The 288,358-nt window shown below is 41.6% G+C and overlaps 1 protein-coding gene, 1 long non-coding RNA gene and 1 pseudogene across 12 annotated transcripts; 1 reads left to right on the top strand and 2 right to left on the bottom strand.

Moving 5' to 3' along the window:
• Positions 1-73,485: 73,485 nt before the first annotated feature.
• LOC125438487 lies at positions 73,486-74,900 on the bottom strand (annotated as a pseudogene).
• Positions 74,901-75,437: 537 nt separating this feature from the next.
• Positions 75,438-108,271, top strand: LOC125438350. Its single transcript, XR_007245336.1, has 3 exons — positions 75,438-75,546; positions 96,480-96,591; positions 107,785-108,271. It is a non-coding gene; the product is annotated as an uncharacterized LOC125438350 (long non-coding RNA).
• On the bottom strand, positions 85,079-274,911 carry MBNL1 (muscleblind like splicing regulator 1). 11 transcript variants are annotated; one of them, XM_048506751.1, is made up of 12 exons: positions 274,502-274,886; positions 240,343-241,313; positions 137,644-137,814; positions 133,279-133,371; positions 120,173-120,373; positions 113,168-113,425; positions 111,317-111,370; positions 110,066-110,219; positions 104,402-104,437; positions 103,500-103,594; positions 95,418-95,492; positions 85,079-88,657 (listed from the first exon to the last, which is right to left on the bottom strand). In XM_048506751.1, exons 2-11 carry the CDS (start codon positions 240,514-240,516, stop codon positions 95,436-95,438), a joined length of 1,293 nt encoding a protein of 430 aa, XP_048362708.1. In that variant the 5' UTR covers positions 240,517-241,313; positions 274,502-274,886; the 3' UTR covers positions 85,079-88,657; positions 95,418-95,435. The 11 variants fall into 11 exon arrangements, with proteins under 11 accessions (XP_048362708.1, XP_048362709.1, XP_048362719.1 ...); XM_048506752.1 differs by lacking the exon at positions 274,502-274,886 and adding an exon at positions 241,470-241,909; XM_048506762.1 differs by lacking the exon at positions 240,343-241,313 and having other exon boundaries at positions 274,502-274,911.
• Positions 274,912-288,358: the final 13,447 nt, after the last annotated feature.

Here is a 288,358-nt window from a genome sequence, read left to right as displayed (position 1 = left end):
GCACAACATTTCATGGAAGACTACTTGATAATATATTATTTTTCAAAAATACAGAACAGGACAGAACTTTGTAAACAGGAGTCTAATAAATAAAAAGATACACACAGAACAAGCTAATTGCTGTTATGTACAAATGGGCACCTGTCTGAGCATAAAAGTAACCAGGAAGGTGATTTAACTGTCCTGAGTTTTGTGCTCCACAAAATCTAGTTTGCCTGTCTTTGATAAGAAGGTTAAAGTCACCTGACAGCAGTTTATGGATCAGCAGTCAGCTTTGTGGGTACATGGTACCATGATGGTTTATTTATTCCCCTGTTTTTTATGTTGCAGTTATATTGGGAATCGACACTTCCTGCTACAAAACCTCCCTCCTTAATTCGCAGACACAAGATGTGACTAAGATTTATATTTTGCTTTCTAAGATAAAGGGGTTGCTGAGCTGGGTGATATTGTAGGTCACTTTGACTCTTTTGGCTGATGTTTTAATAGTTGTGGAATATGAAGCTGTCTATTTTCACTCAGAAGTAAACCCTACTGGTTTCAGTGAGACCCCCAAGTAAAGGTAAACATAGTCTTTGAGAGGTATTAAGGGTTTTAAACTGAGGGACACTTCGGCACAATGTTTCACATATCAGAGTCAGACCAGAATGAGTTGAGATCAAATTCTCTCAACTGTTAAATGTATTGGATGACTTCAGGCGATCACTCTTTCTCAGCCTAAACTACATCTTAGGATTGTTGCGAGGATAAAAACTTGGAAAAAATGAAGTAAAAAAATCTAAGGCCGTTTCCGCATGGCCTCCCTGTCGCCTCCACGCCGGCAAGAATTCCGCCGGCGTGGAGGGGAAGGCTTACGCCGCAGACTGCACGCATCGCGATGGCCTGCCTCAGCAGAGGCCGACAAACGGCAGGCGGCTCCACACGGAGTCGCCTCTTTCAGCTCGTCCCACTCACCTTGTCCCCGTCGCCGCCTGCTGGCCGTCGAAGCCCCGCTGACGCTGCCCTCCGGACCTCCAGGGGTCGGAGGTGACAGCGTGGGCGGGGCTTCGATGGCCAGCAGGCTGCACGACGGGGACAAGGTGAGTGGGGATCGGCAGGCAGCAGGAAGCGGCAGCGTGTTCCCGGTGGTGCCCGGTTTGCACCGGGCATCGGCCGAGAAGACGCTTTCCCCTAACAACAACAACCCTTTTAAAGGGTTGTTGATTTTAGGTGGCCTGACGCCGCGACTGGGGAGGGGGGGAGCACAGTCGAGGGTCGGCGCTGCTGCTAGCAGCGCCAGCGGAAACAGCGGCCTGGGGGCGGCGTTTTTACCGCCCCCAGGCCATCGTTTTTGGCCCATGCGGAAAGGGCCTAAGCTCCTGGGGTAGGGTGAGGTGAGGGATAGGATGTTTTTTAAAAACCCAAACCACATTAATAGACCTACCATCTTCCTAAGGTTAAAAACATAAGAAAAGCCCATTTCTGTAATGTTGGATGAGTGGAACATATAAAAGATTATCCAGCATCCTTTATGCACATTGACTGGCTAAATTAATTGTTGGTTTATTTCGTTCATTTATATCTCACCTTTCTCCCCAATGAGACTCAAGGTGGCTTACATAATTCTGTTCTGTTCCGTTTTATCCTAACAACAATCCTGTCAGGGTTGGGAAAATGAGATTGGGCCAAGTAAGCTGATGTGGCAGGGTTGTGAATTCCAACCTGGTTCTCTCAGATTCTAGTCCAACACTCGCCATCCTCCAGAACTGTTGGTCTCCCGAATTGATGTTCAGAGTAATGTTGCCTCTGTTTCACGTAGCTGTCTTACCAATAATGTAAACACTTCCCATAATGTAATGCTTCTTTCAGGAGAAGGTCTCCCTGCCCACCCCCACCATTATTATGTTCATTTATTTTGCAATACCTTGAGGAACTTTAGAAACATGGCAAGGTTGATAAAATTATGAGCCTTCCCCACTCCAAATGCATTAGGGAGCTAATAAATAAATGTGCAGGAAAATGCTGCGCATGACATAGGCAGAGAAACTTAATAGTCTCCAACACACACATTACAACCATGACTCACATATTGATCCTGAAGATAAAGCCTGACAGCCTCTGCTCTATGAATCTTCCCAGCAGGGGCTTTTCAAGTGTTTTAGCAGCACTTTTAAAGGTAAATTATCCTGGAAGAGTTATAAGTATCTCCCTTAATGTAGTCTTCTCTTTAAGATGAGTCAATTTAAACAACTTTGAAGCAAGAAAACAATTCGTCTGTTTCCTAAATCAGTGTATCTTGCTTCTTTCTTTGGTTTGGAACCCTGTGTAATTCTTCATTCCCCACAGATATGAACAGTGAGTCACCGTGGTGTAAGATTTTGAATTAGGACTGGGAAGACGTCAGGCCAATCAGAGCCTAATCTGCCTCACAACGTTTTTGTAAGGATAAAAGGCGGGAAGGGAACCATTTTGCCTCATAATATCCAAGCACTCAGAGCCTGAAACTTTCCCATCAGCCAGAATGAGTAGATTCCTCTTTCCAGTTTTGTATATTGAATGGAATTTTCTTGTATACAGTTATATATATATTTTCAATTTCAAACAACAAAATACCAACTTACTGGTGGTCCCCAGCCCAAAGAAAGTTCGGCTTGCCTCAACCAGAGCCGGGCTTTTTCGGCTCTGACCCTAGTCTGGTGGAACAATCTGTGTGAGGATACCAGGGCTCTGCAGGACTTTATGCAATTCCTCTGGGCCCGTAAGACAGAGTTGTTCCACCAGGCAAATGGCTGAGGTGGCTATAGCTAACCATCCAGGCCTCCTCCTCCAATCCTTGAACTTTCATTCTATCAATTTGTCCATTGGGACCCTTCGGTCTTGCAACAGCTTTAAACTGTAACAATCAAGAAATCTGCTTGGAGTTGTTAGTTGTTTTATTAGACATTTTTAGTGTTATATATGTATGTGTTAAGGTGACCAGATTGTCACCTTTTTAAACCGGGACGGGGGTGCGTGCGCGTGTGTGCACGCAGCTGCAGAAGTGCACTGCCTTTTGGGGCACTCCCCGGTTTCCCACCCTGTGCCAGGAGTGCGGGAGGCTGCCGCACTGCCTTCTAGGGCGCTACCCTGTTTCCCACCCTGTGACAGGGCGGGAAAAGGGGAGTGCCCCAGAAGGCAAAATCGGGACAGGTAAAAAACCCCACGGGACGCGGGACAGATTGGTTTAAGGCGGGACTGTCCCGCCAAAAGCGGGACGTCTGGTCACCTTAGTATGCGTGTGTGTTGTAAGCTGCCCCCAGTCTGGAAGGGGAGGGGAAGCATATTAAATCCAATAAATAGAATAAATAAAAAACACGTTTAAAAACTAAGGTATTAAAAAAGTAACACACACTTTCCCAATTTCTAGAGGAAAACATCTAAAATATTTAAAACAACAACTTCTCACATTGTGTCTTGGGGAATATTTCTAACGTTGTCTGAATACTAAAAACAAAGAGAAACAAAGTATTTGTAAATGCTTTAGGATATGGTGTGCGTACTAATTGGATAGTGTATACAGTATTCATCATATTGTTCTATATAATTGATAGTTAAGCTAAGAAGGATTCCAGAAGAGTTTTGTGAAAGTGAAAGAGAAAAATCTTCTGACTGTTTACTTGAAACATAGCCCTCTTCTAAAGAAGCTACAAAGGGAAGCAAAATTCTTCAAAGCAGGGGACTTTGTTACAATCATAAATTACAAGTGTATTTTAGGACTGCATTAACAAATATTCTATTTAGTAAATATGTATGAGTTATGAAGCATTAAGAAACAGGCCTTTAAATCACAATTTGGATGTTGAACCAGAAGTAACGGATTTTTAAGTTACTGTATTTAGCTTACTCATCAGTGAGACTTCATTGTTACTTGCGTTCATAAAAAGTGTGGCTAGCATGGAAATGCATTCCAAGGTTGTTTGAAAATTAAGCATATAATACAGACACTCTCTAATAATTAGGAAAAGAAAAGAATTTTAGGTCTCTCACATAGATTTTTTTTCACTGCTCATTATTAGCCCACTTTTCTCTACCTTACGGAGTCTCAAAGTATCTTACCATTTCTTTCCTTTCCCCTACACAGTATGCACAACAGTTACCTTGTGAGAAAGGTGGGCTTAGAGAGTTTCAAGAGAACTGTGACTAGGCCAAGGTCATCCAGCAGTCTTTTTGTGAAGAAATGGAGAATCAAACCCGGTTCTCCAGATTAGAGTCCGCTATTGTTAACCACTACACCACTATGCCGCATTCTGAAGGCTAGGATAGCCAAATGCTTTAACTCATGAATTGGGCCTAATTCTCCATTCAGTACAAATACTCAAATAGCCTGAAAGTAATCTGAGAAAGAACCAAATAATGTTCTTTAAACAATCAGGAACTGCCTATGCATCAGTAAACATGGGTTATTGATTCTGGATAAGATTGCTGAAACAGGCTTTGGAAACAACTCATCACCTAATGTCTCTCTGAAAGGTACAAAGTATTGAAATTGCTACAAAGTGAGTTTTCAATTTGTGCATGCCACACCCCTGATAGTACTCACTGGCATTCCATTTCAATCTGCTGCTGCCATTTCTAAAAAGTGCAAGGCTGACGTTTCTTCATTGGATCTTTAAAAGCCACCATTAACATCTATATAATTTAAAAGGCTGTGAGTAGATAATGAAGTCCTGTTTCAGAAGTAACATCTGTTTTAAATAATTGATTTGTTTTGTCATTTTCGGGTTGGGCTGGGTTGGAGAGAAGGGAGGGCAATTGGTTGGGGCATTTTACAAATACAGAACAAAGCAAATTGCTTTGGTTTGCCTAAAACATTTCGAACCCCTAGAACCACTGTTTCTCCTCTTTTTACTCCTTTGGGCTATTTTTAACGATCATGTTAACTTTGCATTCTTGCTTTAGAAATATGGCACTTGAGGTTAAAGGTTGGACAAATTTGAATCAAAAGGTTGGTAAAGACATTTCCACACCATTTTGACTTGAGGCAAAGCAAACCTGTGTGAACTTTTAGCTATGACAACCTATGAAACAGACATACTTCTCTAAGCTTTGAAAATACAGGAAAATTGGATGTGAAATGAAGGAACTGTGCTTGGACTGTGTGTATGTTAGGTATCATCAAGTTGCTTTTGTCTTATGGCATCTGTATGAATTTACTGCCACCAAAATGTCCTATCATTAACATCCATGGGTAGGTATTGCACACAGAGGACTGTGGTTTCCTTTATTGAATCAAGCTATCTAGAAGAAGATGAGTTTGGATTTATATCCCCCCTTTCTTTCCTGTAAGAAGACTCCAAGAGGCTTACAAACTCATTTCCCTTCCTCTCTCCACAACAGCCACCTTGTGAGATAGGTGGGCCTGAGAGAGTGCCAAAGAACTATGACTAACCCAAGGTCACCCAGCAGGAATGTAGGAATGGTGCAGCAAATCCAGTTCACCAGATAAGACTCCACTGCTCATTCAGAGAAGTGGGGAATCAAACCTGGTTCTCCAGATTAGACCACCTGCTCTTAACCACTATACCACACTGGCTCTCTAATGTTGGGACTTCCTCTGTTCTTGCTGCCTTCAATGCCCCCTTGACAGCCTGGCCATGACTCTGCTGTTGCTCTGCCTGGGGTGTTGCGCTCCCCCGTCCCATGAACACTACACCACTGAAGTCAGCCCTGGCTAGTATTTGGATGGAAGACCACCAAGGAGGTCCAGGGTCATTACGCAAAGGCAGGCAATAGCTCACCATCTATGTTAGTCTCTTGACTTGAAAATACTATGAAGTCACCATAATTCCGCTGTGACTTGACAGCACTTTCTATCACTATCATCATAGCTACATGCACATTTTCTTGAGTTAAGGCAAAAAGCAACTTGGAAGTGACAATTTGACTCCACCCTTGGGAATGCCCCCAGAATGCCCCAGCCATGCTGAAGTATTGTCCTACACTAATGGGACAGGGAAATGCTGGCCACCCACATATCTGCCCCCTCAGACAACACTTTTGCCACTTGTGCTAGGGAGGTTGGTACCTGCATCAGCACAAGTCTATGCCACCTCCATAGTTTGTCCCCCTCCACCTGGATTGGCCTGCCTGTTTGTTTTTTCCGTAATATCATATCAATCAAAATATGGGGGGGGGGGGGGTTAAATAGAAAATAACAATGGAAATAGCTAACATCTCCATTCTAAGTTTCTTGGAGAAAGAACAAAATAACAATGTGACAGATAAAAATGGCAGCCGGGATAGTAGTAGTCTTGACAGAAACTTTTCTGGTAGCATTTTCCTGTTTGCTGACATGGTCACAAAGGAAGACAGATTTAAACCAATGGTTTTCAAAGATTATTCCCCCAAAGAACCTTTCTTTGTTAACTGCTCAGTAAATCAGAGGACATATTTAGTTATTGAAGTCATTTATATAATTCTTCTTGTCTGAAAAAATTCTTGAAGCAGAGAACAAGCCACAAAACAGTTACAATCAGTGAAAAGCCTATTAAACCTGCAGCATAACGTTAAACATAATAAATAGCAACAATTAACAGACCGTATAAAACCATTCAAATTCAGCAGCAGATAGTACCATTTAGCAGCATAAAAGCACTGTTTTTAAAAGAGTGAAACAATCGGATCACTTAGCAATTGAATAGCCATAATTTTTAGCAGAGGGGAAATCAAGCAGTAAAACTGAACCAAGGAAGAAAGGCAGGTACAATGAAATGACCTACCAAAAGTTTGGGAAGATAAAAATACTTTCAACCTCATACCTTAAACTTAGCAGAAATGTTACTATATAGTGGCCAATTACCCACCATAGCCGAGGCATTTGGTAGGACAGGAAGCGCATCGGGGCAAGAAATCTTGTCCTGACACACTTCCTGTCCGAAGCACAAGCTTGTGGACCCCACAATCAAAATGTAGTTTCATTCAAACATGGCTTTTTCAGTTCTAAGGTAACTTCACACATACACAGGTGTGTCTGGTTAGAGTCAACCTTTTCAACATGATCCCGAACACTCTCTTAAAACTCAAAATCTGTCTTGTGACAGATTAAGCTCTGGGGTTTCACTAAACCACACTTAACTCTTCCAATTAATCTAAACACACCCTCATCAGCTCTCCAGCTCAGTATTTAGGTGTGGTCTTCTCATGAAACAATAGCTAAACCCTCTGCGTGGTCTAAGGAGTGTCCCCGTGAGATAAGCTTCCCACTTGTTTTCCACCACCACCACCAGACCTCCTAGCACCGTCCGTCCTTTGGTTAATCCTGATGTTACAGGACTACAATACCCATTGCTTCTGCCAGCATACACTGGGCCATGCTGGCTTTAGGCTGATGGAAATTGTAGTCCTTAACATCTGGAGTGCCAAAGGTTCGCCACCATGGTCCTAGCCCCTGGTGAAAACAAGGCTCTTTCCTCTCAGCCTTTGAGCTCTCTTGGAAAACACTGGCCCCCTAGCCGTTCTCCCTTTGTCTCTGTGGCTCTCACTGCCTTTAGACAATATCTTGTGACTGGATCTGAGGGCTGACACGATCTGTGTGTCTCATAAACTGCTGTCAAAAACGCTGAAATCTTCGCAAACCCCCCAGTCTGTCTTTCTGACAGGCTTTTCCTGCTTTTATATAAGCAAGCACACCCTCTCTGTGGCTCAAGGCTACTGCATCTCAGCCAGCCAATCAGGTCGTGCTCTGGCTGAACTGCACCTTTTCAGATTAACCCTTTTAAAGCCTAATCCGTCACACCTTCATACAAATAAAGGGGCTTCTCACCTTGATTCTACTAACTACTCCCTGGGGAAAGATACAAGTTCCTAATTACAGAACCTACAGATCAGCTACAAGATGTTGAGGTTGACAGGACACAAAGGCAGCAAAAGCAGCGCCATGACTAGCTGTATTTCAGGGAGAAAAGATAGCACCAAGGTACCAGGAATGGTGCCAGGATCAACTGGGTGGGGAGGAGGGGTAGAAATGTTCTGATCTGCACCTAAGCATTTCTCCTTAAAGCTGCAGCAGAAAGTAAAATGGAGAAGTACTCCAATACATACTTCTCCCAAATGGGGAGGGGGGGGAGATGCCTGGGACAGTTTTTTAAAAAGGAAAAAAAGACCTGTGATTTAATATTTCCTCACCTCTTGGGTTGCTTGTGCAATTCTTTATTTCTTCCTTGGTTTTGTTGTACGTGCTTTATCCTCTATTCCCCTTACTTGGCCATCTTCAGTAAGTGTTTTATCTATAATCCCCTTGGTAGTTGTGCGTGTGTATATGTGTGTGCATTTTGTGCCTCCCTGGCCTTCTTTCTGTGTGTTTTATTTCCCATTTTCCGCTTTTGTATTTTGCCGTGCAAGATTGTATGTGGAAGTGTGTGTGTGTATGTCTTTGTTCCCCATCCCCCCCTTCCTCTTATGTTTGTACATATGCTTGGCGCCACTTCCTGTAGCAATTATTTTGTACTTGGCTTCACCTTCTGTGACAGCCATTTTCTCTCATAAGTCCAAAAGTTCAATATTGGGGATCCCTGACTTTGGTCCTCATCAAGTCATAGCTTGATCCTGATAACAACTCTTTGCAGAAGGTTGTTCTGTAACTGTCAGTCTAAACTAAATTAGGTTAACTTTGCACCCAGTTTCGGCATAGGATCAGATTGGAAATATATGGACAATATTAGTCTTAATGGGATGTTTCTATATAATATCATTTCATTGTGCATTCTGTTTTTACTGCATTCCCTAAACTGGTGATCCACTCTAAGCCTTTTGGATAGAGCAGGGCAGATGAGTAATCTTCTGCAGTGACTTGTTCTTATAAAATATACGCTCACATACACCATATGGTAAAACAGAGATAAACAGAGATACAGCTATGAAATTAGCAATTGCTTGGCTATTTCTCCGTGTTGGGGATGCAGAAGAGCAAGTAAACACGAAAGCTTTGCTGAGCTTTCTCATCATGTCATAAGAATTCCTTTAAAAAAACACCTATCTGTCTGCTTACCCTGTTATGATTCTATCATGGCTGGCAACTTCCTATGTTTGAGAGGCATTTCACATCATGATTGCCATCCTGCTGGTTTTTATTGTGCTTGTTAATGTTATCTTTGATCCATGATGACTGCTAATGAGGTGACACTGAGATCTGTAAATGATAATTACGTTTAACATATAAATAATGTAACATGTTTGCTCAGTTGTACGTCAGTATTCATTTTGACAAATAGCGTATATTTACCAACAGCAAATCTGTATAGTTTCCCCCATGGTTGCTCACATTGTTTAATAGCATTTCAACTTATCGTTTTATGTCGGCATATGGGGAGGGCTTTTTCTGCAGACCTCATTGTATTTCGACCCTATCTTCTTGGGTATTTTTAGAATACTTGCAGAGAGTTTCAGATAGCCTTTCTTTTCTGAGATTATTATTATTATCATCATCATTATCATTATTATCATTATCATTATTATCATTATCATCATCATCATCATTATTATTATTGTTGTTGTTGTTGTTGCTGCTGTTGTTGTTGTTGTTGCGTTTGTATACCGCCCTCCTCCTCTTCTAACGAAATGCAGCTTTCTTCAATTTACAATTGTTATATTAATATACCATTATAATAGTAAGCATAGTGCATTCTGAGTATTCCCAGCTTTATCTGTTTAAAAAACCTATGTCTCCAGCTTCTTCTATTGTAGAGATATCCCTTTTTCCTTATATCTCTACAATAAAAATGACAAGAAAGGGGATTTTTTAAAAAAAGAAAGAAAGAAATGTATAAAAATATGGAAAATGGCAGCCCTGTGGGTCAAGATAAACAAACTTTTCTATTCACATGGCAGCCATCATAGGTTTACTGTGTAATCCAAAACTTTGGATCAAAGCTGGCTTGAGAAAGACCAGACAAGATACATGGAAATCCCCAGAGGTGTACAAATGCACCGAGATGCTCTGGGGGTGCAAGAAAAATAAAACATTTTCCAACAGTATTGACTCCAGGGTTAATAACCTATATGGAAGTCTCTAGACTTTGAAATTGGTATGTTTGGAAGGAAGATCTGGGAGCTTGTTTGCATCAGTGAAACGACAAGCCCTTTGGGGGTGAGGTGGCTTAGAAATTAATTAATTAATTAATTAATTAATTAATTAAATATTCACCGTGAAATTAAGCCTGGCAGTCTATAATTACAAATCTGATATAATGCTAATTTAATGGGACTATTCTTAGACCAGGCTTCCCAATAGTTTAACAGTTCTTTTACAAACTGATCATCTATGTGCTCTTTCCCCCTTTGCAAGTGTTTGAAATAAAACTCATGAATCGTAACTAAATAGGCTACCTGCAGAACCCAAGCAGTGACTAATTAACTTTGTCTTCTCACACATATCACCCATTATTTTTAACATAGCCCTGAGATGTTTGGATCATTTGTCTTTAGAAGTATCAGCCTTGGCAATGTCACACTAATACACAATTAGCACCAGAAATGGCATAGAGTCATGCATCTAAATTAGGCTGATTTATAGCAAACAAGCCAGTGAAACATCAGCCTGTGCTTTCCAGGAACTGAGAAATTTGAAGAGTTTGCTTTGAAAAACACATATCTATTATGAACAGTGGTACTTTGTGTGCCCTAAATCTGTTTTTAAAAAGAAAGTTTAGAGCTGGATTGGGCCAACAGTCCACACAGGCCAACATATTCTGTAACAAATAGCAGCCAGCCAGATGCCCCTTAGAAGCTTCCAAGAAAAAGAAAAATGTTCATGTATCCCCATCCCCTTTTAGTAATTAACCCCACATACTCAGTTGCGCATATGGTTCAGTTGTGTTTAGGTTGCTGGAGAAAAAATGTACTGCTTCTTTAATTGTGGTTTAATGTGTGGAAATGGGCAGCTGAAACTTGTAATGACACAGAACTAAATAACATACTATTAAGACCCTATTAAAGGAACAGATTTTTTCTCTCCAGGTATTTGGTAACCCTGGTTTTTGTGCTTCTCCCTCAATCAACTCTCTTCTGGATAGGCAGTATGGAAGTGCTTTATTAGTATTTTTTGAAGATAAACATACCCTGTGAGCCAAGACTACACTATTAATGTTTTATAGGCCAGGAAAGGAAGGTGAGAGACAGTTCTAATCCCTAAAACCTGTGAGACAGCTATAGACAATGGAACCAAAAGGCAAATGAGAATAATAGGAATACCCTGTCAATAGCTGAATACAGAACTCTAGACTACATTGGTTTACCCAGGCAATTTTCATCCACCTCATACAGTGGCATAGCTACCACAGGGCGAGGTGGGGACAAATATCCCAGGCAGACCCCGATTTGGTCACGTGGGGGTGGAAAATCACCCCCAAACCCCTCTCCCTTCCCCCCTCAGCTGGGCCCAGGCGCAGGGGGCGTTATTTTGCCCTGGGCGCCATTTTCAGCCTTTCCTCAAAGAGCTTGCTTTCATCATCATCATTTTTGGCTGCACCTGCTCCATTTTGTCCACATCCTTTTTGAAGAGAGGCTTCCAGAACTGTAAGCAGTACTGCACGTGTGACCTGACCAATGTGCGTACAGCGGGGCTATGATAACTTCTGCTTTGGATATTATGCTCCTGTTGATATACCCATGACCACATTAATCTTTTTTGCTGCTACATCATACTACCTGCTCATATTCAGCTTACAGTCTACCTGAGCCCCAAGATCTTGTCCACACATACTGCACACCCCATCCTTTGTACACACTTCTCATTTTTTGTTGCCCAAAAAAGGGAGCAACAGTGGCATAGTGGTTAAGAGCAGGTGTACTCTAATCTGTAGGAACCAGGTTTGATTCCCCGCTCTGCTGCCTTTGAGTCTCCTACAGGAAACACCTTTGAGTCTCCTACAGGAAAGGGGGGGATATAAATCCAAACTCCTCCTCCTCCTCCTTCTTCTAGGTCTCTGCACATTTGTTGCCTAAATGTAGGTCTCCTACAGGAAAGGGGGGATATAAATCCAAACTCCTCCTCCTCCTCCTTCTTCTAGGTCTCTGCACATTTGTTGCCTAAATGTAGGTCTCTGCCCAGGAGCAGCAGTGGCGTAGTGGTTAAGAGCAGGTGTGCTCTAATCTGGAGGAACCGATTTGATTCCCCGCTCTGCTGCCTGAGCTGCAGAGGCTTATCTGGGGAATTCAGATTATCCTGTGCACTTCCACACACGCCAGCTGGGTAACCTTGGGCTAGTCACAGTTCTTCTAAGCTCTTTCAGCCCCACCTACCTCACAGGGTGTTTGTTGTGAGGGGGGAAGGGAAAGGAATTTGTAAGCCCCTTTGAGTCTCCTATAGGAGTGAAAGGGGAGATATTAATCCAACTCTTCTTCTTTATCCTTGTTGAATTGCATTTTGTTCACATCTGTCCACCTTTTCAGTATGATCAGATCTCACTGAATTCTAACTCTGTCTTTCAGGTGTTTGTTATTCCTCTCAATTTGGTGTTATTTGCAAATTTAATGAATAGTCCCTCCACCCCTCACCCAGACAATTTATAAAGATATTGAAAAGTACTGGACCATGAGATGAGCTCTGTGGGACCCCACTGGACCCCTCCCTTCAATCACATGAAATGTCATAGAATCATCCAAAGCCATTCTGTTTGGCAGGAGCAAAATGCAATGAAATCACATCATGAGAGATACTGCAATCCTTTGGGATTGCCAAAATGTCTTGCCCCTTTAAAGAGGTTCAATGTATAGAAGAGGGCAATTGAACCTTTTCAGGGCAAGGAGATAAAGAGATTTTTTTTCAGATGGTGTCATTTACCTTCATGCCCTGAAAAGCTTCAACTACCCCTTTCCACTCATTAAGCCTCTTTTCAAGGGACAAGAGACCTATTGGCAATCCTACATCCTATGCCCACTTCCATGGGAGTAAACCCTACTGGGTAAAAGGGCTAATTTCTCACATTGGTGCATAGCACTAACAGATCCCTAAAACAACTTCAAAACCAATCCACGTGCTAAAAATGTCAGACTTGCTTCTATGCATTCTGTCCACCTACACCTCTTCCCTTAAGGTGCCGGACACTTTCGAAAGGAATGTAAGAACATTCGTTTACCCTAAACTGTGAATTAGAGGTGAAAGGCTATTGCACACATTCCTTCATTTGATATAGGCTTTTAAACGTTGGACTGGTGGCTAGTGAGAGAACATAAATTATAGCAAGCGTATAACAGCTGTTTCTGCTGTAAATGATAACAAGATTACTTTGCTGAGATGGGTGGGCTGCGTTTGATGTTTATTTTTGAAGGAAGATTTTTTAAAAACTCTGTCTGACAAGAATTCTTCCTTACAACTTGATGATCCAATCTTCCTTTATGGCAAGGTTATGACCAATTAATTGGTCTCACATACCTTAATAAACCGTCTATCCCCAAATCGTTCATTTAACCTGTGTCTCAGATGAATGTAGTGTTGTTTGTTCCCAACAAATAGGAAGCACATTGTAAAACAAAATGGCTTTGTAATCCTCCTTATCATAATATGTGAATTTAGCATAGAACTCTAGGAAGAATGGACAACGCAGTGAGGCACATCTAATTTGTTTCCCTCACTTCTTTATTGACCCCATAATATTTAGTGAAACTCGCTGTATGATGTGACATGATATGATCACACTGTGTGGTTCCCTATCGCTGCAGCCAAATACGTGAAGCAAAAATGAGGAAACTCACAGCGTGAGCACATAATTCACGTGGTGATTTTCGTTAGTCATTGCAAGGGGAAAGTTTTTTATAATGTCTAGATCGGCACTTATTTCCTTAGTAATATCAAACTATCACTTTTACCATCTTCAACATAGACTGTGTAATTCACTTATGCCTCTCTCTCATAGATTAGTATACAGAATATTCTTATGGTGATTATCAGTTCTTATGTTTGTACTCATTAAGCTGTTATTTGGGAGGGAAGCTGGCATGGGATAGGTCTCAGAAGTAAAGCAAGGTTGGTACTTAGAAGGGATACCACTGAGGAAGACACTGCAGAGGAAGGAAATGGCAAACCGTACCTGCATCTCACTTGCCTTGAATGTCCCTTGCTGGGGTTGCCATGTCAGCTGCGACTTGATGGCACTTTACATACACAAGCTAATAATTCTGTTGGCATCAACTGAGCCAGCGTGGTATAGTGGTTAAGAGCAGATGGATCTGGAGAATCAAGTTTGATTCTCCACTCCTCCACATGAAAGGCAGACTAAACTGGTGAACTGGATTTGTTTCCCTGCTGCTATACAGGAAGATTGCTAAGTGACCAGAATTCTCTCAGCCCCACCTACCTCACAAGATGTCAGTTGTGGGGAGAGGAAGGGAAGTGGAGCCACCAGTCGTATAGCTACCATGGGGTGGGCAGGGGATAAGGTGTCCCACCCCGGCACATGCTATTGGCATAACTTGGGGGGATGAAAAATCACCACCATACCCCTATCCCTTCCCCCTTCCCCCTTCCCCCTTCCCCTGCCCACCCCCTGCCCACCCCCACCCCCACCCCACCACCCACCACTCCCCACCCCCGGCCATCAAAAGCCCAGAGCAGCCTGGCAGGCTCAGCCAGGCTACTTTTTCAGCAGGCTGAATTAAGGTAAGTGGGGGGAGGGGCAGGGGCAGTGAGGCACATCTAATTTGTTTCCCTCACTTCTTTACTGACCCCTGGGCGCCATTCCCACCCCCCACCCCCCAAATGCCACTGGAAGCCACTTTGAGACTTCATGCAGTTGAGAAAAGCAGGATATAAATCCATATTCTCAATCTTCTCTCCTTCATATTGGGGTTGATCGATGTGGCTAAATTTGTTATTTACACAGCCCCTTTCAATTTGCACTTTTTAGTCTTCTTTAGCATGGTCAACCTCACAACAGCCCTTTGAGGCAAATTTCTATTATTTCTGTTCCATGTACAGTATTTACAACAGGGAGTTGAAATAATAACTAAGGCTTCTTCTGCTATGAAAATACAAAATAAAGTGAGCTTAGAAAAGAGGTGGAGTGGTCAGTGTGGCTACAGACACAGAATGAGTCAGGCTTCTAAGAAGCCCAAAGGTTGGTGCAGTAGAAAGGAACATTAAACGGGACTTTGATAGAGCTTGCAATAACTTTGAGAATGTGTTTATCTATCATTATTCTCTTTTCACTTTATTGAAAGGTCAGAAATCCAATTACCACCGGTCAAGCCAATGATGAACTACTCCAATCTAATCCTCTTCTTGTTCTTTCAATTTCCACTCCTATTTAGGCAGAGGACTTTTACTCCACTGTAGGCAAAATAACCAACCAACCTAACTTACCATTTGAGCAATACATGCAATGCATTATACAGTCTGGACTATTTATTTATTCGCTTTATTTATACCCTGGTTTTCATTCCAGTGGGGACATGCAGCAGTTTACATCATTCTCCTCGCCTCCATTTTATCCTCACAACAACCCTGTGAGTTAGGCCAGGGTGAGTGTGTATGACTCACCCAACAAGCTTCCATGGCAGGGTGGGGATTCAAACCAGGGTCTTCCAGATACTCTAACCACTATACCAAAAACATCCTATAGTTTGTTTTGCAAATACTTCTTTTGTCTGAAATATATGTAATGATTGATGGCATGCTGTTTCTCACATAAATGGTGCAAGTCAGTAAGATGCCCCATCATCATAGCAAGTATATATCTTAACTCAGACGCCCTTGTTTCACTGAACAATTGTTTTAAAAGACTACACTTTGTTACTGATAAAACAAGAGCAGACTTGCAGCAGCGGTTACTTCTTCAAAGACTAAGCATTCTGCTACTCCCCTTGCTTGTCTAATCCAATTCAATGCTAACTCCTATTTACTGGAGCTGTCAGTGAACAGCAGTCTATAGGGAATGTGATTAGTTGTCCTGTTTTGAACACCAAGCCTCTTGTGTAAGAGGCATTTTGCCAGTAAATTGCTGTCTCCTGAATCCCACACTCAAGATCTTGTTGGTACAAGTTAGGTAAGAATGAGAGACTCAGCCATTTGGTGGCAATTAACAGACAGCTTTTAATTGCACTTTCACAGTCTGTTTTGCCTTCCAAATAGAGTTCAAGCCCATTGCCCCCAAGAACTTTTTTTGTGGGGACAGTTGCTAACTTCTAGCTGTCGCTTTAATATCAATTTGATCTGCAGCAATTCTGCAGCAATGTTATTTAGCACACTGCTATTAAAAGCTTTAACTGCCCATTAAACTGCTGTTTAAAGGGACCAGATTTTTTTTTCTTGTCCTGTTTTGCGATAGGTAAATAATTGTGGAATCAATGGGACAAGACTTCAATATGATAGACATCCTAACACAGCCTAGTCAAATATTGTTTAATGCAAAGACATGAACAGCTGGTGCGTTCCATGGCATAAGAGTAAACAGCACTACCTGGGTATGTGCAGATCAAATTGAAATTAAAGGGGAAAGGGAAAAAAACTGCCATCAAGTGGCAACCAACTCATGGCATTCCCATCCACCGGCAGGGCTGCCCAGAGAAAGGACTTGGGGTGGAGGACAAAATTCCTGGGCCCAAGTCAGCTGAACAGCCCTTGAAGCTGTATCCACAGAGGCCTTTTCTGCATGCCACAGTTACCCTTTTTGGAAGGTGTTTTCAATCCCATCATTTTCTGCCTGCCATCAATCCCCCCCACACACACACACACACACACACAGTGCTTTAGCGATGATTCATAGCATCACTAACTCGATCTGAAAAACGCAGAGGGGGAAAAAAGAACACGTGGAATGATAAACATGAGGAGAGAGGGGTGAAGCATTGAGGTGAGAGTGGAAAAAATGGTGGACCAAATGCCAAATTGTTTTCAGAAACAGAAAAAATGTAACTGGTAATGTTTGCAAAACCAAACAGGAGGAAAACACAGCACTGGGGTGGGGGTGGAAACGTTTTAAACCAGTTGTGTAGAAAAGGCCAGAAGCCGACTTTTTTTCTATGTAGTTCTGCACTGCAGTCATTAGGGTCACAGGTTTGGCAAAGAATAGTAAACAGCAATTGCTCAGACTCTGCTGGTCAGACCGTTCTGCAGCATTTATTATGAGGTGAAGGGAAACCCTTATTTCTCAAATCCTGTTATACCCATCAGCCAAGCCAACACTGGAACAAGGCAAGACTAGCCAGAAGTACAGTCATCTTCAGGATGCCTCCTAACAAGGCCACTATTTCAAGCCATCTGTGGTTTCCCTGCTCACTCATTTATTATCTTAGATGCATGGTAACAGTCAAACAAGTGATTAGTTCTGTTGTGTCTTTTCATTTGGATCAGGATCATATGGGGGGACGGCAGGTAGAATTTCTTTGCCAAGGGGCCCATTCCAGGCAAAGGATGAGCAGAGGTGGTTTGCCATTGCCTTCCTCCACATAGCACCTCCAGATTTCCTTCCAAGTAATGACTGCTTAGCTCCCAAGTTCTGATGACCCTGAGGTATTCAGGCTGCTATTAAAGGGACAAATACCACTAATTTTAAAATTGGCAACTATACATACTGAGAAGCGACAGGCATAATCTGTAGCCAAGCCAAGTGTGCATATTTCACGATAAACACATGCAGCCTTTTCAATCTTCCAATGGCTCTACAACTTTTCATAGTATTGCATCTTATTAAATTTTGTTCAGTATTGCATGGTAGCTGCTCTGCAGAATTTCTATTTGTTCCTTTCTTCAACCAACCTAGCAAAGATGGAGTTAATTCTCATGGTAATAAGCACAGGTGGCCTCTGGTTGATTAACATTAACTCACCAGTTTGACTCAGCAAAACAGCTGAGCAGCTCACTCTGATAGCATGAAAGCTCACATGGTAATATCCAACCCTTAAGGTACTGTTTGTCTTTGTCTTTAAAAGCAAGGAGTGATTTAATGAATGTTAGCTCACAATGCCATATAAGGAAGGGGAGAAGCTGTTCTCCTCCTCCTCCCTTTCAGAGCCAATGTCTTTGAATGTCTTCTTGACTTTTGATAAGTTTGCTCTGGTTTATTAAGCAATATAAGATGTGACTTCGCTATACTCTTCAGATACGCAGGGGAGTTGTTTGTTTTGTCTTTATTGAATTTAAATCCCAACCTTCTCCTGCAAAGATGTGTTCAGGGCATCTTCCATCATAATACAAACAGCCAAAAAGGGCATCCTTAAAAGCTTTACTTAGGAATGTTGGCAAGTCCTTTGCACTGAAATGTGTTAATTCTTTTCCTCCAGTCAGAATAAACTAATGCTCATGATGAAGGAACAGTGCTTTGAATGCATACACAAATACTTCAAGCTGAGGGAAATTTCCCCTCACAATTAAGTCTTGTGGCAAGATTTACAGGTCTTTAATTCAGTATAATTTGAGAAGGCCTGTTCATTATTAACACCACAGTTTCCTCTGCAACCTTCATCCTCACTTCACTGCCATTTTTCTTTTCACACAAGGCCTTCTCTTGCATTTCTCTGTAACAGCAAGTTTTTTCTTTATTTCTAGAGAATGTCAAATGTTTTAGGCCAGGGGTCTGCAACCTGCGGCTCCGGAGCCGCATGCGGCTCTTTCGTCCTTGTACTGTGGCTCTGTGTGGCTTGGGACCTGAGCAACCTGAGGACCACGCTTTGCCATAATAAGAAAGTGCACAACTACCCTGGGCCGTCTGAGGAGACGCATGCACAGAACGACCAGGCTCCCTGAGCTGCTCGCTCATCATGCGCATATCTGCTTACCATTGTTGTTGCCCAGGCTTCAGGCGCATGCGCAAGAAATCAATACTGGTGAGAAAACCCCATATACCTTCTCCATCTGCGCCTGTGCAGCTAGGGTCCTGTGGGTAGACGGGACTGGGCTGTCTCTCCCCAAATCCAGAGGAACCGGTGCATGTTAGGCTGCACAATGCAATCTGGGGGCAGGTTTTTTGTAGCATGCCTCCCTGGTCCGTGTACCCCCTACCAGTAGTTACAGTGCATTGTGGGATTGGGTCTCCCCACTGTGGTTCAGGCAGCTGCAGAAAATTATGGGATTGAACTGCCTCCAAGTCCATACTGCTGGTTGTGCATTGTGGGCACTAGATGGCACGCACTGTTTCCTCAGCATTATAGGATTGGACCACATATTGTCGCTTCCAATGCATTGTGGGACAAAGCCCTTTCCCTAGCTTCTCCTTCTGTTCTTGCACCCTTTGCAGCCTCTCTTGCCTTCCCCTTCCTCCATAGGTAGCATTTTTCAAAGATGGGGGGTGGGTTCAGGTGCCAGCACAATTGGGCAAACCTGTTATTTTTTAAGAGTTCAAAATGTTCAAAATGCGTTCTTTACATAAATAAAATATAATATAATTTTCTCTGTAGCACTTCATGGATTTCATAAGCAACACACTATAACTGTTTACACAAAGCGTAAAGGTAAATACACACACACACACACACACACACAAAGTGTTATCTTCATTTTAAATGTCAAATGTATTTGCTGCTCCAAGTGTTTTCTTTTCCGTGAAAAACGGGTCCACATGGCTCTTTGGGTGTTAAAGGTTGCAGACCCTTGTTTTAGGCAGTGGTATAGGGTGGTGTATCAGTATGTTGACATATTTTTAACATTATCCTCAGTTTTTTTAGTAAAGAGAAAGAGAGGTTTGTAGTATTATTACTGAGATGTTTACGGTGTTAAAATATTAGTCCTTCCTCCCCCCCTCTCCCAGGGGGTGCTGTTCCTGCTTGGGAATTCTCTCTAACATGGAAAATGTGCTGTGTAAATGCCAAGTGTTATTATTAATATGTAGGGGTGCTTTCTAATCCTAAAACCCTCAAAGAACAGGGATTATATTGGGGGCTACATTCAGTGCAGCCTCTCTCTTTCCTTTTACCAGCACATGTATGCCTGGTGTTTCCTTGTCTGTCTTAAACTCTGGCCCTAATTCCTGTGTTTGGGGTGTATTCTGAAAACTGTTAAATGAGGGCTATCATCTAATTCAGATCAGGGACCAGTTTTTCTAAGATTTCAGTGAATGTTTAATTGTGAGTCCTACCTATTAGAAATGGGAGATGGGAGGCAATCTGGTGTGAACAGCTCAGCTGCATTTTTTGTTATTGCATATTTCATTTCCATATGTTTTTCTAACATATTTTTTTCTAATTTTCTGAGTCTGAGTTTCTGTATCTTCAGAGGCACATAGCTGTGACTACATACATCCAAACATACCATATGCTACTATTCCTACTAGTATGTGGAAGTTCTGCCGTTAATACTTCTATTAACTGGGATTTGACCTCACAACTCACAGGGCATGAGATGTTGGCAATTTTACTCTCATTTGTCCTGCCACTGACCTATGCCCCCACCTATCTTCTTTGTGCCCCTGCCTTACTCAGCCATTTATGTGTATGCTGTAGTACAAGGGAGCCCACATCTTGCACAACTTCAGAGACTTGTGTTCTGAATCAGCAAACAAGCTCCTGAACATATAACGTTAGGTTTTAGATTTTACATGAAGGTAAAAAAGAAGGTCAGCTAATAACAGATATTCCTGAATTGATACAACTGGTCATATAATATTTTGCAGCATTAGATAGGAGCTTTAGGATCTTCCTTGCCAATTGAAGAAGAGTTTGGATTTATACCCCACTTTTTCAACTGCAAGGAGTCTCAACACAGCTTACTTCCCTTCCTCTCTCCACAAAAGACACTTTGTGAGGTAGGTGGGCTGAGAGAATTCTGGGAGCACTGTGACTAGCCCAAGATCACCCAGCAGGCTTCATGTGGAGGAGGGGGAATCAAACCCAGTTCTTCATATTAAGAGTCCACTACTCTTAACCACTACACAATGCTGGTTCTTCAATTGTCCCCAAACCCATATTTCAAAAAGTTACTGTGAAACCCAACTACTACATTTTTTATTATTTCTAACATTTGAGGGGAGGGGGGGCCATTGTGTTAAGCAGCAACAATGAATGTAATTTAACTATAAATATTTCAGATCACTCAAATTATCTTCCTGCATGCATGATGTCTGTTCACCCTATGGGACTGTCTTCCTCATTTTGGCTTTGCTTCATTGTGTTATGCACCATTGCTATTGTTTGTCCTATAAAATACTGCTTTAAATCCTCAAAGAATGCCCCAGTTCTTTTAGATAGCAAAACAAAATTTTTTACAACCAGTTTACATCATACAGTCCACATTCTTTGTCACCAGTAGGAAACTCACTGGATTTGAGCTAAGCCACTTTTTAACACAGATTTTCCCTTGTTCCCTTCTTACTACAGCTTCTATCCCACATGGCTTTTGTCTATGCAAGTCCCAGTGATCAAAAAATATATACATAATTTCACTGACCAGTGATGAAAAAATATATGCATAATTTCACTCTACCCATTATAACACGAAATGTGCAGAGGTGTGGTGTGGTTTTTTTGGAAGGAGGGATACCACTTCTTTTATTTAATCAGGAGACAATGTTCTGTTCCTCGTGCTGTAAAATAATTTGCATTGAGTGGCATACAGAATATGTAGTTGGGTCAGCACTTGTTTTATCATTCAGCATCATAAGTACCTGAGCTGAAAGGGTTTGTAAAATGAAACTATTTTTGTCCATTCTGCCTGAAGCTTAGGGTGGTGTGAGATAGATGGCCCTTTGTGCCCTTATCTGTAAAAGTAGCTGCCCTAGACCCCTGAATTGGTTGCCCGTTGAAAATAATGGCACTGACAGTCCAGATGCCTCCCTCCCCAAAACCCCCCACATGGAAGTCAATCCAAAACTGGAAAGGTCCTATCTAAAAAACAGCAATCATGGTTTATATATTTCAGTTAGATTCAGATTTATCCCCCCCCCCCCCAGCAAGTCTTGGGTAGGTGACAACACAGCATATTTGAAACCAAGAACAGTTAAAATAGATTAAACTCTATAAAACAATAATTATAATGGGCCATTGTTACTGAAAATGGTGGGATCTGCACCATTTGGAGTAGAGAATTAGCCAAGGGCAGACCGTGCTTTAACAAGAGGTCAGGTAAGCTTGAGATCTTTGTCACCAAAGTTTATGAAAGTGGGTTTCCACAAGAAATTCACAGGAAATGGGAGTAAAGGTTTAATAATTTTTATTAAAAGGGCAAGAAGTAATAAAATGTACACACAAATAATCAGAACACACAGAGAAATCACACAGTCTTATGATATAGATAACATAGGATAGGTTTGGAAAAGCAAGGGATTTGTGGGGGATAAAGGCGATAATTACCTGATCTAGAAAAAGATTGGTTTGATGAGCAGAGTCTTGCCGCCTGCACTCAGTTTCAGTAGAAAAATAAAGGCACATGTTGAGGACAATATTAGCCAGACAAAGAGATGAGCGCTGAGTGCTGGTCGCGGGGGCTAGCTATAGGGAGAAATGGGGGTCCTCAAATTGTGCTAAGTAACTCTAATCTCTCAGGAAAAAAATATTCTTGCCTTCCAGAAGGAAGGCAAGAGACGGGCACTTAACTAAAGTGTTGAGCACTTAAGTTAAGCAGTGAATGGTTTGAACTTAATGGTTTGGCACTTGGCTTAATGTTCTCAGCCATGGAATGGCCAAAGATAGTTCGCCTTTTAGGGTGAAATTGATTTAATCACAACTTCGGGACAATGCCAAATGTAAATGAGTGTAGTCTTTGAAGGAGTTAGACACTAGAAGATGAGATTAGTATTTTGGCAGGAAGTCTTGATGAAATTCTTGTTAGCATATCCTTTGTCTCATGGGGCATGTGAGTCAAGGCTGGAGTTGAGAACTGGCTTTGTAAACTGAAAGCTATTGTCTTTTCCTAATCTCTTTAGAAAGAGGTGAGGCAAGTTATTTTGCAAGGCTGATATTGGTGAGGGCTAGTCCAGGCAGGTTTTCCTGTCCTCATGAGTGGCACTGCGCTAACGCAGAGGATGGCATTCCATCTTGGCAGTGCATTCCTAGACCATCCTACAAGGCTGGCGGGATGGGTAGGAACACAACTTTGAAAGCAGTGCCCCTCACCCACTCTGGGGCTGTTTGGTAACACCAGAAGCTCCCAAATCTGAAATTACAATTAAAAAATTCTCAGCTCACAGCCTAGTAAACAATATAAAATATGTAACTGCAGCATACAAATTTGTTCAGCAGATGTGAATGGCTACAGGATATTTCTGTTGGAAAAGTAACATCATATATGAGCAGTGCAATCCAAACTGGAGGGAAACCACTAAGGAAGCAGTGTGACCTCAGCACCAGCAGAAATGCCACTTGTACTGACATAAGGAGCATTTATCATGGTATCTGATACTTTTAATGGGGATGGGGAGCTGTGTGGCAGCATGATGCCTGGGTAACAGTGCAGCTGGGGTATCAGCACTCCATTTGCACAGGAACCCAGAGGATGTCTTTCTGGGGGCAGAGCCAGCTTTAGTCAGCTTCCTGAGTCCTTTTCACCTGGGAATGCTTCCAATTGATGGCATGGACTTATGCTAGCAAAATTAATGTTTATGTCGGCCACCCATTGTAGTGTATAGGCTACTTTCACAGGGGAAGGGGCAGTGTTGCTGTTGACTTGCTGGCTGCAATGCAGCAAGTCTCTTAGGAGGCTGAGCTACTGCACCGTGGTTATGCCATTGCCAATCGTGGTGCAGCTACCTCCTCCTTTGGACTGCACTTTAAATTGTTGACATTCTGAAATATTTTAGGTCCCACTCAAAAAAACCTATAGCTTGACTTCTAGAAAATCACTGTACTTCCTTTGAAGTGAACCCATTTCCATCTACAGTAAGAGTGAACAAAGATAAATTATTGTGTACTAACTGAAAATATTTGAGTAAACAGATATATATATTCCCCAATTCTTTAGAGGCTGCATTAAAGTTGTCTCTGAGCTTCAGTGTGTGTCTGTCTGGGAAGTGGGGGGGGGATATTAAATAATGAAGAGCTGTCACTTTCTCTGCCTGTCATGGGAAAGAGAAAGATGATCCATCTTAGCTGTCAGTTTTATGTCAGGATGGTTTTCAGAAACTGAAAGCAAATTGGAAATAGGTAGGGACTAAGATCTAAAGTATAAGAAAAGGAAGGGTTGAAATTCATTGCTAAAATGTTCCCATGGCTTACCAGAGGGGGGAAAACAAAAGTGCCAATTGATAGCATAGAGAAACAGGAAATGGAACTGCTGTCAAAGTTAACACTGATCCTTGACAGGTGAGTCCAAAGGAGGAGGGACACTGAGGCATGCCATTAAGCCACTAATGAGATTCTTGTCACTGTGATGGATAAGGTGTTTGTGGAGGCAGCATTGGAATGGGGCCCTTTGTAGTGTCATGTGGAGAGATACATTGCATCCTCTCCCACTGGAGTCCCTGTCTGTGGATTCTGGGCCATCCAATATCAAGGGTGCTGATGTGCTTTGCCCTCCCCCTGCCCCCGGTACAAAGTGATTATGATGAACCTTCTGAATATCACATAGGAAAACTGATGAAGAAGCACAACCTACAAACAATCGACAGACCCACTAAGAAAATTCAACAAATGCTACGTTCAGCAAAGGATAAGAGGGATCCTTTAGCTACTGCAGGAGACTATCACATACCATACAGCTGTGGACAAGTCTACATAGGAACCACCAAACGCAGTGCACAGACACGTATCAAAGAACACAAAAGGCACTGCAGACTATTTCAGCCAGAAAAATCCGCAATAGCAGAACACATGATAAACCAACCTGGACATAGAATATTATTTGAAAAAACAGAAATTCTGGACCACTCTGAAAGCTACTACGTCAGACTACACAGAGAAGCAATTGAAATCCATAAGCACATGGACAATTTTAACAGGAAGGAAGAAACTATGAAAATGAACAGAACTTGGCTGCCAGTGTTGAAAAATACTAGAGTCAAGGCAGTGTCTAACCAGCTCCACACAAACACAGGATGACCATAGACAAAAGAAACAAAGGCCAGGATACTTCTATTCAGATGCTCCCACCAGTGACCTTGCAATCTCCAGTGTTACGCCCATGCAGAGGCGCACCATGGGTAAATGGCGCCTGGAGACAAATTGTCTCCAGGATGCCCCCCCCCAGGCTCTGCCCCACCGGCACCCTGGCTCCACCCCTGATGCCCCCAGGCTCCACCCCCCACTGACCTTGACCCCGCCCATGTCACCATGGACATGGGCAAAGTCTAGGGTGCCCACCTCCCCTCCCCCTGCCAGCTGGGCTCCCAGCAGGCAGCCTGCAGTCTCTTCTGACTGGGGAGAGGAGGAAGGAAGGGAGGGGGGAGTCCAGGAGGGGTTGAGGGTGCTTGGAGGCAGCAGGAAGTCCTGCTGCCTCATCGTTTTTGCGTGCCTCGACTGACACGGATAGGTTGAGCATGTGAAAACGACGAGGCAGCAGGACTTCCTGGTCGGGTGGGGGTCCAATTTTGCACCCCCCACGTGACCAGAAGAGTGGCGCCCGGGGACAAGGGGTACCCCTTGTCCCTAGGTAGATACGCCACTGCGCCCATGCTATAGTCTTCATTGTTACTCATACTTCTAGTCAGATGCCCTCAACTATTGACCTGGTTGCCTTCTTTGTTACTCACAGGCTATGTTTCTCCACCCACCCTGGACACTCCAACAGATATGTACTCCACTTGCTTTCCCAACATCAGATCCTCTGAAGATGCCAGCCACAGATGCAGGCAAAATGTCAGGAGAGAATGCTGCTAGAACACGGCCATACAGCCCGGAAACCACACAGCACCCTTCTGAATATCCTTAAACAAAGAATTCCAGAGGGTGGGTTCCACCACAGAAGGAGCCCTGCGCTATGTTCAGCAGAGTTTACATCACTTGGAACTGAATGAGAAGTCTATAGTGGGAAAGATGCCCTCAAATATACGCAGAGCCTAGGCATAAGGAGACCAGGCACTGAACTTTCACAGATGAAAACAGGGCACGAATATAACATTCTCATGGCATCTCAAGTCTCATGGCAATGGCTTAGTCTCCTCCATCATCTCCCCTATTACACCTTTCTAAAAGCTGCAATCCATATGTAACATACTAGCTGCCTTCACTCTGCAAGAACATGTGCTCCACTGAAACTAAAGATATTTGTTCTTTTGGTTAAAAAACATTATCAGCGACTGCCACAATTACCTCAGCAGCTGCAGCTCAGTGGCAGGCTGAACACTGGATGGGAGCTCAGCGATCATGCACAAACATGTATATGCACTAGAGACAAAATGTATCTGCACTCAGAGATTCAAGTGCTACAGGGCTGAATCCTAACGAATGACAACTCAGGTTAACAAGTTTGAACGAGACATTTCTGCAGATCCCTCCACTAGGGACCCTGATTAATTAGGAATGGATACCAGACGGTACAGACTTTGCAGTTGCAATAGATGCAGCTGGAAAGCATCAGTTACAGTGTTACGGTGCTGATTTCAAGAAGCTGGTCAAAATGTATATGTAAAAATCTGAGGAAAATGGGGAAAATGGAAATGTATAGCAGGAGAAGATACAGGCATAGTACAGCAAATGTTTCACTGTACCTCACTCTCTTGCAATTAGAAGTGATTCACTTTCCTATATTATTCTGTGCTTCCTGAGGCACATTCTAATGGCACGTACATCCTTCATGGTCCAGAATCCTCCATCATCTTTGACTTATGAGATGGAATGAAGTTCTCCATTATTATATTTCATAATTAGCATTTCCTACATAAACAGAGGAGAAAGTAAGTGGGTCTGAGCCAGTGTAGAGTACTGGTAAGAAAATGGCCAAAGTGGTACCTTCCATCTGTATTTATTTCATTTATTAAAAGATTTATATTTTGCTTTTCTTTTTTTTTAAATCTCTATTTAATCAATTTTACTTAAAGTACTACATAATTAAGGATCTCTTTCAGGGAGAATCACATATTGGCGGCTTGAGCGAATTCCAGGGCGAGGGTAGGAAACCACTTTCTTCTTACTGTTTGTCAATTTCTTATAAGAGCTAAGATTTCTGTTAAATCTTGTTCCTTGCACTCGTATTTCACAACAGTCTGGCCTCCAGCTCCCGTATTCTCCTTCACCTCTGGTTGCTCGGAGCAGCGGGTTGTTACACCGGCATGTTCACAATGCACCGCTTGTGCTGAGAACTAACCTCCTCAGCCCACTTCCTAAGTTCTTGCCTCCCCCGTCCTTTTTGGGGTCGAAAATTTCATCCAGCAAAGCCAGATTGTTGTGATTTTTTGAGGATTTATTTGCGCACATGGGCTATCGATGTCTTGTTGGAGCTATGGCCAGGCTGGGAGCTATGGCCAGACCTGAAGCTCTATATTTTGCTTTTCTTTGTGACTCAATATTGTTTACAAAACTTCTGCTTCACGCCCCACAAAATACACAGCACCAGTAAGAAATGTAAGGTAATTTCATAGTTTATAAATCAGGCATAAGTTACTGTTGGTATGACCTGTGAATGAGCGGTTCATTGGGCAAACCAGATTTTCTGATTCTTATGTAAGTATTTTGACAATTTCAATTTCCACTAAACTTTGCTCAGTACCTTGAATAAAGATTAGAGGTCATGGTGCCCAATTTCCCCCTGTTGGCATTAATTTCCCCATTATGTAATAGAATGGATTCTACGCTTTCCACGCTCAAATTCATAACTGAGTTTGAATAATATTGCACATGTTTCATTACATTCACATCACTTGGGGGGGGGGGGAATTAAAGAGAAGCAATACAATTATAAACATTAAGATTGTTAGAAAACTGTCCCATGGAAGTGGGGTTTTTTTCAAGCTCTTGATTCTTAAATGCTTTGGTGCTGCATTTGCCATCTGACTTTCGGGCAGAGAAGTCCAACAATTCTCTTCTAATTGAGTTGTGATGAATACCTGACTGTGAGCCACCTCCAGTGCTCTGTCCATCACACTGTCTCCAAACAAGCTTACAGAATGTTGTTGTTCTATGGAACCGTATACTAGTGTGCAGCATTTATGCTGGTCTGTCTCTTCTGCTTCTTTTGACTCAGAAATACAGGAGCTGTCATTTGGATTGAAGGCATCTACCTCCACCCTCTAACTGATACTGAAGTCTGGTGTGTTATGGTAGAGAGTCATGCTATTTTATTGAACAGTGGAGTTCATGTGATCATGTGTAAAAAAGACCACCAAGGTCATGTTGTATGCTGTTTTTATGTTCTTGCTGGAATTTTCATTTTAATGGTAAGCTTTCAGGGTTTTGTTTTATGGTATTTTATGTTTTTATTATGTTTTTTAAGCTACTTTGAAAAAATTCCTCAGGGAGGTAAATTCAGAAAATTCTAAGTATCAGAGTATCTCCTTTAAGAAGTAAAAAAACAATAGTCAAAAAGAAAAAGGGTTTAATATGGCCTGGTTTTGTGTAAGCATCAGGGTTGATTTATGAGCCTGGCAAAGCCATGATGTGGAGGCCGTGAATGGCAAACCACCTCTGAACATCTAGGGAGTTTTACATTTTATTTTATGTTTTAATTATGATGTACACCACACTGAGCCTATTGGGAAGGGCGGTCTAAAAATAGAATGAATGAATGAATGAATGAATGAATGAATGAATGAATGAATGAATGAATAAATAAATAAATAAATAAATAAATAAATAAATTAGCTGTGACTTGATGACAAAAAAATAGTGTAAGTATTGGAATTTGTTTATGAATATCAAAAAGTAAAAACATGGGAAGAACAATAGTGGACCAAACAAAGGTACCACCTAGCACAGCATCCTCATTTATAGTACCCCTCCAATCTGTTTTTCGTTGCTATGCCTGGCTTGACTGGCCTCAATCTGATAGTGAGCCTTTTCAGCCATGGCAGCAACTCTCTGAAGTAGTTTGTCAGATGAAGTTAGGAGGGTGCCTACTTTACTAAGAACCCCATTCAAAGGGGAGGAATCTGCTATTGGGAGCAGCATGTTGCTGCACTGGTGGACAGTGACGTAGGGATGGGGGGCCCGTGACGCCCCAGGTGAAGGCATGGCCAGGCCGTGGAGGGGCATTCCAGGGTGGGGTGGGCAGTGCTGTGGCCCTAACCCCACCCCCTTATGGACAGCCGCCCTTCCCCACCATGACCAAACAATTTTTTTTTTGCACCAGGTCTTGAAGTCAGTGTATGGACCTGGGGGGAAGAGGGAGGGGTGTGTGGGCAATTTCCCACCCCACCCCACCCCCACATGAATAAATAGCTGCAGCCCAGGGACATTTGACCCCATATCTCCCCCCTGGGTAGTACGCCCCTGTTTTACAACCTATTCTTTTCTTGCTATTGAGTAACAGAAACATAAATTGGCACTGATTTGTTAAACAGATAAAATCAAACTCCAGAGCTTCCTCTGCAAGTTTCATACCATTGACCTTATTAAATGTACTCTGTAGATTCCTGCCTTGAATGTAAAAGCTTGGGGGTTGCGGGGGTGGAGGAACAACAAAATTACCATGAATGTAAAAGAACTTTTTTGGGGTCCAGATTTGTGAGCTTTCCATGCTGAGACCACAGCCTGCAGGATCCAACACAGCAGCCTTGTAACTGCTGCAAATACGTATCATTTCTGGAACTGTATCTAAGCTTTGCCTTGGCACCAGCCTCAGCCCTTAGGTTTACCACCAGCAAAGTAGTATTGTTATTCTAGTATGGTCAGGACAAAAAACTGGAATCTGCTTCAACCGTTGCCAATTCCATTGTTTGCTCTGATGTGGCCCCACCACATCTGGAACAGTCAAACCTCTTGACTCATGAAAAAGGCATATTTTGTATGCATTTTGGGTCTGAGTTAGTCTCTGATAGATATTGTGAAAACTAGGAGACATCGGCAATTATGGGGAATCCTTTCCCTGCCCATTACATTTTTGCAACTGTGCACGTCACAAACTTCCCCTTCCCATAGCTTTTTGCTGTTCTCAGATACTGGCTGGGGAAAAGTGAGTAGAGAGGAAAGAGGTACAAAGTAAGAATGTGCACTAGTGTAACCCCCATGCTCAGAATGGGTTGACCCAGAAAGGGGTGGAGACTCAAAGCAGCAGGAGGCTGCAGAGCTCATGTAGTTTGGAGGAGACAAGGCTACCAGACTCTGATCTTGATTAGTATGAGCCCTTAACACCTTGTTAAGGGTTTTTAATGTTTGTAATGGGTGAGAGTTCTCCTGGAAACCGTCATCATGTTGAATCCTGTTCATCAAGCCCTTGGAGTCTTCAGGAGCCAACCCACGTGCAAAGAAGAATTAGACTTGGCAGTATTAGTAGATTGTAAATATAAGGACTTGAAAATGCAACCTGAACAGGACCTTGAAGTGTGATGTTAAATGTTGATGTTATATGTTATATGTTAAGAAAGTAAACTATTTTGTTTTTAAAATTTGTTGTTGCAAACTCATTCCAAGTTCTGTCCCACAGAACCCACAGATAGAGGTTACACTAGCACCAAAGTTCATAATTTGGATTTGGAATTATAGCCGTTTGGAACTCAGAATTTTTAAAATTCTGAATTTCCATATTCTGGAACTCCATTAAAGTCAATATGAATAGTTATTTTCCCCTTTAAAAAACACACAACAGGCAAAACATTTTAAAATGATTTTATTCTGCCCTGTGACACATTTCCTGTACTGTGCCAAACCAGATAGTTAACAAAATGTGGCAAGTGCACACCAACAGTCATTATTTCCAGGTAGCATTGCCTGGGGATGACTGCAGTGGACCTACTCAGTAGTGGAAATGCCAATAGGAAATGCCACCAGCATTGAGGGAACAGAAGATAGGTCACACAGGGAAGTGGGCAAATACCCTGGATAGCACTGGCAGGCAGACTGGAGCAGAAGATAGCCTGGGGTGGATGAGTGGAAACTGTGCTAACAGAAATGGGTGCAGCACAGTTGAATGAGTGAACACAGCGCTGGAGTAGCAGTTGGACAAATGGAAGAGGAAGCAGAAGACAGCAGGAATGGGAAACAAAATGGCGGGTACAAGTGTACAAAAAAGGGAAGTCTTGATAATATCCATCCAGGGAAATATAAATGATCTTTTAAAATAAAGATTAATGTTTAACAGTGCAGGGCATACTTTTTTGTTCTTTGTTTTTCACAAAAGTGGCACTTAAATATGATTCTCTGACGCAAACAGAGAATTGGCACGATATTCAGAAAGCTGTCTTCAGCTGGCAAAAAAAGGTAAAAGTGGTGGGTGAGGAATAGAGCCATGGGGGGCAGCATTTTCTTCCCGTGCACCCCTGAGTTTGGGAAGGGGGATCACAGCAGGACATAGTGCCACAGAATCCATCCTCCAAATGATTTTGGTCATCTGGAGATCAATTGTTACAGTGGAAGATCTCCAGGTGCCACCTGGAGGTTGGCAACCCTATCCCTCTCATACAGGGGTATGATAGGATTATCAGGTTTTCACATTTAGCACTTTCCTCCTGCCTGTCCTGGAACGCAAGAGACAGGGAGAGAGAGAACAGACAGTCTAAGCAACTGTTCATTTATTCAGTCGCAGTGGTGGTGTGCCTTAAAAGGGGGGGGATTGAAGCCTGTTCCTTTCCCTTTATTTCAGTTCTGTGGGTAGTGAAATCACAGGGCTAGAGGACTGAAAGATCTCTCAAAGAAAAATGAGCAAATGTTGGTATTGCAAAGAGGAAGCGGGATTAGTCATTTCCTAATCACTTTATTTAATGATGAATTACAGAGCTGATTAAGGTAACGATGCGGGGGAGGGACGGAAGAGGCAAGCAGGAGGTTTGCCACCCACTCTTTTCTATACAGTGAAACGCATTTGGGAAAAGCTTTTAAAACAAGTTAGTGTCCCCTATACACTGCTTTTATATCTAGGGCAAGCCACTGGAGGAGAGTCTTCTCCTATGCTAGCTGGGAAGGTGTGGCGATATTTGAGACAGGCAAAGAATTCAAAAGAGAATAGTGGAAATGTTCATTACCTGAAGCTGAGGAACATTCTTGAGTGGTGATTAAGGTGCTTTACGTTCTTTGGGTAATGGATTTTAATGGCTTTGTTGTAATGGCTTTGCTTTGTTATCTTAACTGAAAGCCATCTCAAGCAGGTCTATGGGGAGGCAGCCTATATGTTTTTCTAAATAAACAAATTTATAAATGTGGTTTCTTCCATAGCCATTGAAGTGTATCTGGCAACCTTTAATCTAGTCTAATGGTGACAAGCAGGTCATGTGAGGACTCCATCAGTAACATAACAGAGCATGCACCTTGCTCCAAATGAAAGTAACTCAACTCCAGATCTGGGGGTGGAAGTTTGGTTGCTCCTTTAGCTAGTAGCTAATTGCAATTTGGCCACCCCAAGGAAAGTTGTGGGAGATTATCCTTGCTTCTTGTTCTTTAAAGGGTAACACAATGGGCTTCTCCTTCCTCACTAACTTGGAAATATTATATTTGAGAAATGAGAGATGGGGAACAGTGTCAACACTCAAGTTTTAAATAAAAAACCAGCTTTGAAAGAAGAGAACATAAGAACAAATAAACATGTACTTTGGAAGAGCTGGGACTAGGATTATTTTTTAAAAGGAGCTGGGTGAGGCAGGAAATCAAGGCAAATCCTGTCAGCTTTCAAGTTCGTATTGTCCCTTGGCTGGTTGTGATTGTTGTTTATTTTATCTATTTATTTACAGAATTTGTCTCCCACCTTTCCACTTTAGGCCATCAAGGTAGCTAACAGTTTAAAACACACAAAATAAAATCAAAACCACAAAAACCAATGAAAAACAGTTAAAATACACCCAAAACAGAGTCAAGTGATAAACGAAAATAAAAGTCTTTATTTGCTGGTGGGAAGGCAGCAACAGAAGGGGACAGACAAATCAACCTGGGGAGAGAGTTCCAGAACTTGGGTGCCATGACTGAGAAGGCCCACTCCTGCGTTTCCACCTACCGAACCTTAGAAGGTGGGGGCATCTGAAACCGCATCTCTAAAGATGACTGTAGTGGCTGGTTTGGTGGTGGTGTTGGATGTAGCGCTCTCCAGATTCCTGACTGAATCGCTTACTTTGTTTCTTTGCTCCCCCTCTCTGTCTTTCTCCATGCAATACTATGTGTATCTATCTACTCAAAAGTTCAGTTTTATTCAATGGGATTTACTCCCAGATAAATATGGACATAATAAACTATTGATTGACTCAGTCCTGTTGCTTCCATACTCCAATCTTTGCTCCTTTTTCTTCCTTTTCACTCTCTAATCTTGTTTTCTGTTTTGAAATACCAAGGGCTATAATTTTAAAATACATGCATCTATACAAGCAGAGGGCCAACAAGGTTTTGTGTGTGGTCTCTCATTTCCCCTCCCCCACTATCTCCTGTTTCACTTCACTGAAAGCCCTCTTTTCTTCCTTCCTTCTTTTCTTTCCACCCACTTTCCCACCCACTTTTGCCCCCTCCTTTCACCTTTCCCTCCCTTCCTCTGGCAGCCTCTACCTAGGAACAGTCAGGCCCAGTTGCCTGGTACCAGCTGGGTTGGGGCCAGCAAAGTTATGTGGAATAGCAAGTCTCCAATTTTCACCACAGGGCTTGTGCCCAATAAGTACTTTTCCATCAGCGATAAGAAGGGACACAAACTTTACATGACTATTTTGGCCTTCAGTGCCAAAATAGGCACTTCAGGAGCAGCAGTTGCATAGTGGTTAAGAGCAGGTGTAGTCTAAACTGTAGGAACCGGGTTTGATTCCCCACTCTGCCGCCTGAGCTGTGGAGGTTTATCTGGGGAATTCAGATTAGCCTGTGCACTCCCACGCACGCCAGCTGGGTGACCTTGGGCTAGTTACAGTTCTTCTGAGCTCTCTCAGCCCCACCTACCTCACAGGGTGTTTGTTGTGAGTGGGGAAAGGAAAGGAGTTTGTAAGCCCCCTTGAGTCTCCTATAGGAGAGAAAGGGGGGATATAAATCAACTCTTCTTCTTCTTCTTCTTCTTCTTCTTCTTCTTCTTCTTCTTCTTCTTCTTCTTCTTCTTCTTCTTCTTCTTCTTCTTCTTCGTCACATTCTTCTCCCTTGCCCCCAGAACTTTGCTTTAAAACCAAGGTTTAGAAGGCTCAGCAATATAATTGTGGTCACCTAGCAATCTCTAAAATGGCCGCTAACAGATCTGAAGGCATTGTTTTCTTCAAGCTGCTGCCTTGTTTCTATTATTTTGAGGAGTTTTAATCCCTTTATGTATGTATGTATGTATGTATGTATGTAGGTAGGTAGGTAGGTAGGTAGGTAGGTAGGTAGGTAGGTAGGTAGGTAGGTAGGTAGGTAGGTAGGTAGGTAGGTAGGTAGGTATTTTAGATTTAAGATTTTTTTTCTGCAAAGCTCAGACATCCACCAGGTTTGTAGAGAAATCCTATGTCTTTTCCTAGCTTCATATTGTGGGTTTATTATTCATATCCTCCGTAGCATGGTTCAGAATTAGATATAACGATAAGTGAGAGCAAGAGAGAGCCCAAGGCAGGTATGCAGCCGACTACAGGGGGATGGGCTACTGAACCATCACACCAGACTTTCACCTTAAGACTCCTTTGCAGTGGGATGGCGGTGCCTGGCATTTTGAAAGTCACCGTTTTCAGTAAGGAAACGCTCTCATGAAAAAGCAGAGAAAAATGACCCTATGGTTTCTGCCTGATGATATCGATTTAAAAACACTGCAATATTCTGATTGCAAGCGAGATTGAATGTTCAATGCTCATCAAGATGGGGGGGGGGGGATCAGTCCACTGAATGTAACATCCATCAGGAAAATACCAGTAATGGAAACTCTATGGCAAAGCTTTGTGGGGATAAGGCTTTGTATGCCAGGGTGATGATCATGCATCTCTGATGAGTGGTATCTTGAACAGCCGTCAAGAATGCGTCCATTATCTGTATCCATATGGTCTATATGCAGTTATTTTCACTGTTATAATTAGCTCCTCTGAATGACTACTGAGCACTTAAAATGGTTTTATCTCTTTCAAAAGACAGTGGCCTTGGAACAGTTTGTGCTGATCTGCCAAGGCTTTTGCAGAGGAGGTTTGTTTGAGTCTAATTTGGCACGTTGCGCAAGTAGGCTTGGGAGAATGGAACAATAAACCAGAAAAGCTTTCAGTTCTTCTAAAATTCTCTTAAAACACCATCCTCTGATCACATGACATAAGAATAGGTGCTATATGTTGATCCTTATTTTGGGGATATCTAGCAAAACCAGGGATGTGGAATGCTACAGTCTGAGCTCATCAGGTCTCAGACGGTAAGTCACCATATTGCAATACCGGGTGGGGGAAAGGGTTAGTGTAACAAAAGTCAAACTAGATAAATTTATTTATATTTATACATTCATTGGATTTATTAGCCACCCTCCCCGAAGGGCTCAGGGCAGCACACAACACAACAAAATTATAATATAACAATATTAAAAATCTATACAAAACAGTACTTTAAATAAAGCTATTGCATCAATACAGAAACAAGACTGAATATCTTACAAAAATTTACAATACTTTACCACTATAAACACAAAACAGCCCTGTGAAGTTTCAGCATAAAATACAGTTACATGGGACTTTATCCTCAGCCTCCACTATAACACTTTGACAGTTTCAAAACTGTATACAGATATGTGGGACTTGTCACTCAGTCTTCACTGTAAGATTCAGCAATCGAACCACGTACAAAATACTGTGAGAGGCTCTGGGAGCACTAATAATATTTCGAGCAAAGAAACAAAGAGGTCAGGCATCACCTAGGAGTTGACCAGCTCAATATTTTTCATTTCAAACATAAGAATTTGCAGCTTATCAATAGTTGATCTGCTGCTAGAAATAGTATGATAGGACACAGTGTTACAGTGGAGACTGAGAGACAGTCCCACATTTCTGTACATTGTATTTAAACTGTCACAGTGGAGACTGAGAGACAAGTCCAGTATACATGTATATTGTTTTGAAACTATCAAAGTGTCATGAGGATAAGTCCCACATAACTGTATTTTGTACTGAAACTTCAGAGGACTGTTTTGTGTATATAGTAGTAAAGAATTCTAACTTTTAGTAAGATTTTCAGTCTTGTGACTACCAGCCTTTATTGGTGCAAACTGCTCCAGCTTGGCTGAGAAGGCAAGCAGCATCAGCACTTGCATGAGGAACCACCATGGAAGAGTGCAGAGGGAGGCAATTGCAACTCATTTCAGCTTCTCCCTTGCCTTGAAAGCCCCTTGCTGAGGTCACCATGAGTCAGTTATGACTTGAAAGCACGTAGTAAGATGAGGACTCTTGTATGTTCTAAGGCTGTGGTGGCAAACCTTTGGCACTCCAGATGTTATGGACTACAATTCCCATCAGCCCCTGCCAGCATGGCCAATTGCCCATGCTGGCAGGGGCTGATGGGAATTGTAGTCCATAACATCTGGAGTGCCAAAGGTTCGCCACCACTGTTCTAAGGGTTCACATTGCAGTGGCACCTTAATGTATCTTGTGAAGAATTTAACATCATGAGAATTTTTTTTGTCCTATAACCATGCTGCTAGTCCTTATGACTGGAGGTTTTGGAGACGTTGGGACAGTATTTCTGAAGAAACCCATCCATAAATCTTGGCAATAAATCTTGGTAAGATATGGCAATACAGTTGTGTTCCAACTAGATTTGCAACTAGATTTTCTGCTGTGGGCAAGAACAACCCTGGTGCAAATTATAGCTACAGTGGAACAACAGCATAATGTATAGATGCAGCCTCAGGAGAAAATCCAAAAAAACAAAAAAAAGTACATAACTTGCAATCATTTGCAATCAAACACAGAAACATTTCTAGTCACCAAATTCCATCAAGGAAATTGTGATGCTGAATGTGTGGTGGGAAGGTACTGACTCACTGCATGAATCTCATGCTGGAAAGGCAAGAGCAAAGGCTAGCAATTATGACACTCTTCAAGCTAACCAAGGAAAGAAGGGGTGTATGCTGATTCACACATTCTGCCACCAACTCTGCTTTTACTTTGACCTGGCACCATTCCTTAGTTAATGTTGTATGAGCATCTTTGCTTAAGAGTTTCCAGAGCTCAACCACTAAAATGAGATTTCCACAAAGGGAAAGATGCAAAGAGGCTCCTATAATTTAAGTCAGGGGTAGGGAACCTGCGGCTCTCCAGATGTTCAGGAACTACAATTCCCATCAGCCTCTGTCAGCATGGCCAATTGGCCATGCTGGTAGGGGCTGATGGGAATTGTAGTTCCTGAACATCTGGAGAGCCGCAGGTTCCCTACCCCTGATTTAAGTGAATGAGAAAGTCCAGTTCACTGGCATATAGGTTGTGTGTGAAACAATATATCAAGTGTTATAATGAAGGAAATGACAAGAAGTAGCAATACTGTGGAATCAATCCTACGTAAGCCTACTCAGAAATAAGTCCAGTGTAATTCAATGAGATTCACTCCTCGGAAACTGTCTTTGGAACGGTAGTAATATTTCCCATGCTAATAGCGTTCAGAGACTTTACACAGGTTAACACAACATTTTTGCCTCACTTTCCAACTATAATTTCTCATTCCTGCCATTGCTAGAGTTACTATGTATTTGTGTATAAAAATTCAAAATATTTTTGAGCAATAAGTGCCAGTGTGTAATATGAATATGTAAGCGCAGACTGACAGTGTATATTAATTTTTAATTTATGTAATACCACTACTGTGAGACTTTTTGGGGTGGAATTTTGTCTTGATTTTGTCAAAACTAACTCTTGGAATGAAATTTTGAACACATGACAAAAATTAAATTGCTGCCAACTTTACTATATCTGCTTTTAAAAATAATTTCAGATAGTTTGGATTTTTACAGGGTTTCATCAAAATTGTACATAATTTTCAAGTTAGAATTGTCAAAGCTTATCAAAATTAATTATATTTTATTTTAGGCAGTTAACTGCATAATTTCATGGCATGTTTTCAGTTTAGCAATTTAAGCCCTTTTACATGGAATTGTCCCCCTTCAGTTTTAGAGATTGGAAAGGGGGTTGTCACCTTAGGGTTCTACCGGAGTACAACCCAGAAATGATGTACCAGCACAAAGACCAGTTGCATTTTTTTTTCTCCTACAGCTGCTTGAAGCAGCAGCTGCCAACCTTAGTTTGAACACAAAATGTGAACCCTCCTCCCCAATACAGCAGTTTCCATTGCTGAAAGGGAACCCGCTTGTGATAATGATCAGGAACGTACCTCCTTGACTTTGGTAGGTTGGTAAAAAAATAAAGGCTTCACAATATGAATGGGTTCATACAAGTACATACACTTATTGAGGTCATTTATCTCCTGTTTTTCTTCCAATCAGCAGGACCCAATTCAAACCAGCCAAAATCTCTTTTCACAAAAATACTGTGTTGACAGCTTTGATTTGGGAAATTCCTGGAGATTTGATGGTGGAACCTAGAGAAGGCTCAGTTTGGGAAGGCGAGGGACCATAGTAGGGTATGCTGTAGAGTCCACACTCCAAAGCAGCTGTTTTCTCCAGGGGGATTGACCTATATCATCTCGAGAGCAGTCCTAATTCCAGGAGATCTCAAAACCCTACCTAGAGAGTTGCAACCCTATTTACAAATAGTAAGACAGCAAGGTGTTTACCTCTCCATAATAACTGACCTCAACTTACAAGCTTCCTAAAGCATGTTGAAGAAGTCCTGTCATACAGAACATCTGAAATCTCTGCAAGGTTAGGACCTAGCATCATCAGGAAGCCTGCCTTGTTTGATTAAGCAGGTGCTGAGAAGACCGTGGCTGAGCAGATGCCGTTTTCATTAACCTGAATGGAAGAACTGTTAATAATCCCTGGTCTGAGGGCAGAAGCTGCCTGATAGGCCTCATGTGGACAGAGATATCTCAGCAAATTCCTTGGCTTGTTGCCTAAATTACTAACTTCACAAACAGAAATTTATTTGCCACCTGTGAAGCTTACATCCATATCACTGTAAAAGTTACAATTTAATAAACAGCATGGTTTTTACTTCAGAAGGAAACTAGTTTCCTCCAGAAATCATGATTCTTAATCAGCACTCTTTCCCTATATTTCAAACAGCAAAATAACGTATGGACTCCTACAGTTGCTTGGTTTCTACATAGCAGCAGGCTTCATTAGATAAAAGCATAACTGTTTGCCAGAAGAGTTCTGTTTCTTAATCTAAACATGTGACAAGGTGTACAATTCCCCCCTCCCACCCCCAAAAAAGATTTAACTGCAAAAAGGTTGTTTCCAGTGCAGTTGCAAAATACCTTGTCTAGAAACAAAGCTTATGTCCACAGTTATTTAAAAACAGACACAGATGTGTGGAATAGCTGAGAGCGCTAAGAAGAATTTTACTTTGGCACATCATTATGCTAATTACCAATTCTTTGATATGCTGGTGGGCTTTTGGATCAGAGTAAGCTGCAGCGTGCTTCTTCCACCATTCTAACCTTTGCTTGCCCTCTCCCTAGTAAATAGCAATTAGCTTAAGACACTTGTTAAAGTACTTGCATTAATATTTACTTTCCCTCATGCAAAAAGAATTCATAGAGTACATGTAGTATTCAGGGTGGGGCAAACTGGCTGCCAACATCGAGAGTTTTGTTTTTAATGTGTTGCAAATACTCCGGGGAAAAATACAGCCCAGCCCGTTATATCAATGAAATGTGTGGGAAAATGTGTATCAGAAACACATTCAGCATCGTATTGTCGAAGGCTTTCACGGCCGGAATCACTTGGGTGCTGTGTGGTTTCCGGGCTGTATAGCCGTGTTCTAGCAGCATTCTCTCCTGACATTTCGCCTGCATCTGTGGCTGGCATCTCCAGAGGATCCTCTGAAGATGCCAGCCACAGATGCAGGCGAAACGTCAGGAGAGAATGCTGCTAGAACACGGCCATACAGCCCGGAAACCACACAGCACCCACATTCAGCATCGACCAATATGTTTTGCCTGCTATGTTGCTGAACAAGAAGTAAAGAGCAAATAACCAGCTTCATGTCATGATACTTACACCATATTCACTGAATCATTTTGCACACAAGTTGCTCATCCAGTGTGCGACTTTGTTGGCCCAGTGGTGTGCTTTATGCCTACCCATTTTACTGGTGAGGTAACAGTGCTGAGCAGCTAGGGCATCCTGTTTATATGTTAATATTTTTGAGGGAACTAGGCTAGCCCATTAAAAATAGTGTCTGAGAACTTGTGTGCAAACTCTGAACGTTTTCCAAGCTTAGCATTTGGCTAAGACAGCAAAATTATAGATGTTGCATGTTTTTGGATTCATACCATCTAGGATGGAAGATAATGTACACCTTGCCATTTAATTAGTCAGCATTAAAAAGGGTGGTGGATGGATTATGGAATAGATTCATGTGGACCTTGAATTTCATATTATGGTTTATGTGTGACAGGGGGACCTATGCTCAGGTCTTCCTGAACAAAACTGAAATCATGTCCTTAGTTATAGAAACATCTGGAAGTAAGATTTCCAAGGCTGAGGAATATGTGTCCAGCTGTGTCTGTTATCTTTTTAAACAAATTAATGCCCCCTCCCCCACAGCAATGATGAGCACCTGTAACCCCTATGTTCAGAATGGGTTGACCCAAAAAGGGGTGGAGACTCAAAGCAGCAGAAGGCTGCAAAAACTGGTGAAGTGGAAGGAAGCAAGCCTGCCAGGCTGGGATCTTGATTTAATCCTTTATAAGCTCTTAACACCTTGTTTAAGGTAACTACAAGGTTGTTGGGAACTAGTGGGAAGGGAGTTGTTTGTTTTTGCTGTATTGTAATGTTAGAATTTATTGTTTCAGGGCTTGCTATGTATGTAGTTGATGGGAGTTCGTTTGGGGACCTTCGTCATCTTGGATCCCATTCACCAAGCCTCTGAAGTCTTCATAAGCCAACCACCAGCAGGAAGAATTGGACTTGGCATTATCAGTAGATTGTCAAGATAAGGACTTGAAATGCAACCTAAAAGGACTGTAAATTGTTAATGTTAAATGTTAATGTTAAAAGTGTTATTTGTTAGGAAGTAAACCATTTTGTTTTAAATTTAGTTCTTTGCAACTCCTTCCAAGTTCTGTCCCACAGAACCCACAGATAGAGGTTACACGCCCACTGGTTATTGAGGTGAAAGTATTGCCACCTACCAATCACTGAAAGATTTGTGTTCTTTACAACCTACAGTGAAGCTATGGAAGATACTTCCAGCTCATTCCTAATATATATGAATATTTCTGATTATATTTACTTCAAAGAAGACATGGAGTTTCCTTCTCATACATATTTCACAATGAGATGTTTTTATTATGCTGTCAGATCCCAGCCCTGAAAGGTAATCGAGGCGTCCAGGGAACCAGAGCTGGTATCCTGTGTTTCGAAAGCAGCACTTTCGCTTCAAGGAAAGGGAAGAGAAACTGAGCTAAAACAGTCTTCCTGAGAGACCCACTTGACAATACTATCTTTAAAAGATTTCTAAACCACTCTGTCCATTAGGCACCAAAGGTGACTGAATCAAAGGTGACTCTCAGATTTGGACATAGATGCAGGAGATTTCTGTAAGCATATCGCTGATGCACACTTTTGATAATGATAGTTGTGACAAGCTTTTTTTTTCCCTACTGAGGGGATGTACACAGCCTCCTATGATTCTTAAGTTTCCTCCTAAGGCTCATTTTAACTATACATCTTCTAGGTATTCCAAAGGTTGCAAGTATAGAGGTGTAACCCAGAGTCTGCTAGGGGAACTGAGTTGGGATATTCCCATATGAGGAAGAAAAGGTGCAATTCTCCCAGATTTGTTGGAGAGCCTGAAGCTGTAGGTAGTTCACCTCAGGAGGACTCCAAGTTTATGATGAACTACATATTGCTATTCCAGGGCTATATTGGAACCCTTGAAGAGAAAAATAGACGGTTCAGAAAAGGCAAAGTAAGGCGTCAAGTGTATTCATCTACAAAAGCCAGAAACAGACTGAGAATCTGATAGTCTGTTTGAGCACAACAGGCCTGAACTATTATATGTTAATTTTTAAAATATTTTATTGCTGTTCTGTACATTATTTTTATAAAAGAAAAAAATAAAGGAAAGAACAAGTTGGAAAATTGTTTACTGTAATGTATGTAACAGTTGAGTGCCACAAGGTGGGATCCTATTGTCAAAAGAAAGTGAACTCTTTTAGTTTTCAATGGAGAATAATACCCCTCTTGGAATTTAAGTTGGGTTACATATGCAATGGGTTTACTGCTGTGAGGCAAGTTTTGTGGTACTGGTACACAAGAAGATTATTGAAGTCACTGAGACTGGATTAATATATAATATTAATAAATATATATAATATATAATAATATATAAGCAACTAAGAAGATTTATTTATTTACAGTTTGGTTTCAAACAAACAACCAGCAGCACAGGTCTCCAGGTAGACAAAGTAGAAACCCATCTGAGTTTAACCGGTTATGACTTCAGGGAGTAGTTGGACTTTTCTACAATGCTTTTGGGCACAAACAGACTTTGATTGAGTAGTCACTAGGTTGCAACCACTCTCACACTCAGGATTTCACACACACTAGCCTGCCCTTTCCCAGAGTCAGACTAAATGGTGCAAGGTCTGCTTATCCCCAGAGGCAGGTCTAGGAATGGGGTACTCTATTCTCTTCCAGTGATAGAGCTAAACCACTGTGAAGCACTACCAGGCAGAGCTACCTTTCACTCTCTCCTTTTTCTCCCTGAACCACAGCTGAGCTGTTGCTTTTCACTCCGAGGCAGAACTCAACCCCTTCTTCTCCCGTGTTCTCTCCAACATCTTATCCTGCTTCTTGATTATGATTGGATACTGGAACAGCACTCCTATGGGCTCATCTGCCTGGTTTTCTTTTCAGGACAATCTTATTTCCATCCCAATAGTTAACCAAAAGAAAGCTCCAAAAACACTACCATTTGGTCATAAGCTTGGAAGGAGAAAAGTGCTCATACAAATGTACTGAGTATGTGGCTTGTGTATATTTATGGAAAGGGGGTAAAAAAAATTGCAAGCTGCTTTCTAGTTTGATTTTTTTTCTGAAAGGGGACATGAATCTTTGGACTCTTATTGCCCCTGTGATTTAAGAACCCCACTTTAATTTTCCATGACTATGGTTCAGTCCCTGCTACTGGAATGTCATGTTCATTTGTGATGTCTCATTTGTCATAGTCCTAGTCACTTGAGAAAGAGTGGACTACAGAGTGGTCTACAGAGATGTTGAAAGAGGAATTGGTTTGTAGCAAAAGGGGTAGAAATCTTGATACAAAGCAATGGGTAAATCCAGCTTGAATTTATTTCAGGGACCCTATTGTACTGGTATTGGCCAAACTAAATAAAAAGTAACATCCTCAAATATTAATTTTCCTAATATAGTAGATGTGCATACTAAATTATTTGTCCCTCTTATAACAGTCCCTGGATATTGCAGCCTTTCATGCCTACAAAAGTTCTTATAAAATTAATTTTCCCTGGCATCTTGATCATATTACCCATCATAGTCTTAAATGAATTCTAAGCAAGCTAAAAAGAAATAACACTAAGAAAAACAATCCCACTTCCAGAGTCTCACAAAATACCATAACTATCACTTGCATGACATGTTCTTTTCACGTCTGCTAAAAACCTGACCTTTGCTTTTATGACTCACTGATATGTTGAACTTGGTCATTAATTTCCAAAGTCCTATGTTTCTATTAGTTCAAGGGTTAACAGTGCTTTGCCAACCAGTTTTCCTACTGGTAAAAGAGAAACAAGGCCTTTTGACCAAAAGGTTGTGTTAGGGATTGTGGGTCTATATAAACAAAGTGTCAGGTCTTGGGACTGAAGTCAATAAGCAGAGTCTCAGAAGTCTTTATGGATAACAGCAAGTACCTGGCTTTCAGAAAGTCAGTTCTGCCAGACCACAAAAATAGTTGCCTTTATTTCCCCAGAGTTTCCCTTTTTCCATGAAACATAACAGAAAGAGAGATGTTTGGGAGTTGAACATCTCAAGGCTAGTGCAGAAATAGTTCTCAGCCACCTGCCACCCCACCTGAACATAAGAACATAAGAAGAACATAAGAACTAGCCTGCTGGATCAGACCAGAGTCCATCTAGTCCAGCACTCTGCTACTCGCAGTGGCCCACCAGGTGCCTTTGGGAGCTCACGTGCAGGATGTGAAAGCAATGGCCTTCTGCTGCTGCTGCTCCTGAGCACCTGGTCTGCCAAGGCATTTGCAATCTGAGATCAAGGAGGATCAAGATTGGTAGCCATCATAGATCGACTTCTCCTCCATAAATCTGTCCAAGCCCTTGCTGGGAAGACACCAGGGTTGCTCTTAGTTAGTTACAGTTACAAGCATCAAAGGAAATCAAAAGGAAAGGAAAAGGTCCATTAATATACCAGAAGGTGAATATGGCTGCCCCCTCCCAATAGCCAGGTGTGAGTCCTTGCACTCCATTCCTCCCTTTTGATGGCAGGAGAAAACACATCCTGACACAAAGCCACATAGGAGCCTCATGGGAGAAGAGTTTGGATTCATACCTCACTTTCCTCAACTGTAAGGAGTCTCAAAGTGGGTTACAAACTCTTTCTCCTCATCTCCCTACAACAGACACTTTGTGAGGTAGGTAGGGCTGAGAGAGTTCTGAAATAGGTCACCCAGTCCCAGTCCAAGGTCACCCAGCAGGCTTCATCTGGTTCACCAGATTAGAGTCCACCGCTCTTAACCAGTATACCGCGCTGGGGAAGGATGGAATAATAAACTTGGCGGGACCCAACCATTTATGTGTATGTCTGCCTCTTTGAGCTATGGTAGTACATTTTGAAGAGAATAGAAGAACAGCTTTGGAGGAGGAAACATTTTTCCATTCTGAATCACCGATGCACACACATGCCTGTTCAGGCAGCTTATTCCCCAGTTTGTTTGTGAAGATAACCACACTGCAGATTCAAGCTGATTCAGAGCAGTGAAACTGCAGACAGGAAGAGAATTAAGCATAGCCCTTTTGCTTCCTTACTCCAATTCCACCACCACCATCACCACCAAAGGTTGTATGTAATCTGTAGTGTGCCCTTCATTCCAACTGAGAAATTTCAGCAAGAGTAACTATTTTTTCTAGCACTCAGCTGTCATTTTTTGTGTGTCTTTTAGCCCTTGATCCTCTTCCCTTGTTTTGCAGAAGACTTTAAATTCTTTGACACCATCAGTTACATCCATTGTGACAGGAGCACTCTCAAAAGAGTTTTTTTTTTCATTTTATGAGGACTTGTCAATTGCCTAACGACAGAATTCCTGCTTTTCAGCATTTTGCCATTTAGAGGCAGGTTATTTAAGATCAAGGTTATTTCATGTGTTTTCAAGGCCACTCTGGGGCAATGTAGCCCTAGCTCCTTTTTTGCTTTAATGCTTACCAAACTGTAGTGTCATAGTCTTTGCAGGGATGCCAGCCATATTTCTGAACTGACGATTATATGCAAGAGAATTATATGCAAGAGAAAACCTAGCAGAACATTAGCAGACATTTTAACTAACAAAATTCCTTTTGTTTGTTTTACTTTAAAATGTATAACCTGTATTGCATTCTTTGCATGTAATACAAATACATATTACCTACTTTGTACGTAATGCATCCTGACAATCAGATAAGAAGAGGGAGTGCAATAATGCCTTTTTGTTGGGGGTTATATTGCAGTCAGATATTGTACTTGGAGCTATCTTATACTATTGGAGTTATCTTATATTATTAGTCCAGCTAGATTTTCATTTTCATTTCACTTTATATTTATACCCCGCCCCGAAGGGCTCAGGGCGGCTAACAACATAATAAACAAATAAATCATAATAATATAACAATGATAAATTACATAGAACTAAAATAGAACCAGATTACAGATGGCGACTTAACATTTTAAACTAAACTATTTCGGAGAACAATAACAGCAGCATTTGCAGCACATTAATGTATACCACTAAATCCATAATATCCACGACATTAATCATAAGACAATACATTAGCAATAATACATAACTACATAGCAATAATCAAAAACATCAGAATAACAGTATATGACAATTAAATCAAAATATATTGATACATTTACAACCATATGTTCCAATGCATCAGTACATTAACTCCACAAACAATACATAACAATCAACTAATGCAACAACAAGCAATACATTAAACAGTGCAATGAAATCATTAGCAATAACTGAGACTACCCCATGAGTATTACCTAATCTAATTGGAAGTGGCTCTCCAAGGTACAGTCTGGGAAATGTCTTAACCAGTGCCTTGTGCCTGGGGCACAGCTGGGGATCCTGGGGACTGAACCTGGGACCTATAGATAAAGCATGGATTTTACTGTTGATTAGTCAATTAGTCAGTCAATCAGTCTATCTAAACTACTTTCTAATGGCCCTCAATCAAAGACTCAAAGGGTGGGTTACAAATTCAAAGTCAGTATAACAATAAAAATATAAGTTGTTCCAACTATAAAAGCAATGGACTTTTTCTGCTCTTGTGGAAACTTAGCCAACCTGTGTCGGATACAGTAGGCAGTTTTTGTTCCCAGACAATTTCATAGAACCATTGAGTTGGAAGGACATCTAGTTCAACCCCCTGCTCAATGGTGGATCAACCTAAAGCATCCCTGATAACTGATTGTACACCTGCTGTTTGGAGACTGCCGGTGAGAGGGAGCTCACTACTTCTCTAGGCAACCTATTCCACGGTTGTACTTAGACTGTGAAAATTATTTTCCTAATATCCAGCCAGTATCTTTCCACCTGTAATTTATATCCATTATTGTGAGTCTTATCATCTGCTGCCAACAGGAACAGCTCCCTACCCTCCTCTAAGTGACAGCCAAGAGAGCAATCATGTCCCCTCTCAACGTCCTCTCTCTAGACTTAACATTCCCACATCCCTCAGCCTTTCTTCATAGTGCTTGGTCTCCAGAGTCCTGATCATCCTCATTGCTCTCCTATGCACCCACTCCATTCTGTCCATATCTTTTTTGAAGTGAGGCCCCCAGATCTGCACAGAATTCTCCAGGGGTGATGTGACCGATGAGGTGTATAATAGGACTATGATATCTTACAATCTATTGATACTAGGCTTGGTCAATACCCTAGAAATTTGGTAAATATGGATTCGGATTTATTCAGGCATAAAATTATCTGTATGCCTGAATAAGAAAAATAACATATTCAGATATATCCAAATATTCAGGTATATGCGAAAAATTCGGGTCGGTCTGATTTCTTTCAATTTTTTGGTGTTTTTCCATGTTTCAGCCTGCAGAGGGTGCAGTTAAGGGTTGATAATCCTTAGTAATCACAGTTAAGGGCTGATAATCCTAATTAATCACAATCTTCATAGTCCTATCTTTTCATACACAAGGCCTTCCTTGGAATTATCTTCTGGCCTGATTTCAATGTGATGGTAAGTGTGCTTCAGTATTTCGTACTTGCACAGTGCCTTGTTTAAAATACAAAGTGGCTATGCCACATCCGTAACATATCAGAGGTCCATACCTCAGGCTGGTTTTTCAGTGGTGTGCTGATTAAGCCTGTTTTTGCTTTGAATGGATAGGAGCCCTGTTTAAATGAGGTGCTCTGCAAGTGCAGAGCTTCACAGGGGAGATATTTCCAGTAGCCAGCATCAAGAAGGTCTCTGTGGATGTGGAATCTAGGAACTGACTTAGAGTTCCAAACTTCAGCTAGGGCTTGAAGTTCTCCCAGAACTACAACTGATTTGCAGGCTGTAGAGATCAGTTCCACTAGAGACAAATGGTTGCATTGAAGGGTGGGCTCCAATGTGAAGTCACATTCCTGCTGAGCTTACGCTCTTCCCCAAATGCCATTCTCCCGAGACCCCACTCCCAAATCTCCAGGAATTTCCCAACTCAGACCTGGCAACCCTAGAACTCACTATATATATATATATATATGTTCTAATTTCAGTAGCATTTTTACTGGTCGACAAATCTTTCTCTCACACACACACTCACACACACACAAAACAGCTTTGAGATGCTACATCTTCCACACAGAGAGCTGTCACAGAAGTGGATTTTAGTAACCTCTATGTGGGGAGTATAATATTTGTGCTGAATTGAGCTAACCTTTAGTCAGAAATGCTCTGTATGAATCATCCGTGATTAGTGTAGCTGTGCTTGATGTATTGTTGTGCCCGATGGCTTTCCCTGTACTGTATATGAACTCGTTTCCATTTCATTCAGTCTCAGGATACAGCTGAGACATCAGCAGATCATATGAACACTGCATGTCAAGGGCTACTTCTCATGTGATATTTTGTAGCGGGGTAAAAGGCACCTGCTGGCCATAATTCATGAGTTGCAAGAGAGGACCAGCAAAGACTCATGGGGGGGGGGGGCGGGGAGAGAAATCATTTTCCTATGTCACCCCTCTCTGCCCGCTTCAGCTCACCATCCTAAAATGGCTTTAGATTCTTCACCCCTTTATCAGCCTCTGCTTATTTTCCTCCTTTCCCCTCCTCCTCCTTCTGGAGAATAGGGTCATAACGTCTTCTTCCTGAAGGCTGCTGAATTTTCTTGTGCCATTTTGATTTGCTCGCTTTGCTAAGGGATTTTTTTGTGACCTAAATACATGCATTAGTGAGCTGGGGGCCAAGGTTACCCCCAAATTAGCTTTTCGTGCTAAAGGTTTTTCTGCAAACTTGAGTTTGCAGCATTTTCACTGGCTCTGTTACAAGGCTTTTCCTGTTTGCATGGGGGCCTGCCCTTGCCTATTATGTATAAGAATATCTAGATTTTGGAGCTTATGGGGTCTTATGGGTTCTATTTGGTTCTGTTGGTATACGTGGTTGGTTTGCTAGTGAAGATCTTAGGCAGAAAAACCATGGCTTAAGCCCTAACTTGGGGACACTGGTCTCCATGCAGAAAGATTAGCTGGTAACTAAAAGGAGCATGGTTGGCAACTAACATTTTTAGATTTATGAAAGGGCTCAATAACCTAAAGCAAGTCTTATGATTCCATTTTCTATGTGGCAGCAGAATTGTTTGAATATCAGCAATAGTCCTTCTGATGCTACTTCCAACGTTCTGGACAGCCTTCACAAAATGAGAGTTCCTGGCTTCCTTCCCAAAGTCCTTTGCAACAATGATGTGGCACTAAATGACGTGCATGCGTGTGTGAATTAACCCTGAATTCTAACCCATGTCACTCACTCAATGTTTTTCAGCCTTGGAGATCCAAATGTTTTGAATGCCATATTTCCAGTACCCTTGCAAGTATTTGTTTAAGTCAATCAAGGTGTCAGCAGAGTGTTTCTAAGGCTGGGAGTTTATGAAATGGCATTTAAATAAAGATGAGAAATTGTCTTCAAAAAGAAAAAAAAAGGATTTCTGAAAGGAAGTGAACTGGTGAAGCAGAAAATAGAGTAAATAAATATGTGCAGTATTAATTTAGCCAACAAAGATGGTCTGTTTCACCCAAGGTGAAATTCCTCCTTGAATATAGAGATATGAAGAACTAGTTGGATTGCTTAATTTTCCATTTCTGGTATTTTAGTGAGGCATTTGATTCCCCATGGTTCGGTCCCTTTCTATTTCTTCAGTGGGACAGAACTGCCCTGTAAGGGAAATTTGGCCAGTCAGTATTCCATTGAGGAGGTCATGTATGCTTTGTCTCAATCATGTTCCAGGTTGCAGGTCTTGATCTCATAGAAAGATTTTTCTCAATAGTACTGCATAAGGCAGTAGAACTTGACATGTCAAGGACTAAATCTGGAACCTTCTGAACGAAACGCAGGATGTCTACCACTGAGCCACTGCCCAGTCACCCCTGCTGGCATTCGAAATGAAGCAGTTGAGCAAATCATGGGCAGATTTTCTAATTTCACCTTGAGGTCAGATTTGGGACAAGGGCAAATGTAGAGATTGATTGTATTAGGTTTGGGAAGAGGGCTCAGACCTGCTGCATCCTCATTAATACAAATCTGATTGCATGCCCCATTGGGTGCTTGTTTTGAACGGTTATAGCATACCTGTCAGGATCCAATCTCCCTTCCTCGGTTAATAATTGGCTGCTGTACAACTGGCTGCATAGCAACAGGCAAAAGATAGGAACGCCGCTGCTACATGTTTTGTCAGAGATGAAATCTTTCAGGTTGTCATTTGACTGAAGCTTGGTAGAGGGCTTGGAAAGTGAGGATATAGTTATAACTCTAGGATGTCCTAGAAGTTCCTCTTGACTGAATGCATGGTTAGCATATCAGCAATAAAAAGCATGAGGTGTTTCATCTAATTATACAGAAAGATCTATCGAAAAGCCCTAACGAGAGTTTTTGCTTCCCTCGATTGCTTAGGTTATGTAACGATATCCTATAGAGCACTTTTGCCTTGCCTTTTGAAAAAAGACAGGGAAAAGAAGCCCACCCCTCTCTGGCATCAATAGATCATAATATACTGCTTGGATCTGGCTGCCATTATAATTCTTTATTTGCTTAATTAAAGGAAGCACGAAGCCTAACAAGCAGCTGGTAAAATTTCTAGTAACATTTGAATAACATGACTCACCTTGACATTAAGGGGAACAAATGTCTTTTTCAAGTTGAGTGCAAATTAAAACTGTGTTTGCATGTTTCGTGTAAAGGCATGCAGGTTGCCTCTTTCTGAGAGCTATTAGATCTTCTGTGTTACTTTTCTTTACCTATCCCCATTTTATTGCTATCATTTCAAATCAGATTTGCTTTCACAGTTGCAGAACAAGATCAGCCTTCGAACTCTGGCATATTGGTATGTCGTATGTAGCAGGCAATTATCCAGTTACAGGATAATGGTAGCAACTGTGTTAAGTTATGCTTTGTTACAGCTCCTGATCCACACCCTTCTTGGGGAACAAAAATAACAAATGTATGAATGATTACTTAAAGTTTTATAGTAAAGATGAAATGATTATTTTGCTCTCAGTGAACTACAGGCATCTTTCACTGGCTTGTGCTGAGATTACTAGTATTTGCTTTTGCCAACAGTAATTTATTGCCCAATTGGTAACTATAAAACTCCAGTTCTGGTCCTCTGTATGTGGCCAAATGTAAAGCTTTTGGTTTGTTCAAGACACTTCTTTCCCCCATACAATCAAAGTGGTTTTTAAAAGACCAAAATAAAAAGGAGGGGCAGAGAACTAGGGGAATGCCATTAAAAATATTCTACCACTCAATGGGCCAAAACTGTGCTTGGAACATATTTGCAAGAAGGATGTAAATGTAATTTGTGATTTAAAGTGCAATCCAGTGTCCCATGGGGATAGGCTGCCACCACGCTGCCTTCAGAGGGCTTTTCAGTGGTGCGGGGAGACAAAAATAAAACAAAATATCCCCACCACCGGAAAGTCCTCCACTGGACCACTTGGACTTATGCCACCAAAAAGAATGAGTGGCATAAGTCGTAGGCCCGGGCCACCATGTGACTGGAGGCAGTGCTGGGATGGAAGCTGACTAACATCAGTCTCACCCCCAGCCATGCCTCCAGGATGACCCCACGATGCTAACAGGGGCAGCAGTAGCACAGGAACATTGAAGTGGTACCCACCAAAGCCACCTGCTAGCAGATTTGTCCCTCCACTGGGGTAAATGCCCAGGAGAGGGAAAATCTGCTGGCATATCCCCGCACTACCTCCAAGAGTTGCTTCACCCCCACCACCCCCAATCTGGATTGAACGGTTAGTCTTTCATTATTAATAGGGTTGGTGATTCGGCTCGTCCGGATCAGCGATTCGGAATGAGCCTGGCCCGATTTGAACTGTTTCAAACATAGCAAGGTCCGAAATAGTGGCATCTGAATTGGGGATGCCCCGAATCACCTGTGTCCGAAACGGCACTATTTCTGAGCCACGCCTGAGCCGCCCAACTCGCTGCAAAATAAAAGCAAAGAGACCTTTCTTCTCCAAGCCTCCAACAAAAATAAAAGCCTTCCCTCCCGACCCGAGTCCCCCCAACACACCGGGAAGCATAGCCTTGCCGCTCCGGAGATGCAGCAAACAGCCTCTGCTGCCCGGTATTGGTGCGGGCAGAATTCCCTCCATTAAAAAAACCAACTCACTCATATGCGCGCATGCACAGTCTAAGCCGACTGGAGAGAGCTCTTAAAGTTTTTTTTAAAAAATGAAATCGCCTCTGCCGCCCCGGCACTCAGCAACATGAGGCTTTCCCCAGTGAAAAGAAAAAGAATCATTCACTCATTTCCCCCAGGAGACCGCCACCATAATAGTCAGCCTAGCTACTGAGGAGCAATTCCTATGATTGTGGTGGCTAAAAATTGAGTTATTGTGACTGCTGTTTTTGCTACCAGTAAGCTTCAGCTATGTTCCGGAATGCAGGGGTCACACATGAAAATGAATTCCTGGGAAAAAATACTTAGGATGCAATATGTGAAGGAGCATTTCAGTGATCTAGAAATACAGCACTCTAGTTGCTAGAGCATTGGTATATACTGACCACTTCCCTAGGCAGTGATAAATTCCAAGAGAGCATACCAGGGTTAATGTTTTCCTTTGCAAAGGAAAGTATTGGAGACTAATGCCATTCTTGTATTGCAATATTTTCTTTATTTACAAATATGTAAGCAGAAATTAATGAAGGCATATAGGCAGAAAATCTCCCAGACAGCAACTTTGGGCACATGAAACTGCCTTATACGGAATCAGACTAATAGTCTTGTCTCTCCATGGTCCCAGGCAAGGGTCCTTCATGTCACCTACTACCTTCTCCTTGGGAAATCTCGCCATCTCTGTCTAACTTAAAATTGCTAATTACTGTTGTTTGTTGTCTGTTTCCCTTCCTCCAGTTTGAGGGGTTGCAGTAACTTCAATCTGTGACTGGCACCTCAAGAAAATCCTAGCTTTCAAGAGCCCATATTTTGTCATTACTCCCCATCAATAAAATGCTAACCCACCATCATGGCCAAGCAAAATGCATAGCGAAGGGACAGTGAGCCAGCAGCATCCATGACTATAACTAACCCCATGGGATTCTATTAGAATTGCCAACACCAGATTTGGACATTCCTGGAGAGTTGTGGGTGAAGCTTGAAAAGGGCAGGGCTTGAGAAGGGGGAGGATCTCAGTGGGGTATAATGCCATAGAGTCCACTCTCTAGAGAAGCCATTTTCTCCAGGGGAACTGATTTTTCAAGTCTGAAGAACAGCTGGAATCCCTGGAGCTCTCTGGTCCCAATCTGGGCCGTAGACACTATAGATATGAACCACTTTATTGGGTGAGACAATCATTTTCAAAGGAAGTACATCTTCTTTTACAAACCGTAAAATTCTGCCTTACCCTCATAATTATCACAACACTGCATTTATCCCCTAATTTACAGATTCAAATGTGTGGATTGTTATTAGTTTGAATCTTTCATGGACCTGGCCTCATGGAAGGGAGCACGCAGTCATTCAAACCGCTGTGACTAGTCATGGTGGGAAAAGTCAGAGCCTGAAGCCTTGCCATCATTTCCCAACTGGAGCCCTCACCTTTGCCCTTTCAGGGAGGATTGCATCTAAGCCAAGTAACAGACCTTCCATTTGTGGATTGAAGAAGGAAAAAAAGAGAGATTTAAAAGAGAAGCTTAAACCTTGCTGTCAAGATGTCCAGAAAGAATTAGACAATCTCACTAAAAGGTATCTAAACTTGGAATTAAAAAAATAAGCAAAAAAAGTGACAGAGAGACTAAATTCAGGGAGAATCTCTGAACTGAAGACATTGGAGGGTGTTTTATGGCTATGTAATAAAACTGACCTGACCATTTTTTGAGCTGGCGGACTGTCAAACCAAGGCCAGAAAAGAAATGCTGCCTTGAGGTGTCAACAAGTAAGAAAGCTGGGCAGATCTAGAGACAGACTACTATTGACTGTGGGTGACTGTTGCACAGTGCCATTTAGTAGCCATTAGTGAGAATGGCTTCAATGAGGAAAGGATCAGCTGCCTCTTCAGAGATCATGGTGATTGCCAGTAATGTAAGGGCTATGTCTGTCAATATACAGAATCTTCAGTCTGAAATACACTATGTAAAAAATTGTATTGGAAACATCCCAAGGAAGGAGTTGGGAAACATCTCAACAATGGCTGAATCATTGGAGGATTTTAAATAAATAAAGGCTGATCTTTAAAAATTGTATGGGTGGAAGAACGCTTAAAGGTAACAAAGGAGGAGGAAAAAGAACTGGAAAAATGCTAACTCTGTACAACTGGAACTCAAGGTGCATGAACAAGCCATTCTTTGGCTTCAATACCAAGCCAGACGGCCTTAAGACTGAGGAGAGTAGTGGAAGAACAGAATCCTTCAAAATAAAACCTTAAAAAGAAGATATCTTCAGCACTGGCCAAATTCTTGAAGATGGAAGAGGAAGATATGGCTGCAAAGACTGAAAAAAACCTACAGAGTGAATTCTAAAAATCAAAAATCTTGTGGACTGAGCAAAGATTTTGTCATCTTCTTCTATGCAAAGGATTTTGCTGATCAAATCTTAGAGGCCCATTGAAAGTCATCATTCAAGATGGAATAAGGGCCCATTCCACACAGGCCGATAAAAGCAGAGTGCAGTCGGTGTAAACAAAATTGCTGCTGCCTCTGGGCGTTCACATGGGTGGGCGTCCCATGGACAGCATGTGAATCGGCTGGGCCTTCGCATGGAGGTGCAGCATGGGTTTTTTTGTTGGTCGCCCATTTTCGACGTAGCTACGCAGGAATGCACACATGAACCCCATGTCAGCCACGCTGACATCCCGCGATACCCTGGGATGACCCTGTGCGCCTACGCAGAAGTGAGCCAGGAATAAAACCATCCAGAAGTGTGGCTAGAGCAGAAGTGCCTCTTGTTCAGCCATTCGCTTGGCGGTGGCTGCAGAATGGCATTTTAAAAAAGAATCACTAGTTAGCTATTCTCAAATATGCCTGTTTGGGGAAAATAGGATGTTGCAGCTTCGCTTCAGCAGCGGTGGCTGTTCGAAGTTCTCCCCCAAAACAGTGTTTTTACCATCCTCACACCACTGTTTTTGACCCATGTGGAATGAACCCTGAAGAGGTTATAATAATGAGAGAGATACTGAGAGTCTTCTAAAATAGAAAGAGTTCTGCTTTTTTGACTGATACTTTAAAGAAGAAACAGATAAGATTTACATGACTTGAATGGGAAAATCTCTTGTTTACTTACAAGGGACAGTAACAGTATCACTACTACAGCAAGTGATAAGGGATTCTACAAGAAGAACAATAAGGATTTTACTTAAAATATCTGACTGTTGAATTTGTGATATGTAAGAGAAAATGGGTCAAATAGATTAAGTAGATTAAAATGTCAGATATTAAAAGCAGGAGAGGAAGTTAGATGCTAGTTTCAATTATATAATTTACTGGAGGAGATAACCTATGAGGAAAGGAAAAATATTGTATAAAAGCCTTTAATTTTGACAACTAAGTTAGGGAGATAAGGCTATAACAAGGTTATATTATAGCTATGTCTGTACTTAAAAAGGTTAAATGGGGTTCAGATTATTTTAAAAGATTTTACAGCTTTGATATTAATGAAAATTTTACTACGTAAGGGATAATTTCAACAACAGGATTTGGGCAGGAAATCAAAGTAGTTATTTGTAGCTTTTTACCTTTGTTGTTTTAGTAGACTGTTCACTGATGTCTACCTTCCCATGTTTGTTTTGTTGTAGTTGTTATAAAACTGTAGTTATAAAAATTATTTTTTAAAAAACATTTTAGTTAGCTTATTTAATTTCGCAAATTCTCAAATTATATTCAGCCGCTCCTCCTCGGTCAGAATTTTTGACAATTTCCAGCTTTTAGCTACAATTGTTATTGCTGCTGTAATTATATGGAGAAACAAGGTCTCATTTTTATTTAACACTTCAATATCAAATATTTCTAATAGGTAAATTTCAGGATTCATATCAAAAGTTATCTTAAAATTTGTGAATAGTGCATAGATTTTAAAGATAAAAGTTGATATGAATCCTGTAATCTAGCTGTTGAGCATATTTGATATTGAAGTGTTAAATAAGAATAAGTAAGATTCCTGTTGAAGAAGAATGGCTGAATAAAATTTGGGAATTTGCAAAATTAGATAAGCTAACTAAAATGTTGAAAGAACTAACATTAGAAAAAATTGAGAGAATATGGTCTCCTTGGTTAGAATTTATGAAAGAGCAATATGACTCAGATCTACTCTCAGCTGGGTTTAAGTTTTAGAATGAAGAGGATATTGATTCTAGAGGATATTGCATTAGTTCAGTTTGCTTTTGGTTCCTTTTTGTATTTTTGATTTTGTATAGAATATGAATTTATTATTACAATGACATATTAATCAGACAGATTGAATATAAGATTGTTATTTCTAGGATGGATGTGGAGATGTCCATCAGAACTGATATTGACTGTATTTTTTTGTTATCATTGTTCTTCTTGTATTGTATTATATGCATTTTTATTGAGAATTAATAAAGTCTTTATTTTTTAAAAATCACAATATTTTTATTAAACCCCAATTCTGGCATTCAGGCTCCAGACAGTATTTCCTAGTCTTGGTGCTGGTGTAACTTGCTTTCCTAATTCCATCCTATACTTATCATGAAATAAGTAATTAAAGTCTATTTTATTTCTCAAATTACTTATGGAGCAAGTAAAAGCCCTCGCCCTGGGTCCCCTAGACATCCACACTTTTATGGATTGTTTTCCATCTGCTGTATTTTATGTTGCCATAATTTTTCTTGCAGTGTTTTAAAATCCAAAGGGGTGTCTCTTCTGTTATATATCCGCTTTGCGCTTGGGTATGTACATTTCCATGTGCATGAAGTGTGCATGTACATTTCCATGTGCGTGAAGTGTGTACATTTCCATGTCCAGAAGTCTACTGCTCTGCTCAGAGATTTAGTTTACAAAAATCCTAAATTCTAGACTGTTTCTGGATCATAAAGAATAGCTGTTCTAATAACTCACACTAATAGCAAAAGGCCAATATGGGGCCTGGTTTAAATAAGGCCAGTTAGCTCTTGTAAATCCCTATTCTCCAAATCCCTATTGAGTTGACTCTGAGATAAGAAAACAATATTGTCTTGTTGCAAAGGATTTTTTTTAAAAAAATCAAGAAGCAAGATGAACGTGCTTTGCAAGGATGTGGAAAATTACAGTACAGAACATGTTCCAATCTGGCTGTGGCCCTCCTATGCAAAATGTTCAGAAGCATGGCTGATACAAGCCTGCTTTCAGCCTCTCTGATGCACTGATTGGGAAAGGACAGGTTTGTACTTCGTAAGCCCACTCAAGACGCACACGCATGCACGCACGCACACACACACACACACACAATACAAATAGAACATGAATAACAGCTTTGCACATCCTTAGGAAAAATGTCTTCTACTCTAAGAGGCAGCACAGAATGAGACACTATAATTGATTTCTAAGGGGAAACAGCAGGCTTTACACCCAAGACAAAGCACTTTGACCTTTCTCTAAGAAGCTAAATGACTTCATAATAGTGCTGAAAGATAGCATAGGGGTTGTTAACCTCCAAGGCGAAGACCGGCAGATCTCCTGGGATTACAGTTAATCTCTAGACTCCAGAGATCAGTCCACTGAAGAAAATGGCGGTTTTGAAGGGTGGACTTGACCTTATACCCGGCTGAGGACCCTCCCTCCCCCAAACATTTCCTGTCTTAAGTTCCACCCCCAAATTTCCAGGAATTTCCCATCCTGGAGTTGGAAATGCTGAAACAGGCTAGGGAGAGATGTGATGTTGACTTGTACATGGCCATGTGAGAATTGGAACCCACTTTCCCCAAATCTAACCCTCTACTCCTCACTGGTTCTTTTAACCCTGTAAGACTGTGTTGTTTCACCGGGCCTTTGGAGTGTCTAGCTGCTGATTGGTCATTGCTCTGCGCCTGGGGCGGTTCCATCAGGGTCCCCTCATATTGAGGGCCTCATCTCTTCCATGGGGTAGAGTTTCTACCAATTGGGGTCGGACTTTACCCTCTTGTTGTGTGCTTTTAATTTTATTCTGGTAGCATGTTACTATGTATTGTGGGTTCGCTGTTTTTATGAATTTTAAGTTATTCTATGATGGAGCCTGTGTATTTATATTTTTGTGATTGCTCCTATTGATGTTTGGATATCGTTGTCCACCGCCCGGAGCCCTTCGGGGATCGGGCGGTATATAAATTTAAGAAATAAATAAATAAATAAAAATAAACCCCAAAATCATTCTGCCTTACTGAAAAATGTTGGGACTTTCTCTTTTCCCACATTTCCTCTTATGGCTGAGCCCTGGCATTGAGCAGGGGTTCAATTGCTCATTATTTATAAGGTGTCATTCAGAGATTAATCTCTCAAACAACATCTTGTACAATAACTATATTAGCTTCCATCATTTAAAAAAAAAAACCAAAGCTTGACTTTGCTGGACTGTAGTGTGATTTTTTTCACAGCGTGGTACTAAAAATCCTTAATGCTAAACAGAACTCAGAATTGCTGCCTGATTCTTTTTTTTAAACCCATCAAAAAGTTATCAGCTGCTTCATATCAGCTGCTTCATCAATTATTTGATAAGCAGGTGAAGTTTGAATGTCATCTCAAAGCAAGTGGCAGATTCCTTGCTGAAATAAAACTGCCTTAAGGTTGCTTGGTTTTTAATATGAACAAATGAGTATCAGTTTTGCAATCCCTGGCTCTGAGATGTAGCCTCTTGATTTTACAATAATTCTTCAGCTTAAGGCTCCTCATCAGAAATGAGGCGTCCACTTTGCATCAGAATTGCTACAGAGTATATAAAGAATTGGAAGGCTGGGTGAGAAACAGTGGGAAAGGATTGGCCTTTTGGAGTGGCAGCTGAGCAAGGGATGCGGCCTGAGGTTGCTGCCCCTTGAGCCCACCGTGTCTCTTGGCAATGCCTCTCCATCATTTCTTAGAGTCTGGCCATCTCTCTGCTATCTTTCATGAATTCTGCCAAAGCACTCAGTGCGCTTTTCTGCCTCATTCCTTGATATTGTTGCAGCCCAGATCCAGATTCTTTCCAAGTTCTGCCTCGCAGACCCCACAAGGTTACAAATCAAGGGATTTGGTTGTGGATTTTCCACCTGCAGTTTGAGGGGCGATTTCTGCTTTCTTTGGGTCACATGTTCACCACTGACTGGTTATCCTCCCCCGTTCTCCATATAGAAGCAGGCAGTCTGATGCTTTCTTGTCTCTGATTTGAATTTTTAAAAACTCTGGAAGCTTTGACTCTCCCTCTCCCTCCTTCCAGTGCTGGCATTCTTCAAATACTCTGTGAGGAGAAGAGGTTACAGCTCACTGCTGGAATCTATACAGAATGAACTTTGGGGTCAATGGTGTGACTCCAATGACTGAATCATTCAACAAGTAGAGCTGGTGATTAGTGCCTAAATTTTAAAAGGAACTGGGCTGGAGGGAATCATTCCTTTGTGAGGGTGCAATCCTCAGCAGAGTTATACCAAAAGGGTATAACTTACACTGGTCTTACACTGAGTTCAGTGGATTTAAGAGGGTGTAAATCAGTTCCTAACTTCTTTACATGAGCAGCAGATGCTAATCTGATGAACTGGTGTTTTTTCTCTGCTCCTACGCATGAAGCCTGCTGGGTGATCTTTGGGCTAGTCACAGTTCTTTCAGAACTCTCAGCCTTTCCTGCCTCACAAGGTGCCAATTGTGGAGAGAGGAAGGGAAGGTGTTTGTAGGCAGTTTGAGATTCCTCACTGGAGAGAAAGGCGAGGTATAAATCCAAACTCTTCTTCTTCAACTCTGCTAATCTCAACAGATTATATAGCTTTCCCAGCTGCTCAGATTTGGGGAACTGATACTACTTTGTGGTGGACTGTTATTTTTTCTTGCAGAGTGTGTGACTACCCCTCCAGATCTGATTTTAACCCACAGGTGCTTCTCCATCCTGCTTCAGTTTGCATTGCTACAATTGTTCAAGTCTTTGCAGGATTCCGCTTGCCCACTCCCACTCCACCTCATAGGAAGGGTTGTGGTGCAGGTGAACGTTTTCAGGTACATTCCGAATGGTTGAAAACATAGGCTAATTCAATCTTCACCAATAAAAACTAAATGCTGTTTCGGGGGGAGGGGGGAGAGACATTCTATAATTAATACTGGGTAGATTATGAGAAGTGATAGGAAAGTGGGAGAAAGCCACTCGGGAGCTCATTACTGGGCGATGTTATGTACTTGAATAAAAATTGCCATTTAGACTGGCTCACTTATGAGGGGGAGGCTGCAATCAGTGGAATGACAGCAACCAAGCTACATTATCTTGCCTTTATGCACTGGCAATGCAGTTCTGGTTACAAAGAAAACCTTTACTTGAAGTCGTAGATCGGAAAACATGTTCCCAATAATGCAGCTTTTTGTAAAGTAGGGAATTTTAAATCAGAAAAATTCCTTGAAGTTACGTTTTCTTTGGTCTCCTGTGTAGATGCTTTTTTGCAACCTGATTGACTACACTTGCATGCAGTTCTAAACATGCACAAAGTCTCACTTCTGGCTAGGACAGAGGCTGCCCACAGAAAACTAACTGGGAAATTGGATGTTTTGAAATTCTCTGGTGATGTTTATGCACCTTTCCACAAACCCAGGTCTGGTTCTTCCTTCAAAGAGCTGGCAAAGCTATTTCTTTGCCTCCTACGCAGTCAGGTGGTTGATAGCTACCCATTGTCGCCTGCTTCATGTCTTGTAGCTGGAAGGGTTGTAACTTCCTTGCAATTTTTTTTTGCCTAATTTACCATCTCTGTAGGACAAAAAAACTGTCTGCTTCTGTCAGAGAAGGATAACGCAATATTTTCCCCTCTAGACTTCTCGCTATCTGTCATGTTACTAGCAGAGTGTTAATTAAAACACCATATGTGGGTTCCCATCATTGTCTATGAAATACAGAGTGGTGTAAGAGCAGGTGGACACTAATATAGAGAAGTGGGTTTGATTCCCACTCCTCCTCACGAGCAGCAAACTCTAATCTGGTGAACCAGGTTTGTTTTCCCACTCCCACCCATAAAGGCTGCTGGGTGATCTTGAGCTAGCCACAGTTCTCTCACCCACAGAACGCCAATCACCTACTCCCCCCCCCATGGTGGCCCTTCTCCCCTGCATCTGTCACAGGCCCAACCCCAAACTACATAATCCAGGATGGTCCATAATCCAGTAGGTAGGGTGTGTGATCTAGGACTGTGTCTCAAGGGACTGTGATGTGCACAGTTAGAGCACATGTAATTGTGTATGGGTGATGAGAAAGGCATTGATTGATTGATTGATTGATTGATTGATTGATTGATTGATTGATTGATTGATTGATTGATTGATTGGACTTTTATACCCCCCCCCCATCCCCAAAGGGCTCTGGGCGGTGTACAGTATAAAATATCAATATAAATAAATGGCTAAAACCTTTAAAACAGCGATAACAATAGTAATAACAATAGTAGAGGCATACTTAGCAGTACTGAGGGAGCATATAGCACTAACACCCAAGAGGAAGAGCTAAGTCCATGCTTTGTGGCTAACATCCCATTCCAGAATCCTTACATGTACCCCATCCTTGGGGTATCAATGAAAGGGATGATTTCACACCAACAGGGGAGCAGGGACAGGAATCTAACTGCCCTGGGCTGGGAGTCCAGGTGTGCCTCCACAACCCCCTCTCACAAGCTTGGGAACCATTTTGACAGTGCTGGCTCTCTCAGATGAAGCTAGCAGTGATGCTAGTGCACGTATAGTGATAAACTGACACAGACCCACCTGGACATATGCCCCATGTGATGTAATTGGGCATATTCCTGGGAAAGTGTACCCAGGAGAGCTGCCCATGATAGGTGGGCAAAAACCTAGCAGCCTCTTACCAAGCCAATAATTTCAAGTTCTTAGCCTTGCTTCCTTCTTCTGCTTTCCATACATTCTTCACCCTTCTGCCTCTAAGCTCCACCCATTCCTGGCTCATTTCATTCCTATGTAAGGATTACATTAGCACACCCCTTTTCCAGGATGTCCCTGGGTGGGGGCAGGGAAAAACTGTGTCTTGGGGTGCCTGGCTGCTGCGCCCCATGGCCTGTGGATCAGCTAGCTCAGCAATCATGGGGTGGGATCAGAGCCCAATGCAACAGGAGATGTATCAGTTGCAGTTGTGGAATACTGCCTCATGGGATCAGTAATTGTCATTTGGAAAGTTACTGTAGGCACTTCAGGAAGATCCCAGGGAATCTGGAGCCTCCCCTCTCTGTGGCAGTTACACCGCAGGCCATACCAATGCCCAAAGGCATGGCTGTAGCAGGCACGGCAACTGTGTTGTTTGCCAGCATTGTGTATCTGTGTGGCATCTCTGCAGGTGGTTAGGTGACTCAGCAGGGAGACCTTGGAACATGACTGATCCAGTAAAATCTAGAGCGTTCTACAGCATTCTCTGTGCCTGGTTTTAAGTAGTTGGAACTTGCTCCATGCCACTCCCTGCTTCACCTCATCCATCCATCTGTGAGCTTCTGGCGGGGGGGGGGTGTTTCCTCCCTCATACACAGGAGAGGGTAGGCTCTGGCTCTGGATGTTCATGCTGGGATCACTGTTTGTCTTTGAGCTGCCATCAGACTTCTGTTTTGTTCAGCTGCATGATATCAACTGACAACACTTCTTGGTCCCCTTCGCCCTTCTCACATGTACACTCTTGTTGTGCGTAGCTTGCATGGGTTGGTGGGTGGTCTAAGAGAGATAGTTGCTCTAACACTGGGGGTGCAGTCTCCAGATCCCACACTCCACCACAGCAGTACTGGTGGTACAGGCAGACAAGGGGCCCAGGGTAGAAGGGCACATGGAAACTGCTACCATGGGTGCAGTGTGGAGAGGCTGTCAAAATGATGGATCTGCAGGGCTGATCATCAGCTGGACATCCTGTTTCCCTTTTTGTGAAACGCTTGTTTGGAGTTTTTTGCCTACTTCTGGTCATTCTCCATATGGGAACTGAGCAGGAACACTGGCCAAACTGCCACAGTGCCTTTCCTCTGAGACACATCTGTCTTTGCAGTGTTCTCTGCCTAGCCCGATGTGGTGGGTGGTGCCATCAGGGTTGTGAGGAAGTGCCTGCTTCCTGGTGGCCTGGCTCTTGGCCTAGTGATTAGTACACTAGTCTTGGGCATGGGGCTGTGGGTTTGAGTTTGTTCTTTTTTCTTTTACATTTACAGAGAAAAGGTTAGAGTGGCTTCTTTACGGGTCATCTTTCGGCACATCTTTCCAGCTGCACAGGTGCTTTTCCCCTATGGGCTGGGGAGGAGCACTGAGGCCATGTGCCTCTCTGACGGTTGTGCTGTTGCTGGGTCTTTCCTTCCTGTCTGCTGACTGTCCATGAATTGTAGAATGGAGGTAGAGAGCAGTGGCCAGATCAGCAGGTAGTGATTGGCTGTGCATGTGTATGACTTCAGAGGGATGTCATCAGGTGCTGTTGCTTGGTTGGTGGGTGCTGCCAAGGTTGTTGTGAACTCTTGTATGATTACTATGCAGTATGTGTCTTGCAGTGTGGGTGCAATTATCACCCACACACACACCACTGCTGCAAAATGTCCATAGCGAACAGACCAGCAACACCTTAGCTATGCCAATAGTCAGCCATCTCTGCCACAGAAAAAATACTAATCATGTAGTTACTTTTAAAAATGCTTCATTTAGGATGATTTGAATGATATGGAGAATTATGTATGGGCAAGCCCTGTCTTACCGTGCCTTCTTAGGTGTAAGAGCATGGTGCCACTAGGCCCTCCTTTGTGTTCAAAGAGTACAGATTAATTCCTTTCCACATTTCTACCATATGATGAAGACTCACACGTTTATCTAGATTGTAGTAATTGCCCAAATCTACCCTCAATTGTTTCCTAAAAGAATCCAGAAATTTTCAGTTCTGTAACCAAAAGTACTGCCTCAATGTTCCTCTAATTAAACGTGACAGCTTCTGAAGCCAGATTCATGCTGAAAATAGCTTTTCTCTAAAGGACAAAACTTATTTATTTAGACTTCTATTTTGTATCTTCACTGACAAAGACAACAATCCAAAATCTAAAATGTCAATTAACCATCAAGAAAACAAAAAAAGTATAAAGCTATTTTCATTCGAAAAGTTCTATCCTGACCATTCATACCCACTATAAGTAACTAAGAGACCTAAGAGAAATCTTTTCACAACTATCTTTATTAATATTTCACATATTTCTAGTGTTGAGTCCGGTCTCTGGATATCTTTGGATGAAGGTTGCTGCATAGTTACAGGATAGTCAATGGAAATACTACTTCACATGTTCTTGAACTGGCCAATAGTTGGCATATCAACAACAATGACAACAGCAAAAACAAAACTAACAGTACCATCCTTATCAGAGTTATGTTCTTCTAAGCCCATTGCAATCCATGGAGTTAGAATGGCATAATTCTGTTTAGGAATGCACTGTAAGAGGTTGGACAGAGCAGGCCCAAGCTGTTTCAGAGTGAAAGGACTTGCACATTGAATTGGACCATAAAAACATTGGAGATGCAGTAAAGGTGAGACACTACTGGCAGGGTGCTTCCCGTGTTTTCTTCTTTCCAGAAGATCTTCTTACCAGGTTACCTTTCATGGTAGTCCTACCTTGTACACACTATTGTGCTCCAACACTGAGTTTTGACCATGCAAGCAACTGCTGGTAGCTTTGACTCAACGAGGACAATGATGCACTGCACCTTTCTCACCATGGAACTGGAAGAAAACACAACTGATGTCCACTAACTAAAAATATTGAGTGTATTAATGAGTTCAGAAGACCATTGTTGGTCATAAATGTGCATGGTTAGATTGGATTTATCCATAATGTGAATTATTCTATCCTTCCATGCAACATGTTCATTACCTGTGTTAAAGTTCATCTTCAGTATACTGATTTGTATCATATCCATAATATCAACTAGGACAATATATTGGGCAGCAACTGAGAACTCCTGAAAGCCTGGTCAGCTTCAAAATTAACACTAGAAGAGAGAACACAGATAGAACACCCTGCTGAGAAGAGCAAATTTGCCATATAAACATGCAAAGAGATGCAGTTCTTTTATTCTTGTGGACCCCAGATCACAAAGGCCTTTAAAGCTATCCAGTGAAGGAACTTTAAAGTAGGCAAAAATGGTTTTGACCACTAATAACAAACAAGCAGCCACATTTTTATCAGTGGATGTTTTCAGACCATCTTTATGGGCAGCCAGATGTAGAGCAGGTTACAGGATTAATCTCACAATACTAAAACCAGGGGGCATACATTGAAAATTCTGGGGGGAAGAATTAGGATTAATAAAAGGAAACATTTTTTCACACAACCCGTGATTGGTGTTTGGAATGTGCTGCCACAGGAGGTGGTGATGGCCACTAACCTGGATAGTTTTAAAAAGGGCTTGGACAGTTTTATGGAGGAGAAGTCGATCTATGGCTACCAATCTTGATCCTCCTTGATCTGAGATTGCAAATGCTTTAGCAGACCAGGTGCTCGGGAGCAGCAGAAGGCCATTGCTTTCACATCCTGCATGTGAGCTTCCAAAGACATCCGGTGGGGCCACTGTGAGTAGCAGAGTGCTGGACTAGATGGACTCTGGTCTGATCCAGCAGGCTCATTCTTATGTTCTTAGGACAGGAATCAGAAAATAAGAGTGTCTCCAGTAAAGAGGGACTCTTGGTGTATACACACTTGGCGTAGCTACCATCATCACCCTTCTGCAACCCTCATACTAGCAATAGGAATCCTTATTATATCCTGCTGTAACAAACTCAATTATGCCAATAGTTTTGAAGGCTTTTTGACTAACAAGATGGTGAGGTCACCATATCTCTCACTGTGGAGACAGTGGACCAATTGCAGGCTCTCAAAGGATAATCAGGTCAATACTGGCAGAGGTTGAAAATAGATTAAAGGATCCACATTCCACACTGAACCATTACAGAGAGCCTGAATTATTCTCTAAACCATTTCATCTCCTATAGCTCTTTTTCAGATATTTCATACCCAGGTGGCCGCTAGAACCCAAACAGCATATAATAAGCTGTCTCTTTTTTTAAATAAAGAAATGTTTTTTTGACCAAATCTTCATTGGTATACTCTTTAGAATCATATTGCAGTTTCTCACAAAGAGGATACAATTTTGGAGCATATTCTGCATTGCATAGCAGAGAAAAGATAGGCTAAACATGGGATTTCTAAAATCATAAAGCCTATTATCAAATGCCAGAAGGTTATCTGGAAGTAAATATATCAGAAAATGCACTGGCTAGAAGAATGAGATGGATTGACATGCTTATTTGAACAGTCTGTTTTTTTCGATACTCGGCTGAGCGTATTACGTTGCCCCTGTGCTCATTCCACTGTCCAGAACTGTATTATCTCAACAAATATAATCCGATGCAACCAAATAAATCATCCTTCAAGAGAAAGGCAGTTTGTCATGTGGAAGATTTACCGCATTAGGCATTTATTAACCCTTCTAGCGCTTGGGAAGGAAACAGGTAGCTGATCACAACACTGTGGCTTGGATGGAAGAATGCATTTCCAGAAGAACTTGCTCAGGTTCATGTAAGCTACTTCTGGAGCACATCATGAAGACTTGATATCAATATGTGAGATGGATCACAGGGGATCACTGAGTCTTTATTTAATTAGTTCTGAAAAATATCTCAAGCTGAAAAATATCTCAAAATATCTCTCCCACCCTCCCCACGTTACCAAGTTTTATTCTGTCCTACAAACGAAACAATGACTAGGAAGAGCACCAGAAATAAAGCTATCCAGCTAAGCTGCTCAGAGGAAAATCCGATGAAATTAAAGCTTTTTTAAAAAAACAAACAAACCTAGAGCAGATCTTTTCACAATCTTTTCCTGGATCTTCTAGGGCAGCTTGAGCTACTCTGCAGCAGCTGGTGAGCTAGTGGTAGTTCATGTTGGAGACCATGTGGAAGACCCCTGACCTAGAACAACTATGGTATATATAACTCATTAATTTTAAATCTGAGGCTGGTCAAGAGGATTGGAGCCTACCCAATTAAACTGTGAGTCTATAGTGCATAAGACCAAGGATATCTGGGGACCTTTCTAATAATACAAATGTAATACCAAACTAGCCTATTTTCCTATTGTCCAAAATCTTATGATTTTCAGTATTCCAAGTGAGTTTTAGAGTGTAGGAAAAGACTGCTTATACCCAGCATGGCCCCCTACTCTCTTCCCTTTATGCAGAAAGCAGGATGAACAGAGGGCGTTTCCCCACTCACCAGGATCCCCCCTATGCCAAGGCGCGACTACTTCCTCAGGGCGCTGGGCATCCCTGGCGCTTAGCCACAGCCTCTGGCGTCCCCACCACCCCTGAGCCTCATGGCGGGGACATCAAAAGGCGCCCGTTGCAAAGAGCACCTCAGGGATGCCGGTGAGATGCTGGAGGTGGGGGGAAGGGCACCTGAGCAGCGGCAGCTGCTCATGGGCGCTCTAGTGCTATCGCTGCCCCTGGGTGCGTCGGGAGTGTTGGGGACCCTGCGCCATTACTTATTGGAGAGTAGCGCGGGGCTTAAGGTAAGTGGGGAAAGGCCCATGGGGCTGGGAAAACAGTGGTTTGTAGTTACTCAAATATGCAGGACTTAGTATTAAACAGCCAGATATTTAGCAGAAATGGCATGTCTAGTATGGGAAGATCATGTTTATCTGTGTACTCTGGAGAAGCTTTGCTGTATTTTGGCCAGTATGAAATCCCAGATTCTTCTTCTTCTTTATATTTATTTGAGTGTGGGTTGTGTGTGTGTGTGCTGAAGTTTGTTTGTGAGATTTAGCAATGGTTGGCATGTATGTCGGCACCATTTGGTAAGCTCCCCCCCCCAAAAAAGATGTCTATTTTGGATGAGAAACAAATATATGGAGAAACAAACTACCAGCGAAGTATGGTGGGAAGAATTCAGGATCCAGAATTTAGGGAGGGGGGGGGATTAGAAATGAGTTAGAAATGACCACAGAATTGGATTTCAAAGAAGAAAGAATCAAAGCTCCACTTTAGAGGAATGTGTGTGTGGTTACCATGTCTGCCTCCAAGCACACAGAAATAAAATGAGAGATGGAATTTTAGATAACAGGCACACAGCATGGGGGAGGAGAACAGCAAATCCACTCCATGTTATTTATAGGAGAGCTGTCTTCTAGCTGAAGTGCAGCACGTGAGATTGAATGGGAAACAGAACACATCCATTCAGGGTCTGCAGTGTCAAACCAGAGAACAGCTAGGAAAGTCTACCCTTTGAAGCGGTCACTTCTAATCCTAGAGCACTTTCTTTCATGATAGAAAAATTGACTCCTTTAGTGATGTCAACAAAAAAAAGGGAATGAAAGAGAAATCACAGTTGGGTTGCTCCCTCAGTACTTTCCCTTTCCCCAAAACACATTTGTTTCAGTCCAGTAATGGGCTATAGGAACAGGTGTTCCATATGCTTAAAAGTGTTCCCTGCTCACTTTATTGGGCAAGACAGGGACAATTCTCTGCGTTCCCCCCCCCCCCCTTGAAGTGATTGGGAATGCAGCTTGTAATTCTGTCACAGGTAGCTTCCCTCCCTATGCACTGTCCCTGTATCTCCAGGAATTTCTAAAGCTGGAGCAATTCTAGCACTATGCCAAATAAAAAGTCACAGGTTCCTCCAAATAATTCTGTTTCATTCCTGTCCAGCTCAGCTGTGTGAAGTTGCTTCTAATCATGCTGATGAAGAGTTTCAGGAAAGTTAACAAGCCAAAGTACTGTTTTATAGACACCAAGAGTGTATTAGAAAAAGATTATAAGTTTTGAACAGTTTTCTTAAATTACAATATATGTGGGGAAAGGAATACATACAGTTCCCCAGCATTCAACACTCTCTGGCTTATTTTTCACTTCTGAAATGCCCCGTGGCATATCTGGGAGCGTATGTGCTGTGGGGCTTCTCACCCTGCTTGAAGTTCCCCACAGCTGCCTGGCTCTTTCCTTCATTTGAGTCAGGGCCAGCGCAGGAAGCCTCAGCTGGTTCCCCACGAGCCCGGGGCTTTCCCATAAGAACTGCAAGCTCTTCTGCAGTCTCCTCCAGGCATGTGTGGGCAGCCTCCATTTCCTGCATTTGGACTGGCTGAATCTCGCCCCATTCTCCCCCCCACACTCACTTTCAGTACTTCAAAAAATTTTAAAACAGAGCGTAGGCAGGTGCCGAGAATAGGCACCCTCCTCCCCCCCATCTAAAATCCTCGCTGGTGCCTTAAGGTCAAGAGAATTGCTGGCTTCCCCCTCAAACTCCTTGCACGTGGGAGAGAATCACCCTTCCCTGCAAACTCCTCATGTATGGGGGTGGGGGAATGGTGGGGATTCTTTGTTTTGGTGGGGCTGGCCAGAGCAGCGAGGCAAATGGCCCCGGTGCTGCTGCTGTGAAGTTCTTCACAGCAGGGAAGCCCCTGGAGCAACACAGGGGCATTCAAAAAGAACCTCCATTTTGGCAGTTCTGGAAAGCTGTCCGGGGCAGTGCCGAGGCAACAGCATGGCAGACATGCTGCAGAAACCGGGGCAGAGAAGAACTCTCCATTGCACCGGTGCATTTCCCATGCTAACAGAGGAGGAATTTCGCCATGAAAAACCGGCCTCTGTGTCTAGTTGCTGACCCCAGTTACCTCACTGCAAAGATATATACATGTATCTTCTTATATGTGCAGCCACCCAACTTGGGAGGCCACATTGCTCCTTTGATAGTGTCAGTCTACCTTCTGAAGGGGTGGGGCAAACCTTTAAATAACCTCTGTGTTTTCTAATACAAACATAATCTCTCTGTTGAATTATCCCATATATACTGATGTAGTGATTACGAGGGGTGGACTCTAATCTGGAAAAGCAGACTTGATTCCCCACGCCTTTACATAAAGCCTGCTGGGTGGCCTTGAACTAGTCACGTTCTCTCAGAACTCTCTCAGCCCCACCTACCTCACAAGGTGTCTGATGTGAGGAGAGGAAGGGAAGGTGATGAAGGCTGCTTTGAGCCTCCTTACAGTTGAGAAAAGCAGGATAACTCTTCTCTTCATTTTTAGAGCCAGTTTTGACCAGTTTTATCTTTTGTCCTGCAGAAATTGAATTCACTATTTCATAGCATTATTTTGTTCCATTCATCTAGGATCCATCATTTAGTCTTCAGAAGCTTCTACTGGAGAGTCTTCCCAAACCAGTAGTTGAAATAGTTTGTTAAAGCATGGCTAAAGAACACATTGCCAGAGAGACCAGCTTCTTCTCTCTTTAAGGCTGGTTAAATGCAGTACTTACTCCAGAATTGCTAGGTAGGCTGCATAATTTGCTGCACCTTCTCAACCCATTTCCTGTAATTCTCCTTTTTGGTTTTTATGTTTAATATCAGGTTATTATCTTCTCTGATTCACTTTATTTTGTCACTTTGCAAATATTTTATGATGGTTCCTTTTTTTTCTTCACTACCAGCAAAGATAGGCTGGCAAAACAGCACCTTTCAGCTAGTTCTGACTTGGCCTGTATATTTGCTGTGGGCTACAAAGAAGCATGAGCCGAATGTGACTGGTTTTCCGCAAATGTAACTGGTTTTCCGCAAATGTGAAAGTTGGTCTGTGCAGTCAGCCTCCCAGGAATCCCTTCTCTGCCTCCCTTTCTGACCTTCATACCAATGGTCATGCATTTAGTCGAGCACCACTAACATGAAACTGTATTCAGCTATACGTAGAGCTCATCCTTGGAATAACATTTAAATGTTCTTTGGGGAATGATGAGAGCATCAAATGTGTGATGAGAGTTCTCTGCACAGACACCCACCCCGGCTGGAAGAGACAGCTATGGCCCATCCCTCTGCCGTTTCTGAATTTGCACTGCCTGGTGGAACTGCTATTAACTTCATTGTGTTAATGTTGCCAATCTCCAAGTAATCTCCACACCACAGGGATCAATTCCCCTGGAGAAAATGGCAGCTTGGGTGGATTCATATGGAGGGTGGACTCCATATAAGGTCCAGGAGAAGAAATCCTAGTTATCACACCCCTGACGAGCTCCCTTCCCTTCCCAGGTTTCACCCCCAAATCTCTGTGAGTTTCCTTTTGTATAGCTGCTTGAGTAATGTGATTTTTTAAAACAATAGAGCCAAAGGCAGCCCTGGGGTGATTTGCAAATGCAAAAAACAGCAGAGGGAGGAACTAAAGCTCCTTCTTTCTGACTTTGGTTGCAAACAGAAAAGAACCACTGTGCATACGGCAGGCAGAAAACTCCCAGTGCACATCAGATGCAAAGGCCAGACGGTTCCCCCCAATGACCGTGAGAGCTTTGTAAAGTGTAAACAGAGCGGCAGCACTGGCATTGCAGCTGCACTTCTTGGTTGTCTGAACTTGCTGCCCCCTGGAAACCTTGCAAATGGAACATGACACCAAGGTTGACTTGCTTTCAAGGGCCTTTCCCCACTTACCTTAAGCCCCGCACTACTTGAGGAGAGTAGCACGGGGTCCCCCGGCACTCCCCACGAGAGGGGCGGCGACAGCGCAGCCGCCCTGACGCTGCCGCTGTCACGCCCCCTCAGCACGAGGCATCCCTGGTGCTCTTGCAAAGGGCGCCTTTTGATGACACCGTGCAGAGCGCAGGGTCGTGGGGATGCCCCGGGCGCGTGCCAGGGATGCCGCGCGCTGGGAATTGCGCGCAGCAACGGCGGCCGAGGGAAAAGTGGGGAAAGGCCCTATGTTTGGCCCCAGTGAACTCTTATTCCTCTCAACCCCCATTCCCATCCTTAGGAACAAAAGACTTGCCTCCACACTTCTGGCCATGAAGATCACCTCTTCATAAAAACCAAGCAGGATATTTCAATGGATAAGCCACTGAAACCCTCTTGAAATCGTGAATTTTGTGTTTTGACATATCGAAGGGGAACTATGGATTTTGACTCTGTGCCATCCTGCTGATCACAAAAAAATACACAGGAAAAAATGTCATTGGGGGTCTCGGTCCCAATGCACTTCTGTTTCCCAGCAGGCTGCTTGAACTGCCACATGCCTATGACTGAAAGCCAGAAGCACATGGGGAGGAGCCAAAGGAGGATGGTGCTGTGTCACCATGGTGACACCTCATCCTCAGAGATACAGGACTTACTGACATTTTATTATTTAGAGAGCTACTTTCAATTTATCCAGAAATGAGATAACATATTGGTACCCTGCGTGAATTTGTACAGGCAAAAGCTGACAGAAAGCAGACGGCATTACAGCAAACATGGGGAGCTGTTGGAGTAATTGGAAAAGGCTGGCAGCGTTGCAGAGGGGTCAGTGTATATTGCATTTGACAGTGCCAAAAAGGAAGGTAGAGTTACACAGGAGGCAGAAGCAGGTGTTGGAAATCCCCTCCCTCCAAAAGGAAGGGTTTTCAACTCTACTATAATTTTCACCCACTGGCCTTGCTGCTGATCAGTCAACTGGGGGTGGGGGGCTCTACCTGAGCCCTCACTCAAGGAATGCTTGGGGCTCAAGTCTCCTCTTCCCCCTGCTCATTATACCTTTGCTAATGTCATGCAGCCTACCCTCCAAAGCAGTCTGTCACCTGGAGATCAGTTGTAATTCTAGGGGCAATTTCCCACTGGCAATTAATCCTGGGATAGTCACACAAAATATCCAGGTTTCCTCGCGATCTCCCCACTGCCGAACCGCAGAACACAGATCAGTCCTGTTTCTGGCACCTCCCCCCCGCCCCCGTTATCACGGGATTTGTATATGCACCTTTTTTGGGGGGGGAAACACTCCAATGGGAGCTAATAGGAGATAGGAGATACACATTTGAGGGTCCATAACTTTGGCCCCCATGAACCAAACTTCACCAAACTTCACCAACCTGGGTGGTATCATCAGGAGGGTCTCCTAAAGATACTCTGAAATTTTGGTGCTGCTAGCTTAACAATTGCACACCTGACAGTAGGCACCACCACCCACCCCCAAGGGGCAGACCTAGACATCTTCACTAGAAACATGCTGCAGTGAGGATGTTGGAACCTGGATGAAAAGGTGCAGATTCTTTTGAAACTTGGTTGTATCTAGATTAAATCACTTCTCAGCCTTTTGGCTAAGATCAAGTGTGTGTGTGTAGATTAAATTTTCAGTGGGAATTCGGCCTAGGAAATGCCTAGGCTCCACTTGGAGGTTGACAACCTTGAATGGTATTATGAGTCTCATCTAAGTTTGCCATCTCTAGATTTGGAAATGCCTAAAGATTTTGGAGTGGAGCCTTGGGAAGGCAGAGTTTGAATAAGGAAAGAAAAAGAGTTTTTGTACTCTGCTTTTATCTACCACAAAAAGTTTGAAAAGAGCTGACAATTGCCTCCCCCCTTCAATAGATACCTTATGAGGTAGGTGGAGCTGAGAGAGTTCTGAGAGAACTGGGACTGACTTAAATTTATCCAGCAGGCTTCATATGGAAGAGTGAGGAAACAACCCTGGTTCTCCAGATTAGAGTCCACCACTCTCAATCGCCATTCAGCCATTCTTGTGCTGTCAGTGCTGGCTGGACTCCAGCTGTCAGTGGAGAGATGACTTCTTGGTACGATTCAGACTGCCGAGGGACAATAATTGAAACAGGCTCGATCAAGCTTTTCATTAGAATCAGTTTATAGAATCAGAAGATCTCGCAGGAAGACCCCTCTTTGGCATGGTTCCCACTCCTTTCTGGGGTAAAGGGGAACAGTATTCCATAAGGTAATTGAGGTATGGCTTCTCCAAACTAATCTTGTAGTACCTGATGTTCCCATCACCCTTGTCCAATACATACAGCATGTGTGTGTCAGCATCGTAGAAAGGAAACAGAAGTCCAGATAAGCCGTCAACATCCTCTTCTACTAAAGGCACAGAAAGGCCACTCTGGTCCCATATTGCAATTTGCCTGGATGTCCCTGTGGAGACCACCTTTTTTATGTTTCCTCGAAACAAAACTTTATTCACTCGGTGGGACTTGTTCGCCTCCTATAAGAGAGTTCCTGCTCGTGGATCAATTATCCATATTTTCCTGTCCCTGCAGGCTGTGGCCAGGAGGCTCCCATCCATGTTGAATGACATGGAGAGGATGACACCTGCGTGGAAGCTGATTGTCTTCACAGGGTCTTGAATGACCGACCCTTTGGTGTTAAGGTTCCAGATCATGATCTTATAATCATAACCAGTGCTGAAAAGAATATCGCAAGGAAGGCCCCTCCACCTGCATACTCAGTCACTACGGCAATGAAATGCGGGTTCACAGCACAGAAGTGGTTGTCGTGGACACTTTGGGTGATGGGGACACAGTCATAGCAATTCTCCTTGCTGGCAGCCTTGCAGTAAACATGGCAGAACTTTGAACTGCGATACTGAGGGCACTATGACATCTTTTCAACAGGAAAAAAACATTTTCTTGCACAGGCTGTGAAGCATGGGGTAAAACCCCTAGTAGCAGAGCAGTGCCACTCTCAGGAACTCAGTAGGAACTCACACGCACACAGCTATTCGACTTCGCAGAAGCTGTCCTACTTTTATTGTTCACAAATATTGGTTGCACAGACAAAGTGCTTCGCCAAGCAGTACGAAGACAAATGCCTCCACAGACTTCAGTACCTGCAGCCTTATATCTAGTGTATCAACCAATCACAGTCTCTTCCTAATTATAGCCAGAATGAGGCTGCAGTCACAGGTTAACTGTCAAGTAGATTTCGATGATCTAGCATCTGTTTCACAGTGCTGCGACAAGACTAACTTCTTGGTGGAGACCTCTCCTTACTTCTAACGGGAGAAACCAGTTTGTGGGTCTCCTTGATGCCACCGAACTAACCCATCAGATGTATGGGAAAAAATGATGAGCTGAGGTACACCGCTGTCAAATTTATCCAGCGTAAGCCAAGTATTTTCATTCATGGCGATGCTGTGGCTCCCTCTCCTCAACTCTCAATCACTATACCACATTGTGGAGAGAAGATACCTCTGCAGGGTACTGGGACAGGTGATTGTCATTTAAATTTTGCTCTGATCTGATTTCTTGATTCATGGAAGTCCCCACTTTTTACCCTGGCTGTTTAAAAACTGGATGTGATTACCCAGAAATAAAATAAGGGGCGCTCTGTACATGTTCTGACCTACTGGAATTTCACTGAAGTTGTTCTGAATAGATTAAATGATAAACAGATTTTCAATTCATAGGCTTATTTGGCTTACATTATTGCATGCAAGTTTTGTGATTTCCTGGTCTTTTCAATTCAGGATTTGAGTGCCAGGGAGTGATAAATATAATGGCACACTGGAGTGCTAACCTGACACAGGCCGTTGAGCAGATGAACCCAAATCTAGCTTGGCTTCTTCTGAGCTGGATGAGAATGACCTAGAAGGGAAAGATTATGTATCCAATTACCAATCCCTAGAGGTGAACCGTGTCTAACTTGTTAACAGCTTCACTGCTTTCCTTCAGTCTGCCGATGATAATGTATCAGGGAGAAGATTCGATTATTAATTTTCACCTAAATGCGCGCATTTAAATCTTGATATGTAGAGAAGTGCTGTGGATCAGGTAAGTGCTATGTCCTGGTCTTGGTGCACCTGCTTTCTGCATTGAGTAGAAGCAGTGGCTTCTGAGGCATCATGGAAAGAATGTGAAGAACTCAGACAGTACTGAGCTAGACAAACTTGTTGGTGGTGGTGCACAGTGCAGTCAGGTTGTAGTCAACTTATGGTGACCCCCCTTGGGATGTTTAATGCAAGAGATGGACAGATGGATAGGATAGGTGTGGGTCAGCTTGTTCTTTTCTCCCCTCTGACCTGAGATGGGGATGTGGGTGGTTTCCCCAGAATGGGATCCAGGGCACCTGCCCTAGTTATCCATCCACTAAGACTTCCCAAGCTTTCTCTCCACCATTTGGAATGGTTTACAGAGGAAGTGGGGAAGACACTTTCCTTTTTTATCAGACGACACTGAATAAGTTGTGTTTAATTGGCAATAGATTTGTATGTTGGCTTTTTAAGCCTTTCTGTTTGCACTTTGAAATCTGGTCATTTTAGTTATTGGTGGTTTCTATATATATTTTTTTTAATGTGGCTTCATACTCTTTTCAAATACTCTTTCGGGAGAAATGCAGGATAGAAATAACTTAGAAAATATTCAGTGGAAGTGACTGTCCTGCAGCTGCCCTCTGCTTGTGCCGCCTGAAAACGCACACAGTTGCATGGAGAGAGAATGGCACAAGTCAGGAAGAGATTAATGGAGATTTGCTGAATGGGATTTGGGTTTGCCTGGATCACAGCCATTCCGTCGAGGATTATGAAGCCGCACTGTTCTGGGCCGCAATTGAACTCCAATCAGCAGCTGTAATCATTATGTAACTTTTTTCTGATATGGCTTCTGTTAATTAATGGGGGCTGAAATCCCAGCTGTCATGAGGGAAGGCTTTTTTGACAGAATATTTGCTCATCCGCAGACGACTTTTTTTCATGATCAGCAAACCATGCCTATCACAGCTAACCCCCCCAGGCTTTTCCAAGTGCTATTTTAATGAGTGTGTCTTACCGTGTAGCTTCATTTCTATTCAGACAGGAGCGGGGGCAAAGGTGTGATGTGCTTGCGAAACAAGGGTTGCACTGGGGTTGCATCATCATTCTCTCTTCCTTTCTGAAGCTAAAGCCATCCTTTTCAAAGCTGATTCTGGAGTTCTTCCTGTGATGATTTGACTTCTGCAAGCCTCAATATATGTCTCCCTCTCCTCCAGTTCATTCAAGGGTCTCAGAGGGTCTTTCACAAGGGTGGCTGTAGTCACTTTGCCCTGTAGTGAAGGATTCCATTACTACAGGAATGGGCTCAGGGCTCGTGGGGATTGCATACTGGTGTACTTAACTAGCCGTGGATCAGAGCACACATAGTACAGAATGAAATCCATGTACATACCACTGACAGACGTAACCATTGAATATTATTCAAGCATATTTGTCCTTGTGTTCTTACTAATAAGTGCTGATAACATGGCCAGTTTTTCCCCTCATTCTTGTCTTTTATTTGCAGCGTTTCCATTTGTGAGATCCAGAGTGGTGTTTTGATGCAAAAAAAAATCCTTCTATATCTCTTCCATATCTGAAACAACGTGTTCCTTATGTACTGTATTTGGATTTCCTTTTTACTAATTTTATTAGAATTTGGCCATAAATAATGATGCTAGCTTTTTGACATTTTGTACTTCTCTAGGGTTACAATAGTTTTTTTCTTTTAACCTAACCCCATGTTTTAATCCACATTAAAGTTGCTGCACCATGATAAATTTGCAAATCAGGAAGCACGTATCCTCCTCTCTTTTTTTTAACATCAATTAAATTAGTATATTTTATACTTGGCTTTCTCCCTTTCCATATGAATCTCGTGATTTGTGCCTTCCTATCTGCAAACAATTTGTTATTAGTGAAAAATGGAATGCTTTTAAATAGAAAAGTCATTTTGGGTAGGGCAATCCAGAGGCTCAGCAAGGGGGGAAAGCGCCCAGTGCACCGGTGTGTCCTCTGCCCCCTGTCCCGCCCTGGAATGCCCCCACCCCGGAATGCCCCTACCACGCCCACGCCTCATCCCTGGAACGCTTCCAAAGGGCCACATGCCCAGTGCATCGCACCCTTCCCCCGCTCCCTTGGAGCTACGCCTCTGGGGTTTTCATTTTAAATACTGATAATCTGCCATACAAGGAAAAATTAATGTTGACCCATTTGTCCAGGCTTTTTTGAATTTCTTTCCAAGTTAAAATGAAGTTATTCTTTATTATCTTATCATTCCTATTTTCAATTAATATTCCCACATATTTGAGTTTCTTAGCTATTTGAATTGTTGCAGTTTTTTCTATAAAGTCTTTTTTCTTGTCTGGACAAATATATTGTTATCATTTTTGTTTTCTGCTTGTTTATTGTGAAGTCTGCAACCGCACCATATGCTTGGATCAAATCTAATAGTTTCCTTATCCTATCTCTGGGATTGGCTACAAAAAGGGCAATATCATCCACATACACTCTGAGTTTATGCTCTCTCTCTTTATACTCAAACCCCTTTATCTCTTTATTCATTCGAATATTAGTTAGCAGAATCTCCAGAGTGGCTATGAACAACAGTGATGAGGGGGACATCCTTGTCTTATGCCTCTCTCTATACGGAATTTCTCTGTATAGCAGTTGTTTACCTTAATTTATGCCTCTTGTCAGGTGTAAATGTTCCGAATTGCCTCCTGGAAGCTTCCCACAATTCCCAGTGTTTGTAGGGATGCCAAAAGGAAGGCCCAATTGACTTTGTTGAATGCTTTCTCCGCATCCATGAAAATCATAGCTAGTTTCTTGCTAGAATTTAACTTTCCCGCTTCAATGATATTCAAAACTGCTCTCACGTTATGGGAAATCTGATACCCAGGGAGAAATCCAGCCTGGTCTTCATGTATATAGTTGTTAAATACACCTTTCAGTCTTTCTGCTAAAATGATAGCAAAGATTTTATAATCTGTATTTAGGAGGGAGATGGGCCTAAAATCTGCTGCTGATCATGGCAACTGCATGGACAAAAGCCATGTAGGACAGAGGTGGTAACCCAGAGTAGAGTTGAGCAAGATTGAGTGAAAAAGTTGAACAAGATTGCATGGATCTGAACCATTGGATGCCCCTGAGCTAGTCCCGTTGCCTCATCTTTCATCCATGAAAGGAGAAACAAACATAAAAGTGATAGCTGTAGTCAAACTAAAGTCTGTCTTCAGTAGAATATTCACTGGTGATTCTGGGTCAGACACTGATGATGATAACTGAATTTATGCTATCTCCCTAAGCTGTATTGATGAAAGACAGACTACAAATACACTTTATACATATATGTATGAGACTGGGCCTGAAAATACCAAAAATGCCAGGTTGGAAAATCTATCCTTGTGGATGTAAATGGGAATACCATTCAGAGCTGGATTATGTGGGCAGCTGTCTGGGGGTGGGGGGAGACTCTGACTACTGCTGTTTAAGGGAACCATCAGAGATGTAGTTCTCTAGTTATCTGACTTTATGTCAGGCAGAAGTACAGCGGGAGCTCCATCTGGTGACAAGGCCTACTTCAATGTGTTCAGTACAATCTGTAAGAAACCAGACTAGGAAGAACTTTTGGTTTCCAATTAGAGAACTGTACTAGAGACAGACAGCTCGAGAGCTGTACTAAAGACAGCTGCAAGAACTGGGGTTTTTATGTGACTCTGTCAGCATGGGAGCTTCCGCAGGACTGTTCATCTCCTCACATTCAGGTGGAACGAGAAACCCTGGACTACGGAGGAGGAGCCTGTTTTGGCTGTTCCTCAAAAGCCTAAGGAGAGATTGCAGCCTAGGGAGCAGCAGTGGCGTAGGAGGTTAAGAGCTCATGTATCTAATCTGGAGGAACCGGGTTTGATTCCCAGCTCTGCCGCCTGAGCTGTGGAGGCTTATCTGGGGAATTCAGATTAGCCTGTGCACTCCCACACACGCCAGCTGGGTGACCTTGGGCTAGTCACAGCTTCTCGGAGCTCTCTCAGCCCCACCTACCTCACAGGGTGTTTGTTGTGAGGGGGGAGGGGTAAGGAGATTGTAAGCCCCTTTGAGTCTCCTATAGGAGAGAAAGGGGGGATATAAATCCAAACTCCTCCTCCTCCTCCTCCTCCTCCTCCTCTTCTTCTTCTTCTTCTTCTTCTTCTTCTTCAGTGGTCCATGGCTTCTCATATTACCATGGCTGAATAAAAAGGCACAGGGAAAGAGCTTAGTGGTAGAGCCACTGCTTTGCATTTTCAATTTTTTTTAAAGGATCAGGTAGTAGGTCATGTAAAAAGATTTAGAGAGTTGCTGCCATACCTCAGAACGAACCTCGATAGACCAATGGTCTGATTCAGCATAGTTTAACAAGTTCAGCTCTGAAGTAAGTTCCAGGCCATTGGAGTAATGTGTGTATCAGGCCCAAGAACTCAAACTCACCCTCGGGGGGAGGGGGGGAACCCTCAGTCCAAGCTGACTGTTCACTATAACAGATTTATAGCAAACGACATTTTAAAAATATTTTGAAAATAAGCCTAGTTTATAAATTCTGATTGCACTAATTCCCTATTCCCTTATAAAGGGAGCCTTAGCTTGAAATATATGAGGACATGGGGTTTCCTGTTAAATGGGTACTGATATTTTTTGGTCCTGTCTGTGAATCATATTGGTCGATTCAGCTAGATCTTCAGCCATACGGTGTGGATGGGGACTACCATGGATGATAAACCTTCAGTTATCTATTTGCAGCTGATCTGAATAATCCGTTCCCCAATCCTGCAAAAGTATTTATGTACAAAAGGCATTTTTCTGTATCACTTTTATAACAAAAGAGATCATGTTCTTACAGCTGCAATTTGTCAAAAGGGACAAAGGACAGCAGGCAGTGTTTATCCTTGTGGCCTAGATAGTCTGTTTCTCCTGTGCTCATCAACAACTTAGAATTCCCTGAATACTCAGAATATACTCTTTTCTTGACAAAGTGCAAGGAACAGCGCACGTTTTCTTTGCCTTTGAGTAGCTGCTCCTTGCTTGGAGAAGTTCCCACTTCACATCATATTGCAACACTGACATCTACTGGAACAGTGTGTTGCATCAAACAATTGTTCAACATTATAAGAAAAAAACCTGCAGTGATAAGCCAGGGATGAAAAATTACCTTCCCCTGACAATTTGCTTTTGGAGAAAAGCAAAACTCTGATTGTCTTGTTATTAACTTTTCTGTGGGCTGTTTGACTTCTGGAAAACAGATAACACAGCTTCAGAAATTTCAGACCTGTATGCAATAGATGTCAGACCTGGTGAACGCCATGGCGGTAAATAAGACGCTACCCAGTAAAATGAACTGGAGTGACTTGTGTTGGGCAGCCCTAATTATGTTTTCCAGGTTAAATGAAAAAACCTCCCAACCTTCTTCCCTTGCGTGCGCCAATGGCCCAAACCATTCTAGAGGTTGGACAAATTAGAACTCCATTTCTCAATCTGTGGAGCAAAGGGCAAGAGTGTGATGACTTGTTTTCTGTATATGATAAGCACTTTTCCATTTACTGTACCTGCAGTTTCATGTAGGGCTGACCCAGTTGGGAGGTTCATGTCAGGGATAATGGGCAGATCAAACCAGAGAAGAGAACTCAGCTTTGCTGAAAACTGTTTTGCTGTAATCCGTTTTTACAATTCTGTTTTCCAAAGTCTGTTTTGGAGTCTTTACTTCCTAAATAATTAGAATAGAAGAAAAGAAGGAGCTTTCTGAATCTCCAGGAACATGCAAAGTGATCCAGTGGGTCTGGAGATCAATGAGAGTCCTGGTTCCAAGAACGACAGGAAGCGACAGGGGACTGCCAAGAATGCCTCAGTGATGAAGCATCTTGACAGCACTGTCAACTATAAAAGTAATCACTCAACACTGTAGAAATCAGGAACAGGCTTTGTGGGCAACGATAGTCCCAAAATTGAGGAGGGTACTGTGGCAAGAACCACCCGACTGAAGTAGCTGAAGTCTAGGTCGCCTTCAGGCCCTATCCTGCCTGGCCTTCAGTGAGACTTAGGCCGTTTCCGCACGGAGGCGGAAGGGGTCGGGTTGGCGTAATCCATGCCGACCCGACCCCTCTGGGACCGTTCGCATGGACGGTCCCAGAATCTGCCGAGACGACGGTGCAGAGCTGCGCCATCGTCAGAGCGACTTACCGGTCCTGCGGCCCTCCGGCCCGTCGCCGAGGCCAGGGAACACGCCCCCCTGCCCGACCGCTCCAGGGTCGCAGGGCAAAGAGGGCGTGTCCCCAGGCCTCGGCGATGCGCCGGAGGGCCGCAGGACTGGTGAGTCGCCCGGGGGGGGGGGAAGGCGCCTGGAAGCCACTGCCATTTGCACGGCAGCGGCTCCAAGCCGCCGTTTCCTGTAAACCTCGCTTGCCGAGCAAGGATTGGAAACGGCGGCTTCGCGCCGGTTGGGCGGCGCGAAGGGGGACGCAGCTCCCTGTGCAAATGGCTCCCTGGGGACGGTGTTTTTGCCATCCCCAGGGCACCATAAACCGCCCGTGCGGAAAGGGCCAGAGAGGCACAGGCCTTGCCGAAGAAGTTGAAGCTGCAATCAGTAGAGGCACTCCTTATGACTATTCTCTCTCTCACCATTTCTGCTCTGTCACAGTCAGCATTCAGAGTAAGTTCTTTGCAGAAGAATCTTGCCCTTTTTTACTTAGGCTATTCTCTAAAGGGCCATGTATATCCATAACGCAATATAATTATGAACCTTCTCCATATTTATTTATTTAACTTCTAGGCTGCCCTTCCTCATACAAGCTCAGGGCGGTTTACAACAGTTGATTAGATAAAACCATAGACAATCCAATAAAACCATAAAGGCAATAGATGATCATCTCATTCATACCTCAGCACTATCGTTTCCCATAACTCAAAACACTCATTCCTCCATTAACAGGAAAAGAGGGAAGAAAAAGGAAAGGGAAAGGGGAGGCCAGCTAGTTAGAACCCATTGTTGTCCTCAAACTGTAATGATTCCTGCTGCCACCACAACTACTATTCATTACTTTAAGGGATCAGTTCCTTTTCAGAGAACTTTAGATTTTTGTGATTGCAAGAAAAAAAGAGAGAGGTTCCACGGCTCATATATGTGACTTGCATTTTTGTCTTTACCAGAACTGCTCACCCAATCAGATCAAGGCTGCTTTCTTCTCTCTTTTCTTGTTTATGAATTGAAATTTGACAGATGGGAGTCCATCAGATTGGCCACAGCATGAGGTTAAATGATGAGGTTCATTGTGGAAAGTGCAACTGGACAAACAAAACAGGCTTTCTCCTCAGTTGATGGTAATGTGGCAGTACACTCTTTAGCTCTCGTTTTTTATTTCGGGTAACAACGGGAGTATTTTTTGTTGTGCAAGAGAAGGTGTAGTATGGAAATACCCATATTCCTACTATGTATTATGAATTATCTGAAGCTTTTGAGAAGCCCTTCTTGATGCTGCTTCAGAGTGAACCTGAGTCACTTGTCCTTTGTGTGAAACCAGCCACATACCTCGGCTGATCCTTAGGAATTTAAGGTATTTCAGCTGTTACATGCTGTTTTAAGGTATTAAAGGTATTTCAGCTGTTTTCCAATGAGGACTGTTCAAGAATTGAACCACAAAGCTAGCCGCAGACTACCAGTCATTTATGGCTGCCAATGAAGTTGTTGATAAATCACTTTTATGCTTCCTGAGAGTATAAAGACAAGGGAGTCATCAGGGTCAAACGAAGACATGATGAAGCCTCAAGTATGTCAAGTTTAAAAGGCTACAGAATACTACCAAATGCTAATTTAGTAATTTTTAGTAACAAAAATTGTATCTAAAAGGTCCTAATAACTGGAAGCTGTAAACTGTAGTTTACTTAGATTGGGCATAAATACAACTCTGAAAGTTGTTAGGCATTTAGATTAGTGGGTTATATAGAATTGTTTTGAATGACAGCAGCTCACAAGTATATTCTGTGGTACCTGGAAGACCCCTGTTGGTTTGGTATACATTATCAGCAGAGTTTAGAAAATACCAGTAAAGACCCAGATATGAGTGAGTTGTTTTGTATAAATGTAGAGTAACATGAAGATAAAACAATAAATACTATACTGTACTGTTACATTTACAGCTGTCTCAGCATATGCCTAAATGTCTCATTAATTGGAAAAAGGACTTTGGTAATCTATTATTTGCCTTTCTTGCTTCCCCTGCTTATCTATTTTTACATCGGTCAGTCAATTAAAGTCCCCTAATATTATCACATTCTCATAGAGGTATTGCAAAATATCATTTAACAGGCTCTGAAAGAAAAGTGCTTTTTCAGAATTTGGTGCAGTTATACCAACCAATAATACTTTTTTGTTGTTTATACATTTTTCAAATCCCAAAATTCTGCCAGCATTATCTTGAATAATGACATTCAGACTTAGATAGATAGAAGGCCACTCCCCTCTTTTTCACACAAGAGTTAGAAAATAGATTACCCAATCTTGTACATTCCAGAAGTTTTTAGTCTTTCTTCTTAATGTGGGTCTTTTGTATACAAATAATATCAGTATTTTTTCCTGTAAATAATGAAAAACCTTTGTACATTTAATTGGACTGTTTAACTCATTAATGTTTACTGAAACCAATCTTAAATGTGCCATTATATTAAATTATTGTGGTCATGATATTAATATGTTAATATGCTGATATGGGAACAATGGAAAAATAACATTGTCTATATTGATAATATCACCTTCCCCTTCCCTCCTTTATTTTCATTTAACCCTTAGATATAGACTTATACCTTTTCCCCTGAAATATTGCATACTTATCCTTGTATTCATTTCTTCTTTTTGTTGCATTCCAGGAAATCATCCATGTCGTTTAGAGACTATATAGTTACTCTTTTTGTATTAAGAATGAAGAATAAACCTTCCAAATGTCTCCATCTATACGTAATCTGTCTTTCTCTCAACCATGTAATCAAGGGTTGGTAGTCTCTCCGTTTTCTTAGAATATCGATGGGCATCTCTATGGGTTATTTTACCTCCATTAGCAACTCCCAGTTCTATCTGAAAGACCCTGTTTTACCTTCTACATGTATGATAGCTCAGCCATAACAGATGGTACCCCGGTGTCATCCATTTTGCGAGTTACACTTTCCATCCTTGTCCAGGCTCCACATATTTATCACGGTACCTGTACTGCCATGAGATCATTAAGTCCCTCCCCACTAGCGAATTAGGTGCTTTGTACCAAAACACATTTGCATGGAATCGCAGTGTGCATGATTATTTCCTTGGTTTTGAATTGGATATGCTTGAAATGGATCTTATGCCCAACTGTGAAATGACTGCACAGTGTGTCACTCATGGAACAGAAAATGAAGCTCGGTCTTCCACCATGTGAACTATGGTTCCAGCTTTGTCAAATATGAAAACCAACTTAGCTGTCTCTTTAAAGCTGAGAATCCTTGCCCCTCCTCTGCAAAGAGTTGAGTTTTAAAAAGCTCCACCCTTTCAGTTGAAAACAGAAAAGAACATCACTAAGAAAGAGAAGTTTTATTAGGGCAATTTAACTTTATTTTTTTTTCATACAGCTAGATCAACTATAGCAGTAATAATAAAATAAGCATGAAAACAAGTTGCAGCCCAGGACAGAGTACATAATTTGGAGCAACTACAAGCAAATTTAAGTCTGTGATTACATAATAGTAAAAAACCAAGCACATCTGTCCTTTCAGCAGATGAAAGTTGCAGGTTTGCAAAGAAGTGCAACATCTGTAATTTGTCGGCGTGAATTACCGGGTAGAATATAGATCAAATTTGACTTTCACCCTGCTTCTTCTTCCTCCTTCACTTTGGCTTTGTATATCACATGGTTTCTCAACTGTTTTAGGTTATCAATATTAAATTTGATAGGGTCTTGTTTTTCACCTGCTAAAAGAACAGGGTCACTACAGCAAGAAAAAGAACTACGCAACAACTACAGCTATGATGTTGTTTTGGTTTGCCTGTTGATGTTATTTTTTTTTAAAAGAAGCTTTTGTGTGTTGTGTGTACGTGAAAGTCAACGTTTCTTTAGATTGCGTGCGTGTGTGTGGGTTTTGGTGTGTGAATAATAAAACGACTGAAATTTTCAGAAACTGGTTTGAATAGAATATATATCTTTTAATATATATTTTTTTCTTTCTCTCTCTCGCTCTTTTGATACTTTAAAAACATGCAGTAGTTGTTCTGAATAATGTGTGACACATTTGATCAATGGTTTTCCCTTGTATGGTTCGAAGTACCTGTTCATTTGAAATTGTTTCTTAAAAAAATATTTTTTTTTCTCCTGTTAGTTAAGACCTTCAGGTAGATTTGGACCAATGCAGCTTTTGTCAGTCATGAGAACTGGGAAGGATGGCCAATCTTTCTATCTGAAAGAATCCTGGCAAACTAGAAGCTGTTCACATAAAGCAAAGCAACTTTTTTTTGTCAAGGGGGGATGGAGTGCTAACTCTGTGCCATTTTTTTTGCAAGCAATTACGCTCAGCCTGTCATTTTTTTTAATTAGCCTTAACAAAACTCCTTGTATTTATAGACATTTTTATTCAAAATAAGATCTTGCTATTATACAGGTTTCTCTCTCTCTCTCTCTCTTTTTTGACTATATACAGAAGTGCAAAAGGACAATCTTCTCTTTATACTTTCCCACATGCTAACCTTGCAGCATAATCAACCCTCAAGAGTTTGCACACTCACTCACACATATTATAATTCTTGTTATACGTAAACTTTTTTTTGAGTATTTGGATTATCAACAAAAAAAGTCCCTTGATCTATTGATTATGCAGCTTATTTATAACAAGGCCTGATATTCAGGGATTTCAAAAAATATTTAAACAATATTTTAACATTTGAAATGGATACAGTAGAAAATAAATTTTATTCTAATATCTAGGAACTAGATTTTCCTTTATAATTAATTACAAACAAAATAAATCCTCAAAATATTACTCAGTTGTCTGCCAGGATTGTTGCAATAGCAACAATTTCTTACTTAGCAATGATTATATAAGATATCCATATAAAAGATCTTTGTTCTTTTAATGAAAACTAGACAAGAACTAACAATGACTGATATTCTTACATTGTAATATTAAATCAGTAAAATATAAATCATTTAGTTAACAATAATACGAATATTCATGACACTACATGTAAAATTCAAAACTGCATATGCTATGAAGGAAAAAAAACTTTTTAATTTTTTCGTATTTTGAAAAATTCATTCATAAAATCTAATAAAACAAAATTACATTAACTGAAATGGCATTCATCTGATAATAGAAAATGAAAAAAAAATCTAATAAATGTAAGAAATAAAAACTACTATTTTAACCAGGAAAAAAATAAGTACTCTCTAATGTAAGTAAACTACAATAACATGTGAAGTCACCTATACTTTCTTAACACGACTGAAATTACATTGGTATGGGTTTTAACCCGTAATGTAATATTCTAAGGCTTTAATAGATGTACAGTACAATCAGTAAAATCAACACATCATTCTTTTTTATTTTTTTACTAGAAAGCATCTCTCAGGCATAAAAACTTGCAAGTAAACTTGGAAGTATGGAAAGTTCTAGAACTGAACTCTCACTTCTCCCATTCCACACTATACTACCAGTAACCTGGCCTCCTCCTCAGCAATCTCTAGCTTTGCTGAACAGAGCAAAATATATCCTTTACTAGCTGCAACATCCAAACCACAAAAAGGATTTCCTTTGGATGAATCCATTCTTGAATGCACATCTATTTTTTGTTTCATTTTTGTAAAGGCTTTCTAAGGCTATAAGCAGTAAATCAGAACTGAAGAAATCACATATAAAACTCACCCCAATATTTAACCCACCCAATGCCTATTCTAATTACCATTTTCCATTTTATGTTTTGGTTTTTATCATGCATCTGATGTCAGTGCTTCTGTCGCATATTTGATTAGAGTCACTTTTTTTGAAACGTGACTTTGAAGTGATGCATTTGAGCATAAAGTGAAAACCCTTCTCTTGCAATGCATTTAGAGTCTCTTGGACTTTTGACAGAGGTTAGAAAATCGAAGCAAAATAAATTCTTCAAAGATTTGGCTAACAGTGTCTCAGAAATGGCTTTTCCCCCTTTTTTTTAAAAAAAGTATATTGTGTGTTATAGTCTGCATAACTATTACAATGGATTATAATAATTTATATAGATTTATATATTCAGTATGTGTAAGAATAATCAGTTTGTCTAGAGTTTTCTTTTCCCTCTTGTGCTGTCTACTATTATCTAAGGTAAAATGGCCATTTCTGAGACAGCTTTGGTTTGGAACAGAAGGGTGCCCTTTGACTGATTGGCTATTGGCAAAATAAGCAAAAAAACCTGTGGCTCTTAAAGTAATACTGCAGAAATAATACTCTACTTTGATTACAGTCTATGGCACTTCATGAGAATCTTTAACAACATGATACTTAAAGCCATTGATGTGCTTTAAAAATATACACAGTTGTGTTTTTTTTTAAACTTGGCACATTCATCTCTGTCAGATACCTCTTTTACCATTTCTTACAATCTATTACATTTAAAAATATTACTCTTGAACAAAAAGGAAAAAAATTATTCTGCGCATGCACGCTGTCATCTATCATGGCAATTTTTAAATACAAGGTGCACCTTTTGTTATTTGTAAACCTTGAAAGAAATAAACTTACTTTAAAAATTATATCTTGGTCTACGGACGTACCAATACATAATAGATCTATGGCTACATCACAGTCTGTCTTTTCAAGATGACATACATAATTATGTAGGAAATATTCTACCAGTGCATACTTCTGTACGCACTGCATACCTGTGTGCTAGAAAAGATAGACAATGCTGTAGTCTTTAGACAATATGATCACCCCAGCACAAATATCAGTTCAATGTACAAATTATATAGGCAACAGTGTGCAGTGGATTTCCAAGTTGTCATTTCATCTTGTTAACATGCAATATGTGGATGTCTTACTGCTGAGGGATTTTGAGTGCTGTTATTTGACGGTATATACATTATGGCTAATGACCTGTCCTGTTTCTTCACTCAACCACACTGTCCTCTTTTCTTCAATATGATCTGTCAAAAAAAAAAAAGCAGAGAAGATAATTATTTTAGATATGTAACATATTTTTGCCCAGATTTTTTAAAATTACCCAATCAGCATAGTTGCCAATCCCCATAAAATACACTTAAACACATCCGATCTGTTAAAATGTTACAGAAAATGACTATTGTTTTAAATAACAAGATCACAACAAACCTATTGAATAGGGCTCAGCTGAAATGAGATGAAAGTTATGCAAGAATTTTGTCCCCCGTTCTTTAAGGAGGGCAGCAGCAAAGAAAAGTAGGTATTCGTGCTGCAATTCCAGCTCTGACCCCATTCTAAGTGAGGGTAATGGTTCCTGCCCTGTTTCTGAATTAGCACTGTGACACTATCAAGTGGACAATTTGACTGGCTTCCTGTCCTTGTCACATTGTACGAGGTCTCTGGCTGGATCACTTGGAGAAGGAGGGTAGTTGGAGCGGGGGTCAGTCACTGAAGCAGCTGCAGAAATGGAAAACAACTGTGGTAAAATCCTGCTCAGATGCCAGTGAGGTGGAAAGGGTGGGGAAATTCCAGGGGCAGAGCCAACATTAGTCAACTCCGTCACAAGGTTTAGGGCCGGTTGCACAGTGCACCGGCCCTCAGATGCATGCCGCACTTTTGGTAGCGTATGTCCTTTAAGCTCTATGGGGCTGTCTGGTGACAGGAGAGTTTCGGGGCTTTCCCTGCACCACTGGAAAGCCCCTTTGAAAGTGGCAGGGTTGCATGGTTGTGGCACTGCAGCCAGCCATCTTGCCTTGTAGATGAGGCTGCCTGAAGGATGACCCCTAGACACCATGGCATCCTGAATATTTCCACAGTCTATTGGTGAAAGAGAGATACCTGGCACCTTTTGTTGAAAGTCCATAAAGTTAGGTTTTTGTTGACTTTCTTAGAGAAAAAGTTGTACAATGTAAGTTTCACAATGTACCCTGGCAAATCCCATGTACTGAGCAACTTGATCTTAGTACCCAGGTTTCACATTTTTAGATCAACTTTCCACATTTTTAAGTCAACTTTCTAGGAAAATCATAAAAGTAAAGAATGCACAACAATCTTCATTTTTAAGTTTTAATGGGTTTAAATTTTATGTTGTATTGATTTGCTGTCTTAGAGAACAGCCATATTGTGAGCCGCCTCGAGTCCTTCGGGGATGAGGCGGCCTATAAATTTAACAAATAAAATAAATAAAATAAATTCGTGTTTCTACATTGCACATCATTTTACAGATCTACTGTCCCAATTTAGAGCTTTTGCACACTGAAGAGTTCCAGGCTCTTTAAGCTGTTGCAAATCTTCCTTGGCACAGTCCAGCAACATTTAGTGATGAAATTAGTTCAACTGTTTTCAATGAGACTTTTTAAAAACTCATAAGACTATAATGGGAGCATGTGGTCTGGGGCATAAGAAAGTCTCTTATGCTTTCCTGTGGCATGATCTTGTGATGAGGAGCCCTAGTTCATAATTTATAATTAAGGAACAGAACAGAACATACAGAACAGCCCACAAGAATGTTCACATTTGAAAAAGCTTCTACTCTGTCAAATGAAGTTGATTTTTAATCAGGCAAACGGGGGGTATCTAAATAATAATACTATATAGGTACTTTGGTGCCAATCCAGGTGAAGTTTCTATTTATAGTTTTGAACCCAACAATGTGCAAGCAGAAAAATAGACAGATTTTGGATAGTTCCAGTTTTCTCCCTATAACAATGCCCAGAAATTGGTTGCACAAGATCTTATGCAAGCAAAAAACAGGTAAGGATAACAATAATTATAACAGTACAAGTAGCTATTGCAGTCTTTTTGTCTAATGCAAGCAAAATTTTTGTACTAGAGTCTGCTCATAATGTGTCAGATTAGAACATATACATACACAACATTTCCAGTGTTCTGAATAAAGTGTACATTAGAATTACTGGATCCCAGCTTACATGTACGTAAATTTATATCTGAGTCACACAAGTTTCATGCGGTTATGGAAAAGGTAAAGGTGAGAATAGGGTGGATTAATTCAGAGGGATTGGAACTTCCTGCCTTGAAACAGCTAAGGGACTCTAGGCCACAGGTGTCAAACTCGTGGCCTTCCAGATGTTATGATGCTGCATGATGCTGGCAGGGGATGATGGGAACTGTAGTCCATAACATCTGGAGGGCCGCGAGTTTGACACCTATGCTCTAGGCCCATAAGCAGAATGGAACATATCGCAAGTCTCTATGCCAGTGCTATCTCTTACTGGGAAGAGTCACTACTATGCTAATCCATGTTAAGTAGGCCAATTCATATGGGAAAACATTTACAAACACTGTGACTCTTGTAAAAACAACAGCAATAATACACGGAAGACATTTTTGGGAGAACCACACTATTTTAATTTTTTTGTTTTTTCTTCCAACTGATCCCCCCCCCCCCCGCCCCCCTCACCCACTCCGGTAATCTATTTTTCACTGAGGCCAACTTTTCTGAAGGCCAAAAAGAGTCTTTAATATGGAGATTGTTCATAAAACTGAGATGTTCCAATTTGAATGTGTATGATGTTAAATGAAATGAGATCAGAAGTTCTCATTAGCCATAAATTTGATTAGCAGACATTACTCCTGCAATGGGGAAGAAGATGTCAGAGAATCTATTATAGCTCACTTATTCCATCTTGTTAGATGAAGATGTGTTGTCAGGCAAAATCAGTGCTGCACATCCCAATCACAAAGTTAAATTAAGCACAGAAAGCAAAAGCTCTCCTCTAGCCTGACAGTTATAGTCAAGAGAGACCTTTCTCGTGGAAAGAAGGCTAACTTATAAAGACTTGACACACAATAACTAGAGCTGTACAGTTCAAGCTGAATTTATGCTTGTGTCAGAGTTTATATTCTTTGACTTGAATAACTTCCACTGACAGAAATGATATCCATACATGGATTGCAACCTCCCATTGCATATGAGCATCTTGCCCCCCCCCCCCCAATTGTTCTTGGAGATGAGGGACCTCTGGAAACAGAATGAAGGAGAAGTATCCACCACAGGAGGGGTGAACTGACAAATATTGTTCCTCTATCATTCTATGGAAATCCTCGATTGCATCAAAGTCACTATCTGATCTCCTCTCATAAAAACATACACACAATTTAGTTCTCAGTGCTCAAGAAACACTGATAGATTAATAGTTCCCAGTTGCACATAAAAGCCTTCTTAGGGCTGCAGCTTGAAACTGTACGTGGCAGTTGTTAACATGTTAGGAGTAGTCCATGAACTATGACTGTTCTTGTTGATTGGGTGGTTCTCTTCACACACACACACTCTTTGCAGGGAGGGTAATTAGAGCACATGTGAAAGCAATCTGCCCCTCTGTAAGGTGAAGGTAAACAAGGAGGAGAGAAAACTCTGCAATGTAGAAGGAGAATATGGAGTACTCTCTGTGGAGCAGAGAGAGAGAAAGAGGGAGAGCTAAGAGAGACAGAAAATTTAGAGACAGGAGGGACTAAAACCACTATAAGCAGGGAGAAGGAAGAAAAAGAAGGTTAATAGAAAATTGTCCAATGGAATCATGGAGTTTGTATCTATTGCTAAAACACTTTTCTGTTGCTGGCACAGTGATGAAAGAACAACAAATGTAAAAGTAGCCCACAATGACTTTGGTGACATATTTCAGTTTCAGATGGCTTTAATTCTTCCAACAAAACTTAACAGAAAGTATGCTTTCAAGCCTGTAGGCAGAATTTTTTTGTTAGGGGGCAATTTTTGTGTGTCTTAAGGGGGCAGTTTAGAACAATGGAGATCAGCCCATTCTGTATCTGTCCAGAACTGCCATGCTTATACTTCTAAATAATTAAGTCACATGATACACAAACATGTTTCAGTCTTATTACAAAGCTATTTACTTGTAGGACATATTGAGTCCTCTTAGCAAGTAACAGACAACACACATTTTCAAACTGTTCACCTCTGAAGTTTAACAAAATGTGTTATAAGATGTACTGCACAGGTTACATTGGGTTACATAAAAGAGCTTTCCTACTGTGCCAAGAGATATTGGGACAGAAAACCTGATAACAGATGTTCTTCTGGTCAGAAAGTGTGTAACTATAGTGCTGGATCTAAGGGCTTTTCCCCACTCTCCCCAATCCCCCCTATGCCGCGCGCCCCGGCGTCCCCACGACCCCGCGCTCTGCATGGGGTCATCAAAAGGCACCCTTTGCAAGAGCACCAGGGATGCCGTGTGCTGAGGAGCCGCGACAGCGGTGGGGCGGCTGCGCTGTCACCGCCCCTCTCATGGGGAGTGCTGGGGGACCCCGCGCTACTCTCCTCAAGTAGCACGGGGCTTAAGGTAAGTGGGGAAAGGCCCTAAGAGAGGTTTGAGTCTCTGGTCTGACATTCTCAGCCTCATCTACATCACAGTATGATTGTAGTAACCAAGTGACCCTTTATGCAACTCTTAATCTGTTTAGCAACATACACTTAAATCAGGTCTGCATCATCACACCTTCTCCATTCCACCTGTTTGATTTTACAAATTTCAGAGAGTCAAGCAAGCTAAATATAATTGTTGCCAAATGAAAACGCAATAAGCAAGTTAGAGTTCTACATTTTAAAAAAAATGTTTCATAGACTGAATACAGAAAAGAGGCAGAGAATCAGTTGAAATCCCCCCACTCTTATGGAAATAGAAGTGTCTTTCCTTTAAAAGTCTCTTTAGCATTCTGATTTTAAACTCACTTCTCCAATGCTAGGTTGCCAAATTATCAGGAAAAAACAGAGTTCAGTCTTCTCTTCTGCCTTTAACAGCAGCTTCATTTTTAAAAAAATCAGCAGGTGATGCTTCAGGTGACATGGGAATGCCTTTGATGGTTAGCAGCACTCCAACTCAGTCTTAAAACATGAGTTTCCAACTTCTAAATTGCTTTTCTTGCTGTCACTTTAATATCAGTTGAGTCTGCAGCAAATACCAGGTGATGGTATTTAAAATAATATCAGAAAAACCTTCCACTGTTCTTTCCCATTAGTTAAACCTCTTTAAAGGGACTGGACACTACTTTTTCCTGGCCAGCTAGCAACCTCAGACATAATCAAGGCAAACCAAAAGCACTCTAAAGTCCTGTTGGCTACAGTAAAGGATTCACTTGCCTATTAAAATAAATAGGAAGGTTGTAGGCTTAATTCTGTGGCTGGGTTAGTCTCACTGAGGCCCTAATCTAAGAACCGTCTGCTGGGAGCAAGCCCGATTGGATAAAATGGGACTTACTTCCAAGTAGACCTCCAAGTATGCATATTCAGCAACGAAGCTCTCTGTACCTGAGCCCTTTGGGGGTAGGGCGGTTTACCAAATCGAATAAATAAATAAAAATAAATAAAATGTAGTGCAGTTGCTCAGTTGCTGTAGAGTGGTGATTTCAAAACTCTGTACTTGAAGGTCAAAATAATCACGCTAATGACACTATGTGTTGCAAACTGCAGTGGAACTAACATGACTGTAAATATTGATGTTTAAAGTAAAAAAAAAAGATAATTCCCTCAGTGAATCACTGATTCTTGGTTCACATTCCATTTTAGAAGTAAAAGCAACAAACCTACTCCTATGATTAGTAGATAGTGATGAGGATAACTTTACAACAGAAGCAAATCTCGGGAACAGGAGAATTTTAACAGTAACAAATCCACACTATCTATAGTGTGGTAGAGCTGCACCCCTCCTCCCACAAATGGGCCACAAGGCTGAAAATCAAGTCCTTTCACATGAGGACAGTCAGGCTATCCTCAGTCTTCCCTAATACCTCGAGGTACTGCGAACAGACCCAGACTCAGCTGAAGGCAGCTTCATATGTTCTAGACACGAAATTGCAGGTATACGAAGAACTTAATGGAAAGAATGGAAGCATGGATGAATGAGACAGAGGCAAACCACATGCCTGGGCTACCACTGAGTTCCATGGGCACAGCCACTACCAACTAAATCCTGTCATATTCTGACAAAGATTAGCTATGCTTTGATCATGTTCCACAGGATGCCTCTCCCTCCCATGAGAAGCCTTGTGTGCCTCAAACAGTTAATGGTCAGCCAGTGGGGCACACGCATCTTTCCTGCACCCCCAAAGACTTCCGGTCTGATGTGGGCATGGCTTGTCGGGGGTAGCTCCCGTGCTCCTCGCCTGCCTGTCTTACAGTCTCTGCAAACAGCCATTGGGCCTCCAGACCAGACTGCTCCCCTGTGGTGCTGGTTGATGGGGCAAAGCACATTTGAGGGGGGCCTGGTCCCTGCCAGCCCCACAGTAGCTATGAGCCTGTCTGCTTTCCTCCAGCCTCTTTCAGAAGCAGATCCGATCTTAGAACCATAATCCATTATTTGAGTCTATGTCCACTTGGGAGGGAACCAATGCTATTTTATTTATTTGACTAATTTTATATCACTTTTCAACTGTAAAGTAGCAATGAAAGTAGCTTATAAAAACCTACAACAACAACAAAAGGAACGCTATTCTAAAAAATCACAATGCAGTTGTAAAACAGATGCAGAAGCCAGGTGCTGGGCAGCTGGGAGAACCAGGCCCATAGTGGAACAGACATTCCTGGCAAACCAGCAGCACTCATAGACCCAGGTAGGAGATACTTTTCAGGCCTGAAAGGTCAAGGGGAGGGGCTAAGCAACAGGAGAAACTCAGCCCCTGTTGGGACAGTGCCCCCCACCCTTCCCTGCAAGCAGCACAACACTATACAAATTCAATATTAAAAAGTGAGTCATCAGCTCTTCAGAAACTTACTGTTTGATGATTAAATGTCTACATCTGTGTAACATACTTGTGGCTAGTCAGATGTTCGGCAGCTATTATGGGTATCTGTTGAAAAAACGAAATGTAGACTGTGAATAATAATACTCAGTGAACATGCATGTTTTATTAAGAAGCAGCAAGTACTTCAGGAGAATGGTGGACATTTATATCATAACTGTATGTTAAACAGAGATTGCACAGTAGCAAAACTTCTTGCTGTTAATTATTTTTTTTTCCAAATGATGTTAATAAATATTATTGATTATTCCAAAAGTTAACAATTAAAAAAGTTCATGCAGTGCAGTAGTTTCCAAAAGCCCTTTTTGTTGGCCTACACAAAATTATGAGTTTGGGGGTATTTCAACCATGTAGCTTCAGAAAAAATTTAGAAACATTCTGGCCTGTGGCATTTCAAGTGTCAATTTTAAACTACTCTGAGCCAGATTTTTAAATAAAATTTTCCACAAGTGCTTTTAGTCTCCGGGTGAAGGTCTGTTCAGATTCAGGTAAAAGCAGATCACAAGGTGACTCTGGAACCTTAAGTTGTAATTCTCACATTATGTCTTGCAGAAACCCTTATTAAAATTTCCTGTTTGTGCCTGCCCATGCACACTAACATTTGATGCAGACCCCAAGAATGTTGCTACTAGTTCCAACCTCGCATAGAAATGGCCCTCAACGGTTTGCTTTAGAGTATTAAAATCCCAACACATTTTTTCAGCCTTATTTTGCAGTTATTGTTATAGAGTAGTGAGGTTGTTCCCCTGTATCCAAGCTAGCCTAATCTCATCTGATCACAGAGGTACTTGGATGGGAGACCACCAAGGAAGTCCAGGTTGCTATGCAGAGGCAGGCAATGGCAAACCACCCCTGAATGCCTCTTGCCTTGAAAACCCCTTGAGGGGTTGCTGTAAGTCAGCTGAGATTTGCTAGCATTTTATATACAGGGAAGCTCTGTTTGATGTCCCATCTTTCATACTTAACTCATTCAACATTAGGGTTGATTGACAGGAGCCACTGGGGTGTTAATCATATTTTTTTCTTCGTCCCAAGAGTTCATGACAGCAACCATGGTTCTCCTCTACACATTTTATACTCACAACAATCTTTAGACTGAGCAAGAGTGACTGGTCTAAGGTCACCAAGAAAGCTTCAAGACTGACTGGTGAGTTGATCCTGGGTTTTTCAGTCCTAGCTCAATGCTCTATCCATTAACTGTACTGGTGCTGTAGCTGACTCACTATGTGCTGCCAGATGATTTTGTGTTCTTCCACAACAACAAAGATTAGAGTGTGAGAGAGTGGAGGGCCCAAAGTCACCTAGTGATTTTTATGGCAAAGTAAAATAACTGAACTTGGGTCTCCCAGGCCCTAGTAGTACAACACTGTAACCACTATACCATAATAGCCCTCGTGGGTGAATCTATGTTGTTTCACAGCTCACAGTGGAAATTCCCTGAAGCACAGAGCTATGTATAAGGAATATACAAGACATGAATGCTTTGGGCCTAAGTAAAAACTAACTGTGGTCTAAATAAGGTAGCATTAGTTGAAATGGGTTTAGATGAGACATAGGCCTACAACATGGTGATTTAACTATTTGCACAGTGCAAACTTTGGCTGTTTCCACAAGAAGTTGGTTTTTATACCCCTTTTCTGTACCTTTAAGGAGACTCAAAGGTGCTTACAATCACCTTCCCTTCCTCTCCCTACAATAGATTCCTTGTGAGGTAGGTTGAGCTGATAAATTTCTGAGAGAACTGTGACTAGCCCAAGGTTACCCAGCAGGCTTCATGTGGAAGAATGGGGAAACAAACCTGATTCACCAGATTAGAATCCATCACTCTTAACCACTACACCACGCTGGCTTTAAAGGTGAATGTCCTGCATTTTTGTTGCCACTGCAAATCCATAGAAACCCCCACATACCACTTTTTTTTTTGCCATAACGTCTGGCTGCCATTAACCCCATACTACTGGAGGGCTTTTTCTTGCTTTAAAAAAAGTGATCGACATGTTGCTGAATTATCAGTTTACACTTTAAAAACTCTCTATCCCCCTTTATTACAGAGTTCTGTCTCCATAAGGAAAAGGGCTAGAGACCTGAGGGATTTTAAAAACAAAATCTGAGGGATTTTAAAAACAAAAGCTGGGAATTCAAAGGAATCAGTTGATTGATTGTTGTTACAATGCTATAGCTATATGTCAACTGATGATTTTTAAAATGTGTTGGAGTAGAAAAAATGGTGGCTGCTGGAGGGCCCAGAAAAGGAAAATGGTGCTGATAAGGACGGGCCCTACAATTAAGGCACACGATCCCATATACTGACTGTGATATTTCTAGGAAAAGAAAGTACTAAACCAGTTTTTGGAAACATCATAGCAAAGGAAAACATGAAAAGTGGTCAGTTAGGAGACAATATTATGGAGATGTTCCAAGAAACTTGCCCTGGTTTGGATGCCGGACAAAAACAAAATCTCTGTGTGGTTACCATGTTTATATACTTCCATTAGCATGTATTAAATTAGAACATACATCAGAAAGACTAGGAGATAGTAAAATAAAAGATGAGACCCATCTTTTAGTTGAGCTATATTCAACTCCAGTAGTACCTTAGAGACCAACAAAGTTTTCGGGATATCAGCTTTCGAGAGTCGAAGCCCTCTTCATCAGACTCTTAAAAGCTTATACCCCAAAAATCTTGTTGGTTTCTAAAGTTCTCTGGGACTTGAACTCTTCTACTGGACTCTTCTACCAACATGGCTACCCTCTGAAGCTATATTTAATGGAGCCACTCTCAAGGTCTCTGTGATTCTTCACCCCACCCCACCCCACTGTTCTTGCCCTTCAGGTGTCCTCTTTACACAGTTCTACAGCATTGTTGCACAGAAAGGGTGCCCAAGTGTAACGAAGCTTCTCATACCATTGGTTTTCTACGGCAGCAGGAGAAGATGTTGCACCCAGCTGTGTAGAAGCTTCAAGAGTAGTGCTGTCGAAACAGACCAAGGATCTTCAGCACCAGTCAGTGAAGATGAAGGGCCAGATCTTAAGACCTTCTCTGCAGGCATGCACATTGCATTGGGTGGCGTTACATCACAGTCAGCATTGCTTACAAACTATATACATATATGGCTTATATATGTATATACTGAGGGTTGGCTGCAGGACTTGACTGGAGCGCGTTATGAAGATCCAGAGAGGATACGCATGAAATGGTCAGATTGTACACAAAAGAATGCCCAGAATCTGGGTAGCAAGTGCATGGGGGCTTGAAAAAACATAGAAAAGTTACAAAGTCATTCGTGGGAGGGGACAAGGACCTGTTACTGGTGGTTTTGCAATAGTGATTCTTGGACTAATTGGAGGAAGTTGACTGCGATGTTTGTAAACTGATCCACACCAAATCTAGTGAGAAATTTCGGTTGGGTGGCCGATACTTGCATTTATTGTGCACAAATGATTGTGCACTTTATGCCTTTATGATCCATAATTGTGATCCATGATTGTGCCTTTATGATCCATAAATAATCACGTCAGTACATGAGGCGCGATTGTAATGACAACAGTACTCCATGTGTGTACCCATTTGTACACATAGGACTTTGGCAGCCGTATTCCTGCTTCCAGCAAGGCAGAGGTATACGTGAAATGGGGGATCACAGAAGTTCCCCTTCACTGGCACTGTTATGTAGAAATAGGTTAAGTAGGGAAATGTGGTATGTCACTGGGCCCTGTAGGTGGAGTGGATCTTATCATGACAAGTGAAAAGTAGCCACTACTAGGTGCAAAGTGCCCCAAACTCTAAGATTTCTATCTAGGTACAACTTGGGCTGAGCTCACAATGTCAGCACATACAGTAGTCTATCTAGGCTTGTCATCAACTTGTCACGTGAATGCAGATAAGAGCCTAATATGAGGGACAATGATCGCCGATAATGCCAGGAAGTAAGGATCAACCTGTACGTTACTAGAAAATCATGAGGAGTTACCTTCTGCTAAATATATATAGTGAACCAGAGACATTATCTTGTTTAAAGAAAGGAAAAGAACCTGTCTGGTTGTAGTGCGAACTATACAAATCTATTTTAATGAAAATAATTTAAACATTTATATACCGGAACCACAACTCTTAATCAACAACAAAAATGTACATTGTATAAACAAGAACAAGAAATGTTGTTGTTGTTGTTGTTTATAATATGTATGTTTTTGTTGTTGATTAAGAGTTGTGGTTCCGGTATATAAATGTTCAGATTATTTTCATTAAAATAGATTTGTATAGTTCGCACTACAGCCTTTCCCTTTCTTTAAACGAGTTACCTTCTGCTCCCAGAAAGTTTCCAGGGGATTAAATGTGACCCTTGCTGGGGGAAAGGACTTGGGGGAGGGGGGCAGACACTTCAAGAGTATCAGCTGGGATGAGATAGGTTAAAGCATCCCCATCAACTGTCATTTTAACTCTCTAAATATGCCCCTCTTGTTCCCTGCTATTTCTGCAAATATGTTCTTGGGTTCATGTGTTTGGAATGATAATGTCTCATTTGGCCCTAATGCAGCATTTGGATTTAGCAGAGTATTTAGCAGGTTTTATTCCACCTGTCATTTCTCTTTCCCAGTGTTTAATTCACCCCCTCTTCTTCACTGCATTTAGACTTTCTCTCTGTGTGTGTGTGGTTCCATCTCCCGCAGCAGCCATTTTGTGATTCTGCCCACCAACCAGTGTCAGGGGCCCTTTCCGCACGGGCCATTTACAGAGCCCTAGGGACGGCAAAAACGCTGTCCCAAGGGAGCTGTTTGCATGGGGGGTGCAGCTGCATCGCAGCCGCGCCGCCCTCGCTCCCCCCCAGTGGCGCGAAGCCGCCATTTTCCCACCTCGCTTCCTGAGCAAGGTTTTTGGAAAACAGTGGCTTCCAGCCGCTGCTGTGCGAATGGCAGCGGCTGGAAGGCGCCACCCCCCTTTCCCGATCGACGTACCTTCTCTGCGACCTTCTGACGCGTTGCCCAGGCCTGGGGACTTGCCCCCCCTGCCCTGCGACACCAGAGCGGTTGCGCAGGGCGGGGGGGGGGTGTCCCCTGGCCTGGGCGATGCGCCGGAAGGTCGCAGGGAAGATATGTCGATCGGGCAATGGCGTAGCACTGCACCATCTTCCCTGCCTTTACTGGGACCGTTCGTACGAACGGTCCCGGGGTGTGTGTGTCGGCGTTGTATATGCCGACGCACCCCCCAGCGTGGCCGTGCGGAAGCATCCTGAATTTCAAAGGTGCCCACATGCTGAAAAAGGCTGCAGACCCATGTGCTAAATGCACAAAAATCAGGAGAAAAATAAAAACCTTCCTTTTGGAAAAAAAAGTTTTTCATTTTTAGTTGATAGTTACTAACTTCAGTTTGGCTTTTTTTTAAATCAAATGTTTTTGTATTGGAAGTTTTTATTTGCTTTGCTTCCTGTCTTGGATATTCAACTAAAGCATAATGCAAACGATATTAAATAATAATGTTGTGTCCAAGATTATTTGGGTTCCTATTTGAATGATTCTAACCTTTGAAAGACTTTGGATGTTGCAGTGAATTGGTGAAAGAGGATGAACAAGTAACTTATTTTGTTTGCATTTCCGGTGTACAGTCCAATTCTTGTCTGTTTACTCAATAGTTTACTCAAATGTGTGTCTTCCTTGAGGGCTATGCATCAGTTGCTTCTTTTGATGTTGTGACTGGAGAGCTGGCCTAACAGGACAACAGCTGGGAGTTCATGGAATAAAGCTTTGAAACACAGTATGCCTGAACTCTTGAAGAATTAAGTACCTATGCTGGGCTATTTGTATGATGGAAAAGCAGAGGTGGCTCATAGCAGGCCTGCTGTTCTGCTGATTGCTGGAATACAGCATGGCCCGCGCAGTGTAACCCTACTGCAGCCAAGAAGCCACCCGGAGAAAGCACGGAGGGACACAGCAGCACAGCTGGGTGACAGCCCCCACAGATGCAGCCTCACGGACAGAACTGGAGGAAGCTGGAAGGCTCAAATCAAAGACCAGCACTGCAGGCAATGACTGATGCAGCTTCCGCCAACCATGTGTGGTCAAAAGGGGACTGCACAGTAAGCTGTGAGTCAGTGAATAAACCGTTGTCCTTGAGCTCATGGACCAGGTCTCTCTAAGCAAGGGGTGGGATCCCAATATTTGTGGACACAAGTATCAGGGATCTTTGCTGCACTCATCGCCCCCCCCCCCCCCAAAAAAAAGAACCCCCAGTCCTTTCCAACTATGGGAAAGTTTATTTCCAAGGTTGCACGATCTAACAATCTTGCAGGTTGGGAGGCTGCACTGAGGAAATGAAGGGGGCAAAGCTGCCCTCTCCTCTCTCTCTCATGGGTGGAACTGTTCTGACAGACAAGGTAGGTCAGTTTTGTCCCCATCTTTACTGCACCTCCCAAACCACATGGGACTCTTGGTGGTTGGGATGTGGAAGCAACCACCATAATCAGAACCTTGCGGGATCCAGGGGAGTTCCTCCATCCTGAGGCAAGAAATTCCACTGGAGTATTGAGAGTTATGGTTCTGATGATTCCAAGGGGAGCACAGGAGGCATACTGAATACACTGTCTCCCACATACATTAGGTCTCCAGTCATTCATTTCCTACAAGCTGTGCTTTTAAATACTTATTGATTAGCTATGAGGAATTTAGGAAAACAAGGACAGAATAATGGCTGAGAGACTATGAATCATAAAGTCCACTATTTGAATTTCAACTCTGCCACAGATTTGAAAACTAGCCTTGGGGAGGCTTCTCTGTCTTTCTCAACCATTCATCTGCATTAGGGGGATCGAAATACTGACCTGACCTTTACAGTTGTTCTACTGAGCTAAGATATGTAAAAGTGCTCTGAATAATCTTAGCGTTGACCTGAATGGCCCAGGCTAGCCTGGTCTTGTCAGATTTTGGGCGCTAAGCAGGGTCGGCCCTGGTTAGTTTTCAGGTGGGACGCCAAAAAGGAAGTCCAGGGTCGCTACGCAGAGGCAAGCAATAGCAATCCACCATTACTTTTCACTTGCCTTGAAGACCCTACAGGGCTTCTGTAACTTGATGGTACTTTCCACCACCACCACCACAAAATTGTACACAGTATTTCAGGACCATACAAGATTTGATTTATATGCAACATCTCAACTCAACAGATTTTGGCCATCCAGACTATTTGAAGCAAAGAAACAAAACAATTTTTCTGGTCTGTCTCGGTAGGAAACAGGAAGACCATCAAGCTGCCAGTGGGCTGAGATTCTGAACTAGCAGCTTTTCATTGTGCCACCTTAAATTTTTGTCCCTAATCTTTAGTGGGCTCAACATCCATGAAAACAGCTAATAAATTCAACAGCTAAGTATGACCTCTGATGTGCATCAGGTTTGTGGCACTCACAAAGGGAACACTGGTTACAAAGTGCCATATTACTGTTAGGTGCAATGATATTTTCAGATTTAGAAGCAGTGGGGTGAGGCATCAGAAGGCTAAAACATAATTTAGTTTGCGAAGGGTATGCTGCCTGATACAAGATTTTTTTCCCCTTTACCTGTTGCCGGTTGAAGAAAATGGTTGAAAAGTCATGCTCTCAGACAGGTTTAAGCATTTTGATTTTGATTTGGGCACATTTCGGCTGCTGGATCCCTGCTCCTCCAAGCCTTCCCTGCACAGCTCTAAACAAATGCCAGTGAAATCCTACCTAAAAAAAGATCCTCTCTTTCCATCCTTCTCTCTCTTTTAGTATTATTCTTCCTATTCCTATTCTTGAAAAGCTGGGGGTGGAGAGTGCGGGAGAAAGCAATATGGACTGTCATATGTTTTGAGTGACTCAGGGAAAGGGTGAAACGTTTCAGCCTTGGAAAGGGAGCTGCAGCACTTTTCTGAGCCTGGACGGAAGGCCAATTTAGCATTGCTGCAGGTCGTAATGAAAACGTGTAGGCCAACAAGAGGTACAAATGAACAAAAAAAAAAAGAAAGAAAGAAAAGGAAAAATTCCCCATGCTCCTTCGAAGCACCGATTCTGAGTTATGTTTAAGAAACAAAGCTATAAATTAGCAAACCTGGTTCGCTGTGGCTGTTGCAGCGAAGGGGACGCTTGTGGCAGACGTTGTTGCTGCAGACACAGTGGCTGGCGTAGCGCCGTGCACCATGGGAACTTTCGGAAGGAAAATCATATAAGCAAACATACAGAAGAGTGTAGCAGTATGGGAAAACCATGGCAACGTGGTAGAGTCATCGAGTATGGTATTTATATCAGCAGAGAAGCCATGTGACGAGACGCCACCACCCGCAAGTGACATGCAATCACAGCGCGAAGCGGGAGAACATTCCAGACAGCGAGGGGGGGGGGCAGGGAGGGGGAGAGATGAAAGACGAGGGCAGAAGGGGGGGGAGGAAAGGGAAGGAAAAAAGGCTCGTTACCATCAGTGCAAGGTTTCAAATACAATCAAGCTTAATCATTTCCATTTATATCCAATGAACACGCTTAAATTAGCCCCTAGGGTTAATGTCTCACAACTGTGAAATCCCATTTAAAAAAACGACAAAAAAAACCCAACCAAAAATCCCCCCCCCAACACCCTGATAATATTTATAACCCGCTGACATAAAATTTTATTTCTGAATTACTTTCATGAAGTTTCATGTAAACGAAACGTTATTTAAAGTGCAAAACAATTTCTAAAACGCTGGAACTCAGAGTCCAGTCAAAATCCACCAAGGCTGACCAGGGGTGGGGGTGGGGGTGGGGAACAGAGATGCTAAAACATAAACGACCTTCTAGGTTGTCTGTGTCAATTAAATAAAGCAAATGCATTTAATTGACAAGTGTTAGTGCGGGGCGGGGTGGGAGGAGAATGAATTGGCACCATAGCGCTATGTTAGAGACCCAGCAGTGGATTTTGAGAGTCCGTGAGCTGCTAAACAGGTTTTAAGATAATCAAGAAACAAAGCTGGCACCTACCAACATTTGTAGCGGGTGTCATGCACAATATTGAGCCTGCCCATCATGCATTGCAACAGGAAGGTGGATTTGCAAAGGGAAAAGAATTAAAACAACCCATCACACGTGTCATTAGAAAAATCTCATTTGAACAAAGAATAAAATTGGTTATTATGGGAACAGTGGCATGTAACTATCAGCACAGTCAAATCAAACAGCACAGTGGTGGTCAATTAGAACTAGTCTCACATGAGCAGGGCAGAGTGAAAGCAGATTGAACTGTGTGCTGGTATTTTTGTTTCTCAAAAAGGAACTTGGTATTGAGAGAAATGTGTGCTCCAAAAAACGATAAAGCTGCTCTTCAATTTTTAGTAAGAAAGATTTATTTATTTCATTCATAATTTCCCCATCTCAATCAATTTTAAATCTGTACTTAAAACCCATTTCCTGGGACCTGGGTTGAATATTTCCATTCTTTTAATAGGTGGCATTATGGTACATCTCTCTGTACTGAGATCTAGTAAACATTTAACAAAGATTAAAGACTGAAGTCAAATGCCTACCAGCAGAATGAAGCTGATAGTGCCAGACTTTCTTACTGCTTCACTCCCGCTACATCCCACTCCGCCCGCAGAAATTCTGTTCCTTGGAGCCAAAGGGGCAAATTGGAGGGGATCTATGCCAAAGAATGAAATCTGCTGATATTGTCCAATGGAAGTGTGATTCCAACAGCCAAATGGCACCTTAGGACCAACCTGATGGTGTAGTAGTGGTCATCGACCATCCTAAATCTCAGTTGGAACAGGAAATCTAACAATCAGGTCATGGGTAATGTTGTGCTTCTCTGACTCTTTGTCCATGTGTCATTCCAACCTGATAAATCTATGGTGCCAGAAAAATCTACAGTGTACATTATCCTACTCTATAAAGTCATTTGCCTTTTCTGATCCTACAAAGTTGGGGGGGGGGGGGCTGAAGGTCACATGGTACAACAGGGTAACACTTAGCAGATCGCATCTGATTGGAGTATATGAGATCTTTTGATTCTTTTACCTGTATCACATTATCTGTAGCTATTGTGTAATGGTTTTTAATTTGGTAACATTCTACTGATGAGTTTACTGCACAGAAATAAATATTCAGATTTCCCTCCTTAACTAAGGAAAAATGTAAATAAATTTGTTGCTGGGATGTTGTGTGGTTTCCGGGCTGACTGGCCGTGTTCTAGTAGCATTTTTTCCCAACGTTTCACCTGCATCTGTGGCTGGCATCTTCAGATCCTACTAGAATGTGGTCATTCAGTCCAGAAACCACGCAACACCTCAGTGATTCCAGCCGTGAAAGTCTTCAACAGTAAATGTGTTGCTATTTTGAGGTATTATTATTATTATTATTATTATTATTATTATTATTATTATTATTATTATTATTATTATTATTATTATTATTATTATTATTATTATTAATCTGGTATTATTATTAATCTGGTATTATTATTAATCTGGTATTATTATTATTCGGGTATTATTAATCTGGTATTATTATTATTAATCTGGTTCTGTGTGTGTATGTGGAGTAGGGTCATATGAATGAGGTGGAGGAGGCATCATTAAGGCGATGGGTTTGAATTGGTGCAATTTTATTTGCTCCAGCAAAATGCATGATTGCATCTACAAGTTCTACATGCGCAGCTTCTCACTGGCTCAGGGCTGTCAAACTGCCCCCTTATCCCAAGCCACGACTGGGATTAAAATGACTCCCTTTCAGTATTTCCCCCTTCCTCTAGGATTAAATAAATATAACTTCCTGTTAAAGATTAACTTTGATATGTCTGACAGACGTGCAGGCATGTTCATCTGTGTAAATTGCCACTAACTTCTTCCCGGCTTTATAGCAGTAAGAGCAGGAATCTCAACATGGGTTGACCCATGCTTTTGCGGGCGTCAAAAGATTCCGCACTGGCCACCACTGACTAGCATGGTTCAGACGTCACCTTCCTGATCCTCCAAATGCGCTGTGGGCTCATGCGCTCCAGTTCCCTGCTCTGTTTGAGCTACTTTGTTTGAGCCACTGAATGCCACAGCGCTGGAGAGTTTGCTCAAACAATGAAAGGACAGGAAGGAGGGGTGACTGGAACATGCATGGTGAGACTGCAGAAGGAAGACAGAAGATGTACACCCAGAAGCACTTCCTGATGATTCACACTATGCTCTGCAAGATCAGGAACATTATGTCTAAATGAATCTCGTACCACTGTGTAACCTGGTTCCCAGCTATGAATCCATCCTGAAGGGTTTACTGGGAAGAATATTCCTCTGGTTGCATAGATGCACTGGCCCTGAGACTATACTACAGGAAACAGCTTGATTTGACAGCTACTCCACCAGGGGAGGAAACTGACATCTGGAAGTGTCATAAATGAACAAAACACCAGGGCTCTGAGTCAATGGTAAGCCAGAGCACAGCAGGCTTAAAAGAAACTACAGACATGCTGGCCACCTGTTTAATAGGTCATGGGAAAGTGGGTAGATGGGAATTCTGTCTCCATCCATTCAACTCTCTTGCCTCCATCCATTCAACTCTCTGGCTAATCCACGGAGTTCTAGCCTCTTTAAAAAGGCTTTGCTTGGGCCTTGGTTTGAGTAGGCTGGGAAGTGGCTCACGCAGAACGCCATTCTAAGGAGAGCGACTTTAATCTAAACCCATTGAAATTAATGGGCTTAGACAGGAGTAACTCTCTTTAGGATTGCACCGGCAGTTCCACAACCAAGTAGGATCATGAGCAACCAAGCCTGATGCTTAGCTCCTAGTTGAACTGTCAGGACGGATGTGACCGTGAGTCTAAGATGATGCTCCACTGGTCAGGACCTTTTTAACTCAAATCGTTTCAGTACTGTCACTTGAGGAAACCCCTGGCACAACACCCACATGTGTTTAAGGAGGATGGAACTGCCTTTGCTACTATTTCTCCTTCTCCCCTCTATTCATATATTGTGAGCAAATAGGTGATTTCTGAGGTTTTGGCAACCTTTCATATTCAAAGGGGCATTGTTATAGCCTTCACTGGATTACAACATGTAAACAGACCAATGATGGAATCAGGGTTTTGGCTAAGTTTTCTGGTCCAGATGTCATGGCAAACTACAGTTTGCTGAAAAACAGAACAAAATTTGAATGTGCCTGTCCTGGGATGTATTACCCACTATGAAGAACATCTATGCCCTATTTATTTTGAACTATACATGATTAGGTCTGTAATCTCCATAAGTATATCGACAGAATAAGCATTCACATTTGTTTCTTTTTGCAATGATGTTCTATCATTTAACTGCATGTCCTTTTCAATTGGTTGTTTACCATCCCCATGAATGATTGAAACCAACACACATTTTTTTTTTGCACAGGGTTTTGCAGCAAATGAACAAAAGGCAGCAATGAAAACCTACAACACAATGACTGGCAAGTATAAAGAAGACACAGTTGTGTAGGACCCCTTTGGTGTTCTTTTTAAAAAGGAACTCCACTACTGCAATTGAACCCATCGGAACATGAAATGAAACTATATTTCATGAATCTATGGAAGCAAACCGCAGCCTGCATTTCTGCCCAGTAAAAAGCTATGAATTAAACTAGGCAGCAATGGGAAAAGACTGGGCATTCCATGAAAACAAATCTCTTCAGCAGAATTCAGTATGTTGGAGAAATTATGTTCTCACAGAAATAATAATGGTACTAACTGCACTATTCTGTATGTTTATTTCAAGTGATTATTTGAGTTGGTTTTGTTAAAAAAAGACAGTATGTCTGCTTCCTTTCTAAAGAACAAAAATCTTCAGGGAATCTGTTTTGGTGGCTGCTAAAATCACTGCTTACCATGCATTTTAATAAAGTTTTGCCATTGATTTTAATACAGGAAGTCAGGCCCTTTTATGACAGAGCTCATTTTCTTCCTCTGTCATCTTTACTTTAATAGGTTTAGATCGTGACAAAAATATATACTGAATTTCCATTGGTAGGGAGTAACATTCTTGCCTCTGCCATGCCCCCCCCAACCTCGTTGCCTCTGCCACGCCCACCCTTCATAGCCCCACTGGGAGACAGTGGGACCTTTGGAATAGCATGAGCGGGGAGTCAAAGGTCTACTAAGGGAGGGAGGAATTGGTGAAAATTGCCTTCTCTTCCATCAGTAGAAATCTAACGCTTTAAACCTAGCATTTTATCTGAATTAGCAAACTTGGTCAAACTTTTCCTACAACTGTGAGTTGGGTCGAGGTCACATTTCCACTAGTGGAACAGAACTTTCCTACTTCTCATTGCAGTCCACTGATTTTCCACAAATGCTGCTCCTGAGGAACAGGAGACCTTCAAGAATGGCACGAGGGGCAAACTGGGGGTCTGCAAAAGAAAGGGAAATTGCCAGAAATTACAGTTCCCCTTTTGTTAGAAATTGACCTTTTTGGGCTTCACCCCCAGGCTTCTGAGCTTTGGGAGTGATGTCCTGAACAGAAACACCCCAGCTATACAAAATGGTCCAAGACAACCCTCTTCAAATACCATCTCTTAGAGCGTGCAGATGCCAGGGGTGGAGCTATGCAGGTGATCTTAACTCCTGGCTTCGTTTTGGCTAAACGTAGGGATCTAATAGAATAGTAGGGATCTAATAGAATAAGCCCTAGGCAAGATCACAATCATTACCTGGCACACAACAAATATTACAGTGGTCCTGCTTTTCTAACAGGATCAGTGGCATTTCTTGGCAATGACATCTACATTCGAGAGCCAGTGGAGTGCAGTGGTTAGAGCATCCAACTCGCATCATGGAGGTCCAGATTTGGAACCCCACACTGCCATGGTTGATCTTGGGCCCGTTATACAATCTTAGCCTAACCTACCTCACAGGTTGTTGTGAGAATTAAATGGAGAGGAGATATATTGGGTACAAAATACTTTTTATCATTTACATCTCTTCAGTTACTGCTTTAAAAGTCAGACGTTCAGAACGAAAACACAAGTGTGAATTAAATCTAGCGAGACTGAACTAAAGGTACAGGTTCACCTCACACCTTCAAGGATCAGCCTGTGTAAGCAATGAATGCTATATGATAATTTTATTATCTCAGAAAGAAATAGTTGAGACTAGGTGCATAGTAAAATCAATAGCAAAACTTTGAAGTTTTTTTTTTTTTTTGCCAAAATCCATCAAATGGAAGTTTTTAACTGCTTGGTTCCAAACAGGGTCAGCCCACCCCCCACCCCCCTTTGAAAGCCCGCTTCTTGCCCTGGAATTCTTTGATAAACTCATTTGAGGCAAAGGGGTCTTACAGCAGTTTCCAAAACAACAAAAGAACCCAGACAAAGCAGCTGAGGAGGTGTGAAATGAAGGATTAGGCTAAAAAAGAGGCATGAGGGGAAAATGACTTCAAACGATGTTTTGAAATGGAAGAATGCACACTTGGGAGATGCAGATTTTCATATCCGATCAGAAAGCACCCGACACCTTGCTTCCAAGACAAACATATGCAGAATCTGCAGGTTTAGCAGCTGAGTTGTTTCCGGCCACCCACTATCAGACCTCCATTTATCCCACCCCGGGTGCCTTCCAAGGGCCTTGCTAAGGCTTCAGCATGCTTCTGAGTTCTAACCTCACCTTTGCCTGCCTTGGGAGGACATTCAAAGGGCACTTACCTGGTGGGAGAAAGGCTGTATGCTGTTGCAACTGCATGTTTGCAAGAGCCTGCTGGTACTGGAAGATACCAGAATTAAAGACTGCAGTGGCACCGTTGGTTTTTTCAAGCGCAGGCCTCTTTGGTAACGGGGGAAGTACAGCTTGAGGGATTCCCTAATGGCAGGTGAACGTTAAGACATCCCAGTGTTTTTTTTAAAGGAGGGTGGGGCAGGGAGGGGAGAGAGAAATTGAGAGAAGAAACGGAACAAAATCAGAAGAAGGTCCAATGGCCCGCGACCACCATCTTTTATCCTTTGAGCAAGCAAGCAGCGGAGTGGGCTTTACTATTCAAGCTGAAGCTTCATAGCAGAGAATGGCTTTTGCCTTCAAACAGGGTTCTGTCGAGGTAACTGCGCTAGTGCTGTGCGCCAGAATGGTCCACTATGACAAAGCTTCAGGGCTGATGGGCTTATTTTAGTAAGAAAGCAGCAATATCAGGGGAGGAAACACAACCAAGAAAGCTGCACTGCTAGCTCCATGAGGATTGACAAGTAAGAGCCGTGTTAAAGAGAAATCTTACAGAATGAGAGAAACAGGTTAAGACTGTATTAAATTTATATCTCCCACTTCCCACAAAGTCTAACTACACATGCAAAAAAATAAAAATAAAACGTACCACACCATGCTGGTACTTTTAACATTGCATTACAAATGTTAAATCTACATTAAGAATATTGTTAAGCCATGCCAACTAAACGGATACATATATATATATATATAAAATATATATTACAAACATTTTAAAATCTTTTTTTGAAAAAAACAAACAAAACCCAAATAGACTCCCCGACTTACTTCATTTAGAAACTGCTATAAGGTTGTCAAACTGAATGTGGAGACCTACATCTTAGGGCAGGGGTGACCAACTCGGGCGCTTCAGATGTTCATGGACTACAATTTCCATCAGCTACTGCTGGCATGGCCAATTGTCAGCAGGGGCTGATGGGAATTGTAGTCCATGAACATCTGAAGTGCCAGAATTGGACACCCTGTCTTAGGAAGACTGGTTAGGAAATAAATATTTCTTTTTAATTTTTTTAAACTTTGCAGTCTTCCCATTAACTGGATCAGGAAACCACACTCAGTTTTCTATCGAACTCACATTACGTTATAACAGGAAATAAGGAATATTTACTTCAAGAATTTAATTTAAAAAAACTGTATCTACAATAAAGCTACATGCCAAGCTAAAAGGTGAAAGGTCATAGTACCAGGTCAAAGGTTGCCTCGAGGGGTCGCTTCAGTGATTTGACAGCCGACTGAGTCTTAATTAGCAGGCAGCGAGCACATGATGGCAATGGGCCAGTGGGGTTCAAGCGCATTAACATAAACAGCAAGCAGAGGTGCATCATGGGGGCAGCAGTGCATTTTTGGGTAGGTGAGAAAAAACAAATAAAAAACAAATCATCGGAATGCCATATACAACAAATAACAAGACTAAGCATGCACAATAAAGGCACTACTGAGTTGTTATTGTGAGGGTACACCTCTATGTAGTTAATTACAAACAAGATACTCTAACAGGGGAGGAGGGAAGAGTGAAAGAATAGAACGGGTGAGCTAGAGAGGCAGCCTTCTGTATTTCTGCTCAAGTATCTATAAACACAGAAGAAAGTCCCTCTCATGTTGTCCGATACTGTGTGCTATGATTATCATACAACAATGTTTCACATGAGGTAGTATTTTAATGGTCAAATCATGTAGGTTATGTAAAATAAAATATAGGACAACATTAACAGCTAAGCAAAAAACAAGGAAGGGACCCATTAAAATAGCCATTTGTTAACATTCCCACCATAACATTTTAAGCAATGCCTTCACTCCCTGATATATTCCAGGATACTTCAGTTGTGTTACTTCGTGTTACAACCAATTTCCCAGTTGTGCGGTTATTCATTGTACCACAGTAACAGTGATGAGAAACTCAAAGAATGATTTAAACTCCTTGTTCATGTTATGGTCTATTTGATAGGCTCTGCGCCAAAGAAGTGCATCCAAATAAGCAATCTTCTCCACTTCACTTTGGTCCTTTACTGTCATCTGTTCTAACCTCTGCTCATCTGCCCTTCTGGTAGTATACTTCGTGCGTGCGGGGTCACATTAGATACTATGAGCCATTTTACCTGTGCACCCATATACCCTAATTTGACACCCACCCCCCCAAATAAAGATTGGTTTCTGGAACCACCTGTTCCAGCAGCTGCTGGAACAAATCAGCAGGTAGCAATAAACAAGGTACATGGGTACATAGCCGGAATGGCAACAAATCTGTTCTCTTACCCTAACAACAACACAGAAAAGGTTCTGACTGTGAAGCTGAAGGGATGTTAAATAGCCCAGAAGTAAGACAGTGTCAGACTTCTGCCCAGATCAATCATGCAAAGATTGGCAGCCTTTCATTAGGTAGCATATTCTGCACATGAAACAGACAGTGGAGCACAGGAAATTGCTCCTTTCTGTAATCTTTATGTAGCAGATGATGTGGGGGGAAAAACTGCCTATTTGTCAACTCATCTTACAGGCATAAACATGCATGTCAAAAGCTACGGACACAAATGACCACATGGAGCTGCCTTATAGTGAACTGGTCCATCAAGCTAAGTGTCGTCTAGTCAGGCCAGCAGCGGCTCCTCAGGCTCTCAGATTGAGGCCTTACACATCTGCCATCTGATCATTTCAACTGGAGAGAGCAGGGATTGAACCTGGGACCTTCCGCACATCAAGCTGAGTCACAGCCCCTTCTAATCTATATGGATACAGTATATGCAAATCCATCTCTCTGTCTCTGTGTGAGTATTTACAGGCACGCAGCTAACACTGACGCATTCACAGGTCCCCGTTGAGTCATGTATACACAGACTGACTCTGTGTTTTTTTTTTTTGCCATACTTGAAACTATTTAACAGCAGATCTGGTTTCACGTGCTTGGAAGCTTCTCTCCGGGGAATGGGAGACCTGAACAAATGTGTCTTCAGCAAGGAGTAAAAATGGCCAGTGCTTTTACGTGGCTGACAACGTTAACGCTTTTGCAACGTAAGCGGATATGCAGGTTCTTAACTCACCATCGCGGCTGCAGTAGCTGCTGCCTGAGCAGCTGCTGCTTGGTTGACCTGGTACTGGGCAGCTTTGATCTTAGCTTGCAGGTGTGCAGGGGGGTGGAAATATTTGCACTTTTCCCTGGAGCATCTCCCTTTGATGTAATCCATGCAGACGGTCACTGTGTTGTCATTGGTATCAATCATTGCACTGTCGGCAGGGTGGGCGAACCGGCAATCGTTTTCTCCTCTATTACAATTGCCGCGCTGATACTCTCGACATACCTGCAGAAGCATTGGGATGCAAACGGTGTTATTTTGTATTGTTGAAGGCTTTCACGGCCGGATTCAACTGGTTCTGGTGGGTTTTCTGGGCTGTGGGTTTTCCAGACCACGGTCACACAGCCCGGAAAACCCAACAGAACCGGTGTTATTATGAGTCATTTGTTTGCAAGGGATCCTAAGGAGAATTCAGACTGTTGCTTTTGCCCCACTGTAAAGTTGATATCTTGTTATTCAGTGCCTTTCGGGCAATCCAAAAGGGTATTAGATGCTGTGCAATTTAAGGCTTACTCCCACTGCTAGGCCACACAGAAGATTTTACTGCTGCAAAGTAGCCCATTTATTTCCACAAGGCAGCAATCAGTCAAACTGTAGGGTTGGTTTGTTTTCCTTAAAGGGTAATATTTCATCCTCATCCAGAAACCCAACACGATGTTTTGACTTATGTGGGTTCTTCCAAATTGAAAGGCAAAATTAAGCTACTGCAAACTCAGCTAATCGCTGCATTTTATCTTCAGAGAGCGAAATTTTAATATTTACTTTACTCGCACTGAGCCGTCAGTGACGCAACACACTTGTTACAATTATTAGCTCAGTTGTTCTATGATTGCACCACAAGAGGGCAGACAAATACATATAATACTTAGCCAGTCTGGCTTCTGGATTCCTCCCCCCCCCCCCCCCCCCCCCCAAGCTAGACCATGCTCCTGTTTATAGATTTCACATTACATTTGTCCCTGTTATTGTTAACATTAAAGCTTCAACCCTACACCCTTTCGTCTCAGCATTAAAAAATGAAGTGTACGTAATACAAAATCTTCCTGATTTGTGTAAGGCTTTAACTGATTTTGAATGTGGAAGTTGTCTTTATTCACCACAGCTGGTAGCCACTGATGGTCCTCTCATCTATAAATGTATTCATTTTTATTTAATTATTTATTGTTAAATTTATATACCGCCCCTCCCCCGAAGGGCTCTGGGCGGTGCACAACAAAACAACAAACAATAGAAACACACAAAATACAAAATATAAATTAAATATTAACAATAAAATAAAACCCTTTAAAATATAGCGTATAGTACAAAATTATAGGCATCCATTGAAATCCACATTAAAACCCTCCCAGAGAGGGGGAATGGTGGGTCCCAAGAAGTTTGGGACCCTCGATATAAAGCAGAAAGGAGGAGCACCAATCGGCAGCTGGCCCCTCCAAAAGCCCGGTATCTAACCCCTTGCCCTTTAAATGATAGAGGAATGAATGTTGTGCCAATTTAAAGATGCAAGACCTGCGCCCAGGACATTTGAGCTCAGTTACAATGGGCTGGTGCAACAGCATGTTGTTTCAAATGTGATTATCTAGTAAGAGGAACTCCTTTAATAACAAAATACTCTGTACAAAATGCCTTGATGGCTAAAGGGGAGTCTGGCTGCCAGCAGATCCTGGAGACCTCTAGAGTAATGTTGCTAGCTCCAGGTTGGGAAACACCTGGATATTTTAGGGGTGCAGCCTGGAGAAGGTGGGGTTTGGGGAGGGGAAGGACCTCATTGGGGTATAATGCCATAGAGCCCACCCTCCAAAGCAGTCATTTTTTCCAGGGGACCTGATCTCTGTCACCTGAAGACCAGTTGTAATAGTGCCGTGGTGGCGAACCTTTGGCACTCCAGATGTTATGGACTACAATTCCCATCAGCCCCTGCCAGTATGGCCAATTGGACATGCTGGCAGGCGCTGATGGGAATTGTAGTCCATAACATCTGGAGTGCCAAAAGTTCGCCACCACTGTAATAGTGGGATATCTCCAGGTGCTACCTGTAGGTTGGCAACCCTACCCTGGAGTATGACTCTAGACCATAGGTGTTCAACTCTGGTGCTTCAGATGTTCATGGGCTGCAGTTCCCAGCAGCCCCTGCTGGCATGTAGTCCATGAACACCTGAAGCACCAGAGTTGCACACCCCCGTTCTAGACCATGTCCCAGGATTTCCAGGTGAGGCAGTGAAGGGACTGTGCTTGTTTCGCCGTTATAAACTCATTCCTGACTGCTCCTACTTCACTGGTTCCAGTGCAGCGCAGTTACATTATATCTCACAAGTCAGTCCACAGTTCTCCAGTTCTCAGAAGTCACTGGAAACCTTCATTATGTTTTCCTTCCTTTTTTTTGCTCTCCTATTTGCAACCTTCATTTGGGGACCACAAGCCCTTTCATGGATTGATGTATGGCTGTGCTTGGGAGGGCAAGGTACAAAGCAAGGCAAAGCAAATCAAGCAACCAATGATGAGGGATTATGGCACCGTGGCAGAGCATCTGCCTTGCAGACCAGGTTCAATCTCTAGTACCTACAGTTTAACAAAACGCTGAACTAGTAGTGTGTGATGTGAAAGACTGCTATCTGGGACCCTGGCAGACACTGTGAGGCCAAGGATACCACACTGACCCCAATGGATCACTGACCTTAATGGATCACTTGTGAGGCAAAGGATACCACATTGACTTTAATGGATCACCGTAAGAGGCAGTTTCATGTGTTCAAGATGACACAAAGGGTGGGAATAAATGGGAAGGAAGTGAGAAGTGGGGTCCCCCAGGGATCTGGTTTAGGATGAATGCTGTTTAATTTAGTTCAGATTCAGAGACCTTTATTAGGCATATACAACACAGGGAGACTAAAGAGTAAATCCAGTAGAGTAAAAGTAATATGGTCAGCAGCCAAGGGAGCCTAATTCAAAACACGCAGAAAAATTTGGCTACGATTTCTGTTATTTCAGCCTCGGGATGGGGAGTAGGATTAATTTCATTCATGACCAACCATGAGGTAGCAAAGTTTGAGAACATCCAGGTGGACTTTTCCGAAATGGGTGCATGGCTAACAAAATCATCAGTGAAATTTAACACCAGTAAGTGCAAAGTGATAAATGCCAGGGCAAAAATCCTAATTTTACAGACATGCTGACTGAATCAGAATTGATGGCGATACACTGAGAAAAATATTTCTTCACTCTATTTATATTTTAGATTTATATCCCTTCTTTCCCCCACTACAGTGGAGTTCAGGGCAGGTAACAAGAAGTCTTTTTTATATTTTCAAAAACAGATACAACTAAAATAGATAAAAATCTGCAAAATACAAATAATAATGCTCACCAAAAAAGGTGAGTTTTGTCCAGTAGCGATACTGGGAAGGACTTGCCATTAAGTGTGCAAGAAATCATTTTTTACTTAACCTCAGTTACCATCTGCGGAATGGGGAAAAATTAGTGGCCTACTTCACAGGATTATTGTGAAGGTGATTGCATTAATGACTGCATAGCTGGCTACACATTTCAAATAAGGTATAAATATTATGGGGTGAGGGAGGGACTGGAACAAATTCTATTCCAGAAGAATAGCTGCTTCTGTCTACAGTGGAAAGAGTTTTTGGACAACCCAGAAAAGCAGTGACTCGTCATCAAAATAAAAGTTTTGAAAAGCTGGAATTGCCTGGCTAAAATAAAACACAGTGCCAATTTGCACTAACAAATCTTCTAGAAGAATTAAAAGAAAAGTGCAGTTAATGAACAAGAGTTTGTCTCCAGAAGTAAATGACAGTAGCCCTGGTGGCACCCTGTTTTCCCCACTTAATGGGGAAATGAATCCCATTTTTTTTTCAAAGGGAAGATTCCCTAAACTTGGCAAAACAAACAGCAGCCGATCGAAAATTGCCCAATTAGTCCTGAAAAAGAAAACCTCCTCCAGTCATTTCTCTTGCCTTGTGTCCTTCTTGCTGTGAGTTTCTCCATTCTAAATCAATATTGTTGCCATTCCGCAGGCCTTGTTCTGAGCTTCTGCTCTCTTGGTATCCAATTGGGATGTCTGCCAAGGTCAAACTTTCCAAGGGCAACTTGCAAAGGAAATCTGGGCTAAGCTGGCGGATAGTGGAAAATGCACCGCCACCTAAGACTATTCTGAGTGGGAAGAATCAGCAGCAAACACAACACTTCTTTTTCTTACGGAAGAAAATAACAAGGACATAAGAAACACTATGGAATACATTTACGGCTTCTAAGAAGCTGCTTCTCCGTTTCCTCCCCTATTAGAGGAGATACCCATTTTATCTGTGCCTTGGGTGCCAATACAGCACACAACGTATGCTGGATTTACTGGCATAAATATGTGTTGGGCTAGGATCTGTGATATCTGCTCTGCCTTGGAAGCCTGCCAGGTGACTCTCAGCTTAATCTACCTTACAGGTTGCAGGATAAAACAGAATACTCTAAGATCCTTTCGGTTGTATTGGGGGGTGGGAAGTGGGGTATAAATAAATGAGTAGTATAGTCTGTGTAAGCTTAGATCCAGTTAAGGGGGAGATGAGGCAGGGCAGTTTGGAATGGAGTCAAGATATTGCCCAGTCCTGTGAGCAAATCTGATTTGGCAGTTTTTTAGGAATACATGAAGCTGCCTTATATTCAAGTCAGACTGATGATCCACCAAAGTGCCTGTTGCAATTGGCAGTGGATTTCAAGAGTCTTCCACAATGCCAATTACCCAACTCTTTTCACTGGGCGGTGCTGGGGATCAAACCAGTAATGTTTTGCATGCTGAGCACATGCTCAGCGAATGAGCCCCAGATACCACCTGACCCATTCTGGTTATGAAGCTTCCTTGCCGGTCTTCCTTCTTTGGCCAGAGCGGATCTTCAACACTAAGTAGAACCTTCAGTGGGTTTTGGTTTCAGAACCTGCTTTGGGCTCAATTTCTGACATTTTTTAGTTGTGAAAAACATAATTAATGTGATTCTGATTTAGCCTTCCGTTCCACATGTTTTGGTCAGTGCGCATAAAGCTGTGATCTTGTGCTTGGGCATTAGATGAAACAGTGCAGTGTCCTGAAAAGATTCAGCCCTCCCATTTCCCTGTGCAGCTAGCCAATTTCTCCTTTACAATTCACAAGTAATAAGGTGCTATTTTAGAGGTTCCTTATGGGGATTTCAAGGAATCAAAAGCTTTTTCACACAAGCGATTTTTGTAAAATTGTGGTCTCTCTGAGAGCTGTCTTTTTTTTTTTAAGGCTATTTGTACACTTTATCTTCTTGAGTTAAAAAAAAACTGGCAGTGTGTAGGTACTGCTATACATATTACACAGACCTTGTAAAGTTCAAATAAGGAAATAACAAATCCATGTGCATTTGTGAGAGAAAGAATTGGGACAAAATAATATGTTGCCATCCTGGGGCCCTACATTTTAAAAAAGGTGTCAGATCCAACCAGATTGTCAGCTGGTGTGAAAAGAACGGGGATTGCCTTTGACTGCTCAGAGGTTGAGGCCGGCATGGACGAAATCCAAGTAGGATAAGCAGTGAGGAAAAAAAGGGGAATTGGAAAAGATAGTGTTAAACAGCTGGCTGGATCCAACCCAGTGTTTGCATGGTTCTTCTCTATAATCATATGTCTGAATAGCTAAACTGTGGTGAAGGATGGGAAGTCACTGTTTGCGGACTTGTGCAACCTACAGTTTGCATTACGGTGCTGGCCTTAAATCTGCTTCACGCAACCAGGGTTTCCCCACGGTTCTGCTTGCAAGGTGTTAAGTGGGTCTGGCTGGCACTTAGTACATGGCCCTCAGGCAGAAAACTCAGCTTGTTAAGCTGCTCAGCTGTAAGGTTCTTAACGGAGTTCAGGGAACCAACCACAGTGAGCTCTAACCATGGTTACGCATTACGTCTGCATCAAGGTTTGTGTCTTAACGCTTCTGTGCACTTCACTTTACATTTTAAAGACGGTGTGTATTCAGCTCAGTCGCTGCGAAGACCAGCGTGAAGATCACTGCAGTTGTGACTCAGTTGAGTTCCGTACCCAGCCGCAGTATAAAGTTGGCTCAGAGCCCATTTTAGCATTGATGTGATAAGCTGCTGAAAACCCCTGTCAAACATACTCAGATAAGGAGCTGTTCAGGGCAAAGGAGAATGATTGCAACAGCAAAACAACATTTGTTAGGAATGTAGCAAAAGCTGATAAATAACAAATATGAGACCTCGGCTAGAAACAAGCGTGGCAGAGAAATGAGAGAGGCTGTGATGATTGCTTCTTATCCAGTTTTGATGGCAGTTAACGAGCTGACATTGTTCGATTCATAGCGCTGGGATGCAATTTTGCTTGCTGTAATTGCTGCCAGAGGAATTCTATATATCTGTCCAGCAAGGAACTCCTGACTTGCATGGTGGATCTTTAATGTCCCCGTTTGACTGATGGAATACTTGGGAGCAATGATAGAGCCATATGAGCAGCATGAAGCAATTTGCACACTAAAATGTTACGAGGAGTGGATAATATAATTCTCCAAATAGGTGGGTGGGCATCCAGCATTGCCATGCAATCTGCCCTTGGATAAACATGGTTTTGCCATTCAAGTGGCAATCTGTCGATAGAAAGCCACATGAAAAACACAAAACATTTCAAAGAGACAAGAGGTTCATGCAGTTGTTCAATAGCACCTTTTCAGGCTGATTGTATCAAGAAGCTCAGACTACTCATGAATATCATTACTCTTTTTGTGTAACTGGAGTAAGTTTTATGAGAAGATGGATCAATCTACCCCTTTTCAATATTTAGATGGGGGGTACATTGTTACATCACCTTTGTGTTTTTGAATGGCATAAGAATCACACTTTGGGGAAACGGGTCACATTTAAGCAGTGTTACCATTTTGCTTAGGAAATCAGCAATGCAGATCTGGGCGCTAGAAGAATAACACAATGATAAAGTCATATTTCCTACCTCGAGTCTGTCTGTCCTCATTAGCTTTTGTGCTGCTGCAGCAGCGGCAGCAGGGACCGGCACGCCAGGATTCCCTGCTACCAGCATGGGTGCTGTTGGCAGGATCTCTGCTGGAACTAAGCCGGGGGACACAGGCCCCAAGTAGGGATTAAAGGCTGTTGAAGCATTGGTGGCTAAGCTTGGTGCAACTGAAAACATTGGCTGTAAAAAAAACAGGAAGATACGCAAATATTAGTCAGCACTTTTGTTCGTTACATTTTACATACCAAGCAAGTTGACGGTTCCCCCCCACCCCATCTGCAATAATGCAGTTTGCTATTCTCCTTCATGTAGGCAAGATTACCTGTAACAATTGCTCATCCAGCTAGCACCGCAGTCAGTGCGACGTTTCGCTATTCCTGACACTATATTCATCACTGACAATGTGTTGTCTTTTCAAAACACAGACATCAGTCATTCCTTGGCCAACAGGACCGATAGTTTGCATTAATATGCACTGCCAAGATAGGCAGGAGAGTCATGCCCCATGAAGTTATTGGCCACTGTGCAGGTGCTGCATTGCAGCAATTAGCACTTCTGAGGCAGTCTACCACTGCCCTTGTCATTTGTTGCCCAATGACCTCCACAGGTACATGCATGAGCTTTCATCCCGACAGGGACCCCCTGATGATGCCAGTGAGAATACTATTGCCTGGAACAGTGCATGGTCTGCAACAGAAGCAGATCCAATTGGCATTGACAGCACTAGGTGGTATCAAGGTGAAGTCACCCCCTTATCACATCATCATTGGTTTTTAGAAGGGATTCGTGTCTCCTCTAAGACATCTATATCACAAAAGCACGAAGTAATCATGCTGACAGGACCTTGCCACGTACTCTTCTTTCGCAAGAACACCTGAGACAATCTTTGTAATATCATCACAGTGATGGATCTCAAAATCTGTCTGTCTTGTTCCCCAAAGTGACTATTAGAACAAAATATCTTTGAAGCAAGGTTTCGTTAAATATTGACATTTTACCCAACAAAATTCAGGCGACAGAATTATGACAGTATGAGATGTGTGTACCCAGTTTGGGGGGGGGGGGGGGCAATGGTTGAAATCTCCCAGTAACTTAAATGTTTTATTTAAAACAGTCTTGGGGACTCTGAAATCAGACGTCTAAATATATTCACTGAAGTTTTTAGGCCCATTACAGAAAACAGAGATACCTTTTTCTTTCCTTCCCCTGTATGGGGCTATTAGTACATTTTGGTGATTTGTATGAGATTATGAAAGAAAAAGGTTCTACTTGCCCTCCTCTAGCCAAGTGCAATTCTTCTCAACACTGTTTCCCTGACCTAGTTGCTGCTGCAATCTACTATCAGTACTATTAACACTTACTATGGGGGTATTATCAAGGATTTCTAATCTTTAAACAGTATAGACGACAAAGGATCCAGCAATGGATCACCCAGTGTCTTTCTGATTTGACATCTACCGGAAAACAATTATGAAATATTAGTACTATTATATATTTTAATTGTACTATGGACTCAGGACACACACTTACACTATAGCACTCTTTAAGATCCCTTAATAGTAATTATGACTTAATAATAACCATAGTCATTTTAAAGTACTTAAAATTGCTAACTACTGCACCGAGATAAAAATAAGAAGTAACATATTGCCTTGTACTACTGGAATAATATTGAAAAACAGACTAAAAAAACCTAACTGTCTGTATAAGCTGAAAGGCTTCTAGAAAGGCCCTTCTCTGTACAGCAGGACTTTTAATAATATTTTAAGCAACCTTTCCTTAGTGTCTGCAGTCAGATGAATGGAGCATGAGCAAGGAGGTTACTGAGCTATTAGACCACAATGACAGAAATAAGAACTCAATCATTCCGGTTCCAATGACTGCTGAGTCACCGTGTGCTTAGTGGCCAAGTCACTGGTTAAAATTCATGTCCTTGACTCCTGATAATGCAGCATCATCCTACTTCAGTTTGTACTAATCCTGCAAAAGCATGAAGGATATCTTTGTTTTGGTACCTCTATTGTGAACCAGGCAGAAAGACTCCAATGGGTCTCCTTAATGTCTTAAGCAGGAAAGAGTGAGGAGAGACACATTAACCAAATGGATTTTTGTTAAATAATCCATAGATCTCCCTCTCCCCCAGGTCTAGTTCACAGCAGCAGTGAAATTATGTTTAGTGCACAACTGAGACATGCATTCTTCTTGGAAGAGAACGGGTACAGCCCTTCTGTGTACACACTCCTGTAGCCAGTGACTCAATTATCCTTTCCCTCCCTTCAATAGCCTTAGATCAACAGTTTGTCAAGAAGTTAATGGCTCATTTTGGGTTGTACCAGTTTTATGCATGCAGAGCTGTCTAGAGTACGTAGGTTTTGTGGCAGAGAACTGCCCCAGACCAGACAGTCTTTTAATACTGTCCAACTTTTTGATTTTAAGGGGCACTTCATGCTTTGAATATTTTGGGCAGGGGGTGGGGGGGAAATCAACAAGCAAACAGACTCGGTTGCAAACTGTCACATAGGAGGAACTTGGGTATCCTCCTCCTCTAAAGACATGCCTGACCCTGCACATGAAGCTCACGAGGCCTCGCCTACCAAGGATGGAAGCATTCTGCTGTGCGTGGAGATGGACAAATACAGTTTACACACATTTTACTCTGGAAGTCACTTTTCATCACATGCTACTAGTATGTGTGAATACTACAGCTGTGCTGGTGGGGTCTTTCCCACAGCAGGGTGATTCTAGGAGAATAATTCATGCACTTGACCTCATGTATCCTAATGCATTCACCCATAGCTCCCAGTCACATGGAAGAATGTCATGGACAAGAAGATTCCAACGAAGATTCTAGAGGTAACATTCAAAGGGCATACCCAGTTGTACTGAAAGTGGAAAATATGAGCCAAATTGGGCATCCGCTTTTGCCTACAATTTGTAGAAATCAAAGCAGCTACAAGACTTCTTTTTAAAACTGGAGCCTACCATATAGCAAGCATACTTTGTAATGGCCGTCAAAGGAAGCTGCACTCCAATGCCATACTATTATTATACTGTACTATTATACTGCCTCCAATGGCATACTATTATTATGCCCAACAAGACTGAACTCCATTTACTCTCTGCAGAATAGATAATTGATGGCTAAGGTATTTCTGTCACCATTTTGGTATTTGTTATACATCAGAATGTTTTAATTTACTGATTTTTTCATGTTGTTTACTGGTTACCCTGCATCATGCAGAAGTTACAAACTTCAGAATACATTATTACTGTCCTCTCGCAATCACATATTAGCTACACTAATTCAGCCACATGCACTATGCTCTGTTCAATGATCCTTGATCATGGTACCGTTCTTCATCCTCCACTGTTTCTGATATGCTGCATACTGGGCACAGCAATTCTTCTAGATTTGGAAGAACAAACTGGCGGGGGGGGGGGGAGCTTGGCAGATGCATGACAATCCTCAACCAATTCCAACTCAGCATAGAACTTGCTTGGGATAGCAGTTGGTGGTTACCTAGAAATCTAAGGCTTTTACATTCCATGTGGCCCACAGAAAAGCAAGTTGGTCCAGGCTTTGGCAAAGGTGGAACTCGCAAGCATCCTATGGATTAATGGAGCTCAGTGTTCCCCTCCCCATCATCACTACCACAAAACCAGTGATGGTGCAACTCTGAAATTCATGCTACAGAAAAGTCAGCCCTGTTTTTGACTAATCTTACTATGTTCACTTCGGCAGCACACATACTAAAATAGGAACATTATTGAGACCAATCTTACTACATAACGACTGTGTTCAGTAAAAAAACAAACAACTAGGGCTCTCTGAAGTGTAGGAACTAAGTAAAGAGAGTCTGTATGGTGTAATGGTTAAAAGTAAAGGATTTGGAACTTCCAGATTCAAATCCACATTCACTCATGAAAACAGGGTTACCAATCTCAGGGAGTTCCAACATTACACAAAACTGGGGGTAAGTGCACTGAATGTTAGCAAACCAAACCACTCTGTACCACACACTACCACAACCTGTGAATAAACACAAGCTTCTTTCTCACTGCATTGTTTATTTCTAAACAAAACTTTGTTGTTTCAAACATTCATATTCTCTACTATCAATAACTATAACAGAAAATACAGCTGCTTGCTCAGATACGAACTATAAAAATGCAGCAAATTGCTTCTAAATATACCAAGGTGAACGCAGTCACTCTCCCAGGTATTTATAATCCAACTTAAAGATATGCCCACACTGCTTGTAAATACTTAGTATAGATGCATAAACTATTTCTCGGGCTGATCAAACTCCAGTATAATTTGATCTCGAGGCTTCTTCGTGTGGCCTGATTATCTTGTGGCCTGCAGAAAATCTTGCTAATAGGAGGCTCTATTGTTTAGATGTTTGCATTCTTGCTCTCTTAAACAGCAAAAGGCAGTTTGCTCCCATGCCCAGCATCCATCCTCAAAGGAGGACACTAAGCACAGAGTGGTTTGGTTTGCTAACCTACAGCTGAAGATCTCCTAGGATCTCACCTCTAGGCAACAGAGATTAGTTTTCTTGGAGAAAGTGGCTGCTTTGGAGGGTGGACTCTATGACTGAAGCCCCTCCCCTTCCCTCAGGCTCCACCCCAAGCTGACAGCTCTGCATGAAAAACACCTTGTAACTTTGAGCTAGTTTCAGGTTAAGTTACCCTATGCGATTGTTATGAGGATAAAACAATAGAGTTTATCAAGTTTGTTGCCCCGAATTCCTTGCTGGAAGAGAGGGATAAAAATATAGTATCCAAATGAAAATTTAGTATCTAAATATAGTAAAAATATTGTATCCAGATAAAAGTAAGTATTACGGAATGGAAATACAATGGAAATCACATACAAATTGTGATCATGAAATATTTTGCAAGACTTTATAATAAAACCAGGTAATTGAACTGGAAATAATTATATCTGTCGGATGGATAAATAACACATTGTTATGTATTTAAGAACTGGAAAAAAATGCCGAGAGAGACAGAAAAATTCAGAATGGAATAATTTACCATCAAAATCCTTAGGTAATTTTTGTGGACACTGAATTCCATATTTGAATTCATTTTTGAAATGTCATCGCTTACTTCAACGTGTATCTTAAAGATGAGCTTCATGCATTACAGATTTCCTACACAGCAGAACTTCTGTGTAAGAAATAAACATGCACAGTCATGTTTCCACTCACATCTGGCAAAGTATCCAAGAGGGTTTTCTGTGGCATATAAATTTGTGGAGTGAACCTCAGTCCTGCACTTTCCTTCTCACAGCTTAGTCACTATGCACTTTTGAGCTTTGATCGCAAGTGTGATGATCTTGTTTGTTGTGCAGAATATCTAACAAAAGTCTGTGAAACTCTTTCAGAACATTAAAAAGAACGTATATGACAGAGTTCTGCTCTATCCTTTAACTAATTTTACTAGTACTATTGCTGGAGCTACTACTAATAGCAACAATACCAATTTTCCTTGTTTTGCAAGAAGCATTGCAGTGGGTTGGACTTGATGGCCCTTGGGTTCTCTTCCAACTCTATGACCCTTTCCGCACAGGCCAAAAGCGGCGGCGGCGGGCCAGTAAAACACCGTTTTGGCGGGGACTGTTCGCACAGCCGTCGCTGCCAAATCGCTGCAGCAGCGCTCGGTGTTTTCGAACCTCGCTCGGGGAGTGAGGTTTTTTTGCAAATGCTGGCTTCCATTCGGTGCCACGCAAATGACACCGGGTGGAAGCCGGCGTTTCTCCTCCGGCCCTCCCAAATGCTGCTTACTTCCGGTCGCCTTCTGTCACATTGTGCAGGCCAGGAGACACACCCTCTGGCCTCATTCTCCAAGGTCGTCGCTCTGGCCAGGGGGGCGTGTCCCCTGGCCTCCTCAACGCAATGGGAGGTAAGCAGCGTTTGGGAGCGGCGCAGCCTGTGCCGCCAGGGCCGCTTCCAGCGGGTCCGTCCATGCGAACGGTCCCACGGGGGTCCGCCGGCATAAACTATGCCAACGCACCCCCCCTCAGCGCCCATGCAGAAAGGGCCCCAGATTCTATGATTCTAAGTCAGCTGTGACTTGAAAGCCAAAAAAAGGAGTGGATGTGAACTACCTGTAGCTGTCCTTTTCACTTCTACTGGGATAATCCTGAATAAACTGTGAATTCTGTCATCAAGCAGGCAGTTGCTGCATATTGCTATCACTCCAGCTTTCAAACTAACACCCTGAAACTTCAGTTCTGATCCATGCAAAATCTAGATACTTCTTAGTGCTAATTATGGGTAAAGGGTTCCAACAGAGTCAGCTACCATCCACTGAGTATCTCTTTCATGCTTGTTATGCCTGAAACCTAAGAGGGACAAAATGCTTCCAGTCATAGCTAGGCATAAAGTAAAAAAAAGGTGGAACCCAAATTTTCAATATAGATTTTTAAAAATTCATGTATTAGATTCATATGGGAGATATCCAGGGCATCCAAACCACAAGTTTCTAGTAAAATAAAGAAAACTTTAATTTCTGGAAAGTTAGGCAAGCCCTTCTTTTCCATTTATGTTGTGCCCCTCAGTGGCAAATTAGTTTATATCTTCTGGGACTGTGATAAACCCATTAATATATCTGGGCATTGTGAGATGGATACATTTATATTCCAGACAAGACATTAAGAACTTTGGTGACATCATTATGCTGGTCTGAATTCTTAACCTTCTAAATTTGTAGAGCAATAAAATTTAAACTGGCAAGCTATTTTTGTAAGCCATTCAGCAGCGAGAGCCTCACTGGAAATGTATCATGAGCAAAATGTAAATTAAGCATACTTTAATTGCATGCAGCTAAAATAATTTGCATATTATTTTAAATAGCAAGGCAGATACCGACTTGGTAGACGCCTTGCATTTGTTCTGCAGTTCTTTCATATGAAAACAACTACTTCTCAAATGAGAAAAGATGGCATAGCTTTTGTAAATCTTGTGTCCTTGTAGTTTTTTCCGCATTCACCTTTTTGAAGCATGAGAGTTATATGGTATCTTGAAGGAAGGAAGGAAGGAAGGAAGGAAGGAAGGAAGGAAGGAAGGAAGGAAGGAAGGAAGGAAGGAAGGAAGGAAGGAAGGAAGGAAGGAAGGAAGGAAGGAAGGAAGGAAGGAAGGAAGGAAGGAAGGAAGGAAGGCAGGCAGGCAGGCAGGCAGGCAGGCAGGCAGGCAGGCAGGCAGGCAGGCAGGCAGGCAGGCAGGCAGGCAGGCAGGCAGGCAGGCAGGCAGGCAGGCAGGCAGGCAGGCAGGCAGGCAGGCACCCATATTTTTAACGTGTAAGCTTGAGGACACAATCTTGAATGTGGCAGGAAATTCAGACAACCTTCCAAGTCAAATCTAAAATGTTAGTATCATGTGAGTACAGTGTTGCCTTCCTATGTGTCTACTGCACCAGATCAGCCATGCTGGTCCAGTTTCACCTTGTTTGTATGGCTCAAGTAGATACTCTGAGGCCGTTTCTGCATGGTGGAAGAAGCAGCTGGTCACCGGCATAATTTATGCCAGTGGAGCCTTGGGTCCTGCGAGGGCGGTCCCAAAGCCACCGTGGCCCACAGGGGCAGCTCTGCATGAAGCCGCCCGTGATTTGTTGTGTGTACCTACCTTTTCTCCCTGCGAAGCTCTGGACGGAAGAAGGGACATGCCCAAACTACCCACCAACCCCCGGGGGTCGGAGGGCAGCGTAGGCGTGTCTCTTCCTCTGTCCAGAGCTTCGCAGGGAGAAAAGGTAGGTACACACAACAAAATGGAAGCGCCTAAAAGCTGCACCCTCACGCCAGTGTGCTTCGCACAGTGCCAGTAGGAAGACGCCACTTTCCAAAAAACTTGCTAATTGAGCGAGTTTTGTAAGCGGCATTTTTCCGCCGTTTGGGAGGGGTGAGCTTGGCACTGCTGCACCATAGGGTGCTGTTTTTAGGCCATGCTGAAATGGCCTGAGAGATAGCATCCAAGGCTCCATTTCTCTTTCTCCCCATTCTCCTAGCCTACAGGCACATGTAGATCACCACACCCTCCAAGTAGACAATATGGTGATCCTTCAAGAATCTTTGATGCCCGTCTGGGACTACAACTCTTGGGAAGGGGGTTGATTGCTGCAGAGCAACTGTAGTGGTCTTAGACTGCATAGGATTTTATTGTCAAGAACCTGATGGCTCACAACAAATTCTGAGCTTCTTTAAAGAAAACACTTTCTGCTTTAAAAACTCTCCTCCCTCTTCAAGTTTGGAAGAAAGAAATAAAACATTCAATCAATCAGTCTTTCTGAGGTCAAACATGAACCATCTCACCATTAAATTAACTAAAACCAGTGGACTGAAGGCACTTTTAGTAGCAATAATCTTAAGGCAACCTGGAAAGCTAATATCCATGTGCACAAATGAATTTTATTTCAATTTTGTTATATAATATGTTGCTTAGGAAACAAGAGGAAAAAATAAGAGGCAATGGAGAAAACAAACTAAATAGTTAAATAGAGGTTGGGATACAGAGGACAGATTGTGGCTTTCCTCTAAACAGGGCCCTTCAGGAAAAAAATGAACAATTTATGTGGAAAAATAGCTTTGTTGCCTATTTAAGATGTTGTTTTAAAGAATAATTTACCATTTCTGTTCATTTGTCTATAGTTGATTCACATTTACAGCATTATAGACCCTATGAATATAAACTTAAAAGAATAAATGGAAATGCGTTGAGCGAACAAAAGCAAATGAGAACACTCTGGACCACGGGAGAGGTTCCTGGGTTTGTCCCTGGGAAATTCAAGGCCGCTTCAGACATTATGTTTTGTGTTCAAGAAGAGACTAATGAATCCAAATGCTCATTAATAACCTCACTTATGAATGCCAGGCATGTATAGATATGCTGCTTTTTGCCAGTACAATGCACCTGCGTAGGCCCAAAACAGATGGGGACACTCTTGGCAAGTATTTTACCTCAGTCATAACTGAAACACATATATACTGCTCAACTTTTGTTCCAAATCTGGGAATCTGTTCTACAGTACAAAAAAGTAGACTATGAAGCAACCCTGAATCTTCAGCAAAGCCTATTTTCCCACCCACCAAATTTAGCATTTTTCCTGAAAAGCTGGTTGCTAAAATGAAGGATAACATAATTTATTAAGAAATCAAATCTTCCGCATCTCCTCAAATGGCTGTTTGCAAGGTATGGTTTTCAGTACTGTAAGCTGTGAGGAAGACAAGGAAAACACAGCATCTGATTTTTTTAAAACTATCCAAATACAAAATACCTGTATATTAGGCAACAGGCCTACCCCCCACTCTACACACACACACACACAGGTCCCTCTCTCTCGAGGATATGTTCTACCTCCTCAGCAATTTTACCCCCTGCACTTTACTAACCTTATCCCATAAAACTTCCTATGGGAGTCACTAACAGAAAAGCTTTTTCCTATCTGAATCTTTCACTTATCTTCCTGTCATGGCAGAAATACCATGCTGGCAACTGAGCATTATAAAAAAAAATACTGGAGGCGTATAGAGCCATTATTATAACCCATCTGTGGGGTAGACCACTTTGGTGGATTCCACACAGGGCAAATATCAAGGGTGAAGACGCAACAGAAAAAGGGGGTGGGGGTGGGGGCTTCACACAGGTCTGGTCCCCAAAATGAGTCTGCTCTGTTTTATTTCCCTCAACCTGGGATTTTTTGAAAATTGCTAAACCAGTGCTTTTTCCCCAAAATCCTGGATTGGAGCCGCTCCTGCATGAATGGCCAGGCAGGAGGCACTTTATTTCCCTCCCTTCCACTACACAGACCACAGTCAGGGAGAATCCGTCTGCCATTACCCTGCCTTTGCAGGGAGGTTCCTTTTTCTTTTCTTTTGCACATGTGCAGTTACGCAGGTGCAGTTGATCATATTGTGGGATGATCGGCACGGCTGTGGGGGTTCATTTCTGTAAGCCTGCACGGCTGTGCATGTCATTTCCATGCAAAGGTGCAAAAGCAACCCAGATTGTTTCCATGGGCTCCAATTGCTGCCTGCACAGCGCATATGTGAACGTGAAAAAGAAAAATGGGTTCCTTTATAACGACTGCAAGCTGTTATACCTTTGGTGTGCAGAATCGACAACAGCTCCTTGTCCTCTCATTCCCATATAGTGTTGTATACCTTCATGCCACCAGTGTGCACTATACCCTAGATCTTTTGTCTTTCTCCTCTCATTTATAAACTGGCCACCCACTATTTCCTTAGCAGTCTGGTTTTTCAGCCATTTCCTTACAATGTCCTACCTCCTTGAGCCATCTTAACTGCTGACCAGTGTTCCATTTAACAATTTCTTTCCTTCCTTTCCTTCTAATAGCCTCGATGTGGATAAGAAACTGTTAATCATCTTTATGCCCAGATTTTTGCACATGCATCTCCTTGTCAACATCCCTCTTTTTTATTCATTGTCTCTGCTTTCCTTTTCTCATTCCTCTGCCTTAAAGAACTTACATTTTGGAAACTTCTTTAGCATTGCCACAAACCCTGGGTGACATCCTTTTGGAGAAATATTTCATTCAGAATATTTTAGCACGGGCCCAACATACCTTGCTGCACAATTACATCATCTATGTCAATCTGTACCCTTCATCATTCTCATGTAGATGACTTGTACCCCATTTGCACCCGATATAGATTATTTGTACCCCATTTGCTTTCTCCATAGCAAGGGCAAAACGGTAAGGGAAACCTAGTCACAGTGATCTATGCAACAGTCACTTTCAGGCTAGAATACTGCAGCTTGCTCTATGCAGGGCTGCCCTGGAGGCTGGTGAAAAATGCAGATGCTCGAGTTCTTATGGGAAGCTAAAATTCAGCCAGTGTTCCACCAGCTGCATTGGATCCAGGTGGAGTGAAGGGTTAGGTTTAAGGTTCTGGTTCTAACCTTCAAAGCTGTAAATAGATTTGAACCATTGTACCTGCAATACTGCTTCTCCCCATATGTCCCCCAAAGAACTTTGCGCTCCGCTAACAACAACTTACTGGTGGTCCCTGGCCCTAAAACAGACTGACAGTTCTCAACCAGGGTCTGAGCTTTTTCAGCTTTGCCTCCGACTTGGTGGAACGCTCTGCCGAGTGAGACCAGGGTCCTGCGGGATTTATTGCAATTTCACAAGGTCTGTAAGTTGGAGCTGTTCTGCCAGACTCATGGTTGAGGACAAAAATGGTTTTAATTCTCGTTGACCACCACACCTTCCCTCCTTATAATGACTGGATTGATTCTAATTAGAATGTAATGGTGTCCAGCTACATTAGGGAATTAATGAGATGTTATGATTTTATTTAATTTTAGATGTTTATGATATTGTTTGCTACCTGTTGTAAGTTTCCCTGAGCCCTGGTTGGAGAAGGGTGGCCTAGAAGACTTAACAATAACAATAATAGCCCTAATCAAAGGATAAGATCAGCTGGCATTGTTGACTGAATTGAGATGTAAAATTTCTAAAAACGTTGAAGCTACAGGAAAGAAAAAAGCATTTTTCGATTGTTTTAACAGAATTTTTGGGGAAAATGTAAATATATGCAATGTAAAAAATCAGCAGGATCAAAAAAGAGGAGGAGGAGGAGGAGGAGGAGTTTGGATTTATATCCCACTTTCCTCCACAACAGACACCTTGTGAGGTAGGTGGGGCTGAGAGGGTTCCAAAGAACTGTGACTAGCCCAACGTCACCCAGCAGGAATGTAGGAGTGCGGAAACACATCTGGTTTACCAGATAAACCTCTACCACTCAGGTGGAGAAGTGGGGAATCAAACCTGGTTCTCCAGATTAGAATCCACCTGCTCTTAGCCACTACACCATGTTGGCTCTCCATTCTGAGAAGTCTCAGAATGGCAGCTTGGAGAGAAGACAGACTCCTGCCTTTCTGTTCACCCAATGCAGTTCTAAGTCGTATCAAGCTCACATCCAATTTTTAAATGACATTCCCTAGAGCTTCTGTGTAGTTGCAAATAAAGTAAGTTGGGTCTGGAGAACCAAGTGCTGACTCACCAAAAAACATATTGTATAGCATGGTCCTCAGTTATTTGTCCTTAAGAGAAAATATTGCTCTTACTCAGTATCTGTTAAGTATGTGTATGGGAGTTTATCAACATCCTTTCAGGGAGAAAAAATATTTCCTATTAATTTTACATAACATAACAGTTAGGCCGAAAAGCCTGCAGTTTGCTAAATTTAACCTAGATCTTTTTTTAAAAAATGGATGTTACGTTTGCTCTTCTCCAACCTTCAGATGATTTTAATACTGTTACATTTTTTTGCCAAAAATTCTCCAATTTCATATTTGAGTTCTTTAAGAACTCTCAGGTGAATGCCATCTGGTTAATTTTTAATTTGTTAATTAGAAGTTATTTCACAGCTCTGTTTGATACATTTGTGCAGATACTCACCCTGGAAAGTGATTCACATGTGGTTATCTTCATTTTCCACAACACAGACTAGTGCTAATAGTTAGTTGAGCCTGTTTTTCGTATCTCCCTTCCTTTGTTACCTCTTTTACACTAATGTTATTTAAATATCCAACCATTTTTCTATGGGTTTCCTGAAACTGAGATATTTAAAGAAACCTCTTAACACTCTTATTTAACTTTCTCTTGGGCTTCTTTGTTTACACTAAATTGTGACATATATTTTAGTGAACTAAATTGTGACACATATTTTAGCGAACTTCTTTCAACAACATCTGAAGCTTCTTGAGTTTAGCTAATCCATTCTGTTCTGAGAATTGTTTTTATTTTGTAATTGTGACTCTATTCGACTTCCTGGGTGATTTCTATCCCCCCCCCCCCCCGAATTTCTTTATATTGAGGTCACCATCACCAAGATGTTCAGCATTGCTCATGTTTCAAACCACAGCCTGTGCGCCATTCAGTACTCAATCAATGGCAGCCTCTCCTCCTATTGGTTCTATGACCAATTATCCAAAGGCCCAATCATTTATCACATCTGGTAGTACATTCAGCCAGTTAATGTAAGTAACAATAGTTTCTAATTGGCAACAAACTGAGAAAGTAGAAAGAAAAAACCCAAAATTATAATATTTTCTCACCTTTAATGTTTGGTATTGATAAATGGAATCAGTGTCGATGAAATATGGAGATCCCTCCCCCCCTCTTTTTTGGAATGTCTGAGGCATATGGTTCTATGAAAAAATAATAAAAGTATTGAGTTAACTAATTAAAATAGTAAACTAATCAAACTGAGACAAGTAATTAATAATCACATTTTGTTAGCCAAAAAAAGTACAATTTGCTGACCCGTTAGACCAAGACATGACAAAAACGTATGTAAATCAAACAATACAACCTTTACCTTCGTACAAATAGAAACCTCAAATGATTGGGGGGGGGGGCAATGGGCAAAGCAGAAAAGGGTGGGTCCATGGCAAGGAACAGTCCTGCTCCACAAATCCATCAAAGCTATGGAAATGTTGAAAAACTGAACAGGTTTGGAATCTGCCCATTTCCCTCCTTGTTTGCTTTTATTTTTCCCTTTTTTATTATCTTTTTTAGGAAGAGATAAATCTGATTGTAATATTTTGAAGTTTAAGAATTTCTCTTGGTAAAGTCCTATTGTTCTTTTAAATTCCCTGTATTTTACTTTGAGTTGCTTGTGAGTAAAAATTCTTTTTTAGCTGAATCTCACATGGATCACGGATTGAATCCAACCAGATTTTCTGCTGGTAAGAAATAAAAGAGATGACCTCACAAGAGCATGATTGGGATCACAAGACTGATTTTAACCAAAGTCATGTGGGATGGGGACTATGGTAAGAATTGTGTGAGTCAAGGAAAAACTTGGCTGGATCCAACCCAATCAGCACTCAATATTTTAAACCTGTAATGTTTTGTAGGAGCAAATTATATAACTGTTTTGTATAGGGCAGGGGTAGGGAACCTGCGGCTCTCCAGATGTTCAGGAACTACAATTCCCATCAGCCCCTACCAGCATGGCCAATTGGCCATGCTGGTAGGGGCTGATAAAACCAGTACCCTGAATTCCCTGAGTGGAAAGCTTTCTATGTATCAGAAACAAACCTACAAGTTAGATGTGTTTGTGGGCAAGAGATTTCTAATCAAATATTAGCACCATGATTTTACTTTTTTTAAGCATAAAAGCAATGCCGTGGTTGTCCCTTGGATAACTTTGATAGTGTTTTCACAGTGAGCATCATAACATCACAGAATGCATTTGATTACATGGCCTTAAACCTCTTCCTTTCATACTTTTAGCTTACATGTGCTGATGACAGCTTATATACATTCTGAAGGCTCCTACAGGACATAAAACTGCTTGTTTGTGGCAATTCTTGACTCTGAAAGGTCACTGTTCACTGCTCTGCATGAAGAAGGCTCCAGTTTTAATCCCTCACACTTCCAGTTGTAGGACTGGAAGTCGTTGGCATAAGAAAGGACCCTGCCTGGACTTCAGAGAGACAGGAGACTTCAGTCGAAGCAGACAATACTATAGTAATTGGAGCAATAGTTTCTCTCAGCTTAAAGCTACTTCAGGTTAACCGCTGGACTTTTCAGATGTGGGGAATTTCACTTTAGTTACTAGATAATCTTCTATTATCTTCAACCCAAGTTTCTAAATCCTCTCTTTGAGCAGCTGTTGTGTCCGTAATTTAAGGAGTTTCAGAAAAGGAAAGCTTTATATAATTTATTACCATTCAGTCTGTCTTGCAACAATGCTGCACATTTCTACAGATAGGATCCCTTTAGGAAAACACAATTTCATTTACAGATCCTGACAGAATTAATCTGTTGGTCCTGGATGTCAAATTCAAACTAAACTCGGGAAACTCAAACAGGGTTTTTCAAAGTTGCCTCTTTAGTTGGCAACAGAAAACAACAATCCTGCCAACTTTTAGGTATTCACTCCTGGGAAATGAGATATGTTTACAGCCTGTCCCGAAAACCAGATATAGATTGGGCACGGGCAGCCCAATCCAGCAGCACCGTTCCTGGCCAGGAACAGTACTGCGATGTTAAATTAGATCAAATCAATCTAACAGAATAAGAGTGAATATGAATTCAAGTAATTGGGCTAAATTGACTGGAAGATGAAAGTTGGGGCGGGGGAGAGAAGGGCAATTATCTACCTATTTTAATAGACTGGTGCTACAGGCCTAGCAGACTTACATGTAGGCAAGTTTAGGCTTCGTATTCTAAGACAAAGACCTTTACTGAACAAGACATTTAAAACATTTCCGGCACATTAATAAATAATTTCCTCAGAGGAATTCCACATTTCTACCATTTGTATTGCAAACATTTTATTTACCTTTTAATCTATCATTTCTGAAACCCCTTTTACAACAATTTACTTCCCTGAAACATTTCCAAGCCGGCTTTCCTTGCAGCGTGAACATCTTGAAACATTTTAAATTGCCCGCCAAAAAGCTGGCCTGTTTCCTGAGCCCTGAGCTGCTGCTCAATTTTCCCCTCCCTGCTTCATTTCCTCTGTGATTACAGCTTCCCCCTCAGACCTTGGGCTGCCATTTCTTAGCATCCTTTGCCTCATTTCCTCGCTAGCTTTTAAAAAACTTTTTCTTTTTTGATCAACCAGGCAATGCACCATCTCACCATTGCTTTATCAAGCAAGCAAAAAATAAAACAAAACCCCAAAAAAACCCCGGCTGTGAAATGTTTTGATGAGAGTGCAGACTAACATAGTTATAAGGGGGGGGGGGGGGGGCGGAAAAAGTTCTGCAGATGTTTTAATCGATTTGTGCAGAAAAGGCCAAAGCTGTACAATCCACTCTAGGATATCAGACAACTGAAGATTATATTATATTATAGGGCTTTCAGACCCCTATCCAAGAGTACTGATTTGTGAAACCTTATGCTTGAAAACATTGAATACACTGTTAGTCTTCAAGATGTCACTGGATTCCTGATTTATTTTGCTGTTGCAGACTAAGATAGCTACCCATCTGGAACTATATCCAAGACAGGAGATGAAACAGGATCTCCCTCAAGGAACAGAAAAGGAAAGGGCTGTTAAATCTGTGATACAGCGCATGGTCTACACGTCACAGATTTAATTAATCCCTAGGATTGCCAGTCAGTATTTCACATATCAGAGTGGGGTTAGTCTTCTCTGACTGAGACCCTGGAAAGACACGGCTTGTGAGGGTACACCAGGGGTGGGCAACTATGGCCCTCCAGATGTTCGTGGACTACAATTCCCATCAGCCCCTGCCAGAATAGCCAATTGGCTATTCTGGCAGGGGCTGATCGCCTGAGAGTATGGAAGAACCTGGGCTCCCACCCTAGCGTCCCCTCCACACAACTGCTAAGGACTTCGATGGACAGCCCTTCACATGGTCACTTCTTGCCAGCCAAATAGCTCCTTGAGAGAGACAGCCAAAGTGCAACTCTGTCCCCTCCTCTCTACTGAGTAAGCCATTGGTACCTTTTGGGGGGGCTGTTTCCAGACTGATTGCCTCTCCTTTATTGTTACTGCAACTGCCACAATTGTTTCTAGTCAGAGAAACACAGCTCACTTCCAAGAGGCTGAACTCCTCTCAATCACAATTCTGCATTTCACTGTCTAGAAGCATTTAACAGGAAAGTTATGAGGCAGGAGAGTTATAAGGCAGGCAATGAAATTGGTGGTGAGCAGCGTATATTTAAAAAAGGAAAGGCAACATCCATTCCCTTCAAAAGATTTCGAAAGAAAGTTGATCGGCAAAATATCCTCTTGGCTTAATGAGTGACAAAAAACCATTTGTGAGGTATTAGGAGTAACAAGAGTTGGAAACCAAAGCACTGTTTTTAGCCTAGCAGCCCACATATGTAGCTGCACGGAATCCAAAGCATCATCTGGCTTCTAGCTGGATGCAGTCAACAGTACTTCAGAAATTACCTCACCCATTTAAGACAGAACAGTAGCCCAGTACAGATGACAAATCCATGCCTTCACTGGAGGCATGGGGAGGGATAGATGCAGCAAGCATGCTGGGCCCACCCCCTGTTTCTGTGCAGTTGCTTAGTCATCCGGAGGGGCTACCGCACACAGTAAATGGCCATGCAAATTCTCCCTCACTGTGATCAAGGACCTCTGGAAAACTGATTCACTGATCACGAGAACAGGGTGTAAGCACAGCCACTTCCTCAGTGCAGTTCCCTCTGCTGATGATCAACAATCACATGCAAATGGCAGGGGGGGTGGAGTGGTAGAGCCAGTGTCCCTACTCTCCCTCCCCGCATGTTTGGTGAACGTTTGGGGCTACCATCTGCACTGCTACTTATTACCCTACACGATAATGCATCACGTTCAGCTGGCTATTTTGTTTAACCGCTTATCTATCTAACCAATCCACAAAAGTGCCACTGTTCCTAAAAAGGTGTACAACAAGTTGGCATACACTGGGATACAAAATGAAGGATAGTCAAATGGCACTCACCACTGGTTGTAATGGGGCACCAGGCATCATGGCATTGGCTAGTTGCATTTGCTGGGCCAGCATGGCCATGTTCTTCTGCTGAATTAGGTTATTGCGTCCATTGATCTCCAACTGTGTTTTTAAGTGCGGTGGCGGGTGAAGATATTTGCAGTTCTCCCTTGAGCATCGACCCTGGAAACAACAAATCAGAACAGGAATTGTTTTACCCTAGTACATTTCACTGTGGCACAAGACCAGAACTTTATTCTAAAAGAGGCATCTATTTTAGATGAACAAACATACCATCTAACATTTGACACAGGAAAATAGGGACACAACTGTAACTATTCTTAGACTAAGCTAGAGATTGCTTCATCTCTTCATTCCACATTGCTGAACGTTATCATCCACCTGAGGTATCCATTTATTTTTGCAGTATCTTGTCCTGCTCTGATTTAAAGTGTTTTACTGGTTTAAGATGTACTAGGAAAAAAACCCTATACTATCAAGAGTGGAAAATGTGATTCAGCAGGTATAGCATAAGACCATGATAGTCAGCTTGCTTCATGATGAATGTTGTTCATGTACAAACATTTATATGCATATGCACAAGATATAAAACACACCAATAGATATTTACTTCGAAGTTAGTTCATAATACTCAAGGGGCTTACTCCCAGATAAATGTGCGCAAGTTTCATTCTTAGCTTACACTGCTTCTATTTTGGTCCATATCAACAACAACCTCCAACAGTTTTCCTGGCAATAGTTTATTCTTGGCTACCTGTCATGAAACAAAGGCCCCCCTCCACACATGCAGAATAATACACTTTCAATCCACTATCAATGCACTTTGCAGCTGGATTTTACTGTGTGGAATAGCAAAATCCACTTGCAAACAATTGTGAAAGTGGATTGAAAGGGCATTATTGTGCATGTGCGGAAGAGGCCAAGGAACGTCTGCCTTCCCCTCATTATCAGTAAAATCACAAAGAACCTAGGGAGAAAATGGCTCCTTGCAATGTGTTAAAGCAACAAAATCACTTACTGCTAACAAATATTTCCATACAGTTAATTCCTTTCCAACCCCAATGTTCTTTGCACTTTCCAAAATCAGAGGAGGAAAGGGTAAATGTTCCTGTTCCTTCTGAGGGCCCCCAATGCCTGGCCAAATTAAAAGAAACTGATTATCTCTGAACCATAGAGTTCAGAGTACGTTCCAGATAACTTGGGAGGGTTCAAGGGGAAGGGACAGTAATAACTAAACATAACGGCTAGTAAACTAGGTCATGCAAAATCTGTGGAACACCTTCTATTAGGTATTTAGCGCCCAAAAATATGTTTTTTTTTTGGGGGGGGGTATTGTGCTAAAATATGTGCATGATCACAATGACATCACATGATTGTCCTTATTTGTAGAGCAGACAGATGGGACCTGTGGAGGCTGGCTGGGTTCCAGGCCCTCTTTAACTTATGAAAATTAGCCACGTTGAATGAGCACATCTGGTCCGTGAAGCACACCACACTTAGTTGCCCCCTAACCAATAATTACTCGATGAAATAAATGTTTTCAATGATCACAGTTAAACATGGAACAATGGGTCCATTCTCTCATAGGCAAACTAAAAATAAAAGATAGAAAGAGACAAATTTCCTCGCCTCTGTCAGTTAGCCAACAGTTTTTGCTTTTCAGTGAATACTTTATTTCTACCCATCTGTCTCCATTCTTGTCAGCCAAACACATACGAGTCTCATTTTTGCAGCTAGCCAATTGGCATTAGCCTAACTCAGGAGGACTGATAATGGGATTTTACATAATTCTCCATATCTCATTTGGGTTCAGTCACAGAGAAGGAGCAGTCAATCACATACACTAACTGATGTGCTTTTCAGAACACATGCTTGTAATAAGAAGGATACGAAATGAATCAGGAGTAATGGAGCATATGACTGTCACAGTAAGAAATAAAGAATGTTTATTGCATAATGGAACAGAGATGGTAAATAAATACACATGAATGGGATTACTGTTTAGGCTTAAGTAGGAATCACAAGGTAATTGAATTATCAGGTGAATCAACTAAATAAGATTTGCACAGTTCAAAATAAGAGCTAAAGAATAAAGGATCCTTTGAGCCGAGCCAGGACAATTAAAATGGTATAAAATCGTGCTCAGTGGCCCAGACCAGCCTAGATGTATGTGTGTGCGTGGGGTGGTGGTGGTGGTGGTGATTTTCCACCCCCCACATGACGAACTCTGTGTGCGTGTGCCCACACAGAGGGCTACGAGTGCTACCTCTGGCACCCATGCCATAGGTTCGCCATCACTGGTCTAACCCTTTCTCCTCTGATGGAGGGAGTACCCAATTTCTGCCTCTATAAAGCCACCACGATCATCCAGTTGCTGCCACAAATAATTGTGTTTGCACCTCCTTCTGGTTTATTTGTTACCTCTTCTGCATGAGCAGAAGGCAGCTCCTGAATCCAGGCTCAGAGAAGCAATGGAGGAGAAGCAGAAAAGCTGAGCCAAATAGCATGACATGGTTTTTCTGGTTATGGATTTGGGGAAGGGGGGGATGAAGCATCAGTAGGCATCAGCCCCATCCTATTTTCATTTTGACGATCAGCAATGGAGTCATCCACTACAATAATCTCTTGGCCATAGGGTTGCCAACTCTAGGGGAACTCCTAGAGATTCGGGTGGGGGGATTGGATTTTGGGGTGGGTGCGGTTTGTAGAAGGGATGGACCTCAGTGGGATATAATGCCATAAAGTCCACCCTGCAAAGCAGCCATTTTCCCCAAGGGAAATTATCTCTGTAGCCCGGAGCTCAGTTGTAAATCTAGATCAGGGGTCTGCAACCTGCAGCTCTCCAGATGTGCATGGACTACAATTCCCATCAGCCCCTGTCAGTATGGCCATGCTGGCAGGGGCTGATGGGATTTGCAGTCATGAACATCTGGAGAGCCGCAGGTTGCAGACCCCTGATCTAGATCTCCAGGCCCCGCCTAGAGGTTGGCCGCCCTGCTCAGCCAGAACATTGACAGCATACCCGTTCAAGGAAAGATAGTGTTTCCTATGTGCTTGTTTTTCACACTATGGCCAATGATCCTACTTTTGTTTCTATAATAAACCAGGTAACAAACATCTTCTACTCAGGCCTCTTACAGCTAAACGGAAAAAAAAACTGTACCCATGAGCTGTAACAATGTGCCCTGCAAAATGTAAAGGTCTCCTGTCATTTGTGAAATCAATATCTGTTCTTGACGACGTGTTAGTTTTGAACAGAGCACAAGAGAAGGGGCAGGATGTTACTGGAGCAGTAAATCTCCTTTAGCAACGTCCACTGGAGGGAGCTTTGCAACCTGAGAACTGAGAAATGGCCCTTAATGCAGTTTCCTCTTCTGGCGGGTTTTGTAGAAGCCTAGAAGGTGCAGCTGACTTCTCTGTAGCTTTCAAATTCTCCTTTTTTTTTTCAGGATCTAAATGGAAAAGGACCTCGGTTCTCAACTAAATGTATTAACCTGCTTTGAGATGCCCTCTACCTAAATTCCAGCCGAGGTAAACACTGTAAATCCAGTTCACGCAGGCCTGAGCATTTTCTATTTTATTGGTTTCAACAGTTGAGAACTGTGTACATGCTTAGGTCTCCCACTGACATCCACAGGGCCTAACATTGACTGGATTATACCTTTTGGCTACCCAGGTGCTGGCTGGAGTTCTCCCAGATTTGCAACAATAGAATAGAAAATGAGGGTAAACGTGCTGTAAATAAAACTTCTGCTAAAAATATGGGCCCTGAACTCATAATTCTGACAGCCAGATCAGCCAGTGTAGTAGCACATGCCATTTGTGGTGAGAAAAAACCATCAAGAGGCTTGTTTCTTTTGCCACATCAACAGATTATTGTAAACAAGTTGATGTGTTGGCTTGACTATGCTTGACTATGCTTCTGCAGTCCTAACTTTTCAGAGTACTGACTGCAAAGCACTTAAAAGTGGAGTCGCAGATCAAACAAGACACAGATTCTGTTCATCGGAGTGGATTGTTTGTAGACCCTGGAAACTCCTATGTTTATAGGGCTGCCATCTTTGACCTGGCCCATGAATGCATGTTGTGGCCATGAACACATCAGCACAATACACACACAGGAGGAAGAAACATACAAATAAAGGCAATTATACAATCATACTCTGTACCAATCAATAATCACAATTATCTATTTATAACAAACAAAAATATTTGTAAACACATGAATGGTGCATGAAGAGTTTGGATTTATACCTCCCCTCTTTCTCTCCTGAAAGGAGACTCAAAGGGGCTGACAATCTTCTCCCCCCCCTCAACAAACACCCTGTGAGTCAGGTGGGGCTGAGAGAGCTCAGAAGAACTGTGACTAGCCCAAGGTCACCCCGCTGGCATGTGTAGGAGTTCACAGGCTAATCTAGTCCCCCAGATAAGGGTCCACAGCTCAAGTGGCAGAGCAGGGAATCAAACCCGTTTCTCCAGATTAGAGCGCACCTTCTCTTAACCACTACACCACAGTTGAAGACAACATACCATGAGTATTTGTTAAAGGAAAATTGACTTCTCACATCTTTTGAACCAACTCAAACTGTAAGGTTGAAAACACTCAAACGAAGTCAGCTCTGTGAAACAGGAATAACTTTATTGATATATGTCAATATAAATAGGAAGCTACAGGGTGCTGGAACAGAGGGTTCTTGCCCTCAGTTCCAGTATATGTAGGGTGTGCAGTGGGCGGTCCCGGGTAGTGGCGGGAACAAGGGTTGTTGGGGAAAACGAAACTGAAACTTACTGGGAGTTACAGGATGTGAGACCTGGTCCTAACACAAGTTAGATACACAATTCACTAAATACTATTAAACCAAATCTGATGATGCCTTGTGCATAAATGTAGACAAGCAGTATACAGAGGGACATAGAATATCTCTTTTACAAATGCTACGGAACTTGTTGCAATTCTTCCAGTTCTCCTCCTCCTGAAATTCCTCGTTTCCAAACGCAACAGGATTTTGTTTCATATGAAATCTAGAGGCAATTGGCAAAATACAAAAACAAAACCACAATTCTGAAATAATTCACACTGATATCTCTCAGAGGGTTCAGGATGGTGAATTTCAAAACAAAACAGTCCAGAATATTACCGAGTCAGAATACTGAAAGGTAAATCCATTACATTCTCCAGGGCTGTGAACTTTTGTGGAGCAAGGAAAAGATGGCCTAACTTGAACGGTGCAGGGTGGCCCCGTCTTGTAAGACCTCAGAAGCTAAGTGGGGTCAGAACCTGAGTGGAAGACTATTTCAATGTCACTGTGCAGAGGCAGGGAATGGAAAACTACCTGTTTCATGCCTTGAAAACCCGAGGGGGTCACCATTAGACAGATGTAGCTTGAGCACACTTTCCACCAAGAAAAGAACAAGGTGATGACAGGGGGCAAGTATGGAAGAATAGCAGCTTGTCAAACACAAGACATAGGCAACCCCGATTTATAAGCAGTTAATTAAAAAGAAACATTTAAATTCTAATGTTATCGTTACATTCACTAAAATGCAACAGGAATTATATATGGGAATCTAGAACCCGGGCAATAAAAATAACATGAAGGAAGTGCACAATTTGTTAGGAAGGGAAAAGCTAGTCTTGTCTAATGGATGGTGTGCTATTTTTATCCTGCAGAGCAGCTATCACATTGCAGGTGCATTAGCGAGTTAACGTTTCTGTTTGGGCTGCATCCACTGCAGAGAAAGCAAGTGGTCCCAAAACCTCAGCTGTCACATAGACCGATTTCCCTTATATTACAGAAAGTTCAGAAAATATTGTTCCAAACCACCATCTGGAATAGCTGAAATTATAGAAACTTTGCTACTGACCTTGATAAGATATAGATTTTAACCTTGGGTTTAAAAGAATAATGTAAGAGTCTTCCTTTAAAGCTGTTTTTGAAAGGAAAAAAAGATTTTCAGACTTTGGAAACCAATAGGGTAAACAATATCTAAACTATTTAAAGTCTTATTTTAGTTTCTAAATATCTTCCACTAAATAGGACTAAGAACGTATGAAGCATTAAGTGGGGGAAAAATACTTAGCAATAAAGGCAGCCTTTCTCTAATGCATTGTAGGAAGGGATGACATAAACACCAAGGGGAATTTGTCCTCCAGTGAGTATCATATAAACAGATCGTATTCAAGCACATAGGGGAAGGAGCAGTCAGGATATCTAAAATCTAAGAAGAAAACTGGGAGTGAGAATTGGCCCTCGAGATGCAACCAAATGAATATAAGCCATTCATCTAGACACTCTAGGCTACACACACACATGATAAATCAAAGTGTATTGGCTGAAATGCTGTCAGGGACAAAAATACTCCTTTCGACAGCAATAAATATTATGCCATTTTGTTATGCACGAAGAAAACAAGGCTTACTTCCATATTACACAATTTGGATCCTTTATGGTAGATGATAATTACCCTCTTTTGCTACATCACTTTATAACACTCAAAATGCTTGACTCTTTAAAACGGTACTACACAGATGCTACAATTAGTAGGCTATTCATAAACATATATTGAGAAGACACAACAAATATGGAGATGCAGTAAGCTCTGCTAATGTCAGCCATGGCAGCCTTGTAAGTTTTAATAAGCAGGAATGTGAAAATGAGAGGGGAAAGTGTCAATGTCTACCACATGATGTTTTGCTCCTGCTGTCATATCAACAATATTTTGGCTGGAAGCCTTTTCTATGCTCAACAACCAGACGGTATACCTTGTAATCTGGGCAGTGCTGTTTCTGCAGTCTAGCCTTAGCCAAACTGGGTGAATGAAATTAGGACTGACTTCCTGCAGTACCTCCTCCAAACCACTATGGCAGTAGTTTTCTTTCACATAAAGCTTAAGCTTGTTTTGAATTCACTGCCATCATGATGCAGAATAGACATCCCTAAGATGGTGTGAATGATTAATAGTCAAATCTTTAGAGTCCTTAGCACATTACCTGATCAAGTACTCTGCAGGTACTGGCTCGAGGGTGGAATATAAAATGGTTCCAGAAGCAATTCTGCACAGTTTAAGGCCAAATCATTTTGGAAATGTTTTATTTCAGCCTAAAGTGGTTTTATTTGAAAATGCTAGACTGGTGATAAATTTTCAAAAAAATTCCTGGTTGCTGTGCGAAGATCGGGAAACATTTTATTTTTCCTGTGTGATTTGAAGCTCTCACTTCTGTTTCTCCGCTGCTTGCAGCCTACCATTTCTCTGTGCTGTCCATCATTTGATGAAGTGTCCTATGGGCGTTTTGTCATCTGCCATCACAGCTGCCCACCTTTTCCGTCATTGCTGTACACTAATAAACTCAGTATTGCCTGCAAGGCATAGCTGGGCCAGAGTGCGCCCGGTGCGCACTCTGTTTTCCACACACACCCTCCACAGCGCCCTGCCCCTCCACCCCCCCCCACCTTAGTTCAGCCAAAAAAAGTGGCCTGTTCCCTTCAGGCTGAAAACACCCTGGTGGGAACTACACTTCCCATGAGACCCTGGGGCTTGCAATGTCTCCTGGGAAGTGTTGTTCCCACCAGGCCATTTTCAGCCTGAATAGAACAGGCTGCTTCTCCAGCCTGCACTGTTTCACTAAGGGGGGGGGGGAGGCTCAAAGGTCATCTAGTTAAATTCTCTGCATAATGAAGGAAATTCACAACTACCCCCCCCCCCTATTCCCTCAGTGACCCCTGCTCTATGCTCATAGAAAGGCAAAAAATCTCAAGAATCCCTGGCCAATATGGCCTGGAGGAAAATTCCCTCCTGGCCCGAAACTGGCAATCAGCCTGGACACGTAAGGAAGGGCCTTAAGAGTCAAGCACTCACTCATGCCTTTCTGCCCTCCCTCTCGTGGTCTGCACAGAATCAGAACTGCTGTCAGATGGTCACTTGGCCTCTGCTTAAAAACTCTCCATGTTATAATTTCTTTTCCATTCACTAATCTCCTGCTTCTTCCTGTTCCTAATTACCTACTGTCTGTTTCTGCTTCCTAATTACCTCCTGCACACTCTGGTAACCTGGCAGGTATTGCATAGAATATTCCTCTCACCATTCTACAGAGGCATTCTAGGCTCTGCAACTCTACGTGCACTGCACTTTCATTTTCTTTATTACACCCAGCATGTTCCTCATTCCTAGCATACCCCAATGCTGTAATTAAATCAATGAGTGGAGCACTCAGGGAGAAACAAAACAGAAAGAATATTTTAATCTTGGCCTGTTTGTAAGCTTCTGAGAAACCTCTGGCTGGCAACTGCTTAAAGAACAATGACTGGTCAAATAAACTGTTGGTCTAACTATTCATGTTGTATGCACTTTCATAGATATGTTTGATGCAGAGTTGAGAGTTGGTATGGTATAGTGGTTAGATTATTGGGATAACTGGGTTCAAATTCCTGCTCTCATGGGAAATTATAACACAATCTCTAAGCCTGACTTCACAAGGTTTTTATTGTAAGGCTAAGGTGGAAGAAAAGCAAATGAAGAAATAAGTATCTACCTGCCTGCCTGCCTGCCTGCCTGCCTGCCTGCCTGCCTGCCTGCCTGCCTGCCTGCCTGCCTATCTATCTATCAAAACCAAGTGTAAGTAAGCATAACCTTTAATAGAGGAAGCAGCTTTTAAAATATTTAAATGGCCAGTAACTTGTTTCCCATCTCTGTAAATGACACTCTTCTCAAACTTAACATTTTCTGACAATTATCACCAAAGGGGGGGGGATGGCTTACATCTAGTGATCTGTCAACAGAAGACAACTATCATTGCCTGCTCTCAGCAGTCCCATCTGATTCTGGGAAAGTCAATTCCTAGGGATGGAGCACCCACACATACTAACAGCCACATGGCTCAGTAGTCTAAGCTGTGGAAGGAATGGAAATCACATATCCTGCTCTTCAATCAGTGGAGGATTGGTGACAGAAGAGTGAGGAGACCTCTTGCCTCCTCAGCCCAGTTTCCCAACCTGCATGACTACTGGTACACCCAAGTACCACATCTTTGTGATCAATGTTCCAGAGTTTGGAAGGGTCTGCTGGGTTAGTGTTGCTAACCAGGGCAGAGAAAGGGGGAACTGCAGCCTGGGCATGCGTGCACCCTGCGCCCCTGCTGTGGCGCACCTGCCCCCACCCCAGAACGCCTCCACCCAGGGTGCATCTGGAGCATTACGCCCCCCCATGGGTGCTACGCCACTGTTGCCAACCGACAGGTGGGGCTTGGAGATCTTCCAGAATTACAACTGACTTCCACACTCCAGAGATAAGTTCTCCTGGAGAAAATTATAGGTGGAGTCTGTCGATATCTGACTCCCAGCAACCCCTCCCAAACTCCACCCTCCCCATGTCCCATCCACATATCTCCAAGCATTTCCTAACCCTGAGGTAACAGCCTTATGCTGGGTCAAAATGAATTCAGGACACATTTGTGATATTTGTATCGAAGGATTGCTTAATGCAATCCAGTTTTATTATTTATTGCTACAAAAGGACTAATTTTTACAATGCTATCAATACATATGAAACTTCTTGTGTGTGTGAGTGTGTGTACATAAAGTACACCAATTCGCAGCCAACTTACAACAAACCCTGGTGGAAGTTTCAAGGCTAGCAGAGTGGTTTGCCATTGCCTTCCTCTCCAGAGTCTTCCTTGGAGGTCTCCAAGTACCAACCCAACTTAGCTTCCAAGGTCTTTCAAGATCAGGCTACACTAAACCATTCTACATCCCATGCAACTTCATAAGATAAGCAAAAGAAGAAGAAAAAAAGTCCCCTCCCCATAGTGTTTACATCAGTATTTCATGGGTTCTGGGTATTTCCATTAAGAAAATAAGGCACAGAATTTCCCTGAACAAAAAAAAAAAATTGAGATCTCAACAAACATGGCATAGGCCAGAATTACCTCACACCATATATGTGGGTTATTCAAAAATTAATTTAGGCATCTCTTCTAATAGTAGCCAAACATAAAGTAAATATATAAGGCAACATGTTTTAAAAACAACAACAAATGCATGTTGATAAGCTGCTTTAACACTATAATGTTAAAGTACAGCTGGAGTCTTGTAAACTTCCATACTCAGTTCCAGAGACCTCTACTATAGGTAGATGTTATTATTCCAGAGATCAAAGTTATTGGGTGTCATTTTGTAAACACTGCGGAGCACAGACCACATAACATTATTGCAAGCATCATACAAGGTTATCCTCCTTGTCATAATATAAAAATAGCTAACATAAACAACTACAGCAAGAGATTATAGCATAAACTCTGAAATCTTCAAAATACAGGAACACTTTTTTAAAAAAGCAGGACAACTTGATTATCTGACAGTGAAGAGTTTTTTTGTATTTTAAAAAAGTTAATTCAAACAAACGTGTTTCAGAAGATAAAATAAAATAAATAAGAAAAAGTAAAATAATTTTCTTGTTGCTAAATTAGGTGTCAGAAGGTCTTAAAATTAAGCTATGCGGGCATACCAAGTCTATTTCTTCCCCACATGATCAATCCCTTTTTTATGATACTGCAGTGACTACCAGAATTACAGATATTGGATTGTGTTTATACAAGAAAGACTGCTTTTTTAAAAAGGCAACTGGACATCATCTTGTTTTTAATAAATCAGCCAGCTCCATGCCATTAAAACATCTCCATGGATTTTCACAAGACGCAGCAGAACAGCCAGCACAAATATGCTATTTATTAAGAGCTGAAACTTTATTTGACTATATCTTTGTACCACTAACTCTACGGTAACAAACTCAACTTCTTTGGCCATAGGGACTAACACAATTAACTATTCACACCACTTCAGGGAACTGACTGAAATGATTGTCTTAATTCTGAAAGCTGTGCTGAATGTGGAATGTGCTGAGTGGGGAATAAGTTTGGAATGACAGAATCTGATCATTTAACCCCCTTATAACTATTCCAGCAAAGTTCACAGTAGTATTCCCTTTTCCAGGTATAGACCTGAAACAGATTGACTGTCCACTATTCTGCACTGGTGAGGAATAAGAATATAGCTTTCCACCCCATCTGATACACCTGCCCTCCTTCTGATACTGCCATACATCCACGCATGGCTATAAACTCCTTAAAGGTACCACAAGGTTATGCCAGCCAAGGTCATGCAATTGCTTTGTGAATAAAATCCAGGTAGGATGAGCATATCATCTCATGTAGGATGAGCATATCATCCATCCGGGCTCTACAGTGGTCCTGGTAAACTATCTAGACATGATTGTTCCTCAAGAGTTCTGAAATCTCTGACCAACTCACTAGTTCTACAAGTAGACTATCAAGTTGTCTACATACTAGGAATGCATGCCAAAAGCACAAATCCCTTCAAGCTAAAAACTGTGCAACTGTCCTGTATTGATATGCTGGGCTGGCGCACACTCTGAATTTGCCTTTGTAATGTTTATTACAAAGCTGACTGGTTATTGGTTATGTAGTAACACTGTCACACTGACAAAATGATCTTGGCCACATAGACAGCATGAGGGAACACCAGGTTTGTTTGCTTTTCAATTCAGCAAAAGAACAGCTGATTGTTTGTCATGGGATCATATTGGAACAGTAATGAAACTGGTGAGCAAACAGGACGTTCGGTAACACTTCACAAACACCCTGTATCATGCACAGCAAAAAATAATTCCTCTATAATTCTGTAACTGTGGATTCAATCTGGGATTCATGGATAATAGACAAGAACAGTTCGGTGAATCATTCGCATTTATAGAAACCACATCCACTATTATTATGATAATGTATTAGCTTTTTAAAAAAGTAAATGTCATTGTACATTTCATCCCAATTAACTGATTTGTATAATTAGCATAAATATAAAATCTGTCAGTGATTGAAATACCTATTTTTAATCTGCCTTTAAAGTACTGGATCATTATTGCAAAAATTTAATCAGTTTATGGACCAACTGTCTTTGCCTGGTAAAATGTCTAATACAGACAATAACATCAATATTTTAAGTTTTACAAGTTTTGTAAGTCTTTGTTACTGTTTTACTAAGCAGTGTTTACAGGAAAGAGCATACTGCCTTTAGAAATTCCTAGTTAAAAACTATTGTTTTAGCAATAAAGTTTAATGTGTATATTACAACAAATACAAGCTGTATAGGATAAAAATTCTGTCACTGATATCTTAATAACAAAACTAGAAAATCATATTGTTTGCAGACGTGTGGGAATACTATGCCGGGTACTCTGCCTTCAGCTGAAATCAATGGTGCTATGCTGAGTTACAAAGTATGGCTCATTGATTTCATCCTTTTCTTACTGCATTAAATCAAGTAAAATCCACTCTTTAGCTATAGTCTAAACAGCCCCGGTAAAATAAGGTATCGTTTCAAATCAGGCCGGCACCATGCATAAATATCCTGTTAGTACAGCTCCACTGGCGAAACGTATTAGATATTTAGTACAATTTATAATTTAACTTGAGACCATCATAACAGGGGTACCCCCCCAATCATTGCAAAAAGCAGTAAAGCAGTTAACTCACAAAATTCTAGCTATAACTCATGTCATGCAGTATATTCAAAAAATATTGTTAGGCCTCAGAAACTCACCATACGGGTGGGTGCTATACGACTATAAACTACTCTGCATGCAGCTACCTTTGAAATCAGATCAGAAATTCAACCTTTAAATGTATAAGTACATTCACCCCACAAGCAGGACTGTGTCCCCCACCCAGCTTTCCACGTCTTGTGGGCCTGGGAAAGCAGGGCAGGGGAAGGGGGGAAGGCAACACAATCCTGCTTGCGGGAGGGAGGAAGCCTTGGAAAGCAGGGGGGAGGGGGGGAAGGCAGAACAGTCATGAGTGCACTACCTCCCACAAGCAGGATCAGAACTGTGGGCCTCAGAAAGCAAGGTGGGGTGGGGATGGGGAAAGGCAGTATGATTCTACTTGCACTCCCTCACACAAGTGGGATCACATCCCCCACCCTGCTTTTCAAGATTTGTGGGCCTTGGAAAGCAGGGGGGGGGGGAGAAGGCAGAACAATCCTGCTTGCCAGAAGAGGCGGGTCTTGGAAAGCTGGGGGGAGGCACCACGACCACAAGTGCGCTCCACCCCCAAAGCAGGATTGTGCCTCCCATCCTGCTCTCTGAGGTTTGTGGGCCTTGGAAAGTATGGCGGGGGAGGGGGGAGGAAGCACAAACCTGTTTACGCTCCCTCCCACGAGCAGGATGGTGGATTTGTCCACCCTCTTTGGATGCTGAGAGGTGGTTTGCTATTGTGTGCCTCTACATAGCAAACCTGGGTTTCCCTGGGGGCCTCCCGCCCAAGTACTAACCAGGGCAGACCCTATTTAGCTTTTGAGATATGACAAGATGAGGGAGCTTGCACATTCAGGTCAGGACACTGCATTATGAAAAGATGCACAATTCCTTAAGTACCACCTATTCTAGAGGAGTCTGGCTATGACCTTTTGTAACAGCAGTGACTGGCTGGTGCTACCCATCTCACAAACCCACTTACCCCACAATTAATTTTTTAAATTATGTTTACTTTAAAAATAGTGCAATGAATGAATCTTTGCATGACTAAATTTTCATGTTGCTATTTTCGAACGATGAGTAGGTGGGAAATGATCAAGTGCAAAGATTTCTAGTATGCCTAGAAGTGAAAAAAGGCAAACATTATCAGTGATTTTTTTTTTGAACTACTGTTTATTTTGTTTTGAGCATTATACCAATGTTTCCAGGTTATGAGCTAAACAAACAGGACTATTTGAATTAATTTTACTGATGCTTGACTTGACCTTGATACATAAAGTCCATTCACATTGATTCAGGTGGCGTGGTTACTGACTCCGAAGCCAGGCAAATCCCCAAAACCAACCCTGGAAAATATACTCACGTGTTCACACTGCCTCCAAAATCGCTAGTACTATAGGATCAAATTCTGAAATCCTTATTGGTACAGTTCTGAATTGACTTTGGTACCACTGTTCAGCTGGCTGGTGTTCCAGACAGCACGGAGGCTAACTGCAATGTGAAATTTCGCTTCCCTTGCACGCACTGTATGATAACTTGAAACTGGAGTCCTATACACACTCACACAAGGCAGTATGGTATAGTGGTTAGAGTTTGGGGGAGTAAAGTTGGAGTATAAATGAAGTAAACGAACAATAAACATAGCTAAAGATAGTGGGGGGGGGGGGAATAAATGGTAAGTGTGTTTTTGGTATGTGGCAAGGACAAAAGAAGGAAAAGGTGAAGATATGGGGACCACCAGTGGAAAAAAAGAGGAAATCGTGTGTGGAGGGCAAAATAGGGGAAAGTGGGGTACCCACTGCAAGGCCTTGAAGGTTCTCAATATGCAGCTGGGTCCAGTGGCTGGCACTGTAAAATTCAGCCACTCTTTTCCAGGATAAAGGCTGTTTTTGGTAGTGTAGGAGGGAAAGGTCAAAGCTGCGGGGCAGATAAAGGTAGGTAGGCTGGTGGATGGGAACGGAAGAAGGAAGCAGAAAAAAGGGAGAGGCTACAGTGGAAGGAGAAATGATGTGCCCCCAGCAAATCCTTGCAGGTCCCCCGTTACTATATGTAATTCTGCAATATGTCTTCAGTTTAAACAAGGAAGACAGAAGAAAAAATTGAAATAAATCAATGTATAAATAAATAAATCCTTAATGTTTAAGATTGGATGTAGAGGACCTGATTCTGGGCATGGTCACAAATCAGCTATTGTTCCTAGTCAGCTGAAGTACAGCTGCCACATAATGTTATGTTTGTAGTGCTGGTAAGCAGAACTATACATAACTATGCTATGAATGGCTACAACAACCAAACTGCTGCTAGAAGCTCTGAAAATTCATTCATTCATCATTCACATCATTTATACTCACCTTTCTCACCTGGACTCAAGGCACATTACACATAAGTCAACACAATTGAACGAATGTGGTATTCAATAAACAATGCAATAGGATTAAGACTGTAGAACTAAGCAGCAATCTAAAAACTGAACTGAAGCAAAGTGTAAGTCTTAACAAGACATATCAAATGATACAAAAATTACATAGTAGGATCCTCATTTCAGTAAGCAGAACATTGTAGCATAAACCACAGCCCCTAATAACTTATGTAAAGAACTTTGTGAATAACTGAATATTGTTTTATTTTCACTTTCTTCCACCACAGTCAATGCTTATTTGTAAAATTAATTAGGTTCTTTACACCCAACTTCCAAAATAAATGAAAATCTATAATAGACAGACCTCCATGATGCAGCAAAGTTAAGGACAATGCAAGTCTGCAAATCCCCTGCAAATCTACTGGTAACTATAAACCACAGCTACTCAGTTACACCCTTCATGCCACTAAAAGAAACTTTCAAGCTCCAACCAGCCTCTCCATAGTAAGATTAAGGAGGAAAGGAAGAGTGATAATACATCTTCCTCTGTGCCTTAGAAAGACATAGTATAATTCAGGAACACTGAGCCTCAGAGAGGCACCAGAGAATTACCTCAAAAATTGAAAAAGCAGAAATCAGCATCTGTTGGAAATCCTACTAAGCAGTCCTTTAGGCTCCAAATAGAGGTTAAGCTGTTAAAAGTCTCTGAAGATGAACAAAGGCATGGCAGACTTTTCTTCTCTAAGCATTAATTTGATTCCAGCACGTTACAGTGATGACATTAGCTCTCATTACCAACAATCCAATAACCTCATTACCTGATGACCTCTGCAACAAAGTATTGCTGGACTACAGATTTCAGGAGAAAAATTGTCTCAGGAATACTGTGACGGCCACGTAAAAGCTCATAGCAAAAGACAAAACTGTAAAAATATCAACACATGCTAAGTTTTTACAGAAGCCGTAGAGTATGAGAACTTTTCTCTTTTCATTTTTGCACTATGATTTAAAGATATAATGGGAAGGCCTTTTATAAATGTCAGAAAACATGAGACCATATAGCACCCAGTTCTTAATATTCTCTCTGGCTGAGGTCGCAGCCAAGCCAGGACGTCAGCGCCATTTTAAAGCCAATGCCAGTGATTTAAAAACGTTGTAACAACCCGCTCCTGGCTGGCCCATAATGCATCATAACAAGGAGCTGTTACCCCTCCCACCTTTTCAAGTGCTGAAACAACCATGGCGGCATTTCAGCACTTGAAAAGGCATGAAGAGAAGACACAGTTTTATGGTTCTGCAGACCCCATCAGAATTAACTTCAGTGGACTTAGAAAGATATAACTCCCCTAAGGAATGCAGTTTCTGGGACTAGCATTGCAAGTTTAAACTATCTTTTCAGATCCTTATTTTAGATACTTAAATAGCCATAGTAAGAGGAGAGACTCCCATTCAGATGATCATCAACCACAGCTTATTTGATTAAACTATGGCTTTGTGAGTTGTCTCCACTTCGTCATGCTCTTGTTTTTGCATATTTCCATCAGACTTGAACATCATGCCAATGAACAGAATTCAAAGTAGGGATGTACAGATGAAGGAGATATGCAGATGGAAACTGTGTCAGTTGTCAGTTATGCACTTTGAATTCTAAGAAACCGACTAATCTTGTGCATCCTTGAAATATTAAAGGATTCAAAAGTTGCCCTTGGCCAAGTTCACTGTGGCATTTTTGGCCTTACTTCAACAGTGTTTTAAGTAAAGGTAATGTATATTTGCAAATGCACTATGTTTATATAGAATGCTCATAAAGTGCAGCTACTTACATTTGGGATATCTACTGATCAGTTTTTATCCTTTTACACTGCTGTTGCTCAGAACATTTCAAAAATTCCTAAGGACAATACTGCAGCATCATGTCCATATTAATTGCTTTTAATCCGTGATGGAACTATGGAAGTTAAAAGTATTCAATAAGACCCTAGCTCTCAGGGTAACACTCAGGGCCCCATTTTGTACGAAAAAGAAAATAAAGTAATAAAATATGTAATTATTTCTCAAGTTCTGGATTTTATTTATTTATTTATTTATTTAGTTATTTATTTATTTTAATTTAATTTAATTTAAATGATAAGGTTTGGAAACATGAACTGACATTAGAATCAGCACATCAGAGATCATCCGGTCATGAGATTTGAGATACATTAAGGGCAACAGTTTTCCTGCAACTCTGAAACTACCATCTCTAGACGATCATCTACTGAATCATCTGAAAGCCAGAGTGGTATAGTGGATAAGAGTGACAGACTCTAATCTGCAGAACTGGGTTCAATTCATCATTACTCCACATGAAGCCTGCTGGGTAGTCTTGACCCATTCACAATTCTCTCAGAATGCCGGTGAATGCCGACATTTTCCAAAAGAACTCACCTACCTCTCAAGGTGCCTGTTGTGGGGAAAGGAAGGGATTGTGAGTGTAAAGGTGAGGTATAAAAACCAACTCCTCTTCCTTTTGCTAAGTTGTAAGGCTAAAAAATAGGTAAGAAAAGGCATGCATCTTGTCTAAAATTTTGGTGGATGGAAAGAGTTCCATCAATGTTTCTATATTATTTAATTTTTTGGATGCACATTTAAACATCTTAGGATATTTTTACATTATGTTGATAGGGTGGGAGCCACTGAAATGCTGTTGAAGTAAGATGAGAAGACCGTGTGTAAGAAGCCTCACAGCCCAAAGGTTCTCTTTTATTCAGTAGTTGGCAGAAGTAACCCCACAGCAACAGTCCTGATGACATAAACCTATATATGTCAAACAAATGTAATGTGTGAATGACCTTCTTGACTAAAAGTGCCCACAGACTACACAAAGTACCAGGTGAAGACTGCGATGCCAGGTTGACAATCACTGGAACAACATTTTACATTACTACAAACAATAATTAACTCCCCCAATACAAAACTGCAGCCCAAATTTTGCTGAGTAAAGAAGTATAGAAGTATAGCAGCTTCCACCTAGAATTTATTTGTGTATTTGTTCTTAATGTTTTATCCCTCCTTATCTCCTTAAGGCAGTTAATAAAGAAACAGTGAATAGCAAACACCTAAAAGCAACCATGATCATCAAGATTAAAAACAACAGATGAGAAAGCTGTTAGATCTGTTAAAACCCTCCACCAAATGTCCCATGTCTTTGTTTCTGAATCCAGAAAGTGAAGGAAGTTGTACACACTCTGGTGTACAATTTATAAGAACTGGAGTTACCATATGAATATTAGGTGAATTGCCTCTGATTAGGAAGATGAAGCAGAACCTAACATTACTTAAAAAAAAACCTGGACAGCTTATTCGTTGTTTTCCATTTTACCCTCCAAGTCTTCCTACAGTGTAATGATCTTGTCCCACACCTTGGCAAACCTTCTATCCAATGTTTCTAGTTGGCCATCTGTTCACAGTTCCCTTTTCAACTCCTTTCCTGGTCATTCTGTTGATGTTTTTCACCTCGCAATTTTGCCAAAATTTCTCCTTGTTTAATTTATCACATTACATGGGCACTAGTGAAAATTTAGGAATTCTTTTCATCTGTTCTGTTCACAGTTCTACCAAGCATAATGCTATTGTAATCACTCCCTAAGTAAAAAAAAAAACTATTCTAACTGTGCTCTAGCGGTAATTGTGTAGGCGTGTTAGCATGTAATTTAATTTGTTCAGATCAATTTCAGTTGAAGGGCACTGGGGAAAAAGGAAACAATGCATGCACTTCAGTTGTTAAATTCTAGGTGGACAGCTGTAAAAAAATTACAATTTTTTGAAAATGTGCTTTAACCAGTCATAGCTTTGTGCTGGTGCAATTAAGTTTCTACTAGATTGTTTCTAAAATAGCCAAGCTGATTTAAAATCAACTAATATTTAGTTAGTTTTTGGCAGCTTCCACTGAAATTTACTCCTCTAATCATTAAATTACATGAGGGACAGGATCAATTTTTTTTTCGGTAACTCAAATGCAATTATTCAAGTGACTTACTCTAAGCCCTTGGTTAAACCTTGATATTGATTCCAAATTAAATGTAAGGAACAGGGTCTATGTAATGTAGTAAGATGTAGTGTTGGACTTTGGCCAAATTCAAATCAGGCATTCTGTTTCTTATATGGGTCGGGTTACATCTTTTAACCTAATCTGACTCAGAAGATTATTACAAATGAAAGATGTGGACTTCGCATTAGATACCAGCCAGGAAAGGTAGCATGAAAATGTAACAAGATCAGTACATAAATGGCTTGTATGTAACTAGCTATCACAGAATAATGAACTGGCCTCGAAGTAATTTGTTTTATTTATGTTACAGTGTACTAAAAGTTTAATGTTGTTATTAAATGTTGAATTTTTACAAGCATATATTACTGCACAGCTCAGACTTTTCAGTGCTTCCCCAGACGTGTTACAGGCTAAGATTCAAAGACTAGAAAAACTGTGTTTGAATGGAGTTTAAATTGAAAATATTTAATGTTTATATCGTGACAAGTTAAGAAAGGAGCATTCATTTTTAATCTCACATTTTTCTGGCAAAAAATGAACTTGAAATAGAATCTAAACTCTTTAAAGTTGTCTATTGTTTTTGTTATTTATATTATAAAACACAAAATAGCGAAAAGGTTAGTCAACATTAACAGATTAACCAGTAGGGTACAGCAGTTAAAGTATTGGACTAGGATCCGGGAAACCAGGTTGAATCCTCACCTGACATGGAAATTTGCCAGGTAACCTTGGGCCAGCCACACGCTCAGCCATGACCCTGGCAAGTAACTGGATGAGAGCCCTCAAGGATTATTAAGGTTTGAGATATGGAGGCTGGCAATGGCAAAGCACCTCTGAATGTCTCTTGTCTTGAAAACCCTTCAGGGTTGCCTTAAGACATATTCAAAATATAAGGACAGATCCCACAATGTTCAACAAAATTATCAGAGGAATTCTGTATTTTAATCTGATCTTGTAAAGAATATGTTAATTTTGTTATTAGCCCAACTTCCAAATGTTATTGAACCATTCTAAAATTAGTGAAACATCATTCTTTTTCCAACTGGCAATACACATTCAGCAGCTCTAAGCAACTTGATCATCTCATTTGAATCTGTTCCTAAAGACTGCAGAGAAATGGGGAAACTCCTAGAGCAGTGGTTCTCAACCTTCCTAATGCCGCGACCCTTTAATACAGTTCCTCGTGTTGTGGTGACCCCCAACCGTAAAATTGTTTGTGTCTCGGTTCCTAAGACCATCAGAAATATGTGTGGTCTTAGACGACCACTGTGAAAAGGTTGTTCAACTCCCAAAGAGGTCGCAACCCACAGGCTTTAGAGCATCACATAGAGGTCATTTTCTGGCCATTTTTCTCCCCGCGTACCTCAATTTCTTATGGACAGCGAATTGAGGCCAAGGGCAGGGGTTCACCCACTGCATGCTTTCATGCTATGGAAAAGCAGCCCAAATATGCTTCCAGCCTGTCTGGGACTCTGACACAAGCTGTTCCGAAAATCATACGCAGTGCATGGTAGCTGCATCCATGAAATTTTCACATATTCTGAAGACTCTCTAAACAATTATTTTTAAAGTAATTTGTTTGGTAAGTTACATATTAAAGATGTTAATTTTAAACGCTACTATGTATTGACATACGGAAGTAAAATTATGTGCAAACTTCTACCAACTGTATTTAATTTTAAAAGGTTTAATTTAATTTGAACAACTTGAAATCTGCAACTTTTCTTTTTTGGCCAAGCTTCATTACCAGTGGCTGTGTTATTAATCTCTGAATGAAATGTTTTGATTTGCTAAAGTAAGTAGTGACATTTATCCAGACTGTAAATTCAGATATCCAGGAACTACACAGTTCATTTTATCCACCTCATCTAGTACTTTCTCACCCTGCTATCTGGCTGGATCTAATAATATCTATATATTACGTGCATTAGGAAAAGCATTTGAAGTAGTCCTAAGCTGGCTGTTTTTTCATACTATGTGTTAGCTGCCATTTACTGTATAAAGTCCTCTACCCTTGGAATGTTTAAATATTATACTAGCCGTATCCTGTATATTAAAATTCTGAACCAGTGTCTCAAAAAACAAAAGATGAGTAACATGTTAGCTTTACTAAATCAATGTCCAACATGGTTAATTTAGAAATACGCCTGCGAAACCAGGTATTAACTTTGCTTTCGAGAAAGGGGAGAGTTTACTTTAACCCAGACAAATCTAAATGTTACGTTAAAAAAAAAAACCCAACTGGAACACACAAGCCAAAAAAGAGAGAGGTTTGAGTAGTAAGAACTTATTTACAGAACCGTGTTCAATTCTGGGCACAGAAGGAGGATTCAGAAGACGGCTAAAAAGATGATGAAAGGTTTTGAAACCAGGCTCTGGGAAGGAGCGAGATACGTTAGGCTTAGAGAAAACACAGCGCAGTAGGAACATTTTGAAACTTTCCAAACAGGCAAGAAAAGAAAAGAGGGTGCAGGGAATCAATTGCTCATCATTTACACTAAGCAAAGGTATAAAAAACAACTGAAATTGAAGAAAGGAAACTAAGGTTAAACTTTAAAGAGAGAGCAATACTCTTTTAACTATGGGTTGCATTCAAACAACTAAAGACCTGTATCACTATCTATTGCCTCCCCCATGACCTAAATGTGGCTTCAGAGTGTTCTTGGTAAATAGAGTAGGGTGGTGCACAGGGGGCTACAGTGGAAAATTGAGAACTGGAAGGAAATAAAGGGGGTTGGGTAACATTTGCCCATTTTCCCATCTCTCTATAGCAGTGGTGGCGAACCTTTGGTACTCCAGATGTTATGGACTACAATTCCCATCAGCCCCTGCCAGCATGGCCAGTTGGCCATGCTGGCAGGGGCTGATGGGAATTGTAGTCCATAACATCTGGAGTGCCAAAGGTTCACCACCACAGCTCTATAGCCATGTGCTACATTCCACGCTAACTCTAACTCACTCCAACCATTGGAACTGGCTTTTAAGAGAGAACAGTGTATTGCAATAGGACAGGGAAGGTGGCAACTTTATTTGTTATGTATTTATTATATTTTTATCCTGCCATTTTTACAAGGAATTTGGCTGTTCAAGGAGTTTGACTGGTTATCCCATCCAGCACTGGAACAAGGCTAGAGCAGCCAGGGCGAGCTATAGTCATTGCCAGGATGCAACCTCCTAACAAGGTCCATGGTTTCCTTTTCTCTTAGTCCCTTTCTGCATGGGCCTCGCAAGCGGGGGTGCACCAGCATACTTGCTGCCGGTGCACCCCACACGGCTGTTCACGTGGTGCCCTGCGAACGGCCCCGGTGCCCCAGCGGCCCATGGGGCTATGTTTGCATGGGAATGCCGGCGCAGATCCCTCATACGTTATATCCCAGTCACCAACGCACTGGAGAGGCCAGAGGACATGCCCCCGTGGCCATGGCAACACCTCTAGGGCTGGAGGCCATGAGGCATGTCCCCTAGCCTCTCCAGAGCGACAGTGGCCGTGGGACAAGGTAAGAGGGATCTGCGCTGGCATGGGAGAAATGCCGGTGTCCACCTGGTGCTGTTCATTCGGCACCAGGTGAATGCCGGCATTTTCCAAAAGACTCGCTCATTCAAAGAGTCTGAAAAATGCCATTGTGGGGGGAATGCACCGCTGCTGTTGCGCTCCAACAGCATTTTTACCAGCCCCACGCTAGTCTACCTGTCCCATGTGGAACTGGCCTTAGTTCCACCCAGCTCCTGCACAGTCAGATCTTGCAAAACGACAGCTTATTGAATATCTCACCTTTCTTCCCAAGAGAGAACAAAGTGGCTTACATTGTTCTCCTTTGTTTATTCTCACAACCCTGTGGAGTAGGCTAGCCTGAGAATATAAGACAGTCTCTCTGCAACTTTCCATGACAGACTGGGGATTCAAAACGGCTTTCCCAAATCCTAGTTCAACACTTTAACCACCACACAAGTTTAAATTTATTGCAAATAGAATGGGAGTTCGGGAGATAAGCTAGGCCAGGATATTTCAGTTTCTTTCATTTTTTGGAATGCCTGTGATCATCCTGAAGCTGGTGGCCAATTTTGAGGTTCCTTGTTTTATTTTCTGAGTTACGCCTGCCACAAATGAACAGACAGATGGACATGCAGATCAAGATACATGGAAACAGTCAGCCAAGGAATTTGTTTTGTTATGATACTTGGTTTGGATCAGGGACTATGTGGGGGGTGGGGGCAGATGGGGGGTGGGGGCAGATGGCCCAGGGCCCATGGTGGCTCTTGGCAGTCCTGCCTGCAGGTAGGGTTATCTTTTTAATAACATTTTGTAGAGCATGTAGTAATTTTATGTATTTATTAAATAGTAGTAAAAGACTGGAATAAAGTTTTCAAATATCGAGGGAATTTCAAGCTCTTTTATGACAACATACCCTGGTTTGACCTAACAGTCTTACAGGGCAAATGTAAACACAGTCACATCTTTCTAAGACTATTTTAATGATCCTGGAAGGGTGTGATTCCGCATGGTAGTTGCTTGAACAATGACATTCCATGACTTGTTTTCATGAGGATGCATCTGTTGATTTGGATACGATAGATTGATTGCCACATTAACTCTAGTTGTTTTCAAGGCTTCCATTTGTATTGTGGTTTACATGCATCCATATACGCACAAAAAGATATGGGAATTGTCTTGCTTATGTCACAAGTAAAATGCATTCAAATTCTTGTTATTCCGTATTTAATTCTGACATCATTTAGCATTTACTATTGAGCAAAAGATCCAGCATCTTATAAGGTATTTGCCAAAGCAGTTTTTGCATGAAGATAATATGGGTTGAGTCTTGGGTTTCAATGGTTGCCCTAGCAACCAATAGCAAAGAAAAACAAGCTGTGTAGGTAGATCTTTAGTGGGCATGAAGGAAAGTCAGTTTAAGGATAAGATACAGAGAGGGGGAATGTGGAATGGTATAGTATAGCCTGATCTTATCAGATTTTGGAAACGAAGGAAAGACGGTACTTGGATGGGACCACCGAGAAAGACAGTGAAGAAAAGGTAATGACAAACCACCTCTATTTAATCACATGCTTGAAAACCCTCTAAGGTTGCCATAATTCAGTTTCAACATGGTACTTTACGCACACACAGAGGAAAGGGACGGGGAAGTTAAAAATAACTATCCCACTACAAATGCCAATTTTCTGTCCCTAACCATTTCACCCTTGCTATAATCAAGCTGGTCACATTTTATATTGTACCTTTGCATCCTGAATTCCTTCTCTGGAACACCCCTCCCGCTTTCTGACTGGGATATAAGGGTTTAAGGATTTCCATTCCTACTTTTATCAGATGTAGTGAGTTTTCACTCCTGAAAGCATACACTCTAAAAATCTTGCCAGTCTCTGAGGTGCTAATGGACTAGAAAAATAATTCTCATTCTTTTTTCTTCAGATGAGGCGCTTATAAGAGATATACGGAAAGGGCATGATTGTGCTATCCAGACAAAATTACACTGTCTAAAAAGTGAGCTTGAGGAATGCTAATTAATGTTTGAGCTGCATGTTTAATATATTATATACTCTCTGGATATCCATGCATGGATCAAGCCCTATAATGGTGAGTCTGAAAATGCTGTTGTTTACTCCTGGAGCTAAAGGGAAAAAATTCTTTTTTTTCTTTTAGTATGAAATGTTTGACCTTCTCTTTTCAAAACAAAGCAAAACTCTTCCCCAAAGAACCATCTCTTGCATTATTGCCTGGAGTTAAGAGATGCAAAAAATATTCAGTCATGGTAACTGCCACTCAAAGATCCTAGAAAACAAACAGGATGCTTTACAATATGGAGTCCTATATCTTGGAAAATAGCTAACGTCAGGCTGCCTGCCAATGTAAAATTCAGCTCTGTAAGTGTGATGCGATGGATTTTTCACATATAAGATTCATAGTACAGTCTGTTTTTATACATGACGCTTTTATAAAGCTTTTGAAAAATATGTGAAGTAGAATAGTTCATTTGTTCAGAATATGTTAATTATCTTTCCACCACAAGACCTGCTCGAGTTAATGCCCAGTAGAAAAGAAACAAACAAAAGAATGGGGTATATCTATCCATGCATTTAGTCTGACAGCATTTCAATTTGGAGAAGGAGGAGTAACAATTTCTGCTCATTTTCCCCTAAGGAGACTTCCTTGTTCTCCAACCCCAGCCCTCCAAACCAAAGAAATCATATAAGCTAACAAAATAAAGTGTCCTTCCTCTCTAAAGAAGAAAATAGATCATTTACACTTGTAGTCAAAGAGGAACCCAACCCACACTGCCCTATCCTGCCACCTCCCTAACCTGATCAATAATGGGGCTGCTAATACTGATTTTATATTCTGAAAACTCCCGATCAATCCATTTGCATTCTTGGAAAATTCTCTGAGTTAGTGTAGTAAATGAGCTGATTATGTAAGGGGTATGGTAACAGTTGTGTATATGGTCAGTGTATATATGCAGCCAAAGGCTGTTACAGCTCTAAAATTAGAAGCAGTATGGTAAGTGATGTATAACCATGAAGAAGTGAAGGAAGGTGAGGGCAGACATGGGAAAGGGGAGTGGGAGAGAGAAGGACAGAGATGAGGGGGAGAGAAAGGTAGAGATTAATGCGATGCAAGTTTAATTAAAAACCTGTTTTTTGCTAATTTGCACACTTAGAAAACTAACGGGGGTGGGGGGAATGGAGTCTTGCATTGACATAAGTGCCCACCCCACTGGCATAAGGGGCAAACACACCAGTGGAGAGAGCAAACACACAGGCAGGAGGGTGCCGCTCAGCTCCATGCTGCCCAAGCCTGGAACAGCTGGCCAACCCACAGCTCTGCAGATGCATGAAATCACACCAGAGAAGCAGGGGGCAGGCCGGGGGCATTCCCAGGTGAAGCCAACTTTAGTCAGTTTCCACCAGGCTTTCAGACCGGGAACACCCCAGCTCCCTTCCCGTCTGAAGACTTACAACACTAGAATGTGTGGCATAAGTCATTTTGAGCAATTGGGGGGGGGGGGGTAGCTGGGGAGATTGTTTTTTGGCCTTCCTGCACTGCCTGAAACCCCATTGGACACAGAGTGGTGGAGTGAAAGCAGTGCCATCCCTGCCCGTCGCACTCTGGATTGGGCACTTAGTTCTGCTGTATTATTATAGGAACAGTTAATCTTCACTCATTTATGTCTGTTTTAATAAAGCCGAGAAAACATGGCCGTGCAGACTGAATAAACCTTTTATCCTTTCCACACAGACTGTAACTGATACTAGCCCTTCATTTCCATTTCAGGGTAAGTAAAGGTATGTTCATCACATTGTGACCATGACTCCAACACGTGACTCCAACACGTCAACTGTCATCTACTAATACAAACACAGAAGAACTTGAAGATCCTTTTCTGAAGCAGAACGTGCAGGGAGAAAGTAAGTAACCCATTGCTTACTTCTTGTAATCAGTATTGTTTACACCAGTGCAGATATAATTACTGGCTGGGGATTAATCAGGATTTAGGAGGTCATCTTGAGTTTTAAAATGTATACAGATCTGTCCGGCTTGGTCAGCTTCCAAATCCTCAGAAGAGCCAGCATCTTCCTCTCTCTTGAAAGGATACCCTGTTTGCTTTTGACTTTAACTATTCTGAGACGGAAGGGAGGAGAGCATGCAAGCGGCAAAAAGTCAATGAAGATAGGTGTAGCAATTTATGCCTTATCTGTCTTGTTAGCAGCTGAAACTGCCCTTCCAGATTCACCCCTCCACTTCTTCCCGCAGCTCATTACTGTCACCGCCCGCTATCCACACTGTTCTTGCTTGGTGCATTGTATCTCAATTACCCAGTGAGTGACAGATCAATTTCAATGCCCTGACAATCACATCCTGCACATTTTCAGTCCATTTCCTCTGACCACGAACTGACACTACGGGCTGGCTTTCCAGCCCCTGCAAATATAAGAGCTGCCAGTATGTGTATGTCAGCTGGGCAGTTCAGACTGACTGCCGCGTCGCTGTCGAATAATGAAGAACAGAGCATGAGAAATGACTTTGGGCGAATGCTGCTGCCAAGCCCTTGGGGTATCTGGGTCTGACACAGCTTGCAGAAAGCTGCCCAGATGTTTTGCAGCTGAAAAGTGCCCCCCAAGCAGCTTTCCCCCCTACCAATCGGAGTGCAGAGTGTCGACGTGCAGCTCATGTCTCACCAGTAGTCAAACGGGGACAGAGAGGAACACGACATTCTAGGCGATAACATTTACTGTAGCAACTGTGCTTGGGAAGTTTTTTGTGTGTGTAATTAGTTCAGGTCTCAATTCCACGAAGCACAGAGTTGTTTATTAACCAAGACCAGCATTTCACACACAGAGTAAAAAGAACCCAGTTGCTTTCAGGACCCCCATTCCTTTATTAGATGGTTGAGAAAAACTTAATAGATTTTTAAAAGATTTTATTCACAGGCTTCAAAGAAAGCTGCCTGCAATCCACTTCTTTCCCAACTTCTCCCATATATATTCTAAATTTGCAACACAAAAGGAACTATGAAAGGGGAGAGGGAGTAGGTGCACGTATTAAAATAAAATTAAGGCATAAATAGTATAACTAATCCTCAACTCACTGAATTCAGAATATTTCTGTTCAAGTTAAAGCAGATTATGATCCGAAGCAAGCCCATTAGGATTTTTAAAGGAATTGATAGTCAAAGAATATGATTCAACAAAAGTGCCTTTTAATAAATATCCCACAATGGTTAAAAAGACATTTACTCTCATCTTCTTATATATGAACTGAGTATTAGTAAAAATAGGAAAGATTTTCACTTCTCCCTCATTACAGTGTTAATTAACCTAAATCACATTTAATATGCTCCTCATGTACATACAGTTTGAAAAAACCTGCCTCAACACAGCTGCAGTCTCTAAAAACAGGACTTGTATTATTTCTTTTAATTAAGGGGAGAAAGAGGAACCCCTGCCTGAAGATAAATTGTATTTTTAAAAACCTCACTGTCAAGACAATTGACATTTAAAAAAATGAATCTTATCCCTTTAATCAAGTAGCAGAAAACCTACAAAATTGTCACCAGCCAATGGCATTAATGCAATTATTCACCTTCCTAATGGATTACAATCGTCCTATGTAATTATTTTTCACATAATCTTTGATTTCATTTTGCACCAGCAACGTCATTTCCATTAGCTGCCAACTTTGGCATTTGCAATAATCAAAGACCCTTGTGGCACAGACTGACAAGGTGCAGTCCTGCAGTCAAAACTCGGGTTCAGGTGGCCAATTTCTGCCTTCCATCCTTCAGAGAAGTTGATAAAGTGAGTACCAAGCTTGCTGGGGGTCAAGTGTAGATGACTTGGGAAGGCAATGGCAAACCACCCCATGAACGGTCTGCCTATGTTGTGATGTGACATCACCCCATCGGTCAGTAATGACATGGTATTTGTACAGTAGACTCTACCTTTATCTGTACTAATCAATGAAGGCTGTAAAAATGATTTCTTGATACTTGTCCTCCTTTAAAAATGAATGATGCATTTTTCCAGAATGATATTCAACACTGTTGACAGAACACTAGACTCTGGGGTGTGGCTTCCCCCATTGGTAATGGAACGAAACAACTTTCCTAGGATATTCTTTTGGATTTGTAGGACTACTAACAAACAACCTTTTAATCCACCAAAAAAGTTTGTTTGTTTGTTTTTAAAAGATGTATGTTTTCTAGGGGGTTGTAAAAATACTGACTGGATTCAGCTGAAAATTTCTGGTGACAGAATCCCATCAGCGGAGTATGACTTCATCCCTCCTTTCACCAGAGCCCCAAATGATCCCCAAAAACACTGCTCTTGAGGGACAGGGAACTTTTCACAAACAGTTTTCACATTCTACCTATAGCTCAAGGAATTCCTGTCTTTTTGGTGTCTGACATTGTGTGAGGGTGTGTGCAATGCCGTCGAGGCGCAGCTAACTTATGGCAACCCCATTGAGTTTTCAAGGCAAGAGATTTACAGAGGTGGGTTGCTATTGCCTTCCTCTGCATAGCAACCCTGGTATTCCTTGGTGGTTTGCCATCCAATTACTAAGCAGAGTTTCTCCAACAAGGCAATGAGGCATGCCTTTTATCAGAATCCATCGAATCAGATTCTCTGGTCTGCAAAACTCAATTAGTCTGTTGTGTGACCCATTGATTGATAATTTCTACTACGTGACATGCACACTGATATTTCTGGAGGACATTTTGAGGTGCACCAGATGAAATCTGAGCCCTGCCTCTACCACATGCTCAAGACCAGTACAGTAAAAATGCACCTGCACTGAGTCCCTTTGCAATTTGACTACCCTTTATTTATAAATGAAAGTTAGGCAAAAAAAATTACAAAGTAGTCACAAGAAAATCAAAACACCTTACATGTGAGCAGATGTACATTCATGTGCAGTGTATGCATAGGAAACCTACTGACTCTGACCTACAGCTACTGTGGCAAGTACAATCACCAGAAACAGCCTTTGACTCCAATAAACCTTGAAAAGGTTCCATGCAGCTCTGAAACACTAGTCTTTCATTTTAAAACACATAAATGAACGAAAGAACAGGATGTTTGAAAGACCTGTTTGAATGCATTCAAAGGATAAACAAGACTTTGGTCTCCCATACCCAGTCAGATTCCTAAATAAAAAATAAATAAACACTCCTCTATTTTGCAAGATAGGAGGAGGAGGAGGAGGAGGAGGAGGAGGAGGAGGAGGAGGAGGAGAAGAAGAAGAAGAAGAGTTGGATTTATATCCCCCCTTTCTCTCCTGCAGGAGACTCAAAGGGGCTTACAATCTCCTTGTCCTTCCCCCCTCACAGCAAACACCCTGTGAGGTGGGTGGGGCTGAGAGAGCTCGAGAAGCTGTGACTAGCCCAAGGTCACCCAGCTGGCATGTGCGGGAGTGCACAGGCTAATCTGAATTCCCCAGATAAGCCTCCACAGCTCAAGCGGCAGAGCGGGGAATCAAACCTGGTTCCTCCAGATTAGATACACGAGCTCTTAACCTCCTACGCCCCTGAGCTGGATGATCAATGCTCAGAATAAATCAGCTGTATGTGTGTGTGCTTGTGTGAAAATAATGATTCCACTAATCAATACAGATAGTCTGAGCTTCATGTGTGGGCAGTAGTACATGTTATGAGGAAAATACAAGCTCCATGTTTTCCTTTTTAACATAAATAAGACAAGCGGTGCTCACAGGATAGAATCAATAGGCAGAAAGGACAGCTGAACCCTTCTCTCATCTGGTGATGGTCCCTTGCAAGTTTCTTTTGGTTTGACAGGCCAGCTGTATTCATTCACATGTTTATATGTGAAGTAGATAGAGGGTTCCCTTTTAATAAAAACTCAGCAAAACGGCTCCTATTCCAATACACTTTCTCTGTGTTTGCATTATTTTTATTCCAGATCAACTCACTTTTGGAATGTGCTCCTTTTTTTCTTCAACTGAATCATACCATTGGTCTATCATGGACTCTCCAGGGTCTCTGGCAGAGGTCTTTTGCATCACTGACAATCTGATCCTTTTAACTGGAGATACACAGGCTTGAACGAGGGACATTCTGTAGTCCAAGCAAATGGTCTGCAGTTGAGCCTGCTCTTTTGTTTTACACATGAGGGGAAGATTATGAGGTGAATAAATACTTTTTTAGCCCAGTCACATTCAGTTTGGCAATTAGTGAAAATGACTGAATAACCTCAAAAGTACAAAAAATAAACCTACCTCACTGAAAATAAATTATTTTGGTAGTGCATCTATTAAGAGTGAAACTCTTCTTTCTGGCTCTATGGGAACAGGAATGGCATCAGAGCAGAAGCACTTGAGGAGTTCGTTGTAAGATCTAAACATGGCTCTCGGCTTGGGCTTATTAGCCACCCACAATCAACCACTTCTCTCTACTAACAGTCATTTGCTTCTAATGACTGTCAGAGGACTGGTGTGAAATGAGTAGGACTGGTATCCACTGGGGAAAAAAATGTAGCTCACAACTGCCATTAATTGGGGCTCTTATTGGCAGCCTCTGTAGCAAAATATGTAATGCACAGGCCAGTTATGGAGACACGATTATCTCTAACAATGCCACAGCGCCTGCAACATATTAGTGGAAAGAAATTCTTTGAGAAGGGTCTTTGCTTGTGTGTAGAGAAAACAGGGAGCTTTAATAAAAAAGAACACAAAAAGCTGTGTTGTGTCTTAATGGGAAAAAAGGGGTTTTTGTGGCATGACTAGAGTACTGGTGGAAGCATTTTGTCCAATATTAAAGGAATATGTATATTCTCATCTATTCCCATCTATTTCCCATAGTAGTTGTTGATTAGCATATGTTGCATACTTGCTGGGAAATTGCTTTAATAACAAGGAGAAAGGCCATAGTCTCCCCAATGGTACTGGATTTAAGGAATTGGCAGGGCAGCACTATTAGGGCTTCCCAAGGGAACAAGGAAGAAAGATCAATCATTTCCCTGATTGCTAGCTTGCCAGGGATCAATTTGATGTCTGCCGTTTTGAAATATGGCGCAAGTGTTTTCTTTTCCACTATGACAAACACACCAGCAACAGTCAAGCCATGTGAGCGGTCAAATGTATGTGTCTGTGGCAGAAAAAAGCAATTGTGCCACACATAGACATACCACAGTATGAAATTTGTAACACATGAAGCAACTCGTAATGGATTTTCCTGCTAATGGTGAAGCTAGGGTTGCCAGCTGTGGGTGGGATTTGTGGACTGGAGTGGAGCCTGGAGAAAGAAGGGACCCCAGTAGGGTATAATGCCATCAAATCCACTCTTTGGAGGCAGCCGGGTGCAGTGTGGCACCACAGGTGGGTACAGCTGCAGAGCCACAGCTGGGGACCTGGTTCATGGATGGGCCTGCCTGAGTGCAATCCAAGTCACTAAGAGAGTAATCCAAGGGGGAAGGGGGAATGGAGCCTTCAGCACGAGATTGCGCCAATGCAGAAGCCTACACTGCTGGTATAAGGGGTAAATATGCTAGTGGAGGAGCTGCTATGCCAACGGTGCAATTGCATGGTGCCCAAACCCAAAAGCTGCCATGTGCACCAGGCCTTTTCATGGTAGAAGGGGTTCTGCCAGGGGTGGAGCCAACTTTGATTGGCTTCCAAGCCCAGGAACACCTCCTTTCCCCAGTGAAAACTTATGCCAAAGAGGGTGGCATAAGCCATCACCCTCAATAGGACTTTTCACTGGCCATTCTTTTCTCAGTAGCTGTACCACCAAGTGCCTCCCCCTTTGGATTGGGCTGTAAAGCTATGAGCACTAAGTCCTGTGTACTATTGGTCTTTCAATACAACACATTCCTGAAAGTAATCCCCACTGGGAGGGTTGCTAACAGGCTGAAATGTCCTTTCCCTTTAACAGAGGCATATTGGGGAGATGAAGTTTTTAATGGCATGGTAATATATAACATCTAATTAACCATCTATTACAGTGACAGGGCATTTTCCTCCTGGCCTGTTGGCAACCTTAACCATCAGACACACCTGACTAAGATTCTGAGTAGACCTTATTAGGATTAGTCTCTGAGAGAGTAAGCCTTAGCGGGAAAGTGTGCTTAGAAGTACAGCCTTTGCTATTCAGCAAACAGCCTGTTAGCACTTGCTTAATTTAAAATACTGTCAAAGTCTGCAGAACTTCTAATATTAGACACCTAGTAAAATTGAGAAATGCATGCAGCGAGGGAAGAAAATCAATAGCTCTTATTTAATTTATTCCTCCAACCGATATCTGTTGTGCTAAAAAACAAATTAGGGAGTTGCAGGAATACAAGCCAGTCTAGTCAAATGATGTTGTTAAAACAAGCATCTTCACACAAAAAAAGGAAAAAGGAAAAAAGAAAAAGAGTTACTATAATTAGAAACTCATCTTTTCCAGCCAGTGAAAGATATGTAGAAAGGTGCTCCTTGGTGCGAAGCTGATATTCACTAGGCAAAACGAGAACAAATCAGTGGGGGAAAAATGACAGTCATGCTGGTGATTTTAGGACAGTTGGATGCAACTGATTTATAAAATCAGTTTAAGTGAGACTGGCATGCAGATTACGTTTTAATGCCGCCTCTCCACTGGCTTTGCTCTCTGCAGATCCCTTGATCAAAACGAAACTTATATTTTGATGCATCATTACAATTTTTTGCGCTGATGTTTAGGGCTGTTGATCACTTCCACATGCAGTAATAGCAGCAGCACCTAATATACGTACCTGTTCCTAAACAATCTTGAACAGGGGCTCCCAGCAGCCATGGTCTGCCATGACCAATGTTTCAAGCACAAGCCTGGCTTCAAAAACACTACCAAGGAGCAGTAACTAGGGTTACTCTAGGTTAGGAAATACCAGCTCTAGGGTTGGAAATACCTGGAGATTAAGGGGATGAGCCAGGATAGGACAATGTTTGGGGAAGGACCTCAGCTGGGTATACTGCCATACAGCCCACCCACTAAAGCATAGGTGTCAAACTCACAGCCTTCCAGATGTTATGGACTACAGTTCCCATCATCCCCTGCCAGCATGATGCATCATGCTGGCAGGGGATGATGGGAACTGTAGTCCATAACATCTGGAGGACCATGAGTTTGATACCTGTGCACTAAAGCAACAATTTTACCTCAGAGAATTGATCTGAAGATTAGTTTTCATAGCAGAGATGTTCAGGCCCCTTTTGAGGGTTCACGGGGTAATAATGACCAAAAGGATAAAGGCTGAAGAAAAATTAAAATATACTTAGCAATTTAAGGTGATCGTTCATGTGTAAATTCGCCATTCAAAAAATAGAAAAGTGAGCATAAATTCTATTTTCACTATATGTTACGCAACACTTTAATACATCATGGATATGGCGGTCACACGGTTTATTTATTTATTTTTTATATTTATATATCGCCCTCCCCGAAGGCTCAGAAACTTTAGAGCGATTCTACAACACAGTTCTACAGTTATAAACAAGAATTTGAATTCTACATAACATATCAATATAATCAGACCAAAAGGTAACAAGTCCTGAGTGCAGAGATTACAAAACTCAGTGCATCAACAGTGATGTAGATTGCAAAGAACTGCAGATGTAAGATAGACTGAGAGGTATTGTAAGACAGGAATTCAGGACTGTTTTAGCGACTCTTCATCAGTTTCCCAGCCCTAAAACGGGACCTATGGCTACACAAAAAGAGGAGCTTCTACAAATGTAAGCCAAGTCTCCTGGGGTTTCCTGAATCACTAAAATGTATTTCAAGCACTCTGGGCTGATTATATTCATATGTTTGGGAGCAGCAGCAGCAGAAGGCCATTGCTTTTACATCCTGCATGTGAGCTCCCAAAGGCATCTGGTGGGCCACTGCGTGTAGCAGAGTGCTGAACTAGATGGACTCTGGTCTGATCTAGCAGGCTCTTTCTTATGTTCTTATGTTATCACGTAAAATTGCTTATTATATTATAATCTTTCTTTAGCCAGCACCCAGCCCTTTTAAACTTTTTGTCATCCCTTTTGAAGGTTGGTAACCTTAGTGTAACAACCTTCTCACCTGACTCAGTCAGCTGACCTCAAGGACCAACTGTCATCCACTGATGTTCTAAACATGGAGAAGTTTTGTTGGTCTGATCCTGCTTGGCTAAGTATCTGGGCATTTTCCATGCATTTTGTTCCTTTTTTGGAATGCTGGTCTCTCTTGGTCTCTTGCTTCTGGAACTTGATCACTGCTTTCCCTGGACCATGTTTAGACGCCTTTGATCTGATTGGACAGTCACCTAGTTCCCTGGAGATGATAAAAACAACTGCACTATCACCTTGGGTAGTACATGTGCATTTCATTGATGTTGCTGGAAAATATTCCTGGCAGCAGAAGGCAGCAGTATATAGGCCAGTGGTGACGAACCTTTGGCACTCCAGATGTTATGGACTACCTGCCAGCCCCTGCCAGCTGATGGGAATTGTAGTCCATAACATCTGGAGTGCCAAAGGTTCACCACCACGGATATAGGCAGTATTCCTAGGTCTGGGGAGGTTGGACGGTGTTATTGACAAATTGTGCTTGAATCCACAGAAGGAGTGCCGCATCTGAAGAATTCCCGGGCCACTGCACTGGGTTCTTTAGGGTCCTCCTGCCTGCCAGAATCATGCTTTATCTGTCTTCAGAGATCTCTGGACATGATGCCAACTCTTCCAAGGTCCTACGTTCAGAGGAGCTATGCATGAAGACACAGCAGCTAAGGTTGCCAGGAAAAAGTCCTGATCCTTCAATGAAGTTTTAATATGATGAAGTTGGTTTTTATGGCATAGAACTAAATAACATATCTTGTTAATTGCCGCATTTCAAACACGTAAAGGAGACTGGTTAGAAGGACTGGTTTAAAAGTTGACACCCCCAAAGACCAGCTCCATGTTTACTGCCTGTACTCTTTGGTAAGAAGATCAATATTGCAATCTTAACCATGTTTTCCCTTCAAAAGCTTGTTTGCCCCTTCTAATGCAAGGGGGAGTATAACACTACCTACAAGGGAGGAATCCTAAACAGATCTAGCATTCTATTCAATGGGACTTACTTCCAGGAAAGCATATTTTGTATTGCAGCCTGAGAGGAAAGGGGAAAGGAGGAAGATCTATTCCCCCTTCCCACATTCTTCATGTGTCCTTGTTTAATAAATCACTTGGCTGGAAAAACTACCAGTCCTCCTGTCAGTATGAGTTCCTCTGTGCATTCCTAAACCAGGCTCTTCAGAACTGAACACTCATTTGTTTAACAATATTTTCCTCCCTCTGGTTTCATCAGAACTCTGGATACAATAAGTAGCAATTTGTTTGTCAACTGAAAACACAAGCCAAAGTCATACTTCGCTATTTGTAAAATGTGCCACCTAAATCCAGAATTTGTGCTTCAGTGTTATGTGAACAAAGTAGAACTGCATGTTTCCCTCCCTCCATCACGTAGTCTGCTTTGAAAACTCAGGTATTATTAAAAAGGAAAAGTTGAAGAGCCGGTAAGGGTCACTAGGAAACGAGAAAATCAACCTGAAAGGAGATTGAAGGGGAATTCCATTCTGCCATTAATACAATTCTGTTTCCCCATGAAAACCCAGAAATACCCTCTTCCCCTCTACAAGGGGAAGTGGTTGTGTGTAGTGGTTAGAGTGCCAAACGAGGATCCAGCAAACCTACCATGTTCATTTGCTGGCACAAGGGGCAAATGCCCCAGGTCTGACAACGTGCAGATTCAGGTTTGTTTTCCCCCTCCTCCACATGAAGCCTGCTGAGTGACCTTGGCTCAGTCACAGTTTTCTCAGAACTCTCTCAGTCTACTCGAAGGCAAGCAATGGCACGCCACCTCTGAATGTCTCTTGCCTTTAAAACCCTACAGGCACGAAAGCTGTGACTTGACAGCACTCACACACAAAAAATGTGGATGCATGATAATACCATCACAAATCAATCATCACAGACATGAATAATTTATCAGAATTCAATACAATGTACTTCTGGATATGTGGACGATTCTTCTTTACGATGCCCTGGACCAACTTGATCTAGAAGACATTTCACTTCTGTTCAGCCCTGCAGTTACATTGTGTTTACAGAGCCATAGCTTTGTTTTTAGCCCAGAAAGAATCAATCTACTCTTTGCTGAACATGTGAATATAACAGAAAAAAAATGGGTAAACAGATGACAGCAGAACATCAGCAGAATTAAGCCATACCTTCAGAGGCGTAGCTGGGCCATACTGCACCCGGTGCGTACTCTGCGTCTTCTGCCCCTCCCCCATGGCACCCTGCCCCACCTCGCCCCACTTACCTTAGTTCAGCCTGAAAGTGCAGGCTGTAAAAAGCGGTCTGTTCACTTGAGGCTGAAAACGGTCTGAAGGGAACTACACTTCCCAGGAAACCTTGGGGCTTGCAAGGTCTCCTGGCAAGTGTAGTTCCCACCAGGTTTTTTTCAGCCTCAAGTGAACAGGCTGCTTTTCCAGCCTGAACTTTCAGGCTGAACTAAGGTAAGTGTGGGGAGGTGGCAGGTGGGTGCGCCACGGGGGTGGGAGAGGGCGATTTTCGGCCCCCTCCCAGGCGTGCGCCCGGTGCAATGCGTGCCCCCCAACCCCTGGTAGCTCCACCTCTGCATACCTTTGATTCAAATCCTGATGCTGTTTTGATAAAACACAGGGGCTTTCTAGGATTTTTGCTTCCTCCCTAGAAGTGTCTGTATTTTAGAATTCAAAATCTTTAGTTTATAGTACACTCATATATATGTTGATGCCCCAGTGAGTGTAATAGGACTGGCTCAAGATTGCAACATTAGTATTACTTTGCACTACCCGCTTCAAGTTGTTGTTTTTTCGGGGGGGGGGGGGGGTTGGGGGGTTGCTTAGTGATTTATGCCCTTATTTAGTGCATGTATTGGCAGCATTACAGTTATATTTTCTACAGCATGAATAATTGAACATTCTCCATTGCAATCAGGCAAAAAAAATTAGATAAAACAGCAGGATGTGTGGGCTTCCTAGGGACAGCAAACCTCATTTCATTTCACATTGTAGAAGGCAGCAATATCTCATCATCTGGCCATCAATATATCATTTCTTCATCAAATAATGAACTTAATTTTTTTTTAACTAGTGAGAAGAGTTTTTTTAAAAAACGGGAAATCTGTCAAACCAATTCATCAGAGTGTCTGCTCTGGCATACCATTTTCTCTGCAGTAATTATTAACCTGATTGAGCTATGAGTTTTATATTTTCTAATCATTTTTGTGCATTCTTTCATATCTACTATAGTCATAAAGCACATGAAAGTGACTCCTTAAATAATATCCTAAAAATAGAACGTCTACATTTTTTTTAAACTGCTGCTGCTAGACTAACTTTTCTAGACCATTCAAATGGCCAAGTGACCGGCTGTAGAGTATGGCCATGTTGCACTGCAGTTCCAATAGAGGTTTCCCAGCAGCATGGGGAGGTGGGCAAAGTGGGTCAGAAACCTCCCTTTCTGACAACAACATATTCCTTGAAAACTTTCTTCGACATTTATGTGAATAGGACAACCACATGCTCTTACAAAGCATTCTCTTTTTCTCCTGCTTTCTATGTGTGTTAGTTTTGAACAGACAAAAACAAGTAAGATCTACTGCACATCGTGACAAAGGATCCATGGTTTTATATTATATTTTAAAGTTATTTATACTGTGTTTAAAGTTATATTTTATATTTGTTGTTGTTCACCACCCTGAGCCTTTCAGGGAAGGGCGGTCTATCAATCCAATAAATGAAATGAATGAATGAAATGGTTTTACCACAGAGTTTTTAATGATTCCTAAAGCTACCCTATGTCACTTCCAAGTTTATACCAGAAATGACATAGTCCCATGGTCAGCAACAGCCCCTCCCACAATGGTCCTGTCCACAACCCTCCACTGGTTGCCAGGCAATGGAAGAATTTGGGTAGATGTTATGCAGGTACCATCTCGCAACTCTAGATCAGAAGTAAGTCCCATTTCATTCAGTAGGTTCAGTTCCAGGAATGTATCCCCAGGATTGCAGCCTTTGCCTTCTGTTTGCTGAGCTTACTTTACCTTTCATATGAGATTTTTATTGCATCACTTCTGAGGTTATATGGAAAATGCCCCCCCTTTCATCAGTATCACAGATAACTCACAGTGCAAATCAGAGGGGACAAGTATCCCTGCTGCAGATGGCTTGCTGCACTGTGATCCTCTACCCAACAGCGATGCTCCCCTACCTCAGGGAAAGTGTTGTATGCAGCACAGTGGGCTGCACCACCATTTTTCTTGGGGCAAAAGGGTTCAGGAAACTGTCTAATGCCAGCCAGCCAGCCCCCCCCCCTCCCCCCCGCCCTTCACTTTGGCACCAGCATGAATTCCTGTGATGGAGCTGCGCTCACTGTGCCAGTGTCCCACGCTAATCTCTGGCACTGGCGTATGTGCCCTGGTGGCAACGTACCTGCCCCTTACACTGGAACAAGTTACATTTACATCAGTGCCAGGTTACACCGCTTCCTCAGTACTCCCCCACCCCCTGAGGTAGTTTGCACTGTCTGTCAATTACTCAAAAATCAATTGTTACAATTTGGTCAATTTCCCAGCAGTCTTGCATACTATATAGAACATTTTTATAACAATGGCTGACTGTTACACATTAATAAACACACTAGATTATTTAATCTTCAATATTTGTCGATTAAGGAAAAAATTGAATTCATGACAGTAATTAGTATTTGAGTAACTGGACTGAGGAAAACTAATGGATGAGTGAACACAGAAAAATTAACTGATGTTCCTTGAGTTCATGCAAGCTTAGTCCTTGCTGTTCCTCAAAAGTTTAGTAAACAAAGACACATATTCTAATAGACAGGTCAACAACCTAGCAAGTATTCTGTGCTGTGATAACAACACAGCATTTCCATTAGCTCCCTCTCATTACTTTGTCGGTCACTTTGAATGCCAAAGACTTTGTATCTGCATATTCCGTCTAGCTGAATGTTGATTTACTCACAGTAGCATTTGCCATGGATTATATACACTGTATTTCCAACCCCAGGTCCAGAAACATCTCCTTCAGTAGCATTGTTTGTTTGTTTGTTTGTTTGTTTGTTTGTTTGTTTGTTTGTTTGTTCAATCGATCTATAGACACCCCTTCCCCGTCAGTGAGCTCAGGGAGACTCACAACGATCACATCTCACAATAATAAAATCAGCAATAACCATGATAAGGGGCAAATGGACTGGCAGAGGGGCAACTTACCCAGGTGGTCAGATGTCACATGGCTCTGTGGCACCGAACCTGGAAGCTGGCTCCATCACCCAGGCCCGCCAGCACGAAACTCTACGCTGGTGCAGCCCAGGGTGTTCCGTGGGCTTAGATGGCCTTCAAGGCCTGGTTGGCACTTTGCACTGGTGCAGCCAACAGTGGAGATATGCCATGATTTTCATGCCATATTTCTATTCCCTGCTATGGGGTATTTCCACCCTTAAAAAAACATTTTAAGGAATTCTTGCAACTCTGGAAAGTTTTATGGATGCCACAGAGCAGTGTTATCCCCATCTGCCATCCCAGTCAGGATTGGGCTGTTAGAACTCATGATACATCACTATCAGCCTCCTTCAAAGAACCCTGGTGGCTGGTCCGCCACACTGCCTCCAGAGGACTTCCAGGCGGCATGAGGAGGTAGGAAAAAGGAAAAAAACACCAGCTGCTTTGAAAGTCATCCATAGGGCTGAATGGAGTTAGGTAGCTTTAGGTAGTCCCAGCTCGAAAGCCCAGGTGGAAACTGACTCCATCCATGGGGAATGTCCCAGCCCAGCCCAGCCCAGCCCAGCCCACCCTCACCCCACTCCCATGCTGGTATTTACTCAAATGCCAGAATTGCTCTGCAGCTGCGGCCACTCCTAGGTTTTGCCACTGTGAATGCTAGGCATATCTCAGCTGTTACAACCAACAAATTTTGAGCAGGTTTGGTGAAAATTGCTTCTATTTCCCCCTTCTTTTACTCTGGAGCTGCTCCTGGTCTCTGCAATATTTCATGCTTAATAATAACAACAATATGCAAGAATTGGTTTAGATCCTGCCGAACATTTCCACTGACCGAAGCCCCAAATCCTGCCCCCACCCCACCCAGATGCTACTCTTAGAAACCAGGATATGCCCATGAACAGTATGAGATCAAATCGCATCTCTTTCTACAAAGGCTACCACTGTGCACACCGGCAAGCTGCCTGAACAGTATTGGTTTCATGTTGCAGCCCAAATAAAAGTCCACGTCTATCTGATTTTTCAAAATAATTAGCTATGTAGGTAGGGATCATTACTCAAATTTGATACGTGTGCTTCTGACCTTAGACATCAGAATAACTACATTCACAAGTCCAAAAAGAAAAATCTAAAAACATTAAAACAAACATTTGTCATTTCATTTTGATGGAAAATGGGTTGATAAAGCGACATCTGTCAAAAAGCCCCCCATCACTCTAACACATCAGACTTTTGAAAAACATCATTTGACTTTTTAATGACACAGAAAATTAATCTCTTTCTTGACTGTTTGCATCTTTTTAACTATATGTTGTTTCAACAATTTTCTGCGGCATAACTAAACTCACAGCTGTGTTTGTCTGCAGTTCTAGTAAAGCTATGAAATGCCTTTTTTGTAAAAAAAAAAGAATAATTTGAAGGCAGCTTTTGGGATAATTCTCTGTAATCAGCTGTATCTTGGATCCCTGGGCTCGGAATGTGCAGAACAAAAACTATTCCTGCAGATATTAATTTCCAGTTTTCCCCTGTTAACAAAAGTATTTCCAGTTCAATTCAATTTATTACAATTCAAGATCAGCAAACAAACCAAAGACAGTGAGCATTACACCATAATCATATAGGACAGTGTTGGCGGACCTTTTGGAGACCAAGAGCCAGGGCCGGAGCAAGGGAAAACTGCGTCCAGGGCACGTGTACACCCTGCACTCCTGCCTGCCCCTGCCCTGCCCTGGAATGCCCCGAAACACCCCCGTCACACCCCTGGAACGCCCTCGCCACGCCCCTGCAGGGTCACACACCCAGTGCGTTGTGCACCCCTCACCCCCTTGACACTATGCCACTGCTGAGTGCCCAAACTGGGGCGATGGCATGCGTGCCCACAAAGAGGGCTCTGAGTGCCACCTCTGGCACCCGTGCCATAGGTTCACCACCACTGATATGGGACATAGAATCCATAAAATATTAATCCGTATAAGACATCTACAAAAACAAAACAATAGATTTGTTAAAAATGAGTCAATTCATTTTGCTGTATTTGCAATATTTTGGGTATTCTATTTTGAGTACAGAAATACTTTAATGGGGCTAGATTTTATTACCGTTCCCTACCACCAAATTGGTGTGGATCTGCGCTGTATCATTTTGAAGAGCTTTGTCCCATAATCTTGGTTAAACAAATGTTCTTACTCATTGATATCCAAGATGTAGCAAAGCAGCATTAGAAAGTCATCCAAAGGGCTGAATGGATGGGGAGTTTGTCTTCTGCTTTCTTCGTCCACCTTTAGTGACAATTATCAGAAAAAATCAGAAAAATGAAACCAGATGGAAGAAAACGGCTTAAGCCAAATGTACAAAGCTTGAACTTAAGCATGTGTTTCTAGTGGCATTCAGCCTGCTTCTAGCCTTAACAAGGCATTAGCTGTTCAGTGAGGTACTCCAAATAAGAGATCTAAGAAATTTTGACTGAATCTCTTCAAATTTCTATACCTGTGCTCCATAAATTACCTTACCCTGGAATACTTTCAATGCATACAGTATCAATAGTATTGTGACACATTGATATATCTGGTTATTGCATTATATCATCAAACATTGATATTGCTTAGCCCAGTTTAAACTCCCCACACTATTACATTGTTGTCAATGTTCTTCCTCTATACCAGGTTAACTTTCATCTGTCTATGTTATATCTCTCAATTGCTGTAGAACTAAATAGATCACAAAAACATGTTTGTTTGAAAATAGCCTTCAAAAATGCCAGGTTAATATCACCATCAAATATCACCACCAAAATATACATCCATATTAGTAATACAAAATTCTCTCCTTCTTACCCTGCAGCTAGAGTTTATAAAACTTGCTGGGCATTTCACATCCTCAATTAATTGGACAACGCAATGCCACAATTCAAGTATGGCAACAGATTATTCAAAAGTTCTCTCGCTAACTTTTATGGAACATTAAATGTCCTTTGGGCAGTTTATATCCTTGTCTTTACGCTGTTATCCACACAGTAAAATTTAACTGAGATGCATCAGTGTGCCTTATTCAAAAGTCATCTTGACCTATAAAAAGTTGCTTATTCTAGGAATCACTCACCGATGTGAGGTAATGCCACATAACATACACACAGTCAACAGAGGCCATCTGATTCTCTATAGAGACATAAACACCAGATAGAATGCAAGATTTGTGGCCTCTCTTTCCCAAAATTTCACCTATGAAAACATGTGCCCTGTGTGCACAAGAAAGTTCATCGCTCTTAAAAGTACTGTTCCTGCTAGTAATACTGCTGGTCATTTCTTTAACTCTGGGAAAGGAGCCTTATTTATTGGCAAGTCCTTCCTAGTGGAAGAGAACAAATGGAAGACTAGATCTAGCAGGCACCAGGTTGGCTACTATGGCATAATGGCCTGGTTTGGTTGTCTGCTATGAGCATCTATGATTCTATAGGATAAAACACGTAACGTTAATGCTTGACTATATATCAACAGTAATGTTAAGATCTAGGGTCTGTGCAACACTTATAAGCATATTATTTTTATGCACACATGCAGAAAGAGATTCAAACAAATCTGTGGAGCAATACCGAGAATTGATCATCTGGTTTTGGCCTGCCAGAGAAGTTCATATACAACAGCTCATCATTTGGTTCTGAGGTGAATGAATACTCACAATTTATTTGTGATATATACAGATTCAACCTATTCATGACTTCCCAAAGAGAGTAGATGAAAAGAAATAAGCACAAAAAGATGTAAAGGAAATCACTCTTCACTACAGCTAGAATTGCATTTGCCTGATATTGGAAGGCTTAATCCTTGCCAAGTGAACGAGAACGGTTATTAAAAATGTAGGATAATATAAAAGTTGTACAGTTAACAGTTCTACAGCAATTGAGAGATATAAGATAGACAGATGAAAGTTAACCTGGTATAGAGGAAGAACACTGACAACTTAATTGTGGGGGAAGTTTAAACTGGTCAAGGCAATATCAGTGTTCGATGATATAAAGCACAGGTGTCAAACTCGCGGCCCTCCAGATGTTATGGACTACAGTTCCCATCATCCCCTGCCAGCAGCATGTTGGCAGGGGATGATGGGAACTGTAGTCCATAACATCTGGAGGGCCAGGAGTTTGACAACTACGATATAAAGTAATAACCAGATATATCAATGTGTCACAATACTATTAATACTGCCCAGTTTGAAAATCTTGGGTTGACAACTTGTATTCATATCTTCTTGGGAGTCAAAAATGTGGAGTTCAGCTTTTTAATAATTTTTATAATAATATAATATGGACATTCTGATGTGTTGATTTATTTTGTGCACTAGTGTTTAAGCAGGAATGACTGAATACTGTCTAGAAAAATTTGTGTCAATGCATTATGTGCTTTTGAGAGTTGTTGCTTCATTTGTAGTAACACGCGTGTGTCAGGTTTACAGGAATTGTTGAGTATCTTGGATGAATGTTGTATGACAAAGACTGGTATTTATATTTTTTTTCTTTATCCTAGTTTTGTAATTTATTTGTCAAAAAGTTAACAATTGAACAAGGTATAATAGAAATCATCTTTCAAAACCATATGAAGTTGTTGAATATATTACAGAGGAATAATTATATCCTCCTTTAGATCCTGCAAAAATTCATCTCAGGCTGTTACACCACAATGTTGCTTGTTGCAGATGGCATTTCTCAGCCATTCTCTTTATGTATAGGCAGACTCTTGCTGAGAGAGAATGGCTAACAACAGTACCAAATATGGGTTTACAGTTTAATGCTTTAATCTGATGAAACTTTACATTATCTTCCTTCAGATGTGCGTTATGCTTGCCATTTTCTCATGACATACAAGACAGCTCCAGACATTGGCCATACTGATGGCAACTCTCTGTCCTAGCCTTCAGTTTGTGAGGTCAACTGAGGTGGTTTCCCCAGGAGGTTAACTGGGACAGGCGGCAATCTCCCATCCTGCCTACCTATTGATGTGTCCTTCTGCTCACGTCTGTCTCTACCATGACTGCCAACCCAGCCTCCCTCTGCGGGCCAGAGTGCTGACTCTCCTTGTTTTCTCTTCTCCCGCCCTTTTGGAAATACAGCAAGGCAAGCCACAACTGCCTCACGGAGCTTCCCAAACAGAAACTCCTTCATATTGTCGAAGGCTTTCACGGCCAGAATCACTAGGGTGTTGTGGGTTTTGGTGTTTGTATGACCATGTTCCAGTAGCATTTTCTCCTGACATTTCGCCTACATCTGTGGCAGGCATCTTCAGAGAAAGTAGGCGAAACGTCAGGAGAATACTACTGGAACACGACCATACAACCTGGAAAACCCACAACACCCTAAAAACTCCTTCTGTCATGAGAGTTCAACCATTTTTTGCATTGCCTAAACACAAATTTCCATCAAGTGCATTGATTCCTGTCATCATGGATACCAAGAAGATTATTAAAACGCTTGGGAGTATCTTGCAAATAAATGAAAATATGACCAGGCTACATGTAATAAATGCTTAGGTCATGTGCACATTTAAATAAGGCAGATGGTAACTTCTTAATTATGCTCCTAAGCACCAAGGGCTATAAGTCAATTAGTCATTTCCACATTGCTCAATTTAGCAGTTTTGTAATTTAGAAGTTCTCACAGAAACCCAGACTTAAACAGAAAACAAGAATTCTAACAGCCTACAACCAACTATTACTCAAGAGTAATTAACATCAAAGGGTAATCAAGACCAAAGTAATAAGGGAAGCCAAATACATATATTGCATATATTATTATTACTTATTATTACTATTTAATTACACTATAAACACTATTACATTATTCACATACACTGAGGCACAGCAATAAGATCAATCAGTAAATCCATGGTACAGAAATATTTTTTTAAAGTACTTCTCAATAGAGATGGCATCCTCTACCCATTCACCTCAGATTTCAGCTCAAATAAACTGAAACTTTTTGGCAATCAGCCATTAAAAAGCTTGTTCTATTGAAGCTGAAATCTGAGATCCCAGAGACCTCACATCACCATGGTATACTCAATGTTGTCATTATGAGTGGTACCCCCTGGATTTCTCTTCTCTGTCTCATCCTGACCTAGCTTAACATTGTTGAGGAGCAATGGAGTGTCAAGAGGAAGTAACTCAGAGAAAGAAAAATACTTGTACCATCTCCTTCAGTTTCTTCCTCTTCCTCCCCGCCCCCATGTATCCTGGACATGGTTGTGCCCAGATCACCTGATAGTTAACGTCAAACATTCTGGAGATTTCATTTAAATCTAGCTATGCCAGAAATGTGCCAAAACCTCCAGCATCTCTACTTCCAAGAATCTGCAGAATGCTATTGCTTTAGAACTGTGCAAATACCCCTCAATCCTTAGAAGTAAGCAGAAGTAAGCAATGTTTACAGAATGATAGCATACTCTTTGCCCGGATTAAAGCCGCTACACCTTTCTAAGCAATGTTCCCAGCTAGTGAAAAAGCCTACAACTGTGTCCATCTGCCAAAATAAATAAATAAATAAACCCCCTCCCACACACACACACATCTTCTCATTTCAGCACCTACTGTACACAATGAGATTTTTAAAAAGCAAAACACAACTTATCAACACTATGGAAGTGCTATATTTTCATGTTTAATGTCTCTGTTTATCAAGGTGTTAGCATGTGTTTTGGGGAAATCCTTGCCTAAACCCCTCCTGCCTTCTACTTCAATCCTGGAAAACTTCCACTGTAGATCCATCTGTCTTTCCAAATTCCATTGTAAGAAGGAAGTAGTCACTAGTAAACACATCTCATTTGCATTTAATACTGAGGCTTTTACGATCAAAGTTGAGGGTAAAGAACCCCAGGATTTGCTGGCAAAGGAACATTTTATGCTAGTTTTTTTCCATGTCTCAGTAAGAACTTAGCATAATTATTAATAATTCCAAGTTTTTCACACTACAATAACTTGAATGGCATTGAGCTACAGTTTGGGAATTGTTATTGGGACGCCATCTGGCTTCAACTGAGCAGACTTAAGAATGTCGCTCCAATGTCCTTAAAATTGGTGGGGGGACTACCTCTTTCCCTTTTTCTTGCAAAGCAAACTCCATCCAGATGTCCAAAAAAAGCACATGTGTTTGGCATTTTACAATCAAGCCAACTTTCTGAGCTTAAAACATATTGCTTTAATAACAGCCAAAGGTTGCTACCTAACTATGTCACACGCACTACACTGCCAAAGTAAATTGAAAGCAGAGCTCCTTAGGAAAGAGAACATCAGAAGACCAACAGACTGGTCCCAAGCACTAAGAGTTGCTTTTTTTTGTTTTTTTGTTTTTAAAAAATAAAAATTAGAACTTCTGTGTCTATAGGAAAACCCAACTAAATAACATTTATACATGAACATGAATGGAAAATACATTGTTAGACTGAATATGCTGTAAAATATATTTGAGTTTTGTAATTTTCAGCTACACCAACAGCATCTTTAAGTTTTACGGTAGCTTGCTTAGTTCCATTAAAGCCATTTCCGTTCACCCAGTAAAAATGACAGAAGATTTACTCGTCACATTACATAGCCATATGTCTAAACAATAAAGGTCCACAGAACATCTGGAAAAGCAAATACCTTGCTGGTGTAAGTCAGTTCAGCCACGATACTGTATTCAGACAATTTTGTAAGCCATCACAAAATAACAATTGACACAAAATAGTTATTACTTGCATCTCGCCTTGAGTGTTCACATGTGATAAGTATAAGTAAAATACAAGTCCAAGTAATACATGAGTATTTTGCATTCCCCTTTTTCACATTAATTATTAGGGGCATATTTCAGCCAAAAGTAGGCCCTTTTAAAAGTCCCACTGTTTTCATTAGGAGATTAATACTATCATTCTAAACAGTGACACCCTTCTAAACTTATTGACTTCAATGTATTTGGAAAAGTATTAAGGATTGTGCTGTAATGATACCATCCTGGGTAGAGTTACTCCAGTTCCAAGTCCAAACTATTTTTAATAGTCATTTCTAACAACTGTTGTGGCAGCAGGGGACCCAAGTTGGGCCTAGGGAGTCAGGACCCCACATTTAAAAATATAAACGTCTAGTTTGGTTCTTGTGTCGAGGTGGAGGAAGAGGGGAACAGGAGACCCTGGGAAATTATGCCCAGTACTGGCTCACTTAAGAGGATCAAACATAGGCACATAGACACTTGGGGTACATTCTGTAGGGCTCGACTTGCATCCGCCGCAATTTTTCTTCATGAAGTCGACTCGTTGTCGTTCCGCACAGTGGCCGAGCTCGTTCTTCCTTAGCCGAACTTAGAGGGCGGGATGAGCTGTGCACGCCTCTTCCTGCTTCACATTCTATTGGCTGCCACAAAAAGTTGGCACCTGAGCTCGATTCGCCGTTAATCCGCACATTATCAGTTTAGTTTGTCTCTCGAGCTCAGTAGGCGGGATCGACTCTGTGCGTCATCCACCCCTCTGCCCCAATTGGTTCCCTTTCCCATGGCGGGAAACGGTCGATTATGATTGGCTGGCCAAAAACGTGCTGTGATTGGTTAAAGGGAAACTAAGCCCTGATTGGGCAGAGACAGGAACGACGCGATTGGCTGGAGGGGCAAGTCGAGTACAACAGACAGTCCACACAAGCATGAGCTTGACACTAGTTCACCAAAAAGTACTCCCTCCGAGCAGGGATCAAGAAGATCTGGCTCAGGTGGGACGAAGGAGAGTCGGACTTGTGTCGAAATCTGCGGCTGTGCAGACTACCCGGGCCGAACACAAGTCAAGCCCTGCTGGTAACGTACTGTGCAGAATCACCCTTGGTCAGCTACACAGGATGTGGGGACAGCACTTGCAGACAGGGCCCATAGATTTGGTTCATACTGCACTTTTAATAAAAGGGACCTAGAGGAAGACTGGACATTCAGAGTAGTTCAACAGCCAAGCCTGAAAGCAGCGGTTGAAACAAAGGGATCAGTAGTTGTGCAAGGGAGCGCGCCAGCTTGAATTTATTCCAGCATGGCTTTTCATGAGTCAGAACTCACTTCTTCACAAACTGGGCCCAGTGGAAATGGAAAGGATGGCCAAAAAAAAAAAAGTGGGAAGAAGCAGAAAAGAAAAGGCATAGTTACAGTGCTATTCTAATTAAAGTCACACCTTTCTAAACCCATTGACTTGCACAGTTCGGTTGCTTCTTTTTTCCGTCTGCCTACACATGTTCTTAAGACAACTGCCTTTTCTGAAAGTCAGAAGATAATCAAACAGTGAGGTAGTGTTATGTCTTGTATTTGGTTAGGGGCCTGGTCACAACTTAGAGAGATACAAATAGTCCAGTTGTCCCTATATACAGTATCAGATGATAGGGAAAGAAAATTAATTATTATTTGAAAATTGATCTTCTCTTTAAAAATCCTCTTGATCTTTTTCAAAATCGATTTTACCTTTCCTTGGGTCCAGAAAATAAAGTCAGACTTTCTGAGTGGATTATCTCTATTTTGACTTCTTAATACTTCAGGGTAATCAAGTTCTGTTCTGCTTTACTGAGAGCACTTCATTATGACTCGCTTTATAAACCACTTCTCTAAAACAAAAAATCTCCAGTGCAAGAAATGAATAATACTAGATAAAAATTCACAAACGCAAGAAAGGCCACGGACTCTGACCCTGAACATTTCCTGTTTCAGTCTATGGAAAGTACCTGTTTCACATTCTAATTTAAACACTTTCTCAAGTTTCCCCATTTAATTCTGTTAGGCACAAAGAAAGATTTAAACCCATAGATAAAACTTTTCAGTCCCCTTGACTGATAGTGCTCATAACACCTTTTTATTGTACTATATTACTTAAATCTAATACAGAAAGAATTTAAATTGAAAATTAACTACCATTAAGATTGTAGTCTTAATTTAAACTACAATATGCCTATTTCTACTTCATTTCCAAAATCCCTCAAAGCACATTCCACATGTTACTGATTAAAAATTAATTTGGAGAAAAACACAGGCATCATCTTCAGGCTGACTGAAACTAGCCCAGAAAATAGAGCCATCATTTAATGTTTATTGCTGATTTTATTGTGCTCTATTCATTGTTTGTTCACCGCCCTGAGCCCTTTGGGGGAGGGTGGTTTATAAATATAACAATAAATAAATAAATAAATAAATAAATAAATAAATAAATAAATAAATAAAGTAACCTTTCTTATTTTGTCTTCCGGTTCATTACCAGAATATTCTTCTCCAAATGATTTTACCCTGCTTCCCTCTTGCAGTACTCCAAACAATTGACATGAAGATGCAGCCACTTTTATCCAGCATGGTGTATTGATTGAAATCTAATCTGGAAAACTGGGGTTGAGTCCCCACTCCTCCACATGAGCAGCGGACTCTGGTGAACTGTATTTGTTTCCCCGCTCCGACACATAAAGCCTGCTAGGTGACCTTGGGCTAGTCACAGTTCTTCGGAACTCTCTTAGCCCCACCTACCTCACAAGGTGTCTGTTATGGACAGAGGAAGGGAAAGGAATTTGTAAGCCATTTTGAGATTCCTTAGAGGAGAGAAAAGCAGAATATAAATACAAACTGTCTGTCTGTCTGTCTGTCCGTCTGACTGACTATCTGTCTGTGGACCTGAACTGTCATCCCAGAAAATCCATTCGTAGTGGGAAAATAGCAATCATGTACTAAGATTCATGTAAATGTGGCATGGATAAAATCCCTAGAATACTAGTTGGGTGTCTTGACCTGTGCAACTATTCAGAGCTAACAGTGCAATCTTCGACAAAGTTATTACATTAGTGGCTTTTAACTTGGGTAAGTCTGCACAGCGTCGCACACAAGTCTGCACTCCAATGCAGCTTACCAATGATCAATGTAATATGGTCAGTGAACAAACAAGAGAAAAATGGTCATGGAAGTAAATAGTTTAAATGCATCCAGGCAGCTGGGTCTGCAAAGTCATGCTTCAGCACAGCAATGTCAACAGAAGCCTGAAATATGATTCTGGGACTTTTAATGAAATATGGCTGTGAAGCAAATGTCCCCCCACCCCCCTGCTTCCTTTCAGAAAGAGTGGCATAGCAGAGATTTCATTCCCTTGGATATGACTCCCTCAATCTTTTCTATTTGCAGATTTCATAGGACAATTAGAAAAGGCTGGTTGATCAGATGACAGTCATCAAAGTAGTAAACGTGGTTATGTTTTTATTATATCACCTTTAACTATTGGGCTGGATCCCAACTAATATTTTTGTGCATCTAAGAACTTCTGCTTGTAGGAGGTGATTTCTCCCCTCCCCAAAAGCAGCCCAAAATGCACCCTGAATTCTTGTACTCATGGCTGCTCAGTCCAAGTTCCTCACCAGCCTAACCTCTGGTAGCTAAAAGGATACATAAATCCACATGTTGAGGTAAAAAAAATTACAACAGAAGTAGCAGATCATACATTTACTTCTCTATGCATCAGCATAAGATAACGTGATATTTTGAATTACAGCTGATCTCTCTCGTCAAGGAAAATATGGGGTGCATGGAAGCACTTGTCATAGCGTCAAAGTGAGCCAGAGAGCTACATCTCCCTGCATTGATTCTGAGGGAATCCAATGAAAATAGGGAGAAGCAATAATGTATTCTGGGAAGCACTGAAAGGTGTTCATTACAACCTGGACCTGTGTCGCTGAATGTGAAGCATTAAGAAACAGCCTAAAAATCCAAAATGAGGTATCATTACAAATGCCTCTAGGAGGAGCAAATCAGGAACTGATAAGCATCCAAAGCTAATTAAGAAAAGTTTCAGATTTCCCATTGGCCAAAACCAAAATCTATCTCATGCTTTAGAAGGAAGGCATTTCTTAACTGTTTACTTTCCCTTATTATAGGCACCGCATCTTTCCATAAAAAGATCCAAGATGGCTCACAAAGAAAGAACCACTAACCTTAACTCATATCGACAATTAAACAAAACAAAATTAAACAATATATCTCTATATATAAAACATAAAGATGTTGCTGAGATAGCTGCAACTTGAATTATATCAAACAATTGATATGTAAAAACCATTCCAGATAATTCAGCGCTTTGTATCCCCCTAACCAATGGACTTATTGAACTCCTATCGATCAGCAATATTCACTGGCCATTTTAATCCCTTACCGTTGACAGAGAAGTCTTGTCCTGGTAAAAATCCAAAAAATAGACGTGGCTCATGTCTTGACTGACTCTGGTGAAATCAGCTACAAAGAATACCCTGTCAGCAGGTTCTCCTCGGCCAGCCAAAGGGAGAAGCAGCAATAGCAGCAGTGAGAAGAAACCCTGTAGAGGGGGCTCCTTGCATATTGCTAGCTAAAGCATTCTAGGCTGCTAAGCACATGAATCTATCCATCACAACATGTCCTGCTTATGAGCTTCTGCCTGAACCCTTTACACTGCAACAAAGAGTCTCTCTAGCCTTCTACTCTACAATAGTCCTCCAAAGAAGAATGAATGGGTGGATATGCTGCTATTGCTATGAAATGTTATGTTGATATTTGCTGATGTTGTTATAAGTTGATTAATCTGTTACTAGTTTGTTAACCTGATATAGAATTATTAAGTATTTATTGAACTGTTGGTCCATTGTGTAGCTAGTGAAATTGTTAGTGTCATTTCGCTTAGTCCTACTATATTTTTATGTTATTGTTTATTTACTATGTTGTGTACCGCCCTGAGCCCTCCAGGGGAGGCGGTATATACATTAAATATCTAATCTAATATGCTGGGAGAAAACTGGATTTTGGGAATTTAAAAAAATCTCAACACAAATGAAAGGCTTTGATTCCCAATTTATGCTAGGCGCCCAGGAGGTGGAGGGGCATCTTGCCCCAGGCGTGCACTGGTGCGGGGACGTGGCAGGGTGCAGGGCACACATGTGCCCCGGGCACAGTTCCCACTCGCTATGGCTCTGGTGTTAGATCCTGTGTATTTTATGGAGCTCAAATATTTTAATGCTGTTTATGTTAAAACAATTTGGCTTGGGGAAATAAGTGGTCTTAGCTCAATAGAAGCTTAAACCTGGATTTGCATCTTTAAATTCGGGTTCTGTCTATTCTTTGAGGCTCTGGAGGGAAGCTCAGGGACTCTTATAAGGTTCCTGGGCTTCAATTTTTTGAACACAGTTAGCAAGATACAAGTTATCCCTTCTAAATCTAAAAGAGAAGGACCTTTTTCTCTTTTTCAGTCAATCAATGTAAAAAAACGTGTGGCCAAATTGATCAGTTTTGGGGATAAGTTACCCTTGTTTTGATGCTCAGAGGACATGCTACCCACTTGCCCTGGACCTTCTATTTAAGAGTAATCTCCCTTTCTATGTGGATTTTCTTGTTAGTTTAAAGTGTTAGTTCTTGTTAGTTTAAAGTGTTAGTTTCTTGTTAGTTTAAAGTGTTAGTTCTTGTTAGTTATGTAGAATTTTTATGCACTCAAGATTTAATTGTCCTTTTTCAATGGTTTTGCTGAGTCATCTGCTAAGGATCCCTTTGCAGAAGGTCCCAGGTTCATGCCCCAGCAAATCCAGTTAAAAAGACCTATTATGTGATGTGAGAGACGATGTGGTGTGGTGGTTAAGAGTGGTGGACTCTGATCTGGAGAACTGAGCTTCATTGCCCACTCTTCCACGTGGGCAGTGGACTCTAATCTGGTGAAACAGGTTTGCTTCCCTATTCTCTGACATTAGAAATGTCAAACTCGTATCTAGATGTTAGGACTTGTGCTCCTATCACCCCCTGCCAGATTGCTGCTGGCAAGGGATGATGGGAACTGTAGTCCATAACATCTGGAGGGCCGCGAGTTTGACACCTATGCTCCACACAAAGCCTGTTGAGTGATCCTGGACTAGTCATAGTTCTCTCAGAACTCTCTCATCCCCATCTACCTCACAAGGGGTCAGCTGTGGGGAAAGAAAGGGAAGAAATGTGTAAGCTGCTTTGAGACTCCTTATCGTTGAGGAAAGTGGGGTATAAATCCAAACTCTTTTTCTTGGCCTGAGACAACAGGGAGCTGCTGCCAGTCTGAGAAGATACCCCAGAACTTGATACAGCAATGGTCTGGGTCAGGCAGCCCCATGCATTCAAGAACTAGTGCAAGACTTCATGGAAGCTTTCGCTCAGTATCTTGCACAATGCCATGAGCAAGCAGGAAAATCAAGCTGAGAACAGTAAACTTTTGTTAGATCCTCCACTAAGTAAATTCACCACAGAATAAAGCTTTTAATTGTTGGTCATTACATCTAAACGATGACAGTTAAGAGTCCCAGCTGGACTTGGTGCTTGTAATTAGATAGCAATCAGCTTCATAACAGCACACTTTTAACATTGTGACCAACCATGCTAAATATGTTAACCTAGTTAGCAAGATATAAACAAGACCAAAGGCAGTGAACGCTATCTTGTAATACACACATGGTACTCAGCACAGGGTGCTTTTAAAACCTAAGTTATTTTTAAGCCTTGGGAAGGTCTGCTTAAGTCATGGGTATCAAAGAAGGGCCATGAGTCATTTCTGCATGGTCATCGTTAGTAGGCCAAAATAGCTTGTTTACTTGCATGTTATACTATACTCATGATAGAGCTGCTAGATGGAGATAGCTAACTGACATTTACTTGAGAGGGAATACATATTAATGAAGAAATTGAGCACTTGTTGATATAAATTATCCAATGTACTATGTAGAGATACAAATAGTTAGGCTGCCAGTACAGATGGGGAATTGATCTTATCACCTGACATAGACATCATTTGAGTTAAAACATGGCAAAAAAATTTTATTAGAGATGCCAGGTTTAAAGAGGCAGATAGATGGTTGGTATACTATCAAGTAGACTATAAGGCAGCAGTCAAGCAAACAGACTTATACTATTTTAAGAAAATATCCTGCTTTGGGTCCTGACTTTTGAGAGGGGAAATCAGGTTTAAATTTTTGTAAAAATAATTTGTAATATATTATAATAAGTTACAATATATTATAATAATATAATAGTATTTTTGTAAACATTAAATATTAATTAACATATGGCTCACACTTGTTTTTTAAGTATCTCAATCCAAAGTCCCATATATGAAAAGAGGGTTCTATACGTAGACTGCCACCACCACTTGTGTAAGGGGTTGCAGGTAGAGCTAGGAGTGAATATATGTCTGGCCCAATCTAGAAATCTTTTTAAAAAAAGATTTATTGTATAGAATGTTTATATAACTGTTACATACAATACATTTTTTCTAACTATACATTTTCCCCCTTTTTTTCCCCTCCCTCCCCCCCTTCTTTTTCCTGGTTGTTCAAGCAAGAAGCAGAAGATTCATTCTCCGTGTTCTCTTCTTCCAGATTTCTTCGTTAAATCCGGCTTCTCTCATCCAGGTCTCAAACATTGTCCATATCTTCATAATATCTCTTAATTTCTCTTGCCATAGCATATTTTTTGCCATCATCTCAAAAATTTCCAACTGTATTTGTTCCCATACATATTCCAACCATTTTGAGATTGTCCATTTCTTATTATCTTTCCAGCCCAATGCTATCACTGCATGTGCAGCTCTGATCATAATTTTATACATTGGTCCCAGAGTTCTATTTACCCTTTTATCTTCTATTATTCCTACCATTAATAGATCATTATTTACATCAATTTTCACTTTTACTAATTGTTCTATATACTTCAAAAAAAATTTTCCAAAACTTTTTTACCTTATCCACATATGGATGTAGTATGCTCCTTGTTCACCACAATGCCAACATCTTGGGCTCAATCCCTTAATCATATAGGCTAGCTGTATTGGGGTTCTATACCATTTAAGTATTACCTTTCTTTCCAGTTCCACATATGTTTCAATCTTTATCTTATTCATACTATCCATGATTCTTTCTATTTTTTCATCATCAAAGAGTTTTTCTTTCTCCCATTTTTGCTTCAACATTCTCGACATAAAATCCTTATCTTCCAACATATATTTATAAACTAATCCCAATATTTTTCCTTTTAGTATTTCATGGCTCTTCAACCATTGAATTATTATAAAATCACCTTTTATTCTAAATTTCTTTCCCAAATCCCTCTTAATACCAACCAGTTCTCTTTCCCTCCAATTTCTATTAGATTTTGTAATGGTATAACCTCTCCTTCGTGGACTAGATCCACCACTTTTTGTATTTCTTTTTCCTTCAGGTTTTTTATAGTTTTCCATCCTTCTGTTCCAATCCCGCTTGCCACTGGAGCACTGTCCAGGATGTCAGGCATCCATTTGCTTCTCCATTTTTCCCATATTTCAATAATCACTTTTCTTGGGCCTATAACCCTTTGTTTTAGGTTTTTATAATCATTTGTATAAATACCATATTTGCCTATTCCTTCATCTACTTCATTTTCAAACTTTATCCATTTTTCTATATTATCTTCTTTTATGTTCATGAAACTTTTTATCTGGAATGCCTCAAAATATTCCTGTGTCTTTGGTATTCCCCCAAACTAGAAATCTAACAGCTCTGCTGTTACTTTCATGAAATGGTCTTCTGCTGTTTTTTTTTTAATCGTATAGGCACATCCTTCCACCATCCCCAAAATTCACAAATAAATATGAAACTAATATTAGGGTGGCTGTGTTAATATTATGCTGGCTCCCCCTTCCCCCATAAACTCTGGTCTATAAATCAGGAAGCAGTTGAACAAACAGTAAAAGAACACCCTTTAAAATCCTCAAGCTTTCCCTTATTGGTCTAAACTACTGTCTAGTGCAGTGATAGCGAACCTTTTTCAAGACTGGGTGCCCAAAATTGCAACCCAAAACCCACTTATTTATCACAAAGTGCCAACACGGCAATTTAACCTGAATACTGAGGTTTTAGTTTAGAAAAAGTGATTGGCTCCGAAGCATGCATTACTCGGGAGTAAGCTTGGTGGTAGTTGGTGGCTTTGCTTTGAAGCAACCATGCAACTCTTCCAACGGGTGAATCACGGCCCTAGAAGGGTTTACTCAGAAGCAAGCCCCATTGCCAGCAATGCCATTGCCAGCTTACTCCCAGGTAAAGGATCATGCTTTAGTTCTTCACATGAAAATCAGTGGGGTTTAACAGCGCTTAACAGCGTTACCTACACTGCTTCCCCAAAACTAGGTCTTAGATTTAATGCTAATAATCGAGCCCAGCGGCCCTGGCCAGCCTAGGTGTGTTGGGGGGGGGGGGACTGTTTGCGTGTGCCCACAAAGAGGGCTCTGAGTGCCATCTCTAGCACCCATACCATAGGTTCGCCACCACTGGTCTAGTGGTATATCTGCAGCAACACTGACTGAAATTAACAATATTCAGATTCCCTATTAACCAGAGTTCGCAACCCAATTCTGACTTTAGCATTAGCCATGGTTAGTGGTGGTGCAGATATAACACGAAGGTTACACTGGCATTGGTTAAGACTGGCAAAGGAAAGAAGAACTTGTCCTGGTAAGAAACCTGGCTCCCAGTTTTCAAAGCATGGATTGTAGGAAGGAAGCATTAAATTTCAGTTACATCTGGCCCCAATCCTGATAGTATGAATGGTTTTCATTCTCTATGCCTTCAAGTTTTAAAAGCCCCAAATCTAGGTTTCACATTTTAGCTATGACAGTCCACTTCAAATCAATAACAGTCACTTATTTGTGTTTAGAATGCATATTCCTGCCCTGTTAAGATGGAAGAATGCAATGAGGACAATTTCCAGAGAGGTCTTGAGAAGTTCTGAGTTTATACTCAGATCACATGTCTTACTGGAGCCCTTCAACAAGATACATAAATAGAAAGAGTACATAAAATGCTGTGAAAATGATATATAGGAGGCATTAACTTTCAAAGTTTAATCATCTTTGCAAGAGACTGGACATTTGAGTTTTCCTCAGTACTCCTCTGGCAGACTGAGTTCATAGGAAAAATGGTTTCAGCTGAGAACACAGAGAAATTACTTCAGCTAAATCACACATGGGTGGACACAAAGCCTGGTACTAATAAAAATTAACAAGCGAAAGGAGTTTTGCAGAAATACAAAGAGAAAAGAGTGGAGAAACTCTGAAGGGAGCTGTTGGCAAACAAATGCAGCTCTACATGAAAAGAATATTGAGGGAAAATCTGACAGAGTAGAATAACAGGAAGCGTAGTCAAGTTGTGGAAGAAACCAAAAAAAAGTGTGTGTTTTTGTGAAGTAGGAAGAGAGGCCACCGTACCTTAAATAAGAATGAACAAATGGATGACTGGATGACTGTGAATTTAAAAACAGATATGAACTCAATGGGATGAAAAGCAAAGAGCAGCCAAAATAGTTATCTGGCTAACTTATGATAGAAAATGTCTTAATCGAAAAGGGATGCTTGGTCTACCCAAGAAAACAAAATTGGGCCAAGCGCATTGTTAAGGACTGAATAAAAACATGCTAGACTTCTCTGGTGAGCAGCACAAAATGAAAGCCCACCTAGCCCAGTATTTTTGATTCAAAAGAAAATTATTAATAAAAACCATATAAAATAATTCTTTAAAAATTTCAGTTCTCTTTGAAAAACTGTAAGAAGCATAAGGAAGTTCAAACGTAACTTGAAAGTAAATTCTGCAATGAGCCAAAGTAGAATTGCAGGATAAGAGTTAAGGTAGAACTGGGGGAGGGGGCATAATGTGTAATACAATTTCCAAATGGATGTAAAAGCTTATTTTTTGTCATTAGAACTGGGTGCTGATTCTTAAAAAGGGATATTTCAGAGGTGGGAAAAGAACAGAAAAAGGAAAGCAAGAATATTCAGGTGCTTAATATGAGGAATGGATGGAGAATCCAGAACTTTTTGGTTTTGAAAACAGGCAACCATAGTGGGGGCGTGATAGAGGTTTTAAAAATATACATTTCTCTCTCCCAAAACATTAGCACTCGGGGTACACTATTTGGGCTGCCTGGAGGAAAAAAAATGCCCTGTACCTTAAATATTCACTTATTCAAAGTATTCATCTACCTGCCTGTCTCCCAAGCATCCCAGCATCCCAGCAGGGTAACAATTGTGTAAAATACACTCCAAATCAATTCAATTAAAAAGGAGAAACATTAAAACAACACATTAACATGAAAAGAAATTTTCATAACCAAACTCTGAATGTTAGTGTTAGGAGGCAAAAGCAGGAAAAGGCCTTGGGTTCTATGGTGTTTGTTGGCTCTTCAAAGTAACTGGATAGCCAGTGAGTGGAACATGGTGCTGAATTAGATGGAATATTCCTTTGAACCTGTAGAGTTCGTCTTTTGTACTGTAGAACAGAAATTTAAACTCGAATTGAATCCTAGGACACTCATGTTCTGAAAGAATTGTGACTAACCCTGTGGGTCACCCAGTAGGTTTCAAGAATAGGAGCAGGGAAACAAATCCAGTTCACCAGATTTGAATCTGCTGCTCTTAACCACTACACCACACTGGGTTGTTGTGAAGATAAAATGGATGAAGGGAGAAGAACCATGCAGGTCATCCTAAACTCTCTTGAGAAAAAATGGGGGGGGGGCATGTTAATTAATATATAACTGCTAAGTTGTTTGGCAACTGTATTAAAAATATAAATTGATGTTTGCATTGCCACAGACATTATTACCACTTATTTAGTTATTCAATTATTGTATCCTGTAAACTAAAACTAATAGAAGTACTACACATTTAATGCCAGCATTGAACTAATTTAAATAGATTATAAGTTCACATTTACTAATAGACCTGCTGTGGTTTTTAACTGATACAGTCTTATAGGAGCAACTGCCTACTGTGTTCAGCAATCCTGATCTTTTTTGCTTATGCATGGCACATGTGAATACACACAGAGAGAAGCTTAGAATATGATCACTTCCAAAAACATGCATGCACTAACAGCGGTCATATTAAAGGTCAAATGAAAATGTATAAAATAGGATCCATATTTTCCCATCTAAAAATAATTCTTCCAAGCCATAAAACAGTCAGCAAAAGCAGTGGCTTTTGAGCCACTGTAGAAAAACTCTACATTGGAAACATTCATTTAGACTCGTAAAGATAGCCATTACAGATACAATCTACAGTCCAAGATTGTTAGCACCATGTTTTGTTTGGAGCAAAAGTTAACATACTAGTAGAGCAATTCAGAATGATTGCACTCATCGGAGCAGCGTAAGTATATAGCAATGTTCAGTTTAAAACACAAAGTAGTTGTTTTTTTCAGTATCAACTTGTAATTCACAAGCCATTGATTATAGATGGAATTAGATTCTATGCAATTACAATTGCTGGTCTAAATTCAGTAACAGCAGCCAAGTCACTCACATTTCAAAATTGGCTACAAAACTATGCACTCATTCTCAGCCAATGCTCCCATTATTAGCTGCAACTATTGTTGTTTTCATTATGACGACTTCACACAAAAGAGTGACAGAAGTATCTGGAAAGGAGGATTTACAAAGTATGGCTAAGATCCAATCAGTGAGTCTGAGTCAAAGTTCTCACTTCTCAGCATCGTTAAAGCAAAGAGCAGAAGGAAGTGCAATCCAGGGAGTATCTGCACTGTGGCTGGGGATGGCACAACCACGGCACAGCCATGCCACCTCCTAAGAGGTCTGAGACACTGTGGACAGCAACCCAACATTGATGCTCCCCCTTCCCCTGTGAAAGAGGCTTATGCAGCACAACGGACAGTGCCACCATTTTTGCTGGCGTAAGTTCGATCTGGTAAATGGAAGCATTCCTGGGCCAAAAGGGCTCAGGAAGCTGACTAAAGCTGGCCCTGGCCCTAGGACTAAAGCTGGCCCTGGCCCTGGCACAGGCTCACGCACCAGAGGAATACTGCCACATGGCTGCACTGGTGGTGCCAGTTGTTTGCACTGCTGCTTGGCATAAGTGACCTTTGCACCAGCATAAGCGGCATTTACACTGGCACCAGGGTCACACCACCTTCTGAGTAATTTCCCTGCTTCCCTGGATTGCACTTCAAGAAACACAACATAGCTCCATTTTTAAAAGCAATTTGTGGACACCTAGCCAAAAAAAAAAAGGAAATGTGTATTTCAAACTTTGAAACATTTCCACAGCATGTCACAAGTGGCAAAGTACATAACATTTACTCTGCATGGAGAATGTCATACAATGCATGATTATTAATTACTTAACAACATAGTGTTGCCTCTAATTCTGAATGAGCCATAAGTTTTCCTTCAGCAACAGGCCATTACTAATGTAACTGCAATATTTTGAATGGAATCAATTCACTGACTCAGCCGTCACATATCAAATGCACGATAATCAAATGAAGTAAAAAAGACAACAGATGTAAATTATGTGTTAACCAGATCAAACAATACTTATTGCCAGCCATGGTGTAGAGTTCATCACTGAGCCACCTAGCCATGAGATCCATTTTGGCCCACACTAGCATAGATCTGGATAAATAATGTGAACCAGTGATGGGACCTGGGTAAGCAATAATTTAGGATTCATTTGTGCCCTCCATTTGCAGAGCCATTTTATATTTTCTTACATTGCCTGTAGAAATTTCATTTTGACTCCCCTTGCATTCTAGTTGCTTGTGGAATTGATGCACACATGATCCCTAGGTGCCCTCTATCAATTAAAATTCCAACTAAGCCAATGGGAGTCTTCAACTTCACTCAACCACTACCAAAGACAGAGGTGATGGCTAGGCTGGGAATCAAGCAGGGGTTATCTCTGAAGTTACACAGTGTTCAGATGTGCTCAGAACAATCACAAGGTTCCAAACAGTTCCTCTCTACAATTACACAGGGCCTCACTTCTAAATGCCCTCAAAATCCACTGTGACATCTGTCAAAACCCTTTCCCTTGGGACAGGGACAGAATCACAGCCCTTGTTTATGAGATTATTCATGTGGTTACTGCATCATGTCAGATAGAAGAGACTGTGGCCAAAACTATAACACCACATATGGTGCTCTACAATGTTCATTGCCAATTTTACTCTGTGAGCTGCAGTGAAAATGAGAGAACTGCATTATGTTCTCAATCAATCAATCAATCGACCCATAAGCTCTGCAGCTTCCTACCCAAGTTAGAACTGCTTTCATCACTACACGCTTTCAAGCCCTTATTGACCCTTTCAGATCAATATTTCACAAGACAACCATACATTACACAGGTATCTGAAATGTCTTATCAAACTGTTATCGAATGAGTAAGGATGCTTTTCAGCTTCATTTAAAAGGAGTTGCTTTTCACATAAAGCTGAAAGGTAATACAGTAATAACAGACAAATATATGTAGTAGAACTGGGATGCATAATTAAAATAAAGATAAGATTTAAACAAAATCTTCTGGTTACAAATACTAATTTATAAATCTAGAGCAGCAACATAGAAGTAAATCATACTACTTTAGATTAGGTGGTCAACCACATCCTAACTAAAAAGTTTTAAATGTATAAATGCATACAATATATCCTACATATGTAGCCGGAAAAAAAAAAAGATAAGTGGGACATTCATGCTCATTCTTAATACCGTCAACTTAGCAACGTTTTTACAATGACTCATGATTGCAGGCCCAGTTCCAATTCCAGTTCCTGAAAATTCCAAGAAACAACAGATATATTTCAGTCATCGGCTCAAGACCAAATTAGATATGCCAGACAGCAGCCATATTTGTTGATGGCATGTCTTCACTTTTTCATATACAAAGCAGAGATGAGGGCAGCTGTACCTACCTATGACCTACTGTAATGGACACTTGGCTCTGACACTATAAATTATGCTACTGGGGAGAAACGTGCCTAAAGCAACAGGGTGCAGCAAAATAAAATGAGCCATAAGGTTCAACTCCCTTCAACTCCCTTCTTGTAGAAAAAATACACTTATGCCTGGGGTCACTGTCCTGCCCCCACACTTACCGATGATGAGGAAAGAGGCTTCCAGGCTGCACCTGTGGACCCACTGAAGGAAAGTCTCAGGAGTGACCCAATGCAGTCAGAGATGCACCCTGACCCACTGTGATGCCAGGAGCACTCAGGGATGCCATGAAGGACAATATAAGCTGCCAGAGGCAGCTATCGGAGAAGCTGCAGCATGAACAGTGTAGTGGCAGCCAAGGTCCCCACGAACACCTGACTCAAAGGGCCCAAGACTGGCCAGCAGTCAGCCCCAGGAAGCTGGGGACAGCCACAGGAGGTGACGGGCACCGTGGAAGCATAGCAGAACCTGGCTCAACCAATGGAGAGTTAACAGTTGGGAGCTTTGAACCAGGTGCTCTGGAGTTCCCAACTAAGTCTCATAACTACCAGCTCATGGCAAACAGCGCAAACTGCTAAACGAGTTCACGTGGGGATGAAAAGAAACTGGAGTAAAGCCTGAAGATCAGATTAGCTATTACTGCACTTCGAAAAAGATTCATTCAACTCCCAACATCAGTGGTGTACGGCCCTAGGGACATGGGGTACCCAATGTTCCTGGGTGCACACCTTTTGGTCACATGAGGGGATGCCAGATGGCTGCCCATATGACCAAATGGAGCCACCGAAGGAGCTCCCAGTCCTGTCTTCCCTGGCTGCAGAGGAAAGGTCTGGGTGCCCCGGCAGCCAGTTCAGCTTCTTGCCTCTGACAGGAGGCGCAAAGCTGAGCAGGTCGCAGGTCTCCCAATTCTGCATTCCCGGGCTGGGGATGGCAGGACTGGAAGCCCCTGCCACAGCTCCTCCTCCCTGCCCAGAAGCCGGAGCACGAGAAAAACTCGCTCCCCGGCTTCTAGGCAGCGAAGAGGGGCTGGAGCCCAACTCACAAGTAAGCATGGCTTCCTTGTAAGTGGGGCTTACTTGCAAGCAAGCCACACTTACTTGTGAGTAAGCAGGGCTCCACATGCTGGGGGTGCCTAGAGAGGCTCTTGCCTCCAGGCGCCATTTGGCCCCGGTAAGCCTCTGCCCAACATTCAGCTCCTTAAATGACATAAACTCTTCTATCGGGAGAGTTTGAAAGGGGTGGAGCTTCTCTGTGTATAGAAATAAGTACTTGAATTGTTAGCACGAAAGCTGTTTATCTGCAAATATCATGTCTGCAACATTTTTTTGCAGGGGCTAGCCACAGAACAAAGAGCGTTATGTAAAGCTGTAATACGCAGAGCTTGCTTGACAGAGGCATCCTTACAGGGAAAGATGTAGGCATGAAATCTGGCTAAGCAAAACTCTATTTCAGTGCCATCTGAGCCTCATGAGGGGAAGCTGAGAAGGATTTTATAGCGGCGTTGGGGTCAGATGATACACAATCACCAGAAAAAAAAAACTAAAATGTATCACTTTGGTCATTTGTAAATAAGGATTTTAATGACTTAAACAAGTCTCGCAGTCACAAGAAGGTAAGGTGAGGGACTTCAGGGTCAGACCAAGGCTCCCTCTAGTCTGGAGTCCCTTTTTTCTGCTTTACCTTGAAAAATGGGAATAGAAAAAGAATACTCTGGTCCCTTCCACACATACAGAATAATGCACTTTCAATCCACTTTCACAATTGTTTGCAAGTGGATCTTGCTATTCTGCACAGTAAAATCCAGCTGCAAAGGGCATTGAAAGTGGATTGAAAGTGCATTATTCTGCATGTGTGGAAAAGGCCTCTGTCAGGACTATGATCAATTTGATCTCTTTCTAGGAACAGGAAAGTTCTGCATCCTGAGTGACTCTTCCCATGTCTCTGAAAATGATGAAGTAAAAGTGCTATATACAATGTCCAGATTCTACACCTATAGAGACATTGAAAGTTCATCATCCCAAGGCAAATAATACCTTCCCATATTTTTTTTTAAATGGCCTTGTAGACTAAACATTTTACAGTCTCTAAAAGGATGTTCCATTAGCACAGGGTGAGCTCACTCAGCTGAATTGGCATCTTCAATGGAATGGAATGCACGTCTATTTCCCAGCATAGTGACCAAACCATCCTAAATTCTCTAAACCTACCAGTGCACCTACGCAAGGATTTTATGACCCCTTGAACAGCTTTCTGGGTTCAGCTCACTAGGCTGAAGGCAGCCTTGCCCAGTCCCAATCTAAATCAGTAAGCAGATGGAGGGAGGAGGAGGGGCAAGCAGCAGAAATGGAAATGATATCTTTTGAGCAGAGTGTCATACAAGTCTTGGGATCTTTGTGTGTATAACCTGAGGTTTATCATATTATTCTCCCTCCAGAGGAGAAAATCTGTAACGGGAGCAGGCCTTAAAGAGACCCAATTTGGGAATATTTTAATGAAGTCCCTCTACCTGCGGGTAAGGCAAGCATGTGGGCAAATTGCAAATGCTACAACGAAGAAATGCAAGGCCTGGTGACCCAAATGAAACCGGAGGTACTTCACCTCACAAAAATTTCATCATTGTCTAGCTATGTGTTTCTAACAGTATAACCAAACCAATAAATTAAATAATTATTATTTTAAAAATGAAACATTCCTATGGTTGTGACTGTTAAGGGTTACGCCAGTTAGCATGAGTTTTTACGAATCTAGTCTTACTGACTGGTGATTTAAATAGGGATGCCAACTCGACCTAAGTTGCACAGGAACTGGGAGCTTAGAACCCAGACCTATGAGCACATGTATTCTAGATGGCTCCTTAGTTGGAGGCTGTACTATACAGGAATGTATAAATTATACATGCAGCCAAATTCTCTTCTGGCGTGGAATCTGATAACAGACAAGGCAAATGGAGGCTTCATAGCAGATTGCTTTGGTCATTTGTAAGGGCTTTCCAGTTCCGCACACAACAGTGCATAGACAATGTGGCCTATGATGAAATGTTCCAAGTATGACAAAACATAGAATTCAGTTGGACTCATTGCTGTAACAAGGCATCCAAATTCCAGAACTGATTCTAGACCAGTGGTGGTGAACCTATGGCACGGGTGCCAGAGGGGGCACTCAGAGCCCTCTCTGTGGGCACACAGAGTGCCTCCCCCGCCCCACATCTAGGCCGGCCTGGGCCACTGGGCTCGATTATTAGCATTAAACCTAATACCTAGTTTTGGGGAAGCAGTGTAGGTAACCCTGTTAAGCGCTGTTAAACCCCACTGATTTTCATGCAAAGAACTAAAACGTGATCCTTTACCTGGGAGTAAGCTTGGTTGCTGGCAATGGGGCTTGCTTCTGAGTAAACCCTCCTAGGGTCGTGATTCACCCGTTGGAAGAGTTGCACGGTTGCTTCAAAGCAAAGCCACCGACTACCACCAAGCTTACTCCCGAGTAACGCACACCTCGGAGCCAACCGTTTTTTCTACACTAATACCATAAATTTTCACTCCATCTTTTCACAGAATGCTATTTAAGGAAGTATTTAGAGAAAGTACATTGAGATTTTTAACTCCTTTAGTGAGCTAATAGCATGATGGGATGAAGAATGATACCACGACCTATTAGAATAATTTGGGCTTCCATTTTCCTGGAGCATTAAGGACAAATGTGGCAAGTTTCATTCTTAACGATGTACCTAAATTAACAAAGAGGGACGGAAAGGTAGTTAAACTATTCTCCAGTCAATATTAGTAATTATATGATTCTGTCATTGACAAGATATATTAAAAAATATCATAATGATAATAAATATGATCTGAGATTTTTTTAACTTATTCCCAAGCTGCTTATAATTCAAAATTTGGTGATTTTCTATTGCTAGAAGGAACAACAGGTGAAAGATAATCATTTTTAAGTCTTATGGATTTCAATTGGAGAATTAAATACACATGCTTTAAAATCTACTCTAACTGAAATCACTAGCTGTTAGTGGTTTCACCCATTAGTGGTTTGATGTTCCATTCACAAGGACATAATAGCTATACAACTGGCCCAGATATTAGGTCAAGTCAAATTTTGGTCTACACCATACAAAGTACTTGCTGGCAGAACACACAATAAGTGTAGCCTCATTTAATCTGCAGCAAAGCATTTTTTAAAAAAATCTAGTTAAAATATCTAGGGTGCTGTTTAATCTCATGAAACATGTTGTCCTTAAAGGGTTGTTGCTTTGTTTCCCTAGTTACAACTTTGATTTAAATAAACTTTAAATCGAACAATCAGCAATTAACTTTGGCTGATCAAGTCTGATGCTCATTGCCAGCTGACAGTTAATCCCAATGACAGCATGTCTGATAATGGGAGATCCTTACAATTGTTAATACTGAGTATCTTCTACAACTCAAAAGAGTATTGCCACAGTCAGGTCTTAACCTGGTATTCTTCTGGTCTGTATGAAGTAATGCAGTCCTATTAGCCAACTGGGAACCTCCCTCTGGCTGAGCCAGTAGGAATTCACTGAAAACACCTCTCAACTGCAAGTTAATCTCTTTCCCTCCCTTTTAAATATCCTGGCCCAGGCTAAGTATAAAGATTCAGAAAGAACATGAGGTCCTCTAAGGCAACTATTTATGGAATAAATATGCCTAGTTCAGGATTAGAAAAAATGGGTGGAGGGTAGATTCGTGCCCTGACACTATTCACACTTGAACAGTACCAAAACTGGAAGGAGTCACCAGCTTATTAAGGAAAAGATATATTGTTGAAGGCTTTCACGGCAGGAATCACTAAGATGTTGTGGTTTTTCTGGGTTGTATGGCCCTGCAGACAAAACGTCAGGAGAAAATACTATCTGGACACAGCCGTACAACCCAGAAAACCCACAACAACCTAAAAATATATATACTTTGAATTTCTTTTGTTCCAGTTTTTAATATAATTGTAAACTAACATATCTAATATAGCACAAATTCGTAAGTGCAGAGAAATACTTAATTACTGTTGTTGTCTTAGATTTAGAGAAAGACATTTCACCACTTGTGTGCTTGAGAAATAAAACCTTTCCCTTGTGTTGAAATCCGAAGTGACTTTCAGACCATGAGTCCAAGAATTATTAAGGTCTCCAAACTTTGTTCCCAATACAGTTAGGAGATGTTGAAACTGAAATTGCAGCAGAGCATGAAAGCGTTAACGTTCCAAACTAAAGACAGCAACAACTTTGCAGAAGTATCAGTTCTATTCTGAAAGAGTTTGGCTAGGGACCCTGCTTTTACTGCACTTCAAAATAGCAAATAAACAGAAAAGCAATAAGAAATTTTAACAGGAAGGCATCCTGGTAATTAAAAATGTATAAAACATGCAAACCTTACGCTTACAAAATGCTAGTCATTATTCTTACAATCATCTCGTTGATTAGATTTAAAGAGTGAGGGAGAATTATTTGTTCATTAGGTACTAATATGTGCAGAAAGTACCCCAAATAGGAAGGATCCCCACTACTACAGGGGAGAACTTTTATTTCAACTTCATGCCACTCACTTCAAGAGATACAATATATCTCACAATAATAACTGTAAAATTATAAACCCAACAGTATTATTAAAAACAATAAAAATCACCATATAATGTATAATCAACAGACAAGATTGAGTCCAGCTGTCATGAACTAAGGGTCTACTTCAAGCTTCCAGATATGCCTTCCTGAAAGCTGGCAAAGTAAATGTACTTCTGAGAACACATGGGGGCCCGTTTCCAAAACTGGGTCATTCCTGGAAAAACCTATAAATGGGATGAAACTATTTCAACTGTCATGGGGATGGAGCAAACAGAAGATGCCTGGAGGACCATAGCTGATGCAAGTTTCACATAAGTGGCAGGTCTCTCATTTTCCTACCCAGGGTGAGAAATCACCTGCCTCCAGTCTTCTAGTTAGGGAGAACTGAGGGATAGGAGGAAAAATGGGTCTCTACATAGTAACACTCCAGGAATATCCCTTTGTTTCTATGGAAGTACCAATGGGTGGGACTGACAGAGCTCCAAAGTACCAATCTTCCAGTCCCCCAATCCTACAGCTTTTGCTGAGGAAGAAGAGAAGAGGTTGGATTTATATCTCAAGGTGGCTTACAACTCCCTTTGCCTTCCTCTCTCCACAACAGACACCTTGTGAGCTGGAGGGGATGAAAGAATTCTGAAGAACTAAGACTAGCCCACGGTCACCCACCAGACTTCATGTGTAAGAGTGGAGAAACAAATTCAGTTACCAGATGTAGAGGAGTGGGGATTCAAACCCGGTTCTCTAGATTAGAATCCACCATCTATTAGGAAGAGTTTGCCCCAAATGCAAACTTCTTATTCCACTGACAGATAAAACACCTCCATCTTATGAAATGGCTGTAGTTGCTGTTTTTCCCCTCAGACAGTCCAAAATACCAACGTGCACATTACTTCAGGGGCATGGCAGAAGTCTACTCTTTTTTTTAACTTGTGATTTTAAGGTAATTTTCCTCTGGTTTTGCTTACACGCTTTTGGGGGGAGCATAATCCACCTATCTCATACTTAATGGCATTAGATTTTTAAAAGCCAATGCTTTTAATGGAGCCAAACAAGAGCTTGGCATACATGCATGGTCATTTATCCTGTTTACCATTCTTCAATAGGAAAAAAAATGGATTTCAATGGCCTGAATAAAAAAGCATGATTTACTGCTGCACAAGAATAGGTTGGTAGTATATGGTGACAGCGCTGAGCAGAATAATTTAAAGAGACCCTCCCATGGCTGCCATAATTTTTGGATCAGCACACAAGAACATTATTCTTAACAGCAACAGAACAATCTTAATACATTCAATTGTCACAGTTTCATGACACTTCTAGGACTGCTGAGTGGTATGCAAATGGAACTTTTTAGGACACATGTTTCTAATGATATATTTCTTAAGATTTGTATTGTTTTATTATAAATTGAGAATCTGGTAGGCAGCTGCATTAAACAAGGCGGCAAATGTCCCTTACTGTAAAAGAGGAAGCACAAATAAAGACAGAACAATCCTAGAAACAGATGCCAATCACAGATCTATAGTGCTTTAAGGAGAGTTTTCAATTATAGGGAATTCTGCAAATGTAAAATAACCGTAAATAACAGACTACCATTCATTTTTACAAAGCGTGCAAATGGAAGAACAAAGACAACTCTGAACATGAAGTTCTCTCTCTTAACTTAGGAAGATTAAGCAGAACAAAAATTGACTAAATATGGGAAATTATCCTGAGAAACACAGTTCTTATGCCACAATGCCGGTTGTTACACAGAAATACTTGGCACATACAACAGTCTGACATAGCACATAAGTTAAGTGTCCTTGGCACAAAACTCTGCCCAAGCTCAGCCCCATCCTGAGCCAAAAGCAACAGGGAATGCAGATATTTAAGTAAATAAATAAATACATTTTCAAAATGAAGATCGTAATGAGGGTTGCCACCCAACTAATAAAATTTTAGATTTAACAGTCCTAAGAGTGCTTTCTGGGGAGCAAGCTCTGTTAAATGGGTTGGAGGACGATTTTGAGTAGACCTGCTCTCCTACTGTTTACTTGATCGCATGGACTTGGACAGAGGTGCTTAGGAGTACAACAATGGTTTTGATGGTGGGAAAAACATGCTTCGTCGAAGGCTTTCACGGCCGGAATCACTTGGGTGCTGTGTGGTTTCCGGGCTGTATGGCCGTGTTCTAGCAGCATTCCCTCCTGACATTTCGCCTGCATCTGTGGCTGGCATCTTCAGAGGATCTGATGTTGGGAAAGCAAGTGGAGTATATATCTGTTGGAGTGTCCAGGGTGAGTGGAGAAACCTTGTCTGTGAGTAACAAAGAAGGCAACCAGGTCAATAGTTGGGAGCATCTGAATAGAAGTATGAGTAACAATGAAGACTATAGCATGGGTGTAACACTGGAGATAGCAAGGTCACTGGTGGGAGCATCTGAATAGAAGTATCCTGGCCTTTGTTTCTTTTGTCTATGGTCATCCTGTGTTTGTGTGGAGCTGGTTAGATGCTGTCTTGATTCTAGTATTTTTCAACACTGGCAGCCAAGTTCTGTTCATTTTCATAGTTTCTTCCTTCCTGTTAAAATTGTCCATGTGCTTATGGATTTCAATTGCTTCTCTGTGTAGTCTGACGTAGTGGCTTTCAGAGTGGTCCAGAATTTCTGTTTTTTCAAATAATATTCTATGTCCAGGTTGGTTTATCATGTGTTCTGCTATTGGTGATTTTTCTGGCTGAAATAGTCTGCAGTGCCTTTTGTGTTCTTTGATACGTGTCTGTGCGCTGCGTTTGGTGGTTCCTATGTAGACTTGTCCACAGTTGCATGGTATGCGATACTCCTGCAGTAGCTAAAGGATCCCTCTTATCCTTTGCTGAAAGTAGCATCTGTTGAATTTTCTTAGTGGGTCTGTAGATTGTTTGTAGGTTTTGCTTCTTCATCAGTTTTCCTATGCGATCAGTGGTTCCCTTGATGTATGGTAAGAACACTTTCCCTCTAGATGGCTCTTTATCTTTGTTCATGTGGCTTGTTCTTGGTCTTGCAGCCCTTCTGATTTCTGTATTAGAGTAACCATTAGCCTGTAGAGCCCTGTTTAGGTGATTCAATTCATCTTGTAGGAGGTGAGGTTCACAGATTCTGTTTGCGCGATGTACCAAAGTTTTTATGGTTTTCATACTACTATTCAGATGCCCTCAACTATTGACCTGGTTGCCTTCTTTGTTACTCACAGACAAGGTTTCTCCACCCACCCTGGACACTCCAACAGATATATACTCCACTTGCTTTCCCAACATCAGATCCTCTGAAGATGCCAGCCACAGATGCAGGCGAAACGTCAGGAGAGAATGCTGCTAGAACACGGCCATACAGCCCGGAAACCACACAGCACCCAAAACATGCTTCATTTTTTGGTTTCTATACACATGCATACATAAGTAGACAGTGCCAGCCTAGAAGATGAATTCATGTTATCATGCATTAGAGAAAGAATGCCTCTTTTAAGGTGACACCTGCCACCCACAGTTTTTGTAAATATTAGTACTAACAATAACCATTCTACTTCTAAGAAAAAGAGGAACGTAAATTAAAATGTGATTAATATTCACCACCTCTCCATTATAAAATTTAAACAAGGATAACAGATGGGGGAAGAGTTAAAATAGCCTCTCTGAGGCCAAAGATTCTGCACGGCCCGCTTACTTAATGCCTGGGGCTAAAAGGTTTCCCCAGGCCGCCGTTTCAAGATAGCGCCGCTGCTGCAACGCAGCAGCGTAACCTGACGCCTCTTCCTCCCCAGCGGCGTCAAGCCGCCCTAAACAACAACCCTTTAAAGGGTTGTTGTTGAAGAGATCGTCTTCCCTCGCGGTGATGCGAACTCAAGGCGGCGGGAAGACGCTTTCTCCAGCCCACTTACTGTGTCTTCCTTTGTAAGCCTGCGGTTCTAGCCCGCCCACACTGTCCTCCGACCTCCAGGGTCGGAGGGCAGCGTGGTGAAACGGCTGCTACTTCCGCAGGCTTAATACAGGTGAAGAGGCGGGATGGATAAGGCGGACTCCGTCGACGGCCGCCATCTGCCTCTGCCGACCTCCCGTTGCCTGCTCGCGACGCTTGCGTCGCGAAGAGCCCCACGCCGACGGAACTCCTGCCGGCGTGGGGGCGCGAGGGGGCCGTGCAGAAACGGCCTGACCCAGTACTATTGGTGCAATCTAATCAGGGCCCTAAATATCTGGAGAGACAGTTATGAGTTTGGATGTCAGTTTTACAAGTTCTATGATCACCATTATATTGTAGCTTACTCCTTACCAGTTATAACTGGAAAATTACCTTTAGGAAACCTCTTACTATATAATATCAGAATGGTTGCCCAGACTTGGATATATATAAGCCTTGGATAGAGAAACCAGGAGGTCGTTGGCTTTTCAAACCACAAAGACTAAATTCTGATGTTTCTCCCATGTAATATGCCTTTAATATATTTTGAAATTGTGTTAATGCAAACAGCTACAGAAATCACTTTTTATTACATAAATTATAAAGCAAACATTTTTTATTTGAAGAGATGTTATAAAAAAGGAAAAATCAAGAATTCCTGACTATAAAAGCAAAGAATCAAATGATGGTTGATTTCCAAAGAATTACTGAATTCTGTTATGAAAAGAGGGGCATAGTTTAGAAAAGGCTTTGAAAAATTACTCCACTGCACACTATCTTTTCTGCAAACAGGAGAATAAGAATTATGTATTTCAAAAAGTCCTAGGAAGTGATGCATAAGTAGGTTGAACTTAAAAATTCAAAAAAAATGTATACAGTAAAAAAAAAAGATGATTTCTTACAGATGTCTAGAGCAACACTTTTCCATTCACAGAACATGTGAAACAAATTAACAGGTTGATGGAACGAACACATGGAAAAATCTAGCTACAATTCAACTATTATTTTGATCTGGAATATTTAAATAAAGGAAGTACCAGCACAGTGAAGGCATACCAATCAAAACATGAACTGATTTCCTAATTGTCACGTAATTGTCATTTTTCCTAATTCAATATAATGATCTCCTTTTAAACCAAGTAGGTCCCGTACAGCAAGACAAACCTCTCAAAAAGAAAGGCAACCATCTTTTTAGGTCTGTCTCCACATGCCTCTGCATTGCGATTTGCAAGCTACTGTGTCAGTGACCTCTATTCTGCTCTGAATGCCTCAGACAGAAGGCAAGACGTCTGCATTCAACCTACAGTACTGGCTTTCTGCCACACACCCAGAATAAATTTGGTGAGGAAAAAAATGTACAACATCACACGCCAAAAGATTCTAAGGCTTACTATCCAGCTATTTCTTCTGCTGGTACTTCAGCCATCATTAGAAGAATGCCTGTTTGACAAAAGCCAAAAGTGTCAATTTTACTTCAGAACTAAATCTCACAATGCTAGTGCTGAATTTTGACATTCTGTAAAATTCTAGTACCTTAAAAAGAGATCAAGCGTGACGTAGTGGTTAAGGGCAGGTGCGCTCTAATCTGGGGAACCAGGTTTGATTCCCCACTCTGCCACTTGAGCTGTGGAGGCTTAACTGGTGAACTAGATTAGCTTGTGCACTCCAGCACACGCCAGCTGGGTGACCTTGGGCTAGTCACAGTTCTTTGGAGCTTTCTCAGTCCCACCCACCACATAGGGTGTGTGTTGTGAGGGGGGAAGGGAAATTGTAAGCCCCTTTGAGTCTCCTTACAGGAGAGAAAAGGGGGGTATAAATCAGTGGTGAAATTCAGCAGGTTCGCACCACTTCGGCAGAACCGGTTGTTAAAATGGTGCTTGTAAACAACCAGTTGTTAAATTACTTGAATCCCACCACTAAATCCAAACTCTTCTTCTTCTAATATGGCACTGAAAATGATGTAAATAATATTCTTAGAGATGTCACTTCAAAATTTGCAGCAGACAAGACTCAAAACGCCACCTACTTTGTCCAATATCAGTGCTCTCTCCCACTATGCTAGTGGGTACTATCTAAAGCTCCACTCAGGTACTGCAGCTAATAACTTCCTCCCAAATTGTAGTCCCTCTAATGCTTACAGATCATTACTAGTAATGATTACTATTATATTACTATGTGCTATGTGGACTATGCTGATTACTTATTGGTAGAGAGAAAGGGAAAGGATGCCGGTTTTCAGTCCCCTTGATGGGTTATTAGCCAGGTAACAGTACTGATCAAATTTTCAGAGAGGGGAAAATGCAGCTTTCCAAGGAGCTTTTGATTTGGAGCCAGAAGAAGAAACAGTAGAAAATAAAAGTCTTCTTCCATGATCTTACCTCCACAAATTAATCAGTGAATTTCATATTACAGAAAAAAAAACTAATATGTAAGGAAAAAACACATTAACTCTTATATTATCTAGGGTGAATGCTGTTCCATACACTAAATAAGAGCTAACTCTGTTCTGATCAATCCAAGATATTTGGAATTTTTGTTAAAAAAATTAAATGCTATGGTTCTGCTTAACAATATTTGGTGCTATTTTTGCCTTCTCTAATTACCACTGGTTTTCAACTTCTAGGGATTCGTGTTAGGTGTTTTCTGTAAGAGAAAGCTAAGAAATTATTTTTATAACCAACACTAGATACAGCAAGATTAATTCAAGTACCAACAAATGCTGGGTTGACTTCAGATAAGCATACAACCCGACGGATGTTTATCTGACATTTATCACCCATGATTAGAACTAGAAATCACAAAGACCAGGTTTCCTTGTAAGGTTTACGTTGCTTCCTGTTCCCAGTCAGAATGGAAAGACAGCATGACACATTTTTTCTCTCTCTTTCTCAAGGGGAAAATTCTAGTAGTCCTGGTACAAAACTGTAGTCCTGGTACAAAACAGAGGTACTTGGCGAACACATAGTGCTGGTAGCAAATCACATGGGGATAGACTTGCACCATAATTCCTCTCCTAAGCCTCCTTAAAATTGCCCCCTACCACAATTAATTGCTAACCAGATAATGCGTAATTCTTTTTAGTTTGTAATATATAGCCCAGAGGAAACTCAGTGGATACATGTCAGTGTACATAAATGGAACAAACCAGACATCCAGGAATTAATCATAGTAAAAAACAAGGCACTATATCTTTGTTAGAAGCATACATGCAAAAAATATATAAAATGTTGGTTCAGGGGTGTTTCCAAACCACGTGGGCTTTGCGAGGTGCTTCATCTCCATCTTTATCTCATACCTCAATAGCAGAGTTTGGCAAGGATGGGGAAGGGAGAACAATAAACCAAGAGGCCCACTTCTTTCTTTCCCCATACCAAAAGGTAAACATGGCAGGAAATTTCCTCTGTGCGGATAGACATTTGATTTATAGGTAGTTCCTACATTTTCCCAAACATTATTTTCCCTTCTTTTCTTATTTCACATATAGCTATTTCTTTACCTGTTATAATTCTTTGTGTTGTTTTTAATAGACTGCCACGCAAACTCTCCAACTGTCCCACAAAACAAAACAAACAAAACCCAAGCCTTTTTTGTTTCAGAAGGTAGCCATGCTGGAGAGGCATAGCCCCAAGGTGATGGGGGGGCACAACGCACCAGGTGCACGCCCCTGTGGGGATGTGGCATGGGCATTCCGGGGTGGGACAGGGGTGGAGGATGTACCAGTGTACTGGGCGCTTTTCCCCCTTGCTACGCCTCTGCATGCTGGTCTGAAAGAGAATAGTTAAATTCAAGTCCAGTCTATTGAAAGAAACCTAGGCTGATTCCGCATGGGCTAAAAACAGCAGTGTGAAAACGGTGTGAAAATGGTGTAAAAGGGTTTAAAACTGTGTAGAAGGGTTTATACTGTTTTCACACTGTTTTCACTCTGCTGTTTTTGGCCCATGCGGCATCAGACTTAGACTCTTGAAAACTTATAACCAAGGCACTAATGAACTTGGGTCTATACCCTTTTCAGGATAAAAATGACAGGAGATTTGTGAATTCATCTATCATTTCCTGCACTGTCTTTGTTTTACTTGGTCCCAGTGGCTACCTAGTTCTGTCCCCCAAGGCACTAGGATCCAAGCAGAGCATTCTAGACCAAAGATGGTCTAGCTCTAGCAAATAGCAGATGAATTCACAAATCTCCCATCATCTTTATTTTGAAAAGAATATTGCTCAAGCTGTTTTGTATTTTTCAATGCATTACGTAGTTGGAAACGTGAGCTAACAATCAACCCCTGAGTAACTAATTCACACTATCTCCTTATAAACAGTAACTGCATATTTAATAACAGGACCTTCAAAAGCAGGAATTAAGGTATGGATGATTCTAGTTTTCAGCTTGTACATATTCACTAGTTTCTCGGCCTAAAACTTAATAGATGTCAAATATGTAACAGGGCAGAGATAAAGGCTGGTTAGCCTGACAAGAATAAGGCAATAGGTACAGGGAGAAAGAGCCAGAGGACATGACAGGAAACTATGTTCCTGTTCCTGTCTAATGGGCACATCTGTCATCTGTATCATAACCCTGTTTGCTCCTCGGCAGCTGCAGCCCCAGAGACCAGCAGCTATCACGACTCCTTCCTATCATCTATTTGCACTTGGGAAGGAGGTTAAGTCATGTTGCCGGCTTTCCTCTAGAAGCTCTTCCCACTCTTATCTTGTCTCTTGACTCTCAGCAGACAGATTAGCACAATGCTATCAAGGAAAGGCGGCACCTTTAAATTGCTTAGAATTTGTTCTAGTTATTACCCTTGTCTGTCAAACAGGAATCACAGCCCCCTCAAGTATATAAAATGAACGCCAATTCTTTTAAAAGAAAATTTGGAAGCAGGAAGGATCATGTCGCCCTGACCTGGATAGCCTGATCTTGTCAGATCTCAGAAGCTAAGCAGAGTCGACCCTGGCAAGTATTTGGATAGAAGACCTCCAAGCGTTATCAGGATTGTGAGGAGAAAGAAGACAATGGCAGACCATCTCCCTATGTCTCTATCTGCGGTTACCATGAAGTCAGATGTAGGTTGTAGATGTAGGCTTAAAAGAAGAAGAGAAGTCAGATGTAGGCTTAAAAGAAGAAGAGAAGAAGAAGAAGAGTTTGGATTTATACCCACCTTTCTCTCCTGAAAGGGGACTCAAGGTGGCGTACAAGCTCCTTTCCCTTCCTCTCCCCACAGCAGATACCTTGTAAGATAGGTGGGGCTGAGACTAGCCCAAGGTCACCCAGCAGGAACGTAGCAGTGCGGAAACATATCTGGTTCACCAGATAAGCCTCTACCACACAGGTGGAAACGTGGGGAATCAATCCCCGTTCTCCAGATTAGAATCCACCTGCTCTTAACCACATCACCATGCTGGCTAGTATCAAAGAGGACTGAAGCAACTTGGCCCAATATCCACAAACCTAAATCCAAATGCTTCAGCTCAACTATGGATGAATTGCATGAGCAACTTTATTAGGTAGGACCAGCAGCAGGTGAGCACACCTGTGCATACCAAAAAAAATTCTGCACAAGAAGAAGTGATGTATGCAAAGGTTTGCCAGGATAAGGCTACCATGCTTCTAATCTGTGATACACAGAATAGCCTCAAAAAACTTGCAGAATAGAATAGAATAGAATAGAATAGAATAGAATAGAATAGAATAGAATAGAATAGAATAGAATAGAATCTTTATTGGCCAAGTGTGATTGGACACACAAGGAATTTGTCTCCGGTGCATATGCTCTCAGTGTACATAAAAGAAAATACATTTGTCAAGAATCATAAGGTACAGCACTTAATGATTGTCATATAGGTCTAGTAAGCAATCAGGAAACAATCAATAGTAATAAAAACATAAAATGTAAAATCATAAAATAAAATGAAATGTCAGCACAGGCTATAGTCATACAGTCATAATTGGGAGGAGATGGGTAATAGGAATGATGAAAAAAGTAGTGCAGTAATTATATAATAAATATATATAATAAATAGTTTGACATTATCGAGGGAATTATTTGTTTAACAGAGTGATGGCATTCGGGAAAAAACTGTTCTTATGTCTAGTTGTCTTGGTGTGCAGTGCTCTGTAGCGACGTTTAGAGGGTACGAGTTGAAACAGTTTATGTCCAGGATGCGAGGGGTCAGTAAATATTTTCACAGCCCTTTTTTTGACCCGTGCAGTATACAGGTCCTCAATGGAAGGCAGGTTAGCAGCAATTGTTTTTTCTGCAGTTCTGATTATTCTCTGAAGTCTGTGTCGATCTTGTTGGGTTGCAGATGTGCTTTCCTACTCTCACTTCAATCCTTGACTCTCTTCCTGCCATGTCCATATGGAATAGCTATGGCTGGGATCTGCGTGAGTGGAAAGCAAAATGCACTTGGTGCATGTCTTCTTGTGGAAGCAGTAGAGCAAAGACTGCAGTAACACACAGCACTTTAATTTGGTTTGAAATATTTGATTTTGAAATTGTTATCAGTATACCTTATTGTCACAACCCCAGTCTCTATGTCTCTTGCGTGTGCAGAAAAAGATGGTATACAACCACTTTCACTTAACACAAGTACATGAAAAATAATTTTAGTGCTTCACATCATGCAAACACTGCTGTGCGCACAGAAATCGTGTATAGGATCCAACCCTAAAATTTCCCTCTCCATATGAAAGAAAGCGTACGAAGAAGACACATTTCCACATGAGGAATCTGATATGGCTTATGGTGCACTTTGTAAAGCAGTGACAGAAAGATAAAAACTATAGTCAGACATTCTAGTTAATCGGCTCCTAGTAAAGCAACATGCTTCTCCCGGTGGCCAACTTCAGACTTTCTATTATAATTCCTGCAGTATAGTGATCAGTGTCAGACTAGGATCTGGGAGATCAGTGTTCTAATCCCTTCAATGCCATTAAGTCTGATGGATGATCTTGTGCCAGCCATACTCCTTAGCTTAATTTACCTCACAAGTTGTTTGGAGCATGAAATGGGGAAGGAAGAATCATATACAGTGGAACCTCGGTTTTCATTGCCTTCGGTTTTCATCGGTTTCAGTTTTCATCGATTTTTTCAGTGAAAAATTTGTCTCAGTTTTCATCAATTTGCAGTAAGGTGCAGGGGTTTGTGGAGAAAAATCACCCGGACAAAGCTGTTGCAAGTCATGTCTGCAACTTGTTTAATGACAAATGTCTTGCCCCATTTCAGACAAATCTTACAGAGGCGTCAGAAACAGACCTCTTTAGACAGCTTTCTGGTGTGACATTGATCCACTGGCTCTGAAGCTGGTCCTAGTGTTATTGTTCGTTACTGTTTTCAGCATTAAACACTATGTTTATTCACCAAAAATGTGTTTTTGGTATGTTTTTTGGAGTTCCTAGAACAGATTAATTGGATTTACATTGATTCCTATGGAAACGTTTCCCTCGGTTTTCATCGGTTTCGGTTTTCATCGATTCTTTTCGGACGGATTACCAACAAAAACTGAGGTTCCACTGTACATTATCCTGAGCCCTGTGGAGGAAAAGCCGGATAAAAATGTACTAGATACATCTCCATTCCACGTCTGTTCTCTTTTGATTGTATATTTACTACTTCAAAAATAGGTTAAATATGAATACTCCTTTTATATCTTCTGTAGTGCGATTATCACAAAGGAGTCAAATCTAAATCAGACCTTGATGGCAGGTATATTCAAAGATCTCAAAGCTAATGGAAGTTTTGTGTGTTAATTGTTTGGTGGGCAGCAGTCGACTCTTGAAGGAAGACATTTCAAAACTCTGCGGAATAAAATGAATTCAACTTCTCTACAATCTCCTTGGGCGATTCTGCACAGACCAATAGAACGAGTCCAGGCCCTTTTTCAAAGCATTCGGGGCGGGGGGATTCCCACAAAACTCAACCTCCAAAGCTTCTGACCTGTTCTATTTGCCAGAACCTAGGTTAAATGAAAGTCGCCAAATTAGCAACTATTTTTTTAACCCAGGTTTCAAATGCTTCCTGCTTGCCTGTCTGAACTACAGCAAGGAGGACATGTTCAATTCTCACCCCCTTCCATCCACCATTTTGGTGGATTCCCCAGGTGGCTGCCATTAGAGTGGATTCTCTAGTAAGTTGTGCTGGTAAGTGGGTGCTATGTTGTGCGGGTAAGTGGGTGAGTGTGATTCTTGGGGTGCTGGATTCTCAAGTGGAAGGATGCTCAACTGTGCGGTTTGCAAGAAAACACAGCATTTCCTGTGCAAATCGTGCCACCTCCTGCTGCTGGGATCCCAACAATCCCCACTGGCTTCTGTACCTGCCATGCAAACGGCGACACATACAACTGAAACAGGTATGAAATCGTGTTACCTGTGCAGAATCAGCCCTTGTCTTCATCTCGTGTTTCTTTTGATAAACATCTTTCATATAACAATCCTGTTTTATTGTCTGGTGTGTATTTGGCTTTCCTTACTACAAATTTGTGAGCCACAGTTTGTGCTCTATTTTTAATTTTTCTTGATTCAAGTAATTTTTAAAGAGTGTGCTTTCTTGTGAAAAATTCCTGTGACAATTCATGAAATACCTGGTTCTTCCCTCCTAAAATGGAGATTAATTTCAAAGGGCTTTTATGGATGCCCAATACTGCATTGCGTGCAAAAATCAATCAACACACTTTTAGGCAAACATCTTTACAAGCCCAGTTTCTTGCTGAACCTGCACTTCAGCTTTAAAAAAAATGAAAAGGGCAGAACATAAAGTGTTCACCGCAATACTCAAATTTTAGAACAGGCCTCAATGAGTTTTTAAACATTTTACTAAGAGCAATTTTAATTAAATGTGATACAATACAAAAAGTACAGATGCTGGAAGTGCGAACAGAGCTAGGTCTGTCTGGACAATGGCCAAGTTAAAGTAGAGTAAAATTGCTTTAGACTAGGGATGCCGCAGTAATCTGGCAAGTTCAAATTCCATAGCGGATATTGTACATCCACGAACGCCTCAACCCACCTGATGTGCGATTCTACCCAATTTACTTTCTTTTGAGAAGGAATATATAACTGAAATGAATATTCAAACTTGCTTTCATTGGGATGTGAAGGACAGATCTACACTTAGACACACATATCATTTCAAGTGATGGATAGCATCAATACTCAAATGTGCCATCTTCGTTATATCCATAATCTGTGGGCATCTAGACCAGCAGCATTATCATGGTTCCCAATAGCAAAACCATGTAATGTACACGATTACGTGCCATAATTCTGTACTCTACAAACAAGTCAGATACCTTGCCAGCCTTCTCAACAGTGGATTAATCTCTATATTAAGCTGCCTTGCAGTTTTGGTTTCTTAAAATGTGTTAACGACTACTGAAGCACATAGAATAAAAATAGTTATGTTCAGAACCTGCAAATCCAGTCCCAGTCAGAATGGGTTAAAAGGCTGCGCAGCTAATTTTACTTGCAGGCCTGCACTCTTGAAGAAGTCTACAGCTTGACCCTGAACCAAACCAGTGTTTATTTCATTGCTCTGTCTCTTCTGGCTGTAAATTATGCAGGATAAAAGAAGTCTTAATAGGGGGAACACAACATTGGAAAATGCAGGTAGCCTTGAACCTGACTTGATTTAAACCCATGAGCCAAGAGATAGTGGGGAAAATTGGCCTCCCTAGTACAGAACTGCTCTCCTTGGGTGAATTTAAGAGGCTTCATTTATAATAACAAGGTCTTTTTAATGCTCATGTGCAGTGTTTGCCTTTGATTTCTCCTCTTCTACGGAATGCAGAAAATATATATCCTCAATTAGTTGTGAATAGGTCTGCTTGGTCCAATCTTGGACTAGGCTTTGTTTCAAATTATCAGCTGCTCATTCTCTCTCATTTTTATCCATTTTATTCCAGCTTTAATTGAAGAAGCTCGCAGCAATATGCACGACTTCACCCTTTTCATTTGATCATAGATTGCCAACCTCCAGGTGGGGACTGGAGATCTCCCAGAATTCCAATTGACCTCCAGATGAAAGAGAACTGCTCCCCTGGAGAAAACAGCTACTTTGAAGAAAACCCCTTGGAGAAAACAGCTACTTTGAAAGAGAACTGCTCCCCTGGAGAAAACAGCTACTCTACAGCATTATGCTCTGCTGAGATCCCACCTCTTCCCTAAGCCCAACCCCCCCCTCCCGGTTCCACCCCCAAATCATCAAGCTTTTCCAACCCTAAACTGGCAAACCTATTCGATCTTCACGATATTGCTGTGATTAGAAGAAATGAAGAAGAGTCTGGATTTATATATGCTTTTCTCTAACTTTTCCTTTCTCCCCACAACAGACCCCTTGTGAGGTAGGTGGAGCTGAGATAGTCCTGAAGAACTGTGACTAGCCCAAGGTCACCCAACAGGCTTCATGTGTAGCAGCTGGGAAACAAATCCAGTTCAACAGATAAGGGTATGCCATTCATGTGAGGAGTGGGGAATCAAACCCAGTTCTCCAGATTAGAGTCCATTGCTCTTAACCACTACACCACACTGGCAAGTTGAAGTGAAAGAGCTGGCCCAAAGTTCCCCAGTGAACTTTGTATATACTTTGGTCATCCTTGCCCAACATTCACAGTTCCACCACACAGTTTCATCACAACTCCTTTGGTCTTTCATATAATGCAACCTGTGTTTGTTTATTACAAAGTACAAAAACCTTCTGGAACTTCATGGAACAAAATTATCACAATATGTGTTCTGCTTTTATTTTGTGGCAACAGGCCAAGAAAGATGGAACAGGGCAGGTGTGTTTTGTGTCTACCCCATGCATGTACATTTTAGGAGGTGGCAATTTTTACTTTGAAAAGAAGAGCTAAATCCTCTCCAAGCCCATCCCATCCCCTCACCTCTCTGTTCTGTTTAGTTACAGGCTACTTTTTTTACTCAGCCCAGATTACTTCTGGCACCAGACATGGGCTGGGAAAAGTGCCTATGTATTACTCTGGGGAAAGGCAAGAAAAGGGGCAGTTTTCAGCTTCACTCATTGGCTATCTAGCTATGCTGTTTCAAAAGATTGGAGGGGGGTTAGGTTTTCTTAAGGGAGAGGGCAATTATGGCTGTCTTTACTATCTACTGTGGACTACCACTTCACCTCATGTTCTTCCTGACCATCTGCTCACCCCCCGGAACAAAATTTTAAGATACCTTAATGGGCTGCAGTTGAAGAGTAGAATCAGCAGAAACCACAAACCCTCGTTGGCTACCAGGATATAGTCACGGTCACTTTCTTACCAGAGAAAATTCCTTTTCAACATTGAACAGACAATATGTGAAGTCCAAACATGACTGGATCTGGTGGTTTTTCTGGGCTGGATGGCCGTGGTCTGGTGGATCTCGTTTCTAACGTTTCGACTGCATCTGTGGCTGGCATCTTCAGAGGTGTATCAGAGAGGGAAGTCTGTTACACACTGTGTCCAAGGGACAGTGACACACCTCTGAAGATGCCAGCCACAGAGGCAGGTGAAATGTTAGGAACCAGATTCACCAGACCATGGCCACACAGCCTTGAAACCTCACCAGAACCAGTTGAATCCAGTGAAAGCCTTCGACAATCCAAACATGACTGTTTACACTACGTCTGGGGTACAAAGCAATCATCTTGCCACTCTTATCAAAGACCGCAAAACATATACCAGGGAGCTTTTAAAGTCAATGCACTTGGTACAAAATTATAAGGCTGAGCCTTGTGGCCAAACAAATATGATCATCATCTCATGATTTTGTTTCTCCATCTGAACTATCTACGCAGTATTTCAGAACTCCAGATTTAATAAAAATCACTTGAACTTGGAGCTTATCCTATTACCACTATATGAATTGTTGGATGGAGGGTTTTTTAAAACAAATTTTCACAACAAAAAATAAATTGTACAAACTCCTACATCCTGCGCATTACATTACATGCAACAATCTGTCCCTTGGATCAGTGGTTCTCAACCTGTGGGTCACGACCCCTTTGGGGGTCGAACGACCCTTTCACAGGGGTCGCCTAAGACTCTCTGCATCAGTTTTCTCCATCTGTAAAATGGATAAATGTTAGGGTTGGGGGTCACCACAGCATGAGGAACTGTATTAAAGGGTTGCGGCATTAGGAAGGTTGAGAACCACTGCGTTGGATGATTTGTGGTGGCACACCCAAACCTGATCAACATCCTTGATGAGAATATTTAGACTAGAAATAAGTGACCTAATACAGGTGAGTCAAAACACAGTGCAACTTTAATGCCAAAGAAATCGGGACCCTTAAATGGACTGCGTGAGCCCATATCATTTAGCCCTGCTGAACACAACCTGTTCATCCCATATGGTGTTATGAAAATAATTGTAGAAAAATACATAATAGCATGAGTCCATGGACCTGCTCTTATTGTGAGGTAAGTGCAATGCACATGAATCTTTATGAGTCAAAGGACACACACACTGTGATATACTAAGCTTCAAAATCACAATTCAGTCTTATAATGTGTGAAATGACCATGAGATCTTGACATTCAGTCTCTGATGGATAATTATGTAAACTAGGCTTAAAGAATAACAGGGCTTAAAGAAGAACAAGGAAAAGATCAGATTTCTCGTGACTCTCCCCTCTCTTCTAATTTTTGAAGACCTATTTGAATAATTCTGTGACACAGAAGGCTAAATAAAATTATCTGGGTGCCTACACCATGAAACACATTCCGCACAAGTGGATTAATTACCTGTAATGGTTTCTTTCTTAACATTCTATCGGCAACATGGGTCATAAGTTAATAGAGCTGTCAACTTCCGACAAGAGACCAAAGGATTACAATCACCATGCTATTATCAGTAGCTCTCACTGGCTGAATACAATCCTGGATTTATCTTTAAAAGCTTGTCTGCAAAGGATTAGTTGCATACTTGACGGAAAGATAAAGTATTGCAAAACAACGGGCATCACTTTGAGATCTCTAACCATTCAGCCTTTAACAGAATTTCCTTCAATTATTCACGCAGTCAGTTTGTCGTCAGTCAGGTGATGTTACAGCTTCAGAAAAATGATATGTAAAAATGTTGCTGTGGAATAACCCACTAAACAACCACAGAATTTTGTTCCTAAACAAAGATAATATGCCTGAAAAGTGGCATCCAGTGAACACACAGTTTATCACTGCCTTGTTTTAATTTGTCAATTCACTGGCAAGCAATCACAGACAAGTTTTTTTTTTAAGTTCCTTGGCTGAGAACACAATTATGTCTCCTACAAATTTACAATCTGAGCTTCTATCTCCGGGTTCTGTTAAAGTGCCCTTCAGCTGTTCCTTCTTTACAAATCATCCAACTGCTGCTCAGACAAACCACCTTGTTTAACTCAACACTCCCTCCTTTAAAATGTCCTTTTTGATTCTTCCTTCTATTTTTAACTCTATGGATTTTACAATGCCATTGTGTTCAGAAGTTTAATTTAGAATAACAGCACCTACTGTTTCCAATTGAACCATGGTAGCATTTTCAAACAGAAGAGCCTGCTATACAGTGACAAAGAAAGTAAATGATTTTTTTTTTCAAATTATACGCAGGGACTTTTGTATGTTGTGATTCTACGGGAACCTGGAAAAGCCACAAAAAGCAGCATGGGCCAGCTAGTCCAAAGAATCTCCAACTTCGTTTCGCTGAAGTATCTTATCTTTATACTTGGGAGGGAAAATGCTTTGAATGGTTTGTGTAAATCTTGGTGTGGTATTAGAATTCAGTGGGTTTGCTGAATAAAATTTCCAGAGCCTCAATGCCAAATAAATTTCCAGAGCTTCCTGGCCCTTCCTCTTCCTAGTTCATGCAAAATTATGCGTGGCAATTAGCCGGAGCAAAAGATTTGCAGTGGAAAAGTAATTCTAAAAGAATGAATCCACATGCATATGATGTTAACAATTTATCAGAATCTATTTCAGAGTGGGTTACAGTAGATTTCCACTGGCAGCCAAAAAGGCACAAAACAAATTTTCCACAATGCAAAATTTGTTCACCTATACCAGTGGTGGCGAACCTATGGAACTCCAGGTGTTTATGGACTACAATTCCCATCAGCCCCTGCCAGGATGGCCAATTGGCCATGCTGGCAGGGGCTGATGGGAATTGTAGTCCGTGAACATCTGGTGTGCCGTAGGTTCACCACCACAGACCTATACTAACATGAACCTTTGGTATTTGTGTAGAACGTTTCAAAACATTACTCCCTTGATATAAACAGTCTAAATTCAGTGTATTGTCAACGGCTTTCATGGTTCGAATCAACTGGCTGTTGTGGTTTTTCCCGGCTATGTGGCTATGGTCTGGTTATTTTTGCTCCTTACATTTTACCTGCATCTTTGGCTGAAATCTTTAAAGGCATGTCATGGTGAAATGTGTTACTCTCCATGGCACAAGGAACTGCACATCCAATGTGCCACAGGTACAGCCATGCCTGCTCAACCGCTGCTTCGTCATCGAGGGCTGGGGTGACCCCAACCCCAGTCCCTTGTTCAGGTGCTGCCACTCAACAGCTTCTAACTCTGGAGCCCCAGGGTTACACTATGTTTTTGTTTTTGAGTCACAATCAATCTATCAATCATGGAAGACCAAATCACTGCCTATACAGATAAATAAGTACTGGTCTATGCATGACATAGATGTGATATTGCACGACTTTAGAAGATGTGATATAGATTTATTGTATAACTGCTTGTGTTTTTTTAATGAGGCAGAAGAAAAGGTGCCTATTACACTTAATTTGCTACTTATTCCATAATAGTAATAATTTAATAATATAGTACTTGTTTAACAATTTAGTCTCATTAGTGTCATTCACAAATCGTTATCCACTAAGCTGATCTTGATCTGTTTTACACATGTGTATAATTTTCAAACATTACTTCAGTTTGGGGGTTCACTTCAATTTTTTTGTAGAAAGCAAAAAAATATAAACATGATGTTACCATATACACAGAGAAACCATTATATTTTATTTCAGATATCTCTCTTAAAAATCCAGGAACACATCCAGTCCTCTTTCCTTTATTCTTTTTTTTAAGTCTACCTGAATACAATTTTATCAGGAAAAGAGAGATAATGAGAACAGTTGTTCTACGGAAACCCTGTGCTAATTCACACTTGGCAGAAACACAGCGTTTAAATCACAAGTTAATCTATCAAATACATTTTCTGTATTTCCTGTTCTGGAAAATCCAGTTTAGCTTGGATTTAAAGACCTGAGAAGACCCTTGAGCCTTATCAAGAGTTTTCTTGACCTCATTAATAGCAATATTTTCCAATAACACACAAATTTAATCAGATTTATCTATATTGCTTTCAGAAACCGGAAACAAATTTCATAAATTTAGCCACTACAGGATACCAATACCATTTACAGGGCTGATTCAATTCTGCGCACAGCTTGACTGCTTAAACTCTACTTACATAAATTGCATTTGAGTATGGTTCACTGTGTCTAGGATTGCAGCTAACAGGTTTAGCAGTTGAGCAGAGCTATCATTAAGTTTAACGGGACTTACCCGATGCTACATACTTGAAACTGGTGCAATCATGATTGTTTAAAAATATATAATCGAAACCTTCATTATTATAATTCAGTTATTACACACACACACACACACACACGCAAACCAGATCAATTGGAACTAACCAGTGAAATCAATATGATTGATCTTTCACTTATCTCAATCATTAGTATTTGCCGGTTTTTTCCTGTAACTTCAGATTTATTTTTAAAAGGCTCCGTATTTGGCATATTTTTAAAAGGCTCCATATTTGGCATCTGTCCACTCTTTTGACTAATTGATTGTGCTTAAATGTTTGTCTGTGAGATTCAGCACAAATTAAAATAGGTCTATTTCTGGAGTGTCAAGTTACTGCTCTCAACTTTGTACCTTGGCACTGGCAGGCTGTGAGTTCCCATTTCAGCACAAATGAGCACTGACACTATTGAATAAGATCGGGATATTTTAATTCCCAACATGCACAGGAAAATCAGAGATGCAGGGCTCACAGGGCAAAGTTTAGGCAGTCAAACTACTTGCTATTAATGGGCAATATACCCAAATTATTAGTAACTAAACTCTCACTGACTTCAGTTTAAAAAACAAAACAAAAAGATGTCAAATTAGTGACAGTTTGGAATGAAGTGAATTCAGAATCAAATTCTTCAAATGACAGAGAAGTGGAAACTACAGAGAACTATAGTCACTGTGAATAATTAGTAAAATCATGAGTGCAGCCAACTTATGGAGTCTCCATAGGGTTTCAAAGCAAGAGACGAACAGGATTGGTCTGCCACTGCCTGACTGCATTGAGGTCCTAGAGCTCCTCAGGGGCCTCCCGTTCAAATACTATCCAGGGCTACTCCTACTTATCTTCCCAGATCAGGCTAGCCTGGACCATTCAGGTCAGGAGCTTAGTAAAATGGTTTGCTGTTAAACAAAAATATTTGAGATCAGAGTTTGCTGACTTACAAGGACTGAATGAGGGTCAAACTACACATTCATGTTGGGTCTTGGTTCTCCAGAGTCAACTTGGGCTCCCTGCAGCCGCGCAGCAGCTGAAGAATGAATGGCTTTCAGGAAAAAAAAAAAAGAGAGCCTAAATGGGCTCAAATACCAAAATTATGGGAGGAAGGGCTCCTCCCCGCCTGCTCCCCCGCCCCCAAGCTATATTTCTGTGCTGAAAAAGAGCACAAGGGAACTATTTTGCTGTTTTGTTACTGCATGTGCACTGAATACTCCAAGAAGAGCATCAACAATAGAGAAATAACTCCCTGCCCCAGCATTGTTTCTGTACAGGAATATGGCTTGAGGAAGAGGCAGGAGCCCTTCCTCTACCCATGGCAATTCTTTGAGACCATCTGTTTTATTTTCAACGTTTTCCTATAATTCCCAGCATGGAGTTTAACTTTCACAACTGCCACACACTGGATAAATATTTTCATCGTGCTTCCCTCTACAACCCCAAGATCTCTTGCACTTTCAATCTCAACAAGTTCAGCTCCCCAGCAGTCTAGTAAGTAGGGAAAATCCAGAAAATTCAAAAAGACTGCTACCGTTGGAATCCCCATCTCTATACCACCGAATACTGCCCTTAACTGGATCATTATGCCATACTTTGTGGTTGATTAGTGGTAGTCGATGTAAATGAGAGGTCAGATCCAAAGTACCATGCTTCCTACCTTCTCCCTCTCACTGCAGCCCACTCACTCACTTAGCCTGCCCAAATTCTGGTTCTGGTGACTAAGGCATTGTCACAAAGTAGGGAATGAAACTGGACTGTGTAGTAGAAGGAAGAAAACCAGAAAAAACTGTCTTCCCTCTTTTGACAAAGGAAATGCCATTATGATCATCATCATCATCATCAACAACAACAACAACATTTATATTCCACGTTTCTCCTCTCACAAGGACTACCAATGGGGCTAACAATTTAAAGGTGCATGATAAAATTACATGATAATATCATTATAAGGAAAGCATACAATAAAACCATTATAAAAACACATTAAAATATACATCATTAAAACAACATTTAAAAGAATTTAAAAACAGAGTTAAAATACACAGAAAACAGTTAAATACATACGAAGCAAAAGCATTGGTTAGTATGGAGGGATCATTAAAGGAATGCCAAATGAAACAACGTGTTTACTGGCTGGCATAAGGTGGCAACAGAAGGGGAAGATACATTTCCCCGGGGAGAGTTCCAGAATTATGAGGTAATGATCAAGAAGACCCCCTTGCAGGTTGCCACCAACCTAATTGCAGAAGCATCATGCCAGTAGGACAACACATCAGGATTCAGCATAGAGATTCATAATACATAGGGTATTTCCTACTTTTTACATCGAATGGTGTCATTCTACAAGCGCACCAGGTGTTCCCTTCCATCTTCCCAGGTATGGGATAAATTGAATATCACCAACTACATTTCTGTTCTTTCCCCATCTCAGAATAACTATTTTAATGTGGTAGCGTTTTGATTTCCAGGGAAGATGGCATGTTATAGGTTATATTATAAATTTAAAATGCACAGTGTTGATCAAACTAATTAAAACCTCATTAATCATAATTTAAACATTCATAATTCAACATTTTAAAAAACCCTTATTCTCAGAAACATAATTTTTATTTATCTGGCCTTTTTAAGAGTTTATTTTTTTGTATTTTTAGTTTTTAGTGTGTTGCCGCCCACACAAAGCCTGCAGGGTAGCAAGTCCAGATCAATTATTAAACTACAATGGAACACCAACTGTGCACTCGAAAACCCACATAAACTGCAGGATTTGAGTGTAAATCAGTTTAGGCCCGTTGCCGTCGATTACGCTTAGTCCCCAGAATATCAATCTTCTTTACATTAAGGTTTCTAAGCTTCAGTCAAGCAGATCAGTTTATGGTAAATTACAATGGGATGGTCTTGTTGGTTTCAGTGGAACTGGCTTACTTTTTAAAAATCAAAAGACTTCAGACCCAACTGGACATTACTAGGAGTATGCTGATTCTGCAGACAAGCATTTTTCCCTGGTCCAGGTTTGTTAGCATATGGCAAAAGAAACATGCCGTGACCTGGACAGCCAAGACCAGCATGATCTCATCAGATCTCAGAAGCTAAGCAAAGTTAGTATTTGAACCGGAGACTACCAAGGAAGATCAGAGTTGCAATGCACAGGCAGCCAATAGCAAGCCACTTCTGTACATCTGTTGCCTAGAAAAACCCTTGACATCACATTCCACCACCAACAGAAACAAGCAATGATATTATCATATTCAGCACTTCCTGCCTCTGAAAAGAGTCAGCCAATGAATTGAAGGGAGGAACAGAAAAGAATGAACACAATGATGAAATGACACACGTTTATTAAATGCTAACGGGTGAATGTACAAATACCATGTACATCAATATCAGCAATGACCTCCCTATAAAATATAATTATGATCATGGAGCATATGGACATTTATATTCACATCATATCTCATATACGCATGACACACAGAGGAACTAAACTTATTTTGAAGCAAGTCCAATCAGAGGAACATACTAATTTGAAGATGGTCAGGACTGGACTGGTAATCAGATTCTCCTTTCTTTTATTTGTTCAGCTTAGAACTATATAACAGGACATACTAGCTGAATTTTTGAATAAAAATAGATATATTATCAAACAGCCATCTAAACAAAATGTTACATAAATGTTTCACATTATTTAACTATGGCTGTGCTCACTGTTAATTACAATTTACAATTTCCCCCAAAAGAACAAAAAAGCTGCACTGTTTATGAAAAAAATTGCAGTTTATTTTCTTTCTAACTTTAAGCAACTTTGCTTTAAGTGATACAGGTTAATGTGATAGAAAATTGAGTTATTTTTAATGAGTGGTTTCAATGAATGTCTTCTTCCTTATAACCCCCAGAAAAAGAAGTTCACACTTCATACTAATTCAGTCCTAATATTCAGTCATCAGGAAAGATTTAAAAAGTCATGTATATTCTCAAAAATACCCTGGTGATCATAGCTTCCCTTACTTTATTCATCAGCACACTTAAGAAGCTTAGAAACCATCAATAAGAAAGCAAAAGGTACGGGTACTATTATGCAGCTTATTCTCAATTACACTACAGATCTTGAATCTAACTATCTGCACAGTATCCAATATGTGAATAAGATTTCAGAGAATACACAGTTTCATTTTTTGGTTGTTTCTACAAAAGGCTGGCTTTCAATTTAACCTGCAACATTGTAGTAATAAATAAAAAAATATTCTCTGACTTGACGCAATGTACAAGTGACTTCCAGTCAATAAGAATGAGACCTTTTCACATTTACCAATCCACAAATATCCCATAACATATTACTGTTCCTGCCATATTGACCAACTTTCTAATTGGGTTCCACAGCACCAAGAGGATGAGATATATGTGACTTGAAATAACATGTAACTGGGATACTTCGATGAACATACTGAAAGTGGAATACATGCTAAAGGGGACTAAGTAATAAGCATAGGTTTTTTTTAACTTTTCAAAACTTGTTTATGCATAATGTACAGAATGCATAATGGACATACCCTAATTTTGGTGGAGCCCCTCTCCTCAAGTGGGGCGTCTGTTTTATTTGTCTCTATAGGAACTGACAGTTAGGGTCTAATATTAACACAGAATTTAAGAATCAAGTTGAGGTTCATGGTCAGAAGCCACTAAAAATCTTACTGTGGTATCTGTCACTGCATGGGGGCAATTAACAGTTGTCTCTATGATACCAGAGCAAGCATGGTGTAGTGGTTAAAAGCAACATATTTAAATTTGAAGAACTGGGTTTAATTCTTCACTCCTCCACATGAGCAGCAGACTTTAATATGGAGAACCAAATTCAATTCCCCACTTGCTACATGAAGCCTGCTGGGCTAGTCACAGCTCTCTCAGACCTCTCTCAAACCCCCGTACCTCACAAGGTGTTTGTTGTGGGGAGAGGAAGAGAAGGCAGTTGTAAGCCACTTTAAGTCTCCTCAAAGAGAGAGAAAAGTGGACTATAAAAATCAACTCCTATTAAATCAACTCCTATTTTTTTACTACTATTCACAGTATTAGTCCATCCTTCTGCACACTTTTTGAAATGCAGAGATGTAGATGCAGCGATGTCGTAGCATTATCGGAGTGAGTTGACACAAGATCCACAAAAATGCTTACAGATGGCCAAATGCTGTCTGCAAACATATTTTATGCATCTGATGAAGTGTGAAAAACTTGTGCCACAATAAATTTGCTGGCCTTTAAGGTGACATAATATACAAATTCTGGCTGCAGCAGTCTGACACTGCTATTCATCTGGAATAAAGCCACACTGAATTCCTCTACTTTTGATGACACATTCAGGCAGCCATCAGTTCTTTGCGATAAATCCAGACTCTTATCAGGGGACAAGCTCAGACATATATACCTTGGAAACCTATGAGTGAACGCACATCTATACCTAAGAACAGAGAACCGGGGGGAATTTTCTGCACACTAATAAGGTAGACTCTTGTTTCAGTGAACGATGTCTGGAACACCTAAAGTGAACTAAAAAGGGGTTTAAGGAGACATTTAATCTAGACTGCAGCCCCAAAAGAACAAAATAACATTTGATAAATGGGTTTCTTCTGTCAGTTCAGTCATAACACAAAAATACAGTGTTGCACTTACCTGTAACTGTAGTTCACTGAGTGAGTTCCTGTGCAGCCAGCCACAGTAAAATTTTAGGTGCTAGCTAGCTGACTAGAAGTGCATTCACGCCCCCTCTCCCATGGATGAACACAAGAAGTCTTCCCACCTAAGGTCACATGACAAGAGGGGGAGGAGTGTATTTTCCCTCAGTCCTTCCACCACTGCCATGGCTGAATTCCACAAAGCAAGCAATTCAAAGAGCAGTCCACGTGAGGTTGGAGGGAGGGATGTGTCCCCACACAGGAACCCACTCAATTAACGACAGTTAAAAATAAGTGCAACACTGTATTTCATTTTCATGGATGCAGGTGCACATAGGGAAAGTGGCAAGCTTAACCACCTTGGAAGTGGGCATGAGGCAGACTATTTGAATGATGCTTGCAACACTGCTCTCCCAGCGGCGGCATCATTCTATGAATCAACATCCATTGCATAGTGCTTACTGACTGTCGACAGGGAGTGGCAAATGGCTGCCTTGCAGATATTGAGAATGGTGACAGTGACTAAGTCAAGAGTCTGCTCCTGCTAATTCCCCACTCTAAAAGGGAGAGAATTCCCAACACTTTGCGTAACAACTGGAGGAGCATTTCTTGAATAACGCTTTGTCCTTCTTTGAAGACATCGTCAGACAGGACAATGGCAATGAAGACAACAAAGAAAAAACATTTCCCCCCTTTGGCGCTGGGGGTAGAGGAGGGAGTGTATTTCTAGTTTCTAAAAGCTTTCAGGTGCTTGATATTCTTCCATGGCTGGCCTGTGCATCTGGGCCTACACATTGAACGAACAAAAATATATCATCGTTTCACTGTGGTTAATTTACAAAACAGGATTGAGCTTATAAATGAGAATTTAAATCCTAATTTTCGCAACAATTGCTGGTTTTATTGCCTCACTCTTTCCCATCAGGCAGAAATCCAACTGGTATCCTGACCGGCCCTGTGGAAACAGTGGCACAAGGGAATAAGACAATAGTCCAGAATCTTTGCAAAATCTTAAACTGGTCAGTAATCAGCCAACATGACTTAAAATCCTAGTTTGCTACAACCCAACTTATCAAGTTAATGGAATAGCCACATTCAGACAATCCATTAAACAAAGTTAGATGAATTAAACCATGGTTTGCATGAAGTCTGACTCAAGCCACACAATTTATCATGTTGCTAAAATGCTTGGGTTGGCTCCAACTAATTATTGTGCTGGTAAAAAAGACCACCAAAGAGTTATGCTAAAGATCATGGTCAAATGTGGGGTAGGGGCTGCAATAAAGAGAGGAACAGAGTGAGCTGGAGTCAAAAGGCTGGCTGGATTCAATCCTGTGACATCAATCAAATTTAGAATGGCATACAATTATTGTTTCCTAATTTTCTTTCATTCCCTGTACTTTTGAACACCTGAAGGTAACTGTGATCAAACATTAGTCTTCTAAAGAGATCTAAATGGAGGCAATTATAAACAAAGTGATTTATAAAACAGTACCTACATTGCAATTCTAACCACAGTTATACCTTGTAGACCTACTGTAGGCAATAGATATAGAAGGCTGTAACTCTTCTTAAGACTGCATCATAAATACCTCAAACTACCACCTTCTTTACAAAATATATACATTTTATAAATTCATTTGTGGAGAAAAATGCAGGTTTTTACTAGAGGTAGATGGTTTCTCTCAATTTTATTCAGGTTGTCTTATAGTAAAAATGGAAAATTTCAGGAAGCCAAATAAAAACATGGGGAAAAATATAAATATAACTAACAAATTCAGTGAAAATGTTTACTTTGTGTCCCTTTGCTAAAGAGTACCACAGACAAACTGTATTTTTGTGCAACACAGGAACAAAACAAAAACTATTTCAACACTATCTCCTTGTATGCCAAAAATGCAAACATTTTTGTAAGAGAAAGCATTAATTTTAAAGAAGTTTCTCATTTTTGTTTGTTTTAGGTGGATAAAGAACACAGTTCTGAAACATAAACCTCTACCTCTGAAATTCCTGAAAGACCAGACTTTCATGTGCCAACAAAATAATTTGCATTTTTCCTCATTTTTGGCACACATAAGGCATGGCTTTGAAGAGACAAAAATATGTTCTTCGTCAATGAGTCTGATAATACGTAATCTGCCTTTTATATTCTTTAAGTTTCAATATTTTACCTGGCAATAAACTGTATTTCTATCAGCTAGACAACTACTATAATATATTACATGCAAGGGCACCTGGGAGCAGGGCCAAAATTTGAAACAGCACAGCTGAGAACTCTGCCATTTCATGGGGTCCCATTAAAGGTATTTGCTGTGCCTGCATAATAACCTAAAAATAGGAAAAACACATTAGGCAATTTCCATCTCCAATTCAAATGTTGTGTTGCCCAACAACTACAACCATTCAGCCATACCAACCTCACCTTTTAACAGACACTTCATAAATATTTACTTTATGTGGATTTGTGAGTGTGTTAGCCTGCATATGTTATGTGCTTCTAAAACCTTCATACGACAGGTACAGATATCCAAAGAACTTTCCAGTGTGAAAAGTTAGCCTTGAACATTAATTTATTTTTATCACCATCATCTTATTTGTATTGTCAGGACGTTTAAGTGTTTTATAACTATTTACAAATTCAGTTTCCCAGCAGTTTTTTTCAACTGAAATAACAGAAGTCAATATAACTTACATAAAAGTAATCCACACTAGACTTCGTATTTCTTTACAAAGAACACGTAAAACTATCTTTTACAAAAAAAATCCCTCAAACATGTTTGCTTATATTTCATTTTTAACATTTTAAGTCAATATTGTTAACGTTAAGTGTGAAAGACTGACTGACCTCAAAATATAACTCCATATTTCCCTTCAACTGCCTGAAAATCTGTATAATATAACGTGTAATTTTTAAAAAAGAAAACCTTACACCTTCTAAAATGTCTCGCTGCTCCTTATAAAACCAATTATACAATGAAACTGGGAGAGGTGGCAATGATTTATTTTGTTGTCCGAGGTTGTATAGAATTTCAATACCAAATCTGATATAAACAGCCTTTCAAAGGGCTTCTCAGACAGTTCGGCGAAAGGATACATTTAAAAATATTTCAGGAAAAGTTGAAACCTTTCTCTTGGCGTCAGCGATTTCCCTTGACTTGCATATACAAATGATCTCACCATTCACACTGTGTTTTAGTATATTCAAATGTAGCATGAGAACTTGATAAACCTTCCTGAACAGTAATAAAGGCACACAGGAAGGCCATCCATGTAACTAACTCTTTCAAACTGCCCCACCCCAACAAATGTTTATGAGTACTATTGAGGCTAAAGGTCCATTGACCCAATGCAGTTTACTCTGTCTGGCAACATATCTCCAAGGCAACAGGCAGAAGTTTGTCCCAGCCCTGCTACCTGAGAGAAATGCCAGGGACTGAACATGTGACCTTATCCATACAACACATGTGCTGTACCATGAATTCATCAATCAATTATACTTTGCACAGCATTTGGGTTTCCACACCTCCCACTATAGCAACCCCCTCCAGCAACCCTCTATCCTCACTGATGTTCAGTAGGCTGGCGAGAGAAGAAAGAAGGGCAAAAGCCATTGTACCAATGGCATGAATCCTAGGCCCTTTCCGCACGGGTGGTAAAGAGCGCCTCAGGATGCTAAAAACAACGTCCCTGGGGAGGGGTTCGCACGGTCACCACTGCTGCATCACAGCAGCGCCAGCCTCGCAACCCCTGAGCGGCGCGAAGACACTGCTTCCGGGAGCGAGGTTTTTCGGAAGCAGCGTCTTCCAACCGCTGCTGTGCGAACAGCAGCAGCTGGAAGGCACCATTTCCCCAGCACCGGCCCCGAACGCCTACCTTGTCTCCTGGCTTCCGACTCGTCGCAGAGGCCAGGGAACACCCCCCCCCCAGCCTGTGACTCCAGAGCCGTGGCTCCAGACTGCAGGGGCATGTCCCCTGTCCTCTGTGATGAGCCAGAAGCCAGGAGACAAGGTAGCCATTCAGCGACGGCGCAGCCTGTGCGAAGGCTGCGCCACCGCCTGCCGCCCTCCCGGGACCGTCTATGCGAATGGTCCCGGGGGGGTGCATCAGTATTGTTTATGCCGACGCACACCCGCACCGTTGCAGTGCGGAAAGGGCCCTAGAATGCCATGATGTCATTTCTAGTTTTGCCTTGGAAATGATGTCATGCCATTGCTGTAATACATCCCCCATGTCCCTGCCCCCTCTCCCACCAGGTGCCAGTTACTGGTTGGCAACCCTACTCAGGATACAAAAGAATATAAATCAATAAATCATTCAACATCTCTACATTCTGTCCAGAAATAATGAAACACACAGATTTACATGTGTTAGGTTCACTCACTTTCGGTTGCTGGCCAGGAAGAAGGAAAGCAATGTGGCATTCGGCTATTGTTCCTTTAAACTCTGTGAACCCATGATAATGTTCTTCATCTCATTTTTTTTGTGAAACGGGAAAGGATTAGAAGTTTACTCATTCAAGATGCACCCACCCTAACAATTTAATTTAATAACTGTTTAAGCATCCTAACCATCAACCTTTACAATCTTTATTGGTAAAGTAAAATTCAGTAGATTCATAAAATTGCACCAGATACTTCGGACAAAAAAGGGGTGGGGAGGGTTACAATTTTTTAGAACTAGACCAAAACAGAATGGAAGAATGTTCAACACTAGTTCCATTTAATGGCAATATGTGTACTGTGCCACCTTCAAAGGGGTTTCAGGCAGCACAAGAGGAGGGGGCCATACGCCTAGCTCGCTCCCCATCATTCTGGTATCCTCGAGTATGCTGCGTTGGCTGGCCCCCCCTCACCACCCTGTGTTTGCCCTCCCAACCAGTTCAGGTGCCACTTATGCTGGTGGGGTTGGCAAACATGTCAGCGCAAGTCCGCACTAATTCCAGGACATGCTTGTCCCCACCCCCAGATTGGTTTGTAATATAATTCTAACCTTAAATATAATTCTAACATAAAATATATTATGTTCATTTCAATCTGTGATATAACTTTATAAACGTTTAACTCTTTTAACCATGGCCATTTATCCAACTAGTGGTCTCCAATTTTCTTTTAAGGCTGAACATGTGTTTATTTTTTCTTACAAATAGATGTACATACATATATACATACAGTAGATATGTATGTTTTCTTGAAAGTGTGTGCAAGTTGGTGTTCATGCTATTTAGACTTCTGGCAACTGCTGATTCCTATAAATGTTGATTTCACAACCAACCACACTTTTCTACTATATACATTAGTAAACTTTTAAAGTTATTATTATTCATGATGAATAATAAAGCTCAATCTAGTGTGTAGTAATAGCTGAATGTGACTGACTGGGCACAGGAAAGAAGATGACATAGTCCATTTTCTCAGGCAATGATCATGAGTTTAGATGCCTGTATGAATTGGCACAATTTTTCCTGTGATTATTTCCACATTATACACTAACTATTCAAAAATGTACTGTGTCCTAATGCATAGCATATTGAAAAGGAGGGGAATAGTCTATTCTTCTTCATTCTTTTGAAGAGTTTTTATATTTAACGGGCATGCCCATATCACTTTCTGCAGGCTTCCCATTTTTTGGTTTACAACCTGATATGTTGCTGACATTTTCTTTTTAAAGGAAAAAAGGCAGAAGTGGCACATGCGTTCTGTTCTGAAAATGGAGATACAGTAAATGGAGATACAGTTCTGAAAATGGAGATACAGTAATTTGAAGAGAGTTCACACATGAAATGTGAAGGAGGTGAATCTAATTCTAGTATTTCGATATTCACACTCAATGATTGTTCTGCAAAATTTTGTGTTCATGAACGACCACAGACACCCAAATGTTATTTCAGAGAATGTTTTGACTAAGGATAATCAATAACACCTACGTGGGAGAAGGAAAACACAAGTTAATTTTCCTTAGCCATTCTACACTCACCATTTATTTCATGTGGATTCCTAACCACATCAACCTGTGTGTTCATAACACAGCAACTATAGTATTGCTGCCGAACTGTAAATGTAATGCTGCAGTTAGCCATTTACCTGCAAAACTTGCATAAGATCAGAGGAAGGTACTTATGGACAAGGAACAGCTTCTATGAGGCTCAGGCGCTTCAAACCATCATTTTTATTTATTTAATTCATGTTGCTTATAGTCTGCCTTTGTCCATGAAACTGAAGGAGGATTATACAATGTAAATCTGTGCTTGCAGAAGCTGGTACATTTTATCTGCCAACATCAGTAGATAACTCACAGTAGTATAAAGATCCTTCATTGATTTCAGTGGACTTAGACTGCTTGGGATGGCACTGCAAGTCTTGCAAATAATTTCACAAAAGTTATCCACCTGCAAATTGCTGACTAGCCTGACTGGACACATGCACACATTTGGACAATCTGTGGCCTAAAATAATAAAAAGGAATAAAATAAAATAACAAAAAATGAACCAACATTTCAAAGCCTCCATGTTTGGTCACCCAGGCATGATTCCTCCTTACTATGGGAAAACAGTCTATTTTAAAAACCTGACCTCAAGGTACAAGAGAGCCACCTAAGGTAACACATGGACCAGTATGGACTTATCCCAAGAGGCAAGTAAGTCAATAAATATCCACGGACTCTATTCTTCACAAAGGGCTTGCTATACCACTGGATAATACAACAAAAACAGAAAAGGGCTCATCGTATAAACCAAACTTACTAATAAGACTACAAAAGTAACTAGCCCCCCAAAATTGTTACCAGCTCATATTCTGACACATACCCACTTAAGCGGTTTGTGGAATGGGGGTGGTATAAAAGACAAAGCAAAAGGTTTCCCTAGTGGAAGTGACTGTTCCTTCACCACCTGCGCCTATATAGTGGTGTAAAAACACATGGGCCAAAAATAGTGGCGTGAAAACAGTGTAAACCCTTTCACACCGTTTTAAATCCTTTTACACCGTTTTCACACAGCTGTTTTTGGCCCATGCGGAATCAGTCTTAAGTGTTTAAGCTTGATATAAACAAGAATCAGGTTGTCCCCTATGGGAACTGGACACAAAGGAGTTTCAAATCCTAGCCTAGGCCCCTTCCACATATGCAGAATAACAACCGGTTGGATACTCACCGTGAAGGGGTCTTCTCCTGGGGGAAGGAATCCATCTTGCTGGGTTATTTCCAGCAAGATGGATTCCTCCTCCAAGAGAACGATCCATTGGATACTCACCGTGAAGGGGTCTTCTCCTGGGGGAAGGAATCCATTTTGCTGGAAATAACCCAGCAAGATGGATTCCTCCTCCAGGAGAATGTACTTTCAAACCACCTTCAATGCACTTTGCAGCTGGATTTTACTGTGTGGAATAGAAGGAGGAGGAGGAGGAGGAGTTTGGATTTATATCCCACCTTTCTCTCCTGTAAGGAGAGCCAGCGTGACTTACAAGCTCCTTTCCCTTCCTCTCCCCACAACAGACACCTGTGAGGTAGATAGGGCTGAGAGAGCTCCAAAAAACTGTGACTAGCCCAAGGTCACCCAGCAGGAAGGGAAGAGTGCGGAAACACATCTGGTTCACCAGATAAGCCTCTGCCACTCAGGTGCAGGAGTGGGGAATCAAACCCGGTTCTCCAGATTAGAATCCACCTGCTTTTAACCAGTACACCATGTTGGATCTCAAAAAAAATCAACTTGCAAACAATTGCAAAACTGGATTGAAAGTGCATTATTCTCCATGTGCAGAAGGGGCCCTAGAATGGACAGGACATGGCCATGCCAGACACAAGATACTATCATAGGAGGACTCATCTTTTTTTTAGTTTGAATTTAAAACAATTTCCATTTGTTTTGATTTTTAAAAAACCCTATTATGGCAAGTACATTATTTCTCAGCTACTGATATATAGTATTTGACAACTCAATAGACATTTTATACTACCATCTTTGTATTCTTTATTCTTTGCAGTGGTGACTGAACAGGTCACAAATTCCAAGGAAGTGAGAGACAAGACTTAGCATCTGGGGTTTGTCGACAACATCCTGAGCCTTTAAACATGAGGAATATTGCCAAGTAGCATAATTCAATGATAACTCCATGGTTTACTAGCTTACACACCTATGACTCCCAAGCACAAAATTCACATAGCATCTAATGAGATCCCAGGAGCAGCAAATACAAAGTGTAGTAAGCGCAACTGGCGTGACATAACTTGGAACATGGAGTCACTACTCAAAAGAAGAGTCAAGAGTTTGCTTTTCTTAGTCTAATAGAAACCAGGCATTGTTGAAAATTCCATTGTTTTGTTGCCCCAGCTGCACTAGCGCATTTGAATTAAAACAACAAAATACATACACTTAATCCTTAACTTGCCATTTAGCTAAGGGTAGCATCATGTGTAAGAGATCACTCCTTCCTGTGGTAAACCAGAAGTGCAAAAGGGAAATGAACCAATTATTCTTGCACCATCTTGCACCACCTTCTATAGCATGTGAAGACAACCTGATACCGATATAGACTACAGACTACTAAGCCAGATGCATTCGCCTTAGCTTATCATGGTCAAACTGACCATGACTACCACTACTTATAAATAATTTATAAATGGTGTTTTGTAACTTTCAAAATCAGAAGTCCCCATCATGGCTTGTGTACACCATGGTGGCCATTGATACCTTTACTTGTGCCTGCCAAATGTTTTCATGAAGTCGGTGGGACCAAGTATGGCTTTTGCCCTGCAAATTAACTACTGGAGATCTTTTAACTTAATTTATTGTTAGCGTCTTTAACTACCGAACAAAAAATAATATACTAGATGAGCTGTACTCATAGGCAGCAAGGATATTAACATTAGAGAATTAAAAACACTCATCCCCCTCCCACAAAAGACACTTAAAAACATGGATTTGACAAGTCTCCTTGGAGACTTGCAAGCTTTGGGCTTTATAAACTAGTAGACAAAACTTTGCTATTTGCCTTGAGATCTGGGGATTCCCATCAGAAAGCTTTGCCTTGTCTGACTGACCTGGGAACTTTTCAAGAATTGTATGAATGATACTGGAGATTTGATTGGCTGTGTACATTTTTAAAAAAATGTTGCTCTGGCAGCAGCTGCTAGCAAAGAACAAGGATCTATACTGTGTTCCTGGGATAAAGCCAGGGGAACAATGTTGTGGCTAGCTCCACCTCCTGGAACCGCCATTTTGTGGCAGTCATTTAGCTGCTGCACCCACTGAGCTATGTCAGAATTTTAAATGTGCCCACAGGCTCAAAGAGGCTGGGGACTCCTGTTTTAACCAGATACATTTTTTTAATTCTAAAAAAGATTGCGGGAGATATAATCTTTCCAAAAGGACATATCCTGACCTTTCTGAAAATACCCTTCTCTAGCCTTGCCTTCAAAATACAAGTACAAAACTTGCAAGCCCATTAACAGCAACAAAAATGGATACTACTACCTGTACTCAACAGCTTTATGGATTACAAATGTTTTAAGCACTAGTTTTCCTTAGCCTTGGGAAAGAATGTTAATATTTACTCACTTTCAATGAATCAAAGCAGGCGATTACTCGTCCATTTTCAACTTGGCAGCTTTTGGATGGATGTGCAAATTTACATTCCGTGTCTGGTCTTGAGCAAGTCCCTCTTTGGAACTCTCGACACACTTCCAGTGTAAGCCATTTTGTGTCCCGAATTGGTGTGACACTTACAGCCATGTTTAGATTTTACAGGTAGTTAAAATTGTCAATGAAACGAACGACAAAAAAAAAAGAGAGGCCAAACTGCTAAGACTGGAAATGATGAAAAATGTCACCTCCAAAATACTTCCCCAAGCCCCAAGCCCAATGTTAAAAGAAGATGTAAAATTGTGTTGTCACGACAGCAAGGAGAGATTTTCCCACTAGAAAGTCCCAGCATGAAACAGTCAATCAAAAGAAGGGGGTTTCACTTAAAGAAATGCTAAGATCACAGATAAAATGAGCATTTAAAAGTGTGGCCTAGAACTAGGCTTGTGCTCTCAGTAACCCATTCTGAGTGCCAAAATGCAAGCTGCAAAATATGGCAGACCCTTCGACACAGACTTTCCAAGCTTCTCTCAGGAAAAGTTGTCTGAAAGGTAATCTCCACACAGCTGAATTTACAATATTTTTTTTTTGGTGTGGTGCAATCGGTATTGATTAGTTTGGCACAGACAGATGCAGCAGTTTAGAGCAACAAATCGAGAAATGATTTCTCCTCTCTTTGATTTTTTTTTTTTCTGGCAGAAGATATCTCACTTTTCCAGCAAACTTATGAGAATAAACTAAAGCAGCCTAGGTGCAATGCCTGATGCTTAGAGCTTTTCTCTCGGCATAAGTAGAAATGAGGAGGGGGGTGGCTGGGCTAGAGGTGGAAGGCTGGATGTGCTGTCGTCGCAGTCTAGCTGGCAGCAAGCAAGGCAAAAAGCAGAGACTGCTCTAGAAGCGATTCCAAGCAGCAGAGACGTCAGGAAAGGCACTTCTTTAGTACCAACCTGTAGAAAAAACAGATACGTTAAAATTTACCAGGCAGCATTTCACTGATGTCTCACCACATAATTATGTTGCCATATGCTCCCTCCAGTCTACTAGCGCACAGAAACGACACTCTGTCAGCCTCAAGCAAAAAAAACCCCCAAAACAATACTTACGGTGAAGCATATTGCAGCCAGCATTCGTAGATTTCTTAAAAATGCTCAGTTTCCCCCTTCTGAAACAATTCATGATAGGGAGATAACCAATCACAAGACAGTATTGCAGCAATATTCTGGGCACAAAGCCAATAAATGTGGGCTGTCGTACGAAAGGTCGTGCCTGTCAGACCTTCATTGCTATGCTATAAGCAGAGAAAATGTCCATCAGATGCGACTTATTCGACTGCAAGGGGACGACCATGTGGGTTTTGAATTTACCCAACATGCAGTTAGTGGATTAAACCATGTTAGTTCTCAAACAGCTTCCAACTCGAATGCAAGTGTCTGTGGAGTCCAGACAGTGAGGGAGGGAGGAAAAAAATAAAGGCAGACACAAAGAAAGAAAAGCAGCAAGCTTCCCATCTGCAGATCATTTTTAGACTGCTTTCTTCCAGTTTTGCATTGAGCACGGCAAGCACAAAGCACGCCTACTGTACTTGACAGATGAATATAAAAGGAAAAGGGGGTGTTCACAAATGGTACAGTCTCCTGACCTATCCAATTCACTTCCTTCTAAACCATAAGTCCTGCCTCCTCCTCAACAGAAAGCAGCACTTTTTTTAGAACTGGGAAACTATTCCGTTCTGTCAGCAGAGACGCTGCCAGTGTATCCGAGGCAGGTTGAGTCTGGAGAAAAACACCTTCCCCCACTCCTCCCCAAGGCAAAACCTAGGTCTTAGGAGGGGAAGTGAGATTGGTAATGCTGTCGGAGTGCCTAGCATTACACACGTCAACCTCAGATAGCAACATGATTCTTTCGTGATGACCTTAGAAACAGAGCCTGCAATCATATTTAAACCACATGATGGGCTGCTGATCAATGCTTCTGAATTCAAGCGAGAGGGTCAGCAAATGCCTACCGGTACTGAGCCTCAGACACAGGCAAGAGCTGTTCTCCTGAGCAGCTTATATCTTAAAATGGCTTCTTTTATGTGATCAGTTTGCTTTTGAGTCAGAATAGTCTTTGCCAGAAAAAAAAAATGATGAAGGTGATAATGATTATTATTCAGAGAAGCAAACAGCTGCAGTATTTCTTGGCCCCTGGGAGACAGAAGAGCTATTGTAAATTTTATATATCAAATTAATTTGAGGCAGGTTCACAAGCTGGAATTATTTCATTCTCTGCAGTTTACACGGCATAAGCACAACTCCCTGAGTTCACCATTTAGGGTTCGCTCAGTTATCTCTTAGCATCCTTGAACCTTGAAAACCAAAATGACTAGTTCAAGAAAGAGAAAAGGGTTGGTTGATGCTTACTTATTTATGAAAATGCTTTATTAAATTAACTTTCAATCAGCCAAGAAACAAAATGATGAAACAATGAGACGACGAATGGCTTTGAAGACCACTGTTTCCAGAATATTTATTCCAAGATATGGTGCTAGTGGATATTGCCAAAATAAAAGCTGAAGAGCTAGAGACTAGTTTAGTAGCACCTTGTATGTGCAACCTCGGCAAAGGAGTTTCAAGGCAAGTTAGAAGCAGATGTGGCTTGCCATTGCTTTCCTCTGCAGAGTATTTCTTGGAGGTCTTCCTTCCAAATACAGACCCTGTTTAGCTTCCAAGATTCGGCTATATCATTCTGCCTTAGAGACAACAAGATTTTCAGGCTATAAGCTTTCAAGTTTGATTCCCCACTCCTCCACATGAACAATGGACTCTAATCTGGTGAACCAGGTTTGTTTCTCACTCCTACGCATGGAGCCTGCTAGATGACTTTGGGCTAGTCACAGTTCTCCCTGAAATCTCTCAGCCGCATCTACCTCACAAGGTGTTTGTTGTGGGGAGGGGAAGGGAAGGCGATTACAAGCTACTTCGAGACTCCTTAAATGAAGAAATAAAACAGGGTATAAAAACCAACTCTACTTTCAAAGTTTAAACCATTAAAATCTTGTAGGTCTTAAGGCGCTAGTGCTACTGGACTCAAATCTACTTCTTATTTAAAATGAGTACCCAGTTCTTCTAAAAAGTTGGCATCACTTTTTTAAAAATACCTTTGTGAATATAGCCTCTGGCTTCAATTCTACTGTTTATATCAACATAGTCCTTTAGTGGGCAAGCCTCTGGGGTCAATAGAAGGTTGTCTGAACTAGAGGAACACCCACGGGCCAGAAAACTATGCCAGAGCTAGTAGAACAAAATGGGTAGGCCTGTATCCTACTACTCTGCTCAGCAAAGCCGACAGCCTTCTTTCAGAGGGAGCCTTCTACTAGAGGGAAATCCACTTCCATCAGATAAAGTTTCCTTAAATTAGAATCAGGCTTCGAATTTTGCGGATACAAGCCATAGTGAGTAGGTCCTGACCAAACTCTAATCCGCCATTGTACATTACTGAAATGTGTCCCATGAAAGTAGGCTACATTCCATATTTAAGAATGTGTAGCACTCTTACAATCATTCTTGCTCAATGGGTTACAAAAATGTAAACAATGTTGTGAATAAGCAATTTCTAATGGAATAACTATTTCTTCACTCTTCCCATGAGCGGCAATCCCTCTGGGTTCAGGGTATCTACCATCTGGGCAACCTTTTACCTCTATCCCATAATATGCTATCTGACATATACATTGTTCTATGTTACATCAAATCATATTCTATTTAGGACAATGTAAAATTATCTAGAAACTTTTCTAGAAAAATGTTCCAGTTCTATTTTTTCTGGAGAACCCATACGTATCACTGAATTGCTCTCCAAGATGACAGATCCACTAAACCAAAGAAGAGGCCAAATCCCTTGGTGGAGGCGGCGCAAACCTACACTGGTAGATCTGCCCTACAGATCTGCCCCATCAGAGGGGCAGATCTGTTGTCAGGCAATCACTGTGGCCGGCCAAAATGACCCAACATGGCAACACACACAAGGCCAGTGCTCCTGCACCCCGGCTGCCTACGCCAGCATAGCTGGGGGCGTTTGAGGGCATGGAACTGACATTAGTCAAACAACAACAAGAAGCCTTTATTGGCATATAAAACAGGACAAAATTTCAGAGTGAAACAAGATTAAAAGTCAGTTTCCACCCCCGCTTCACCATCAGAAACTCCTGGGTTTATGCCACCTTTTTGGTTGCGTAAGTCCATGAGAGCCCTATGGAGGGTTTTCTGGCAGTGGGAGTTTTGTTTGCCTTTTTGGCTCCCTGCACGGCTAGAAAGCCCTCCTGGAAACAGCTGGGCAAAGCAACTGCAACACCACATCCAGCTGCCCAACCATTTGGATGGGGTTGCCTGTGTGTATAGACTGAAGTTGATCATGTTATTCTTTCCTTGGAAAAGAAAACTATAATGGCAGCAGGCCATAAAAGAGACCCAGTTTAGGAATATTTTAATGAAGTCCCTTTAGTTATGGGTAAGGTAGGCATGCCAACAAATTGCAAACACTGCAAAAAAGAACTGCAAGGCCCTGGTAGCCAGAATGAAACAACATCCTGAGAAGTGCTTCAGTGAAGATGGCAAAAGGAATATATTTGAAGAGGCAGGATCTTCAGGTGGGAAAATGGTTTGATTTCATCATGTTTCTTAAAGACTGCCTTGAGGATCTGTCGTAGTGGAGCAAAAATATATTTGTTATTATTACTGCATGTTATTGTCATTTTGATACAATTGTTATGAGAAAGCTGAAACAAGCAAATATTCCTTTCTGGGGCAGTACTGAGTGGCAGTGAATACAGTAAGTAATTCTAAATAAGCTGAAATGATACCAATAATAAAATAATAGAATTGGTTTTTGTGCTTAGGGGAATCCATCATCAATCTAAAGGATTCTGGAAACTATCCATCTTCGAGATCACTACCCTACTGTTCTACAGTTTCAGAGTTATCTGAAGTTATCTGTCCAGGACAGTGTTTCAGCCACATGAAATGCATATGTCCACAGTATATCACCTCAAAAAAAAATCTGACCAACCACCATACAAAAACCTGTGATAAAAAAACTCCAGCAGATTAGAAAAAGATGTGATTGATGAAAAAATTGCCCAGTTTGTTTATGCAACAAACTTGCCTTTTGGTCTGACTGAAAACCCATACTTCATTTATATGGTTCAGTCATTGAGCTCAGGATACAGTACACCCAGCAGAGCAGATGTTGCAGGGAAACTGCTAGATCAGGGGTAGGGAACCTGCGGCTCGAGAGCCGCATGTGGCTCTTCTGCCCTTGCACTGCGGCTCCACGAGCCGAGCTGCCGGCTTCATCCTTGCCTGCCCTGCAGGCAGCAGGGCGGGCACACCAACTGCCCGCGGACGGCTGGGCCGTGCTGCGGTCTTCCCTTCTCGCCCGCCCCATTGGGACGGGGCGGACGCTTTCATGACGGACGGCGGGGCCGAGCCGCCAGCTTCATCCTTGCCCGCCCTGCAGGCAGCAGGGCGGGCGCATCCATGCGCTTCTCAGAATGAGTGGAGTAAAAGGTAAAAAAACCCCAATATATACAGTGTTATCTTTATTTTAAATGTCAACAATTATTTGCGGCTCCAAGTGTTTTCTTTTCCTGTGGAAAACGGTCCAAATGGCTCTTTGAGTGTTAAAGGTTCCCTACCCCTGTGCTAGATAAAGTGTATCACAGAGAAATGGAGCAATGTGCAACTGTCTAGATGGTAAAATTGTTAACCGAAACCTTGGTGGATGGAGTAACGTCAGCAAAGATTCTGTTGTATGTCCTTGTACATGTACAACAATAGAAGAAGGGAATGTCTTGGAAATGCAGATAGCAGAATATCATAATAAACATGTGAACAAAAATGCAAATATCTAATATGCAGTTTAATCACAAGACAATGCCGCAAATGTATCCAACATAAGGAAAAAAATGTAGAAGAGCATGAAGAGAATATAAAGCTAATAACATATCGTTGCAGTGCTCATTTGCTGCACCTCCTAGCTAAATAGTTCAGTGTCCTAGAAATAAAGATGAATGTCACTGAAATTGCTAAAATACTTCCACAACAATAATTTTGCAGCAGCAGATCTGAAAGGAATTGGTGGAACCATACTAACGCCTCCACAAGATGTTAGATGGAATTCTGTAGTGGACTGTTTTGAGCAGTATATCAAGAACCGGCCTATTCTGGTGAAGGTTTGTGAACAAAATCAAGAGAAAACAGATGGCACGGCTATGGCCAAAATCCTCAAAACTGGGCTTAAGTGAAATGTTGAAGATATGCTGAGAGCCCTGAAGCCGATTTCTGAAGCTTTAAACAAAATACAGAAAAATAGCTGTGTTATTGCTGATGCTGTTGAAATTTAGAAGGAACTGAGTGAGCACTTAAAAACAAAACTGCACGATGACAGAATTAAATTACAAGCTTTAAAAAAGAATGGGACAAGACGCATTGTCTCCAGCTCATTTTCTTGCAAATATTGTCAATATACAGTATCCAGGAATCATCCATCTGTAATGCCATCTATAATATACTTCAGAGCTAAAGGGGAATCATTCAAGAAGAAGAAGAGGAGGAGGAGAAGGAGGAGGAGGAGGAGGAGTTTGGATTTATATCCCCCTTTCTCTCCTGTAAAAGATTCAAAGGGGCTTATAATCTCCTTGCCCTTTCCCCTTCACAACAAACACCCTGTGAGGTGGGTGGGGCTGAGAGAGCTCCGAAAAGCTGTGACTAGCCCAAGGTCACCCAGCTGGCGTGTGTGGGAGTGCACAGGCTAATCTGAATTCCCCAGATAAGCCTCCACAACTCAAGCGCCAGAGCTGGGAATCAAACCCGGTTCCTCCAGATCAGAGTGCACCTGCTCTTAGCCACTGCTCTTAGCCACTACGCCACTGTTTATGTTTGCCGAGGATGTCTTTAAAAATGTCACACCAGTGAACTGGTGGAGTTCACTTATTAAGTATCTGGATTTAGAGACTGTTGAAGTCATGATTTCACTTTTAACAGCACTAGCTTCCTCTTCCGGCATAGAAAGAATATTCTCTTCCTTTGGATTTATTCATTCCAAATTGAGAAATCGTTTGGGAACCAATATATATATATTGTTTAGTAATAAACATGATTAAGCAAATATAAGAATTAAATAAATAAAACTAATGGTTTAACAAAGCTATTTAAATTGTTATTAAGGTAAAGATTATTCTCTCCTTTCAGTAAAGTACAGTATAAAAGTTCTCCAAATATGAATGATTAACCTTTTAAACTGGAGACAGTTCACCTTGCAATAATTTCATAATTATTTATCTATTTATTTCTAATAGTAAAGTCAAATCAGTAATTTTGATATTAATTTTGGACATAACTGTAAAACGAATCTGAATGAAACGAAATGAAAATTTAATCTGGTTGTAAACGTTAAGGTTATATCAACAAGAATGAGTATGCAAAAAACTTTATTTAAATTAAGTCTTACCCTGATTTCTGGCAATAGTTAAATAAGATAGTAACAGCAATAAGGATAGCAGCAACCAATCCAATGAAGAGCATTTATAGTCACCTAACTAAATACACACACAATGTAAGAACACTGTTAGTTGACTGAGATTGTTTCTTCTGCAACATCCTGTCTTCAACAATATTCAGGAAGATGACTCTAGGGTATGGTGTCCAGACATCCCGCTTTTGGCGGGACAGTCCCGCCTTAAAACAATTTGCCCCGCGTCCCATGGATTTTTTGAACTGTCCCAGTTTTTGGAAGGCTGCCGCACTGCTTTCTGGGGCACACCCCAGAAGGCAGTGCAGCAGCCTCCCGCGCACGCGGCCGCAGGAATGCACTGCCTTTTGGGACGCTCCCGTTTCCCGCCCTGTGACAGGGCGGGAAATGGGAGCGCCCCAGAAAGCAGTGCGCTCCTGCAGCTGCTCATGCATGCGCGCGTGCAGCTGCCCGCCCGCCCACCCGCCCGCCCGGGTCCCGGCTTACAAAGGTGACAATTTGGTCACCTTACTCTAGGGAAACTCAAAAGCAGTACATAAAGGCAAAAAGCCCCCTGTCACTATTAACCCCTCCCCCGCCACCAACAGATATTCAGCACTTTAATCAGCAACCTACCTGGAGACTTCCTGCCAAAATCAAAAATTGGCTAAAACTAAGGCTGATTCCGCATGGGCCAAAAACAGCAGTGTGAAAACGGTGTGAAAAATGGTGTAAAAGGGTTTAAAACAGTGTAAAAGGGTTTATACTGTTTTCACACCGCTGTTTTTGGCCCATGCGGAATCAGCCTAAGCCTGGTCAAACTAGACTGACTGAAAATCAAAATACCTACACTATATATATGCTATATAAATATATATAAACAAATATTGTATATAAATGTACAAAATAAATTAGGTATATAAATACATATAAATAAATACTGTATATAAACATAAATAAATAAATATTGGGCCAGATCCAAAACTGGCTTACAGAAGCCAAACTAGATGGTTGCCATTTTAGAGAAGATTTTCACCATTTAAAAACGCACTTCTGACTTGTTAATCAGTGACATCCAAAATGTCCTCTCATTGACAACCTTGTTCAGGTCATACAAACTGAGGGTCGTGTCTTTCCTTTACTCCATTTCACTTTTCTTACTGTTTTCAACATTTCCTAGCACTACTTTCTTTTCCAGGAAGTCTAACATACAGTAGCTTCAATTTAGTCATTTTAGCTTTTAGCAGCACAATTACCAAATAAAGATTTTGTTGAGCTGTACTTTATCAGGTTGCAAAGGAGGGTGAGGTGAGTTTGGTGTTTCTCATGTCAAAATTACATGAGCTGTATTTTTTAAAAAAAAATCCATCAAAAGTCTGAAAAACTTTCTCCCTGGCCAAGGTTTTATGTCTGCAGAGGGGTAGAGGGAATATTCAAACATTATAGATGGGGAAAATAATGTAAAAATATAATTATTAATTATAGTTCATGGAGGTAAACATAATTTATTCTATCATTTAAAATTGTTGATTATATATGCTAATAATATATGTGTGTATATATATATATGTATATAAATATACATATGTTTATAATATATGGGAGTGTTATTTTGTACTTTCGTCTCTCTTCAAAGAAAATGTAGATCTAGCCCTGGATTTCAGTGTTGTATTTGAAGTCACTTTCACAGGAAACAAAGTCTGATTTGCTGTATTATAAACTGGGAAGACACACACAAATGAGTATTTGCACAAACTGAGGAATTAGATTTCCATTCAATCAATGCATATGCCCCCATTCTGATATGCTCTTTTGCAGTCAGAAAGAAAAGAGGTGGGTGGAAGTGGATCTTATGGAAAATTAACAGGAAAAAGAGTGGAACAGGAAGCAGGAGGGCTATGTTCTAGTCTTTCCTGCTATAAATGTCTTCAATGATATGTAGAACGCTTATTAAATGGTGGCAGTCACTAAATAATTAAGGTAGAACCCATTTTCTTAATGTTTTTTATGCTAGCCAGAACAGGAAATGTCAGAGAGCATGAACACAATGGCTGGTCATTAACACAGGCTTTTTGGTCACTGGGCAGAGAACAGTTTTCAGATTTTTAAAGTTTGCTTTTTTATTTGGGAAAACTGCCCTTTAATTAATTTATACATTATATATTTCTCTGCTTTATATTAGAAACCAATATTCTGCTTTTATGGGGAAATGTGGTGAAGAAACCAATACTCTGCTTAAATAGGATTATCATAATGTGAAGAAGAGGAAGAGGAAGAAGAAGAGAGCAGCAAGACTTGCTGAGTGTAAGAAAGGGCACAGTCGGACAGCCAGATGCTGCTGATAGAAGGTGATCTTGGCCACTGTGCCAACATGTTTTTCAAAGAGCAAGACTGAACACTCAAGCTCTTAACCTGCTCTGAATCCCTGAATACCCAAGCTCTTAGACTGCTCTGGAAAAGCAAACATTCTCCTGCTTTTGAGATTAGGTGGAATAACGCTGTATAATATTATTTTTCAACACAGAAAGCAAAATATTTTTCAACACAGAAGTGTTTCAATTATAGTCTATTGCAAAACCTTGCCTTATAAAATGCTATGCGTTCGTTAACTTAAGCAGTTTAATGTATAGTATTCCCTTTTAATTCAATTTTTATTCCAGAAACTACAAACCTTATTATGGCTATATTCTATATTCTGTCACCAAAAGATCAAAGTGCAGTTGTTCATGCTGTGGTGGAAGTTATATTAGTGTGTTTCCACTGCAGAAAATAGACCTGAACAATATTCCCTGTAGGCTACACGGGGAAGTGGCCGCACGCTCACCATTTCTGCGCTCCATGGACAAAAAGATTGCCATTCATTGAGCGGGTGTGAGGGGACGCTCAACAGAGGAAGCTCTCCCAGGTGGCCAGTGATCTTCCTCAATCTCAGGTGGGGGTAGGGAAGGCACACTCCACTGGGTGCCACCAGCCTGACTGGGGAGAAGGGTGTGAGGGCAGGCACAGAGGCACAAGATCTGGTCTGGAATGGCTGGGGGAAGGTGCAACCTGGTATGGAGGTGATAGCAAACAAGGCGAGGAGGGCTGGGATGGCGCTTGCTGCTGATCCTCAGGGTGAATGCCTTCTGCTGGATAGGAGAAGGTGAGAGCGGGGGGGGGGAGGGGGGGTTGGAAGGAGGTTCCAATTCTCCATGTGGGAACAGGGGAAGGGCCAGGAGCACTTCTGCTGGGATCTTTCTCTCCTTTGTTCTTTCTCTCTCCTTTCTTTTTCTTCCTTCCTTTCTCTTTCTTTCGTTCTCTCCCTTCTTTCTTTCTCTCGCTCGCCTTTCTTTCTCGCCTTCTTACTTTCTTTTTTCTTTATCTTCTTTCTGTTCTTTCTTTCTCTCCCTTATTTGAATTTAAAATATTTTTGTTCAAACTATCAAAAGTTCCACTCAGCAGTTGGGGATAAATTAGAGGAAACACTGGTCCCAAGTCTTCTTGTCCATTAAAAAATCATCTTAAAGTGCATCCTTTGTTTAAACCATCATTCTATACATGATAATCATGGTATTTGATGTCAGTAAAGGCGTATGTATGTAGGCAGAGGTGGGATCCAGCAGGTTCTCACAGGTTCCCAAGAGTAGGTTACTAATTATTTGTGTGTGCCGAGAGGGGGTTACTAATTGGTGATTTTTTGCTACTTGATTTTTGCCTTAGTTACGCCCCTCCTCCGCTCCTCAGCAGTAGCGCACAGAACTTGAACCAGTCTAGCAGGAGGTGCACCGGAGTGCGTGGCAGCCTGCGCCTGCATGCATTCATTTCCCGCCCAAGGACCAGAGCAGCAGCTGCGTCCTTGCCACAGCCTCGCCCAGCAATGCCCTGCCCCCGGAATGCCCGACCACGCCCCCATCGTGCCCCGCCCATCCCCAATGGCACTATGCCACTGTTTGAATCCCACCACCATGGGAAACTGTTACTAAAATTTTTGGATCCCATCGCTGTATGCAGGTAGGTATAAACATGGTAGTTTAATTAGAGAGCGTTTATATCAGCTCAAACAACTATTGGAAAACCTCATGGTTTTTTTCAAAGGGAGACATTATTTTCTGGCAGAAAAATGGCCGACGGCACAGGTGTGGGCTGTTCTAATGATGCAGAGAACAGTTTGAAAGCAAGCAGAAAAAGGAGAGTTGCCAGATTCAGAAATTCCTGGAGATTTGGGTTTGGAGCCTGGGGAAGAAGGGAGGAACTCTATAGATTCTGTCCTCCAAGGCAGCCATTTCCTCCAGAAGAACTGATCTCTGTTGTGTGAAAGCTGGCAACACTCCTCCTATAAAGCAGAGACTAAAAACACAGCAATCCTGGCTAATGGAGGCAAAGGTAGAATGTTCCATTGTGATATCCCTTTCCTTCCTTCATCACCGACTCCCTAGCTATAGTGTGGGATCTTGAGAGTCAGAAGAAAAATGTGTGAAGCAGTCCTGCTTCCAAGTTTTCAGAACTCCAAATAAAACTGAATAAAACTGAGAAACACAGAAATTGAACTAAAACTAACAAACTCAAAACTAATGAAACTGAAAATTTTACAGAAGCCGCTATTCAAAACTTTAATGGATTTTAAAACCAAAAATGCATAATTAAAAATCTGCATTTTTGGAATTTCAATTTAGATTGCTTCCCATTATTGTTTGAAACTGGATCAGTGTTTTGTTCATTTAAAACGTTGGTAGCCATACTGACCCCTAGTAAAATCCCCTAGTAAAGTACAATATTTTTTGCTAAGAGCAACCAAAACAACACAACACATTCTGCAAATTTTTGATTTCACCAGAAATCTCCCTTAGGCCAGATATGGGGGAGGGGGGCAGACAAACATGTCTTTCAACCCAAAGCATTAAAGAATCTCTGCCTGTGTTTTGTGTAGCATACTGAGTGTAGCATACCCTAACTGGTATCAGACTGGTATCCAGTTCAAAATATAATAATCATTACTCCATTCCACTGTTATATTCATATTCTTCTGACAATCTGTGACAAGCAGATAATGCATTTGAATAGGCTGCTCAGTTTACACTATTAAGATATAGGCTATTCTGTTGTTAGATGAGCAGGACTTTGGCTGTTTTACTCCACGTGTCAACATACCTACTAAAAAGTTTTTTTAAAAGAGTCTAACCCACACAATTCTATAACAGTTAGAGATCAATTATGCAATAAAAACCCGATAAACTACTATAATCATTCATAAGGCAATGTGGAATGCCACTTTTTCACTTGTTTCTTGTTTTAGTACATTCCAACTCCACCCATGCATTCAATATAACTCTCAGTTTGAACAGTATTTGGTATCTAATCCCACAATGCATGATCCAGCAGTGATCTTCACAGACATAACTGGTTCACTGTGATGTAATGCCATACAACTGGGGAGAGGTTAGGACCAATCAGGCAGCACTCCAGAGAAGTAGGAGTGCCAATCAAGGGGAGAGATTTGCATGACTGACGCCAGCCATACAGGACTGCAACGCAAAGAAGTTCCTGTGTGTGTGATTCCTTGTGTGAGTGAAGGGGACATGTTAGTGGTATGTTTTTACGTGCAGTAGTATTAAGTCCAAAGATCTAAAAGACTTGCACAAATAACAAGGGCTTGTTTACCAACAGAGGATTAAACCAGTTCTTCAGTATTTATAGTAGGATTTTCTTTTTGGCTTTTCTGGCACAACTCATAAAGTCCTGGATCTAGTATACCTAAGATTTTATTTAGGCATTGCAAACAAGCTTGACAAGCAATGCTCTGGTCTTAGACTAACATTCTCCTTCTGTTCTTCCTTTACGCCAACCCTCATGTTTGAAGAACAGATGTTTGAGAAGCCCCTGCTCACAATGTACTGTGATGTCTGATTGCACATTTCTAAACAAACTGGAGTTTCTATCTTTCCCATTAACTGGAACACCAAACCAGGATTAATGGTGACAGTCATGTGTTGTCAAACTAGGATCTAGCAACATTCTGTCTCCATTCATGATAGGACTGCAGCTGCCACTCAGTTGTAAAAATTACTCTGTGCAGAACATTAATCAGTAATAATCTTTCTTATTTATAAAGTGCCTCAGAAGTTGCTTCTATGCTACTATGTGAATGCTTATGTGAGTGAGGGGACAGTTGTATGTTTTTAGCTACGTTCAGTAGTATTAAGCTTTAAATGAAAAGAAGGCCTACTTATGTGTTAAGGAAAGGAACGATACAGTATGAAAGAGAAAGGGAAACAAATACAAGAAAAAGGAAACAATGCAGCGATCAGAATTAAAGGTTCAGGAGAAGAGATCCAGTTTCAGACACTACAAGACTTACAATGCAATCCAGGGGTGGAGGTGGAAAAGGACTCATGGAAGCAGTGCAGGGCCTAACCAACATGGGTGCCCATTTCACCAGCACAAAGGGCAAATGCGCTGGCTGAGAGGCTATATTTTGGCAGCAGGGGGCTGTGCAACCGCACATGGCCAAACCCGGAAGCTGCTGTGTACATTGATGCCCCTCTGCTGAGGGAGCCCACACCAGCACGGGTGTGGGCAGTCCAAGGGCATTCTCAGGGGTGGAGCCAACTTTAGTCAGGTTCTGCAGGGCTTTCAGTTTGGGAGAATCCCCTACCTTGCCCAGCAACTTACGCCACATTTTAGTGTCGTGTAGCCCATTGGGCAGCAATAGAGGTTTTCAGGTCAGCCGGGGCGTTTTTCAGTTTTCTATGCTACCCAGTTTTCTATGCCGCTGAATCCCTTAGAATGCAGTGTACCTGTGCTGTCTCTCGCTGCTACAAAACTGCCCTCCTCAAATGAAAGCTTCACAAATCTTTAGCTGTTAGGTTAGGTTTTACAGAATTGAAACTGCCAACTCTTGAAATTAAAAAACGCAGGTAATTAAAGCTTATGATGATTTTCAAGGTTCAAAATTACCCTAATATGTTCAATAGATCATGTACTGCCCATTCGCAGGGCAACGATTGCAGATCTGGTGGCTAAAATGAAGTTGGCAAAAAACTTGAAAAATCATCTGAATGTAAAAAACTGGATTCATAAAGCCTGGCAAGCAATTAAGCTGTCCGAACTGTCAGAATTAGTACATTTAAGAGGTAGGAGGCTTCCTTTCCTGGATGTCAGAAACCACTGTTTTTATTTTTGCAGCTGGCTTACAACTCTTATAATGGTGCAACATTTTTAGAATGATTGTGACATTTGACTTTGCGGTGGGCGGAGTGGCATGAGAGCAGGTAGTACAGTAGGTGAAAGCACCAGCTAAGCTTTTTTCAGAATGTCAAGACGAAGTTGTTGACATTGTGATAAGGCAACTTTGAAAGATAAGAAAAAACTCTTAAGAATGGAGCAATTATTTTAAGAACGTTTTGTGTTCCGTTGGTTCTTTTTTTTTACAAATGTTTGTTCTGTATGCCTTCCAAACACAAAGGACATAGTAGCAGAGCTTGTCAATTACTCAGTCAGAAGTATACAATATCCATAGAAGTTACGTGAACCTATGGCATCTGACAGTTTCACACCAAACAGGGGATTGTTCCAAACTTATCCACCAATTTTAACAAAAGATACTCATTTTCCTGTGAAGTAGGGGAACTAATGCTTAAACCAAGCAAAGGTTTTTGGCTACCTGGTTGGCCAAACCAAAGCCCCAGAGAAGGCATGTCAGTTTCAGAAGGGAAAGTGCCCTGGTGCTTATTGAGGAACACAACCTATTTACCAGAGCCATTTTCCTCATGATTCCCCCAACTAAGTTAATGGTTTACAGCCTACGTTGGCTTTCCTGTAGCCTCTGGACAGAATTCATGATAGAAGGCGTGCCATTTGCACACTCGTAGCTCATAAACCCCTTTCCTCAACCTCAATCTCCACCCTCAAGAAATTTAGGAGAAGAAAAAATGGCCAGAACAATGAATTCCCAGACACTAGGCTGTGTTGGTACCCTATGTATAACTTTCAAGGGCTCCATGTACCTTAGGAGAAATCCTCCTAAACTAACTTGTGATTAAAGAAGACTTGATTTGTAGTGCCTGCACTTATATTCAACATATTTTACTATGTCCCTGACCATAAAATGAAACACTCTGCTTTAGTGCACCCACACACATGCACCCCAAATCCATTGCTCCACATTTCAGATTCCCATGACCAATAGAAGGAAACAGATCTCCATTTGCTGAATTCATAGAACACGAAAATTATGCAAAACTAGCGGGCCCGGCCATGCGTTGCTGTGGCAATTTTCCTTCTCATCACAGTCTGCAACCCACATAGATGTCCATGCAGGTCCAATGATCCACAGCATAGCCTTTTGGGGTGGTCAAATGGAATACCTCTTTCCCTTTTCAAATCACATTGTTATATGGTTGTGTTTTGTTTTTTTAGTATAAGGTAACCCTTTCCATTCCACAATGGAACTGTCCAGAGTGTGAATCCCACTGTCCATGAGGCTGGTTGACACGCACAGTCCTGGCTTAGGTAAGGCATAACTCGAGCAAGGAGGCTATCCCAGTCAGGCAGCAGAAGCAGGGTGGTGAGGCGCTCAGATCGAGGCCAGCTCCCTGGGTTCTTAAAGGGCCATGTGCAAAAGCCAGTAGTGTTGGTTCACCCCCACCCCGCGGATTTTCATAGAAGAAAAAGGCGAACTCCATCTCGCTTTTAGTAAAAGAGCGCTGTGGCAAATATGTGTGAGGAAGTGGGTAAGTGGTGGTTGGATGTGAGGAAGGGCAGAGTGAGGTATGTGAGGATGAGATGGATGTGTGTTTGTTTGTTTGTTTGTTTATTTATTAAATTTATTAAATTTATAGGCCGCCTCATCCCCGAAGGGCTCGAAGGGTGTTGTGTGGTAGCAGTGGGTGAGGCACAGAGAGTGAAAGTTACCTGCGTGTGTGGGGGGGGGGGGGGGAATCCCACCTGACATCTCACACGGCAAAGTGTGTATGTGTTTCACTTCCACTCGTATTACCTAACAGTATTACCTATTTACTGTTTTCACTGCTCATCTCTGCCCATCTGCACGAACATTCTAAGCCCTCATTCCAAGCCCTCAGGCCACAGACATGCTGCACGAACATTCTAAGGGTGACAGTTAAACACAGCCAGCTTCATGGCCTGGTGCGCCAGGAAAAAGACGTTTTACCTGGCTCAGGTATGGACTTTCAGCTATTTGAAGGTCCGATTACCTGCCCAGTACAGGGAGGAACGTCATGTGAAAATTGGGGGCGATCCGTCCAGCCGTTTCATCGTTAGGGTGTGACTAACAAAGTCACTGTTAGCTTTTTATATATAGAGATACCATTCGCGGTATGCCTATTGTCTAGTTCCCAGAGCCATCTTTCTGAGACCAATTTATACAAGCAGCAAAATCACATGGTAAAGCTGTTCCTGGACAGACTAGTGGGGATTATATGTTTAGAAAAATCAACCAAGTAAGGAGAAAAAAACAAGAATTTCCCGCTTCCTGACATGCCTTTTTGCTACATGCAAGACATGTGTTTGTTTCCATGGTGAGATATCCAGACATATAAAACATGCTGCCCCAATAAACAAATACAAACCCTATAGCCGTGGTGGCGAACCTTTGGCACTCCAGAAGTTATGGACTACAATTCCTATCAGCCCCTGACAGCATAGCCAATTGGCCATGCTGGCAAGGGCTGATGGGAATTGTAGTCCATAACTTCTGGAGTGCCAAAGGTTTGCCACCACTGCCCTATAGCTTCAGATTGGCACAATCCAGGAAACGTTGCTATTAGATTATATCAATAGACTAAAAATTCCTAGCAGAAGAATATCTGGGTAACCCAAAGAGTCTGGATGGCAGCCAAATTGTTTAGGATTAATAATATACTGCATATGCAGTCAAATGCAATTCAATGCATACAAATGATCAAACCATTCAGATCACTGTTCATGGTTGGGTAGCTCGAGTGCTAAAGAAGGTCAGATCAAAGCCTCCATGATTCTACAATGCTCAAGAGCTTTAAAGAATTTGTTTGCAAAGGTGGCTCAAATTAATCATTAAAATAATATTGTACTACTTCCAGCTTTTCACAGCAGCTTGATGTAATGGTAATCGTTTCAAAAACTGCAAACATGTCACTAGCTATAACATTACTATGGAAACACTAACAAGGAATAATATTCTTTGAGGATTTTTTAAAAAAAATGTATAATGCACACAAATGTAACAACCAACTCTCATTCGCTGGGAAGGACACTTACACCAGATTTTAGAAGCTGTTCTTCTTTACCAGCCTTGTTTTCTGAAGCTGTATATGTATTTTATAGGAAATTCACATATTACAACCTAACTCTAAGGAACTGTGTAACTCCAGTTCTACATGTCCACTGAGACTCTGGATGCCTTTCTCAGACAAGATCCCGTTGATGATGCACAGTAATCTTCTTGCAGAATTCAGGGGACTGCCGAAAACAGTCTGAGATATATCTTTTGGCTCTTCAAAGAAAAAAGGGGGGAAATAAATAATTGCCCACAAGCTCATGAGAATGTCTCAAATAGTTTTATCGATCCTGAACTTTTGAAAAAAGAAATATGGGAGTAAGCTAGTCCATTTGCCACAAGTCAAACCCATGCCTCAACTTTTATTATATGGCTTTGTTGTGTCTGCATTATTTGTATATGGAGATGAAAAGCTGTCTGGTATTTGCAAAAAAAAATTTTTTAAGTACATCCACTGCTAAAGAGCTTGCTGTTATAAAGAATAAATAACTAGTAGTTGTGGCTACAGTGGACAAGTTGTTAGTGTCTGATTAAATCCCTCTTTATTTATCCAGTTTATCTACTTGTATAATCTATTCATTTAGAAATGAAATTGTAGTACTTTGGACATTCAAATGCTATAAAAATAGTACTACTACTCAGTGGTGGGATTCAAATAATTTAACAACTGGTTGTTTACAAGAACCATTCTAACAACCGGTTCTGCCGAAGTGGTGCGAACCTGCTGAATCCCACCACTGCTACTACTGCTTGTAGTAGTAGTAGTAGTAGTAGTAGTAGTAGTAGTAGTAGTAGTAGTAGTAGTAGTAGTAGTACCAGAAGAAACCTAGTATTTGACTATGAAAATAAACTGTAAACAAGGAAATGCCCAGTTCATATCTTTGCACTGAACAACCCTACAATGGTTTGGATCCAGATGAAATTTTCCAGTAGCAGAGTGGAACTTTCCTGCCTCCCCATTCTACAGCAGCCTACTGATTTCAACAGAATGCTGGTCATGGGGGATAGGGAATTTTGAGGAATGACATAAGGGAGTCTTCAGTGAGAATGAGTAATCAGTGGAAATTAGTCTGGATCGACTCCAATATGCCTAGCTTGGATAGACTCTGACAAGAGCTGCTTCAAGAGATAAATTCATCTGTTCCTTTCAGATCCAGTTCGCACTTTAAATCCAACATAATAGGATCAACATGTATGGAACATCAGGTACGATGGAATCATGCCGGAGTCTCAACAGCTCTGTTTCTGAACAATGTAGTTGCCATGTTCAAGTTTCTGACATGACTTGCTCATCCCCTCTCTGCATGCTGAGCAAGACTCCAGGACGTCCTGGTTTGGTACCTACCAACCATTTCATCATGAGGCATGAATGCAGGTTCATCACCAATGCAGCTGACAAAAACACTACTCATGTGGTTTGTCAGCATGCTGTTCGTTGAGCCCCATTTGTAAAAAATGAAAAATGAGCGAAACTGAAGTATGTGTTTTAGAATACACCTCGGTCTAAAATATTATCTCCTCAAAATTGGTGAACTTTGCCTAGTTCATAAGGTGCCTGATAATTGAATAACTCTATGTAATACCCATAAGGAAACAACAGAAAAAAGATTTTTAAATTGTGTACTATCTAGAATTAATTCATTAACAAAAGGGTTTTTTTCTCTCCTGGAGCAATTTCTTAAATGTAGAAAGAGCTATCTTAAAATAATAATAATAATAATAAAAATCCCAGCACGTAGGCGTCACTTGCATCGTCATTTTATATAGGAAAGACTTATCTATTGTTATACTTAAAACCGGAGCTATTTATATATGTGTGTTATTTAGTACTCTGCTTTATTTATGTTCTTCCATCTTTCCAAAAGAATTCTCATACTTAATGGAAAATCAAACATAAGTGTGGCACTCCTCACACAAAATGTACTTTTAATGAATACCAGGCCTCATTTAAGATGAATCACAAAAAGAGTTCATTTTTAAATGGAAGGGGCCTGATCCGACTGAACACAAAGAACATGCATACATGCGTAGTCTCAGTCAGATACCCAGCAAGAGTAAGCATTAAGCATATGGAAACGAGGGAGGATAAAGGACACATCAAGCCCGTTGATCTCTCTCTCGCAAAAGATGGTGAAAGGTACTAAGTATGTTACCCAAGCCATGTTCCTCCAGCACCAGTTGGTCCTCTGAGCTGAGTAACCATGTACACAACACTCACCTGCATGCATAGTTCCTTAGTAAGCTAGGAATAAGCATACAGAGGCCCCCTTGCATATGTGCATGTCCTTAACAGGACTGGAATTCAGTACCAAATTAGATAAGACACTGGGAGATATGTGAATGGATCTCTCAAGTTGGTAAATAAAAACCACAAGATTAAGACCATGATGCAGCAGGAGAGAGCTTGTTCCATGCTATTGTTATGGTCTCAACCAGTCCTTAACCCAAACGCATACAGGTGCTATTCACCTTCTGCAGGCTATTTGTCGCAAAGTGCTGCATGGGCCTGGATCCTCATATCTGCAGGACTGTCAACATATTTAGTTATCTGTTCTAGGCCTGCAATCAGACGAGATCAACCACAGTCCATATACACACTTTTTCTGTTGAAACCACTCTGTGGAACTCTGTGCCAGAGGAGGTCAGAAAGGCTTCCTGCTTCTGCCATTCTGCAAAGCATGTAGGACAGAGCTATTCAGGACGACTTTTCTATAACCATAATAGGAGTCTATTATAACAGAATGGTTCAGGAATGTGTTTTATAAAGGGAAAAGGACTGTAGAGTGTACCAGTGTGTATAGACATATCATCAGTTTGGGCACATGTATTATCCTGTTGTCACTGCATTGCTTTCTACTGATGTAATACCAATTTTTCTTTCATGGTATTTTAATTTTTTTTATCATGTCTAACATGCTGTACATATTCAGATTTCAGTATTCCTAATTCTAGCACAGTGCTTATTAGATGCCTCTTCCTACTGACTGTATCAGCCCACATGAATCAGAGGCCCTTTCCGCACGGGCATAATAGAGTGGCCCAGGGACGGCAAAAACGCCATCCCTGGGCTTCTGTTCGCACAGGAGGCCGTCCTGGCCGCTCAGGAGCGGCATGAAGCCACCCCTGTTAACCTTGCTAAACAAGCGAGGTTTTTCCAAAGCACCGTCTTCCCATCGGCGCGGTGCGAACAGCACCGGCGGGAAGATGCTACTTTCCCCCTCCACTCACCATCCCGCGTCACTCTGGAGGGCTGCAGAGCCCCGCCCACGCTGCCCTCCAACCCCTGGAGGTCGGAGGGCAGTATGGGTGGGTCCCTGCAGTCTTCCAGAGTGACACTGGATGGGACGGTGGGTGGAGGGGGGCAAAATGATTCATGCCAGTGGAAGTGCATTTCCGCCCGTGTGTGGAAAGGGCCTCAATGTGAAAGGACTATAATAAGTATAATAAACTAGCACTATAGCCCATTTTAAATTAAAATAAAATGGGCTCAGGAAGGGGGGAGGGAGGAGGGACCCCTCCCTCCCACTCCCCTCTAGGAGAGCAGTCCATATTGTTTAGGGGGGGGAGCTCCTGGGTTGGGGGAAGGTGGGTGGGGATGGGATAGAATGTTGTGAGTCCTGCACACCCATTAGCTGGGGGTTCGTCAGACATTCCATCAGACAATTATGTATAAGGATAAACTGGTGAATTAGCTTTCTCTTTCACAGAGTTTGCTATTACAGTCTAATCTTCATACCACGGTCTGGTGTCAGGTAATGGCAAGTTATTATTTGCTACCAAAAAAGACGGCTGGTGTGGTACGCGCTTTAGAATGCTGGCCCAGCATCAGTGAATCCAGAGTTCAACTCCCCATGTGCCAGAAAACTTTGGGTTTGTCATTTTTTTCTCAGATCAATCTATCTCACTGGATTATTGTGAAAATAAATTAGAAAAGTGGAAACCATGGCATGCTCCCCTGAAAGTCTTACAGAAAAAGCAGGATTTAAAAAATGCATTAAATGTATAATAAATATACTTGTACATAAAATGAGAGGGAGAAAGTTATCTTGTTTCTTTATAAGAGTTTCCTCTGTGGCAAGTATTTGTTTAACGAAGACAATTGTACTTTGTCCATCCTTAGCAGGAGCCAATCAAATTCTTACTGCCTGTATTTGTTTATTATTGTTCCTTTATACTCTTGATTCATTATGGCTTAATTGTTTTAAAACATAATGGAATAGTATGTTTTTAAATTTTTAAGTTAAGATTAAAAAGAAACACCAGCCTTAGAAAAGGAGCTAAGGAAACTGCATGGATTACTACTCACAACGTCATATTTAAAATGTCTTTTTTTAAAAAAAACTCTGATGAAAATGTGCTGTCCAAAGGTAAAATTGTTTTATCACCTTGTCATGGCCTTGTACACTGCTCAGAGCCCTTCGGGGGTTGAGCGGGCTATGAAGTTTTAATAATAATAATAATAATAACAACAACAACAACAACAACAACAACAACAATAACAATAACAATGATAATATATCCAAAATGCACCACCATTCTGTGGATGCAACTCCTTTTCTGCCACCCAAGTGTTTTTAGGAAGTGGATAGGACCAGGTATGGCTTTTACCCAGCAAGACTTTTGACTGATTACTGGAGATTTTAATTTTTTAATGCTGCTTTGGCAGCAGCTACCGTGTTTCCCTGACTATAAGACAGTGTCTTATATTAATTTTTGCTCCCAAAGATGCGCTATGTCTTATTTTCAGGGGATGTCTTATATTCGGGGAAACAGGGTAGTACCACAGAACAAGGATCTACACAGTATTACTGCAGTGACAATCATTGGTGGTTGACTCCACTAATCATTTTGTTGCTGCACCCATCATGCCATGTCAGAATGACAAATGTGTCCACAGGCTCAAAAAGGTTGGGGACCCTTCTATAGAGGTACCTAGATGCACTCCAGCCATGTGTCTCCAGTACTTCCAGTACTTCAGTTATTCATGGGACAGTACTGATTTCCTGAGTAAATTGCAATGCAAGCTACTGACAGTCTCCCAATGCAATCGAATGACAATCATTCTGGCTACCATGAATGAAAGATGCTATTGACCAACATTTCCCATAATTGTGGACAAGACAATAGAAATACTATTCCTTGCCCTACTACAGCAAATCTAGATGCCAAGCTTTGCCACTTAATACCCATCTACAATCATTATAGGTTTGAGAACAAGTGATAATTTCAGAATATTTTCACTAAAATGTGTATTTGAATGGCTCCACTACATGAAAATACATTGACAGCCAACTTAAGTTAACACTTTTTTTGTTAAACATCTCTCTACTTACAGTTGTGAACTCCTGGCTGGGAAGTTCCCAATGATTTGGGGGTATAACCTAAGACCACGGGGTTTCGGGAAGGAAGGGACCTCAGTGAAGAATGTATTGCTACTGCCCTTCAAAGAAGCCATTATATCTAGGGGAACTGATCTCTGTCAGATGAACTCCAGACCTCACCTAGAGGCTAGCAACCCAACCTCAACTTCAGAGTCACAGATGACATTTTCATGATCAGAAGAAACAGGAAAGTAGTCCTTGAGAGATTTCATCTGGACTGAACATCTTTTTATTTTATTTTTTTTAAGTAGTGAAGACATAGCAGCACCTTCCAAAATGTATTTTTTTACTTACATTATTTACAGTTCTCAGTTGGAATCAATACAGATTACACACAGTGTCATTCTTGGAAATAATAGGGACCTTTGCATCGCCTCTTCATTTCTCCACCTCATTCCCACACCACTCCTCTATATGTACTACCTTCTGCCACAGGCCAAGGCAGCACACAAACTACCGCCTTAGTAAGAACGTTGCATTTTAAATGCTTTCTCTTCAACGTCTATATAATTTTTTGTGAACTAATATAGCAGGCTGTCCCTTACCATACTAGTTTTCTGCATAAACAATTTCTTCCTTTTGTATAGGTTTAAGCCTTGTAAGAATATTTATTTGTTATTAAGAATTGTGCTGCATGTTTTCACCTGCATAGTTGTCCCTAGTCTGGAAACACTGCCTTCAGAAATAGGTGCTTCCTATAGAGGAGGAAGGGTGAATGGTTGCCTGCCAAGAAGGCAAGGAGATGAGGTGGGAACTCCAAGAAAGAGAAGCAGCCACAGAAGAAACTTGGGGGGTGGGGGAGGTGGCGTATTCCTCGTGGTGTGGAGAATTCAAAAAGATGAAACTTCTCAGGAAAACAGAGAGTTGCGATGAAAGAAGGCAGTTAGCAGAGGAATGGCCATTGTCAGGAGTGAGCCATGGTTTCATACTGACTGGCTAGAAGACCTTCTCCTTTTGTCTTGCCCTAAGTTTGGGACCATCATTATAATTTTTATTCATATTGTTTGTTAAAGCTTCTGGTCTGACCTTATTGTTTTCCTCCCCTTTCTATAAAGCATTACCTCAGAACATTTTTGAAGCAACTCCTACGTGAGCTTAGCTATATGAATTTCCATGGAAGCCAGTTCCATTAAAAGGCATTGGATCTAACTTGAAAGCTGAGGTATTACATATGAATGAGATATAAATGAATGTGTAATTTTGCTTTTCATCTTTGATAGAACAAGCTCATGAAGCCTAGGCTCTGAACATACAATACTCTCATAAAAACTCTTCAGGATCAGCACAAGATTAGAAACGGCACTCTGCAAATGTTACTTGTAATACTTTATCTGTCTTTTAAAAATTATTATGTTACAGTCCAAAAGTTAGTACTGAGTCAGATCTATTACCATCATGTGACTTCCCAGTGTGCTTAAAACTATAAATTAAACAGGGCCTCATATCTATATCTTTGTATATAGAATGGGAAATGTGAGATAAAATGACCCCAAATAGTCCAGTCTACAATTTGTTTAATTATTGTAACATAACTTTAAATGAGCTTGTAATTACATTCTAAAATTTTTAACAGTCTCCTTTGTCCTGTAGGCAATTTATATGCTGTCAGACAAAATATTAAAATGACAACATATGGGGTTTCCAAAATATGGTGATTGTAAATTCTCATAAGAGCACTGACAATCCAATGTCCAAAAATAGATTCCCTTCATTTTCGGACATACACCACTAGCAATCATACTTAGGTAACCGTCATCATCTACCAGTAGATCTTTGTGTGTCCTAAAATTCACAATGTTAGAGATTGTCAGCATTCATCAGATAAACTTGGAGCACCGGCTGTAACAAATGCATAGATACCCCATAAGCACTTACGGGCAAAATATTTAAAAATATGAAAATGTGCAATATTTTTCTCTCCACAGTCATGGGAAATAAGTATGGAGTGAATGGAGTTGTATGATTTTAGTCTGCATATCATATCTCTGTTATCCGGTGTCTAGCGCTATACCATATCCGAATAAATGTAATCATAATTTTTCCCAAGATAGGAAAGAAAGGCACACACATATGACTCATGTCAGATGGAAAGTCATATAATGAATGAGTGAGCCCTTAAAGTCTCTCTTTTTAATTTTCTAATTCTGTACCACACAAACATGTGTTCTCCAAATACATTTGTACTAGTTCTGTTCTCCGACATGTAGCTCTCAGTAATGTGAAAAAGAAATACTGTTCCAGGCTGTTGGTAGAACAGAATCCTACTGTCCTTAAGAGCACTAAATGAACAGCCAGTTTTCAGATAGTCTCTAGAAGCAAAGAGAATCTGCTTCACCAAATTATTATTTTTTTCTAACCTTGCAGGCAAAAATGGAAAATTGATGGAATTTCATTTCAGTTACAAGGAAGAAAGAATGAAAGGAGAAGCCAGGGAAATAGTCTAATATAAATCAATCCTATTGGGCAATTACCAGATTCAGTGTTGACTGTGAAACCTTGCTGAAGTACATTTCACAGCGCTAGAAGACAACGCCCTCCCTGGTGTAGTGCACTAATAACGACAATGCTCAATTTATATGATGAGATATATTTCTAATTTGTCTTAGAAATAGTCATTTTTTAATTTATCACAAATACCACTTCATTGCAATTTTAAATACTGCACAAGAAAATACGCAAACACACACAAACTTTTGGTGAAAATAAGGCTTGGGTCTACACTAGTGTTTCCACAGGCACAGGATTTTGAGCCCACAGAACAAGATTTGTCCATCTCCCTCCTCCTGCAACAGTCCAAAATGCCCTGTTCCTGGGAGTTAACTCTACCTCAGATTTTGGAGGGCATTTCATGCTGTTTACTGTGGGGTTTAGCCATTTTTAAGAAAAGTGCCCAACCATTCAATTTTATGCCCCCACCCCCACCATACTTCTTTTCAGGGGATTGCTAACAGTGCAGTCTTAGACAGAACTGTACTCTTTTAAGTCCATGAACTAGAAAGCTGTAAATCTACCTAGAACTGAACAATAATATGGCATTCTGATCATACAGGCCAAAAGGTGTGAAGATCTGTCCACTTAATCACAGGGCTTTCCCCTACATTTTTCTGCCATTTATCGAAATTTGAATGTGCGGATATACTGGAAGCAAATATACACAGTAGGCCAGAAGCATGCTTTTAACCTACGTAATGGCAGTCAATGCCATATCCCAAGAAGAAAGCAACAGAGTTTTCTTTAAGCCTCCCCATTCCAGCCACAGTCTATTCTATGCAATAATCCATCTCTTCTGGGAATCTAGAGTTTCAATCTATAAACTGTCTCTCCTCTCAGCAAGTCAAAATAGTAGCCATCCAATAATGCTATTACTGATTAATGCAGGTTCATATGGACAGGAAGGTAAAATGCATTTGAATTTGGACATGGTCACTAGAGAACTGAAAAAATTAAAAAATATGTATCTAATAATGTCATCAGACGTGTAGCATTTGGTATATCTGTTTAGTTATTTTATTCTCATCCATTGTGGTACTCCAGACCATAAGTGGAAATGTAACAAGCGCTGCTAAAGAAGAGTGATGCATGTGTGTGTGCAAAGTATCATCGTTAGGTGGATTCCACATGGGCCAAAAACAGTGGTATGAAAACAGTGTAAACCCTTTTACACTGTTTTAAACCCTTTTACACTGTTTTCACACCGCTGTTTTTGGCCCATGTGGAATCTGCCTTACAGGCAACTTATGGCAACTCCGTAAGGTTTTCAAAGCAAATGGTGAAGAGATGGTTGGCACTGCGTTCCTTGCAGTCTCCCACCTAAGTCCCAACTCTGCTTAGCTTCTGAGATCCACTTATACTATATCATTCCACTTCCAAAGATAAGAAGATACTTATGCAGCAACTGTGTTTCTTGTGCTGCCATCTCGCCTTCCTGTATGTAGTCTATGGGCTGGCTTATCTGTTGCTGACTGCAACATCAAGAAATTATAGGCAATGTGAATAAGCCATCATGGACATCATACCAAGGACCAAGTGTACAAGTCACATTACTTCAACTGCAATGCTTCTCAATGGATTCATACCCATTTGGCTACCATTCACTATACTACATGAACCAGCTTAGGCCCTCTATACCCATACTCTTGACAACCTTGGCATCAAAACCTGGTAATCATATGGTGGTATAGTCACAGGTTAGTATGATTAATCACCTACTGGTTTCAAACAAAAACAGATTTGGGCCACAATTCAATTCTGTTCATGTAAATGGGAGTTCTGCCACTAACTTCAACATCAATGAAGCAAGGCCTTTCCATTGGGAAAATATCACCCAGTGGAAGGCTAAGAGAGGTGGGAGCAAGAGATGCCAGCACAGGGCTATCTTAACAGCATTACACCCCCTTGGCAAAGTGGAGAATAAGACACATACACATCCATGCACGTGTGGTTGCAGAGGTGACCGTGATACTAAATCAGAGGGGAATGCAACTGTCACTATCTTAAAAATAAATGTTAATATTGTTCATTATCTTTAGTAAGACACATGCTAAGTACACATTTTCCAATGACAAATATTTATAGCTTAATCTATATATATAAAAAGCTAACCATCCGTTTGTTGGTGACTCCCTAACGCCGAAACGGCTGGACGGATTGCCCCCAAATTTTCACATGGCGTCCCTCCCTGTTGCAGGCAGATAATCGGACCTTCAAATCGCCAAAAGTCCATACCTGAGCCAGGTAAAACATCTTTTTTCTGGCGTACCAGGCCATGAAGCTGGCTCTGTTTAACTGTCACCCTTAGAATGTTTGTGCAGCATGTCTGTGGCCTGAGGGCTTTGTATGAGGGCTTAGGAATGTTGTTAGTGACAGATGCAGGCAGAGATGAGCAGTGGAAACAGTAAATAGGTAATAACTGTTTAGGTAATACGAGTGGAAGTGAAACACATACACTACTTCTGTCGTGAGACTTCGTCTAGGTGGTGTTCCTCCACACACACACATACAGTGTAACTTCTTTCACTCTCTGTGCCTCACCCACTACTACTTCACACAACACACATACTCCTGCATCCTATATTAATCCAGCTCATCCCTCACACACACCTCTTTTCACTCCTTTCCCCTTTCCTCACATCCAACCACCACTTACCCACTTCCCTCAACCAATATCTCTCACCATGCAGCTCTCTTTTTACTTCAAAGCGAGCTGGAGTTTGGCCTCTTTTCTTCTAAGAAAATCCCCACGGGGTGGGGCAAACCAACACTACTGCCTCTGCTTCTTTTTTTGCACATGGCCCTTTAAAACCCAGGGAGCTGGCCTGCGACTCTGAGCGCCTCACCCACCCCTGCCCTCTGCTGCCTGACTGGGACAGCCCTCCTTGCCCCAGTTCTGCTCTTACTCAAATCCAGGGACTCAAAGTGCTCAGTGTCAAGCCAGCCTCAAATGTGGACAGTGGGATTTGCGCTCTGGGATACAGTTAAACCAAGCTTGTAGGAAGTTTGGAAAAGTGGTTACCTTATACTGGGGTAAAACCAAGACACCACCATATAATAATGTGAATTGAAAAGGGAAAGAGGGATTCCATTTGACCATGCAAGAAGAGGAAGAGGAGGAGGAGGAGGAGGAGGAGGAGGAGGAGGAGGAGGAGGCAGGTGAGAGAGGAGGAGGAGCTTGATTTATATCCCCCCTTTCTCTCCTGTAGGAGACTCAAAGGCCTTACAACCTCTCCTTGCCATTCACCCTACCACAACAAACACCCTGTGAGGTGGGTGGGGCTGAGAGAGCTCCAAAAAAGCTGTGACTAGCCCAAGGTCACACAGCTGGTGTGTGTGGGAGTACACAGGCTAATCTGAATTCCCCAGATAAGCCTCCACAACTCAAGCTGTAGAGCTGGGAATCAAACCCGGTTCCTCCAGATCAGAGTGCACCAGCTCTTAGCCACTATGCCACCGCTGCTCCCAAAAGGCTATGCTGGGGATCATTGGACCTGCATGCACAACTGTGTGGGTTGCAGACTGTGTTGAGAAGGATAATTGCCACAGCAACGCGTGGCCGGGCCCCGCTAGTATAGTATAGAATTTATTTATTTATTGACAGCAAGTCACAGCATGCATAGATTAGCATGGGGCTCCTATGCTCATAGGGCCCACACACAACTGCCCAGCATTCCCATGCGTTAAGATGGCCCAGTGCCAGCAAGAGCCAACTGCAGCTTAAGCCACAATTGTGTTGGTCTTCTTCCAGCTCTGTGTACACAACATACTATTGTGTCATGTTTCACCAAGGGTTGGCCTAAAAAATGAGCAGGACTATGTCTAGTACTACATATCTTGGGCACAGTGATGTCGTGACACAACTGCTTGCAGATTTTTATGGGTTCCTGGGTAGAATGCGCCCATAGATTTCTCTGCCACAAGTTCATTCTCTTCCTCCCATCATTCCCTGAGGAATTCCCCTTTCTATTGCTTGCATCACAACAAATTTAGTTCTTGGGTGCTGTGTGGTTTCCGGGCTGTATGGCCGTGTTCTAGCAGCATTCTCTCCTGACGTTTCGCCTGCATCTGTGGCTGGCATCTTCAGAGGATCACTAAATTTAGTCCTACCAATTTAATTGCATGCTCCGTCTGTCAAAATAAATCCTCCCTCACTGAAAAACATGGGAATCCATCAGAATTATAGAAATAACATGGATCAAACTGATAACCCTTGGAATACGTAAACTAAGAAAGCCATCCATGTAAAAGTCTAATGTTCAAAGTTGTCCACTACCTAACTCCAATTTTTTTGTGTTTTTCTTTTTAAAAAACACCATGATAACAGAGTCCACTATATTTATTTGGAAAATGTTACTGAGAAATATCTGAACTCCGGGAAAACTCAGTCAAGCCTTCAGCAAGCATTACATTGTATTTTATTATTTTTTTAAAATTCATGCCAAATTTGAACAATATGAAATGCACAAGCAGGCTAAAGACTTTTGAAAATGGAGATGAACTTCTTCACAATAATTTTTCATCTGACCTGCAAATACTTTCCAAGTCTGGCTATAATATAGCACAGAACTAAAACATCCTATAAATGATCAGGCAGAAATCCAAAGTAGTACACAGCCAGTTCTCCATCCCACGAAATCTTTGACCTTGTGTTCCTAAAAAGGGGATCTCCTTAACATACCAAGTGGCAAAATACTCTAGAAATGAAAGTCTGTGATATGGAATGGCTACAGGTTAAATGTGGGGAAAAGTAAAAACTCTCAGAGAGTATAAGTTTAAGTCCTAAAATAGCTCTTTGGACCTTGACCATAAACTTTGAACCCTGTAAATGCCAAGGTCTACCTCTCCAATATAAATATCAGATGGCTTTGATCAAGTTCACTGATCTAAGTTTGGGGATCTCATCAACCATTCAATTGTGTAACAGACAAATCACAAGTTGTCTTGGGTTAAGGGAAATATTTCAGGTCACGAATGTGATAAAGTGTCAATGCTCAGTCAAATTGAGCCAAAAGAAATTTCCTGTCACGTAATTACCTGCAATGGGAAAAGCAATGGCTTCTTTGAAGACTAGGCAAAAATTTACTGAATTGCTCCTCAAACATTCTGTTTAGGAATGAATTTTCAAGATATTATTGACCTTATCAAGATAATTTACAGGACTCTGGCTATAATAGCTAAAGAAGAGATTATTTATCTGTGATTTTTTTAAAAGGAGAGTCTTCAGAAATGACTATTGTAGGAATGGAATCCAATTAGAGTATCTGTAATAATTATAGAATATCTTACAATTTCCTCAGTTACACAGTGAAGAAGGTGACTGATTGACCTCTAATATTCCCTTCTGTTTCATCTCAGGGTTTTTTCTTCTAGCTGGCAACATTTCATATGGCCCAAAAGCTGTCCAAAGGAGGCTTCTGAAGATACAGCAATAATTAGCCAACAGTTCAGCATATAAACTAGCTCACTGTTCTCCTAGAAATTTCAAGGAGATGCAGGGATAGAATTCTGGAATATGTACATCACAGATGCACGTTCGCATTTCCACCCTGAGTGGCCTTGCCCAAGGCCCTGTCTGTTAGTCTAAGCTACCCCCTTACATTACTCTAAGCTATTCCTCACATATTTTTGGTAGAATAAAACAATATTGCATCCTGCACCCATCAGAGGATGTAAAATAAATCTAAATTGCAGACAAACAACTTCTCTTCCATATTTCTGTTTTGTTTTGCGCATGCTCAACCACCCAATGAGGTAGATTAGACTGAGAGAGACTGGATGGCCAAAATTTACCCAATGAGCCTAATAGAAGAATGGGGTTTTGAATTTCAGGTTCTTTCCACATAAAAAGACAAGTTTTTACCATGCTGTTTAAACAAATATCCTACAGTTATTCCTAATCATAGAGCTCTCAAATCAGAGACTGAAGCTAGGATAAGTTCCCAAATTCAAACTATATCACATGAGAGCAAACTACACCTATTGGTAACTATGGTTACTCTAGTTTGGATGTACACCAAACCACAGCTATCACTAACCAGGAAAGAAAGGGGAGAAAAGTGGGCAAGTCTGAGGGGAAAGGGGGAGGAGAAACTGAAGGGACTATAGATCACTAAACTATGGTTTGACAGTCATTGAGTTGCTGTCTAAATCAGGTCAGTAAGTTCCACCACCGTACTGTTAACATTGTTAAAGAAAGGGATAGATTTTAAAGGAATAGATTTTGATCTGCCAGTTCAATGTTAGCACCATGTGTGTACCATCCATCTTTATTTTGCATATGCCCTATCTTCCCTCCCTCTCTCTCCTCCTCTTTCCACTACCCCAGATCATTTCATAGTCATGCCTTTCTTACTATCTCTGAAATCTCCTGCTTTTCTGCAAAAGCTATTTGGCCAGAAAAATAAACTACCAGCTAGTGAGTGCTTCCCAGGAGGAAACAAAAAGCGACACTAATTCTGACAGCAGCGTTAAAACAAATATTCTGTTGTTGTTGTTGTTTTTAAATGATGGTTTCTTTGCTCCCTGACCCTCAATTTGCTGCATGCAGGGGAAGTAATTAACATGGCTCCAAAATCAAACTCCCTTGCAAAGAGTTGACAATTATTTTAAAACATCCTGTACAAGAAGTAGAAACAGTACTTCCCAACATAATTTCTCTGCCCAGACGCCTGCTAATGTCACTTTGCTGTGTCTCCCTGGAGTTCCTTTCTCTAGTCTTCTTTAGTCATGGTGGGTCAACTGCAGATTTTGCAATGCGATTGCACTGCCTCCCTGTCAGGTCACTGAAAACTCATTAAGCAATATCATTTTCTCTCCCTATATGCAACTCTGAATCTTATCTTCCTTATGGCAAAAAATTAACCAGGTTCCCTCTTCTGTCCTTCCTGTTCTTCATACATTTTCAGATGACTAGCCACGAGCTTTCTCTTGTCTGCCAAAAAATCTTCAGCAACTCCAGAAATCTTAATCTTCTGCCCATCTTGGAAATCTAACAACACGTATGCAAGTGTCACAGTGCTAGATGACTTAGGAAAATCTGAGTTCAAGGAAGTCTAGTTCTTCTATAATCCTTCTGAATACACAAGTTCACACATTCAAAGGAGTCAAATGTGGAAAGCTCTCTCTGCATCTACTAATAGGCCTAAAAACCCTAAAAACCATCATTTTTTTGATCCTCTAAGGTATTTGCAATATGTCACTGATACTCCTACACAGCTCCTTGCAAAACTTTTCTTCCCTCCTAGCTTTAACTACATGAAATCAGACCAATATCTAAAACAGCCACTTTAACATTTAGGAGCCGGGGATCTGGGCACTGGCTTTTTAAAAACTTACCTGTGCCAGTGAACTACTTTGAAGCCAACCCTGTACACTGCAGCACAGTTAACAGTCCCCTAGAGAAACCTGAATCATAACATTTTTTCTTACGATGCAGTGCCATTAACAAATTCCTGCCCATTAAAGGAAACACAGATTTGACATCTCCCAGTTGTGGAACAAAATTGACAAATATTTCTTATAAAGGCACATCATGGCAGTCGAAACTCCAGTTGCTAGATGCCATATGTACAAAGTGTATGTGTGTGCATGCGTAAATAAAATTACATAGAGCCAGCAGGATTTTTTTTTCTGTTTTCAAAGTAACTCATCTCTTAAAAAGGGGGGGATCCTTTGCCCTGTAAAGTTGGGCAAAAGCCACAGTGGACCAAAATACAGTCCTACCCTTAAAAGGAAGCACAACTAAACATGTCACACATAATTTATGGGCAGTGGGCAAGGAATGACCCTCTCCACTAACATATCTGGCCCACATTTTAACTCTTTTTTTTAGATTTTGAGTCAGCAGACTGGCTAGATGGCTGGATGAAATCTCATCTTTCCCCCACCGCACCAGGAAAAAGCGACGGAAAATGGTGTTCGGATCTTTGCAGAGAAGGTTAAGCTGACAAATCTTGTCGCCGGACCTTGTGCAGCCGGCTGCAGTCAGTGCTGTGTGGCCAGTGCACTGAAAGAGGGCTCTAAAGTAAAGCGCATTATTCTGTTTCCCAGAGCTGCGCCGGGCTATAATAAGGGCCACGCAGCAAGCCAAGTTCAGGGGTAATTTAAGCTTGCAAAGAAAGGTCAGGGAGTGACAGGGGACGGAGGGCTCTTCGTGCACCTGCTTGGCGGGTGTCCCCAGTCTGCGTGCGTGTGTATGTGCGGACAGACTGCAAAACTGCACCCGGACGGACCCTGCAGAGCACACGTCCACACGCTTGAGAAGAAGCGGCGGCTTCCCGCAGGAGCTGCAGGAGCGACCTCCTGCTTCGATGATGGAAGCGATAGGAAATCCTAAACTATGGTAGACGCCGGAGCCCTGCACTTCTCCAGGCAAGGCAACGACCAATCGCTCACTTCCTTCTTCCTTTAGACAGCCAGTCTTGAAAACATGCAGCAACTCCCCCCCCCCCCGAACCACAGATCTGCAAAGTGTTAAGAAAGGGGGGGGGATCAACAACAAGAAGGGGGGAAGACCTCTTACCTCTCACATTGCTGTTCAGAGGCAACCATCAGATGGTAGACAGACCGACCAAGGCATTGTGGGGGATTCAGGAGATGATGGCCAAGACTGGAGGGGTGGGAAGGGGGGAGGCTTGCCGATCGCCTTGTCACAGCGGCATGCTCGGCGCCCCAAACCTCATGCAGCTGCAGTGCAAAAGACTCCTGCCGACGGCTGTGCACGCGCTTATCTGTAATGTCTGGTTTCCGCCACTGCCTGCGCCGCCCCTCCCCCATTCAGCAAAACCTACCAGGAAGCGCCGGGTGTTACTTTGTGGAGCCCTGCAAGAAGGAGCGGGGAGGGAACGGGGGAAACCGGGGGTTTGGGTTTCAGCGACACTTCCACGCTGGTTTGCCCCAAGGAGCCGATTCGATCCTGGGAAAGCGCGTGAGCGCAGGCTGTCTGGCTGGCTGCAAGGGTTGGCACGGTTTTAGTGCAGCCTCGGAATCTATGCAGGATCCCCTAGAAGTGGATCTTGGTATCTCCCAGGTTTATATGTAAAATATGAGAGAAAAGAAGGAGGAAGCGTTCTGGATTACGTTCTGTAAATATGACACTTGCAAAGATCCGTGTCAATGCAGTTGTCTCTGTGGAGTATTATCATCATCATCATCCTTATTGACATTTTTAGGCAGTAAAGAAAAAGGAGCCTGCGGGATTATAGTGTAAATATGACACTTGCAAAGATCCGTGCAATGGAGTTGTCTCTGTGGAGTATTATTTATTTATTTGTTCATTTTTCAATTTCTAGGGCGCCCTTTCCCAAAAGGGCTTTTAAAGTCACAGCTGCCAGTTCTTTAGCTGGTTGTTGGCCTTTCATTACAATTCAAGTCTCATCCAGAGGCCTAGGGTGTTGTAGTGTACTAGCATAGTATTTGTGCGGACACCAGTAGGGCTGCCTTCTGAATCTGACCAATGTTGATTTGGTCAATTTGAAGATGTTTCAAGTGCCGCCCAGTGTTTTCAGAATGGTGCCCAGGGTGCTGATTACCATTGGGATCACCTCAGCTGGTTTATTCCATAGTGACTGAAGCTCTATTTTCAAATTGTGGTATTTAGGGACCTTCTGTCACCAGGTACCATTATGTCGATGATGGTCACTTTCTTGTCCTCAGTCGCTGTGATGTCCGGTGTATTATGCGCCAACACTTTGTCCATTTGGATTCAAAAGTCCCACAAGACCTCATTTTCCATTACTTTTGCTGGACAATGTTCCCACCAGTTTTTAGCTGTCCTAATGTTGTAATTCCTGCATCAGTACCAGTGGATCATTTTGTGCCTCTGTATTCAGTCTAGGCAATCTTTTTGCAGCAGCTGAGTGCATTTTGCAGCAGCTGGCTACAGTTTCTTCAGCTTCCTTGCACAATCTTCACTTTGCATCATCTGAGGATTTTTCGATTCTGGCCATGATCGTATTTGTTCTAATGGCTTTCTCTTGAGGTCCAAGATTCATTTTCCTTTTTCAGAGTTCCCGTTGTTAACCACAGCCAGTTTTTCCTTGATCTTCTCCAGAAATTGGTCATACAGTGCTTTGTTGTTCCAGCTTTCAGTCCTGGTTTTAATCACATTTTTTCTGTATTCCTGTTGTCTTTCCTAATTTAATTCCACACACTTGATGATCTTTTCCCTAAGTTCCCTAAGTGAGTCCATCAGTTGTTTTCATGGGGACTTTCTCTGGTGGTTGCACTATTATTCCCTCTCCTGTACTGGCATTTTCATCTGGCAGTTCTACTATTATATCTCCGATGTTTTTGGAGTATGTACTGTTCTTTCTTCTGGTGTTGCTTTCTTTTCACAATTTTTCTGGATTTCTTCCAATTCTATCTCTGTAAACACTTTATTCTGTATGATGAATCACCTTTGATCTGCCAGCCTTTGCTCACTGATATTCTAATCTGGGTATTGTTGTTTCCACAGTTGGTACATTTGCTTCAAGTGTCCTCTTTTTGCTGGCTCTGAGTTGCAGTAACAGGCTTTGATGGCACTATTTTCTTGTGCGCTATAATTCTTCCTTTTTGATGGTTGGTCCACTTGTAGCCCACTTGTCAACGCATGCCCAGGGTTCTCAGCATGTGACATGGCTCTTGTTAACCCGCACGATGACCAATATGGGTATGGAATTTTTTTTTTTACCATATGGTATGAGTTGGTGGACACACTGAGTCTGGTATCTAAGTTGAGACCTGTCTGGCTTGGGAGATCCTTCTGGTAGTATACCTCCAGCATAGTTCTCAATGTCATTGCAGCACACAAGCCCCTTACCCGTGACAAGGAAGTGTCCATGAAGGGCAGGAAGGGGGTGTCCATGAGGAGCGATAAGGGGATGTCTATAAGGGGTTATAGTGCAAATATGACACTTGCATGGATCCGTGTCAATGGAGTTCTCTCTGTGGAATATTATTGATTATTGATTATTATGATTACTATTATTGTTATCCTTATTGACATTATTGACATTTTTAGGCAGTAAAGATAAATCTGAAGGTTAAGACATAGGAACTAACCCACCACTCTTTCTCTGTACTCCTTAAAATTCATTGTACACTGTCAATTCACTGTACATTGACTGGTGTTTCAAGTAGCATCCCTTTTTAGAAAAGATGAACCCTAGAAGTGCCTACACTGAATGCTGAACATCCAATATTATGACCACATCGTTAATGAAGAGGTGCTCCAAGGGAGCAGCATGTGCAAACTCCATACTATTGTTGCACACAGAAGAGTTCGACTGGCTGGCCAAGTCCTTTGCATGGAGAACGGTCGGATCTCAAAGATAGCAATGAGGTGGATACCTTCTGATGCCAAATGACAGTAAGAATGCCCCCCAAACACCTGGAGAACATCTGAGCAAGACCTGAAGGCAATGAATATTGCATGGGAAGAGGCTGAAACACTCGCCCAAGACCAGAACTGTTGGACAGCACTTGTTGCTCGATATGCTACTTAGTATGGGAGGATCGATCAATCTAACTAACTAACCAACCATATGTGTATGTTTTTAAATCCCTGTATGCATGAAACCATTGCGTCTGGAAGAAAGATGGGCTAGGACCCCCTCGCATGCTGGTTTCCTTCATGCATGGTTTGTTCCTTCTAGGAGGACCATTTGGTCACATTAAATGACTCCTATCAGTTTTAACGGTAGAGTGAAGAAACATATGTGAGCATTAGCTCTCAGAGCTCTTCCTTTTCTAGAATTTGCTCTTTCAGCCCCAGCGCAAAGTATCTTTACCACAAAACAGCAGTTTACACGCCTTTGGCAGCTACTTTCCCAAGTGCAAATCCGCATGTATAATATTCTCACACTTTTTATTGGTTTGCAGAAGTGAATCTGAAGGTGTTGGAGCATATGATAAACATATGAGACTTTTGTGCACTGTTTGCAGAAACAGTGGTGCAGGATGGAAAGCTGAAGACAAGAGTCTCATTTTTCAGTTCCAGCCAACCTAGGTGTTACAGTCACATTCCATATCCAGGAAATACAAACATTGATTTTAGCATTAGTTAACCCTCGAACATGACCCATGCTTGTTCTGCCCCAAATCTGATCTCCACAGCACCACAGAAAACTATACAACAATTAAATTAATGGGAAATGGTGACAAGATGGGGGTGACCCCTATAAAGAATGGTTACTTTCACTTCCTAATACAGTTCTCTGCACTTCTCATTTTGTACTGATGAGTCAGACTGGATGCATTGGAAGCTCCTGTGTGGACATGCCCCATTTGACAGGGAATTGCTGAAATATCAAATTAATTCTAGCTATCCTCCAGAGCAGCATCAAACATCCTTCTGCCCATTTATAGTAACAAAAGCTAAAAGAATAGAAGTCATTCATTTCTACGGGTGTTTGCTGGCATCAGACTGGGTTTCAACTCCAGCACTTGCCAACAGGCTTGTCGGGGAGGAACTGTGGCTTAGCAGTTCATACATAAAATCACAGGTTTGAATCCCCAGCATCTACATATTAAGGATCTCATGTAGCCAGCATGGGAAAGCATTTTGTTGTTCTGATATCCAGGAAAGTTGCTGCCCGTCAAAAGAGACAAGTTTGGTGTATCTGTGGCTAACTGCCTAACAGTTTCATGAGTTCCTGTATATGTTCAGCCAGGTGGCATGTGCTCACAGGTCTAATCCTGTTGTTGGGTGTGTTTTGTTTTCTAAAGGAAATATCCAGTCCCACCTATTTCCTACATACCTTATTGTGTATAGAAGGCATCACAATGGGCTATTGCCTGTTTCCACACTCGTGTCCCTGTCACTTGATGGCGGTAGCTTTACCCATTTTAACCATTCTTATTCTACACCAAATCCCATAAAATAGTCATTTGGTTGATGGAACATGCTGTGTGAGTTCCAAATCCCATGGCAGAGCACTGCTTTTCCAAAGCCACCTTTAAATGAGGCCTGAGGTTGGGTCAAAGCATGCAACCAAATGAGGTGGTATTACTTCTGAATGTTCCCTCAGTCATTCAAAGAAAGCCTCCCAGTTAGACTATTGGAACTCGCTCTACGCGGGCCTTCCCTTGCGCCTGATTCAGAAATTGAAACTGGTCCAAAATGCGGCAGCTCGTCTGCTCACAGAAGGTGCCTTTGGAGACCATATTTTGCCTGTGTTGCATAGCCTGCATTGGCTCCCAGTTGAGTTCCGAGTCATCTTCAAGGTGTTGCTGTTAACCTTTAAGGCTTTACATGGCTTGGGACCTTCGTACCTTCAGGACCATCTTACCCCGCATGTCCAGCTCGGTCTCTGCGTTCAGAGGCCAATTTGCTGGTTGTCCCTGGCCCCTCTATGATGCGGCTGGCCTCCACTAGTAAAGGCCCTGGCCCCTGCTTCATGGAACAGCCTCCCTCCATCTGTCCGGGCCCTGCGGGACCTTGGTGAGTTCGCAGGGCCTGTAAGACTGAGCTGTTCCGCCGGGCTTTTGGGGGGGTCGGCTGCTGAGGGTGCCCCCAGTCTCCTACCTTCCTCCCCCTTGTTCTCTGTTTGTTTCATTACGTGGCCCATTTTAGTGGGGGCCTTTTGGGTTCCCCCAGGGGGTTTGGTTTTAGTTCTCGGATGCTGGTTGTATTGCTGTTTATTGGTTTTAATAAGGAGACAGGGCTTGTATTATATTTGTACCAGTTTTAATTTTCCTCCTGCCTGCATATGTTTATTGTACACCGCCAATAATTAATTGATTGATTGATTGATTGATTGATAAGAGCAACCAAGATTGATTCCCCACTCATCCATATCGCAGTTAACTAATTTGGTAAACTGGGTTTATTTTTCCACTCCTGAAAACTGTTGGATGACATTGGGCTAGTCACAGTTCTCTCTGAGTTCTCTCAACCCCACCCTACCTCACTAGATGTCTGTTTTGGAGAAAGGAAAGTGATCATAAACCGTTTTGAGATTCCTTAAAGATAGAGAAAAAGAGGGGTATTAAAAACCAACTCTGTTCTCTTGCTCTCTCTTTTGCTCTTATCATTCAAAAAGTTCCTTGCAAATAGAAAATACCTTAGGGGGAAAGATTCAGCCCATCCTTTGCCTCCCATACTGGTTTGCCATTATCAGGGCATTTTTTATTTAAGGATTATTCAGAAAAGGTGGCCATTCACCCGCATGCAAGTGGAATTTCCTCATGTGAGATTTCTGCTGGTTTGTTACTCTCCTCCAACTTCAGCTCCTTCATTCTGGCCGTTTCCGCACGGGCAATTAATGGCGGCCTGGAGACGGTAAAAACGCCGTCTCCAGGCCGCCATTCGCACAGGGGGTGCAGCTGCATCGCAGCCGTGCCGCCCTCGCACCGCCCGCCCGTCGCGAAGCCGGTGTTTCCCCAGAGCGCTTGGAAGCGCTCTTTTTGGGAAAACGCCACCTCGAAGCTGCTGCCGAGCGACGCCTCCCCCACCCGGCACTTACCTTGTCCCCGGGCCTCCGGCGCGTCGCCAAGGGACTTACCTTGTCCCCGGGCCTCCGGCGCGTCACCACTGGAGCAGGCGTGCAGGGCCAGGGGGGCGTGTCCCCAGGCCTCGGCGATGCGCCCAGGGACATGCCGGGTTGGCCGGGCGCCGGTGCTCTGCGGCGCCGGCTGCCCGGCTCTTTCCAGGACCGTCCGTGCGGACGGTCCCAGCGTCGTCGGGTCGGCCTCATAAACGCCAACCCGGCTGCTTCCGCCTTCGTGCTGAAACGGCCTCTGTTTCTGAGGTGGATTCTGCACAGGCCAACTATAACGGTATAAACCGTTTTGGGAGGGAGAGTTCGTGCAGGTCCCGTTCCTAAAACGAGTTTGGCCTGTTTTATTTCCCTCAACCCGGGATTTTCAAAAAGCTAAACCAACAATCCTTTTGCACAATACTGGGTTGGAGGCACTCCCACGTGAACACAGCAGGCAGGAGACCCTTTATTTCCCTCCATTCCACCTTAAGTTCCATGCCATCCACTGTCAGGGAGAATCCACTCGTGTGCCATTCTGTGCAGTTGCCCAGCAGGTTGTAGGCAGATTCTCTAAGCGCCTGACAGGGTTCCAAGTCCCCCAGGCACATTTTCTTTCCTGGCAGCGAGTATGACCGATCTACGCGTTCATTATTGCCAGGCCGTTGCAGGTAGGTACCTTTTTTTTCTTTTGTGTGTTGCACATGAGCAGCTACACAAGTGCAGCTGATCATATTGTGGGACGATCGCTGCATTTCTGTATGCCTGCTCAGGGTCGCATGTGTGCAGGAATTTTTTATTAAAAAAGAGAAGCATCTTCATGCGAAGGCACAAAAGCAACCCAGATTGTTTCCGTGGGCTCCAATTTGCTGCCTGAATGGGTGAAGGCCACGCATCTGAACAGGAAAAAGGAAAATGAGCTCCTTTATAATGACTGCAACCCATTACACATATGCTGTGCAGAATCCACCTGAAAATCCATCAACCCCCAGGTATAGGATTTGGGGGAACACAGCAAGGCAAAGAAGGTGGTCAAGTTCCATTCCACAAGTGCAGTTGCACAGGATTTAACCTTTCGTGCCTTACACATTTCACCAATGGCAAAGTTCAGTTTTCTTCCTTATGTCTTCAAACAAGATCACTTTCCTCATGCTTAAGTCTCCCACAAGTCTCCCACACAGTCTCCCACACAGGAAATCACACTTCTACGTAAAGTGGAGCAAGGATTCCTGTGCACAAGGGCTCACTTTTTACTGTTGTTCTGAACATCAAAAGTCATTCCTGTAGATCAAGACAGACTTTTCCTTTTACCTAGCCAGGCAGCCTCAGCAGTGACCCCAATCACCGGCAAGAGACATCACAAGTGAGCTTTTGTTCTTCCATCAAGGACTTTTCTCCTACCACACAGAAGTACAAAAAAAACCCTTTCTAGCTTAACTAAAAACACTAATAGCTGCCATGAAAACCAACACAGTCTATCTTTTGGGTACAGTGGGATTTTTTTCACAGAATTATTGAGGGGAAGGAGGAATAAATCCCTCAAGGATTGTCCTGAAGGTGACCTTGCACTTAACTGTAGAATCAGCTACCCCACCAGCATCAAGACATTACACAGGAGGCTGGAAAAGTAAAGCCGCCATGCTACAGATACATAAATGAGTCATGAGGAGTAGAGACACAAAGAAAATATCTCTCCACACAGAGGAATACAACATTGCAGAAGGTTCTGGCACTTTCAAAAGCTTGCAGTTCTAAACCACAGAGACTGGTTCCTCCTCCCTGGTACCATCACAGTCCTTAAACGTTCTCACCCGCTGAATAATGCATTTCCAATCCACTTTCAATGCACTTTAGCAATCGTTTGCAAGTGGATCTTGCTGTCTCACGCAGTAAAATCCAGTTTGCAAAGTGCACTGAAAGTTTCACCTCCCTCTCAACTAGGCAACATATAACTTTGCTCCAATCCAAAGAAGTGTGTGTGTGGGGGGGGGGGGGGGCAACTGAAGCTGTGTGAGTCAATTCCATTCATTTGTTATGGAGAGGGGAGCTGAAGGAATGAATCCAGCTCCTAAAGTGTTTGATGAGTGGCACGGCGATAATTTTTTAAGCATTTCATGCACCCAGCTGTGACTCTTACTACATGTGAATGAGAAACCATGAATGGAAGATTTGTCCGTATCCAAACCCCTGGTAATATGGCAGAGATTCTGAATAACTTCTTGGCTGCTGTGCTAAATTGGCTGAAAGTGAACAAATTGAAACCAAACCCCGAACAGACAGAGGTAATGCTCGATCTTGATGGATACTTGATGGATCTTTATTTATTTATTTATTAGTTAGATTTTTATACCGCCCCATCCCCAAGGGGCTCCGGGCGGAGTACAACATAAAATCTCAGTACAGCATAAAATCTCAACATCCCAAAACCTTTAAAAACAGCAGTAAAATTAATAATAAATCAGAGGCATCCCACAAAACCCCATTTTTAATTAAATCCTCCCTAAGAGGGAGGGACGGCGAGTCCCATTAGATGAAAAGGGCTCAGATGTAAAGAGCCAAAGCGGGGGGGTTGGGGGCACCTTCAGTGGCTGGTCCCTCCAAAAGCCCGGCGGAACAACTCCATCTTGAAGGTCCTGCGGAACTCACTAAGATCCCGCAGGGCCCGGACAGCTGGAGGAAGAGTGTTCCACCAGGCCGGGGCCAGAGCTGTAAAGGCCCTGGCCCATGTGGAGGCCAGCCACATCATTGAGGGGCTAGGAACCACTAGTAAATTGGCCTCAGCTGAACGGAGAGGCCGTGTAGAGACATATGGGGTGATGCGGTCTCGAAGATACGAGGGTCCGAGGCCGCGTAAGGCCTTAAAGGTCAGCACCAACACCTTGAAGACGATTTGGAACTCTACTGGGAGCCAATGCAGCTGGCGCAACACAGGCTGGATGGCGCTGCCTGTGAGCAGACGTGCCACCACATGTTGGACCAGTTTTAGTCTCTGGATCAGTCACAAGGGAAGGCCCGCATAGAGCGAGTTACAATAGTCTAATCTGGAGATGTCCGTTGCATGGATCACAGTGGCTAGGTCTGCTTGGGAAAGGAAGGGAGCCAGCCGGGCCTGATGAAGATGGAAGAAAGCAACCCGGGTTGTATGGGCCACCTGGGTCTCCATTGAGAGAGACAAATCCAGGTGGACCCCCAGGCTGCGAACGGAGGGGGTCAGCACCAATGTAACCCCCCCACACACACCGGTGGCCGGAAAATCCCACCCCCTCCCTCACGACCAAGCCAGAGGATCTCCGTCTTCGATGGATTCAGTTTTAACCTGCTCTGCCGCAACCAACCAGCGACCACCTCCAAACAGTGCTGTAGAGCCGCAGGAGCGGTGACCGCTCCCCCCTCCATCAACAGAATGAGCTGTGTGTCCTCCGCATACTGATGACAAATCAGCCCAAAACTTCGTACGAGCTGTATCTTGATGGATTCTTGCTCTCCACTTCTGCTAGAGTTCAGATAAGGCTGCCAGCCTCCAGGTGAGGACTGGAGATCGCCCACTATTACAATTTATCTCCAGATGACAGAGACCAGTTCCCCTGGAGAACATGGCATTGAATCCTGCTGAGGTTCCTCCCCTTCCCGAACTCCGCCCTCCCCAGGGGGCAATCCCAAAATTTCCAAACCCAGAGCTGTTAACTCTAAGTTCAATACTGACTCAGTTAAGAGTCTTGGGGTTATAGTGAACCCAACTTTATTACTGGAGAAGCAAGTTAATATAATTGTAAAAAGGTTTTCTTCCAATTCAGCCAAGTCCAAAAGATGGCCCCTTATCTTGATACAGCTGATTGGGCCACATAGATTCATGCCACAGTAACACCAAGTCTAGTCTACTTCAATGCACTGTACATTAATCTCTTCTCAAAATAAGTTTGGTAGCTCCAGCTGGGGCAGATTGCAAAAGCCCTTCATGGCCTTAGAACCTCATATCTGTGAGATCGCCTCTTCCCTTGTGCTGTGCCATGACAGTTTCACTCATTGGAACAGGGGCTGCTCCAAGTGCCAACTTGCAAATGGGCAAAATCAACAACAATTCATACATGTGCCTTCTAGCTTGTGGCTCCCACCTTGTGGAATGGCCTGTCTGAGGAGACTAGGAAAGCTCCCATTCCCATGACTTTCTGCAAACAGTGCCAAACTGAATTATCCAAGAGGGATTTTCTATGCAGACAGTAGACTTACACTGTACTAAATGATACACAATGCTACTTAGAAAAATAACTAAGAACCGTGGTCTGTATTACTGTGAATAGTTTATTGAAACTAGGATCCTGCTATGGAATTTTGCATAGCTGTGTCATCTTAACACTTATGCCTTTCTTCAGTCATGTTTTTAGATTTTTTTTAGACGTCTGGTTTGTTCTACAAGCCTAATCCTATTGCATTGTTTGTTGAATGGCCCATCAGTCAACTGCATTGACTTACTTTATCCAATCAACCTTGAGTCCAAGTGAGTAAGGTGTACTATAAACAATGTAAATAAATAAAATTAAAGTAAATACATACATACTGCATGTCATTCCCAATCAGTTTTAGGGACACCCACAAAAGCTTGCTTCTGAATGTATGGTATGACAGACTGGATTGGGACCTGTATTTTCCCCATGACATTTATCATGTCTTTTGTATACAATATTTGCTTTAGCTGGCAACACAGAATTCCCGTTAAGAAACTAACAGGCCATTCTCAACGTGTTGTATCATACCATAACCTTTTACTGATGTCTGTTAATTCTCCCATGCATCAGACTGCTTCTTCCTTAATTAGTTTATTTAACATATTTTATTGTACCTTTGTTTATCTTCACAGCTTGAGAGAAAGTTCAGAACCTCTGACTTCTCTCACCATCCTTTATGTCCCTGACACATTCAAGTCCCTGACACAGAAAATCACACCTGACTTATGATATGAGGCTTCTCTTCGCTCAACTCCTCCCTTTCTGTAATTTTCTGGATGAATATGACGTAAATGATTTCCTTTCTTTCTGTTGTCTCTGAAGCAGTGAACTCTAACTCATGAAAGCCCATGCTAGAATAAAGGTTTTATGAAAAGTCAAATATTGCTTTTGACAGAGACAAGTACTTTGAAAACATCTCATATTTGTCATATTCTCAATTCTAATATCCCAATTTCATCATGTTTTCAAAAATGTTTTTGCATAATTGTCTTATTAAATTCTCCTGCTAAATAGTATAGCTCCATTCTAGAGATTTTTCTCCCTTCTAGAATTTTCACTAAGGGTAGAATATGCCATCTGAAGCACATGCCATTGTTCATTCTCGTCTCCCTCCAGTGTTCCTTGATCCCTATTACTTCCAGATGAACATCATACCTGGGTCCTACTTATTTTATTATACACTACAGTAAACCATATTAAGTACTCCTGTGAGAGCTGCTCAGAGTACAAACTATTTGACTCCCTCTACAATACTTCTGTGCTCTCATAAAAAGACCAAAGGCACATTGTCCAATTCTCATGCACAAGTTCCACCGAAATAAATGGATACTGCGAAGGAAACAGACCTTACCCAAAGATGAGTAGCTACTCCTAGACCAAAAAGAAAAACCTGCTTGCAATTATAACCTGAACACCAACTATGATGAAGCAAATTGAAGTAGGTTGTGTAATGCTTCATGTAATAACATTTGAAACTGAGCATTTATTTCTGGGCTTTCCTTCTCCCCTGCCCCCCCCCCCCATTTTGTTGCAGTAACATCATGTTAAAATTGATTCCCCATGTTACCTGTTAAAATACTGCAAGTCATTATTTTAATAAAGAAGTGGCAGGATTGTTCAGTCTGACATTTTACGTTGTTTCCCGTGTTGAAATTATACTCAGTTAAGCTCTGAACAGCTTGTTCCAAAATCTTATGTTTAGCAATATTTACTATTCAGAGCCTGAAAGATATTTAAGCAAAGCTCAAATCTTTTTTTCTTCTTTTCTAACTGTAATTCAAACAGTTTTCTTTCTTCTACACCAGAAACATCATCTGTGATCAGGGCTGGATTGAGACATGCTGAGGCCCTAAACTTTGTCAAGTTTAAGAGGCCCCAGAGTATTACCCTGAAATGGCAATGTAGTCATTTTGAGGCCCGAAACCATAGTTTACTTAGCTCATGCATAAATCTAGCTCTGTCTTGGCCTGAATCCTTAGGGATCAATTGCCCAGTACCATAATATTCTACATGCCTCATGTTCAACTTCTTCCTGCTAGTGCTAACCTTACAGATAAGACCATACCAACAGATTTTAACAACAGAACTTCAGACATATAGTAGGCCCATCACATGATACAATAGTAACCCAGTAGTGAGGCCAATATCCAGAGACCAATATCCAGTGAGGCCAATAATGTTTGTCACTGAAATAAACAGTATCATATTCCCAGGAATGCTGATGTTCAGTAATGCATTTCAGTCTCTTTTGTATAAAGTCAGGGAATATTCATGCTACACATCCACCAATCATTTTCTCTTCCAGAAAATGCTGATAAGTTGCCTGGGAAGGCGGGGCAATCATCTCACTTACCATATTATAGCCTTATCCATCCCACAAGATTGTTTTTTGTGAAAATGAAGTGAAGGAGGAGAGAAAAATGTAAAAAGCCACTTTGGATCCTGATTAGGGACAAAGTAGGATATACATTTTAAAAGGTAAGTTCCCTATGATTAATTTGGGATAAAACTGCAGTCTTTTGTAGTACACCTAGGATTTTATGAGTAAGGGACATATAGAAATCCTGATAATATTTCAATAGTGTGAGAATAGAGGGATGATAGAGATACACAATAAAAAGGAAGCATGGCATACTGGTGACTCATGGTTCTTTTTAATAGTGTATCTTTATCATGTTCTGTTGTAAAGAATTTCACATTGTTTCTATACTCCTTTTGGCAGCACTCACCTGCCAAAATAAAACACTGAGTTTTAGGTTGTGACTAACATATTATCCAACACCATCCTTGGTAAATTTCTTTAACTGGTGAATCTTCCATCTTAACACCCTAATTTCATTATATTCATTTCCTTTATTTCTTTGACTGTTACTTGAGGAAAAGTCTGTGCAAGGCTAAGTAATCCATACAAGAACATCAGCCATTGATTTATCATTCCATAAGGCGGACCATGTGGACACCTTCCACTGAAAACCTATGACCCTGATTTGGGTTCACACTGGTTAGATAATAAACTGGCCTTGCCTCTCCCAATAAACATTGGGTGTACTATGTAAGCTGCCTTGAACAGCAGAGGGAAATTGGGGTATTCATATTTAAATACATGAATAAAAACATCATTTGCTTCCCAAACATAGGATACATAGCTAACATCTACACACACTCCTGATGACACTAAAGCAGCATCATAATTTAGACTATTCTATGAATTCCATGTATTAACCTGAGTCAGTCACCAATTGTGTGCTCAGCAAAAAACTACAGCCAGTCATTTGTTGGATCGTTTCCACTAATGGAAGGAGAGATTAATTCTTGCCAATTCCCTCCTTCCTTTGCAGACCTCTGACTTTTCATCTCTGGGGGTCCTCTAGAACCAGCATTTGGGGACACATTTCAAGTGGTGGTGGGGGGCAGTGCTTCACATCTGCTTGGTATGCTGAAGGACCTACCTTCAATCCCCTGGCATCTCCAGTTAAAGGATCTGGCAGAAGGTGATGTGAAAGATCTCAGCCTGAGATCCTGGGAAGCCACTACCCATCTGAGTAGACAACACTGACTTTGGTGGACCAATAGTCTGATTCAGTATACGGCAGTTTCATGTGTTCATAAATTGCAGTAAGACTGAGTGGGCAAGGAAGTCCCATTCTGTTGTCAGTGGAAATTATGCTTAACCCAACAGCATGAGTTTCCTTGGAC

This window comes from Sphaerodactylus townsendi, linkage group LG08, assembly GCF_021028975.2.
Source record: "Sphaerodactylus townsendi isolate TG3544 linkage group LG08, MPM_Stown_v2.3, whole genome shotgun sequence".
In the NCBI taxonomy this organism is placed as follows: Eukaryota; Metazoa; Chordata; class Lepidosauria; order Squamata; family Sphaerodactylidae; genus Sphaerodactylus; species Sphaerodactylus townsendi.
This window is presented reverse-complemented; position numbering and strand designations above follow the sequence as displayed.

Coding starts and splice junctions, on each gene's coding strand:
- MBNL1 (XM_048506751.1), bottom strand. CDS start 240,516: ATGGCTGTAAGTGTCACACCAATTCGGGACACAAAATGGCTTACACTG. Junction 111,371..113,167: donor CAGCTACTGCAGCCGCGATG/GTGAGTTAAGAA, acceptor CTGCTAATTAAG/ACTCAGTCGGCTGTCAAATC. Junction 110,220..111,316: donor TCGAGGCAACCTTTGACCTG/GTACTATGACCT, acceptor ACCTGCCATTAG/GGAATCCCTCAAGCTGTACT.